The following is a 288,358-nucleotide window of genomic DNA, read 5'->3' as shown; positions in this document are numbered from 1 at the left end:
AGATTGGTCGTTAGACGAGTCCTGCACTGGACAGATATTGTCAGGTCCTAGTGCCTCCACTGGACATAGTCATTGGTTGTTGCTGCCTGGGAAAGTATGGCCATGGTTCAAACACAGACACAGATCCGGAGGGCGCTACAGCTGGAAGCTCCTATCGACTGGCTCCCTCCTGAAGGGAAGGTGAGCTGCACACTCCCATGGCTGCCACCCAAGGCCAGCTTGTGGTAGTGCTCTCACTCGTAGGGACATTCTCCACTGCTGCAGTCAACAGCCAAGGGAGAACTTCCACAAGCAGGGCCTTGGCCTCCAGGAAAGACAGTAGGGATAAGACTGGGGAGGTGGGCACACAGGGCATGCAGGCCCCTGGGGTTTGAGGGGATACCAGAAACCCTGTCAAGGCTCAAATGGTGCCTAGCTACAATGGCTGAATGGACAGCTGGGGGCAGGAAACACAGGGATTGGAAGGCCCATGCGTGCTGGCCAGGGAGACCAGAAGTGGCTGACTGCCAGGATAGCCACAATGGTCAAGCCAGTGATGGAGATGAAGGATGAGCTGTGCCACATGCTCCGCACACACCGGCAGCCCAGCCCACAAGTCTGGCACCTTTTCCTTGGTTCCCTGTATTTTCCTCATGGGGACCTAGACACCTGCCTCTATACACACTTATCTACATCCAGTGGTATTGATCCTTCTGATCCTCAATCACTTATTATCTGATATTAAAGAAAAAAACTGAAACCTGTTTCAACAAAAAAAAAATATCTAAGAGTTAAACTGAATCTGTCTTAAATTAATTTTAAGTCGAATTTCTCTAAATAGATGCAAACCATCATCTTAGCAGTGCATTTAGGCTAATTTAATAGTTCTCTGAAAAACTAACTCTGAATTTCACATTCAGTATTAAGAGGCCCTTGGACACACTGAAGTTTGCGTTGTACCATGAACCGAGGAGTATGTTGAACTAAAATTTCTGTATCTAAAGTCAAAACTGAAATAAAATGAAATAAAATAATGTTGACCCAACAAAGTGACTCCATGCTTTTGAGCACCCTACACATTACAAGCACAAAACCTAAGTAAACATCTACCTTCTTGATGAGCACCACTGAGAGCCCCCTGCCCCCGCAAACAATTCCAAACCCTTTGTTCTGTAGTCTCAAAACAAAGGTGATTGCTGATGGCTAAAGGCAGGCAGCTTGGGAGGTGGGCAGTGTGCTGAGATAAAGAAACACAATGGATTTACCCAATCCTTGCTCTCAGAGAGCATGAATACAATAGATTCTTGCACAACAGAATATAATTTCCCACTAGTGCTGAGCATCCACTTTTTGCTTCTCTTTGTGATCCCATGTGTGTTCCAGGTGCTGTCACTAATTAGTGCTGCATTCATACCAGTTGCATATGTATGGTGGCTAAGGAGCATTTTGCAATATTAAATAATTCACACTGCTGTTAGCTGAATTTATAATATTTAAGTATGTTGGCCTCCATTTGCACTGTTGGCCTGGGCCCAACAAATGTGAAAGACAGGCCTGGACAATGGTATCCTAGTTATGAAGCAGAAGTCAACAAAAGGATCCATGTAAATTGGGCCACAGGTCATGAAAACATTCCCATGATGGATCATTAGCAATGATGATAACCACAGCAGCAGTTCCATAAATATACCAGAAGTACTGATCCTGTACATTTTGCTCTTGTAATCGGCTCTCTGCCCTGTTCTGTGCAGTATCTCTGTGTGCTGCAGAGTAAATGCTACGAGGAGCAGCTCTCACGACTCCAGTCTTGCCAGCCTTCTAGTTGTAAAGGAAGGACCACTTCCTGTTCTACCCCAGCCCTTGCCCTCTCAATCCAGGGAATCCAGTCTCTCTCTGAAGGTCTGCTCCCTGATGTTTGTAGGGTGTTCCCAAGTGCCATCCTTTGTGGGCTCTGGAGCCAGGCTTCAGACAAGCTTCCAGACAGGCTCCTCACTCGTCTTCGGCCACAGCAGTGCTGCTGGTTCTGCCCAATGTCTTTGTGAGGGCATCTCTCTACTGGTGGCTGGGCTGAGCCCTGCCAGAGCACTGCTGTGGGGTCCTCTGCCTGGAGACCTGGCTCTCCCATCGGACCCTTTTTCCACGAGCAGGAATCTCTCCTCCACTGCTGCTCCACACATCTCCTCAAAGAGCTCCCAGGCTCAGCCTTTCTGCAGAATCCCTTGTGATGCTCATTTCTCCTGGTTCCCAGGTATCTTCCAAAGATAGGGTCCTCTTGGGGCATCCTTCATCTGGCTGTCCACCCTCACCTGACCCAATCCCCAGGAATCTCCATGACACACAACACCCTCAGCCCAGAGAGAGAAGGTCTTTCTCTTCCCATATGACCAGTGGAAGTACTGAGTGGTCTCTTTCAAAATATACATTTAGTCTGCCCATAACATGGCCTTTTCAAAGTAGTCATTTTTATCAGCTTTAAAGGAAAATAAAAAGCCCTGCTAATGTCTAATTCCACTGCATACTTTGTTAATGTATAGTAACCAGACATTACACATCTTTGAGAAGTCTAGAGCTTAGTTTTGGAGCCTTCTCAAAGGAACACAAGGCTGCCTTCACTTGTCCAGACTATCAGAGACAGAGGACTACGCATCTCGGTCCCTTAATTTTACAGGTGGGGAAATTGGGCGCATACAAAAGAAGCAACTGACCCGTCACTCTGAGAGTTGGTGGCACGGTGGGACCTCTGACCCATGGCACTTTCCATCACAGAAAGGCTATGGATTCTATTCCCAGGAGACAAGACCATGCTTCCTCGGTAAATAGGAAGGGACTTCCCAGGCCTCTTTCATCACCCCAAAAGAGGATTGTCATCAGGAAGTATAAGCAGAAGACCTTGAACAGTTGCCAGAGATTCTGAGTAGAACAAGGGCAAGGTGAGAAGATGCCTGGGAAAATAAAGGAAGGTGGTGATGAGTAGGTGAGATACACATCTGATACAGTGATACAGTGAGAGCACTTGATAAAACTTCCCAAGGAAAAAAGATCTGCAGCCCCCAGGCTGGCTGTGCAGAACCTTGGAGCAGTGATTTTCATCCTTGGCAACACACTGCCATTACCTAAGGAGTTTTAAAAAATACAGATGTCTGGGCCCACTCCAGAGACTGACTTATTTTTTCAGTACAGCCTAAGTGTCAGCATTTGTAAAACCTCTCTTGATATTCTAACAGGTAGCCAAGGTTAAGTTCCAGTTCTTAGAAGAAAAGGCCCTGGTCCATCTCATATTGGGTTCCCTGCTTCAAAAAGAAGCAAATAATGTTTAAATCGAAAATACTTAGGGGCGCCTGGTGGCTCAGTCAGTTGAGCGTCTGACTTCGGCTCAGGTCATGATCTCATGGTTTGGGAGTTCGAGCCCCGTGTCAGGCTCTATGCTGACAGCTCGGGGCCTGGAGCCTGCTTCAGATTCTGTGTCTCCCTCTCTCTCTCACACTCTGCTCCTCTGCTCACACTCTGTCTCTGTCTCTCAAAAATAAATAAAGATAAAAAAAGAAAATGCTTAAGTTATTTTCCCATCCTATTCTTAGCCCACACACCAGAAATTATAATTGTTCTAGCCTGAACTGTCAGATTTTCTGCTGAGATCCTTTTCCTGGGTCTTGTTTCCACTTCTGCTACCACTGTTAGATCTCTATACCTCAGATTCTATTAAATTCTTTCCAGTTCCCAAAGTCCCTTGGTATGTGACTCTATGAAAAATATTTAGAGTCATCACTGCTGAGAATGTAATCTTTAAAAAAAAAAAATCTTTCCCTTCTAGTCATGATAAAGTAACCAGTACCAGACTTGTCTTCCCACCATAAAACATGAGAAAATTGGACAAAATATATGAAACAGCTGTTTCCAAATACTGGACAACAAGCAAAACAGGACTATGATCAGGGCTTACAATTGCCCTGGCTTTCTGCCAGGAGCCACTTTTCCAGACAGTGGTGCAAAAGAAAAAACACAAGCATAGCATTACAAGTTTGCCAAGTTAAGCCAAGATCAGAGTTCAGAGAGGCAGAAGCAGCTGGAATCCATTGGGCAGAGTACTGGAGAGGAAAGAACTATGCAGAGAAAGAATTCCAGAAATCCACACAGAGGTCTCATTGAGTCTATTGTTGAAAACTTCTGTGGATGCTCAGGGTAAAACTCCAAGAGGCTAATGCAAAGAAGCACTAGGAATCTGTGCAGAACAACCTCTAAAGCTTACACACAGCTGTGAGATAGCAGAGCTCCAACCAGAGAGGAAGTATCTCATTGGACACCTGGAGCACTCAGTAACCTAGAAGTGTTACATCTTAGTAGAAGCACTAAAATATACCCAAAGTGAAAGCTACTCTAGATCTGCTTTAACAAAGCTTAAAAGCAAACCTTCAAAAAATTGAGCTTAAATTCCTTAAGTGTATGCCAAAACAAAGTACAATATTCTTTAAAGAGAAAAACAAAAATCATCCCCTCAAAAAAGTAACTGTCACAATGCCTAGAACCCAACAAAAAATTTCTAGACATACAAAGATGCAGGCGAACATGATCCATAACTAGGAAAAAAAATCATTCAATAGAAACATACCCAGAAATGACAAAGATTTTGAAATAAGCAAACAGGTGTCTTAAAAAAGTATTATAAATATGTTAATATAAATAGAAATACAGAGAAAAAAACAGAATATATAAAAGAAAACAGAAACTCTAGGGATCAAAAAATAAACAATATCTGAAATGAAAAGTTTAGTGGATGGAATTACCAGGAGAATAAACACCACAGAAGAAAAAGCAAATGAATTTGAAGATATAACAAAAGAAGTTCTCTAAGTTGACACATAGAGAAAAAAAAATGAATACAACCTGGAACCATGGACACCATGAGTGAACCACGGAAACATGTCAAGTAATTGAACATATGCATAAGGGGAGCAGAAAATTATTTGCAGAAGTAATATCTGAAAAGTTTCTGAATTTGATAACATTTTCAAACCACATATCTAATTAGAAACTCAACTCCAAGAAGGGTGTACACAAATAAAACTACATGAGGGCATATAGCTGAAACCAAAGATAAGGAGAAAACTAACTATAGATAAGGAGAAACCAAACTATATGAGGGCATATAGCTGAAACCAAAGATAAGGAGAAAAACTTAAAGGCAGATAGAGAAAAAAAAAAGAGAGACATACAACATAAAGGAAACAAAATGAGAATTATCATAGATTTATCATCAGAAAAAAAATGCAACCAAGAAGACAATGGAGTGACATCTTTAAAATGTTGAAAGGAAAAACAAATTAATCTAGAATTCTGTAAGAAGTGAAAATATGCTTCAAAACCGAAAGTGTAGTAAAGATGTTTTCAGACAACAAAAGCTGAAATAATTTATTATAAACAGACCTGTTGTACAAAATAATATTTCTTAAAAATACAAATGGGAAATTTTTAGAAATATAAATAGAACTTTTTCAGGCTAAAGGAAAAAGTCTCTGCGGAATCTTGTGCCTACATAAGGGAATGAAATGTACCTGAAATAGAAAATAAATGAATACATATGTAAGATTTTTTTCCTTTAAGAAATTTATTCAAAAGTTAACTGTTGAAAGAAAAAAATAGTAACAATATATTAGGGGATTTATAACAGAAGCTCTATGATAACAATAGAACAAAGGATTAGAGGCTTCAGGTATGTCGTCATAAAGTTCTATATTGTACCTGAAATGATATATATTATTGAAATGTATATATATACATTCTAAATCCTATTGTAACCATTAAAAAATAAGACAGACATATAGCTAAGAACTAAAGTGGAGATAAAACAAAGTATCAATTCAATTAAAAAAACAGACTCAACTATATGCTATTTTTAAGAAACCCACTTTAATGATAAAGACACAGAAAAGGTGAAAGTGAAAAGATCTTTTATAGAAAAGCACACACCATGCAAACACTAATTAAAAGGCTAACACAGTTCTACACTAGATGAAGTAGACTGTAGTTATAAAAATTACCAAAGATAAATATGAACATTTCATAATGACAAAAGAGTCAATTCACAAAGAGGACATAACAATCCTAGACATTTGTATACCTAACAACAAAATTTCAAAATGCATGAAACATGAAACAACAGAACTGGAATGAGAAATAGACTTCATCCACAATTATAGCTGGATATCCCAACACTCCTCTCATTAATTTATACAGCAAGTAGACAGAAAGCCAGCTAATATATAGGAGATTTGAACAATAATCAACCAACATGATCTTATTAACATTTATGGAACACTCCACCTAAAACAACAGAACACATACTCTTTTCCAATGCACAGGGCACATTCACCAAGATAGACCATATTCTGGGCCATAAACAAGTATCAACATATACAAATATTGAATTATATGTGCTCTGCCCACTCAAAATTAAATTAGACATCGACACCAAAAAAAAAAATCCCCAAATATTTGGAAATTAAAGAAAAAATTTCTTAGTAATCTATGGGTCAAAGAAGGAATCATGAGGATATTTTGAAGTGGATGAAAACATATCAAAATTTGTGCAATGCAGCTAGAGCAGTACTTAGAGAACAATTAGGAGTTTTATATACTTACATTAGAAAATAAGAAAAGTTTAAAATCAATTATCGAAGCTTCCCTTTAAAAAGCTAAAAAATGAAGATAAAATTAAACCTAAAGCACAAAGAATAAAATTAAGTAAAAATGGACTAACAATAAGAACATAATTTTTTAAAACCTCTAGTTTTTTTAAAAGATCAATAAAATTAATGAATTGTTAGCTAGATTGATCAAGAAGAAAAGACAGAAGACACAAATGGCCACTATCAGGAGTGAAACAGGGCACATCACTACAGATGTTACAGGTATTAAAAGATAAAAGGGAATATCATGAACAACCCAGTGGTAGTAAATTTGAGAACATCAATGAAATAGACAAATTATTTGAAAAATACAATTTGCCAAAACTGAAAAAGAAGAAATAAAACATCTGACTAGCCATATGCTTACTAAAGAGATTGAATTTGCAAAAAAAAACTTCTTCCCATAAAGAAAACACCAGGCCTCAATGGCATCACTAATTCTTTTGAACATCTCAGAAAGAATAATACTAGTACTACATAAATTCTTTCATAAAAGAGAAAAAGGAACATTTCCCAGCTTGCTTTATGAGGGCAGTGTTACCTTGTTACCCAAACCAGGCAAAGCTATTATAAGAAAAGAAAACTACAGACGCAAAAATCTAACAAAATGTTAGCAAAGAGAGTTCAGCAATATTTAAAATGGATAATGAATTATGAACAAGTAGGGTTTCTCTCAAGAATGGAAAGCTGACATTTGAAAATCAACCAATACAATTCACCACATTAATGGCATAAAAGAGAAAAACTACATGATCATCTCAGGAAATGAAAAACAAATGGACAAAAAGAACAAACAAAAACATCTGATGGAATTCCACACCTATTTGTGGTGAAAGCACTCAACCAACTAGGAACAGAGAGGAAAGCCTCAACTGGCATCGATGAAAAACCTGCAGTAAAAGAAGGACTGCTTTCTACCTAAGATCAGAGACAAGCTCACATTTTTGTGAGCTCTCACCACTTCTGTCCAGCATTGTACAGGACATCCTAGCCAGTGACAAAAGAAATAAAAGGCATACAGATTGGAAAGTAAGAAGTAAAACTATATTGCTTAATGTGTATAGAGTTTCAGTTGAGCAAGATTAAAAAGTTCTGGAGATGATGGGTGGTGATGGTCGTACAACAATGTGAATGCACTTAATGCCACAAAACTGTATGCGCAATAATGGTTAAAATGGTAAATTTTATGTTATGTATAGTTTGCCACAATACAAAATTAACAAAAAATTTTAGAAAACTATATTTATACTCCGATAACAGGATTGTGTGTGTAGAAAATCCCAGTGAATCTACAAAGATGCTAATAGAAATAAGTTCTAGATCACACAATACAAAGTCAGTATGCAAAAATCAAATATTTCTATTATTTCTATATAGCAGCAATGAACAATTAGAAAAGAAATGTTATAATACCATTTACAATACCATCAAAAAAGTGTTATATATTTAGAAATAAATTTAACCACAAAAATATGCAAGACTCATGCACTGAGAACTACAAAACATTACTGACAAAAATGGAGGAAGATCCAAATAAATGGAGAGGGAGCATATGAATTGGAAGACTCAGTACTGTTAAGAAATCCATTCTCCCCAGATTGATCTATAGTCAGTGTGAGACTCTATAATTTATATGGGACTGCTAAGGGCCTAAAATTGTTACAATTTTTATAAACAACAAATATGGGGTATTTATCCTACCTGATTTCAAGACTTACTAAATATTATAATTATCAAGACAAGGTGGTATTAGCATCAGGATTGAACACATAAATCAGTGTGTTCCAAACAGAGAATCCAGAAATAGATCCACACATATGTGGCCATTGTTTTTTGACAGAAGTGAAAAGGCGATTCAATGGTGCAAGGGAATTTTGGAAGAGTGGTGCTGGAACAACCAGGTATGGTAAGGAAAGAGAGAGAGAAATAGAGAGAAGGTGGAAGAGCAAAGAACCTTTACTCTTATCTCGTACAATACACAAAAAATTGACTCAAAAAGTATCATAGACCTAAAGGTAAAGAATAAAACTTCTAAAAGAAAACTTAATAGCAAATTTTTATAATCTTGGGGTAAGCAAAATTTCTCAGGATACCAAAAGCACAAACCATGAAAGATAAAGATATTAAATTAGACTTCATCAAAGTTAAAAATACTTCTATTTTTAAAAGACACTATTAAGGGGGCAATGGGGGACTCAGTCGATTAATCATCTGACTCATGGTTTCAGCTCAGGTCATAACCTCACGGTTCGTGGGTTTGAGTCCCACATCAGGCTCTGCGCAGAGCCTGCCTGGGATTCTCCCACTGTCTCTAAATAAATAAACACATACATACATATGTACATACATACTTTAAAATAATAAAAAAATAAAAGACACTATTAAAATAACAAGGCAATCCACAGAATAGGAGAAAATATATCTGATTAATACACACACACACATACACGTGCATCTGACAAAATGCCTATATCCAGAATATATTTTAAAACTCTGCAGTAAAAAAACAAACAAATATGGGCAAAAGCTTGGACAGAAACCACAAAAGAAGATATATAAATGGTTAAAAACACATGAAATAATGTTCAACATCATTATACCAGGGAAATGTAGAGTAAAACCATAATAAGACCTACAACCTACCAATTAGAGTGGCTCAAATTAAGAAATGGACAATACAAGGTGCTAAAAGAAACAGAGTGTCTGGAACTCATACATTGCTGGTAGGAATGTTCAGTGGTACAAACACTCTGGAAAACAATTTGAGAGTTTCTGAAAGTTAGTCATACACTTATCCTCTGATTCGGAAGTCCCATCCCCAGGTATTCACCCAAGAGAAATGAAAATCTATGTCCACACAAATACTTGTGCACACAAGTTTATAACACCTCTGTTCATAAGAGACAAATACTGTAAACAACCTAAATGTCCATCAACAAATGAGTGGATAAACTTATGTGGTATATACACACTAGAATACTACTCAACAAAAAAAAAAGGTACAAACTACTGCAAACCACACACACACACACACACACACACACACACACACACACTGAATCTCAAGAGCATTGTTCTAACTAAAAGAACAGACTCAAAGAAGCACATACTTATGAGTCCATTTTATATGAAACTCTAAAAAGGACATATTTAACCTACAGCAACTAAGCAGATCCATGGCTGCCTGGGGTCAGGATGGTTGAAAGAAGTACTAGCTGGACTAGTACTTCAGAATTTTCAGGGCTACAGAATTTTCAGGGCCCACTGCAAAATGAAAACAGGGTGCCCCTCAGTCAAAAATTAAGAATTTCAAGGCAGTAGCAGCAGAGCAATAAAGCGAGCGTGGGGCCCCACCAAGCACAAACCCCCATATGAGAGCAAGGCTGTACACCCACAAAACCAGCGCCAGGTACAAGGGGGCTTTTTGTGGTGATGAAAATGTTCTACAGCTCGATTTTGGTGGTGGTTACACATTTGTATGCATTCATCAAAATGGTTTGAACTGGGGTAAAAATGGCAGAAATTCCCAAGGCCATTGAGAAGAACAAAACTGCGGACGAACCAGACAATTCTCTGTGCTTTTCTGTCTCCATTAATCTACTAAAAATAGCCCTTTTGACTTTGGATTTCAACCACTCCCTCTCTAGAAACTCCAGAACTTCTTCATCTTCATTCACTGTTTATTTATTGAATATCTACTTATGGGCATTCTAAAAGGGGCTGAAGATACAAATATTTTTAAAAATTCAATTTCAGCTCTCAAAGAATAGTCTACTGTTGTTCTATACAATACAGTGGACTTTAGCTACATGTGGCTATTTAGATTACATCACTAAAAATTAAATAAAAGCAAGAATTCAGTTCCTCATTCACACTAGCCATGTTGCAAGTGTTTAATAGCCACCTGTGGCTCATGGCTATCTTATTGGACAACAAAGAACATTTCCATCATTGCAGAAAGTTCTGTTGGGTAGTGCTGAGCATGGAGACAGGCAAGGAGAGATAGACATAAATTAGATAGTTCCACATTTCTCCTGATTTTATTTTTTTCAAATGTTTATTTATTTTTGATAGAGAGAGCACACATGAGCGAGGGAAGGGCAGAGAGAAAGGGAGAGAGAGGAACCCAAGCAGGCTCTGCGCTGTCAGTGAGATCATGACTTGAGCCGAAATCAAGAGCCGGCTGCTTACCAACTGAGTCACCTAGGCACCCAATCTCCTGGTTTTAAATACTTGCTCACCCCACAGTCTTTTGTGTTCTATCACCTACAAACCAGAAGCTTCCCCATAACCACGTGAGGTGGTTTCACGGGCTTGGGGGTTCTGCTTGCACAGAGAAGAACAGCCACCTTAGAAGATCTGCTTTTTTGCAAACTTGAGCTCAGCTTGCCTTTCTGGGCTGAAATCCTCCCAGGAAGCTCTGGCTTAGGATTTCTCTAGTCCATTACAACCATCCAAATATTTGTTGTTGCTCCCAGTACCCTAGGTGAGAGCATCAGGTCCTCAACCTGTCCTCCCCAACAGCTGGAGGGACATGCTTGCCCACTGGCTTCAGCTGCATTCATCTGAGATTTGGGGGAGGAGGGTAGATCAGTGGCTCCAAAAGACAACAATCATTTGCTACCCCCTCCACCCCGGGATTTGGAAACCCTCTCTCTCCTGTCTTTTCTGATGGGAATAACTTGTCTATTTTGATCCCCCATCTGACGCGTGAACCCCCTCTGCAGCATGCCTGTCAAGGAGTAGCCAGCCTCTGCATAAGCACCTTCAGTGATGAGGAGCTCACTACTCCCCAGCACAGCCCATTCCATCATCAGGTGCCATTCTTTCTTTAATGGAGTCAGACAGAAGGTGGGGACTCCGCCCATTCCTCCCGTCTCCTTGATTCCTTCTCCTTTAGGAAGTCCTTCATATCTGTGAAGAGGACTCCAGGCCCCCACCCAGAGACTCAGCCTCCCCTACCTAACAAGCACTGCCCTATGTGGGAGACCCTAGCATGGCCTGCTTTTGGCATTCTTTGTTATTGGAAGTATTGCAAATGAATGTTCACAGTGCCCCACCCCCACAGAATCACTATCTGGAGCCTCATTTAAGGTCTTCTATTGCTGGTGACATCAACAAAAAACTTATTAAAAATCCTCTGTGCCCATGACAAAACCATTATTAAAGATGCAAGTCGGGGCATTTGGGTGGCTCAGTCAGTTAAGCGTCAGACCCTCGGTTTTGGCTCAGGTCACAATCTAATGGTTCAGTTCATGCATGGGATTAAGCCCTGGGGAGGACTTCGCACTGTCATGGGATTCTCTCTCTCCCTCTCTTTCTGCCCCTTCCCCATGTGCATGCTCTCGAGTACAGATGCTCTCTCCCTCTCTCTCAAAATAAATAAACTTAAAAACCATTTTTTAAAGATGCAAGTCACTTAGGATTCTTTACCTAAGCCCCACACAAGATATTTCTTTTCGACTTAAACTCTGTCTTTAAAAATTTCCCCAGAAGTGTTTCTTCCTTTATTATGAGAACTCTGTGGGTGTGTGTTTCTTCACTTACTTATGCAGCCTTGCTCATCAGGCTGCTCCGAGGGTCTGAGCCAACGGAGGCCTCTGACTGCAAAGGCCCCTCCTTTGCAGCCACTCCTTTCCTTACCTGGTGCTGCGTCCTGGGTGACACCAATACTTCCGAGGCTGTGTGGCTGCTGCAGCTGTCTGGGAAACTCAGGAGCGCCTCCGTGAGAATGGGGACTATGAATCTATGTATGTCAATCCTCCAGCTCCGGCCCCTGCAAGGACACTGCAGGGGCTATGGGACTGGGACTCACCTGATGGAGACAAGAAAAGTGAGTCAAGTGACAGCAAAGTCACACCCCAGGTTTCTGAAATGTGTTTTGAAAAGAGGGGGAGTGGCTTTCCAGGTGGGCCTACTTGAATGGGTCCTTTAAAAAAATTGCCATCAAAAATAGCTTTCCTTATTAGCTCTATTTCAACATATCATTTAATTCAAAAGAATGGCTTTCCTAAGGGCTTCTCTCCCTCTTTGTTAATTTTACATCCTAAGTCCAGTGGAACCAGCCTGGACTTATACTCTCTGATCCCTCCTCCCCAGATGTACCCTGTTCCCTCCCTCCCAGGTGCATCCCCACTCTCTCTCTCTCCCCAGGTATACCCCCACTCTCCCTCAACAGGTGTACCCCTGCCCCCCCCCCGACCTAGGTATACCATCATGCTCCCTCCCTGCCAGGTGTACCCACACAAAAAGCTTCAGCTTTCCCTTGGAGCATCTCTGGTCTCTTACTTAAGCCTAGACTGCCCAGAGACCTGCCACCAGGCAGCCTTTCAAGAGCATTCATTCTCAGTTGTCCCTGGAGGTGGGTGGGACCCACCCACAAACCCTGGGGGCCTGATGTATTTCAGAATCCAAAACTCTTTGGACTTTAGATAGATTATCTAGTGCATATTATCTGTGTTATGTAAAACCCCAGTGGAGTCTGGGGGCAGCACTCAATAGTCAAATGCATCAATATTTCTGTACCAAATGTTCCACTACATGGGATAAAGATGACAAAAAGCTTCAGATCAACTCAGGTCAGGTTGTGCTGCCAAATGAGTTTTTAAATTTTTTGAAATGTTTTATTTTTGAGAGACAGAGGGAGTATGAGTGGGGGAGGAGCAGAGAGAAGGGGAGACACAGAATCTGAAGCAGGCTCCAGGCTCCGAGGTGTCAGCACAGAGCCCGATGTGGGGCCTGAACCTGTGAACCACCAGATCATGACCTGAGCTGAAGTTGGACGCTTATCCTACTGAGCCACCCAAGTGCTGCCAAATGAGTTTTCAGGTGCTCCTGGCTGGTTCAGTCGGTACAGCCTGTGACTCTTGATCTCAGGGTTGTGAGTTCGAGCCCCATGTTGGGTGTAGAGATTACTGAAAAATAAAATCTTAAAAAAAAATGAAAACTTAAAAGTTTTCAGAGCTGTTTTACATTTTGGAATTGCAGGTAAGGGATGATAGATCTGCCTGGACTCTCCCTTCTCTTCTTTTTATTGCTGGAGATATTTTTCAAACTAATCTGCCACAAAGAGATTCCCACTGTGTTTGTGGGCAAAGTTTGAAAGGCAGTTAATAAATAGTGATGAAATCCTTATGCTCAGCCCAAATAAAAAAAATCTGTTTTACCTGGGCAAACTCCTTTCACAATGACCCAACATCTGCCCATCTGTCATCTTCTGGGTTCCCTAATTTGTCTTTAGAGGACCAAACCATCTGCCACCTTGCAGCCCCGGCTACCTTGCACCTGCACTACCCAGATGGCCACTTTTTCTTCAAAAGCAATTGATCTCCTCCTTAAACTCCCCAGACGTCCAGAGTCCATGTGCGTCAATCACAGAGTTTAAAGGGTAGCTTCTTCCTCAAAAGAAAGATGATAGGGACTAATCATCTGAGGGCCACTCACAGACTCCTCTTAAATATAACCAGTGTGGGATTACAGGAAATCTCTTGATAAATTGCAGAGAAAGTTCCTAGAGGACATGCCTCGAGATATAACCCACACTGCTTTCAAGTTGACCACAACACAGCTTTTCCTCTGCCCCACCCCCACCTCTCACTGAGCTTTCTCTTACTAAACCCACACAATTCCCGCACCCCTCCCTCCAGCCTCCCTTAGCAGGTGGGGATATTGTTTTAAAGAGAGTTAGACGTAAGTGCTCATATTTCTGGCAGCTTATAATCCAGAAGCTGGCCACCTGGAGGGTCCTGCACTCTCAGCCATTGTAATGGCTCTGACACCCATCTGATGATGATATCTTCCATTGGCCTTGGGTCTCTCCCCTCTCTCCCGGTCTGCTGACTCTAATTTCCTGCTCCCATGCAATTGCGCCTCTTTTGTCTCTTGCCTCTGATTGTGGCCAGTGGTGCATTACCTCAGATATGGGACACGGCCCCCTTTCTTTGATCATCCCCAAACGCCTGTCATTTCAGATGCTGTTAACAAAGCATCTTCCACTGACAAGTCAGAGGTGGGTGGGGTCTACACTGCAGGACAAGCCATCAGACAGCTTAAAATACACCACTGCCCTCTTTAAAACAGGCTTTGACCTCTCAGGCCCAGCTTCCTGCCTCTCCTCACACAGTCCCTCTCTCCCTGGCCTCCATCCACTCTCCATCTCAAAATTCTGCTCATTTGAATGTGCAGAACAATTCCATTTCCTTTGCTGCTTTGTGGCTGAAATAGACCAGGCCTTACTTGGCCAAGACCAAGCCATGTGAGCCCTACCAGACTGGCTACCAGTGGGCTTTCCTTGGATAGGTAGGCATTTGCATGTTCTGTGTAGGGGCAAACATGGGTTATGTGTGTGCTTGTGATCTGATCCTGCTGGCCCTGGGTATCTTTGTATTCCCATATCTGTCTGTGTCCTGTGAGGGTTTGTAGCTGTAATAAATCATAGCAAGCAAAAACTGAGTGCTCAGTCTGGGCCAGGCAGTGTTCCACATACCTTATGTATAATCCTGACAACATTACCCTTTTACTATCATCCTTGTTCACAGATAAGAGACCCAATGGAAAATTAAACAATGTTATCACGTGCTTAAGTATCTGGGTGTCTCTGGTCTTGGGGTCACCCTATGCATCTGTGTGTGTTACATAATTATGTGTTATATCCATGTTCGTGTGTGTGTGTGTGTAGCCCCAGAAACCCTGTATCCTCGTCCTGTCCCCTTGCTCACCTCAGGGTTGGTCTCTTCTGCCCTGGTCCTGGGAAGGGTTAGAGCCGGAAATGATAGGTCTTGGTGTGTGGTCTAGGGACAGTGACAGGGAGAGGGACACCTGTGTTTGTGTGTGTGTGTGATTTATCCCAAGCAGCTTACCTGCTGCTTCAGCAGGACCAGAGTATTCTGTGTGATCTGTGAGCTCTTCAGTAGGAACTAGATGAGGAGAGGTCCTGTAGGTAGCCAGGGGCCTGGGTGCTTCTCTCCAGGGGTGGTGCCCTGATACTGCCGGGTTTGATGTTGGGCAGACCGAGGGAGGTGGGCTCCAGCTGCCATGCAAAGAGACAAAAGGCAGGATGTCCTAGCAGTGACAGTTTGACTCACAAAGGACTATTAGAGGGCATTCATGGCAGATGAGGCTTCTCTTTTTCCAGAGCACAAGGGAAAGACCACCTCTCTAAGATGGTTTAAACTTTTCCTACATCTACCAAATACTGAAGGGCTACTTTTGCCCTCCATTGTGCTGAACATCTTACAAACACTATCAGTAGTAATCCTTGATAGGACAGGATAAGGGTAGCTTATTGCAATTGTCCCCTAGCTACAGATGAGCACATGAGGCTCAGAGGGCTAAGTGGTCTGTCCAAGGCCACACAGCTAGTGGCAGATCCAGAATGCAAGTCCAAATCTTTCTGGCTCCAAAGCCTGTATTCCTTCTACTATATCAAAGTATCTGTGAACTACTTGATTCTTCCTTGAGACTTTCCCAGTTCCTAGAGTAAGGCACTGTGGCACAATGAACAGGCTGCTATGTAACTATGACCCCAGGGTTTTCTGGCTTGAAGGGAGACAGTCAGCAGCCTCCCTCTGGGCCTGGACTGTCCATTTAAAAAAGCAAAAGCCTTCCCTGTAGCCACTGCTACTGTTCATCCTTAGAGACAGTGAGGGGAACAGAAGCCCCTGCCCACAGTCACCCACAGCGGATCTGGGCAGGATGATGCCTAAAAGCCAGCCTGCTAGAACAGGACATGTGGTCCAGAGCCTCTCCCTGACTGTATGTGGTGTGACTGATGGTGGGGGGTCAGAACACTCCATGAGCAGAATCTCACATGTCCCTACAGGGCTCACGTGGATCATCCTCCACCCACCCCTGCCGAAGAAGGGCTCTGAGGATAGAGCCCTGGCTCCTCAGCACAGCCTCCCTGGCCCTGCTGGCCCTGAATCCTGCTTTGGCCCTTCATTTCTTCTCCCCTCCCCCACTCAGGCCACAATAACTACCCTGTTCTCAAAGTCATCAAGCTCTCCACTTTCTCCAACACCTCTGCTTGGAATGCTCTTCCCTGGTGAACTTCCCATCCTCCCTGTCTCATCCTAACAGTACTGTCCTCAAGGAAGCCCTCCCTGGCCCTCCACGTCCTGCCAAGACCTCTGTTAGGTGCATTCAGAGCCCCTGGACTAGGTTCAAATTGCAGGTAATTATTTGTGATGATTTCTATCACCCTAGACTACAGGATGTGTGAGAGCAGGGACCATCTGTATTTCATTCACCTCTGTATCCCCAGGCTATACTGCTTGGCACACAGTTGTTGTTTAATAAATATTGGTAAGATGAATATGGACACGCTGGAAGGAGGGTAGGAAGGCAGGGAGGGAAGGAGTGACGGAGGGAGGAAGGGAGAAAGGAAAGAGGGAGGAGAGGAAGGAAGAAAGGAATGAAAGAAGAAAGGCAGGCAGGAAGTTAGGGAGGAAGGAAGGGAAGGAGGGAGGGAGAGAGGGAGGAAGGAAAGAAGAAAGGCAGGAAGGCAGGGAGGGAGGAAGGAAGCAAGAAAGGAAGGAAAAAAGGAGGAACCCAAAGGGAAAGAAGGAAGACAAGAATGGCTATCAACCTCTGAAACCCCACAGATTTCACCCTGTGATGCTCTGAGACACCCCAGCTCATTTTGCTATAGAAACATCAACTGCAAAGCTCAAAATTCCTTTGAGGTCACTCAGGGAAGAAAACCTATCAGAACAAGGCAGTAAGAGGAAGCCATCCCCAGGAATGCAGAGCCCTCTATTCTGTGGCTCCCTGATTCACCTTCCAGACACTTCAGTGACGTTGTCTTTCCTCAAGGTGCTCATCACTCACAGGCGTGACTACCCTGGACTCTGCCGCGCTGAGATGACTCAGCCTACACTCCAGCCAGACTTCCCGCCGTCTCTTGCTGGCCACACCAGCTGGGCTCCCAGGCTCTGACACCGCACATGCTCAGGCTGAGGTCACTGCCCCTCCCTGACTGGCTGTCACCACCACTGTCTCAGTCACAGGGAGCTTGGTGTGCTGTCCTTTCTCTCCTTCACCAAGGATGGCTCATTTGTCACCTCTTTCGGGAATGAGGCAACTGTAGACTAGAGGGGAGGCAGAAGAAGAAGGAAGGGAACCAGACTAACTCGACCTGCTCTGACAGCTCTGCCCCTCTTCCAGTGCTAGAAGCCAGGAGATATCCTTGCCAGTGACCCTGCCAGGGGACCCCGCCAGATGAGACACACCAGCCCCTCCATAGTATAGTCTGAGTTTCACAGTGAGTCTCATTTGCCCCAGGGAATTTTGGAAAAACTGGGAGAGGGTGTGAGAAAGGCCAGGATGTGGCACTCTGTCTGAGGAGGCAGGCAGCGCAACACGCACTTGCTCACGGCTGCGGCTGGACCAGCAGGGGCTGTGCACCCAGACGTGTCTGCCCACTTAACCACCAGCCTACGAAGAAGTCCGCTGGAGCAGCTCAGTGGGGCTGGGAGGCAACCACAGACCACAGGCCAGAGAGGGTGTTCAGACCCTCACATCCCCAAGATGCTATTCTCATACCCCAGGCCTTTCTGACTGGGAAAGTCTTTCAGAAACCCACAGCTGGCTCTTCCCAAAAAGCTGCCTGAGGGAAGCCAGCAGCACAGGGCCCTGTGTCCCAGCCAGGGCAGGTGGCCCGGACTGGGTGCAATGCAGCACCGCTTACCTTTGACCTATAGGCCTTCCCACATTGCTTTCCCTCCATAAATCTCTCCTCTCTCTCTCTCATTTTTTATAGCCCTTTTCACTTCTGACTATTAGCTTATATATGCACCTATTGATTTGCTTATTAACTGTCTCCCCCAGTAGAATATAAATTCCATGATGACAGATTGTTTGTCTTATTCATTGCTGTATTCCTAGGATCTAGAACAGAGCTTGGCATATAGTAGTTCCTAATTTAACAAATGTTTGTTCAATGAATCAATGAATAAAATGATCACGGTAACAACTGTTTTTGACGGGGCTTTTATCCCCATGTTGATAGATCAGTATGCTGAGGTCACAGAGGCAAGAGCCTTGCCCAAGATCAGACCACTCCCAGTGGTATGAGTGTCCCAGGCAGGACTCAATGCTAGTGGCCAGGCCAGCCCACGTGGGGCTGGAGAAGCTCTGCCATGCTAGGTGGGCATGTTCTGATAGAGCGTGAAGATCTGGGGGAGGCTCTGAGCCCCAACCGTGTCTGTAAAAGGAAGGCTTCGTGTAGGTAATGGCTCAAACCCCTTCTAGTTCTGAGGTACTAACACAGTGTCTCCTTTGTGACACTTGGACCTTATCTGGAGGACTTGGGCACCAAATTCTATCTTCCCCCATTGTCCGCATGCAGTGGCAGGAATCTTCTGGTCCAAAGATCAGTTCATCAGGACCTTTGTCAAGTGGGGCATGGTGTGCTTGGGTACGCTAAGTCAGGGGCTGAGACTCACCATAGTAGAGGTATGGAAACAACCCTCATATCCACTGACAGATGAATGTATAAAGAAAATGTGGCATATACACAAAGAAATTGTAGCATATACAATGGAATATTATTTAGCCTTAAAATAAAGAAAAACAAGGAAATCCTGTCATTTGCAACAATATGTATGGATGTGACGATTACTTTTATGTGTCGACTTGACCGGGCTAAGGGATGCCCAGATGGCTTAACACGTTATCTCTGGATGTGCCTGTGAGGGTGTTTGCAGAAGAGATTAGCATTTGATTCATTCAGTCAACTGGGTAAAGAGGTCCACCCTCACCGATGTGGGCAGGCATCATTCTATCCATTGAGGACCCAGTTGGAACAAAAAGGTGAAGGAAGGGCCAATATGCTCTCTCTTCTTGAGCTGAGACATCCATCTTTTCCTGCCCTCACATATTGGAGCTCCTGGGTCTCCAGGCTTACACCAGTGCTCTCCTGGTTCTCAGCCACTGGCTTCCCTGGTTCTCTGCCTTGCAGATGGCAGACTGTGGGACATCTCAGCCTCCATAGCAGCATGAGTCAGTTCCTATAATAAATGTCCTCTTTTTTTAATGGCAAGGTTTGTTTTTGTTTTTTCTTTTTAATGTTTATTTATTTTTGAGAGAGAGAGAGAGCACGAGAGAGGGAGGAGCAGAGGAAAAGGGGACAGAGGATCCGGAGTGAGCTCTATGCTGACTGCAGAGGGCCCAATGCAAGGCTCACGAACCATGAGATCATGACCTGAGTTGAAGTCAGACCCTTAACAGACTGAGCCACCCAGGAACCCCATAATAAATGTATATATGTATCATGTTGGTTCTGTTTCTCTGAAGAACTCTGATTAATACAATGGAACCTGAGGTCATTATTCCAACTGAAATAAGCCAAACACAGAAAGACAAATACTGCATAAACTCACTTCTAGGTAGAATCTAAAATAGTCAAACTCATAGAAGCAGAGAATAAAATGGTGCTTGCCAGGGGTTGGGGGGCAGAGGTAATGGGGAGGTGATGGTCAAAGAGTACAAAGTTTCAGGTATGCAAGATAAGTAAGTTGGGGAGCTCTATTGTATAGTGTCTATAGCTAACAATAGTGTGTTGTTTAAAATTTTGTAGGTGGACAGATTTTATGTTAAGTGTTCTTACCACACACATAATAGTAACAACAACAACAACAACAATAATAATAAAAAATAAAGGGGCAAGAGGAAACTTTGGAAGGTGATGGACATGGCTATGGCCTCGGTGGTGAATGTTTCACAGGCATAAACTTGATCCCCAGACTCACTGAGTTGTACGTATTAAATATCTACAGCCTTTTACGTGTCAATCACACCTCACTCATGTGTTTCAAAGAAAATCAGGGACTGAGAGGCGGGACCACAGAGGGGGCAAGGGTGAGTGCTGAGGCAAGAGCACATAGGAATTATAACAAGAAGGAAGGGGCTGCAGACAGGAGAGCGGAGTGCTGGCCAGAAAGGCTCTGGGTGGCCAAAAGTGGCCTTCTGCCCTCTCTTAGGCTCTCTCCACATCCCTGCAGGCAGCTCTCCCCCCGTGGTGCAATGCCTTCTCATGTACCTTCAGGGAGGCCAGTTAGGGAGAAGTGGTGACATAGGAGGATGGTGTCCTGTGAGGAGTGTCAGAAACAGTCCAGCAAGTGTCAGGAGTGTTTTTTTCATATTGTGGGTCACCATTCATTAGGTGTTCATCAAATCAACCGAATGCAGAATTTTCAAGCATTTTAAAAAATGAAATAGAGAACAAAATAGCCTAGAATAGAAAACAACAAAGTGAATGGGAGTTTTATTTCATAAAACTTTTGTATCAGGTGTGTGTGTGTGTGTGTGTGTGTGTGTGCGTGCGCGATTATACTACAGTGGGTTGCAATATAAAGTTTTTTTGTTCTTACAGATTGTGGTCAAAGAGTTTGAAGAAACCAAACCACTGGTCTAGAGATCTTTCTTCATTTATCATCTTTGCTTTTCAGAGATGTGGGAAAGTCCCAGCTGAATATAAGCACATTTTATTCTATTAGTCAAGTAAGCATGCACTGAACAGCTGTTACTGTCAGAGGCTCAGAAGAAGGGGTGCCTGTCTCTACAGAGTGTGTGTTGGGGCTGTGACAAGAATCAACACGGAAGACAATATGAGAAAAAGGGTGCCATACTGGGGGGCAAGAGTGGGGCTAGATGAGCAGCTGGATGTTTGAACGTTACCACTCTGATGCCACCTTCTTGATGTTCTGACCGGTTTTGTCAAAGTGTAAAACACGTTTTAAAATCATCAATTTGCAAAAAGAATCTTATCACCCCTATTCCATTTCTGATACTTACCCCACCCAAGGAGGTGAGGCTTAGGAATACGATAGGAATGCGTGTACTTGGCCTTTTTTTTTTTTTTAAGCCTAAAGTTTAACGGTTGGGTTTTAGGCTGAGTCAAAATGTCCCCGCATCAAAACAACTGCATGAAACAGCTGCTCCTGTTGCAGTCAAAATGGTGCAGGAAAATTCCATGGACCTTCCCTGTGGGCCCCACACACAAACTCTCATTTCTCCACGCTGCCAATTTGAGGTCAGTATGCCTTAAAAAGGGTGGCATTTGTGTCAGCCAGTCCTGGCCTCCTAGGCGAGAGCTAAGTAAACAGGAGTCCTGGGGAAGACCACTTCTTCACGAGGGCCCACAGTGGATTTTTCCAAGGGAATGAAAGGTTGCCTTTGTACAGAGGAGAAGGGAAACAGAATCTGCTATTTCACGGCTGCCCATTCTCCATGACCTCATCGGTGTTGACTTTCTCGCCATTTCATCTCTCTTGGAGCCACAGAGAAGCCAGGGAGGAGCCTGGTGAACAGTGCCACCTTCACTATAGAGAGCGGTCAGGGGAGGTGGAGAAGTCACTGACAGCTACCCCTCACGCCAGGTGACCCGAGCTGGAAGAAGGACGGGGACAGTCGTGAGCCCCTGAAACAAAGCTGCCTTGCCTTGGACAAGGTGTGTACAGGTTTCAAATGCCTACAGGCCAGATGTTAATTTTTTTTGCCTTGCATTATTTTTCTCAGAAGGAAGCAACATGGAAATGACACCAGCCCTGTAATTCAGGCACTTCCTGGAAAACCATAATTACCCATCACATTATAATTACCCACCACTGCTCTCTTCCATTTGGAACTCTTGCTTCCGTGAGTTCTATTCTTAAATTCCTTCCCCGCCCTGAGAAACAAGACAAAGCATTTTAAATGGTTTCTTGATGAATATTTTTCTCCTCCTAGATATATTCCGTGCTTTGTATATTCCATGCCACCCCTTGAACATCTACTTTAATTTTCATATAAATGAGATTATTTGTCTAAGTGACTGAAAGGAAAAGAGCAAGGAGTTATTTTCCACGACCAGCAAAGAATAGAACTGAATGTCATCTCCTGATTTTGCTGCTTCTTTAAAACATCTAGAGAGAATTGTTTCTTCAGGAGGAGCCAGCCTGGTGTGGTAGGACACACTACCACCCAGCTGTTTGACCTTGTGTGAGGTGCCCATCTTTCCAGGGGCTGGCTATAGGTTTAGACTAATCAGCATTTACCAAGGACTGGAGCTCAGACACCAGGAATTTTAGGTGACACAGGAGCAGAGCCTCAAATGATATCAAAGCAGGCACTAAAGGAGCACTGTCCTTTGCAGTCCCTTTTCAGTTCCTTAATCCTGTAGAAGAGAAGGTCTCCATTTGGTGCTGGCGGGCCTTTAACACTTCTCTAATGACTGTGATCTTCCTTTATAACATATTGAGCAGGCCTTAGCTCTGAGCCATCTGCTGGCAATAGCAGCTAGAATTTAATAACTTCATTTTGATTTTATTATATTCACTTTTTCGGCTACCTTCTACTTATTTTAAGTATATCTTATTTTTCTATTATGGTGAAAATATGGCTTCGTTTTTTGTTTTTATTTTCTTGCTTTTTGAAAAACGGCTTCCCATTTTAACACAGTTGGGGGAAGCAGGGCTTGAGGTAGGGAGGTACTTTAAGTACACCTGTCAGGATTAAGTTTTCCAGATATTAGAAAAGACCAAAGGAAAATATACAAAAAGTTTTTACATACCCTTTGTGTCCCTACACACGTGGCCACTCCCTCCCCCACTATCAACATCCCACACCAGAGTGCTATATTTGCTACAAGTCATAAACCTACATTGACACATCATTGTCACCCAAAATCCATGCTTGACATTAGGGTTCACTCTTGGTGTTATACATTGTATGGGTTTGGACAAATGTATAATGAGAGGTATCCACCATTATGGTATCATACAGAGTAGTTTCACTGACCTAAAAATCCTCTGAGCTCCACCTATTCATTCCTCCCTCTCTCCTCTCAACCCCTAGAAACTACTGATCTTTTTTCTTTTAATTTTTTTTAACATTGAAACTACTGATCTTTTACTGCTTCCATAGTTTGCCTTTCCCAGAATGCCATATAGTTGGAATCATACAGTACATAGCCTTTTCAGATCACTTCTTTCACTTAGTAATATGCTTTAAGGCCCCTCCATATCTTTTCATGGCTCGATGATTCATTTCTTCTTAGCACTGAATAATATTCACTGTCTTCATGTACCTCAGTTAATTTTATCCATTCATTTACTGAAGGACATTGTGGTTGCTTCCAAGTTTTGGTAATTATAAATAAGACTGCCATAAACATCCATGTGCAGCTTTTATGTGAACATAAATTTTCAACTCATTTGGCTAAATACTTAGGAGTTCAATTAGGATCATATGGTAAGAGTTTAGTTCGTAAGAAACTGCCAAACTGTTTTCCAAAGTAGCCATATATCTTGTATTCCCTGTACATATTGCATTTCGCAATACTGATTTTGGGGTTACAAAGCAAGTTTAGCAAGTAGGTAAATTTGCAGATATGGAATCCTAGAATAAAGAGAACAGACTGTAAGTATTTTCCTCTCTCTTTTACTTTTTCTTATTTTTGCTGGTTTCCATTTTCCCCCTTGTTAATTTGAATGTTCTATTCTACTTTTGCATTCCATTCTCTCCTGGTTCACTTATGATTAGCCTCGATATATTTCTTTTTCCTTAACAGGTAGATAACTTGAATAGGCACAGTCCTATAAAGTCTATTTCATTAGCTTCTAGCTTTAGTACTAGATGAAAAGTGTAATGCCAATCTGGTTCTTTTCTCTTTATAGGTCAGTTGAGGTAATTGCCTGGACCTTATAACATTTTCCTCTTTTATCCTTAGGGTTCCGAAATAGACCTAGGTACTTTCTTGTCAGTTCAGTCTGAAATTCAGGAAATCTTTTTTGTTGCTGTTGTTGTTTATTTTATTATTTTTTGAGAGAGAGACAGAGACAGAGTGTGAGCAGGGGAGGGCAGAGAGAGACACACACACACACACACACAGAATCTGAAGCAGGCTCCAGGCTCTGAGCTGTCAGCACAGAGCCCAATTGGGGCTTGAACTCATGAGCCTTCGAGCTATGAGATCACGACCTGAGCTAAATTAGGCCGCTCAACCGACTGAGCCTGCAAAGAGCCCCCAGGAAATCTTTTCAATCTTACAGTTTGAAGTTTTCCTTCAGCTCAGGGCAATATTTTTCAATCACATTTATTATTTCTTTCATCTATTCCATTTTATTCTTCTGGAAGTCCTGTTATTTATATGTTAGGTCATTAGATCTGCCCTGCCAAAGCATTTTTCCCTCTAATTTCCATCTCTATATTTTTTGTTCTGAACTTTAAGCTATTTGCTGACCTTGATTTACCAGGCTGCATATATCTCAGTAGTGATCATTTTCTCCTTCAACTCATCAACTGAACCATTTAATTGGGAAATCATATTTTTAGCTCCACAGTCTCTTTTTACTATATTTAAATATCTGTAGTGCGTATTTTTTTAACTCATGTTGCCATCTGCCTCTTTCAGCAGTTCTAGGTCACTGGATGTATGCTCTGTTTGTCCCTCCTCTCTCTGCCAGTTCACTGAGGCTCAGGTCCAAGTGCTGGAGCACCCTAAGGGATTGGCAGAAAAAAGGGGGAAAGGACCCTATCCTAATAAAGGCAGCTTAGATGTGGTCATGCTGCCCATCTCCTGCAGAAGCATCTGGAAAATACCTCCTCGGTCTGGGTTTCATGCAGTCACCAACCCCAGGAACAAGGGAACTTACCCCGCTGGTTCAACAACTTCTTAGCTGCTGGGATGAGGCACAGGTGTCTTCATCTGGCCCAGTGTCAGCCTTCCCTTGAGGGGCCACAGATCAGGCCCAAATTCCACAGGCTCCACCTCTTCTCCAACCTTGTTTCAAGTATTTCATGAACTGATGGGGGAGAACAACCATTCCTCATTCTTTTCACCGGTCCCTACAACTGTTTAGTGAAGGAAAGAGAGAGAGATTCATTTTGAAGTGGATGAAAAGGGAGCCACAGTCATGTTACCATGTCCTCAGAGTCACCTCTAAAACATCCTTTAAAAATAAATTTAAGTGAAAAAGCAAGAGGACTTACAGAAACATATTAAGTAAATACTGTTATAGGTGGTACATGATATGACAAAAGTCACAAGGGTGGTATGTGAATGACAAAACCTGAGAAATACTGCACCAGAAAAATGTTGAATTTCCCTTCTGGTGTGTTATTACTCTGTAAAGCAGAATTACTGACTGTTCTTCTAAGAGGGTGTATGCATTGCTTTAAAGGAAAAAAAAAAAAAGGAGAGATCACAAGACTGAACTAATAAAATGACTTCTCCATGGTCCCGCAAGCCCTATATCCGTATACACACACACATATACATATATATTTTTATGTGTATACCATGTATGCATGATACATATGTATCATATTATAGACGGATTATACACGGACTATACACGGATCCCAAAATGGAAGCAAATAATTAAAGAAAGCAAGGAGGCAGGGATTATAATGTTTTACATATAATCCAGTTGAGTGATAGCAGCAAGGACACAGAACCCTGTCGCTACTAGAGAAAGGCAGGACAGGAATTGTGACCATTATAAGGGACTTCCTCTCACAGGGCACCCCCTCCATTTACTACAGGGAATAATTTTTTTTCAAAACAAGAGCCTCACGTTTCCTTTGTTGTGTAGTGTTCATTGTCACTTGTCCACACAGTGTAGGGAAGTGGGGGAGGGAAGGTCACTGAAGCACTTCTTAGAAGCCCTGAGGGCACACATACCCCCCTCAAAGCCACACACACACACACACACACACACACACACGCACGCACGCATACCTTAAACACGCAAACATCCACAGCCTCAGGTCACCCGGCTGCCATTAGCTCCTCAATAACAAAGGGGTACTGACTCCATTTGCAATGGATGAGCCCAATTGTTCCACTGCCCTCAGGACTGAACACTCCACTAAACTCACAGAAGTACCTCCGGACTTCAAGAAAGCTTCAGGCCTAAGGGGATGGGCAGAAAGGGCTGCTGTCCTGTCTCCTGCCTTGCCGGGTTCAGATTCATTTTAAGGAGTATAAAGCACGGGGAAGGGACCTAGCCTACAACAACGAGTTGCGAAGACCTACCGGCTAGCGAGGCAAAATGAGCGCTCTTGAAAAAGTACTCAGCGGGCGCACCCACTTGGCACCTACACGTGGCAGTGCCACGGCCAGGTTGCAGCCCTTCCAACTCCGATCCAGGGCTCTCAATGTGGCTGCCCTGGCTGACACTGTGGCCCCTTGGCTTCTGATACTGTCAGTCCGAAGCAAACGCCCCTGCTTTCTCTAGTCGGCTTGTGTGCCAGCAAAGAAAGCCACTGCGTCCTCGGCACGGGGCTCGCCACACCTGTGACCTTTTCAGGGACTCACTGGCCCCGAGCCCCGCGGGAGCGTGTGAGCGTGCGTGTGCGTGTGCGCGGGCGCACACTGGCCCAGCCCCGAGGCTCCGGCGCACCGGGATAGACGAGCCCGGCCTGCGCAGCACAATGGTCCGCTCGCCCGGCTGGCGCGTGGCCCAGCCCGGCGCGGGGGTGGGGGTGGGGTCGGAGAATTCGGTTATTGTTCGCGGGGCCCGGCGGCCGCCGCTGCAGCCGACGGGCGGCAATCCATTCAGCCGACAGACGGCGTCTCGCGCTGCGGCGGCGCGTCTCCCCCGCGCACCTGCCCGCGCCCCTCCCCTCCCCGCCCGCCATCTGTCGTCTGAGCGCCATTGTAAGCAGCCGTGCCGGGCGTCCTGGACGACACCCAAGAGGACCCGAGGCTTAGGCCGGGCGAGAGGCAAACAAGGAGAGTTTATTCCCAGTCCCGTTTGGAGGTGACCTTCAGCAAAAGAGCCAAGCCCCGGGGGCATCCGCCCGTTCTGCCGCCCTCCAGCTTTTGGCGCAGGGTTTCTTTCGGGGCCATTCCTGGACCCGGACACCCAGGGTCGGCAATCAGAGCGGCAGGCTTTCTGGGATGTTATCTGGACAGGACCAACCCGTCAGCGGGCAGATCCCGCCGCCGCTAGCTTCCCTGAAGAGCCCCTGGGAGCCCGTTTCAAATGCAGATGCTGGTTTTGTCTGCACGTCTGATCCTCCGAGTTTACCCCAATTGTCCAGGCCTCTTGGGATACTGGATTGAAAGAAGAGTTTCTCTTTTCTGCAACTGCAAATGCAGCCTTTTCAAGTCCCACCTGCCAGCCTGCTGTCCTGGCAGTCTTTTCTTCACCCGCATTTGTTTAATATCTCACATCTATCTTCCTTTAATGTCACTGGAAGTTTCAAATGCTTTGATATGTACGGACCAAAAGGAAAACAAACAAAACAAAACAAAGCTATGCTCATTGTGGTCATTGTGAGTTTGCCTTTTCAGAGGGCGGCTTTTGTCCCCCCAAGATTCTAATCCTCCCTCCCTCCTAGGTACCTCCCCAGCCCCAGCCTGAGATGCTCACCCTCTCCTCACCCAACCCCACCACCCCCACCCCGCCACACAACACCTCTTTTTATAGATGGGAAATCAAAGGCGGAGAGACTGGAGGGGCTGTGGACAGATGTGGACTTTATCTCTCTGTTTTTAAAACAAAAAGCACCCACACTTGAATGGGACTACTATTACTAGAAGGCGTGTGCATTCAAAGAGGGGTGTCAGAGCTCAAGGGGGTTTGATGTGGGGTTTCTCCAGGCTGACATGTTAGTAGCTATCTGTCTCTCGACCCTGCTGCCAGGAAAAGGAGGCACTGGTACCCCAGAGGTTTCTGACCCCCAAGAAGCATGCTCACCACACAATGCAGGGCAGGATCCCATGCAGAGCAGGCTCTCCTCCTCTAGAACTTTCCGTGCTTTCAGCTCATGAGTCTCCATCCATCCAAAGTCCTGGTGGGGAGAAATTGGAACTAGGAATGGAGAAGCCTTGCTGGGATATTGCTCCGCAGGCTTCCTCCCTTGGACAGAACTAGAAACAGAAAAAATGTACCTCTGTAAATCCCTTTCCCAGTCCTTCAACTCATAGATGGATTCTTTAAGTATGTTAATATTACTCATGATTCCTGGGCTGTGTATGTATGTGTGCAAGTGTGTGTGTGTGTGTGTGTGTGTGTGTGTGTAGGTAATACACGGTATAGAATTCAAAAGGAACAAATAGTTATTTGGTGAGAGACAAATTTCCCTTCCACCCTGTACCCAGAATGCCCATGTTTGCTTTTCTGTTTCTGCTTGGCCCCAAGAACACTAGGCTTTCCACTCACCCTCTGGGCTTCTGACTTTCCTCCAGCTGTGGGATCTGGTACAAGACTCTCCTCTCTGACCTTCCACTGCCTCCTTGGTAAGACAAGGGTAAGAACACTCACCACGTGAGGTTCTGCTAGGACCAACAAGAGTGTGTGAAATGTGTTCTAGGCCTGCTGAAGCATTGTGTGCTTGCTGAGTTATCACTATTAGGAACAAAGCTGTGTTCTAACACCCCTCAGCTGGTCCAGCAAGATCTGAGGGGATAGGATTTGAAGGTCTTGAATAAGAAGAGGAAAGCTTTGGCTGCTGGGAGACTCTAGACTGTTAAAATGTGCAGGAGAGCTGGAGTTAAGAAAAAATGGGAACAAGAGGCTGAAGGGAGGTGTGTCAGTCAGTTCAGGCCACATAACAAGTAACCACAAACTGTATATGACAATAAGCATTTTATTCTTGTTTAGCATTTGTGGGCCAGCTGCAGCTCTGCTTGAGGTTGTGAATTTGTTGGGTAGCTGGAGCAATTCTGTGCCATGTGTCTTATTCAGGGGCTAGATTGAGGGGTCCAGCTCCCTATGGTATATTCTTCCAGCAATGACAGAAGCATGAGGCACCAAACCAAACTACACAAGCATAATACCTGCTAACATCTTATTGGCCAAGCTAAGTCACATGGTCAATCCAAAGTCAAGGGAGTAAGGTTCACTCTACCCAGCATGAAACAGTGGCAAAGGTATGTATTACCATGGAGCATAAAATTGGGAGCAATCTTTCAATTCCTTCTCTCTATATTTCCTTCCTAGATAACACGCATCCTCATAGCCTTAATACCATGCATTTGCTACGGATTCCCTAACTTACATTCCAGTCCACAGCTGTCCCCTAAGGGCTAAACAACATTTTCCCCACCCCCAATATCTCCACTTGCAGATACCATGCACTTCTCCACGTGAAACTCTTGGTTCCACCCCACCCACACTGTTCAAATAAGACGCAAAAGATCACCTTTCACCCACTTTCTCCCTTACCCCCACCACCAGATTCAACCCATCAACATGATGCTTCCTCCACAATATACCTCTCCCTGCTCCAAAGCCCTAGCAGCAGTCACTTGGATGACTGTCATAGTTTCATCACAGGAACAGAGCCCCCTGCTCTGCTTTGCCCCTTCAGTCTCTTATTATCACAGCAACCAGAGTGATACTCATAAGCTCTCAATCTTCTCCTCCTTACCCCTGATGGTTCCCATCGCAGAGAACAGCAAAGTCCTGATAATGCTCTACAAAGCCCTACATAACCCTACCATAAGCCCTCCCTCCTCTACCTCTCTAACAATCTGGTCCTCATACTTTCTGTTCCAGCCACACTGCTCTTCTTACTGCTCTGCAAACATCATCAGGCAGACAGTGGCCTCAGAGCCTTTGCATCTACTGTTCCCTCTACCTGGAAAACTCTTCCCCCAAAACTTTAATATTGCTAGTGCCCTTCCTTCACCTTCCCAGGGAAACTTCCCCTAGTCACCTGATCTAAAACATCATCCTTTACTCAAATGTTCAGATCCTCTTCCTTATCACTACTGAACCAATCATACCATTTACTTGTTTGTCTTGCTTATTTTCTATTTCTAGTGGGAAATAATGTCTGCTCCACGTAGGATGACTATCTCAACTTGCCCAGGTCTCTCCCTATTCTAGCACTAAAATTACTGTGTCCCAGGAAATCCTTGGAAAAGGATGTAGGTCACCTACAGGGCAGGGGCTTTCTCTATTTTGTTCACTACTTCTATTTCTGGTGCCTAGCACATTGTCTGACACTCAACAAATAGTGGCTGAATGACTGAATGAACAGCCAGAGTGATCATCTGAAACTTTAATCAGATCACATCTCTCCCAGGCTAAAAATTTTTCAATGGCTCCTCATTGCACTTAAAACAAAAATCTAAACTCCTTACCATTGGGGCACCTGGGTGGCTCAGTCAGTTAAGTGTCCAACTTCAGCTCAGGTCATGATGTCACGGTTCATGAGTTCGAGCCCTACATTGGGCTTTGTGCTGACAGCTGGGAGCCTGGAGCTTGCTTAGGATTCTGTGTCTACCTCTCTCTCTGCCCCTCCCCCACTCTCACTGTGTGTCTCTCAAAAACAAATAAACATTAAAAAAATTTTTTTAACTCCTTACCATGGCTACAGAGCCTGCCAAGGCTGGCTTTTGCCTGCAGCCTCTTGTACCTTCTTCTCCAACACTCCCCTTGAGCTCTGGGTGGTCTAACCCCCTAGCCTCCTCAAGTACACCAACCCTTCCATACCTCTAGATCTTTGCTCATTTTCTTGGCCTGGAATACATTTCCCTTGGAGGCTCCTGCTCGACTCTTCAAGTTTCAGTTCAAATGGGTCCTCAGAAAAGCCTTCCCAGGCTGCCTTATCTAAGAGCATCCTCTCAACCTTCCAACTTTCCACCCTGTTTATTTCCTGCACACTGCTCATCACTAACTGCAATCGGTCCTGCTTGTTTATTTGTTTGTTTACTACCTGTCGCCCACAAGGGCAGGAGCTATGTGTGCCTTGCTCTCTACCACAGCACCACTGCCGAGAACACACAAAATGCTCTTAAATATCTGCCCCAGCACTGCTCTGTGGTCAGGAAAGGAGGGCAGAGAGGTGGCAAGATTTCATGCCCAGAGTAAGGACTTAATTTCACAGGAGCCCGAATGGGCTTTTTGAGCAATGAAGGAATTCTTTGAACCTTGTCAAGGAAGATACTAACTGTAATAAAAATAATATATATCATTTATTCAGCACTAAACATGGGCCAGGCACAGTGCTAAGCCCCTTATGTGTACCACCTCATTTAACCCCACAACAACCTCATTATTATCTCCAGTCTTAGGTAAGAGAACTAAGTGTAAAAAACACTGTCCATTGCCTGCTTAATGCCCATTCTCTGCATGTTCTTTGCTCCTAGAATCCCGGCTTTGTGTGGGGTGATAAAGTGTCCAAGCCTGGTGACAGGTCGCAAAAATTCTATTCCTTGCATTCCTAGACTCCCTTGCAGCTAGGGGTGGCCATGCGAGCCTATTCTGGATAATGTGAAATAAGCAGGAGTCTACTGGGGGAGGAAGTATTCTGAGAAAGCTTTATTTCTCCAACATCCTTCTTCCTGCCTTAAAGTGATATACTGTGTGGAGCCCTGGCAGCTATCTTGTGACCATGAGAAAATAAGCCTAAGAGTGAAAGCCATAAGGTTAAGCATGGCAGATCAGAAAAAGGGAAGTCCTTTGGTATTCTAGTCCCACTGTTAATCACCTGAACCAACACAAGCAACTGCCTACCTCTAGTCTTTGTGTTATGTGAGTGAAATAAACCCCTCTTTGTTTAAGCCATCATTAGCCAAATTCACTGTAACCTGCAACTGAACACATTTTTAACCAAGAGACTGGAGCTCAGATAACTTTGGAGAAAATTAAACCTTTAGAGGAAGAATCCAGTTGGGAGGTTGACTGTGGAAGTCCAGCAGTATAATGACCAGAACTTGAGCCCAGACTTTGTTGTGGTGATTGAAACTAAACAGATCCTGAAGACACTGCCTTTGAGCCCACTTAAAAGACAGAAGGCCAAAAAGAGGTGGGGGAGGGGCATCACATTCACTGCAGACCAGGTTCTGATGATGAAATTTCAAAAAATGACAGAGGGAAATCTACAGGGAAGGTTTGGGATAAAACATGCAAAGTTCTGTCATAGGACAAGGTATAAAAGACCTAACGTCTTTTAGTTTCTATCCTGGTTCAGGCCCTATTTCAGAAGTTTTACAGTACTGGCCCATATAGACCTCCCAATTGACTGGCAATGCAGGAATCATTTCCACATTAGAGAAGAGGAAATTAAGGCTCAGGGAAGAAGTAAAGTATGTAAAAACTATAGATTCAAAGCAATCCCAATCAAAAGCTTGGCAGGCATTTTTAAAATGTAAATTGGCAAACTGATCCTAAAATTCATATGGAAAAACAAATGACCTAGAACATCCTAAACAACTCTGAAGAAGAGGTTAAAAGTGGAGGACTAAGATCTGATTTCAGAAGTTGTTATATTGTTATAAAGCTATAGTAATAAAAACAACTTAGTATTAAATAAAAAAGTTCTGCACAGTGAAGGAAACACTCAACAAAACTAAAAAGCAACCTATTGTATGGGAGAAGATATTTGCAGATGACATATCCGATAAAGGGTTAGTATCCAAAATAAATAAAGAACTGATACAACTCAACACCAGAAAAACAAATAATCCAACTTAAAAATGGGCAGAAGACATGAACAGACATTTCTCCAAAGAAGACATACAGATGCCCAATAGACACATGTAAAAATGATCCACATCACTCATCATCAGGGAAATACACAAATCAAAACCATGATGGGATACTACCCCATACCTGTCAGAATGGCTAAAATCAACAACACAAGAAACAACAGGTGTTGGCAAGGATGCGGAGAATAGGGAACCCTCTCACACTGTTGGTGGGAATGCAAACTGGTGCAGTTACTGTGGAAAACAGTATGGAGATTCCTCAAAAATTTAAAAACAGAACTACCCTACAATCCAGCAATCACACTACTAGATATTTACCCAAAGAATGCAAAAATACTCATTCAAAGGGATATATGCACCCTGGTGTTTATAGAAGTATTATCTACAATAGCCAAATTATGGAAACAGCCCAAGTGTCCATCAACTGATGAATAGAAAAGGAAGAGGTGATATGTAAATACAATGAAATATTACTCAGCCATAAAATAAGAATGAAATCTTGCCATTTGCAATGACATGCAGGGAGCTAGAGAAGATTATGCTAAGTGAATTAACTTAGTCAGAGAAAGACAAATACATATGATGTCTCTTAAATGTGGAATTTAAGAAGCAAAACAAGCCAGCAAAGGGGGAAAGGGAGGGGTGGGCAAATACAAAACAGACTCTTGACTGCAGAGAACTGGTGGTTGCTAGAGGGGAGGTGGTGGGGGACGGGTGAAACGGGTGAGGAGTGTTAAGGAGTACACTTTAAGAACACTTGTGATGAGCAGCCAGTGATATATGGAATTGTTGAATCACTGTATTGTACACTTGAAACTAATATAGCACTCTTAACCATCCTGGAATTTAAATGAAAACTTAAAAAAAAAATAAAGTCCATCTTGTCATAAGATAAGATAAGATAAGATAAGATAAGAAAGAAAGAATTAGTAGTATAGCGTAGTAAATAGTAAAGCATAGTAAAGTATATAGTAAATAGTAAAGTATAGTATTGGTGCAAAGATAAACAAATAAACCAATAGAATAGAATAGAATAGAATAGAATAGAGAATCCAGAAATAAACCCATGCACATAAGAACAACAGGTTTTTGGAGCACTTGGATGGCTCCGTCAGTTAAGTATCCAACTTCATCTCAAGTCCTGATCTGATGGTTCATGAGTTTGAACCCTGAATCAGGCTCTCTTCTGTCAGCGCAGAGCCCACTTTGGAGCCTCTGTCTCCCCCTCTCTCTGCCCCTCCCTCCTTCACTCTCTCTCTCTCTCTCTCTGAAAAATAAACATTTTGTTAAAAAGAACAACTGGTCTTTGACAAAGACACAAAAGTAATGCAGTGGAGAAAGTATATCATTTATAACAAATTGTGCTGGAGTAACTGGATATGTACATGCAAAATAAAGACTACAAAGGAAGAAGAAAGGGGGTGTGGAGAGAGAACCTGGAGTCACTCCTTGCACCATTAATAAAAATTAACTCAAAATGGATCATAATCCTTAACATAAGAGCCAAAACTACACAACTCTCAGAAAACACAGGAGTAAATCTTCATGACTTTGTGTTAATCATTGTACCTAGCAGCTTTGTTTATAATAGTCAAAAGTGAGGAGCCTGGGTGACTTAGTTGGTTGAACTTCTGAGTCTTGGTTTCAATTCAGGTCATAATCCCAGAGTTGTGGGATTGAGCCCCACATTGGGCTCTGCACTGAACATGGGATCTGCTTGGGATTCTCTCTCTCTCTCTCTCTCTCTCTCTCTATCTCTCTCTCTCCCTCTCTCTCTCAAAATAAATAAATAAACTTTAAAAAACAAAAAATATAATAGCCAAAAGCTGGGGGAAAAAATCAACTGCCCATCAAAAGATGAACAGATGAACAAATTATGGTACATCCATACAATGGAATACTACCTAGAATAAAAGCAAATGAACTATTGACACACACAACAGCATGGATGAATCTCAGAGGAACTATGTTGAGTGAAAGAAGCCAGATAAAAGGAATACCTACTGGATGATTCTATTTCTATAAAAGTTTAGAAAAGGCAAACTCATCTATAGGAACAGAAAGCCAATCAGTGGTTATCTGGGGAGGGAGGGGGTGAAGAGAGGGGCTATAAAGGGGCACAGGAAACTCTGGAGGTGATGGACATCTTCATTACCTTGATCCTGGTGACAGTTTTATGGGTGCATATATTAAGTCAAAACTTAACACATTGTTCAGTGTAGTTTATTATATGCCAATGATAACTCAATAAAATTATTATTTTTTTTGATATCCACAAGCATGATAGGGGGTCAGCAGAGAAGCCCTTGCCAGGTGGCTAGAGCTCAAGAGCAGAGCTCACTCCACCACCACAGGCTGCCCCCAGATGGCCAAAGTCTGTTGGCAGGAGCTCTGTGTGTGAAAACTACAGCTGGAATAGCTGGAATTCTTCATATAAATTCCAGGAAATCCAGGAACTTCTGGGCACCATATGAAAACATAAGAGGGAAAAAATGGCTCATTTTCTGAGAAAAATGAAGCATATTTTATGGGGTCATGGAGCCTCTGAAACACCACCAACAACCCTTTTTCCTGGTGCCTGTTGGGGCTGGGAGTGGATATGGAGGAGAGAAAAGCCCAGTCCTGCCTGCCCTTCCCAGCCAGGGTCTCACACAGAGGCAGTCTGGCACCCATCGAGGCTGGCAGAAGGGGACGGAGAAGATGGAACTCCTATAGGCATCCAGAGGGGATAGAGGCAGGCTGGTGCAGGAGCCCTGAATTCGGAGGCGGGGGGAGTTGAGGTGTTCCGGTGAGTCAAAGCAGGGGCATCAGTGTGACCCTGAGGGAGGCTGTGTCACCTGCGGCTTTCCCTGGTGTCCAGACTGAGGCGGAGGCTGTTCCCAGCAAGGACGAGCTCTTCTCTGCAGGTAAAGGTGCACACATATACGGACGCAGGGGCCCTGACTGTGGGCAAAGAAGCAAATCTATTATCCCGGCTTCCTAACCAGATGGAGCTCTTTATAAGCACGGTTTATCACTTTGTAACAAGGCCTCTTCCATTCAATAGACACTGAGTGTTTTCCCATGCGCCCAGCACTCACCTGGAAATCCCGGCCCTCATGGAGCTTATATTGAGGTGGGAAAAACAGGCCATATGCAAGACAAATAAGTAAATACACAAAGTGCCAGACAGCTATAAAGGCAGTGCACAGAAATTAAGCAGAGAATGGGGACAAGGAGAATGGAAGGGGATGTGGGTGGAACTAGATGAGGAAGGGGGGGAGTCACAAGAAGTTCTAGTGGGACCCTACCTTATCTCTCTGTGGTGGATTTTTTCCCTGAGAGCAGACCACAAAGAATCCAGGTGAACTTTGTTGATCCCCTGGCAGCTGTCACCAAGACCCACTTGTGTTCCTCAGCAGCTCTGACATGAGGAAGGCGTGATGACGGCCCCACCACAGATTGTTCCTGGGGGCTGTTCAGCCCTGGGTCCAGTGATGAGCCAACTACCCCCCGAACTTTAGTACTTTCCTCATTTCCCTTCGAAGACTACTCTCACTAACCCCACCTCCTAAACTCAGGAAGCTCCTGCCCCTCAGACTCTCATCATTTTCTTAGTTGTCACCATGTACATACACCTTCCATTTATTCAGCCCTATTTATCTGCCCATGGTCATACCGCACCAATTCCCACTTCTGAGCCTTTTTCCTATGCTGCTCCTTGCCTAGAATGCCCTCCTATTCAAACACTTTTCATACTCAAAGGTGAAGCTCTAACCAACCTATTTCCAGAACCTCTCCCTTCCTGTGTCAGCCCTATGAATCCCCTCTTCTTGATCTCCAGCAGCACACCACATTGAGGCAATGCTGTCCCTTTGTCTCACTGTCATCTCCCTAAGGCTAGCTTGGTCCCTGCAGCCACCTTGGGTGTTCCTCTTGTGTCTTTACTTCTTCTCTAGGCCTGAGATGCAAGATCATGCTGAGCACACAAAAGGTATGCCACAGATATAACTCATTTCTCCCTCAAAAACAAGCCTTTGCTTTGTCCAAATTTCCTCCTCTCCATCTGAGAAATGGAAATGGTTTGGAAAATTCCAGCATGGGAGTGTTCAGCCTTATTTGAGTTGTGCAAGTGGGAAAAAATGTGCTTTTCCCCGAATTAACAAATTCCCCAGCCTTTCCTCTGAAAGCAACTTACAAACCTCTGAGCCCAATGTGTAAGCTTGCCAACGTCTTCACCTCTCTGAAGACTGAATTGTCCTCCTGTCTGTATGTCTCATGCACATGTGCATTTGTGGGTGAATGAGGAGGCTGGAATCAGAGTAGAAGTTAACCAATCTTGAAAATAAAGCATGTGACAAGTGGAAAGAGGCAAGCCTTTTGATGCCCATGTCCCTTGGCTTTCCAGCATACTGAGGAAACAACTTCTTAACAGCAGTATGCCCCTACCTGTCTCTATTCTCCCTCTCTGCATGTATCCAAATTCACCCATCCATCCATTCAACAAACACTAATTGAAAGTCAAATGTGGTTGGCAGTTTCTAAAATGGCTCCCGTGTTCCCATTTCCTGGTGCTCATATTCTTGTGTAATCCCCTTCCGTTCAGTAGGCACTGGACCTAATAACTTGCTTCTAATGACTAGAATACAGTCAAAGTGATGGGACATCAAATTCAACATTAGTTTACAAAAGACGGTAACTTCCATCTTGGTCACAGTCTCTTTGTCGTTCTTGTTTATTCACTATGATGAGGTCAGCTGCCGCGTGGTGAGATGCTCTACGAGGAGCTGGAGTGCCAGGAAATGGAGGGCAGACCTTGGCCAACAGCCTGGTGAGGAACTGAGGTCAGTCAGCAGATTGCAAGACACTGAAGGCTGTCAACAATGCTGTGGGCTTGAAGCCGGTCCTTGCCACTGAGTCTTCAGAGGATAGCATAACCATAGCGGTCTTGTGATGGAGGCTGAGTGGGGGATCCAGCCACCTGCATCCATGTTCCTGACCCACGGTCACTGCAAGATAATAAATGCTGTTGTTGCAAGCTTCTGCATTTTGGACTAATTTGTTATGAGGCAATAAATAATTCATACACCAACTATGTGCCAAGCACTCTTGTTGGCCCTGGAGCATAGGAAAGGACAAAACATCTTTGCCCTCATGTAGGTGACAGTCTAGTGAGGGGAGGCAGATGATAAATAAAGTATGGTGATAGAAAAAGCTAAAGCAGTGAAGAGGAATGGTTTTCAGGTGGCTGGTGAGGTGGGGTGTCAGTGGTTGTAGCCTTTTACATGGGTGTTTCGAGAGGTCTGAGAAGGTGGCATTTGAGCAGAGACCTGTGGTGAGAGCATGAGCCCCGGGCATCCAGGGGAAAAGTGTTCCAGACAGAGGAACAGTCTAGAATGAGTTTTTGTTTTGCTCGACAAAATAAAATGTAGAGAAGGAGAACTTTCAGCTTCTCTTTTTAGCCTGTAGAAAAATATCTAAACATAGGCAGCCCACCCGAAATGCATTCCAACTTTCTTCCTGCTCCAGAGAGAGAGAACTCAGAGTCCAGACAGAAGTAAGCTGTATTTCTGTTTTGTTTGTTTCCTATGTCCTTGATAGAGGCAGTTACTCAGCTTGGCAGGTGGGACTTTGTGATTTTGAGGGGAGGAAGGAGACCGTGTCATGCCTCTCTGCCCTGTCCTCCCCTCTGTGTGGCTTTCCTGCTTGGTGTGGAGTATAGGATGTGGGGGCTGGGCAGCTGAGACCCCAACCCAGAGGGATACCCTCTGAAGAAGACTTGAATTGCCCAATTCACTCTGGGCTCCCTGGGGCCATCAATTCACCTTGGGCCTGACCCTCTCAAGGTCTAAGAAATCCAGCCAGAGCCACTCTTGCTGCCGAGAGTTGGTGGGAGCCAGGGCCACTGAAGACCACTCTCTTGCATCTGCACAGGACTCAGGCTTATCTGAGGAATGTATGGAGAGAGCAGTTTACAAAACGTTTTTTGAGCTGCCCTATGAAGAAAGTAGTCCTGATAAAGTTCTTCTGTTTGCAGGAAAGTGGAGGTTTGGGTAGACTTAGCGGCTCTCCTTCCCCCACTGCCTGTTCAGAGGGAGGCTGGACACTGAAGCCTTGGCACCAAGCTGCCTGATGGACAACGCTGATTTGTCAGAGGGGATGCCAAGAGCAGTTCTCCTTCCAAAATCTGATCAGGTCCAGATCTGATCCTCTGGCCCAAGTCAGGATTGAATGAATGACTGCCTCTGACTTCTGTCAAATTCTGGCTTTACTTGATCGCTTTCACACCCACGAAATGGGGTGTGAACTTTCCACCCGGCCCACGTTATCCAAAAGGACAGCCTGGCTTTACATGGGCCTTCCCTGGGCAGCCAACAGTGCTCTGCTTCTCCAGACACAGAGGAAAGATGGCATAAAGACATTTCTAACCAATAAAAATGGGAAGCTCTTGTTACCAGCAAACCCTCATTCAGGGAACACTTCTAGAGCAAGAGGAAAATGATCCCACGTGGATGCATAGAGATGAGGAAAGTAATGGAGAGCAATGAAAAGGGTAAAGCTATGGGCAAAACTAAATGAATATCGATGACATATAAGAAAATAATAATAATGTCTTGTGAGGTTTAAAATATACGTGGAATTAAAATTCAGGACAACAAGAGCACAAAGATGGGAGGGGAGTCATGGAGCTAACGTGTTCTAAAATCTTTGCATTGTCCTGGAAGTGGTAAAAGTAGTAATTTATATTAAACTTTAATAAGTCAGAAGGACATTTTGTAATCTCTAGGGTGACCACTGAAAACAATAATAAAAGATTATATAACTAATAAGCTAAATGGAATGGAAGAATAACAAGTACTTATAAAGTAAGAAAGGAAAAAGGGAATATAAAACAAGTGAAACAAATAAAAGACAAACAGTGACAAGATGGATTTAAACCCAAATATGTTAGTAATTTCATTAAATATACATAGGTTAAATGTTCCAATTAAAATCAAAGGATGTCAGCCTGGATTCGTTTCAAGGAAGGCTGACTGACTCAGGCGGCATGCACCCTCTTGCCTGCTCCTCTTAATCTTAACCCTCTTAATAGTTGGGAGATTGACTTGATAGCTGGAGCCGCAGTGGTCATCCTGCAACCATGAGGCTGAGCCCAGAAGCTGTGGCCAAAGGATGAAGGAGCAGAAAGATTAAAAGGAGCCTTGGACACAGAAGATGCTGGGAGCTACCATACCAGCCCTAGGTGACCCACCTCCAGATTTCATGCTTTGTGAAAGAAAAGTAAATCCCTAACTTCTCCCATTCAGTACATCGTCTTTGCATTTTGTCAATGGTTTCCTTTGCTGTGCAAACCCCCTTACTTGGGTGTAGTTCCAAAAGCTTATTTTTGCTCTTGTTTCCCTTGCCTAAGGACACATACCTAGAAAAAATACTGCTAAGGCCAATATCCAAGAAATTGCTACCTATGTTTTTTTTCCAAAAGTTTTATGGTTTCGGGTCTCATATTTAGGTATTTAATCCATTTTGAGTTTATTTTTGTGTATGGCATAATATAGTGGTTCCGTTTCATTCTTTTGCATGTGGTTGTCCAGTTTTCCCAACACCATTTGTTGAAGAAACTGTATTTTTTCCATTGTATATTCTTGCCTCCCTTGCATTAGATTAATTGACCATATATGCATGAGTCTTTTTCTGGGGTCTCTATTCTGTTCAATTGATCGATGTATCTGTTTCTGTGCAGGAAAGGGAACCCTCATGCACTCTTTGTTGGTGGGAATGTAAATTGGCACAGTCACTGTGGAAAACAGTAGAGAGGTTCCTCAAAAAAATGAAAAGTACCATGGGATCCAGTAATTTCGCCATTGAGTATTTCCCTAAAGAAAACGAAAACACTAATTCAAAAAGATATTATGCACCCCTATGTTTATTGCAGCATTATTAACAATAGCCAAGTTGTAGAAACATCCCAAGTATCCATCCATAGATGAGTGGATAAAGATATCTCTCACACACTCACACACACACACACACACACACACACTGGAATATTACGCAGCCATAAGAAAGAATAAGATCTTGTCATTTGTGACAACATGGACAGACCTAGAGGGTATTATGCTAAGTGAAATAAGCCAGACAGAGAAAGACAAATACCATATGATTCCACTTACATGCGGGATCTAAACAAACAAACAAGCAAAAAACAGAAACAAAATCATAAAACAGACTGGTGGTTGCCAAAGGGGAACAGGTTGGAGGGACAGGTGAAATAGGTGAAGGGGATTAAGAGGTACAAACCTCCAGTTCTAAAATAAATAAGCCACATGGATGAAAAGCACAGCATAGGGAATATAATCAATAATATTGTAACAATGTTGTGTGGCGACAGATGGTGACTACACTTGCCATGGTGAGCATAGAACTGTCATATCACTGAGTGCCGTATACCTGAAATCAGTGTAACACTGTATTTTAACTATACTTCAATAAAAATAAAATAAAATAAACTTAACTTTAAGTCACTCTGTGTTGTGTCTAATACTCATGCTTAAGCACAATCTCTGATACACAAGTTTTAGGACATTACATCTGCCAAACTCACTCAGTGTCAGATACTAACCTTAAACCAATTAAACCCACTGGATCGTGCACCATGTAAAACCTCTAAAGAGCACAGTGTGACTCACTCTAAGAGCAGAGCCCACTTAGACCAATTAGACCTCAGGGGGGGTTTAATGGATTGGGACCAGTCACACAAATACCCCTAAGTGCCCATCTCACAACCAAAAGGATATTGCTATAATACTTTATAAACAACTTAAATGGGTTGGGAGGGGGGTTTCTTGTAGGCAGCCAACAATTATAAAACAATATGGGTCTTGCCATGGCAAGAACAAGTGTCCATTAGTTTATTCTATTCAGTCAACAATAGTTATACAGCACCCACTATGCACCGAACATTGCTCTAGCTGTCAGGGAGACAGCAAGAAACAAAATACAGAACTCCCCTGCCTAGCACAGTTTACATGCTAGTGAGGGAGACAAAAAATAAGCAAATACATAAGTGAGACAAATTGCATGTAGAATGGTAAAAAGTTGATGGAGGAAAAAAGTAGAAAGAAGAGAACAGAGAATGGGGTAGATTGCAATTTAAATAATGATTATTCAGTATGATCAGGGGAGGTCATACTGGAAGATGATATTTGATAAAGACCTCAAAAGAGTGAGTAGGCGATAAATGACAAGGCGAAATGTTTCAATCAGCTCTTGCCAAGGTAAGAGGAAGGAGTTGGGAAGGATATAACTTGTCCTCATGAATGGCTTTGGCCAAGGGTGTTGCTTGCTGAAGAACTGCCTTTGAGTCTTAGCAAGGGGGAACCTGGCTTGTGGGAGGTCCCACTGCTGAGTGGTGTAAGGTGAGAATTTAGAGACTTCTCAGCAGAGAGGATAATTATCGTGCACGTCCTGGATGCCATTAGAAGGAAGTTTCCATTCATGCTCCCAACAGCCCTCTGTATGAAGTGGGTTTTGTTATGATGCTCATTTTACACACAAGGAGAGGGAAGCTTATCTTTCTGCCCAAGGTGGTAAAGCCAGTGGGTATGGAGGGAGGCTTCTTGAGCTGCTGCCATCAGCACCTCACAGGCCCACCCTTCCATCTCCAGGAAATGCCCATTAGGGTGACATGCAGGAAGATCAGGGCTTGAAGATAGTGTGGAAGGAAAGGAAGGAGATAGTGTGGAAGACTTGCCTCCCCCCTTCCACCTTGGAGGGCCTGGCTGAGCCTGTCCTTCGTCCTCTTGACTGTGGCATTGACAGGGGTTTCATGGGTCCTGGGGGCAGGGGCAGCATAGGTGCGTGCAAGGGACCGTTGGCCAAGTCTCAGCATTAGGGCTTCACAGCTGCAGAGACAAAGGGCTCTGCCTTTACCCCCACCATATTGGGAAGCACCACCCCTCCACCCCATTCCCCCATCCCTACCACTACCCTGGACCTTCCCCCTTTGGCCAGTTGTTCCTCATGGAGAGGAAGTGGATTTCTTGGCAGCACTTTTACAGGACCCTTGACCCAAAGGGAAGGGTCTGAAATGTACAGGGTATATAGCTCTCTTAGGGAGAATTTATGGGAGGTCTCTGCCTCTCTCTCTTCCTACCCTTTCCTCCCTGCAGCCAACGTACCAATGTTTTCTCTGACCTCAGAGGAAACTCCTCTTGTGCCTCTCTAGGGTCACTCCTTTGTCCCAGTGCTGGATTTCATGTCTTTTCCAGCACCAGTCACATTGGATCTGGGATGGGGTTGGGAAGAGTTTGTCAAACAGAATCTTGGCCAGGTGGTCAAGACCTACTGGGCTTCCGACAGACTTTCGGCAAGGGCTCCCCTAAATGTGGGATGCGTTGTCTCAGTCTCCAACTCTGGAGCTCTCAGATTCTCCACTAGGACGTTAGACTCTACACTGTGATTTGCCCATACCTGATACCTCCTGAGATCAGTCTACTTTCCTTCAGCCTGTCTTCACTTATGTGGGTGCCTTAAACAAAATATACAGTTTCTTTCCTGCAGGGAATTTTAGACTCTTCATATAGGTTGACACCATTGTGAACTTCTAAGAAAGGAACACTGTTTATGGAGTCTCTCTAGCATATCTGACCTCAGGTTTTGAGGAACACTTCACAAGGCCAGCACACAGCATACCTTGAGAGCCTCTGCACAAAATAAGTCAGACATTATGATGTCTCCCAAGTGACTCCAGTATCCTCCCCAGTCAAACAACACAACAGTTCAATGGTGCTGAAAGGCCAAGCGCTCTGCCCTTAGGAGGCAGTCAAGGTGGGCCTGGCAGCAGCAGTGTTCTCCCAGCCATCCTCTCCTATGAATGCACCTAGAGGAAATGGGCGAGAGCAGAAGCAAGTGGGGTGCCTGGGTGGCTCAGTCGGGTAAGCAACTTACTTTGGCTCAGGTCATGATCTCACCCTCGGTGAGTTAGAGCCCTGCATCAGGCTCTGTGTTGACAGCTCAGACCCTGGAGCCTGCTTTGGATTCTGTGTCTCCCTCTGGGAGGGAGCCCCTCCCCTGCTCACTCTCTCTATCTCTCTATCTCTCAGAAATAAATAAACATTAAAAAATTTTTTTCTTAAAGTGGAAGCAAGGACAACTCTGGGCCAGCCTTCTCCTGGATACTGGGTTTGGTGAAGGCAAGGTGGCAACTATTTTTTTTTAAGTTTATTTATTTATTTTGAGAGAGAGTGAGAGAGAGAGCGCCAGCTGGGGAGGGGCAGAGAGAGAGGGAGACACAAAATCCCAAGCAGGCTCCGTACTGTAAGAACAGAGCCCAACATACCGCAAGAACAGAGGTCAAACTCACGAACTGTGAGATCATGACATGAGCCAAGATCAAGAGTCGGACACTTAACCAGCTGAGCCACCCAGGCACCCCCAAGCAAGGTGACATCTACAGGGAATACCACATGCCTCCTGGAACCCCAGCTCAGCCTCTGGACCTCTAAGTCCCCTCAAGTTTAAAAAGCCTCAAGTCAACCTTTGCCAAGTCTTGGTGGCAGCCCTGTGGTACCAAGGTAGCAGAGTCCCACGTGTCATCCAAGCTGTCACAGAAGCACCCCTATCCCTGGCTTATCCTTGGCGGATGTTTGGGAACCCAGTGCACAGCAGGCCCTGGAGTCGTAGAACCAGCCCAACAACCCTGAGCTTGCCAGCTTCCTGCCCCAAGTGCCCGCACCAGTCCTGACAAGGTCTGGAATGAGCCACCTCAGTGAGAAAAATCAAGAGGAGGCTGAGTCCAACCAAATGCGGAGGAGAGAGCAGTACCATTATCCTGCTTCTGCCCCAAATCTGCCTACTGGGTGGGAAAGAGATGAAAGGAAAAAACCTAACCGTAGCAAAAGAAATCAGGAGAGGAGAGAGCAAGCAGGAGAGGGATCTCAACAAAATTCTGGAAAATGGAATGCAGACAGATGAGGTTATATCTTTCTCCCCACAGCCGAGTGTCTGGGAGGGGGAAGAAGCAACCTCAGCAGAGCCTCAAACAATCTTAGCAAATGAAGCCACTGGACGCACAAGACAGGGGCAAGGGTGAGGCTGAAACCAGGTGAGCTGTCTGACAGCTTTATGAAGAGGAGATCCCCTCCTTTGCCACATGAGAAGATCAGCACCTCATTCTGTACCACTCTCCTCCCTCCATCCCTGCTGCCAGAGTGGAGAGACTGAGAGGGGAGGGGTCTGGCATAGCCCACTTTTCCCAACCCCCTCTGCTTCCTGTTCCGCTGTCCAAACACTGGCTGCCAGGCTTTCAGCCTCCAGGCAGGAGATTTGGAGGGTCCTTCACTGGGAAGCTGACTGGCCCAAGGGAAATGATCTACATATTCTACTATTTGGGGGTCCCCATCATCATAGCCAGAACCTTATCCCATCGTTTCTCTGTGAGACCCTCCAAAAGCCCAGCTCTGCATCCACATGGGGCCTTCATCAGCTGTTAAATGCCTCCTTTTTAAATAGGACCAGACAGCCAAGAATCAAAGTCATTTGGGGAAGCCTTAGCTACGAAAAACAGAGACCAAAACAAACAAACAGAAAAAATGAACTCCAAGGAAACAGAGATAATGTGGAGATTGGAATAAGAAAACAATTTTCATTGTAATTACTACTCCCGGGGGGATACAAGAAGATAATTCATGAAACAAGAAGATGATGTTATAAAAGGGAACACTGGATTAAAACCAGCTCTTGAAAACTAAAACTGATAACAAAAATATAGAAGGGTTGAAATTTCCCAGAAAAATAAAAGGTAACGGCAGTGGTGGGGGGGAGTTGTTTAAAATTTAGAGAATCATTTTGGGAGCTCTAACATCCAAATAACTGGAGTTCCGGAAAAGAGAACAGTTAAATTGGAGAAGAGTAACAACAGAAGCGTATGGGAAACTTCTCAGCACTTAGGGACATGAAGTGCCAGACCAATGGGTCCACAAAGCACGCAAAACAAAGGACAAAATCATATCAAGGCACAACACTGAGAGATTTCAGAACATCAGACGTGTCGAAAAAATCCTCAAAGCTTTAATCCTCAAAGAAAGAAACAGAAAACATTTTAAATCCAGGGATCAGCAATCAGAATCACATCATTGTTTTCCACGGCAACAATGGAAGTAAGAAGGCAATGAGGCAACCTTTTCAAATACAGAAGAAAATTATTAAATTATTTGTAACCTAGGGTTTTATACCCAGCCAAGTATCAGTCCTTCAGAAGAGTACAATGAAGAGATATTAAGACATGAAAGATTTTCTGCCTCCCACAGATCCATTCCTAGGAAGCTACCAGAAGACAAAGACAAGGAATCTGGGAAACAGGGAAGCAAAGTGGGGGAAGGACCATCAATGGAGACAGAGGGAGGTCTCAAGATGAAAGCTGTTTGGTGCGACCAGACAACAACCCATCCCAACTCCCCCGAAGGGATGCCACAGATCAAACTGGACCTGATAGCACACCAGTGGGCCTATGACATGCACGGAATGGAATTTTAGGATTCTGTCTGTCCGTTTGGGCACAAGTCAATGCTAAATAAACAGCACACCTAGAAGATGAAAAATGAGGTAGACATTTAACTGCAATAAAAACAAAAGTTAAATAAGGAACATGGCATAGTATATGATTCAGCTATTAATACCATATACATAGTCATAATAATATAAACACTGAATAGTAATTTAACCAAAACGTGGCATGTAGACACATCAAGAGAATGAGGGAAGAGAAGTGTGTGTGTGTGTGTGTGTGTGTGTGTGTGTGTGTGGTACATAAGAGAGCTATAGCCTAACCTTGAGTGGTACATAAGAGAGCTATATCCTAACCTTTTGTAGTAGGAAATAGGTAGATAATACCTAAAACAGAAACACCAGGAAATAAAGAAGTCCATTTGTTTTAATTTACGTTTAAATGATAGAACATGTAAGACTTAAAACTGGTTGTCTCTTGGGAATGGAACTTGATGAGGAAAAAGTGGAACAGGGCGCTATTTTTACATTATAGTGCTATCTGACTTTTTAATTTTTTTTCTTTCTTATTGAGGTATAGCTACAATAACAAACTACTCTTATTTAAAGTACACAATCTAGGGACACCTGGGTGGCTCAGTCGGTTAAGTGTCTGACTCTTGGTTTCCACTCCGGTCATGATCTCACAGTTTGTGAGTTTGAGTCCACATCGGGCTCTGCACCGACAGTGTACCATCTGCTTGTGATTCTCTCTCACTGCCCCTCCCCACCTCTCCCTCTCAAAATAAATAAATAAACTTAAAAAAATAAAGTACATAATATGATGTTTTGGCATGTACATATATCATATATATATAATACATTATATATATATATATATATATATATATATATATACCACAAAGTGTCCCTTTATAATCCCTCCCTCTCAGGATTACTCCTGGAGAAGGACATATGGGTGGCTGGAGGTCAGTGGCTCAACGTTTTCTGCTTCTGTTTTAGTGAACCAAGGAGTCTGTGCTTCTAGTGCAGGTTCCTCATATGCCAGCATGGGGAAGACACCTCACAGTCCATCTTGGCCTTCAGCTTGAGAAGCACCTCCCCCAGGATGCCTACCATGACACCCTCCCTGTGTGCATACTCCCTTCTTTAAAGATGGAACTCTCCACTCTCTAGTGTACTACCCTCTTTCTCCCCTGCACTCAGTGACCTGTGAGTCTGCAAGGTTGGACACCTTCCATTCGAGGGCCTGGCTCAGAGCAGGTGCTCAGAAAATATTTGTTCAGTGAATACATGAGATACAAAAAGAAATGCATGGATCGTGAATAGGTGAGTAAATGCCAAGTCTTTTCCCATTGTCAATTATTTTAAGGTTGTTTGTGTTAAAGATGATATCTCTTTAAAGACTGTGTGAAAGCCCAGGAGAGGCTGAAATAGGAGGAAAACTCAGAAACACAACTGAGCCATTAATCCATTCGAGGAGCCTGAGAGACATCTGTCCCTTGTATGAAACCCTGTCCCAAACACGCCCCCCTCGACCCTCCTCAGGGATCCAAGACTCCTCTTCGGAGCCCTGGGAGTAGCTAACTCAAGCAGTTGGGGATGAGGATCACTAGGGGGCACTCTTTCATCATATTGGCCCTGCCCCAAAGGCCACAGAAGCCTACCTTGGGGTCTTCTACAAGGACCCTGCAAACCGAGGGGCCGGCCTCTTCACATGCTCTGCAGCCTCTTGCCAATAACAGAGAGGGTCTTTCCAAGGAGCAGTGGCACATTCACTAAAACAGTATCCACTCGGTACAAGGTAGCTTTGCAGAAAAGGCAGGTATTTGGGGGCACATTAATATTTCAGAATGACCTTCCTTTCTTTACTGCCTTGAGTGTATCAGTTCTTAGATCCCCAGTCCCAGCCTGACAGCTGCCCAGGTAAGAATAAACTGAAGGGTACACTCCTGCAATTTACCTATTTACTCACCTATATCCACTAGACACATTTTCCTTGAAGGACTGGGGACTGGGAGGCTCTGGGCAATTATAGCCCCCAACGTAGGGGGAAGAAATGGGAGCTTACGGCCTGCACAAATCATCCCATCCTTGGGCCTGCATGAACCTCAGAAGTGGCACAGAGGAAGGCTAGGGGCCCAAGTGGTATGTGTAGTCTGGAAAGTCAGGGCTCCTTCATTTTTTAGGACAGCACTCTCTTAACCTCAACCATTGTGGGACTTAATTTCAAAGATACTCCCTCTCTGGAGGAATTAACCACCCAAACACAAAGACTCTGTAAGGCACCCCTGCCTGATGGAGATTCTGGACCTGGAGTGGAAGGGAAGTGAGTGGTAGGAGAGGATTGGGGGGAAAACCTGGATGGAGGAGGACATGGAGAAGGGGGAATGCAGAACAAAGAGAAGAAGGCCCTTAGCTTGGCTCTTGGAACTGGAGCATTGGAACTTCCATTCCAACATCTAGGTTCTTCCTGTGAATTTACTATCTGCTCCAGATTCTGGTGGGCTTCCTGTTTCCCCTAACCTGTCAAAGGAAGTGTCCAGGGGAGGCTGGAAGGGAGAATTTCACAACTAACAGAGCCTTCCTTTGATGTTGCCACCAGGGCCCTGGAGCCCCGCCTCTACCAATCAACCATTTGGGCAATGAAGAGACCATTCTCTTCCCCTCATGTTCCCATTTGGTACAGTGGGACACAATGCTAGATTGAGGCCATATCACAGGCACAGACCCAGCCCCAAGTCCAGGTCTAGGCTAAGGAGGATCCCTTGGTAAGCCCTGTCCACACCTGTGATGCAGCCACACCCCTAGGAGCTGAACTTTCCAGAGCAAAGGCATCAAAACTGACTTACTCTGAGAATTGGGTCACCTCTGCATCTTTCCTGGGCAGGATTCCAGACCCAGACAGCCATGCTGTCACCTGAGAAGAATCATTACCTGCAGGGGGAGAGGGTAAGAGAGAAGGGGAAAAGATGGGTGGAGACAGACAAAGCTGGGAGGAAGAAAGCACTGGCTCGCTCACTAGAAGAGCCTCTCCTCCCCTCCCATATGGGAAGATTTATGTACCAGCAGCCTAGCCAACCCAGTGCCCACCTATGCACACCTGCCCCTGGTACATCTTTCACCCAACTACCCCGCACAACTCAGGCAGGCTTCACTGAGGCCTCTGGCTCTGCCTTGCCTGGGAGGCCCTGCCCTCCAACCTTCTTACAGAGAGGAGGAGAGAGGAGGAGAAGAGGAAGAGGAAAAGAAAGAAGAAATGTGTGTATATTTCAGCCCCCGCCAGGTTTTGGGATCCCTACCCCTTCCTGTTGCTCTGGGACATAGAGGTGAGGAGTCACAGGGGCCCATTTAGGTCTACAGCAGGTTTATCCACTCCAAGATGTATTTGCTTGACTCTAGCGGCCTTGAGCGGGCCCCTTTCTGTAACCATCTCAAGAATGTTTGTCAAGCATTTTGTCAGGTACCCCCCCCCCCAAAACGTCCCTGAAAGATAGGGCTCTACCATATGACCTTTCACCTGATTTTGCAATCCCAGAGGGCACATGCCTACTCTCATACCTCCACCAAGTGTCTCCAAGAAGAATTCCATCCACGGGGTAAGGCCACCTGGGACCTCTTCTTCTCCCTTCCTTTTTAGTTCTAAAATTTTTACCAAGTGTATCTAGTTGGGACAGTGACATATTGGCCTTAGCTTCTCTTTGTGAGATGGTCTTTGGATGGCCAAATACCCCTTAGCTTGGCAAAAAGGCTTATGTTCTCATTTGTCTCAGAGCCGATCATTATTTGTAATGCAATATTTGGCTTCTGAGTAAATCACACACACAGACACACATCTTTGGGGAGGACTTCATTAAATATTAACAATGTCCCTGGCTAGTAAATAGCTCTTTGAACTTAAAACGTTTTCTCGTCCCTGGTCTCTCCAGCAGATCTGGGGCTTGTAAACTCCATGGTGAGGGGAGGAAAGGACCTTACTGGGGGTAGGACTTGGCCTTCACTCTCCCAGGGGATAGGGTCTTGAGTCCCCCACATGCAGATGTTGGGAGGCCCAGTGTGGCCAGGGCTCAGGAGTGGCACACAGAACTGTGGGAGTAGAGGAGAAAGGCGGCTGGGGAGAGGGTAAGGACAGGTGGGTAGGGTGTGTCTGAAGAAGAAGTGTAGGCCAGCACAGATGGACCAGCCTACAGGAAAAGTGGGGGAGGGAGCATCCTAGGGGCAGAGGAAAGAACTTCATCCAGGTCAAGAATAGCAGGACCAAGATGGGTGGACACCAGGGAGGGCCCTGACTGGCAGGGGTATAGGAGGGAATGAAGCTGAGACTGAAACAGAGCAGATGGAGAGAGGAGGGCTCCCAGAATCTGTCTTGGACCTCTAGGGAGCCCGGGTTCCGGTGGCAACGGAAGGGTTTTGAGAAAAAAACTGAGCAGCCCAGAGGTTGCCTGGCTTCATCACTCACGCTCTCTGTGACCCTGGGGCAAGCTAATTAACCTCCCTGAGCCTTGGTTTCCTCACTTATGACACAGGGATGATAACAGAACTCCCCAGGAGGATGATCGGGAGGATGATTGGGAGGGCTGACCGGGATGACGAGGCGAAAAGCGGGTGGTGGCACACCGCGCGCACTGCGTAAATTTAGGGGTGCTGATTACTACCTTTTTCCGGAAGAGTTGGACAGAGCGCCTGGCGGCGGGTGATTCAGTTGGTTAGGTGGATCAAATTAACCAGAAGATTTTCAACTCAGATTCACACTTCCTGTGGAGACAGGCCCTAAAAGAGCTGGCGAAGGTGTTTGTAAACAATAACAGGGCAATTCAAAGGTCGCCGCTGGCGGTGAAAGCAGTGGGGGGTTAGGGAAGAGGCTCCAGGGGAAGCAGTCTTCTCTTCGCCGGGGGATGAGGGGCTGGTAGGATCCAAGACAGGCAGGTGTGGACACCTTTGCGGTCTCCCTTCCCTTGAATACACACATACTGACACACGCACGCGCGCGCGCGCATCACCCCCCAGCCCTCTCCCGCAGCAACACCCAGAACCCCTCAGCGACACGCGATTGTCCCATCTCCCGGCATCGTCCAGCCGACAGGGAAGAAGGAGTGAGTGGAAGGCTGGACGCATTTGGGGGGCGGTAATGGCCGAGGGGATTAATTCTTCTCCCGCAGCCCTGAAGGCAAAGCGTGGCTGTGGCGTGGGGAGAGGCGCAGTGCGTCCTGGAGGGCCCTGGGCCGCGCGGGAACCGAGCTCTGAGGCCGGGCGCCTGGCCCGCAGCGCCGCCTCCCGGGAGGAAGGCGGGGGCCGGGAGGAGGGAGCCGGAGGAGGCGGAGGGCGGAGGAGGGCGGCGCGCTGAGAGGTTATTTGTGGTTCGCTTTGATCCCGAGGGGGAACCTGAAACTCTCACATTCCTGGCATAGCAGCCGCCTCCGGCGCGGGCCGACCCTGGGGCTGCGCGCTGGGGCCCGAGCGGCCAGAGCGTCGGCGCCACCGCCTAGTGCACACCTCCGCCGCCGAGCTGAGCTGAGCGGAGCTGGGCCGGGTCGTCGGGTCTGACTGCGCCAAGCATCCGGGGGCCGCAGCGGTAAGGAAGGCCGCTCGGCGCTTCGGGGAGCGCTCGGGTCGGGAGAGACGCGTCCAGCCGAAGCCAGAGCCCCGGCGCAGCCCGCTCTTTTCTGGGAGCGGGAGCCCGGCGCTCTAAGCGTCCTCGGGATGCAGTGCGCCCTTTCCAGGAAGCCGCGGGGGCGACCCGGGACCATTCCTCGCTGAGGGCGCTCCGCAATGCGCCTGGGTCGGGGGCTCTAGCTGGCGCGGGGTCCCCTGGGGCTGGGGGAGGGGGCAGCTTCTGGGGAGAGCGGTGTCATGTGTTTTGGGCCGTGGGTTGGAGAGAGCGGCGCAGAAAAGGGAAGGAGACGCCGCTTAGAGTTCAAGTTGCAGGGCCCTGGGGCTGATCTGGTTGGTTAGGTGGGGATTACAGGTGTCTTTGCCCCCAGCTAGTCCAAGAATTCCTCTTTGTCTTCCTTGGAAAATCCTCTCTGGAGCCACTGACTGGCTCTCACTTAGAAAGAATGCAGCCGGCCGTCCAGCCCGGTGACGTCAGCGTTGGAGCATTTGGAAAACAAAGAGGGCTCGGGAGGCTGGGAGGGAGGCGGACCCGCGACGCTTAAAGAACTCCGTGGGCCTCCGGCTACCCTCCCCTGCTCGCTCTAGGTGCACCGGCGGCCTCCAGGTGTTCGTGGTCGGCTTGGAGTCTGGGTAGGGCGGGATCCCTGGCTGGGGTGCAATCTGACTTAGGGACCGTCGCTTGGGTTCCTTAGGCGAGCGTGAGCCCGGGCGAGAGCCGGAGTTACGTGCTTACTTAGGAAGGGGGTGGGGGTTCAGAGAACCAGGAGCGCTGGTGCAGCAAAGGTGCACGGCCCGGGTCGTGGTCGCAGATTTTAGTAAGGCCTCAGCTGAAGGGATGTGCATCTGAGGCGTCTGACGGGGACAGATTCGGATGCGAGGCCCCGGAGGTGTTCCCTGCTCCCAGGCACACCGTTGGCGGAGAGGAGACCAGGAATCTGTCCAGAAAGCTCTGCATTCCCTGGTCTTTCTCAGCAGGTTTCAGCCCAAACTGATTACTTTAGGAAATGCCCCGCAGATGAAACCTTGGGGCGAATTGATTCCAGTTTGTTTTGCCTCTGGTAACTCTGGAGTCTTGCATCTCCAGCCTCCTGTGTGTAGGGAGAAGGGGCCGCATGGTGGGGTGCCAAGAAGGATGGGTACAGAGATGCCTTCCAGACTCCACTCCCTCTTCTCATTTCTGGGCAGCCAGGAGGAAGGAGCGGATTGGGAATGGCTGCTCTGCCAACCTACCAAGCCCAAATAGCAGCAGGGCACTGGGGCTAGTTCTGTGGCGGAGGCGGGGCCACGTTCTGCCTGCTCCCCTCCCCCCATACACAAGGACCTATGGAGATGTGGTTTTGTTTGGTTTTCCCTGAATCTAGTTTGGAGGTTTGTGTTGGAGGAGGCTGTGGGAAGGAAGCCAGGTGAGGTGGGCGGTCTTCCAGGACATGAGCCACTGAGAGCCCAAGCTCAGAAGAGAATACCTTCCTCAGGAGATAGGATCTCCCTGCACTTGAGGCTTCCAGGCCCCAGCCCCAGGTCCCTGCAACCAAGAGCCTCTCCCTTGCTCGCTTACGTCTCCAATTGGCTCAAATGGGTGTTACTGGTATCAAAATGCTGAGTGCCCATCCCCTATGTGGCATAGGACTGTTGAGGTCTTTTCCGATGTAGCAAGTGCGTGTGTCTGTGTGTAAGGGGGACGGTCATAAAATCAAAGACAGGGTGCTACCCTTTCTTTTTCCTGGAGCATCCATGCGGTTGCTGTCAGCACACAGACTGTGTGACTTACCCGCACACCTGGATGAGTGGCACCTTTTTGCCTCAGTTCACAAAACCATGGTCCTACTGTAGCTTCTCTTCTTTCATCCCATATTCAGCAAACCAGCTTTCTCCTGTTCACCTTGCAGAGTAACTGCCGAGGTCATCCCATGACAGGGAGGGCTCAGCATGGTAAAGGGTGGTGAGTTAACTGCTAAGAATAGGGCTTAGGCATGCAGCATTCTAGAGGGAGCTAGGGGCAGTTTGCCCAAGGCTTTTACTAGGCTGGACTCGTTCTTTACCACCTGCCAATAAACTGGGCCCCTGTCCATCCCTAGACTGGCCTGCTCAGTGGTTATGGCTGAACTACCCCTGCTCTGGAGTCTCTCATCAGCCTTTTCAATGGGAAGCAGACTGCAGGAGGCTGGGGTTCCTGGGTGATTGATTACCCACTAGGTTACTGTGTCTTTTTCTTTAGACATAGTAAAGATGCAGCTATGCCTCCATACTAAGTGTGAATATGATGGTATGGCAACCCTTTGCTAAGGATTCACTGCGCACCAGGAGCTCAGCAGCCATTGCCTCATTTAATTTTCAACTCCATGAGCAGGCATTATTCCTTACATTTTTCTGATGGAGAAACAGAGGCTCAGAGGTTAGGCAACTTGCCTTAATCAGTAGGCGGCAGCATTGGCAGTTGAACCCAGCCTTGTGTGACCCTCCATAGCCTTGCTCTTTGCCATTCTGCTTTGGGCCAGAGTGTAATGGAAAGTCCTCCTGTTCCTCTCCCAGGTACTCCCACTGATTGCTCTTCTTTCTCTTCTCTCGGGTGCCCTAGGGCCAGGTGCCACCGGCCACTGTTCAGGCAGGGGTGTGCAAGCCAAGGAAGCATGAGGACTCTGGAAGACTCCTCGGGGACAGTCCTGCACCGCCTCATCCAGGAGCAGCTGCGCTATGGCAACCTGACTGAGACACGCACACTGCTGGCCATCCAACAGCAGGCCCTGCGGGGTGGGGCTGGGGCTGGGAGCACAGGGAGCCCCCAGGCCTCCGTGGAGCTCTTGGCACCCGAGGACACTCAGGTGCTACAGCAGGCCACAAGGCAGGAGCCCCAGGGCCAGGAGCACCAGGGCGGTGAGACCCACCTGGCAGAGAACACCCTCTACCGGCTGTGCGCACAGCCCAGCAAGGGTGAGGAGCTACCCACCTATGAAGAAGCTAAAGCCCATTCGCAGTACTATGCGGCCCAACAGGCAGGGCCCCGGCCACACGTAGGGGACCGGGATCCCCGAGGGGCCTCCGGAGGCAATCGGAGCCAGGATGAGGCGCTGCGGGAGCTGAGGCATGGGCACGTGCGCTCCCTGAGTGAACGGCTCCTGCAGCTGTCCCTGGAGAGGAACGGTGCCCGGGCCCCCAGCCACATGAGCTCCTCCCACAGCTTCCCGCAGCTGGCCCGCAATCAGCAGGGGCCCCCACCCAGAGGCCCTCCTGCCGAGGGCCCAGAGCCCCGTGGACCTCCGCCTCAGTACCCACACGTTGTGCTGGCTCATGAGACCGCCACTGCTGTCACCGACCCACGGTACCGCACCCGCGGGAGCCCACACTTCCAGCATGCTGAAGTCAGGTAACTGCCCACCCTGCTCTTTCAAGCTCTTGACCTTCTTCCAGTGTAGTTCTCCCCAGGGTGGAGAGCCTCCAGACAGCAGCACCTTGTGTCAGGGCTGGCCAGCCCCAGAGGAAGGCTGTTGATACCTGCCTCCTTTCCAAGAAGGAGGGGCTGATGCCTGGAGGAAAGTAGGACTTAGCCAAGGTCACATGAGAACTTAGTGGCATCTTTTGCTTTAATTCGGAGATGGATACCATTGTGTAATTAGCTGTAGCGGTCAAATAACTAAGGTTCCCAGAGGGTACAAGTTACAGCAGGGGGTTAAAGGTTAGGTTTTCAAAAGAACTTGCTAAAGACAAGGGTTGGGAATCATCGCCAAACTGTTTCCAAGCTAAGTGGCAAGAAAGTGGGACCTCCTTCTCTGGAGACTCTTAAGACCAAGTGGACAGTTTGCTTTCTGTGATTAATGGAGGACATTCCTAACTGGAGGCAGGAAGGACCAGATGGCCTCCTTAAAGACCTCTCTGTGTCCTACACCAGGGCAGGAGCTGCCCTGTCACTACCATTCATTTCCTTTCATGTTTTCCCACATGCTCCAGGTGGCTGGAGCCTGTAGCAGGAGAGGACATGGGGTCCAGGCAAGCCCCTTTCTGTGGAGCCTTGGAAAGGGCTGCTGGGGGATGTAGAACTTGATTCTGAAGCCTTTAGAGGATGTGATTTGGCTTACTTCTTTAAAAAGGCCCCTCAGGCTGCATGTAGGGAATGGATTCTAAGGGGCAAGAATGGAAGCAGGAGACCAGGAGGAGGCAGAAAGCCCAGCTTGCAGAAATACTGGTTCCTAGAAATGAGGCTCTGCCCCAGGCTTCTGACTTGGCCCAGCACCTTCTGAGAAGCTGACACACACCCTTCATGTCACACACTCTGCATCTCCCCCGCCGATGGTGGTCCAGGAAACCCCTGAATCTGCAGACTCCTTTCCTCTGGAGCCTCAAGGTCGAAGTCTTGTTCTCTTCATTCTTGCTGAGTCTTCATTTAGTCACCCACTTTCCCACCGCTTGGTCTTTTCCTGGGATAGATGCCTTTCCTTGCTCTCGAGAAATGAGTGACGCCATGGTATTGGTATGGGGGAAGTAGAGGACGGAACCCTATGGGTTTTCTCCAGCCTCCACCTCTCGCGTCCCCATCTTATCTCCTTTCTCAGGGCTTGGTCAGGGAGAGTTTCGGAAGCTGAGTCGTGGGTTTCTAGTTTTGGAGCAGCCTTATTGAGCCCTGTCAGGAAAAGATAATATCGTGGAAAGGAAGTAGACCGCAGGAGAACAAAAAAGGGAGGGAGGGGGAGGGGCAACACGGGGAGGGGGGGCCTGGAGAGCAAGTGTGAAGGGAAAGGAGACTATTCTTCCTCAGAGCTAAGTCATCCTCAAAGAATGCCAGTTGTGTCTGCCTAGCCCAGTGCAGGGGGAAGAAAGTTTGTGAAGCAACCCTGAGAATGCCACATTTAGCAGTGCAGGGAGAGTTTGGACATTCCAGTGGAGACCCTCTGCTCAGCTCTCACTAGGAGCTCTAGCTTAGGCAGTAAGAGAAGCAGATCTGCCCGTCCTTTCGTTTCAGCTGATCAGAGAAGGCTTAATCGTTGGGAACTAGGGGCAGGGACTTTTCTTTCAGCCTAGGGTCCTAAGAGGAGCCGGGGAAGAAGGGCATGAGTGCTGAGGGGATGGACCCAGAAGTGGAATTCAGCTCTCATGTAGCTTCTGGGGCCTGGAAAATTCCTGGTGTAACTGAGGAAGTCTGTTCTTTTATACCTGGAGTCACAAGGCCCCAGCAAGTCTCTGTGACCAGCTTCCACCCCCACCTCCACAGGGTTCTGAGGAGAATGCTGCACCATTGCTAGAGGCCAGTAGAACATTGTCCCTAAACTCAGGGTATTGCGGTAGTCCAGAGGTGGCCCCATCTAGTGCGTGGGTTACATTTACTCTACGAAGACAATAGGCTGCAGTTGTCAGTAGGAGAGGTAGAGGTTGCGCCCCATTGTGGATCATGTGCTGTAGGCCCAGCACTTGCCAGGCTTTGTGTTGCCTGGTGTGCCCCGTGAGGCTGGAGATCCTCACCCTCATGATTTAGTAGAGGCATGCTGGCACCGTGGGGATTTGAATGCCTGTTTTGTCAGACTTTGGAGCTCAGACTCTTACCCTGACATCTATCTCACCACTCTGCCCTTAGCCACAGTATTCTAAAAATGTTTCTGTGAAGGGTGATGGACCCAAAATAGGAGGGAGAAAACATGGATGTGCTACACTGGCAGGTGCTAGTGTAAGAGGCTTATAACAGACAGAGGGGTAGCTGCTGAGGCTCAGCCACCAAGTGGCCCAGGGGCCTGGAAGACTGTGTGCTCAAGTCATGATTGACGTGGCCTCCAGACCCAAAAAGAACCTTGTATGGATTAGAAAGGTCAAGTGTGCCTTGTTTAAGATGCCTTATTTAAGTACTGGTTGCTTACAAGGACCAGGACTACTCAGGCTGATCCCCAGGGCCTTGGCCACAGTAAGGCTGGGCATGAAATAAGCATCCTGATGTTAACCCCCTCTAGCCCCATTCCCTTGGCCCTTGAGGGTCTTAGGTAGACACTGTGGAAAAGGCCTCCTCCATTATGCCAGGAGGGCTGGGCCCACTCAGGGTTGCTCAGCGGTGGGAACCATGGGGGTCTATACAGTCTCTGAACACTGTCTCTTCTGTTCCCCAGGATCCTGCAGGCCCAGGTGCCCCCTGTGTTCCTCCAGCAACAACAGCAGTACCAGTACCTACAGCCGGCCCAGGAGCACCCCCTGCCACCACATCCAGCTGCTCTCAGCCATGGCACCCTAGGCTCGCTCAGTCCACCTGAAGTGGAGGGGCCAGCAAGCAGCCAGGCGTCCTCAGCCACCTCAGGCAGCGCCCACCTGGCCCAGATGGAGACTGTGCTGAGGGAGAATGCCAGGCTGCAGAGGGACAATGAGAGGCTGCAGAGGGAGCTGGAGAGCTCAGCAGAGAAGGCTGGCCGCATTGAGAAGGTAGGCCTTCCTGGGGCCTCAGAGGGGCGAGGGGGAGCTGGCCCCCACCCCCTCATGCTTCATATGCCCTCTCTCGCCAACTCTAGACAGCTGGGGAGCAGCCGCAAGGCTGGCAGAGCAGGCCTGGAGTGTGAGCAGTTGCTGGCCAGTAGTGATTAGAAAGAGCCCATTCACCAGCTCCCTGCACACCCTTCCCCTGCACACACCCCCTCCTGCGGACACCTCCCACAGAGAGCCCTTTGTGTCCCCCACACAACAGTAAGTCTGTTCTAGGCTGGCCCTGGCCAAAAAGAAAGCCCCTCCTTTTGGAAAAAACGAGCTACTTATTAGAATCACAGGCCAGCTCGGAGCACGTGCAGAACCTGCCAGCAGCCAAGTGGGAGGGGCAGTGGGGGTAGGCTGGCCCTCTGCAGTGGATGGTGATGGCTAGAGGAGGAAATACTCCCAGGCAGAGGCAGTTCAGGCTGGGGTCTGGTGCCCTGTTCCTCAGTGAAGGTTTATCAGCTGTGCATTCAGCTTTGACAGGTGGCCTCAGGCCTCCTGTGACTGTCCGGTGGTGTCCGAGATAGCTCAAACCCCGGGACATGGATGGAGTCTTTTTGTGCCCCCTCCTGGTCCACTGTGCTCAGATTCTCAGTAGGAACTGGACAAAAGTAAAATGCATTTTTCTGGATGTTGGGTGCAGGAAAGCTGTGTTAAGTCACTTGAGGCAGCCACTTCCAGAATACCTGGCCCTGGGTTCACTCAGCATCTGGACCTTGGCACAATTGATGGGACCCTCGCTTGCTGGTTCTAGTAGTCTGATTCATATCTGGAGGCCACAAGCTTCTGACCATCCCACTATAACCACCTGGATTTTTTTGCTGTTGCTTTTTATTCTCTCCTCTCTCACCCTTCCTGATGGAGAGTAGCAGAGCAGCCTGGGCCTGTGGAGGGGACCTTGATTGCTACCCACTCGCAGGGATCTCTCCCCTTCCTTCAGCTCTTCTGTCTGCCTCTTTCTTGCAGCTGGAAAGTGAAATCCAGCGGCTCTCTGAGGCCCACGAGAGCCTGACCAGAGCCTCTTCCAAGCGGGAGGCCCTGGAGAAGACCATGCGGAACAAAATGGACAGTGAAATGAGGAGGCTGCAGGACTTCAACAGGGATCTCAGAGGTGAGGGAGGTCACTCAGGTAGAGGGGGTGGGGAGCGTCTCTGGAGGGCTTGATCCCTCTGTTCCAGGGAGACATTCAGAATCTCTGCTGTTTGCAAAAATAAGTGTAAATTGGCTTGGAGGGAACCAGGCTGTAACTCGTAGGGGGCCATCTGGACAGAAGGATGCTTGTCTCTCTTCTATGCCTTGGAGCCTCTTGTGGGGCCCCCATCTATGTGGCTCAGTGCTCTCTCCTCATTAGGCCCTCAGCACGCCTGGGGGCTTCCCTATCAGCCCATCCCCGGTTTGGACAGTGCAGCCCCACAGACAGGACCCCAAGGGACACCTGGGCAGGTAGTTTCACCTGATACTCAAACATCTTTCCTGAAAATGTTTTTTCCTTCATTTGAAACAGAGAGATTGGAATCTGCAAACCGCCGCCTGGCGACCAAGACACAGGAGGCCCAGGCAGGCAGTCAGGACATGGTGGCCAAGTTGCTTGCTCAAAGTGAGTAGGGGTCACATGCAGATGCCTGGACAGATGTGTGGGTGGCGAGACCACAGCAGTGACTGTGGACAGGGAGGATTGGCCCTCCTGCTTATGAAAGCAATGCTTTGAGCATAGGATTACTGGATGCCTACTATGCACCCAGCACTGGACTGGACTGGCTGGGAGGGGTGGCCTCCAAAGAATAAGATCTGGTTCCATATTTATTGGAGAGATCAGTGGATACAAGAGGGACAGCTGGGGTGCAGTGATTTGCTGAGCTGTGGTGCTGTGTCAGTACAGTACAGTATCCTGCAGGATTGAAGGTATAGGGAGCAGTGGGGGAGGCAGATCGCCCTGGAGGCAAGTAAGAAGAGAGAAAAGGAATGTGAGTTTCCCCAGGAAGTTCCAGACAGCAGAAAGGTTGGGGGCGCCTGGTTGGAATGTGAGAAGCTGGGGTGCATGATGCAACTGGGCCACAACAAGGTGTCCAAGTGGAGGTACCTGCAGATGACCAAAAATGGGTTCCTCGAGCTTATACAACAGGTGCAGTCTAAGGAAGGGGTTTGGGAAGCTACTCTAATGGGTGGTGGAAGGCTTCTTGAAGAGAGTGGATGAGTTCACCATTGACTAGCCTATTCAATCAGTGATTTATTTGTTCCTTAGGAGAACCATGCTTAAGCACCTATCATGTATCTGGCAGAGGGTGGGAGCAGGCCCTGGAAGGTACAGGGGCAGGAAAGTCAAGAGAGAGGGGTTGAGCTTAAGAAAGGAGCAGGGCCTTCTAACCACAGATTCAAGGGAACAAGGGTGTCCGTGGCCCTGGAGATTAGTGACTGAGAAGTCTCCACTGGCCTGAGAGGCTCTGGGAATGGCACGGGAACGGCTCAGGTGGAGGTGCCTGGAGTGGGAGAGACAAAGGAAGCCCTGAACACCTGGAAGAAGCTCTAGCAATCAGAAGTTCCTATTGTGCTATCGTGCATTTGCAGAGAAATGGAATGGGGGTGGCTGGTGTCCCGGGTGAGGGTGGCTTTGAGGAAGCCTACTGTGTGTGTGAATGGCCTGGATAGTAGGGGGTGTCCAGAAATGGAGAAATGGCTTGAGGACTGAGCTCTGGCTGGCAGCACCTCCCTCCTCAAGGAGGGCTCAGAGCCCTGGCCGGGGCTGCCCTGGACAGCAAATGGGAGAACACGACACTGACCGGATTGGGGGGTGGGGGTGGGCAGGAAGTAGGATAAGCTGTACTGAGCAGATTGAGGTGGCAATGGAGGTGATGATGCTGGGGGAGGGCGGGAAAGGAGCAGCCCTTCGTGTAGCACTTGGGAGCTTGGGCGGAGGGGTTGCTGGCTGTTGGCAGAATGGGGGCCTCCTGCAGGAGGGCAGGCTTTGGGGGCGCGGCGCCACAGAAAGGAAGTAGCAAGGCAGGCTTCTGGGAGCCGGCCGAAGAGGGGCGGGGGGGGGGGGGGGGGAGAGGGGGGGGGAGGCCGGCCCGGAGGCGTTTCCGCTCCCCAGAGAGCAAGCGCCAGGCTGTTCTTGGCTCCTCGCTGGAGCCATTAATCTCGCAGCCACGGGTGACCTGGATGCCTGGCATTCCAGAGCCGGGCTGTTCCGCTCTGGGCCCGCCCCCCGCCGCCGCTCCCTCTGGGACAAAGGGAGAAGGCCCGAGCCGGTGGGGGCCAAGCCCGTAGCTTTCTCCCGGGCTGAAGGCGCAACCCCCCCCCCACCCCCACCCCACCGCACAGCTCGCTCTGCCTTCCTGCGCGCCCTTGGCACCCTCCCATTCTCCCAGCTCCTCTTCCACCCAGGCCCAGGGGCTCTCCTCCCCAAACAGTTTCATCCTGGTGGCTGAGGATGGCCAAGGCTGAGGCTTCTTCAGCCCCTGCCAGGGCCTTAGAGATTGTGCAAGGCAGCAGGAAGCTGCCAGAAACAGAAGACTAGGTCCCCCCACTCCACCCCAAGGGCTGAGGAAAGCCAAGCAGCTTTTCCTTGTTCCTTGATACCTATGGAGAAAACACAAAACTCCAGGGAAAATGTCTCTAGTTGACCTTTTTTTTCTGGGGTCAGTCAACAACTAGGAGGAAAGCGTGATTATTGTCACCAATGCCACCCGCTTTTCATACAGACAGATCTGGCTGCTCTGGTCTGTGTCTCCCTGGGGATCTGGCTTTGAGTCCTGAGGCCTCACTTTCCGAGCTCTGTCCCTGTTAGACATTTGCTTCTTGCTGGAGACTCAGGTTCTGGGTTCTAAGATGGGGCAGCCATGGTCAGACTGGGATGAGAGGCTGCTGCCCATAAGCTCTGTGAGCTGTAGGCTCTGTGAACACATGCAGAGGGGGTCATTGTTCCTAGGCCCAAATCCCCAGTCTCCTCTCTCTGCCAGCCCCTCCACCACACTCATGAGATGCCAAGTCAACAGTCAACCCACTGTGGATGCCTCCACTTCAGTATTCTTGAGTTTCCTCATCTTTTTTCTCCACACCAAAGAGTGAGGCCAGCCTGGGCCCAGCCTTCAAAAATCCGGAGTGAGTCAGAGCTGACCTGGGTTGACTGTGCCCTTCTCCTGCTTCAGGGCCCTGAGTAAATGAATCCTCCCTCTGCCTACCCAGGTCCCCAGCCTTAACTCTTCTACTCCAGAACCTGTATTGTCCGTTGTGATAGGTATTTAGCCACATGTGGCCCAAAGATTAGAATTAATTCAGATTGAATAAAAAGAAGAATTTCAGTTCCTTCCCCACACTTCAAGTGCTCAATAGCCATGAGTATCTAGTGACGACTCTACAGGTCAGCACAGTATAGAACAGGTTTATTACAGCAGAAAATTCCACTGTACTGTGACAGTGCTGCTCTAGGGACAGTGCCTTTGAGTTCATCAGGCAGGCCCTGGAGCCCACCCCCTTCTACTCTCCAGTAAGGCAGGCAGTCCACACACTCTTTGGGGGGCTAGCCTGGACTCCCAACGGGCAGGTGCATGGAAGGTAGACTTAAGCCTAGAGTATCAGCTGGAAGACTGCGTGGTCTGGCTTGGGCCTTGCTTGGCCCTGCAATGCAGTGTGGGTCTCTGAGCAGAGTTCTCTTGGGGAAGGAAGAAAGATGATTTAAAAGTCAGCTTAGCTAGGACTTCAGCCACAAATCTTTGGACCATAGTCATTTTTATTGTGCCACAAAGGTTGCATTTCTTTATAAGCCTGGTCACCTACCCTCTCAGTGGTCCCCCAGACCAATGCAGCACTATTCTGGGGAGCCCTGGGTCCACAGAATGTGTCCTGGAGCTCACTCTGGGAGGCCTGTGGATATGAGGGGCACCCCACCACAGCCAGAGCAGCCTGGTCCTTTGGAGGCCAGGTTGACTTGGGTCCCCGCTTTAGCAGCACCATTCACCTGTGTTTCTTCCCCAATATGTTGGGGGTCACACATCCTACCTCGAGGGACCATTATCAAAGGCTATTATACAAAGAGGTGTAAGTAAGTGCCTGGCTCATGGTGCAACCAGTGATGCTTCTTCTCTTCCCTGTTCCTTCATTCTTTCACTTGAATGATGGCCATGTCACAGTCCACCTGAGCCTTCTCATCTGGAAATAGGCATCACACTTCCTATCTGGCCAGTCTCTAGCGTCATTGTGCGAAATTGTGAATGTGGTTTGGAAATGGTGACACCTGGCACAAGTGGACAGTGTTTGGGGCTGCCCATGTCCCAGTAGAGAGGCAGCACAGCCCAGTTATTACTGCAAGGGCCCTGGTCCAGTGCTGTCATTTATTTGTGACTTAACCTGTTCCTCTTGCATAAAATGGTAATGGAAATACTGGCACCTAACTCCTAGGGTCGTTGAGGCCCAGCATGTGGTAGGCACCCAGTGGGACGAGCTAGGGCGGTTGCCATCACAGACTGAGCCCCACACCTCCCTGCAGGCTATGAGCAGCAGCAGGAGCAGGAGAAGCTGGAGCGGGAGATGGCCCTGCTGCGCGGCGCCATCGAGGACCAGCGGCGGCGCGCAGAGCTGCTGGAGCAGGCTCTGAGCAACGCGCAGGGCCGGGCCGCACGAGCCGAGGAGGAGCTGCGCAAGAAGCAGGCCTACGTGGAGAAGGTGGAGCGGCTGCAGCAGGCCCTGGGGCAGCTGCAGGCGGCCTGTGAGAAGCGGGAGCTGCTGGAGCTACGTCTGCGGACGCGCCTAGAGCAGGAACTCAAGGCCCTGCGTGCGCAGCAGGTGAGCTTAGAGACCTGTGGTGGCGGCAGAGGGAGGGCAGTATCTGAGGAGGCTGGTTCTGAAGGCCCAGGAGCCCCTGCCGAGATCCAGGTGGAGACCTCCTTGGAAAGCAGGGGTGATCTGTGTTCCTTGCCCTAGCTCCTGCCAGCCACCTTAGCAGAGGCTTTACCTCTTGGCCAGGTGCTGGTCTTGGGGACTCAAGACCTGGGTTTCTGTGCTCCACAGCAGCAGGGGTTGGCACCCTTGGTCTCTAGAGAAAGTAGCTCAGGAGCCTTGATGTGGAAGACTAGCCGGCTCTTACAGGTCTCCCCAAGATGAAGAGGGCAGATGGTGACCCAGATCCTGAGTCTTTATGCTCGCTTTGGGCTGTGTTACTAACCCTGGTGTTTACAAACCAGATAGAGTTCTGTCTCCACTCCCAACCTTACCCTTCACACAGAGGTAGGGTGACCAAATGTCCAGGATTGCCCAGGTGGGTCCTAATTTACGCCAGTTGTCGCAGTGTAATTATTAAGAGTATCCGTTTCCAGTTTGGAGGATACTTTCCGTGGTCCCCTATGCAAGGCAGGCCTGATCTTCCTATACCCTTGGCCACAGGGGTGTGGGGAACCGTAGCACCTGCTTCATCTTTGGTGGCCGCAGGGTGCCGGGTTGGGTGTGCCGGGAAGGGCAGAACAAACCCGTGCATAGGTGAGAGTCCTCCTGTGGGCGAGGACCAGTGGCTGCCACGCCCCAGCCTCCGCCCTTGACCACAGTGCTCCCTTCTCCGCAGAGACAGGCAGGCACCCCCACAGGTGGCAATGGCAGTGGTGGGTCCCCGGAGCTCAGCGCCCGGCGGCTGTCGGAGCAACTGCGGGAGAAAGAGGAGCAGATCCTGGCACTGGAGGCTGATATGACCAAGTGGGAGCAGAAGTATTTGGAGGAGCGCGCCATGAGGCAGTTTGCCATGGACGCAGCTGCCACAGCTGCCGCCCAGCGTGACACCACTCTCATCCGACACTCCCCCCAGCCTTCGCCCAGCAGCAGCTTCAACGAGGTGCTCACCGGTGGCCACAGGCATCAGGAGATGGAAAGCAGGTTGGGTCTTGGAGGCCACCGGGGGTGGGGGTGGGGGTGGCCCTGTCCAACCCCTGCCATGCCCTTAATCCCTGATAAACACTCCTCTCCCCATGAATGAGGCTCAGCAGTCTCATACTTCTGGGCTGATTCCTGTGTGTTTGGCTCACCAGGCACCACACACATGTTCTCTCCCAGAGACTCCTTGGTCTGCCCGGGAGACCTTGGCTATGGAGGTACTCGATGCCATCCAAGGCCCTGGCCTCTATCTGCTCCCCCCTCCCCCAGGAAATCAGAGAATAAGACTTTCTAAGTGAATCCACACCATGTACCACCCTAGAAGGAATGTGGACTGGGTCCCTGCCTTGGGGAAAGCTAGTATTTTCTCTCCAAAAATGATCTCAGAGGCCCTACAAGATTTCTGTTCAACCTATGTCTGGCTCAAAAGCACAAGCACATCAACTGAGCCCATTTGGTGGTCAGCAGCTCTGGGGTATTGCCCCGCGGGAGAGGGATTGTGCCATTGCTATCATCAGATGTATCCAACCCACCCCTTGACCTGCCTTTGCTGGCATAGGAAGGGCCCAGTGTCTCATGTGCTGGAGGTTTTCAGGGCTTCAGATTTCAGAACTGTGATGGCATTTCTAAACCCCACCCCCCACCCCTGGTCCCTATTACAAGGACAAGAGAATACATCCTGGCTCCTCAGTGGGGAGGGCTTTTTGTCCAACTTTTATGAGGTGGAGGCCGCTGGATCTGTAGGTCTGACCATGTGAACGTGGCCTCTCACCCCTCAGGTTGAAGGTGCTCCATGCCCAGATCCTGGAGAAGGATGCAGTGATCAAGGTCCTTCAGCAGCGCTCCAGGAAAGACCCTGGAAAGGCCACCCAGGGCTCCCTGAGGCCCGCCAAGTCCGTGCCATCTGTCTTCGTGGCTGCAGCGGCAGGGAACCAGGGCTGGCAAGGTCTCTCTTCTAGTGAGCGGCAAGTGGATGCCCCTGCCCGGCTGGCTACAGGTGAGACGAAGCAGGTGGGGAGCACAGGTAGAAGAGTAGGTTGCTTTCAGGCCTTTGCTCCCAGAACTGAGGCTCAGAGGAGCCAGGGTTTCCTGACCCCTTGCCCAGGGGAGCCAGCTTACCGTCTGGCTCCAGTAACCACAGCTACGGCCACAGCTATCCTGCTGGTGTGAAGAGGCATGCTGTAGTCCCCATCCCCATAAATTCCATCACCGTGGATCCTGGCCACTTGCCATCTAAGCAAAAATAGGGCTTCCTGTGCAGATGTACCTTCCAGGCCAGCTCTTCCACTTCTTCATCTGAGCAGATGCCACAGAAATTCAAGAGTCCCTGATGCTTCTAAGATTTCATCTGCAAAGAAGGGTTCTGCTACTTAAAATGTTTGGAAACCAATGCAACCGATAGTCATCCCCATTTGGAAACGGGAACATTTAATCTTAATCGAAGTTCTTACAAATCAAGAGCAACCCAGTTGGTACAGTTAACTTCAGGTGTTCTTCATGGGGCTACAACTCGTGGGCAAGGCAGTAACTCTCAACCTCCTTCCTCTCCAGCAGACAGGGCCCCTGAGGAGGAGCCAGTAGCCACAGCTCCCCTCCCTGCCCATGCCAAACACGGGAGCAGAGATGGGAGTACCCAGACCGATGGTCCCCCGGACAGCGCTGCCGCTTGCTTGGAGCCCGACAGCCTCCTGGGGTACAGCGGTGGCCAGAGGACAGCCTCACTGGGTAAGTCCCTCTTCCCTGGGCTTCTGTGCCAGGCAGGGCTGAGGGCACACTGGGGTGTGAACTGGAGCACCAGGCCCTTTTTTCCCAGACCCCTCAGGCTCGTGGCCCGCTCTGCAGGGGGAGCAGTGCACAATGATAGACCGGCAGGGTGAATGTGAGGGCTGGTTGGATGTGTGAATAGAGAAACTGAAAAACCCCGATCACAGACAGATCCTGAGTTCAGAAAGAAAGCGCCTGTGTGGGGGGCACTTTGCCTCCTCTTTCGTAGTCTTCCTTACATATTTCATTACCAATCTAAATATCTAAGGTCATGGAGCTTGGCGAGTTACCTGACAACAATCTCAGGGTAGAAGAGTTTATTTAAAAAGAGTCCAAGACAGAGATATTTGAGAAGATGCCTTTTCAATTTTTTGCTTCCCTTTCACATTAGCCCTTGCATGCTTGCCTGTGCCTTGCCATCTCAGAAAACCACAGGCACAAAAAGAATGCTGCAACCTCCTTCTCTGGGCCCCCCTCCCTCCGAGCCTCCAGGCAGTTTAAAGTTAGAAACAAATGTCATTGGACACTGATAGTCTGGATGGAGAGCTGGCGTGGGGGATGGGGGCTGAGCCTTGTGCTTGGTTGGCCAAGTTAGAAGCACCTGGGCAGTTGAGGGGGGGGAAGTTGGTGAAGAAAGATCCTATCTTAAAAATGGGCGAGGATTTAGTGGTGCCTGGATGGCTCAGTCGGTTAAGCATCTGACTTGGTTTCAGCTCAGGTCATGATATTACATTTTGTGAGTTTGAGCCCCACATCGGGCTCTGTGCTAACAGCGGAGCCTGCTTGGGATACTGTGTCTCCTTCTCTCTTTGCCCCTCCCTGGCTCTGTCTGAAAATAAATAAAATTAAATTAAAATGAATGAACGAATGAATAAATAAATAATTTTAAAAATGGGTCAGGATTTAAAAGAACAATCTTGTAACGCTCGCTGGCGTTTGCCTATGCTCTTGTCTCTCTCCAGACTCTGTCGCTACATCCAGAGTCCAGGACTTGTCGGACATGGTGGAGATACTGATCTGAAGGAGGTCGTGCTTGGGGACTCCGAACCATTCCCTGTCTCCTGCCCTCTGCCGCTGTCAGCCATTCCAGCAGCCCCTCCAACTGCTGCTGCCCCACTTTCCCCAACCAGGCACTCATTCCCATTGACCGTCTGGTGCCCGGGGCTTAGGAACGATACTTGTAGGGGTGAGGGGAGCTGTGAGAGCACCTGCACCCAGAAGACCCTGCTTCTCAGCCCCACATCCCTCCTGGGCCCACGCAGAATGAGGATTCCCAGGCTTACTGTTGGGGTAGCAACTGGAAGCCCAGAAGGGAGCTGAGCCCTCTCTGGACACCAGTAATAGGTCAGCTCTGCTGTTCCCCTGTGGCTGAGTGTGGTCCCTGCCAACCTCATCTGCTCCTCAGCTCCTCATTGCCTCCTTGAAATCACGGAGACTTGGCATCTTTTGGGGACTATTGAGGGTGTTAATCCTGCAGAAGCTACAGCCTTGCCCCCTCACTCAGAGTGGGGAGGGGCCGTTTAAGTGGACTGGGGTAAGCTGTGCAGATTGTATATATTCCCCTTTCTTGTGGAACAGAAGACTGAAGTGTGCCACTTCAGATCTGTCCCCTCTCTGTTCCCCTGTCCCTGCTGCCACGGTTCCTGTAATCGCCAACCAGCCTCCCAGCTCTCTCCCCTTCTCAAGTTCTTGGCCCATGGATTTTGATACTGGTTGATCCACATGATATTGCTGTCTTTTCTTCCACCTTAAGCCCTGTTTTAAATGCCCATGGACCCCTGTCACCAGCCTCTTGAAATGGCTCCACAGCTCCTGTCCCTGGGACGTCCTGTCAGTTTGGTTATGAACCCTGAGCCAGATGAAATGAGCCATGGGGGCCTTCCCAGCTCTAATTCTCTTGACGGAAACTGGAGAAGTTGCCTTGTTCTCATGAGTCTTTGTTCCCACCTGGAGGGATTGGGAGTGGGAGTATGCTGGTGAAAACTAGTCAGTGAGCTACAAGATGCGACTCACATCGTCTTCTGAATGGAGCCCCTGTCACAAAATGGCAGTCGTGAGGCTGGCTCCTCAAGCTACCGGTGAGCAGTGCCCTGAAAAGCAGGGCCAATGCTTTGGAATTAGAGCAAAGCATCCACATAACAGCCTGCCAGCAGCAGTGACTTTGACTTCTGGTCTTACAGAGTCCCCTAGCTCAGCCCCAGGACCCATTGGTGGGTTTTAGTAGTTTGTCTTGACTGTTTTTAGTTCTCCTTGAATCTCTGTTTTTTTCCTTTACTGTTTTTAGGTTCGGTATGTGTCCTTTCATTCCCATGATTCCTCAAGTTTCCTTTTTAAACATTTGCATTTGCTGGACAATTGCATATTTTTTTACATCCCCCTACCCTTCTTTAAAGCTGAAAAATACATTTGGTTCATGTGCATTGTTTACAAAGCAAAAAGAAAAAAAGAGAAAAAAAGGCAAAAAAATATTGTGAAAGAAAAAAAAACAACTTAATATATTTTGGATTAATATTTGGTATTTCTTTTAAAGTATTTTTTGTGCTGTGAACATTTTCTGCCAAAGACCATGATGTGTGTCTGTATGTTTAAGTTATCGTAAATATTTAAAATGTAAACATGGCTGTTTTGTTATGCCACCCTGTACCAGGATTGCTGCTGCATTCCACTGGGTATAACAGTATTTTAATAAAAAAAAAATAATAATAATTAAAAGTGGTGTCTTAGCCCAAGTGAGAGGCTACATTGGGACAGAAAGAGGGAAAGGAAAGTGTTGAGATTTGGTGGGCCACCCATGCACTCTTGGCACTGAACGGAACCCCCACTGCTACTCCCCCTCCCCATATTCCTGAGGGTCTTGGTTCTTAAATATTTGACCATATCCACAAATGGCAGCTCAGGCTTGTTGCTGTTTCTCGAACACAAGGAGTGATGGGTAGTTTGCATTTTCAGACTGGGATACCAGTGGACAAGGCAGGTCCATCCTTTTTTGCAAGGCTAGGATGATCCCTAGTATCTCATCAAGGATCCATGACAAGTCCTGGGAATTTTGTGAGGCTGCTTTAAGGAGAGAGTTGGAATGAGGACATGGTTGGTTTCCTTTCCACTTGTACAGAGAATGCTTCAGGCTGGGAGGGTCTGGTAGATGGGCAGCCTCCCCATGGGTAGCTTTGTCCTAGCTAGTTTTGTTGAGCCACATGCTGTGGTTACTCCACAGTAGGATTGGGTATCCAAAGGTGGCTTAATCCTTCTGCCAGCTCCACCCAGCACAAGGAGTCCCAGAACCATCCAAGAGACCAGGAGCAATGCTTGCCTTCTGCCTGGACACAAGCAGAGGGTGTTTGTGTGTGTGGCACATTCTGGGGCCCTGCCTCCCTCCCTTAGTGTGGTATCACCACCCTTTCCCTGTGCCCAAGAAAGCTTATTACTGAATCCATAAAATAGAAAACCATCTTCAGTCTCAGATGTTATATCAGAAACAAAGTGCCTGTCTCTATGGGCCAGTCAGCATAACAGGTCCCCAATCAGGATGTGAGGAGCAGTCGGGCTGACCACGAGGCAGCAGGCAGCCATACAGGTTGTGGACACTTGAAGAGAACAGTTAGCCACCATGGCTGTGGGTGAAGTATTTTCAGGGCAGGTGTAGGGACTCAGCAGCCATATTGAGTAACCCAGTAGTATCCTAGAGAACATGTCTTCCTGAGTCAGCCTGCCTGCCTACAAGAAAGGGAGCCAAACAAGTGGAAGGATTGGGAATATCCAAGGACTTTTCCCAGCAACTTTGCATCCCAAACTCTGACGGGCCCCAGCAGAGGGGGAGCGCTCCATGAAGGATCCCCCACCCAACATAATGCCGATGTAACTGTCCCTACCCTGTGGCCACATACCCACCACAGCGCTCTCCAGCCTGCCTCCCACCACCTGGGCAGCATCAATGCCTGTCTTCCTCCTACCAGGCCCTGGCTTAGGGTTTGCTGTGTGGATAGGTTCCTCTCCAAGGATGCAGGCCACAGAGCTCCTATTCCCACAATTCTTCCCTCAACAGCATCAGCCCACAGCTACACTTGCTAAGATGTGGTGTCCAAACAAAATGGCGGTGCCATTGGTAAGGGCATTCCAAAGAATACCCTTGATGAAAAAATTCCTGTTCACCTCCACCTGGCCCCAAAATAGCTCTGCAAGGGCACCCCAGACCTGAGGTCAATACCCAGCAACTTTGGCCAGGGACTCTCAAAGCACCTGTGCCTTTTGTGGGAGCTAGTCTGGGAACAGTCATTTTAGTATTTTCTTGACACAGACCAGACCAGGGGGGATGAAGAAACCATCCCTCATGCCCAGCATATGTGCATGCATGTGTATTTGTGTATGTGTCTGTGCACATGTGTGCCTGAGTATGTGTTACAGAAAAAGATGTGAAGGGCACCAATATATTTTGGCTTGTGCCCTTGCAGGGCAATGGGGTCCTCTAGCCACAGGCTCACCAGTGGGTCTAGGGAGCCATTTCCTCTCAGAAAAAGGGTTGAGTAAGCTTCTCAGTGCACTTTGAATTCAGCCTAACAAAGTTCTGGAACTGGTGGAGCTGCAGGCTGTGCTGGGGTTGGGCAGACCCTTGGGGACAGGAGTGTTTGCCCATGTGCCCAGACACCTGCACTGAGGGGGCCTGGGTCCCACAGGGGGCTTTGCCGGGACTTTTGGAAGCCAGGTTCCTCTTCGAAGGACAGAGAAAGTTCCTCTGCTCTGCCTGCCCTGCCCCTACTCAGTGCCTCCACTAACAGGGCTGAGGGTGTGGCTCAGAGGGGCCCCATTCTGCCTGCCCTTGAGGGCTGGAAGGCCACCTGTCTCAGCCATCTCTTAGCTCCTGGTTAATCGTTAACTCTTCCCCTGGCCCCAGGCATGTGTCAGGCTCAGAGGGCTTGGCAAAACGTGCCAAGATAGGGGCAGTAAATTGGGGCCCAGTCACCCAGAAATGGAGGAAGCCAGTCCACTGCCCCCAGGGACCCCAGCTGGTCAGGAAACTTGTTTGCAGTGCCACCATTTTGTTTTGTATTCAGCAAGGATGCAGCCAGGACACAGCCGAAGTCCCTGAACAGCCCTTGCTGTGTGTGACTGACACCTCGGGAGGCAGCCCAGAAACCTTGGCACCAAGTAGTGCCTTGACACATCCACCACGCCTGGATCCAACATCAAAGAAAAGCACCATGGCAACGAGGGGCACCAGGCTCCCCAGATCCTTCTTTGTCTTTCTTTCTTTCTTTCTTTCTTTCTTTCTTTCTTTCTTTCTTTTGAGATACAATTCACATATCATAAAATCCACCTCTTTATTTTTTTATTATTTTTTTAAGTTTATTTATTATGAGAGAGAGAGAGAGAGAGAGAGAGAGAGAGAGAGAGAGAGAGCACATGCACTCGAGCAGGGGAGGAGCTGAGAGAGCGGGAGAGAGAAAATCCTAAGCAGGCTCCAAGCTGTCAGCACAGAACCCAACACAGGGCTCAATCCCATGAACCATAAGATCATGACCTAAGTTGAAATCAAGAGTCAGACTCTGGGGGCACTTGGGTGGCTCAGTAGGTTAAGTGTCTGACTCTTGATTTTGAATCAGGTCATGATCTCACAGTTTGTGGGTTTGAGCACCAAGTCAGGCTCTGTGATGACAGCATGGAGCCTGCTTGGGATTCTCTCTCTCCTCTCTCCCTCAAAAATAAATAAACTTTTTTTTGAGAGAGAGAGAGGGTGCAAGTGAGCAAGGAGCAGAGAGAGAGGGAGAGAAAGAGAGAACCCCATGAGGCACAGAGAGAGGGAGAGGGAGAGAATCCCAAACAAGGAGTCCGAAGCAGGGCTCAACAAGCTTGCCTGATGCAGGGCCTGAACTTATGAACCCCAAGATCATGACCTGAGCCAAAGTCAGATACTTAACTGACTGAGCCACCCAGGCGCTCCAAATAAATAAACATTAAAAAAATTTTTTTAAAGAGTCAGACGTTCAACCGACTGAGCCACCCAGGCGCCCCTAAAATCCACCCTTTTAAAGTGTACAATTCTGTGGTATTTTATATCACAGCATTCATTTTAAGCCAGCAGTCAAACATGGATCGTCAGCAAATGCCCCACCAGTGGGCCATATGGACGGAATTAGAAGTGCTATTCGATCTGGCACACTCACACTTGTCGTCTCCTATTTCTCAGGATGACACTTTGACCTTTCTATAGCTGACAATCTGCTTCCACCTGGCCCAGCTCAGCAGCTCCAGCTCAGCCCTCTGGGCCACAGAGAGGACACTGTCTGCTCTGCACTAGAGCCCTCCACCATCTTACCCCCCGGCTGCCAGGCTGGAGGTCCTGGCCAGAAACATGGGAAGGAGGCCTGTGAGCCCTGACCCCTCAGACACTCACTGGCTACTAAATATTTTCCAGAGTCAAGGAGCACTAGCAAGGATGGGTTCAGTTTTGTGAGACCTGAACCTTATGTGATTTGGGAACCCTTTTTAAGAAGATGCATGCAAACTGGCAAATGCAAAATTAGGTCCAGTGTCGTGGAAGGGGCTTTTTCAAGTAAGCATCTCAAGACTTAAGCTCCATTGATTTCAAAGTACATCTGCATCCAGGCACGGGCATTATGTCTCCCCCAAGGAAAAATTCTCTGCAAGGCACCCATGACTGACTCAACCTTGTCTCTCACTGATGAGGTTCGGGGCCAGAGATCAATGAAGCTGCAGTTTTTCCCCACCTGGGACAGATGGAGTGGTGCTTCTAAGCACCCACCTTAACCTAACCCTGTTCCCAGGGGCAGCGGTGCCCACACAAGGTGGCCTGGAGTCCAGCAGGGAGGTATCACCACAGAGGCTGGATAATAGGGCTAATCATCTTGCCAAGGGCCAGAGCTGTGGCTGGCCCATTTCTGTACCCTGCTCTCACCTGCCACACAATCTCCAGACCCCAGCCAGAGTTTGGCAGGGTGGAGACACCTGTCAGTCAGCTCTCTGGGTGCCTGGGGAGCCATGCCACTCAATGGTGGCCCTGACATTTTCTACACATTCCCTATTCTGAGGGCCTGCCAGCTTTCGATGCTGACCTGCCAAATGTCACAAACTGTCCTCAGATAAATGCCTCTTGCAAATCCAAAGGTTCCTACCTGGGGCCACATTCCAGGTGGTTGGGCAACTACGTGGACACCACCCTACACAGGTTTGCCTCTTCTTGCATTAATTTGGTTTCTTCTCTAGCTCCAGGAGGCCCTGCCCAGTCTCTCCTCTGCAGCCCTTACTTGCTCAACAAAATGCGCTGTGGAAATCATCTCAGCATGTTGCGTCAGTGGCAAAAATGCCAAAATCTCAACCAGAGAATGACTAACTGCACAAGCCACAGCTGAGGTTTGCCCTGAAAACTACAGCAAGTTTATTTCATTGAACATGAAGGAAAAACAGCCCTCCTTCCCAGAGTCTTGTCTCTAAGGTTTGGGTTCTCTGCCTCAGCAAGACTGACTCCTCCTTTTTTTTTTTTTTTTAGTTTTTTTAATGTTTATTTATTTTTTTAGAGAGAGTGAGACAGAGAGTGAGCGAGGGAGGGGCAGAGAGAAGAGGGAGACACAGAATTGGAAGCAGGCTCCAGGCTCTGGGCTGTTAGCACAGAGCCTGACACTGGGCTTGAACTCAAAAACAGCAAGATTGTGACCTGACCCGAAGTCAGACACTTAACTGACTGAGCCACCCACCTGCTCCAAGACTGACTCCTCTTTACTCCATCCTCTTTCTCTATAAGTAGGTGCCATGGCTTCATTCATTCATTCACTCATTCATCCATTCTTTGCTGTCACAGATGTTTATTGAGTGCCCACCATGTTCGCAGCACTGCAGCAGACACAGCAGTATGGTGGTGGTTAAAGCAAATTGTGTGTCCAAACAACTTTATGTTCCTACCATCTGTTTTATCTTTATATCCCATGTGAACCAAGCACAGGGGTGCTCATAAGTGTTGGCTAGAAGAATATTCTGGACAAGAACTGTGTCCTGTCTACTTTTCTGGCACTGATTCCATCACCATCTTGTGTGCACCCAGCCATGCAAATGGTGGAAAAATGGCTCTGCATGCACTGTTGTCTGCCTTACCTCCAGGCTTTTGCCCATGACACCCCTTTTCTCTGGAAAGGCTTTCTCATCTCTCATCTCCTCTCTTGGTCTGTTTAACTTAAAACTCATCCATCAAAATCCAGCTTGAGCATCACTTCCTCCTGGCAGCCACCCCTCCCAAATTCCTTTATGTTCCCCAGGCCCATGAGGGGGAGGAGAGGGGAGAATTGCTGACTGAGCAGACGTTAGTCTGTGGCTCTGCTTGCTTGCTTGTCAGGGAGCAGATGAGAAGATGTAACTGACCTTTTTGATTATACAGATGTTACCCCTTGTCCCTGTGCCAGGGTCACAAGTGACCCCGAACACTGCCTGGACAGCAGCCCCTTAGTATGTTTTGGCTGGAGGGCCCACTCCCCTCCTTCTCGGCCAAACCCACACCATTCATTGGAGGTAGGGGAGGATGAAAGGGCCTCTGTGGGTGGAGTATTGGGGTCAGAGAAGGAGAAGCTGAGCCCGAGGGCTTGGACCAAGGTGGAAAGGAGGGGCTGAGCAGGCAGCCGTAGGTGTGTGAGCCCAAAACCGGCCCTGCAGGATGGCTGGCCCATGAGGCAGGTCCCAGTGCTGCCAACCACGTGGGCCCCAGGCAGCCCCAGCCGTGGGAACGGCTGGTGGAACCAAACTCCCTCCACCTTCAAGAGATCTGCTCCTGCTCAGCTCTGCCAGCTCTGGTCTCCCTCTGGAACAGGCCAGGGGCAGAAGTAGAGGCAGAGTGGAACACTTTTTATCAGGACACTATTCCCAGGCATGCCTTATAGCACTTGAGTCCCAGGGTTCAGAGCAAGAGCACTGTGCTCACAGCCCGGTTAGGATGGGGACAGGGAACATTCACTACCTTCCTACCCCATGTCCAGCTGATGGACCACCTCTTCTTCATTTGCTAATTCAACAAATGTCCAGTAAGCACCCACTGTGTGCCAGACACTGTTCAAGGTGCTGAGGAGATCATAAAGCAAACAGAATCTCTGTCCTTTGGAACCTGCATTCAAACAGTAGTTGGGGGGGGGGGGGGGGCAGCAGGGGGAGGGGCTGGGGGAAGACAACCAGGAAACAGAATACATTTTACAGACTGTGTTAGAACAGTGGTTCTTAAACCCATTGTGGCACAAAAACAGTTTATTTTTTTCTAATCTACATTTGGATTTCTGGGCAATGCAAATTGCTATAGGTTCTATAGTATTTCTAGATACCTCAGTACAGAAGTTCCTGAATGCTTGCTCTTAATGTCTGTGTTCACATCCTCCTACCGTGTTGGTGCCCACTGTGTGAGAAGGTGACAAGAGCTTTGGGGGACAGCAGTGGAGGGCAGAAGAAATGAGGAGTTTAAAGCAAGGTGGCAGAGCTAGGAGGAGAGTTGCAATTTTAAGGGGTGGTTATTGAGAAGGTGACGTTTAAGCAAAAGATCTGAAGATAAGGGAGAATGCTACATGTGAGTCTGAAGAAGGCACATTCCAAGGGTTAATAAAAAGTAGAGCTTTATAAGTGTGGATTTTGACTAGTTGAAGCCTTACTGATAGGCAAGGGCAGGAAGTGAAGGAGCATTGTAAGGGGAGGGCTGAAATGGGGATCCATCGGCAGGGGTGTCCCCAAGGACAACCTCCCTGAATTCTGCAGAAGCTGAAGCTCCCTGAGGTGGCTTCCGTGCCCAGGGTGGGCCTCGAGTGACCCACAAACCCACAGAGATCCACAAGGCCTCTCAGGCCCAGGCAGGGCCTCCGTGGAGCCACTGTGATCCTGAATGGGCACACAGTTTCCCTGAACCTGGTTTCTTCCCTCCTTTCAGAACCTTCTTCTTTCATGACCCAGCTCTCAATGCCTAATACAAGGGTCACCCAGAATACCAGACACAGGCCATTTAAAAAAGACATTTTTTGCCAATCTCAATGCATCTACCTCCAGCTTTGAACAGAAGAGGCGCGTCTAGCCCAGGAGGGGTTTGAGCCCTGTTCCTGTGTCCTCATAGTAGGAACAGGATCAAGACTGTAGGGAAAGTTCCATCCATCTGATTTGTTTCTATATCTCATCCCAGGGCATGTGGCACATGTAGAGATTCCTTTCTCTTGTTGAACACACTTTCACACCCGTAAATGTATACCTAGTCATATATACACATTTCCATACCAAACACACACCCAGATTCAAAATACACTTACAGGCTTGGCCATATGACACCTTCCCACAAACATCCATCATAAACCTTCAGGTACACTAAAGTGGCCATGCACACTTACACACACACAGACACAAACACACTCCTGTGGGCCCACACCCACACCCACCAAACACAAAACCCCAGAAATGTGCACATGCTCCCCACATATTAAGACACCCCCTCCAAGTGAGTTTCTACTTAGAACAAACACACAGCATCCACAGTGAGTGACAGATGGATGGGACAAAGTTCACTTATGCATCCAGGTGGCCCCGCCAACACAGCCATGAAGGAGCAAGCAGCAGGCTTGGCCCCTCACCGCTAGGCCTTTGGGAGGGCAAGGCTGGGGTGGGGTCAGATTTGGGCAGGAGACGGGCAGAGCTCCTGGCTGCTGACTCAAGGCAGAGAGCAGACAGCCTTGTGCATTCCCGACAAGTAGGTCACCATGACGAGAAGTGCTGGCCTACGTGTCAGACCTAAGGTCAATTGGAAAAGGCTTGGTGAAAACCCAGTACTTGCAAGGCAGCAGGTGTTAAATGGGTGCTGCCTTTCATTGCAGGTCTTCAGTTAGGTCTATGCAGCAATGGGGAACAGGTGTCCAGGGAAAGCGCTCTTGCTGGGTGCAACGTATATGGAGGGAAAGTGGACAACGGTTTCAGAGGGGCTGCAATATGGGACGGAAGGTGGAGGCAGGTGGACATATCCCTAATGTTGTTACATTGACTGCTACTGTGTGCGAGGCACTGTGTGGGTGTTCTCGTGGATTATTTTGCAAGATACAGACCTGTACATTAGATATTATTGCCTCCATTTCACAGATGAGGACACTAAGGCTCAGAGAGCTTAAATAAATGACTCCAGATCCCCAGCCAAAAAGGGAAGAACTAGGATTTGAGTCAAGGTCTGACTCCAAAGCTCAGATTCTTTCTACATCTCCATGGTGAAGTCAAGATTTGCACTTTAAATGGTCACAAGCAAGAGGAGCCTCAGGAGACATGATAACTAAATGTATTATGGTATCTTATATGGGAGCCTGGAACAGAAAAAGAACTCCAGGGAAAAATTGATGACTTTAGTTCATGATAATGTAACAATATTGGTTCATCAATTGTAACAAACATACCCTGCTAACTGAGATGTTAAAAACAGAGAAAACTGGGTGCAAGTACACAGGAATTCTTTGTATTTTCTTCATAATAACTCTATAAATTTAAAACTGCCCTAAAATAAAAAGTTGATTACAAAAGAAAAACATTTTTTTTTTTACTTGCCAGAAGCAGGAGGCCACAGATAACTTACCTTCCAAGGTGCAGCCTGTGCCCGAGGCCTAAAAGAAGCAGGGCCTCCGGAAAGTGTTTTGACCCCCTTGTCTCTCTTTCCAGTAAAAGGCCATGTTGGACTTTGTAACACTTCCCATCACCTGCACCACCTGAAAAACAGACATTAATTGCAGGGCTGTTATGGCCAAGGCCACCTGGATCCCCTTCCTAAATGGGACAATAGGGCACTGTAGGCAGGCAGAGCTAGGCAGAAGGGCACAGAACTCTGGGGCTCTGCAAACTGGCAGGAATCACCGAGGCTGATGCAGGGAGGTCTTGCTGAGTCTGCCCGCTCCCCCCTTGTAGTGTGGCCTGGCCAAGCCCATGTCCTCATTTTCTCAACTGTTCCCATTGGCATATAGCTTTCAAGGTATACATCTTGCACTTCAATGGTTAAGTGTATTTGTAGGCATTTTATTCTTTTTGATACTATTGTAAATGTAATTGTTTTCTTGATTTTATTTTAGGGCTGTTTATTGTTAGCATACAGAAATAAAACTGATTGCTATATGTTGATTTTGGGTCTTGCCACCTTGCTGAACTTGTTCATTAGTCCTAATAGTTTTTTTAGTGGGTTCCTTAGGATTTTCTGTATACGAGACTTTGCCATCTACAAATATAGTTTTACTCTTCCTTTCCAATCTGGATGCCTTGTATTTAATTTTCTTGCCTAATTGCTCTGGCTACAACTCAAGTACATATGTTGAATGGAAGTGGTAAGAGCAGATATCCTTGTCTTCGCCCCGATCTTAGGGAGAAAGCATCCAGGTTTTCACTGTTAAGTATGAGGTTGGCTGTGGGGTTTTTGTAGGTACCCTTTATCAAGTTGAGGAAGTTCCCTTCTACCCCTGGTTTGTTGGCTATTTTCACATCATGAAAGAGTCCTGGATTTTATCAAATGCTTTTTCTGCGAATATCAAAATGATCATGTGGTTTTTGTCATTAAATTTATTAAAATGGAGAGTTACATTGATTTGTAGGTGCTGAACTATTTTTGCATTCCTAGGATAAATCACACTTGCTCATGGTATAAAATCTTTTTTATATGGATTCATTCTCCTAGTACTTCATTGAAGATTTTCCCACAAGAATATGAGCCCAGGAAGGCTGGGGCCATGTCTATCCTGCTCACTGCATGCTTCTTAGTCCCTGTGGAAGCACCGGGTGCAGTGAGTACTCAGTAAGCCCTAACAAATGAATGGAAAAGCGAATCTGTAAAACGCAGGCTCTCAATAGCTTCCAAAGAGCTCACATTTACAAATAGTGACCATTACATTATCACAAATGTCTCAGTGTGCTGATCCTTGTACACCACAGAGGCAGAGGAGATTATGAAAAATCCAAACTTAGAATGAAGCCCTTCCCAGGTGAGGGGACATTGGGCAGCTTGGTCCACAGTCCAGGGTATCTTGCCTGGGGCCCCGATTCCAGAGGGAGAAGCTTATGGGGACTTGGAGTCTTCATTCCACATGCAGTTCCCCCCAGGCTGGGAAACACTGCAAGGTCTCAGGGTGGTGACATGTGCTCTAGGGATCCTGAGAGCAAACACGAGACAGATAAGTGCATGTGTCATAGACAGCAAGGTCTTGACTCCTGTGGTCCAGGGGGTGGGGGTGGGGGCACATTTCTGGACACTGTGGCAGCCAAGCCTGTCCTCACTGATAGGCCTGCCATTCATACATCTTCTGAGTAGGTTTTTAAGCTCATCCTGAAACCAGGGCTATTAATCTGAACCCATGGGAATTGGCATGAGGGTTAAATGAGATAATGTATGAAGAGCCTCACCCACGTTGGGTGTAGAGATTATTTAGATAGCTAGTTTCTATTTTGAGAGCAAGACAGAGCACTAGCCACAAGCAGGGGAGAGGGACAGAGGGAGAGAGAATTTTAAGCAGGCTCCATGCTCAGTGTCAAGCCCGACTCTGGGATCACAACCTGAGCAGTAATCAAGAGTCAGACGTTTAACCGACTGAGCCACCCAGGCTTCCTCATTTAAAGGGAGCAAGCAGCTGCTTCTTACTCTGGCCAGAGTTTTACTGAGTGGACATGAGGGCCTAGAATTGCCAGGGTTTCTGGTGCTCAAGAGAAGCTGGACATTTGGATTTTTTTTCCCCATAAAATCTCTTCATCTTTTTAATGTTGGCAAATAATCTCATTCTCCTTTAAAGCCAAACAAAACCTGTGAGCCCCAATATGGGGCGCCTGGGTGGCTCAGTCAGTTGAGCATCCAACTCTTCATTTCGGCTCAGGTCCTGATCCCAGAGTTGTGGGATCAAGCCACATGGCGGGCTCTGTATTGAGTGTGGAGCCTGCTTAAAATTCTGTCTCTCACTCTGTCCCTCTACCCTGCTTGCGTACTCTCTCTCTCTCTCTCAAAAAAAAAAAAGTATTTAAACTTATTCTAGTAGGAAGTCCGCTGCCAGCCAGATTCTCTTACAGCATCATTTTATTCATAACTTTAAAAATCCCAATAGGTGCCACTTGAACAAATCCAAGACCCAGAGAACATGAGGTAACCAGCACCCCCACGCCAGGAGCAGCCATCAAGGCTCCACCTTCACCTCCTACCTAGACACAGGTGAGGGCTTCTTCGGGGGAAGCAGAAACATTTCCCCTTGTCTCCCCGGGTAGGAGCTTCAGGAGTAAGGAAAGCTGCCCTTCCTTTTGTCCCCTTTACCCCCCACCACCATATGTCATGCTGGCTTTTGACTCCCACCATAAGAACAGTCCAGTCACAACACAAAAGCAGTGGCACAAGAGGGCACCATTGGAAGAAAGCTGGGCATGACCAGAAAGCTGGGGCATAGCCCCTGCCTGCCCGCTCTAAGAGTGGATTTCAGATTCTTCCTTCTCCATGTGGTGGGAATTCTTCTCTGGATTCTGGCATCAGGCCTGAGCTGCTTATCTGCTCCATACTGGCCTTATCAGAGCAATTCAGTGAATCTACCAAGAATGTATTTGCTGCCCTTTTGGCAAGCAGAGTGCTTGCAGAGCCCGCCTCGGGCCCTTCTTTTCCAGGAAGCAGATCAGCCGAGTAAGCTTGGCTAGGGATTTGGCTGAAATGCCCCCAAGAAGGACCACTTGTGTCCCCTCAACCTAGGTGAGAGCAGCTGAATACCTTCTGTGGCACTGCATTCCAGCCCACCTCACAAACTCTACTAATGGTGTGGGTTGCAGTGTGGTTTTGGCCAGAGTTCACTGAGACTTTGAAGGAAATGGAAAATGAACAGTAGGAAAAATAGAGGTAGAACTGAGGCATCAGGGGACATGAGGCATGGAGGGTGATGGAGAGAGGGGCCTGGCGATGAGGGGGCCACTAGTGACTATTGGGAGCAGACTTTCGTGGCTAGAGAAGGTGTCAAGGTTGTGTGTACAAGAATGTTCTTTACGGGGCGCCTGGGTGGCGCAGTCGGTTATGCGTCCGACTTCAGCCAGGTCACGATCTCGCGGTCCGTGAGTTCGAGCCCCGCGTCAGGCTCTGGGCTGATGGCTCTGAGCCTGGAGCCTGTTTCCGATTCTGTGTCTCCCTCTCTCTCTGCCCCTCCCCCGTTCATGCTCTGTCTCTCTCTGTCCCAAAAATAAATAAACGTTGAAAAAAAAAAAGTGTTCTTTACAGCATTGTTTAGAACACTGAATACTTGAAAATAAGTTCAAGGTTCAGCCACAGGAGATAGATAAATAAATATGATTCAGCCATGCACAGGTGAAAAACTGACAGCTGGGGGTTAGAGGCAAAGGAGGAAGGGAGGCATCCATTGGCAGAATACATAGGATGTTCAGGGCGGTGAAACTACTCTGTATGATACTGTAATGGTAGATATGTGTCATTATGCATTTATCAAAACCCACAGAATATACATCACCAAGACTGAACACTAGTGTAAACTTAGGGTGTTTGTGATGTGTTAATATATGTTCGCCAATTATAACCTATGTACCCCTGTAGAGGGGGATTATGCAGGGGGTGGGGCCAGGAGGTTTACGGGAAATCTCTACACTTCTTCTCAATTTTGCTATGAACCCAAGACATCTCTAAAATAATAAAGTCTTAAAAAAAAATCCCTGACAGCTCACAGGTTTTGTTTGGCTTTAAAGGAGAATGGGATTATTTGCCAACATTAAAAAGATGGAGGGATTTGGGGTGCCTGGGTGGCTCAGTCGGTTGGGTGTCCAACTTCAGCTTGGGTCACAATCTCACAGTTTGTGTGTTTGAGCCCCGTGTCGGGCTCTGTGCTGACAGCTCAGAGCCTGGAGCCTGCTTCAGATTCTGTATCTCCCTCTCTCTCTCTCTGCCCTTCCTTTGCTAGTGCTCTGTCTCTCTCTCTGTCACTCAAAACTAAATAAACATTAAAAAAATTTTTTTGTAAATGATGGAGAGATTTTATGGGGAAAAAACCAAACCCAGATGTTCAGCTTCTCTTGAGCACCAGAAACCCTGGCAATTCTAGGCCCTCACGTCCACTCGGTAAAACTCTGGCCAGAGTAAGAAGCAGCTGCTCGCTCCCTTTAAATGAGGAAGCCTTGCAGGTGGTTAAGTTTCTACCTGTAGAAAGCCAACTGTGCAGTTTCATACAGTCTCTCTCGGATTTGGGTGTAGATCACTTGTTCATGCTATTCTCTATACCTGAAACATTCTCCCCATAACCCTAACCCTTTGCCAGGCTAATTGGTTTTAATCCTGCAGGAATGATGTTAAATGTCACTTCTTCAGGGAAGACTTCCCAGACTACCCCAGACTGGGTTAGGGGACTCTGTTTTATGTTGTCAGTTCATCCTTGTAAAACTCTTCACTGATGTCACAGAAGTAGTTGTGCCTACTCTCCCCTACAGAAGAATTCCACTTAATAAATTTAGACGTAATGAGGAAATACAAAATGACCATTAGAACAGCAAATCTCTGCAGACAAGATCCACCCATAGATATTAAACTTAGTGGGCAAAAGTTTAAAAGGAAACATGAGATTTGCACAGTCTCAAAGTATTCTCCCCAAAACAAATTTTTATTAATGACAAAAGGGAAAATAGTAACTTTAGAATAGCAAAATCTGACAGATTTCATCTTAGGCTATGTGACCAAGATTAACACCTGCAGTAACAGAACATATTGGCATCACGTGTTTCCTGATATCATGCACTGAGAAGGGCATGCCATCTCTGTGGCATCCTTTCTGATAATGCATAACCTCAAACTAATTGTGAGAAAACATCAGACAAGCCCAAATTAGGGGATCTTCTGTAAGGTAACTGACCAGGAGTCTTAAAAAAATCTCAAGGTCTGGGGCACCTGGGAGGCTTAGTCAGTTAAGTGTCCAACTTGATTTCAGCTCAGGTCATGATCTCGTGGTTTGTGAGATCAAGCCCCCTGTCAGGCTCTGCACTGATAGCAGGAAGCCTGCTTGGGATTCTCTCTCTCCCTCTCTCTCTGCCCCTCCCCCTTGCTCCCCTTGCACATGCACTGGTGCATGCTCTCTCTCTCTCTCTCAAAATAAATAAATAAATAAACTTAAATTAAAAAAAAAACTCTCAAGGTCATGAAAGACTGATAAACTGTCACAGATTGTAGGAGACTAGGGAAACATGACAACTACATGTAATATGAGACACTAGATTATATCTTGGAACAGAAAAAAATATGTATACAAGTGGAAAAGAAAGTCCGTCCTGAGTAGTATTGCACCAATGTTAATTTCTTGATTTTTAGGATGGTAATACAGTTGTGGGAGATGTTAATGTCTGGGGGAGCTGGGTGAAGGGTATATGAGAACTCTGTGTCATTTTTGCAACTCCTCAGTAAGTCTAAGATAGTTGCAAAATAGAAAATCAAAAAAGTGCTTGTGAAATTATTTGCTTGATGCCTGTGTCCCTTGCTAGGCTATAAACTTCACAGGGACAGGGAATGTGGCTGCACTATCTTTTCATCACTGCATCCGGGGCTCTGTAAAATGTCTGGCACACAATGAGTATTCAGTAAACACGTACTGAGTAAAGAGACCCATAGTTATTGACATAGAAAAGTCCAATGTATAATTTCTGAGTGGAAAACACAGGGCACAAAACAGTACATATAGTTATGTCAACATTCATATACATGAAGAGGCTAGTGAGTTACAAACCAATGTTGACTATAGTTGTATCCAGAAGATAAAGTTATGGGTGATGTTTCTTTTCTTCTTTTCACTTAGTTATATTTTCTAAGTATATTTAAAGGTTCACAAACTACTTTCATGTGCAGAAAAAAAAATGTGTGTGTGCACATACATAACAACCACATCTGCATTTCAAAGAAAGCCCTGAGCGTCATGCCTGGCAGCCCTGGAGCCAGACCTCAAGATCTGGGCAGAAGATGCACAAATATGAGCACGGGATGGGGCAGGCAGTGCCGAGGATGTGCAAGAAGGTGGGCTAACTCCCCTCTGCTTCTCAGTGTCTCCATCCTTCCAGCCCACCCTCTCTGAGCAAAACTTCCGAACTGGTGTATTAATTTCCTAGGGCTGCTGTAATAAATCGCCACAAACCGGGTGGCTTACAACCATGGACATTTACTCTCTCGTTCTGGAGGCTGGAAATGTGAAACTAAGGTGTTGACATACCCTGCTCCCTCCAAAGGCAGAAGGGGAAAATCCTTCTTTTGCTTCTTCTTAGCATCTGGTGGCTCCTGGCAATACTTGCCATTCCTTGGTTTATAGCTGTATCACTCCCCACCCCCAATCTCTGCCCCTGTCATCACATGGCCTTCTTCCCTGTGTCTCTATATCCAGATGTCCCTCTTCTTTCTCTTATTAAGACATCAGCCACTGGATTTAGGGCCCACCCTAACCCAGTATGACCTCACCTTAACTTGATTGTACCAGCAAAGACCCTATTTCCAAACAAGGTCACATTCACAGGACGGGGGAATTAAGACTTGAACATATCTTTTTGTGACACATAATTCTACTAGGAACTTCCCTGTGCCCATTATCTATTAGTGTGCAACACACTACCTCAAAACTCAGCCACTTAAAACAGCAACAATTTCATCAGGTCACAGTTCTGAGGGTCACCAATTTAGGCGAGGCTCAGTGGGGAGATTCTTCCGCTAGTTGCACCTGAGTCACTGGTGTGACTACAGTCTTCTAGTGGCTCTGCTGGGGCTCGAAGGTCCAAGATGACCTTATTCATGGCTGGCTTTTGGTGCTGGCAGTAGTCTAATGAACCCCAAGGGGGATGGCACTTATCTATCCACATGGTCTCTCATGCTCTGGCAGGCTAGACTGAGCATGTTCACACACAGCTTGGCAGATTCTAAGAGGACAAGATGAAAAGCTGCAGGACCTCTTGAGGTCTAGGCTGCTGCATCCTGGTGGTCAAAGCACATCATAGGCAAGCCCAGGTTCAGGGGTGGGGAAATAAACTTCACCTCTTTGTGGAAGAAGCAGCAGAGTTGCACTGCAAAGGGGCATGCATAGGGAGACAGGAGGAGCTACTGAACCCATTTTTCAAAAAGCCTACCGCAGGTGCCAAGTTCTGGGAAGAAAAGGTGAACAGATTCAGGCTTTGCCCTTAAGAAACAAGTGCAACCTTGATGAGAATGCACTGGAGAAAGTCCCTGTGTTAGAACAAAGGCAGAGCATCCCCTGATGCATGTGCAGGGAGGGAGTAGGAGGTGAAAACCTAGCAGCCCCCTTGCCCTCCAAATCCCAGGCCAAGGGCCTCTCACCTTCTCCTGCTTCTGAACAGTGACCCCCACACCCTGGGTCATATGTCTCATCACAACCTCAGATGATCAGTCCTGGGAATCATAGTCTAACCCTACCTCAAGGCATGATCTCAGATCCCCAAAGCAGCAGCTATATGTCCTTATGTGCGATGCTGACAAGAGGCCAGAGAAGAGTATCCAGCAAGAGAGGTGGTGCAGAAATGGGCCTGGAGTCGAGCCTTGGCAGAGTTGTCTCTTCCCTCCCTCACAGGCAAACACTTGCCCTTTTCTCCAGAGACAGCCCAGGAGAGGACTAGCTGCCCACATTTATGGGGGAGGAAAGCCTCCAGGGGCACACATATCATATGCCATATGGAGGTGGAATCCTGGCTGCTTTTATTTACCGAGTGGCTTTGAGCCTCTTTCCTCATCTGTGAAATGTGGTGTATGGGTGATAAGGGTTTTGTAAGAGTGGATAAGAATGATTTACAAATATCTCAGAAGCTGTACATCATCTACAAGGACATGTGTTGCTCTTGCCTCACTCGTTTCTTCATTCATTCACTCATGCAATGTTTAACTTTGTTTCGTTTGCCCAGAGAGGCCCCCTCCTCCTAGGATCTGCTCTTCACTTTTCTTCAACCATGTGTTCTGAATGTGCATCTTCCTAGATGCTCTTCTCCTAGAGGATGGTTCATGGATGGGTGACTGTCTCAAGCTGACCTACTCAGCATTCTTCCCTGGGTGTGTGTGTGGGGGGGGGGGGGTTAATGTGAGAAGGTAGAGGTGGCCTAGTTCCCCCAAAAGTTTGGAGTCAGAAAGTTCTGGAGTCATTGCTGGGCATGTCCCTCATCACAGGGAAGAAGTAGAAGAGGGACAGGAAATGAAGCAAATCCTGGAGCTGTGTCCATTGTTGGTTTCTAGTTCTCTCTTCCTACAGTTATGAGAATTTTCCCGAAAAGATTTCTTTTTGTCTAAGCTTGTAACCAAAAGAATCTTGATTAAGACAGGTAGTTTGTCCAATGTTTATTGAGCAATTCCATTTGTCAAGCCCTGGAGATATAACAGAGAAAACCTGGACCCTCTCCTCTGGGAGATCACAGTCTGGGAGTTGGGGGATACAGGAGACAATACGCTGTGTGATGGGGGCTGCCACAGAGCAGGCCTGATCCATTTTGCTTGGAGGAGATGCCTACCCTGGGCCTTAGGCCTGTGGGTGAGTCTCCCTGGTGATGGAGGAGGATGAGGAGAATATAGGGGACAGTTTAGACAAAGCCTTAACAGCATGTATAAAGACACAGGAAGTGGATCAACACAGCCCCCCCCGCCCCCCCCCCCCCCCCCCCCCGCCATACACACACTGGGAGACAGAGGTGTTTCCTGGGACTGGGGCTCAGGTAGAGAAGGAAGCAGGGTCAGATGAGAAGGGCCTGGTGGACCAGGCTTGAGAGCATGACAGGAGTGGGCAGTTGCTGAGGAACTGGGTGCCTCCAGGGTCATCCTTAGCTGATGTGAGACGTACCAGGTGAGGTCAGGGGCTGGCAGGACTATGCACAGGGTCTAAGAGTGGTTGCCCAGTTTCCACTTACAGCCTCCACCTTGCAGCCTGGAGGTGGCCAGGAGGTGAGAATGGAGTTCAGCTGTGCAGACAAGCTCAGCCTCCTCCAGCACTCTCATGCCTGGCCCTGTTGCCAGGATGACCCAGGCCAGTCCCTCTGTACATGCTTACCCCACACAGCAGCAGGCATTGACCAGCAGTCACATTATGGTGGGCTAGCTTTGCTGTAGGTACCATGCCCTCTGCTCCCACAGAAGCCTAGAGCACACTGCCTGGCAACAAACATATCTGCTCAACCTCAACCACAATAAGTGAGCCCTTTGGTTCACATGGAAGGGAGGCAGAGAATCTAGAGGGGAGGACCTTTCTGGAGGAGCCCCTGCTGCACAGGACCAGAGGGGTGGTCTTCTTCTGGGGACCAGAGCCTTTCCTTCCCCAAGAAGTCATTAAGTGCAACTCAGCATATCAAGCAAAAAAGCCTTCACTCCAGGGGCAACCAGGAGGTCAGCCCATGTGGAGCCCATGATGGCGTCACAAGAATAGGTGGTCAGCTCAATGCAATGGGACTGTCCGGACACGTGCACCCAAAGTTGTCATCAAAGATCAGTGAACATCATCAGGAGGACATAGTATGGTCAGGTGGAGCTAATAGATCAAATGGCCAGAGCCTGCGAGGACTCACACATCCTCTGACCCTCTGCCACACCAAACCCCGTTTGGCCACCCAGCTCCCGCAACACCCCATTCAGCATCCTGCAGTAACACATATGTCTGATTCTGTAAGTTGTTGCCCAGCAGGAGGCCCTGAGGACAGGCCTGTTGTTCATACTGCAGCCCCGGCTCTCACCTAGCTAGGTTTGGCATGGGGCAGAGGTGGAGAGCGGGAGTTCTGAATGAATAAGGGATGCCTCGAAAGCTCTCGCAAGAAACTTAGAACTAGCAGCAGGTGCTGGGCCAGCACAGCCCCAGAGACTGGAGGGCAGGTTCTCAGACAAGAGAGACAGAACATGCAGTGGATTCAGACCCGAAGAGGTTGATGGGGACAAGCTCCAGGAGGGGAAAGTATTGAGCGAGCCAGGATGATGCCCAGCAGTGTCCCATCAGAAGACACCCAGAGAAGGGAGGACAGGGATGCAGGGAGGTGATCCTGTGGGATGAAGCCCTTCCAGGGCAGAGGGGATCCACAGGTGAGGGGGCTCAGGGCAGAAAATAGGGACCCAGGGGCCTGGGCCCCCATAGAAGAGCCCTAATGTGACAACATAAAAGATGTCAGTCCTGGCTGGAACATCTCCCTAACATCCATGATGATCAAGGCCCCACATCTGTGCTCAGCAAACCCCAGGAACAGGGGTGGCTGGAACCCATACTTACAGAGGCCAGGGAAATCATTGACTCCTTGACTCCTTATCAAGCCAGGTGGCCCTGATGCTCAGACAGGTGAGCATGCTGCGGGAGCCTGCAGGCTGACAAGGGAGTTGGTGGGGAGGGGCTGTTACCATGGGATCCTCAGTGACCTGGTTAAGAGTGTGACGTCTTTGGGGTGCCTGGGTGGCTCAGTCAGTTGAGCGTCCAACTTTGGCCCAGGTCATGATCTCACTTTGTGAGTTCAAGCCTCACATTGGGCTCTCTGCTGTCAGTGCAGAGCCCACTTCAGATCCTCTGTCCACCTTTCTCTGCCCCCCCACTTGTTCTGTCCCTCTCTCTCTCTCTCTCTCTCTCTCTTTCTCTCAAATGAACATTAAAAAAAAAAACCAGTGTGACGTCTGAGCCCACTCAGCAGTGCCCTGAGCTGGTGGGGGGAGGGGGAGGCAGGAGGGTGGGGCTGCGGGAAGGAACTAGATGAGAAACCCTGCTCCTGGAGCAGCAAGTGGAGGATGAGCAGGACTTACTGGGTGCTGGGTGGCCTCCAAGTACCAAGCACTGGAGCAGATAGAAACAGAAAGTGATTCACCGGAATGGAAGAGTGAGAGGGAGGCTGGAGAAAGGGGATTGAGACCAAATCCCAGAGGGCCTCCCAGGCCAAGGCCAGAGACCAATGCTGTCCTGCTCTCCTGGAGAGCACCAAGGAAGGACTGGAAGCAGGCATGGCAAGGGCAGTTGTGCATTTTAGGAGGAGCTGGAGACCCAGCCTATTAGCCTCCCACAGCACTATACACCATGGTACTTCTCAGGCAGTCTGGCCTCAACCTCCCAACAGTGACCTAGGGGAGGGCAGAGGGTGGTAGCCATGGCCTGGGAAGGCGAGTCACCCATGGGAAGCTCCACCCCTGGGGGCACCCACCCCAGCAGATTCCATGGTGGGATCAGGCCCAGGCTCACCCAGAGTCTGGGGCATGGGAGGAAGCATGACCATCAGGCCATGGGCCTCACCCAGAATGGAGTCCCCTTTAGCAGCCCATTGGCTTCTCGAGGCACTGGACCTGGTCTGCAAGCCATCCCCATGGTGCCCGGCCCTCCCAGCCCTGGTTTCCCATTGGGCTGGGCTGGCTAAGCTAGAAGGCCCCAGGGCCCCATTTTGGGCCCTGCCCTCACCTGTACCTGCGTCAGTACTGCTGCCTGCCTTCTACCTCAGGCTTAAGAAGGGGACACCTGGACCTTGAATTACCCACCAGCTACCCAGGGTTCCCTGACCCCCTCACCTGTCAAGCAATGTGGGCTGTGCTGTGCTACTGAGCTCTATTCTCCCCCATCTCTGCCACTGCTCAGCATCTGCCGGGAATGCCAGGTTCCCAGGACCCAACTCAGCTGAGGGCCATACCACTGCCCCTTTGCACAGTCCCAGGTGACAGAAACCAAGAAGACACTCGGGGCAGTGTTGGAGGGATCCCCAGCCTCTCCCCCTTGCACAGGCACCCACCCCCCCCCTCCCCACCCCACTTGCTCCCTATGACAGGGCAGAGCCATAGTCTGAGGCATTTCCTCCATGCTCCTGGGAAGGGGATTTTCACCATGTGGGGCTGACGTGGGAACAGGTGATTCATCACTTTCAACAGCAGAAGGATGACATAGTCTACAGCTCCCTGCAGGAGGATGGGAGGAAGGGAGGAATGGAGGGGAAAGAGCCTGGAGGGAGTGAGAGGGAATCACACAGCCAAGCATCATTTTTGGTACATCCTCCAATACTGAGCTGGGCACGGATGGTGTGGCTGGAAACAGATGATAAAAAAACTCACAGTATGTGGAAAAGGTGTTTCTGAAGTAGGAAGAGGAGGTTCTGAAGTAGGAAGAGCAGGGACCCCTGACCTGGGAGGAGCCAGAAAACCTCACAGAGCAAAAGCATCTCAGCTTAGGCCTGCAGATTGGACTGGCCAGTTAAAGAAGGGGAGTGAAAATGGAAGGTGGATTGCCAGGGTGAAGGCAGGGAAAGGAAGGCACAGGGAAGGATCTAGACATTCCATGTGCTAGAGAGTGAAGGGCCAAGGGGTACAAGATGGGCCTGGAGAGAGAAAAGCTAGAACAGCATGAACCCCAGGAAATGCCTATTGCCTAGAAGGGGGCTCTTTGGTCAGATGGTCATTAGATGGTTTGGGGAGGGTCTGGTTTCTGCTAGGGCTCTTAGCCGTGCTCCCCAGGATCATGCCCTTCAGAGTATTCACTCCTGCTTCTGTCCATGAGCCTGAGACCATAACTCCAAGGCTAATACCACAGGAGCCTCCTGTTACGTCTTCCTGGGACCCCCAGACAAATCTGCATTTGCTTTCCTGGACCACATAAGGGACTAATTTTGCAAACAGGCCCCCTGAGGTTCAGAAAATCCAAGGAACTTGCCTGACATTACAGGGCACATCAGGCATTGAGGCATTCCAAGCCTGTCCAATGCCAGAGCTGCGGGCAACATTAATAGGTGTCACATTCATGTCACATACATACACAACAGGTTCCCTGGCCACGTAAACTTGGGAAGCTGGGTTAAACTCAAACAAGGACTATCCTACAGGACTTTTCAGGGTCTTTAATGTACTAACCAGTAATAGGAGATGTACAGCATGGAGAGATTTCCAAATGCATTTGGCCATGGAATCCTTCTGTCCCTGATGGAGCTTGTCTCCAAGGATCCCACCAAGAAGCCTGCTGGTCTGGATGGTAGAGTCAGAGACAACTCTGGAAGCCTCCCTGCTTATACTGCTTACACTTTGTGTACACTCACATACTGCGGTCCTTGCATTTGGGAGGGTTCATTCACTTAGGGTTTTACATGAGCTTGGGTAGAGCAGAATGGGGAGGCCAGGCTCCCAGACCCCAGCCTTCACAGGAGCCCTCTCCACTCTTTGCACGTTGGCTGTGGCCTTGGATAACCCGCCCATGGCTCAGGAAGGGACAATCTCAGGCAAAAGAGCCATTCCAGGTCACCAAGGGCACCAGCATGTTTGGGGAGTGCTTCCAGGAAGTGGTGACATTTTATCCATGAGGGGTGAGTGGGAAAAGAGCAAAGGCACAAGGGAAGAAGTCACAAGGGCAGCACCAGGGCCACTGGGAACAAGGCTGGGAGAGGCCAGGAAAGGGTGCTAGTGCTGGTGGTAGAGTCATTGAAAGCTATCCAAAAGGGATTTGGACTTGAACCTAGAAGTATCAGAACCACAGAAGGTACTTGAAAGAGGAGTGAGTTGATCAATCCACAAATAATTGCAGCCTGGAATTATTCCCAATCATTTCTTCCTCCCTGTGAGCTCCCAGGACCTGCCTCCCACCCTCACCATCACATGACCTCAGTCACTGCCTGTGAGCTCCCAACTCCCACCTGCTGGAGTGTGCCAGCTCTGATCCAGCCCATGCCACTTCTTACCTCGTCCTCCTTCCCTGCTGCTGTCTCCTTGGTCTGGTATCTCCCCTTGGTTCCCTGCAGATGGCCTCGCATTGCCCTAACAGAGACCCTTGCACCAGACTGCTCCCAAGATTCTTCCCTTCAGTGCAGCCTCCTCAGGGGAGCCATCTGCAACCACCATCTCTTGGCTCAGTAGACACTGCCCCCCAACACATTTCAAGAAGGACAGCGATTCTGGGGTACCAAGCAATGTCTAGGCATCAAGAAAATGCTGGTGATGGCCCCCCTGCTCCAGACAATACAGGATGACACTCTCTCCTCGGCCCAGCCTGATCTCCATCTCAGCTTTCCTGGAGCCTGTCTCTGGTTGTCTGGAAAAGGGGCACATCAACCAGGCCAAAGACTTGCCCCTGTGGTCAGCTTGTTCAGGATTCTGGACACTTGCAATCGGCAGATGTCAAAAGCCATCTGGGCGATGAGGGTGGAGATAGAAGAGAGGGGTCTGATTGGGGGCATCAGACTGCAGTGACCGGCTGCCCCTCCCCATCCTTAGGACGGTTAAGGGTCTGGACAGCTAGGCTAAGGCTGATGTCCCCTCTGCCCTCGGGGCAGGATTGGGACAGGGCTGGCTGACTCCAGGGCTCTGATTGACACATCTTTTCTTCCATGGGTTACTCCTTTGATGTAGTGTCCTTCTATTTCAGAGAGGTGGCTTTTCCAGTCTCTACTAGGATCTTGGGGACAGAATCACTGGCATCAACTCCTTTTACACAAGTCATGCTCACACACACACACACCCAATACCTGATGCCTTGGAGCACTCTTTCCTTGGGATTCTCTTTCTCTTGGCTCCCATGAAGGTTCAGAAGCCTTAGAATCTCTTGAATCTGCTGGCATGTTAGGTATTTTTACAATTGTTCTAAAATCCCATTATCTCAGCCTTTTGAACAGGCTCAGTGACTCATCCTGGTTGAATACATGACTGGTCACCAACAGGTCCCCTGCTGCCCTCACTCACAGGTGTGACAGAGAGCCCGAGGGCAATGGAAGAGATTTCTGGGTCTTCCACATACTCTCCCCTCCTGAGGCCCCGGCCATGGGAAAAACACAATGATAACAAAACTAGAAAGGAACGGTCTTGACCACGTAGGATAATTGTAAACACTGAATGGTGTTTCAAAGAAAAACAAAAGTAAAATTATAGGGTTGACGAGCTGGGAGGAGCCCAGAGATAATCTTGCTCATTCTCTCAAGCCAGCACTTACCACATTAGTAATTTTACACTTATCTGTGTTACTATTTGCTTAATTCACTCAACAAATATTTACTGAGCACTCACTACATTCCAGGCACTATTCTAGATACACTTGGGCTACATCAGTGACAAAGCAAAGACGCTGCCCTCTGGGTGCCTATACTCCAGGGGAAGAGAAGGAGAGACAGACAACAGTCAGTGATATTCATATTAAATAAAATGACAGAAAATTTCAGAAGGTGTAAGTGCTGGGGAAAACAGATGCAGAAGAGCAGGGTAAGCAGTGCTGGGCTGGGAGCAAATCGTAGCTTTCAAAAGAATTAGCAGAAAGGGCCTCTGGGGGAGCACAGCTGTAGAAGGGGAAGCTAGGGTGAGGACCTATGGAAGGAAGAGGCAGGAGGCTAGTTGGCTAGAGCAGAGGGGCAGGGGGGAGGGGTGTGGACATCAGGTTGGGGAGGTACTGGGGAAGGGATCATGTACAGCCTGGTTCACTATATGGACTTTGGTTTGTTGTTTTGTGTGTGTGTGTGTGTGTGTGTGTGTGTGTGTGTGTGTGTGTGTGTTTATTTATTTATTTTTGAGAGAGAGAGAGAGAGAGCAGGGGAGGGGCACAGAGAGAGGGAGAGAGAGAATCTCAAGCAGGCTTCACCCTGCCAGTTCAGAGCCCACTGTGGGGCTTGAACCCACAAATGGTGAGGTCATGACCTGAGCCAAAATCAAGAGTCAGACCCTTAACCGACTGAGCCATCCAGGCGCCCTAGCACTTTGGTTTTTATGAGGATAAAACGCAGAGCACTGTAGAGGAGGGTAGTGCATGATGGGACTTTACACCTCTAAGAGCCCCAGAAGGCAGGGTCAGTCTGCACTCCATGCCTGGGGCAGGGCACGGTACCTGATAAGGGCCCAATAAGTACTAAATATCAATGGAATGAATGAATGAATGAATGAATCCAAGACAGAGATTATGTCCACACCTTCCCAGAGAGATAGTACTGAGAATACTTCTAGAAAAATATGTTTCCAATCTGGTCATTGTACTTGGACTAGAGATTCATGTCCATATGCTTCAGGGAGTTTTTCAAAGTTTTTCCCCAAAATCCTGATTCCCAGATTGGGTGGGGCCCAGCATGAGTATGTGATTCTCACAAAAACCCACCCCCAAGTGAGAAACATCAATGCAGACATTCCCAGATACTTCCAAATACTCAGCACCTGGCATCATATCCAGCCCCAGGGCACACATTAAATGAATGAATAAATTTCTGTTGACTGAATTCATGGATGTCTAAGTGCATGAAGAGAGCTAATTAATTGCCCTTTTCCATTTTCAACTCAGATGTTTGGAATCATGTAAATAAATATCTTTCCAGAGAAGGAGAAGCCAAAGGCCATTGCTGTCTGCTGTTCCCCCACCAGCCCCCAAAACGTGCTGTACTGCTACTTCTTATCTGGGTCTCTTCCCCTTCATTGGCCTCCACTTGATCTGCCCTAACATCCCGAGAGCGTGGCTGGCCCCATCCTTAGAGGATCGCCGGGATTCTGAAAGCAGATTGACTTTCATAACCCAAAGTGTTTTTGCAGAGCTTGGAGCGGGTGGGGTCTCTCCTTTACCGAGAGGGCTGCTGAGCAATGAAACTTTACTAGACAGCCCCGTGCTCTCAAAGGAAAAGTGTGCTGAGCCTGGGGAGCAGAGTGTAGGGCCTGGCAAAGGCTTGGGGAGAGGCAGACGTTCACTTCCCTTTCCACATACGAAGGGTCCACCCACATTCCAGGGACAGGCACAGATTCTTCCTGCAGGAAATGCTGGGGCTATGAGGACAGTCCTGTCCGCCCCTTCCCTTCTTGCTTCTCCCTATCGTGGTCAGCTGCCTCCCCCTGGAGCCTGGGGCCTCATCTCAGGGCGTCTGGGCCTCACAGATTCCTGGCCTCTTGCTTGCAGGTGTCAGCTGCCAGAGATTTTTGCATGTAAACAGTAAAGAGCCCCTTATTATCTTGACATACTTGAAATAAGTATGGCCATTTTTTTTTCTCTTCCCAGAATTCAAAAAAGGCCAGAAATTCCACAAGGCTCTGACTCAACTCTATTTTCTCCTTCCTCTTGCTTTCTCGCCCCTACTCTCTGACCTTGAAAGAGCAGCTCCAGGAGGTCTGAGGCTGCTGCCACACCTGGTGGCCAGAAGCCATCCCCTAACCCAAGCACCCAGTTTGCCCCACTGAGGCAGCAATTCTGACCTACAGAAGAGTGGGTAGTGGTTAGCTAAGGGCCTAGCACAAAAGTCAGGCAGCCTGGCTTTGAATCCTGACCCTGCTACTTATCAGCTGTGCAGCAAATGAGTTATATCTCAGCACCCTAGTTTCCTTGTGTCTAAGATGGGTATGTCAATAGTTTCTTTCTCTTAGGCAGACTGCAAGGATTGAGTGAGATAATACACAGAGAACAATTCACAAACAATAGCTATAACTACTGTATTTTCACTAGCATTGAGCACAGATGTCTGTCTATTCAACAGACGAAGGGGAAAGGACATCAAATATAGAGGAGACAGCACATCCCAAGACTCAGAGGCCCAGCCAGCAAGCTGGGTTTGAAGGCCAGGGTATAGGAGTCTAAAGGGGAAAGAGGACAAGGGTGACAGGGAAGTTCTCAAGACAGCAGAGTCCTATTCTAGAAGGCCTTGGAAGCCTTGCAAGGAGAGGTCTAGACTGTTCTCCAAGGGCACTGCCCTAGAGTGAAAGGTTTCCTCTTAGGAAACTCTCTGGCTGTAGCAACAGGAGTCAGGGGCAGACACAGGAAGAGACAGAGGCTGGGTCAGAGCTGGCAGATGGATGCAAGAGGGTAGGGCAGTGGCCCCCAAGCTTCAGTCATTTCCAGCCCCAACTATTATTTATGGAATACTTCCTTTCATGTTAGCTCATTCTTTAACTCTTCATGTCTCTTCTGTTGTGCCATTATAGCTACTGCTTCATTTTTTTCCCCAACATATATGTAAGTGATACACTCTTAAGATGAAAAATGTGCATCTACTTGCCACTGGAAATTACCTCTTTGCCCACCAGGGGCACCTGCCTCGGGCTTTGATAGCCATCATTGCTGCTCAAGATCCTGCTAGAGGTAAGAGGACCTGAGGCTAGGCCGTGGCTTCCCACGTGGCTTCCCCCTGAGCCAGGCTGGCTTCCCAAACTTCTGCTTTAACCTTTATGACCTTCACAACTTTGCTTGGCGGCTGGAGGGCACACACCATGGTTGCTGCTCTGAAAACAAAGACCAGACAAGCCTCCCCTCTCTGTGGTAGCCCGTGGACTATGGTCATTAGCGCCCCTCCTCGTTCACTCATGTGGGCTCCAGCTCAATTCGGAGCACAAACTGGCAAAGGAGCTTCCCTGAGAGTGAGAGAGATTTAAGCAGACCTAAGGATTATTCAGTTGTGGAATCCTTTGTGGGCAACTGCTTTGTGCCGTATTCGTGAAAAATATGCAGGAGGAGGGAGAGAGAGGAGGAAGACAGGAAGGCGAGAAGGAATGCATCATCTGATTTATCCTTACAAGAATCTTGTAAGACAGGAATCGTTGTACCCATTTTATAGATGAGGAACCAATCTCAGAGACATTAAGCTACCTGCCAAGATCATTTCTAGTAAGAAATACAACTAAGCTACTAGTCCAGATCTGTCTGATTTTAAAGCCACCGCTTTCTTTTAAAAGGATAAGATCCAGAATCAAATCACTGTAGCATAGCAACTATTATTTTTCAAAATCCCTATTCAGTCTTCTCTTGTTCATGTGCAAAACTATGCATACTTTCTTTTGTTCACCTGGCATTATATCATAAACAGTTGTAATGTTGCTAAATAGTCTTTACAATAATCACTTTTACATACTATTCCACCCAATGCACATATCATGATTCATTAAGCCATCACTGAATATTTAGGTAGTTTCTACATCTCAGGATTATAAATCCTCCCCACCCCCACCCTTCCCAAGTCAGGCTCCCCTGGGATGAGTCAGGGCTCCCTCCTGCCCTATGTCTGGAAGGTTATGTAGGTCACTGGGGCCTGATCATACCTGCAGTGGCACAGCAAAGCATTCTATTGTCTCTCAGAAGGTGAGATCTTAGAAAGTTGTGTCCTTTGCCCACCCCTGACACTTTGCCAAGCCTGGTGTGGCTTTGCCACCCACTCAAGTGACTGAGTGAGAGGTGGTGTGGACTAAGGGGGAGGGCAGAGGCTGATTAGAGTGAATTATTGCTACTGGTGAAGGCAGTCCCATGCCCAGACATCTCAGGAGCCAAAAGGCACCCCAAAGACCCCAGAATGGTCAGCAATGATCTTCGCACTGGAATAGGAGCCAGACCCCTGCTAAGGGCCTGGGGTATTGCTTGGTCCCCGTTCCCTTGAGATGTTCCTTCCAGAGAATTCTCTGCTCTCTGCCTCTCAGGGAACACAGCCACATCCCATGCTAGCTTCCCAGCAGTTCTAAGATAGATTCCAGAAGCAGAAACACTCTTGCAAGCAGACATGCACAACTGCCTAAGGTGAATGGCCGAAGATCACATTTTCAGGATGCTTCTCTGCTTTATCTGTTTGTAAAGCAGATATTTGGGGAGGTTGGGCTCAGTATTGCTTCGAGGTTGCCAGTCCCAGGGGAAATGGCTGGAATTCTTAGCATAGTTGGAGGGCTGTGAGGCAACAGAGAGGACTGCTCAGAGGCCTCTCCCGACCCAGGAAGATGAGCCATCGCCTCGGTATCTTCTCTCCTTGGACGGGTTCTGGTGTGGGACACACTGGACGTTCCTTCCAAGAAGGCAGGGTGGTGGGAAGTCTCTAGGGGGGCTCTTTGGAGAATCATCACATTACTTATGCAAACCCAGGACTGAGAGTGCTTCCAGAGGTCATGTTCTCTATGCCCCTGCCCAGCTCAGCACGCCCAGTGCCTGCAGAATTGGCCTTAGAAGATGTTCACAAAGTGTTAGTGAGAGTGGCTTCCTTAAGCCATTGGAATTTAAGTTTCTTCTGAGTATGTTGCTGTTTGCATTTTTTTAATGTTTATTTTGAGAAAGCGAGTGAGCGAGCAAGCAAGAATGAGCAGGGGAGGGATGGAGAGAGAGGGGGATAGAGGATCTGAAGCAGGCTGTGCACTGACAGCACAGAGCCCAATGTGGGGTTCAAACCCATGAACCCATGAACCACGAGATCATGACCTGAGCCGAAGTCAGATGCTTGACCAACTGAGCCACCCAGGCGCCCCACTGTTTGCATTTTTTTCCTTTTAATAAAGAACATGTATAATTTTACAGTTTATTTATTTATTCTGCAACAGAGAATGGGAGCTGGAGTGGAGGGCAGAAAGAGAGAGAGAGAGAGAGAGAGAGAGAGAGAGAGAGAAAGAATCCAAAGCAGGCTCCTCACTGCCAGCATGAAGCCCGATGCCGGGTTCAAACCCATCAACCAGGTGATTGTGACCTGAGCCAAAATCAAGAGTCAGAAGCTCAACTGACCAAGCCACCCACGTGCTGCAGAACATGTATCATTTTAAAACAGAATCGATAAAGCTATTTTTAAATAAATAAATAAGTTAATTAATTAATTAATTTAAAAAAAGGCCTCAGAGTCAGGGCATTTCATCTCTTGTCTTGATTGTAAGCCCCATGGTGTAGTAATCTTTCTCGTCAGAAAACCACCCCTATCTACCCTCTCCTGCAGCTGTTTGGGCACCCTGCCATGCTGCAGAAGGGAGGCAGAGGTAGTAGGCTCCTTGGGTCAAACCTGTGGCTGGTGCACACTCCTCACTGGGTACTCTGGCCATGAGCCAACAGCCACACCTACAGAATTCTCTGAGAGGAGGAACAGCATTTCTGAGACCACTCCATGGGGACGGCCTCAAAGGCAAACTGGACTTTATTCAGGCGCTGCTCCCTGCCAGGAAACGCAGGCTTCCGGCACCACCTCTTCAGTGGCCTGCTCGCAGGTCCCCGCCCAGCTAGTATGTAGATGTGTCCTCAGGAAGCTCGGCCCAAGGCCCACTACAAATGGCGCTGTCCTGGTTTATGGGCCCTTTGAATGGCTACGACTTTCACTGCTTCCTTCAGAGCTTTGGGAAAACACCAGAAGAGAGGCATTGATGGTAGAGGGAAGGTCAAGCAGTGTGTGGGCTGGTTTGACCACCCTGTGACTGCTTGACATGAGCCTGGCAGAGAAATCGTCCTGGGAGCCTGATGCCAAGTGTGTGGGTGGGATTTAAGAGAGGCCAGGGGCCCCTCCCTGGAGTGGCCACTGTCCAAGAGGAGAGAATGAAAGGCATGCCTCAGAAGTGTCAGAGCCCAACAGGTGTGTGTGCCTGAGGGCTGACAGGCTGAACGCTCTCACGCTGCCTGCACTTCCTGTAAAGCAGAGCCTCTCAGCCCTGGCCACATGTCACATATCACCTGGAGACCTTTTTAAATCCCCAGTGCCCAGGCTGTATTCCAGACTATGTCAATCAAACTTTTTGGAGGTAGGACTCAGGTATCAGTATTTTTTTTTTTTTAAGCTTCTGGGTTAACTAAAATATTCAGCCAGGGTCAAGAACCAGTGCTTGAAAGAGATGTCTCATGCATCCCAGGCTCATCAAACTAAACAGGGCCCCTCCTGAGTGATTCATCTAGCCGCCTTCTCCCTAGAGGCCCTCCTCGGTCTCTAGTCTCTCGAATTGCTGCCATTCTTCAATACCCACCCCAGTCCCCATCTCCTGAGGCAAGTCCTTCTGGCCATGGCAGCTGCAGTGAGCACATCCTCTGAGGTCCCCTGTCCCTAGGAACTTCTGTCACTTACCACGCATAGCCATTGGTTGACCAGGATTTGCCTTGTTTACAAATTAGGTAACCTGTGCCCATGGGGGCAGGTACTCTGTTGCATGTTATGCTTCCTTGTAACCCACTGACCTATCACCTACCACCACTCATTGCCCGTATTAGATGTTTAATACATATTTTCAGCCTGATTTACATTCTATTGCATTTCAACATTTCAGGAAATTTTGGTGAGAGAATTGCAAGAATGTCTGATACAAATTAGTGGTTTTAATGTTGATCAGCAATGGTGGCCATGGAGGTAAGTATGGTGGGCAGCAGGGGGTGGGAATGGCTGCAGGAAGAAGGGCCAAAAAATGCCTGTTCGCCTGTCTTCCAGGAATGTACGTGTAACCCATATTATCCAACCCTTACGTGGCCCAGTCTCTGCACTGAGCATCTTCAAAGACACTGCAGTTCCATAGGGTAGTGGGCTGGGACAGAATGTTTTCTAATTAAGAGCACTTTGAATATTTACTGTGGTTTCTTAAGGAAATTTGAAGTGGCAAACTTAACCTACACTTTCACATCTCCTCTCTGCCTCTCTTCCCCTGTATATCACATCTGAGGAACTGACATACCATCTAGGCCTTGAGGAGTAGAGAGAAATAGGAAGTGTGTTCCAGCCAGACAGATGAGCAGAGGATACAGTGCCTACTGGGTTCTCAGAATGGCCAGTGGTCCTGTGAGTGTGGAAGGAAGAGAGTAAAGGGTGAGAGTGGATAAAAAGAGGCTGAAAAGGAGGACCAGGGCCAAGGAATAAAGGGCCTTAATCACAGGCTAGGGGAGTGGACTCCAGGATGTACCACTCAAAGCATAAGACCGAGAGGTGGTATGATGGGGTCAGTCTGGTAACACGTAAGGGTGGAGATCAGTCAGGGCATGACAGCAGATGACTGGGCCGAAGGGAGGCTGTGGGCAAGGGCTCAGTCAGGTCCCCGTGTGGCTGCCAGCAGAGATCTTTCTGAGCCCCATGCACTGAGATGGGGTTGGGGCCAGTGCCAGAGGTGGTCCCACATACCATACCCTTCCAGAGGTCCTGGCCTGCCAGGCCAATCACCCTCAGACTCACACTGGCCACTCCACATGGCTCCTCCCACCTCTGAGCAGAGACCAGAATTCCCCCAGATGTTGGTAGGGCCATGCTCAGCTGTCCTCACTCCCAGGCCAACATTTCTACATATGTCCAAGACCAAGAGCATTTATAGTCACCACTAAATAGAAAACAAACAAGCAAATCCTTAGTTGGACTCAAACAATAAGAAATATATTTCAGTGAATTTTTAAAACAGAGGAATTGTAGGGGTGCCTGGGTGGCTAAGTCAGTTAAACATCTGACTTCGGCTCAGGTCATGATCTCATGGTTTGTGAGTTCGGTCCCCATGTCAGGCTCTGTGTGGACAGCTCAGAGCCTAAAGCCTGCTTCGGGTTCTGTGTCTCTCTATGCCCCTCCCCCACTCATGCTCTGTCTCTGTCAAAAATAAATAAACATTAAAAAAAAATTAAAACAGAGGAATGGTTCCTTAATGTCAATTTTTACCAAAAGACTTTAGGAGTCTGGGCTGTTTGAGTTTTCCAGGATGCTGGTGTTGAGATGGAGTTAGGAATTCAAGTTAACTTATGGCGGCAGGAAGTAACCCCTGCTAAAGAAGAGGGGAAAAACAGAACTGGGTTGGAGTCTAGAGACTGCAATGAAGCCTGATTTCTCTGCCAGTCCACCAGGGACTGCTAGAGGAGTCAGTGTGGGGTGGAAATGTGGAAACAGCTGGGCCTTTGCTCAGCCATTGGCTAATACCACCCCAAGAAGAGCATAGACTGTCTGAAAATTAAGTGGAGCCTGCAGGACCCAACAGCTGTAGGCTATAAGCTAACCATGGTCTTGCAGTTGGGCAGTCCTTGCTTAGAGAGAAATCTTCCTGTCTGCCATGGAGCCCCACCTCTCCCAGCCACCAGTCTGAGTGGCCCGTACGTGGTGTGTTTGAACCCTGTGCCTCAAGTCCATAAGGGGTCCCCTTCACTCTCTCCATCCATCGCCTTCCTTTCCTCCTTACTCATTGGACAAATGGCACCTCTCTCCAGGGATCCAGTCCGTCTTCTCCCTCCCTATACTTCCCAACACTGAAGCCTTTCCCTTCATTTATCTCCTCACAGTACTCTGTCCCAAACTCACTGCTACCTGGGAAAAGATCTGTATAACTTGAATCTCCAAGACTCATCTTCCTAAGATAGGAAAAGCTTGACATAAGTCACAGATGTAACCAAACAGAAAAATGAGCAAATGGTATGAATGGATGGTTTATGGAACAGGAAATATGAATGGCCCTTAGGTGAATGGATGCTCAACCTGACTCATTGTAAAAGAAATTCAAGTTAAGACTACACAGAGATACCATTTTTCACCTATCAGATTGGCAAATATCAAAAAGTTTGATTCAGCACAGTTGGCAGGGAAACAAGCACACTCACAGATGGAAATGTGGATTGGAAAAGCTGGATGGAAGGCAACTTAGCGATATCCCTCTCAGTTACAAATTCCCATGACCTTCAAAAGGCAGTAGAAGGTAATGGTTAAGGGAACAGACTGGAGCCAAAGCACCATGGTCCAAATCCCAGCTTTCCAGGTCATGTAACGTCTCCATGTCTCAGTTTTTCTCATCTGTAATGTGGGATAATAGTACCTACCTCTGGCAATTCTTTCGAGGATTAAAATACATTAATTATTGTGAAGCACTTATGGCAGTTCCCACCTGTTAGTAAATGCCATGCAAATGTTAATTATAATTATTATTAATTGACCCAGTAATGCTACTGCCAGGAATTTATCCTACAGATACACTTCCACAGGTGCTAAACGAGTGTACCATATTATTCATCACAGCATTGATGCAAGTGGGGAGAAAACCGGAAATAATCCAAATATCCATACACAGGCTAAATTCATTATGGTTCATATGGATAATGCAATACTATGTGGATGCAAAAAAATAACCAAAACACTCTTTAGTACTGATCCAGTGTGTACAGAATACAACTATAAGTTTTTAAATAAGGAATAGTATAAACATAAGTCCACATTACCTTATCCACAATTATGAAATTCAAAAATCACTAAAAAAAACCAGAAGTGATTCTTTTTTAAATGAATTTGGCACAAACACACCTGGTAGCAAAACCTGAATTGAACCGAACTCACTTGAGACTGATTATGGCTTTATTTAACCTACCTGGTGCAGAAATATTAGCATGTTTTATTATAGACTCTGCTGGGGTTTGACCTAATATACACACGCACTACCTTTGTACATTCCTTGACTTCTCAATTCCCCAGAACAACTGCCCCCAAGGGCATACTAAGGAAGTATGGACCTTTATTCATCTTTTTTTTTTCCCATTAAAGTATCTTTAGTGTCAGTTGCCTCTAATAAAAGGAGCTGCCTGGTTGTGTCACAGGAATGTGAGCGTCAATTTCACTGTATTTGAATCTAAGAGTCTGGATATCTTACTTATTCAACAAATAACTAAATACCAGGAAGACCTCTTCAGCCCAGGCTGCCAGGTCATCTTAAAGCCTGAACACCCTCTTATTGGCATCTCTGTGGCAGGCTGCCTGGGAATTTGGACCTGGGAACCAGGGCTTGAGGGTGGGAGCAGGTGGGATCAGAGCCTCCTCTCTGACTCACAGTGCTGCCCTGGGCACAGTGGCGAGGTCTCCTCCCTACAAAAGTGGAGATAATGAGAGTGACTCAGTGATGGGCACTCTGATGGGCCGATTGGCAGGGAAGCCAGGTCCTCTCACCGGTATCTTCCTGCATACCTTTCCTTTAGGAAGGGAGGGAGGCACCCTCCAGACTCTTCCTCGGGCACACCTCCCAGCAGAGATCCCATGTGAGGGTGTCGGATCCCGCTAGGAGTGGCAGGGTCCGCATGAATTGAGGGTCAGGGTGGTGAGCAGGGTGCATGAAATGTCAGTCCCTTGGAGGACACACAAGAAGTTCCCAGCAACCCTGTTTGCAAGGGTGAAAACTCAGAACAAGCCCCAGGTCAGAGTGATAGGAGAATAGTGAAATAAGTTCAGGGGGTGGATAGACCTGAATGTGCTGGTACAAAATATGCCCATGACCTAGTGTTGAGTGAAGAAAGCAAAGTGCAGAATTATATATAATATATATATATATATATATATATATATATATACACATATATATATATATATACATATATATATATATATAGTGCAAAAATATAAATACAATCTGACAAGGACCTTAGCTGGCAGGGGGAGGGAGGAGAAACTAAAAGATGAAAGGTATTTGTGTGTAATAAAAGACAAGAAGTAAGTGGCAGATGGGCAGGCTGAATGCCAAATGCCCATCCAGCGGGGCTGTCCACGAGAAGCCCACATGTCACACCCAGGAGACTTAGGAATCAGGACCCAGGCACCTTAGAAGGGGTAGGAGGGGAAAGCAGGAGCAGTTTCACCCTGATTCCCTCCCTAGCTGGGCAGTGGGATAGCTTATTTTGGTCACTCAGAGGAGCCTGTAGAGAAGTTAACCCCAAGGGATGTTGGGTATAGGAGCACCAGGCACCCAGAGGAGACTGTAGAGAGGTTAACCCCAAGGGATTTTGGGTATAGGAGCACCAGGCACAGCAGGGTGAGGAGGTGAACGACTCAGCACTGAAAACAGGATTGAGTGAGAGTCGACATGTGAAGGGCAAACCTACCATCCCCTTTTCCACACATCTCCAACCTACCCAGTCACTGCTGCTCTACACCATGGACCAGGGGACGACATTCTCAGAAGAAACTGTATGGACTCAGAGAAAAGACCCAGGGAAACACCCCCACCCCCCAAACCAACCCCTGGAGTTGAAGTGAAGCACAGCTCTACCTGAGCACATAGAGTCTCCAGCTAGACTTTCTTAGCACTCCTCTAGAATTATGAACAGATATGTAACAATCACCCAACACCAGAGAAAACTCCCAACACAAAAGACAGAAGCCACAACAAAGAAAGAGAATAAAAGCAGACAAAGGGTAATACAGAGTAAAAGAAAATGTCAAGAAAACAATAATATCTTCAAAGAGGCGAGAAAATGGCTCCCATTAAATCAGATAAGAATTGTATTTTTAAGGCAGAGGGAAAAAAACTTCCTAGAAATTAAAAATATGATTCAAAAATAAAAACAGACAAGATTTAAGAGAAAGACTCGGCAGTGAGAAAAATCATCCAGAGAGAAGAATAAAAAGAGAAAGGACAGGAAAGGAAAGATGAGAAAAAATGTGGAAGCTAGGTCACGAGGCCCAACATGGAAAGAAAGTACAGAGGAAAGGGGCTGGGGGAAATTATATGTAAAAATATCACAGGAAAATGTCCCCAGACCAAAGGACATCAGCTAAGTGCCTGTCGAGTGCCTAGAACAATAAAGGAGGAAAGACCCATGGCAAAACAAGTAAGTGGTGGTCAGATTCCAGAAGACCTGGCATGAAGAAATGGGCCTAAAGAGCTCCCGAGGGAAGACAATAGGGCATCTATAGATAAGTGGGAATCAGAGTGGGGAGGGCTGTGGAAGAGTGGGGTTGGGTCAGTGCAAGGGTGGGGGAGACTTGGGGATTCGTTCTTTATTTAAAAAAAATTAACCTTTATTTATTAAAAAAAATTTTTTTTTTAACATTTATTTATTTTTGAGACAGAGCATGAACAGGGGAGAGTCAGAGAGAGAGGGAGACACAGAATGTGAAGCAGGCTCCAGGCTCTGAGCTGTCAGCACAGAGCCCGAGGGGGGGCCCTAACTCACAGACCATGAGATCTGACCTGAGCCAAAGTCGGAATCTCAACCGACCGAGCCACCTAGGCGCCCCAACCTTTATTTATTTTTGAGAGAGTGACACAGAGTGAGAGCAGGGGAGGAACAGAGAGAGAGGGAGACGCAGAATCCGAAGCAGGCACCAGGCCCCAAACTGTCAGCACAGAGCCCGACACAGGGCTCGAACCCAGGAACTGTGAGATCATGACCTGAGCTGAAGTCGGACGTTCAACCAACTAAGCCACCCAGGCGCCCTGGGCAGTCATTCTTTAAAAGTGTTAAGATTGAGATGCTTCTTCAGATGTTGTGTGGGCAGTTGAACATAGGAGTCTGGAATTTTAGGGGATTTAGTGCAATTTTTTCTTGCACGTGCGCGCGCGTGTGTGTAGGACCCTCCCCAACACCCATAACTCATGTAACAACCTAGTGCATATCCTTCCATACTTGACTCTATGCCTATATACACACACATACAAACACATACACATACATAATTCTTCCATATGTAGACACACACATTCAAGCACACTCACATGTGTGAATACAGAGCAGCACAGTATATGCATCTCTCCGATCTCTGTCTGTAGTGTTTGCACTGAGGCCAGGCTTCCGCAGCCAGTGACCCAGCAGGGCAGGGACACGAAGGCAGGCCTTTTCCCAGGACACAGGACTCTAAGAACCTGAGACTTGTGCTCAAGGACTCCTTTCTTAGAATTGCCCTGTGGTTCACAGCCTGACGCCCTCCCAGCCTCCTCCAGCAAACTCCCCATTGTTTACTATAAAGTTTTTCCCAGTGAAAGGTCTTGCAAATCGAATCCAATTTTGGAGACTGATTCTTGGAGGACCCAAACAAACAAAACATATAGAGGCACACATAGGTTTTTAAATAATTGTTTTAACTAAATACTGCATATGCTTTTCTTATTAATAGCTAAAGAAAATATATCACTGGTATATCTCTGGTTCATTCTTCTTTTTAAATTTTTAAAATTTTTAAAATTTTATTATTATTATTTTTATTTTCTAGAAAGAGAGAGAGCACATGCGAATAAGCAGGGAAAAGGGGCAGAGGGGGAGAGAGAGAGAGAGAGAGAGAGACAGAGAGAGAGAGAGAGAGAGAGAGAGAGAGAGAGAGAGAGAGAGAATCTTAGGTAGGCTCCACACTCAGTGCAGAGCCTGATGTGGGGCTCAATCCCATGGCCATGAGATCATGACCTGGGCTAAAATCAAGAGTCTGACATTCAACCAACTGAGCCACCCATGTACCCCTCTGGTTCATTCTTTTTAATGGCTGTTTAATATTCCTAGGTATGGAATATGCACCAAAACTTATTCAGCCATTTGCCTATAAATGGACATCGACTTTGATTCCAAGTTTAGACACTATGGACAATGCTGTAATAATTAGCATTATCTTGTATACATATTTGAGGACAGATGACAAAGATGACCAAGAAGATTGATGGTCAAAATATACTATTATAGATGTAATTTATACAAGTTATAATATATAAAATTATTAATACTATATAATAATTTTCATTGATGTTGCCAGATTGATTTTTTAAGGCCTATAAAAATGTAGATTTCTATCACCAATGTATGTGAATATCTCTTTCTCTGCAGGCCCACTAGCAACAGATATTACCAATTCTTTTTATTTTTTTTCAGGCTGACCTAAGCGTTTCACTAACTACTAGCAATTCCTCTTTTTTTTTTTTTTGTCTCTTTAGAACTGCTCTCCCATAAATTGCCAGTGTTTCTTTTGGATGATTGATCTTTTTCTTGCCAATTTGTGGAAGTTCTTTGCATCCTTTGTCCTGATTTGTAAATAGAGCTCTCACTTCTCTTTATCTGTTGTCTTTGTGCTATCTTTTGCCACAAAAAGTTTAAAATTTTAATCTAGTTAAGAATATTCATCTTTTCTTTCATAGCATCTGGATTTCTAGTATTTGTCAGAGCTTTCCCCCATCCCAACTCTTCATGGTCCAAGAAGGCTGCTAGAGCTCTAGGCATCATCTGCATTACAGGCAGCAGGATGGAGAAAGGGACAATAAGGGCACTCCACCTCCTTTTGAAAGAAACTTTCCAGAAATTTCCACATGATTATTCCACTTACACGTCATTGGCCATGACTTGGTTACATAGCCAGAGCTGGCTGCAAGGAAAATACTGTCAGGGTTGTCTTTGGGAAATGCAATCTGCCATATCCATGCTTAGAAAGAAGGGCACCCCTGCTTTGCAGCATTCAACAGACAAGCAGAAACCACACACTGTTAAGGGTGGGTTGGAGCCTGGGAGCCCAACTCTTAGGAGAGAAAATGTCTCTATTTTGGTCCCCACAGGCATGATGCTTAAGATGGTGGGCCTGCTAAGTCACAGACATTCAGGAGGGTCTCAGTTCTGAGGCTCGTGTGAGCATCATCCAGGATGGCTATGGCTTCCAGAGGTGACACCTCTGCCTGGAATGTTCTCTTCTCAGTACCTTCCCCAGGGGATGGGCAATAGGCTTGTGGTTGGGTGGGGAATAGCAAAGCCTACTGGCATGCAGGGCTGATGGCCTGTGAACTCTGAGAAACACCACAAGGCACTTCCAGGCAGATGGAGACATTAGAGAATTACTTATGATTCATGCCAGTTTGGTGGGGGGGTGAGGGGGAGGAGTATGCCAGAGAGAAAAACGTAACATTGGAAACACTTTCTCATTCTTTCACTCAGTCACTCACAAGACCACTTGTCATTCACTGACGGCCCAGAGAGGGGCCGGTTACATCTACCCAGATATTTCTTGCAGGTTTTCTTTCTATAGTTCTGCTCTGTAGAAAGAAAAGCACCAATGGAAGAGGTAGGTCAGTGGAGAGTAGTTGGCCACAAAGAATAGACACCAAGATGTTTAGCTTGAAAGAAGCTGGGAAGCAAGAACCCAGCATGGCATGCTAAGGGTGATGTGGATTCTAGCAGACAGACCTAGAGGCAAAAGCTGGTTCCACCTTACCCCAGATGCATACTCTTCTCTGAACCCCCTCACCTCGCTGGACCTTGCCTTTCTCATCTATAAAGTTGGAGTGGTAGTCCTGAACCTTCTCCCTCACCAGCCTTGAGAAGGGGTTGATGTGTGGAGTTCTCCAGCCTCTCACAAGTCATAAAGCCCATGACCAGCTATGCTGTACAGACTAGCATCCTTTGCTTCAACTCCCTTGGGTTTTTAAAAAATATCTTTAAGAAAATCATACAAGTATTGGGGCGCCTGGGTGACTCAGTTCGTTAAGCATCCAACTTCGGCTCAGGTCATGATCTCGCGGTTCGTGAGTTTGAGCCCCGCGTTGGGCTCTGTGCTGACAGCTTGGAGCCCGGAGCCTGCTTCAGATTCTGTGTCTCCCCTTCTCTCTGCCCCTCCCATGCTCATGCTCTGTCTCTCTGTCTCTCAATAAGTAAACATTTAAAAAAATTAAAAAAAAAAAAGAAAATCATACAAGTATTATAGATTTGCTGTTAAAATAACCAGGGAACACAGACAGACCAAAAGAAGGCAATAAGAGAGAGAAGAGAGCTATTAACATCTCAGGTTATGCTCTTACAATTTCTAGTATCTGAATATATTTTTAATAGGAATATATTTTTTAATATTAAAAAATAGAATATATTTTTATATATGGTTCTGTAGTCTTCCACTTTTTACCCAACAATATTGCCATGAATTTCTTTCTGTGCCAGTAAGCAAACCTCCATGACATGTTTTAATGCTTGTCTGTTATTCTGCCAATGCTGTAGTCAATTCTCAACACAGGATCAGTACCACTGATGTTTCTTTTCACTCCAGTCCCAACAGGCCTACTGCAGAACTGTGATTGATCCTATCTTAAAATATTTTTTTAAGCTTATCCATTTATTTTGAGAGAGAGTGTGTGTATGTAGGAGGGGCAGAGGGAGAGGAAGAGAGAGAGAATCCCAAGCAAGCTCCATGCCATCAGCACAGAGCCCAATGTGGGGCTCGACCCTATGAACGGTGAGATCATGACCTGAGCCCAAATCAAGAGTCATTTGCTCAACCGACTGAGCCACCCACACCCCCTGATCCTATCTTTATTTAAAATGTTGCTCTTTTGCTCACCATGGATTGATTTTTATTTGCTAAAATATTATGTCTCTTAACTATGGAGTTTTTTGGCATCCCTTACATTCTGCACCCAAGGCAAGAACCTCACTCTCTTCACTGTAGCCCTAGTCCTGTGTCACATGATGAGCAGTCCATACTTTATATCACTAATTGTTGGGATCCTAAGATTGTTCCACTTTTTCCCATTTATTTGTCTGTATCTCCAGCACCCAAGCATAGTGCAAGACACCTGGTTGGCACTCAATATATATTTGTGGAGTAAGTGAATGAATGAATTGGTGAAGGAAGGAAACACCACAATGATTGTTCTTGTGGGGAATGTCAAGAGAGGAAGACAAGAGGTACAAGCCCTGATGAGCAGGAAGTCCCTGTGTCCACCACACAGAGCCCAGGAGAGAAGGCAGCCCAAGTCATGTGGGCATAGGACAGCTCTCTGGTGGGACAGAAGTTCTTTCAGCGTATGCACCTCACAGGTCCACCTGGAGCCCCCTTTGGAAGTCCCCACCATTTCCCAATGGAGCCATTGCTACTCTGGCCTGGCCCTGGCCCAGACAGCTGTAACCAAAACACTGCCACGTCCCCACTGTGGGGCTAGCACATGCTCACGCAGAAGCGCCCACACCCAGCCCCAAGAGCCTCCTGCACACAGGCTGACTCAGGAGCGCACTTGGACACTGGGCTGCAGGCCTACTGGCTGGGCCACTTCTCTTGGGGCACCAGGACTGTGCTCCAGTGTGGAGCTGCTTCTCCACAGCAACGGCAGTCAGGGATTTTCCCAGCCCTAACCAATGCGTGGAATTTTAAAATAACAAAGCCAGAATCCAAGAGAGGAAATTCTAAGAACATGAAATAAGTCAGAGGAGCAGAGGTGGCTATTTATTTTCCACGGCTTGCCTTGTCCTCCACTTCCCTGCCCCCACCCCAAAGGCTGGGGGATGGGTCCGGATTCAGATGTCAGCGCCACAAAGCTAAAGGAAACCCATCTTCCTGTGTTTGCCAAGGAACAATGCTGGAGAGGCCATTCCAAGGCCTGCACTTTTCCTCTGTACAGAATTCAGGTCCCAGTGCAATCCTGGGAGGGGGGCCCCGACAAGGAATTTCTGCAAGTAAACATTCCTGTTCTATCACTCAGGGACATTTGAGACATAGAAGCTATGATCTCCTGCGGCCTCCCACCAGCATGCACATCCATACTGACCCACCCCAGGGGAAGATCTAGCAGATCTAGCGGTGGATTTGGAGCCCTGACCCCACCCCGCAGCCAAGCAACTGGTCTCATCGGCCTCCTCAGTCTCTGTCTCCCAGCGCTGCCTTCTATCCTCCCCGATTCAGCTCTTATCAGGCTTTATCTCTGCTTTCCTGGACTACTGCCCAAGTCCATCCTTTATGGCCCTGACCCCCCTTGCTTTGTTCATCCTATCCTCAGCCAAGGGTCACCCTCCCACACCGCACCTCCAACGGAGGCCCTTCTCTGCTCCTAACCACCTGCACCTGCAGCACCAGGTTCCCCAGATATATTCCAGGGCCTTTGTCACAGCCAGCCACACGTGTCTCATCTCCTGCATGCTCCCCCTCCTCAACCAGGGAAAGACAAGAAGACAGGAAGTTCCCTGACCATCCCTACAGCATCCACCCCTCCACCGGGCACCTCCTCAGAGATGAAGGGGTGGAGGACAGCTGCCCTTTTCAGAGACAGAGATGGCTGTCTTGAAGGGAAGAGAAGGAGTCAGTGAATCAGGCCATGTGTTGATAGAAACAGCCAAGTTTTACTGAGCACCTACTAGGTACTAGGCTCCATGCCAGATGTCTTAGGGGGCCTTATCATCTCAGTCTCCATAATACTCCAAGGCAGCATGCTGAGTCCCAATCCTCTCTATACTCCTCACAGGCAAGCTCCTGGGCCTCTGGCAGAATGGGGCTCAATAAACAAACCAAAATCATGTAGACTGAGGTGGACACCCTGATCCTTGACTCAGCTGGCCATCTGGCAGGCACTTTCAGGGAGGGCAAGCCCAGACTCTGCTTGGGGGCCACTCTATTCCCTGGGCCTTCACACGCAAGGTTCCCTCTGTCTAGAACACCCTTCACCCTCTTTTGAGCTAACTCCTATTGGCCTTTCAGGTCCCTTTGCAGCTTCCCCTGAGAAGCCTTCCTGGATCTCCCCCACCAGTCTGGGTTATTCCTCTGTGTTCTCCTGGGCTTCCTTGCTCCTTCTGGGTGTTTCAGCAACTGTCTCCAGGATCAGGTCAATTCCTGAAGGTCAGGGGACGCCTTGCTCACTTCTGTGTCCCCAGAATTTAGCTCAGGGACTGGCACAGAACAGAGATTCACTATTTGTTGAATGAATGAAATGCTTACTCTTGGGTATTCCTTCGCTCCCTGGCTGGTCAGAGAGCACCTAATCCCAGATTGAATCGTCCGCTTTTCCCTTCCTCTCTCCAGACCTTGCCATCCACAATATGCCCTAAAGACATCTTAGAGCCCGAAATCTGTGCCCCTTAAGGCTGGTGGTAGAGAGGGTCAGTCCTGTCTCCTCGGTGCCTCAGTAGACTGACTACTTTTGGTTTCCCTCCTTAAACCACACTTGGTCTCAAAGCACCCCTGCCCCGGGACTGGTGCCGAGTCCTCCGCTGGCCTGACAGCCCGCAGGGTCTGGTCCTCCACCCGGTCGGGTCGTGTTGCTGGTTCTGTGGGGTGGCCTCTCCCCACAAGCCGCTGCCTGTCGTTCCCCGACGGGAGGGGACCGCACTTGCGCGTTCAGGGCACGCAGTGAACACGCTGTTCACATTCCAGCGCCGGCCGGAATGCGGACAGAGGATGAGCCAAAGGCCGCATTCCTCCCGCTGCTACGGGAGTGCAGCCAGGGCCCCCGCCCCACCCCGCGCGCCCCCGGTGCCGCCCCCAGGCCCCGCCCCCAGGCCTCGCCCTTCGGCGCGCGGGGCCCCAGCCCGAGCGGGCGCCCCCTGGCGGCGGGGCTACCGGAGGCGACCCGGCCCAGCATTTGAAGCCCATGGCCCACAGCTCCCGCCTTCCGCGCCTCCTCCTACGCTCTCCTGCTGCAGGCTGCCTGCCCTTTGGCTCCGAGAATCGCCTCCTTCCTGCTCCCCGGGAAGCTTCCAACTTCCGGGCACTATATTAGGACTCCAGCGCGACTTTTGTTGCTTCCATCTCAGCAACACAGCTTCTCTCCACTATTGTTTTTGTTTTTTGTTACTTGTTGCCAGTCAAATCAGGTGAAAACCAGTGGCTCTCCAGGGCCTTAACATCAAAATCCCAACTCCAAGGCTACTTCCTCTTCTGGCTTTCCATCCTATACCCAAGTTGCTGGCCTTGACCTTCTCCAATGGTCCGGCACCTCTGCAGGAACCCCCCCACCCTTGCGTGCCACGTCCTACCCACAGGCATCTTTGGGGCTAGAGACCTAGATGAAGGAGCTGCAGGCCTCATCCTGGTCCAGTTACCCAGGTCCCACAGAGTATCTTTTCCAGCTGCTCCGAGGTGGGCTTAAGGCAAGGAAGTGTGGCACGTCCCTAGTCTCTGCGGCTCTAGGTGGACACTATGAAAAAATGGACCAAGTAGATCTGTAGGTCTGCAGGTCTGCACATTGGCCCCCATTGAAAAAAAGCAGCATTGTCTCTTAGCAAGCATCACTGCTGCTGATGGCAGTTGAAGCCCAAGAAAGTTGAAAGCCCACCCCCAGTCCCCCACCCCCCATGATGGCCTCCAGCACGGTGCAGAGACGACTCATATCACATGCATTCATACAGTTGCACCAATATTAAATACCACTGACATAAAAAAAAAAAATACCACTGACATGAACATGAGTACCTAAAGAAATGCTTTTACCCCAAACCAGGACTAGGCTGTACTATTTAAGTCACTTCCACCCTCCAGGAACATGAAGGAGAGGAGGGTGTACTGTTTACTTCCTTCTGCTTGAGGGGACAAGTAACTTTTCTTCCCAGATACCTGCTCACTGTGAATGCTGGGTAGTGCTGGGAAGGTGTGGGCTTTCACCCATTGTCTCAGTTTGTTGACATGTATCTTTCTTAGTGGCAAAGAAGCTGCAGCCTAACACTGTCTGCCTGTAGAAATCTGCATGTTTATCATCCCACCACCAGTTAGGGACTCACCCTGTGGTTAAAGTGACGCCTGGGAAGCCAACAATGAAGCATGCCTGGAACTCGCATTGCTTACCATCAGGGAGGGTTGTGAATGTTGCCAGGAAAGGTGGGAAAGCAGAAGTCAAACTCTCATTTGTCTCAGCTGCAGGAAAGGGTGGGGAGTCAGGAGAGCTGGACTGGTGGCCAGGCGTGACAGCTGGCTAACATGGCTTGGTTGGTTTCTCAGACTGTGTGAGGAAGAAAATGCGGTGGCCCTTTCAACCTGCCAGGGCTAACACTCTTCCTACCTACAGCATCTAGACATAGGCCCAGAGTGACAAGGTGGCAAGTGGCCATGGTTTGAGGTTGCAGCCCTGGCCGCAGGTCTGCCTCTTCCCCATGACACAGAAAATGGACATTCTAAACATTTCACACCACTCTGGCAGTTCATCCAACGGCAGTGCCAGAGCTCTGTCTCAGTGGGGTCAGAGTGTGCTTGAGGTGATAATGACTCAAGTTAGCTGCAAGAGGAGCCCCAATGATGATCATATTCATTTTACAGACAGTTACTGAACCCAGGCTGGCCTTCTCTTCCCTTCCCTGAGTCACTTTCCACTGGGGAAAGGCAGACCCAGGGTGCTGTGGGACGACTGACGTGCCAGGCTAGGGCACAGTGTCAACAGATTGGGTCTTGTGGAAGGGGCTATTCTCCAGTCAAGTCTTGAAGGAGCCGGGACTGACCAGCAGCAGCGGGAACTGTAACTGCTGCCTTGACTAGAGAGTGCTCTTTAGTATTCTGAGACCTACATGCCATTGTGCTGATTTTTTGCTAAAAAAAAAAAGTCCCCCCTGGATTGTGCTGGTCATGTGGTTAGATTGGCTAGCCTTTAAGCCTTGAGTTCCGAGGTCACCTGGTAAAGATGAGTGGGACTGTAATTTCCACTGGGCCCAAGCAATGAGCTGGTCTCAGGGATGAATTTGCTTCAGAAATGTATTCCCTTGCCATGGAGTTGCTGCAAGCCAGGCTCCTCTTCACCGATGTGTGGACTGTTGTCTCGCTCCCCCAAACCCATGTGTCCAGCATGTGCGGCAGAACTGGGCATAGAGGGCAAGCTCCTGTCTGCTGTCGATGCTCGGGTACACTTAGGTGAACAGCTGATCCCCCTCTGAGTCTCACTCCATTTTTGTGCTTAAAATTCTTGAAAGCTACCAGGCCCTACCTATCCCATCTTAAGAAAAATGAGTTGAAATGATAAACTCTTCGAAAAACTATAGTTTCCCAAAGTATCATTTTATAGAGTAGTATTTCTTAAATGTGAGTGTTTCAGAATCACCGGTTGGTGGGATCAGGGAAGGCAAGGGTTTGTTTAAAATGTATTTTCCTCGGCTTACTCATAGATTCTGAGTTAGGAGAGCTCAAATAGGGCCCAGGAATCTGCATGTTTAAGACTGTCTTAAGCAGGGGCACTTGGGTGACTCAGTCGGTTGAGCGTCCAACTTGGCTCAGGTCATGATTTTGTGATTCATGAGTTTAAGCCCCACATCAGGCTCTGTGCTGACAGCTCACAGCCTGGACCCTGCTTCCAATTCTGTGTTTCCTTCTCTCTTTGCCCCTTCCCACCTTGCTCGCTCTCTCTCTCTCTCTCTCTCTCTCTCTCAAAAATAAATACACATTAAAAATTCAAGAATCCTGATGCCATTGGTTTGGAGATAAGAACAGATACAGATGACCTAACATCTGTTCTCAGTAAGTCCACTTAGAACAAACTCTCTGTCAAGGTTTGAGCAAATCCCATGAGATTTTTTTTTAAATTTTCTGCTCCTGAAAGGAAGAAAGTAGGGAGTGGGGCTGAGAGGGACACCCCTCCCTTGTGCAGGATGCAGGCATGTACAGCAAACCAGGGTGGACCCGTGGGAGTCCTGCAAAGTAGACATGACATATGCTAGTGAACATGGAAGAAAGCCATGCAACAGAGGGCTAGCACCTCCCTCTCTTCTCCCTCCTATTACAGGAATTGGACACACATGAAGCACACCAAAGGCAAACAAAAACCACCTGATTTAAAATGCCTCCATTGGAACCTGAACCAAATTTCAAAGGGTCATAGTTCCAGTGCCTGGCACCTGTGCAGTGTTGGCAACAATCTTCACCAAACCCGATGCCAAGGCCCTGAGCCCACAGCAAACTGTAAGAACTGTCAGGACCGGGACGCTGAACTGTTGGTGGCCACACATACTGGCTACCACCAAGCTCTTTTGATCTGCACCTCAGCCTCCAAACCTGTTTTTGCTTTCACTCCGACATATCATATATTTGCACTCCTATCACTAGCTACCATTGACATAAGGCAGTTATTTTTGATATCATAGCAAGCCTCACCATAAATGATAATAGACATAATTTCAAATAGTTTTGACAGGTTTGAAATTGGGAGACTTACATCTTGTCAGATCTGTTCAGACTGTCATTGTTTTTATGTCATCATGCAGCTAGGAGCTCAGACAAGGAGAGGAAGTGACAGCTCAGTCATCGATCTGTCTCTCATTCACTTGTGCAGGTGCTGTTAGTTTTACCTTCGAACCTTGGTTTCTAGGTAGGAATCTGTAAAAGCTACTTGTCTGTGCCAAAAGGATTACTTTAGTTTAATTATATAGTATACTCTGTAAGCGCACTCCTCCAGGAACTTATAAACCATACTGGGTCCTGGACGGTGCCCCCACTCTTTCCTCAGGACACCATACATACTTTACTAATACAGGGTTACTGGACATACAATTCAATGACGGAGCCAGCACCAATCTGGACATCAAATATTAGTGAAACTATATTCTTATTTTCAGATTAAAAATATAAATATGTAAATAAAAGTTGTAGTATTTTCCTCCTGCACCTCCAACATCATCTTCCATACCTCAAATTGATAGCACTGACCTAACTGGATCCTCCCACCCCAGGGATGCACATCCCTGGAAGCCAGGCTTCCTCTCTCAGGAAGGGGACCTAGCAGTTAGCCATGCCCCTGAAAATCAGGCAGACAGACCCCTACAACTGGAAGAAATTTGGACGGGGCAGAACAATCACATGTTCCAGTTTAGACTTCTATTTTGGCATCTGTAATTGACAACCTCCTCATGCCCCCTTTTGTTGCGCTGTGGTTTGGGCAGGATAAAGATTGTGCTGAGGACTATGGTAAGTGGGGGTGGGCACATCGAGTTGGGGGGACTCCCTTAGGCTCTTTGGTCCAAGCTTGGACTGCATTTTTGAGGTGTATGGGGAAACAGCAGCCCCTGGTGGCTAGGACATGCCATGCCTCAGAACCTCAACATCCCTCCTGCTTTAAGACTTGCCAAACCCTCACCTTGATGGTTAAGTACCATGGCATGGTTATTTGCACAGACAAGGGTTTCTAGCTGGGCTCATGGTTGATGCTTGATGAAGCAAATTAACTTGCAAATTAACTTGCAAATTAACTTGCCTGAGTCTTAGTGTTCTCAATGTTAAAATAGGATAACCAGACTTACTTCTTAGAGCTACTGCTAGCGGTAAATGAGATGATGAATGAAAACTAGTACACGGTGCCCAGCACTTAGTAAGAACTTGTGCTATGACAGCAGTCACGATGATTGATGCTGATGCCTCTAGACATCTAAAAGCACTGGAAAATATCTGTAGACACAGCCCTGAATGGAGAATGTGAGATCTTAAGCAGGAACTCATGTGTTTCTGCACTAATAGATATGGATGAGCAGTGAACATGTCCAAAATAGGCATGGGAAGCGTAAGCCTTGTGTGTGTGTGTGTCAGCAGATGTATATGTAAATGCACAAGCACAATCACAGTAGAAAGGCAGAGAGCTGTGGGAGATACTCAAGGCACATCCCAGAAGGGAGCAGTGGTGACAAAGGGGAAGCCAGTGTCACTTATTCTTGTATTATACTGCAAAACCAAACTCTGAGAGAGGGTAAGAGTTTATTAACTCAAACAACAATTACCTATTGATCACCTACTATGTGCTGGGCAGAGTTAACAAAATTGAACAAACACCCATCACGAGACGCTTTCAAATAGAGACCAGTGCTGGTTCTTACCCAGTAGGGATGGTGGGGGTGAGTCTACTCTGATAGCCTGGAGACTAATCATGGCATTCCTCCCTGTCACCAGGAAAGAATACTTGCAAGTGTGCAAAGCCAGGCCCTGGCAGAGTAAAGTATCCCTCTACTCAGGTGGCCCTGCCAGAGGTGTGTCACCATTCAGCTCTTTGGAATGTGCTTGGGTCTGCAGAGTCCAGAATAAGTCAGAAAAAATATATGAGCTGCACTCTCTCAAACCCTGCTCCATCACTGGGATTCCATCCCTCTGTTCTATGTTGCATTTAGTTGTATGTCCCATCCAGTTCTATGAAAAACTAGCAACCTCTGAGTGTTCTCCAGCTTTCTCCTCACTACCTTCAAAAGGGGACGTGGGCCTCACCTAGGTTTGCAAATGGAGGAGAAAGAAACTGGTGGCCCAGAGAGGTACACAGGATCTGCCAACCCCTGGTAGCACCCCTATGGGACTCTCAGTCCTTCCAGAGTCTGGAAGAATTTACACATTTGTCCAGATGAACTGAAAGATCAAAAGGCGTGGACCATTTGTTCCTATGCTCCACCCCCAGCCCCTAACTTACCTCTGATTTATGGATAGACATCTTAACAGCCTTGAGAGGCCCACTGAGCTTACAGTACTCACTGCTTAAAGTAATTCTTAAACACATACTATGTGCTGGACAGGGTTAACAATATTAGGGGTAGAGGAGGATGGGTCCTGAGGTTAAGGAAGTCTCCTGCCCAGGCTGAAGCTTCCCCTTCTCTTGACTTGGGCTCTTTTTTCTCTCCTACCCATCTCACCCCGTTGGCTCTGCTAGAGGCATTGAGGGCCTGCTGTTGGCCCACTTCAGCCTTCACCAAGCATCAACCATTACATGCTCTCTTTGCCCCCAGCATCACCATTCAAGATAAATGCAAAATTGTTGGTGCTTCCATGTTTCTATTTTCTTGCTAGTTTGAAAAGTAACACTGCTACAGAATTATACCTCTCTCACAAAGGTCCAGGACAGCCTGGGATGGGCTGGTGTGGGAGACAGGCTGGGAACCATGCACCATTGAAAATGTTCCTGTAGAGACATTCTGAGGCCAGACAACAGAATCCTAAGGCTCTAAGTCCGGGATTGCCATGGATCTGTTTTTCCCTTCCCAGGCCCCCGGCCTTTCCTGCCTCTCTTCTCTCCCTGACACACTGGTCCTGTCTTTCTTGGCTTTGTCTTCAAACCTCAAGGAGGAGAGAAACAAAGGAAGGAGCCAATCTGTGGAAAAGGGCTCTTCCAAATTCAAGTCTTTCACAATTCCTTTTGGAGGGTTTAGAAGGCTTTAGTTAAAGGTACATCGAAAACTAAGCCAAATATTTTTTAAGGTAATTATTAACTACAGGAAAAAAAGAGACAAAGGAAACATAAACATCATGAACTCTTTGGCTAAATTATACTCCTATATTTATCTCCCCAAAAGTAACTAATAATGTAACAAAAAGTTTGGTCACAGCAATCACAGCAGGATGGAGAGAATGGCGGTGGGGGTATGGGGGTGGTATTAGGGCTAATCATTTACCTTCTGTAATAGGAAGTCAAAAGATAATGTCTAGAGTTGAGAAATACAGAAGTACATAGCAAAAAAATAGTTAAAAAGTTTAGAAAAGGGTATCAGGAGTAAGAAATTGCAGGACGGTGCTATCTATAAACCATAAAGCCATATTTTATTTATAAAATAACCATCATACACTACTCCGATTTTTGAAAAATAATAATGGAAAATTTGTAAACACAAGCTGAATGTGGAGAGATAACGTTGAAAACATTTCTTTGAACACAGAGTAAAAAGATCAACAGATGGAACATGTGAGATAAAAACGAAATGACACAAGGACAAATCTAGATGTCTGGATGCAGGAGAAAGAGAAGATAGGGGGAGGAGACAATTGAGGAAGTCACCAAAGGACATTTTCCTGACACAAAGAAACCCTCAGATCATCTGAGCAAGGATCCACAGAAGCCATGAACATGAATGGCAGTTAGGAAAAAGAAATTCAGACTTCAGCTCAGGTCATGATGTCATGGTTCCTGAGTTCAAGACCCATATCAGGCTCTATGCTGACAGCTCAGAGCCTGGAGCCTGCTTTGGATTCTGTGTCTCCCTTTTTCTCTGTCCTCTCCACCACACGCTCTATCTCTCTCTCAAAAATAAATCAACGTTAACAAAAATTAAAAAAAAAAAAAGAAAGAAAAAGAAATTCAGATGGCCAATAAACACAGGAAACAATACTAAGCCAGACATTCAGCTAAAGAAATACATAGGAAAACATCAATGTTTTCATCTATCCTAATTGTCAATACTTAGAAAGCTTGATAGTACCTAGTACTAGCAAGTAAATGGGGAATGAGACACTCTGATTATGTTAGTGAGAATGTGCATGGTGCAAACATTTTGTGGGGCAAATTGGCAAAATAGGATCAGAACTTAAAATGTCCTTACCCACTATTCCAGCAATGTCACTACTAGGAATTTATTCCTTGCAAATACTCGTTAAAGCATGTCAAGATATCAGTAATCATTCAAAGGTATTTACTGCAGTATTGTTTATGGCAATGTAAAACCTGAGATGATCTAAATGTCCATCAACAAGTAGCTGGTTGGATCCATGATGGTAAAGCCATGAGTGCAATGAGGGAAAGCTGTGTTAAGTGTGCATGGAATGTACTTTTTAAAAAACGAGTATTATCTGCCAGTAAAAACATTTTTCCTGGATGGATAGATAGCCAGTGACTCAAGAATGGGGGAGAGGGATTGTCATTGAGGACCAATGAGAGTTGTACCTTTTATTTTTACACCGTACAGAACTGTTTCACTCTTTGTATGATATTGTATTGTTTCATGCTTTAAAAAATGTTAACTGGAATTATCCATGTGCTGGTATTATTGCCACCTTTATTTTCCTCATAATACATTTTGGCATTAAACCAAATACATGTTTTATTTTTGTTTTGTGTTGTTTTAAGGGACCCACAGAGGGCCAATGGGGATACTAAAGAAATGTCCCATTTAAGGACACTGGGACAAAATTTCAGAACTTCAAGCATAAAAAGAAAATGATATACTCTTCCAGAAAGAAAAAGAAGCTTTGGGGTGCCTGGGTGGCTGACTTCAGCTCAGGTCATGATCTCGCGGTTTGTGAGTTTGAGCCCCACGTCGGGCTCTGTGCTGACAGCCCAGAGCCTGGAGCCTACTTCAGATTCTGTGTCTCCCTTTTCTCTCTGCCCCTCCCGTGCTCATGTTCTGTCTCTTTCTGTCTCTCAATAATAAACAAACATGTTTTTTTTTAAAAAAAGCAGCTGACACATGAAGAAATGAGATTCAGCCTGACATCATATTTTGCAGGAAAATTACTTTGAATCCGGAATTCTATAGCCAGCCAAATTACTCCCCAAAATGAAGACACAATAAAGACATATTCTGAAATCCAGGGAGTCAGAAAATTTATCATTCGTGCACAGCGTGTGAGGAAATTAACCAAGAAGTCCCACTAAAACAAAGTAATTCAAAAAAGAATAAGTGACATTTGTTTTCTTTTTTTTTTTTTCCTTATCTGTTTATTTTTTTTTTTTTATGAAATTTATTGACAGATTGGTTTCCATACAACACCCCGTGCTCATCCCAAAAGGTGCCCTCCTCAATACCCATCACCCACCCTCTCCTCCCTCCCACCCCCCATCAACCCTCAGTTTGTTCTCAGTTTTTAACAGTCTCTTATGCTTTGGCTCTCTCCCATTCTAACCTTTTTTTTTTTTTCCTTCCCCTCCCCCATGGGTTCCTATAAGTTTCTCAGGATCCACATAAGAGTGAAACCATATGGTATCTGTCTTTCTCTGTATGGCTTATTTCACTTAGCATCACACTCTCCAGTTCCATCCACGTTGCTACAAAAGGCCATATTTCATTTTTTCTCATTGCCACATAATATTCCATTGTGTATATAAACCACAATTTCTTTATCCATTCATCAGTTGATGGACATTTAGGCTCTTTCCATAATTTGGCTATTGTTGAGAGTGCTGCTATGAACATTGGGGTACAAGTGGCCCTATGCATCAGTACTCCTGTATCCCTTGGATAAATTCCTAGCAGTGCTATTGCTGGGTCATAGGGTAGGTCTATTTTTAATTTTCTGAGGAACCTCCACACTGCTTTCCAGAGCGGCTGCACCAATTTGCATTCCCACCAACAGTGTAAGAGGGTTCCCGTTTCTCCACATCCTCTCCAGCATCTATAGTCTCCTGATTTGTTCATTTTGGCCACTCTGACTGGCATGAGGTGATACCTGAGTGTGGTTTTGATTCGTATTTCCCTGATAAGGAGCGACGCTGAACATCTTTTCATGTGCCTGTTGGCCATCCGGATGTCTTCTTGAGAGAAGTGTCTATTCATGTTTTCTGCCCATTTCTTCACTGGGTTATTTGTTTTTCGGGTGTGGAGTTTGGTGAGCTCTTTATAGATTTTGGATAGTAGCCCTTTGTCCGATATGTCATTTGCGAATATCTTTTCCCATTCCGTTGCTTGCCTTTTAGTTTTGTTGGTTGTTTCCTTTGCTGTGCAGAAGCTTTTTATCTTCATAAGGTCCCAGTAATTCACTTTTGCTTTTAATTCCCTTGCCTTTGGGGATGTGTCGAGTAAGAGATTGCTACGGCTGAGGTCAGAGAGGTCTTTTCCTGCTTTCTCCTCTAAGGTTTTGATGGTTTCCTGTCTCACATTTAGGTCCTTTATCCATTTTGAGTTTATTTTTGTGACTGGTGTGAGAAAGTGGTCTAGTTTCAACCTTCTGCATGTTGCTGTCCAGTTCTCCCAGCACCATTTGTTAAAGAGGCTGTCTTTTTTCCATTGGATGTTCTTTCCTGCTTTGTCAAAGATGAGTTGGCCATACGTTTGTGGGTCTAGTTCTGGGGTTTCTATTCTATTCCATTGGTCTATGTGTCTGTTTTTGTGCCAGTGACATTTGTTTTAAAAAGTGGAAGCTGAGTATAAGAATATAAACATAGAGATAAAATGAACCCATACCAGTTTGAACTTTGATGCCTAGAACATTCTCTTTTGACCTACAGATGTTTAGTAATCTAAAGCTGTTTTGTTCCTAAAAGCTCCAGTCATACTGCTTGATTCTGTAGCAAATAATATTTACACAATTATAACATTGTAATTATATGTTATAATAATGTGATTTATGTGGGGTTTAATATCTTAGACTCAATCTGTAGACAAAACATGCAATGACATGAATAGAACAGAATGTATATATTATAAACCTTGACAAAGTAAAGGGGAAAACCCTGCTTAAAGCCAGGGAACTGAATTCCCTAAATTCCTTTAGCTGCAATTAGGATAGCAAAAGCCAGACCTGGCTGATTAGAGTTTAGGGTTCCATTAAATGCAAAACTGGGGTAAGAGCCCAGGCCCGAAGTAAAGGAAGTGGCTCCAGTGATGTATTGGAGCTAACTGCTCCCTAGAGCTGATTGTCTTCCTCTTTTTCCAAACCCTCATTGCCATTGTGTTGTTAGCTTGAAATTAGCCATAGTGGGAATACTTATACCACAGATATGGTCAAACTCTAGACATGAGGGCTCTTTTTTGGTCTTCCCAGAGAGACCATGGTTGAATATTGACCAGCATGCCCTGTGGGAAAGCCTGAGTCTCTGGCCTGAAGGATTGTTAAGAGGAAAAACAGAAGGAAGGTGGTGAAACCCTCAGGATTAGATGGGCTGTGAGAGAACCAGTGGTATTCTTAGAGAATGAAACATTCCAAGGCCAAATAGTAACGACTATCTTGAAACTATTCAACTCTGCTGTTATAGCCAAGAGCAGCCATAGACAATATCTACCTGAATAAGTGTGGCTGTGTTCCAGTAAAACTTCTATTTATAAGATAGGCAAATAGCCTTATCTTATATAAGCCTTATATAAGATATTTATAAGATAGGCAAATAGCTCAATCATATAGTTTGCCAACCCATTGTCTAAGACAAACCCCCCAGGAGTGCACTTCAGATATGGCACAGAAAATGGCTCAGCAGCCACAGTTGGAGTTAGCTGGATAGCTGGATAGCAGGATATTTGAGCCAGAGGTCCCATCTCTGACTCCCCATGGCTTCCAAATGGCTTGCAAGGGATCCAGAAGTTCCTGTGTCCCAGGGGAAGGGTTATATGGTTTCATATATATATATATGGCACCTTTGTGCTATATAACCCTTATATATAACATATATATAATGTATATATAACATATATATAACCCATATATATATATGTGTGTGTGTGTGTGTGTGTGTATATATATATATATATATATATATATATATATATATATATATGGGTTATATAGCACAAAGGTGCTATATCAGATAGGATTGGGTTTGGCTTTATAGTAGCTTAAAAACGCACAATTTAATCATGACTTGGAACACACACACACACACACACACATACACACACACACACACATTCATGCAGATTTACTCTCTCATGTAAAAGCCTACAGGTTGGCTATCCAGGGCTGATAAAGCATGAGAGACCCAGGTCTGTCCTATCTTTCCTCTCTGCTATTCCTAGATGTGGCCCTCATCCACGTGGTCCAAGGTGGCTGCTGAAGCAGAACCATTCTATCCACCACATCCAGCAGGCAGGAAATGTAAGTGGGCAGCCCTTCCCACCCTCAGCTTCATGGACATGTAATCTGTGCAATTTCATAAAGCCCTTCACTCAGAAAAGCCCATGCTTATTTTAATGGTGGACTGTCACTATCTTGAAATTCTTTTTTTTAATTAAAAAAAAAATTTTTTTTTAACGTTTTATTTATTTTTGAGACAGGGAGAGACAGAGCGTGAACGGGGGAGGGTCAGAGAGAGAGGGAGACACAGAATCTGAAACAGGCTCCAGGTTCTGAGCAGTAAGCACAGAGCCCGACGCGGGGCTCAAACTCATGAACAGTGAGATCGTGACCTGAGCCGAAGTCGGACGCTTAACCGACTGAGCCACCCAGGCGCCCCATCTTGAAATTCTTAATAACGTTATCTTTGAACTCGTATTTTGTAAATGAAATCCAATGGAACAATGGAGTGTGTACATTAACGGAAGAGGTATGTGTAACATGTACGTGTGTCATCGGTCCTTGCAGACCCTGTTCTAATAAACATAGGTCATGCCTGCTATGCAGCTTCCACAGAATGCTTATCATGTGCTCAGATTCACACAATCAGAAAGGCCTCCAAGCATTAATTTAATTTTTTCCTATTCCTGTTTTGAATTTTGAATTTTATCTTTGTGTTTTATAAGTGAAGTCCAGTAGGACAATGGAGGATGTGTAATATGTATGTCTCTTGTTCCTTTCCACCCATTTCCTATGCATACAGTGTTTGCAATATACCAGGAGCACAGATTTCCAGTGGACCCACAATGTGTGGGATTTTAGCATGATTCCAAACAACTACAAGGTAAGCATGTTATGTCCATGTCTGAGTAAGCAGGAGCTGACAGCTCTAGAGGACATGCTTTCCATTGGAGCCAGAACCTGTTTCAAATGCAGAAAGAAGGGAGTGGCATTCTAAGAAACACAAATGACCAAGGACCTATTGTATCCTATCTTACTTGTGTTACTTCCCTAGATTAGTCAATCTTTTACGACAACAGATAAAAGGTAGGGCAACCCATAGTTCCTTCTGACATTCAGCCCCTCGCTACTAATCAGTAAGGTGAAGATAGCTACTAATAAGTAAGGTGAAGATGGCGAATGTTGGTACGGTGTGAGCACATCAAGAGGTAAAATTAAAGTGCTGGTTTCATGTGATGTTTCCACTGTTTGGTATGAGTAAAATACAAATGCATGTGCAATTTATAAGATATAAGTTGTATAATTCCTGTGATTTTGCATATGAGTTACATGCTTTAAAAATTTTAATTAACACTGGCATTGCACAATATAAAGATGAATGGTAAAGTTCATAGTAATGGTATAAAACTTTAATTTTGCTTTAGATAACATTACATAGCAAATAAAAAAACACCATGGCAAATAAAGACCCAGGCCTCAGAAGAAAAAGAAAAACTTCACTATTTTAGTACTTTTGGTAGTACTTTTTTCCTGCTTTTTGAACAAGGAGATCTTGCATTTTTATTTTACCCTGAATCTTGACAATTATGTAGCTGGCCCTGGCAGCACACTACCCTAGGATGCCATATGGGACCAGTCTCATCTCTCAAGTCAACTGCCAGAAGCTGAAGCCCCTCTCCTGACAGAAAGCAGCAGAGGTCCACAGGATCTGAGTGTACTGAGGGCCCCCCCACTTCAGTGGATATGGTAAGGGTCCTTATTTACCCAGATACCCAGGTGACATCTCGAAGAGAGGAAGGAAAAGGGACAGAGTTCAGAAAGAGTGAGTTTTCTGGGGCACCTGCATGGGTCAGTTAAGCATCCGACTCTTGATTTCAGCTTAGGTCATGATCTGGTGTTTGGGGAATCGAGCCCTGTGTTGGGTTCTGTGCTGACAGCATGGAGCCTACTCCGGATTCCGTCTCTCTTTCTGCCTTTCTCTCTGCTCCTCCCCCATACTCTCTCTCTCTCAAAATAAATAAACATTAAAAAAAAAAAAAGAGTGAATGAGTGAGTTTTCCAAGTCTATGGAAACCACCACAGGAGGGAGTTCAACTCCAAGTAGACTGAACGCTCAGAGTGAAAAGAGACTGTTCAGTCTATTGTTAAAAGGGAAGCCCAGGCTTCCCCACTACACAATAGGGCGGACCTACTAGGGAAGATCCCAATTTTCTTTGCAGATCTGATGGGGTGTGCACACTTGCAAGCCTGCTACCCTGGATCCAAGGTACTTTCCCTCTGAAATACACTTCCTTCCTGCTTCCCCTTCCCTGTTTCCATCCCCTAGTCCTGGGACCCTTGGTTACCAGGCTAACTTCTCACCGCTCTGCACTCAGCTCAGGTGTCTCCTCTTGCAGGAAGCCTTCCCTGACACCTGCTCTCACTCTGTTCTCCTCCGGGCACTTACTGCAAGCTGCACGTGCCTAGTTTCAGAGGAGCAGTTTGAGAGCAGGCATGGCACCTGATGTAGGGTCCACAGGCCAGGAGTGGAGGCTTCCTGCTTCTCACTTACCCTTTTTGGGCCTGTTTCTTCATATGGAAAATGGGGGTTATAATACTAGACCCACTGACCTAGGATTTTTATAATCTGGTTTTTGAAAAGATATTACATAGACACCCAGTACACAATTCAAAAGGTATGTAAGTGTATACAATGAAAAGTCACTCCCCTTCCCCATTCACTCCTCGATTCCCAGCTGTCTTCTCCAAAGACAAACCTTGTCACCAGTTTCTTTAGCTTCCCCCCAACAGATAGTCATATGTGCTTTAGAGCAAATACATTATACGTCACCATCTATGCAGCATTCTGGGGAAGAATACATAAACAGACTATAAGGAAGCATCAGATAAACCCAAAATACTGTTTTTTTTGAAAAGGGGTGGTTATGAAGCATCAATATCACAAAGAAAGGCTGTCAATGTGTTCCAGAATAAAGAAGGATGGTAGATTAGATAAAAGCACTGTATTTGTGTTAAATGGATCAAAGTTGGTGTAAGTGTAAAGTGGCTATGTAAGAGAATCCCTAATTAGAAAATACCTACTGCCATACTTAGAAAGAAAGAGCCATTATGTATATAATTTACTCTCATATGATTCAGGAAAAAAAAAGTGTGTGTGTGTGTGTGTGTGTGTGTGTGTGTTTGTACATGAGAGGGCAACAGAGGGCACACGTGATAAAGCAAATGGGGTACAATGTTAACAATAAGTGAATCTGGGTCAAGTGTTGATGAATATTCTTGTTTTATTTTTGTTTTTGCAATGTATGCCTAAGTTTGAGATTACTGTCCCTAAAAAGCTGATGTTCATATCTGCAGTCTCTGTATTTGCAAATTCATCTAGTTGCTAAACTTTAACCTCAACAACAACACTCAAGCACATCCACAGTCATCCAGACATGTGTGCAGAGATGTGAAAAATTTGAGTTGCCCAATATGCATGTTCCCAGCTGAGGTCAAACAGGGTGGTGTTCTGCCTCTGGTTTTGGCTCCCATACTATAAATAACTGTCCTTTGTGCAGTCTCTTCAAGGCCACGTTTTTCACATTTTTGTGCTTTTTGTTGATGATTTCACTGTTTAAAATGGCCTCCAGTCATATTGCTAACATGCTGTCTAGTCCTCCTAAGAGCAAGAAGGCTCTGATGTGTCTCATGGAGAAAATACGTGTGCCGGATGAGCTCCATTCAGCCGTGAGTCATAGTGCTGTTGGCCATGAGTTCAGTGTTTATAAATCAGCAATATATATTAGATAAAATGTCTTTGAAAGGAAACACATATAAAATAAGGTCATACTTACATTGATCACTTGATGAAAATATTGTGACTGAGGCTGGCAGGCACCTAACCCTGAATTTCCCCTGGGAGCAATAGTTTAGTATCTGCTAATTCAATGTTTGTAGTAACTTTATAGAACAGAACTACCATGAATAACAAGAATCAACTGTTTACAACTGAATCAATTATAACAGTATACAATGCACAGAGTTCTGTACCATATATATTTATTTATTTAATTTTTTAATATTTATTTTTGAGAGAGAGAGAGAGAGAGAGAGAGAGAGAGAGCGCACATGAGCAGGGGAGGGGCAGGGAGGGAAGGAGACACAGAATCTGAAGCAGGCTCCAGGCTCCAAGCCATCAGCATAGGGCTGATACAGGGCTCGAACTCAGGAACCACAAGATCATGACCTGAGCTGAAGTTGGACACTTACCCAACTGAGCCACCCAGGTGCCCTTGTACCTTATATTTTTAAACAAGAGTTTTAGGGATCATACTATTATATTTGTTCTTTTGAACAGATCCCTGGTATTCCCCCTATGGATGTATTCTGACTGATCTAACCAGTTCTCTAGCGACAGACATTTGGGCTTTATCTTTTCAAAATGCAAACCTGATCATGTCATAGTCCTGCTTAAAGCACTTCCATGGCATCTCCTGGCTCTGGGATAAAAACTGAAGTCCTTAATCATGACCTGCCAGACACTCTCACACAGTATTTATCCTTCGTCTGCATGTCTCCCCTCCAGCCTTCTTTCTCCCCCTGGTATTATCCACACTCCTCCTGCCACAGAGCATTTGCACTAGATTTCCTCATGAAGCATCTTCCCCATCCCTCATCCCTGGCCTGATTCACTACCCTCTTCCTTCAAACCTCAACATCACAGATGGGTTTGTGTTCAGCAACGTATCCTTGGACCTTGCCTAGAACTTGGCATGTACAAAATGCTCAATGTACTTTTGTTGAACAACTGAAGGAATGAAGCAGGAGGCAGGCAGGGAGGGAAGCCAGCTGGTAGGGATTATGTTTATGTGGGTCTCTGTTGACCAAACACTTGGTCTTCAACTTTTCACGGAACAGACACTGTACAGCTGCTCTATCTTCTCCTCTCAGGCTCTCAGTTCATTAGCACTGAAGTGATTTTTGTTGAACTTGACCAGTGATGATGATGGAAAATCAGGGAGTCCTGCAAAGCACCCGTGGGGAGGTGGCTAAAGTTTTTTGTGCCAGTTCCACACCATGAAAAGAAAGTGATAATGTCTGGATTGGCTTGTTGTGAGTAACACATCTAGCACTTAGCACACATTGCAAAGGCTCTCCCCGCCCCCAACTGCAACAATCCAGAAGTTGGCCCTGTTCTCTAAGACTGTCCTCAGCATATTGGCTCATAACAAGAGATCTGAGTATGGAACAAAAATACTGAATATAAAGATCCACTTACTGTCACCATTGTCCCATAAGCAATCTCCTACTTTTCTTTCAGCCAAGAGGTGTCTGTTGGAGCCAAGCTAAGGTGAAGAAACCAAAAAAGAAGTGTCATGTCAATGTGTTTTCCCACCTCCCCAGGGGCTGATCACCATGTCCCTGAGCTGGGAGGGAAGGAGCTCTTTCAGGACTGTCACTGACCTTTGGCTCCTTTCTACCTTTGAGTGACTAATTCTATTCTCATGGATTCTCTAAAACTGTATGAAACTTGTGGTAAAAGCCACATCCTTCCCCTATGCCAAAAGACTTCCGCCCACATCCTCCCAGTGATCACCACCCCTTTTCCTCCCAAGTTTTGGTTGCAAAATGAATCAAACTAGTCCACAGAAAAGGCCTGAGAGAGAGAGAGAGAGAGAGAGAGAGAGAGAGAGAGAATACACAAGGGACCCTATATACTAGAATCCAACCAACAACTTCTTACCACCCCCCGTGGTCTGAACCACTGTCACCTGTCGCTTATTTATTGCAATACCCTAGCTGATCCAGCTTTCACCTCTTGCCCTAATCTTGCTCCATGTATAGGATTGCCAAATAAAATACAGGACATTCTGTTAAATTTGCATTTCAGACAAACAACAAATCATTTTTTAGTATAAAGATGTCACAGATACTATATAGGATATATTTCTACTAAAAATTATTCATTTATCTGAAATGCAAACTTAACTGGATATGATTAAGTTTTGTTTGCAAAATCTGGCAATTCTATCCACATACCAACCACAGTCATCCTTTAAAAATGTAAATTAGCTCAATCCTAGAAGAGAGCACAGACAGTAATTTCTCTGACATTGGCCACAACAACATTTTTCTAGGTAGGTCTTCTCAGGCAAGGGAAATAAAAGTAAAAATAAACAGGGACACCCGGGTGCTTCAGTCTGTTAAGTGTCCAACTCTCGATTTTGGCTTAGGTCATGATCTCAAGGTTCGTGAGATAGAGCCCCACATCAGGCTCTATGCTGAGAGTGTGGAGCCTGCTTAGATTTTCTCTCTCCCTTTCTCTGTGCCTCTACCCTGCTCATGTGCTCTCTCTCTCTCAAAATAAGTAAACAGTTTTTTAAAAAGTAAAAATAAACTATTGGGACTATATAAAAATAAAAAGCTTCTATACAACAAGGTAAGCCATTAACAAAACAAAACTAGAAGGACTGAATGGGAGAAGATATTTGCAAATGACATATGCAATAAAGGGTTAGTACCCAAAATATTTAAGAACTGAATCAACTCAACACCCAAAAAACAAATAATCCAATTTTAAAATGGGCAGAAGACATGAACAAACGTTTCTCCAAAGAAAACACTCAGATGGCCAACAGACACATGAAAAGATGCTCAACATCACTCATCATCAGGGAAATGCAAATCAAAACTACAATGAGATATCAAGGAGCTATCACTTCACACCTGTGAGAACGGCTAAACTAAAAAACACAAGAAACAACAGGTGTTGGTGAGAATGTGGAGGAAAATGAACCCTTGTGTACTGTTGGTGGGAATGCAAAGTGGTACAGCCACACTGGAAAACAGTATGGAGGTTCCCCAAAAAGTTAAAAATAGAACTACCCTGTGACCCAGTAGTTGCAATACTGAGTATTTACTTAAAAAATACAAAAACACTAATTCAAAGGGACACATGCACTCTATATTTATAGAAGCATATTTACAATAGCCAAGATATGAAAGCAGCTCAAGTGTCCATCAATAAATGAATGGATAAAGAAGAGGTGCTTTTGTGTGTGTGTGTGTGTGTGTGTGTGTAATAGAATATATATATTCCACATATAATATAATGGAATGTTATTCAGCCATAAAAAAAGAATGACATCTTGCCATTTGCAACAAGGATGGATCTAGAGAGAGTATAATGCTAAGCGAAATAAGCCAGAGAAAGAGAAATACTATATGATTTCACTCATATGTGGAATTCAAGAAACAAAACAAATGAGCAAAGGGAAAAGAGAGAGAGAGAGAGAGAGAGAGAGACAGAGACAAACCAAAAAAACAGACTCTTAACTATAGAGAACAAACTGATGGGTACCAGAGGAGAGAGGGGCAGGAGGATGAGTTAAATAGGTGATGGGTATTAAGGAGGGCACTTGTGATAAGCACAGGGTGTTGTATGTAAGTGTTGAATCATTATATTGTATAACTGAAACAAATATCACACTGTATATTAACTATACTGCAATTAAAATGAATAAAATAAATAAAATGTAAATTATCTCATAACATCCATCTGCTCAAAATCCACCAATAGCTTCTTATCTCTGAGAAAAGTCCTTACCTTGATCTGCCTTCCCCAGTACTTCTTGAATCTCCTTGCCTACCACTCTCTTCCTCTGCCACTCAATCCAGCCACACTGGTTTCTCGCTATATCTTGCACTTCTCTCCTATAGCCTCATTGCTAGCTCCTTCACTTTAGGTTTTTGTTCAGATGGGATTAATTTCTCAGTGAAGCCTTCTCTGACTTCCCTTTAAAAACAGGATGGGGTGCTGGATGGCTCAGTCTGTTAAGCGTCTGACTTCAGCTCAGGTCATGGTCTCAGGGCTTGTAAGTTTGAGCCCCGCATTGGGCTTTCTGTTGTCAGCACAGAGCCCACTTCAGATCATATGAAACCCTCTCTATGCCCCTCCCCCCTCTCAAAACTAAAATAAACATTTAAAAAATAAAAACTGGAGGGGCACCTGGGTGGCTCAGTCAGTTAAGCGGCCAACTTTGGCTTAGGTCATGATCTCACAGCTCATGAGTTCGTGCCCCACACTGGCTGGCTGTTGTCAGCCCAGAGCCTGCTTTGGATCCTCTATACCAACCATCCCCCCACTCTCTCTCTCAAAAATAAATAAAAAACATAATAAATACATACATACATACATACATAACAGAGCCATCCTATCCTCTGTTACCTTTCCCAACCTTTTCTCCATCACACGTGTCATCTTTAACATTCCACATATATACATATTTGTTGCTTTGTTCTCCAGCTCCCCACTAAAACATATGGCCCATGAGGGCAGGCATTGTGTTTTGTTCAAGCTGAATATCCAACCCCAGAATCCTGCTTGGCACATCAATAAATATTTGTTGAACCAATGATGAAACCAAGGGCAGGAAGCACAGCCAAGAAAGCCCAGAAACAAAGGGGTTTTGTTTTTCTTTCTCTGCAGGCTTGCTCTAATCTTTCCCCACTCACTTATCTTGCTCAAGGCCCCCTTTGGCTGCCTTCCCACATCTCATCAGGACTTTTCAGGGGCACCATCAAAAGACTGGGATAATCTGATTGGCTCAGCTCACCCTTGCTTCCTCTCTTTCTCTCTGTCCCTGCTCCTTCCCTCTCTCCCTATGTCTCTGTGCCACTTATGTTTTTAATATTTTTAATGAATGAGTAATATTTCTAAAAACTCACTTTATTTTCTTAGTGTGCCAAGTGTGAAGAGGAGTGATTCAGAGGTTCTCACAGCCAAGAGCAAATGCCATGAAACCTCTTTCTTGTGTCCTTTCCCATACTCAGATTCTCTGCAGAGAAGCACCCATTCTCTAGTCTATATGCTCTTGCTCATAACACATGTCCAAAATGACGTGGCAGTGACTATACACTGAGTCTCAGAGAACCAGACCAATGGAATCTCTTCTGAATTATAGCTGGGCCATCTGGTCACCCTCTTCAGAGCAGGAGAAGAAAGAGATGAAGGAACACATGCTGGTTAAGTGTATCCGCTTAGAAGTGGGGGGCTTCCACCCACAATCCTTTGTCTGAAATTGGTCACATGGCTCCACATAATTGCAAGGGGGCTAAGAAATATGTGAGAGCATACAGCTATTTGGTAAGAAGTAGCTGTTTCTTCCTAGGCACAGTCTTGGGGAAGGGGAAGAGAAGCATAAGTGGGTTAAGGGTCTGTTCAGACACAGATATTCCTCTCCCCATCCACTTCACCTCTCGGAGTCAGGGAGAGCCCTGGCTATACAAGAGGAAGAGATCAAATCTGAGCCAGCTCTAAGCACCTGAACCAGACCAGAGAGCAGTGAGGAAATATGACGGTTTTCTAGTTAATGCAGTCACCAACTGTGCTTCCCTCTCCATGTCCTGATCCCATAATTGTTATGGAAAATAATGACATTATCTTTCATTTCTCTGGCACTGACACTTTTTAAAGAGCTTTTCCTTCTATGTGGACTTCACAAGAGGTAGGCAGAGATTATGACATTTTTATAAAGGAGAAACCAGAGGCCCAGAAATGTCAAGAGAATTGCCTAAGGTCACAGAGCTCATAAGAGGCATTACTGAGACTTCAGCAGCTCTGTTTGCCTCTACCTGGTGTGTCATCACATCACACTTCCTTTGGTTGGGCCTTGGGAAGAGGAAGAACACAACCGGTCCCACACGGGTCTCTGCAACCATACCACATACATGGGAAACCATTACTGCTGCCTCTTTGTTGTTAATAAACAGGCTAAGATACAAACATTAGGTAAAAGTTAGCTCTGCTCAGGAAATAGCATGTTATCACGTGGGAGGTAGGGAAAAAAGTGTAGTGGACTTTCAAATCAGAAAGATACAGGAAACTTCCAAAAAGTTGTAGAGCTGAACAGGCTGGTTACAAGGAAGGCTGCCCTGGGTTTGAATTCTGGATCTGCCACTAACTTGCTAAGTAACCTTGAGCAAGCGAAAACCTTGCTGAATTTACTTGCTGAATGACTTACATAATTTCCACACCTGTAAAATGATCACTGTAGTGGCCACTTTACAGACTTTTGTGTGAGCATAATGTATGTGAGCTTTCACGGTGCTCCCACACAGCTGTCATTGTATAAAAGCTGTCTGTTTAGGGCTGCTGGATGGTTCAGAGGAAGCCAGCAGGACCCTGGGGCTCAGAAACAAGAGCATAAGAAATGAGAGCAGGGGCTTCCCAATTCCTTTTCCTTTCTCCCTCTTTTCCTCCTTCCCTCACACTATTGTATTTTGAGTTATAAAGGCAGTACAGCAAACAATTAAAAAAAAAGTTTGGGAGTAAAGAAAAAATGCAAAGAAATACTCACAACCTCAGAATGGTAACTGAAACATCTTGCTTTGTCTATACTTGTAAGTCAGTTTGCATTCTCTAAATATTGTGTTTTGAAACATTTTCTATGTTGCCTCTTAGGTATAGGACAGGTTATGCTTCAGTATCAGACAGCCCCCAAATCTCATAAACTTAATACAATAAGGGTTTATTCCTTATTTGCCCAATGTCCCCTATGGACCTTAGTGACTCATGCAGCTATCCGCCATGTGGTAACTTACATATGAAGGCACCTCCATCTGAACACACAGTCTTCTCTTTGATTGTGATGGAGAATCATGCATGGGCTCTTAAAGGCTTGAGCCCAGAAGAACATTTATCACTTCCTAATCATGACGCCATATCTTAAGGCAAGGCAGAGTGTAGGGAGGCCTGGGAAATGTCATTTTCCATGTGTCCAGGAAGAAGAAAATTGAGAGTACTGGTGAGCCATCTTTTCAACTTTTATGTTCGCATAACTTTTCATTAATTGTACGTTCCATAATTTAGGATTAGACATTTAGATTGTTCCCAATGTTTTAATATTATAAATATAAGTGGAACTTCTCAGTTTCACTATGCTCATAGTTGTGGCCACGTTGGCACTGATACCACCATATTGTCAGATATGGGCCTCTACCTACTCATGCACCACCTCAGCTCTCATCCTCACCCAATCAGATCAGCCCCAGCTCCTTTCCAGAGTCTTCAGATGGGTGACTCAAATTCTTCTACTCATTCACAAATATACACTGAGTGCTTGCTGTATGTGAGGCACTATGCCTGACATGCATCTGGGGACATACCACCTTTGCTGCCGGGAGCCATGTGGAACACTGCTAAGAACTCTGTTCTTTGACAGTCTGCTGGTCTGTGGCAGAGCAGAGAGCATAGGATATTCCTCTCCTTGCTCTGTATAGCCTTCAACCATTTAGGCCCCGAAGCTGCATTGCTTGGATGTGGAGTCTCAGTACTTTGTTAATTCTTCTCCTTCTACTTCTCCCATAAAGCTTCAAAAGCAATGAGACAGCCAGTCTTATGGTGGTGGAGACTCAAATCCTCTGATCCCCTACGGTCCTCATCTTTAGTCTCCCTAGGGAATGCTTACTCATTCTTCAACCAAAATGCCAAAGCTGACATCAACTGACACATACACATACTTGTGGAGAGGGGTATCCCCTAATGCCACCCACCTGTAGCATTATAGATTCAGGGCCAGGTCATGCAGAACCCCCTCAGATGTCAGTAACACTCAGTTGACATCACCAAGAAGAGTTTCTTTCTTCTTTTAGATTCTTTCCCTAGGATAAATTCCCAGATGTGGGATAACTGGGTCTAAGTATTGAAATCATTTTTATGGTTCTTAATTCAAGTTGACAAATTACTTCCAAGATTTATATGGTAGACAAACACTATCCACAATAATATCAGTTCCTTGCACTGTCACCAGGATTAGGAATAATCATTGTTGTAAATTTTACCACTGTGATGGACAAAAATCATACTTTTTCCTGGTTTTAATTTGCATTTCTGAGAATACCACAGGCTTTAATCTTTTGCTGCATTTGTTTCTAGCAATTTTTTCACTTGTATGATTTGTTAGCACAGATGTTGGTTTATTTATTTATTCAAAACATTCTTTATAAGTTCTTCATATAACAAAGATGTTAGTCTTCTGGCCTTGGTAGTTACATCTTGGAGCCTCCACCGCACCACGCCTGTTCTGGTCTATTTCCCTTTTTATTTTGGTTATTTTATTTTCATTGTTTTTGTTGTGGTACAGAAGTTAAACATTTTTTTATTCAAAGTCATTAGTCTTTTCCTTTGTGGTTTCCTCTTTTTCTTTTTTTTCTTTCTTTTTTGTTTTCATTTCAAAGCTTACAAATATGTTACCTGTCCATCAATAGGGGACTGGGTACATCCACACAAAGGAATACTATGCAACTGTAAAAAAGTAATCAGAAATATAAGTATATTCTGTTATGAAGTGATCTCTGGGATATATTGTTAAGTGAAAAAAAGCAACGTGTAGAACAGTATGTATAGTATGCTACCTTTACTTTAAGAAAGAGGCAGGAGAAATATGGGTATATATATATATATATGTGTATGTGTATGTGTGTGTGTGTGTGTGTGTTTATGTATATACATATACATATATACACACATATATACATGGTATTTTTTAAAAAGGAAAAAATGGAAGAATAAACCAAAAACTAAAAGGAACCAGGGCTCTTTGGAGAAACAGCTAGGGTACTAAATTACAAGATAAGCCTGGAAGATCTTGTGTAGCAGAAAACAAGAGACTACTATCAGAGACTACTGTGCCAAAAGGACACAACAACCAACAGGAAGGACTTTCCACTAATCAAAGATGGAACCATTTGAATATTAAAAATATACAAACAAAAAATAAAATAATAATGACATATATGTATATTTGATTAAAACAGAGTAAACATATTAAAATCATGAGTTCATAATGATATTAAAAATAATTTGTTGGTCGGGCAAGTGGATGCTAGGGTATCAACACATTATTTTGAAAAGTGGTAAGGAAAAGAAAAGAATAAAGAATTTATTTTGCTTCTTTTATACAAACTGTATTTCAGAGTAACTAAGTAGTTGATGAAGGAGAGTTTTGCATTATAGATTTCCAGCTAACAAATGCAAAGGAATATGGTAGCCAGCCTTCAAGATGGCCCCCAATGATCCCTCCTCCTGGTATTCAGACCCTGTGTAGTCCCCTCCCACATTGTACCAGGGCTGACCTGTTTATAGAACAGCATATAGAAATGATGGCTCGTCATTTCTGTGATTAGATTGTAAAAGACTTTGATTTCAATCTTGTTCTCACATTCACTTATCTCTCTCCTTTTCTCCCTCTCTCTGTCTGTCTCCCTCTTTCTCCCTCTCTTTCATTACTCATTCTGGGGCAGCTGTCATATTGTGAGACATTTAAGTAGTCTATGGAGAGCCTCATTAGGTGAGGAAACGAGTTATCCAGTTAAAAGCCAGTAGGAACTAAGGCCTGCCAGCAACCACGTGAGTGAATGGGAGGTAGCTCCTCCAGCCCCAGATGACTGGAGGCTCAATTAGCAGACTGACTGCAGTGTCATGAGAGACTCTGAACCAGAATTATCCAGATTCCTGACCCACAGAAGCTATCAGATAATAAATGCTCGTTTTTTTTGTTTGTTTGCTTGTTTGTTTGTTTTAATTTTTTTTTTCAACGTTTATTTATTTTTGGGACAGAGAGAGACAGAGCATGAACGGGGGAGGGGCAGAGAGAGAGGGAGACACAGAATTGGAAACAGGCTCCAGGCTCTGAGCCATCAGCCCAGAGCCTGACGCGGGGCTCGAACTCACGGGCCGCGAGATCGTGACCTGGCTGAAGTCGGACGCTTAACCGACTGCGCCACCCAGGCGCCCCTAAATGCTCATTGTTTTAAGCTCCTCAAGTTTGGAGTGATTTGTTATGCAGAAACTGTTAACTAATACAAGGGATGATAGAATTAGAATATCACAGATTTGTACTAATGAAATAATTGGATTGTGACCAATGCTCATCAATGACTGCTAAAACCATAAAGTGCAAAGCTAAGGGAGAAATTTATAACCAATGAAAATATCTGAACTTAGTAATCAAGTTTTTAAAAACAACTTTATTAACTTTTTCTTGCTTTTTTTATTATGTACAATTTTAAACATATAAAAAGTATAGAGAATAATAGACTGAATTCCATATGCCCATCACTCAGTCATTAACAATTACCAGCTCATGGCCAATCCTGTTTCATTCATAACAGCACCCAAGTCCCTTCACTCCATTAGCATACTGGGTACTTTGAAGTAAATCCCATACACCACATCATTTCATCCACTGATCGATCTTTTTTTTTTAAAGATTTTTATTTTTGAGTAATCTCTACACCCAACACCAGGCTTGAACTCACAACTGAGATCGAGAGTCACACGCTCCACTGACTGAGCTAGGCAGGTGCTTCCATCCACTGATTAATCTTAACATCACAAAAAGAGAGCCAAACAGACATTACATGTCTTTTGATGTGATGCAATTAGAAATCTCCAACATTGTCTATACACTATTATTGCTAAAACAACAATAACAAAAAAAAAAAAAAAAAAAAAAGGAAAAGAAAAAGACCTGAACTTGAAATTAAGTCCCAACTACAAGTTTACAGGAAATACAGAGGATAACTCTACATATAGGTGACTTGATTTCTTCAAAACACAAATGGTTTAAAGGAGTGGAAAAATAAAATTAGGAGATACATCAACCCCACAGATGTGTGGACTCTATTAGCGTTCTCCAGAGAAACAGAACCAATAGGAGTATACATAAGAGAAGTTTTATTATAGGCACTGGTTCACAGGGTTATGGAGACTGACAAGTTCCATGATCTGTGCCTGACATTTGGAGACCCAGGAAAACTGGTGATGTAATTCAGTCTGAGTCCAAAGGCCTGAGAATTGGGAGGGGCCAATGGTGTAAGTTGCAAGTAAAAGTCTGAATGCCCTAGAGCCATAAGCAACACTGTCTGAGGGCAGGATAAGACAGAAGTCTCAGACTAAGCAGAGAGAGCAAATTTGCCCCTCCTCTATCTTTTTGTTCTATGCAAGTCCTCAATGGATTGGATGATGCCCACCCTGAATTGGTGAGGGTGGTGACCTTCTTATTCAGTCTACTGATTTAAATGCTAATGTCTTCTGGAGACAACCTCACAGATGCAGCCAAAAATAATGTTTACCAGCCATCTGGGCATCCCCTAACCCAGACAAGTTGATACACACCATTAACCATCACTTGAACCCTATTTGGAAATCAATTCAAACAAGCTTTCTGTAAAAGACATTGTAAGGCAATCAAGGGAAAGGGAACATGAACTAGGTATGAAAGGATATTAAGGAATTATAAACTATGCGATGCTGGGATTCGCTTTGCTCTTCATGAATCTTTTGCATTCTGATTTTCTAAAATATTGCATTAAAATATTACTTATCTTGATTATGGAGTTTTCCTTAAATTTTGGATCCAAGGCAAGTGCCTCCCTCACTCAATTCATACTAGTCCTGGCCCTGAGGCAGACTGAATGTAAACAAAGCAGTCAAGAGGTAAGCAATGCAATAGCAGAATGGGATGAACGCTATAAAGGCAAGGGTGGTAGAGAATCACTAGGGAGTGAGGAGAGAGAGATCGGGAGAAAGTGTGTGTGTATGAGCTTGTGGATAGTGGTAAATGGTTGAAGCAGGGTGGGGAGTCAGGGAGCTTTCCAAGGAGTTGCTGAAACTGGAGAGTAGAGGGAATTCAGGATATGTTTCAAGAAGGAAAAGATGGGACTTGCTAACGGCTTTGAAAGAGGTGTGGAGTGAAATGCAGGAGATCAGATTCAGCTTCGGTAACGGTAAACAAGGGTACCTTTAACTGAGGTGAACAATAGTGGGGAGGAACAGCATTCAAGGGAAACCAAGTCTGGCTTTGAACAATATTAAGTGTGAGCTGCATATTAAAGACACAAATAGAGCTGGAAAAGGTACTCACAAAGATAAATCCGGACCTCAGGTGGAAAGAGATGAGCAAGAGATACAAATTTGGATGAGATCACTTACGAAAACTGTGTAAAAAGAAAACTGGAGTGGGCACAGATATGAGCTCTTGGGGCCACCAACACTTAAAGGTCAGGTAAGAAGGGAGAGCCAGCAAATGAGCCTGAGAAGTAACCATTAGTGAGGTAGGAAGAAAGCAGAGAAAGCATTTCCTAAGGAAGCACTGTGTGAAATGCTGCCGGCAAGTGAACTAAACTGAGAAAAGAGAACTAACCCATTGGGTGTGGTAATGGGCAACCAAGATGAGGGCAGTTTCCATTGAGTAGGGAGACCAAAGCCAGATTGGAATGAATTGGCAAATGAGCTTGAGAGGGAGGCAAGGAAATGAAGACAGTGAATCTGATAATGCATTTGAGCAATTCTTGAAGGATGGAGAATAGAGAGGCTTGGAAGAATCAAGTTGGGGCATAATCCACAACCCTCAGCTCTGCTATCTACCTATGGTATTTTGTGTTGAGTACAGCTCTGGTTCAGGAAGCTGTGGAGATTGATTTCATTATTTTGTGAGAAGACTGTAAAAGGGAACTAATTTGTTCTACATTTTGCACGTATTTTTTATATATTATCTTTTAACCAGCTGTGACAATGGCAGAGAAGGACATTAGCAAAAAATGTTAAGTCTAAATCAGGGGCTGAGTTTTTAAGCCAAGAATCTTTGTTTTTGAAGAGAGAGAGTGAGAGTGGGAGAGACGGGTAAGAGGGAGAGAGAGAAAATCTTTTTTTTTTTTTTTTTTTTTTTTTTTTTTGAGGGAGAAAGAGAATCTTAAGTGGGCTCCATGGCCTGATTCCACAACCCTGGAATCATGACTTGAGCCAAATGCTCAGAGTCAAATGAGTCAAATGAGTCAGATGCTCAATGAACTGAGCCACCCAGGTGCCCCAAGAATCATTTCTTAAGGCAGGGATCTCAGGGACTGTGAGGGGTAAGGGGAATTGAGCCCCACCCGGCACAACATCTGCCAGCTGACACTGGGGATCTTGCTACCACCACCCACACAGTGAGTGCCCTGAGTGGACAAACCCTTAGAGCAGCCTTGAGATGGAGCAGCCTGAGCAGCACTTTCCACCTCAGAATTTATGAGCAGTGCAACCGTTGTCCCCTCACCTTCTCACAAGGGTAAAGCCAGATAGCTCTGTCCCTGATAGCTCCAATCACCCATGGGGGGCTGCTTCCCTCACCAACAGAAGCAGCAGAGGTGGCATCTCCCCCACCCATCCCCGTTTTCCAGTGAAGGCAGGTGCAGAGAGGAGGGGACAATAAACGCCTATTAAAAAGCCACAGACCTCATCTTCCTTATCCATTTATTTTTTTAAATGTTTATTTTTATTTATTTTGAGAGAGAGAGAGAGAGACAGACAGAGACTCCCATCTTATCTATTTATTTTTAACTAACCTTAGAGGGAGAAACTGCCTGACCTGAAAGGGAAAGAAACTTATTTTGAGTTTTGAATTCCAAACCCAAGACACTATATAGTATGTTCTTCTTGATGGTGAAGGATTAGAGAGAAGTTTGCTCCCCATTTCACGAGAACTGAACTATAAAATATGACCACCTCTCTGGCTCCTGCTTGTTGTACCCTGATAGCTCTTTAAAAGTTTCCTTCTCAGACTATGGGCAAGGACTGCTCGGATTGGCATAAATTTCTGTACTTTAGACAAGGAAATACAACAATCATTTAATGAGCAACTTCGGCTGCTCTGTGACCACATTTCACTCAGAGGTACATCCAGAACACACACAAATCAAATCCATCTCCAAAAGCTTGTAGGGTGAGACAGCTTTTACTGAATGTCCTTCCAAAAGGGGCAGTGAAGGGGAAATTATGCCACCCAACACAGCAATCTCTCCCAGTCCCTCCTCTTGGGAAGAGAAGTGGTCTCTTTCATAAAATGGCCTCCTCTGGCCACTGGATCCTCACTGCCCCCTCTTCTTCCTCACTTTCTCAGGAAGGCCTGCTATCAGCTTTGGCCACCTTCCTCTCCACCCCTCATCCTAGCAGTCCTGACTGGTCCTGACCAGAGATTTGCTGCTCTTGAATATTATCAGTCAAAGTGGTGTATGGGTCCACTGTCCCCTGTGATAGGACTCCCATTTTAATCACTGAGGCCCTTTGAGTTTGTATTAGTTTCCTATTGTTGCTATAACAACTTACCACAAACTTTGTGGCTTATGACAACACAAATTTACTATCTTCACTTCTGTAGTTCGTAAGTCCCAAATGGGTCTCAGAGTGTCAGCAAGGCTGTGTCCCTTTCTAGAGGGTCTAGAAGAGAATCTGGCTTTTGCCTTTTCTAGCTTCTAGAGGCTGCCACATTCCTTGGTTCTTGGCCCTCTGCCACCTTCAGAGCCAGTGAGCACATCACTCCAACTTCTGCTTTCATCGCTGTATCTCCTTATATGGCTCTGGCTGTTCTGCTGCCTCTCTCTTCCACATTTAAGGAGACTTTTAAATACACTGGCCCTGCCCTGATCATCCAGGACATTCTTCCTCTCTTCAAGTCAGCTGATGAGCATCTGCCCTCTGCAAATTTATTTACCCTTTGCCATATAACATAACATATTCACAGTTTCTGGCGATTAAGGACATGGATACTTTTGGGAGGCCATTGTTTGTCTACCACAAAGTTCAAAGGCTAGTGTGGCTGGTGGTAGCTTGTGAGAGAATGGTCTCCTCCTCCTGTAGCCAGAGGCTATACAAGAAAGCAGTTGTGCTGAGCCCTAAATTCAACTCAAGTGGGTGGCTAAGGGCTTAGCTGAAAGTCTTTCTCCAAGGTAAGCATCGTGCAACCCTTTCTCAAGTTTAGCCTGCTGTAATCCTTGTCCTTTACCCCCACATTAGGGGTGGTTGGGCAAAGATGGGTGGCAAATGATTTTCAGAAGAAACACAAAGAAACAAATGTTTTATCTCTAATCCAGAGACATTTTCTCTCCATGACCTCTTCCATCCTCTCCTGGAAACCTCTTGGCTCACAAACACTGAGCCATCCAGATTTTGGTGGACATCTTGGCATTTGAATGTCTCACCCATCCCAGGTTAATGCCAGACTAACAATGAATTCTAGTGGCTGACTCAGAAAAGGGGAAGCACTGTCTCCCTGGGGCTCTGGTTTGTAGATGAGGAAATGCAGGATGGCAACTTGTTTTGATGTGGGAGTGACCATCACTCCAGATTCCATGTTTACATGGTTTGGTAAGATAGTCTCCGAAGATGACTGTCTTTAATTCCTTATCTCCTTGAATGTACCTACTGCTTCTCACATCAAGATGTAGAGTCTAATTCCCCTGCCTGGGCTGGCCTTAGCGACTTGCTTTACCAATACAATGTGATGAGAGTGATATTCTAGGTCTCTTGTGGCTAAGTCACAAGCTTTTTAATTGATGACCCTCTGGGAATCCAGCTATAATTATGTAAGCCCGTGTCACGTGGAGAAGCCAAATGTAGGCACTCTGGTTAATAGGACCTGCTGAGTTCCCAGGTAGCATCAGCTGCAAGCCACAGGAGTGAGCCATCCTGAACATCTAGTCCAGTCAGGCCTTCAGCTAACTCCAACCCCAGCTGTTATCTGAATGCAACAGGATTCAAGGCCATAAGTGAGAACCATTCAACTGAGACCAGCCAACTCTTAAAGCAGTGCAAGCAATAAAAATAGTTGTTTTAATCCACTAAATTTAGAGGTAGGTTTGTTACAAAACGATAGAAATTTAGGGTATATCTATACCCTTGGGGAACCCAGAACAAGTCTAGGCAGTGTGACAAATGCTGGGAGGGCTATCGAAAAGTGTCAGATATTGGTAGAGAAGATATAAAATGTGTGATCAATAAATAATAAAGACTAAGTGCTACAGGATTTTGGAAGAGGAAGATATCACTTGTGGGGAGCTGATCAAGGAAGCCTTCCCTGGAGAAAATGAGATTTAACCTGAGTCTTGAATCTTGTGTAGGCTTTTAACAGGTGGAGAGTAGGGATAAAAGAGAATATATATCTGAAAGAAGTAATGTGGACCAAAATGGCAAATCAAAAGAATGAAGGGTAAATGGGAAATGTGAGTAGATTTGCTGAAAACACTCACCTTTCAAGATTCAGGGCAAGGGTGCTCTCTCCCAGGAAACTGCCTATGCTTTCTCCCATTTTCTTACCTTCTGCCTTACTTGAACTGATTCTTCTACTTTTGTCATAGCACCAGGAATTCTTTGGACTCTTTTTTTTAATACTCCTGTTATGATTAGGCTAAAGGTAAGTGTCTATAACAAGGAGTTCCCAAAATACAGTGGCTTAAATCATGTGGATATTTCTTTTTCTTGCTCGTGTTAGCAGTTTTCAGAGGAGGTCTGCCCCTCATGGTCATTCAAGGACACGGGTCCTTCAAAGTCATTGCTCTGTTCTCCCCTATGTCACTAACTTGCATGATAGAAACTTGGTCACCAGCAAATTCAGGCTCCAGCAAGTCTGGGAGAAGGAAGAGAGGTTCTGACATTCCCAACCTAGAAGTGGCATGTATCACTTTCTTCACATATCTTTGTCAAGAACTTGGTCACATGACCTCACCTAAGCCCAAGGGGGGCTGGGGAAGTATGGTGCAGCTGGGCAGCCATATGGAATAGTAGTGCTATCATTAAGGAAGAAGGGGATTCAGGGTGGGCAGTGGCAGCCCGTGCCACAGATGCTCATCCTCCTCTGAGTCTAGGAGCTTCTTGAGGGCAGGAACCACATTTTCCTCATCTCTGGTCCCCAGCACTGTGCCTGCTGCCTGACCCAGAGTAGTGTTCAAGCCACACCTGCTGAACGGATGAAGCTATTGCAGTGGCATAGGTTGGATGTGATAAAGGCACAAGGCAGTGCCGGGACCTGAGAAAGAGAGGACAGATGTGGAAGCATTTACTAGGGAAATGCACGGGCTTGATGAAGCTTGCCAGAACAGAGAGCTTTCAATGTTATGATCTTTTGTGATCTAAGTTGATGGCTCTTTGGCACAGGTTTAAAGAACTTGAACTGAATACCTCACTTAACAGACATTTATTGAACACATTCCAAATTTAAGAAATTCCTCAACTGTTTCAAAATCACTTTTGGAAAAAGCATGCCTGAGGCTTGAAGACTTTCAGGGTTCTTGTTCAATACTTGCCTCTGCTACAGTTACCAGGTTAGAGCACCTAGCTGCACATCAGGGCTTTCCCCTGGCAGCCATTCCACATCATCAACCATACCTTCCTGGAGTGCTAACAGACCCCCAGAAAGTGAATGTGTGCACTTACTCACTGATGTCCAGACACTATCTCCTTTCTAGAAAACCAGGCTCTGTGGCTGAGTGCCATCTAAACATGTTATTCTTCAGTGTCAGCACAGGTTTTGGAATTAGTCCAGACTGAGTCTGAATTCTGGCTCTGCCATTTACTACCTACTTTGATAGTAGTTTCAAATTACTTTATCTATTTAAATCCCAGCTCCTTTACCTGTAAAATGGAGATTATAATGGGGCTACATCCCTGGGTGTATGACGATTTAATGAGGTTCTGGGTATAAAGCACTTGGCCCTTAGCACTGCACTCAATAAACAATAGCTCTTCAACTATTAGGACAACTAGGTTTTCAGGCCTCTGTGTCTTCTCACATGAAGAGATACTAACAGGTATAGCAGAAATAATAGCCAGTTATGGCTGTGAATAAAACTCAAGTGTGCAGGGTGCCTGGGTGGCTCAGTTGGTTGGGCAACTGACTGCACTCAGGTCATGATCTCACAGATCATGATTTCGAGTCCTGTGTCAGGCTCTGTGCTGACAGCTCAGAGCCTGGAGCTTGCTTCGGATTCTGTGTCTCCCTTTCTCTGCCCCTCCCCGCTCGTGTTCTGTCTCTGCCTCTCTCTCAAAAATAAACATTAAAAATAATAATAAAAAAAAACAAACTCAAGTGTGCAAATTGGAACCTCACTAGTTTCTTGACGTGGCCTGAATTTCTGATGCTGTGGCTCTGTCCTAGCCTCCAGAGGACAATCTGATCCTGGTGCAGGCAGTCCCATCCTAAGATTTCTTGACCACATTTGGGATAATTACCACACTGGAGCTCAGAGCTCCATTTAACTTCCTCAGCATTCCTCCCTGGTCCAGCATAATCTGAGAACTCATCAGCCTAGTCACCAAGCAGAGGGACAACTGGGTCCCTTTTGGGTCTCTATGATTCTGGGATCCATGCTTTTGTCAACACTGACATCGTGTGGTTGTGATGCTCTCTCAGAGATGACAACGCTGACAGAGGTGGCAGCTCTAGTCAGTAGCACATTCAATTCCATCCCATGGATCAGGCCCGTCCCTCTTACCTCCTGGGATGAGCTGAGTTCACTCCCCACACCCTGCCGGCCTAGCTTGTCATGCACTCTAAGCTAACTTGTGGCTCAGTACAAGCTCATAAAAGCTCTCCAAGCCATACTTGGTCTTGTGAAGAACTGGGGCCCACTCGTGTCCACATGGACTATGCCATTACCCCTCTTGCTTCCTATTATCAGAAGGGGCAAGACCCATTTGAGCAATTGCAGCTGGAAAACTGAACCCATAAGTCCTCCTTCCTGTTATAATCCCTTGCCCTCAAGGGCACTGTTCCTTCTTCCCTCTCCCTTTCTCCTCTCCAGAGAACTCATGCTGAGAGGAATGTCCGACCAGTTACTACTCTGGTTCTTCCTCTCTAGTTCTGCCCCTCCATCTCTGTTCTCCACAGCACAAATCTCCTTTCATATAGGTGGAAGTGGGGACACCTGGGTGGTTCAGTCGGTTAAGCGTCCAACTTCGGCTCAGCTCATGATCTTAGGGTTGCTGAGTTCGAGCCCTGCGTCAGGCTCACTGCTGTCAGCACAGACCCTACTTCGGATCCTCACTGCTGTCAGCACGGAATCTGCTTCGGATCCTCTGTTCCCCTCTCTCTCTGCCCCTCCCCCTCTCACACTCCCCCCACTCAAAAATAAATAAACATTTGAAAAAAATATATAAGTGGAAAGGACTTATGCTTGTGTGCAAACACAGACACACACAGACACACACACACAGTAAAAGCAGTTCTTCGAGCTTGTGCATACTTTCCAGACTGTTTCGTCTCCCATCCACCAGAGACCAGAAGTTCTTTGAAATGACATGCTAGGGAGTCTGCTAACAGTCTAACCCTGTTTGCAGGGTTTTTTTTTTTTTTTGTTTTTTTGTTTTTTTTTTTGTGGTGGCTGAGAGGAGTGAACATGCTATTTGATGTCTCAGTTATCAGTCTGCCACAAATTAATACTTCATGTTGTATCCTGTCTCTTGAGTGACATGGCTTTTTACCAGGTTAATGTAGTCACAAAGAGGTCTACCAGGCTGCATAATTCACGGAGTGGGCAGAACCCCCTTCATCATGCTTCCATTGGCCCTTCTAATTCCCATTCCACTCTTTTAATTTAATTTTTACAAGTTACACACATAATTTTAAAAGTCAAATATAATTCTCTAGAACTTTAGAAAAGCGGCAGTCTCCTGGGTTCCTCTGCCGTCCTCCATTCCATTCTCATGTTAGTCCCTGAGCTGTCTCTTCTGATATTTGCCTCTATATTGCTCACATTGGGATCACATTGCCACTTCTTGACTTACAGGCATTATTTGTGGATTTCCAAGGAGGGAGGTGAAGGTATCATGCCCGTTAAAGACTCCCACACATATTTAACTTACCGTCCCTCCACCAGTACTTTGGGTTTACTTTGTTTTGATGCTGTAAATGCTAGTCACCAGTGAGCCCTATGAAGCAGTTTAATTAATTGCCTTTCCTTTCTCAAACAACTTTTAGTTTTCCCCGGAGCTAATAAGTGGCCTCTTCCTCTGTGTCCTTCTGTCTAAATTCCTGTCCTCTCCTTGGGGACTTTGCTCCCAGACCCTTCTACCTAACCTTCTGGCAGCTCACTAGGCAGCCCTTCAATCTGAAAGGCAAAGACCAAAATGAACAGGGGAAAAAAAAAAAAAGGAATCTGTATCAATAGAGACAATAACATAGAATCTGTGAGATAAGAATAGGTTGCTTTAAAAAAGAAAAGTCAAAAAGCAAAGAGCACTCTGAAAATAAACTATGACAATAAAAAAATTATAAGCCAATATAAAAGTTAAAATAAAAAGCCAAAGAAATACCCTAGAAAGTAGAACAAATGTCTAGTGATCCTTGCTTTGCCTTTATTATTTAGGAGTGCAGGGCTAAAAATCTGATTGTTGGTTGGTGACCTTGTCCTAGAGTCATAAAGGTGGAGTGAGCACCAAATGTCTTTTGTGTTTTCTATCAGTATCTTTTGATAGTTTCTTCTGGGCTGCTCAGATTCCCTGCAGAAAAATCTCCAATCTCCCACTGGGTTCCCAGCATCCTGGGAGCTGAATGTAGGAAGGGAACTAGAAAAAAAAACTCTGATCAGTACACAGAATTTGACTTTATGTTCCTACTTTTAGTATGGCATCGCAGCTCTCATCAGTACCTGATGTCTTCCAGTCCAAAGACCTCTGTATAAATGTTTCGTTTTGTGCTCATATTGGGGAGAAGACCCCAGGATCTAAATGCTTCTCAATCAATCCTCCTATTCTTAGCCCATCCTGCATTCCCCCATTCAGAGCTACCTGGTGCCTCAACTCCTGACTTAGGTTTTAGCTAAGTCAATTGCCACTGATCAGCTTCAGCTTCCAAAATGTAGTTACTGTGGTCTCTACTGCCATTTCCCTTTGTTATTTGGGTTTATACCCTTAAGAAAGAAATCCCTTTCCTGCCATGTTAGTAGGGTTTGGGAGGCTAAAGAGATAAAAATGGTGTTCAATCTGCCATCTTCAAGCAGAAGTGTCTCATTCTACTTTAGCTCTTTCTGGTTTCACTTGGAACCATACAAGCTAGATGCCATGATGTAGCACTTTAAATATCCTCTACAACTTTGTTCCTTTTTCCTTCCACTGCTCTGGATCTGCATCCAAATATGAATTATTCCACAGGCCATCCTCTTTCCTCTTGCAAACAGAGTGCTCACTACACAGATCAGTATGACCTCAGACACTTTACTTCTCAGTTTCAGCCTCACTCTCAACAATGCCCAGAAGAACTTAAAGACCCCTGGTCAATACCATCTTCCACCCACCTCGCCAGCAACTGCATACATTCAACCCTTTTATCAAACCTCCAGTTCTACACTAGTTCTTGGTGCTCTAATCCAGAAATGACTCTCCTCCAGATTAAAAAAAAAAAAAAATAGAAGCAACCAAATGTGGATTTTCTCAACTTCCTTCCCCTATTTGTCTACCCCATGAAGGTATCTGTGTCTGAACCCACCCAGGCCCCCTTTTCCACACTCGGTAGCAGGCTCTGCTTCTGAAGCTGCCAGAGGTGCCCCTCTCACCGTGTTGACCACACTGTGGCTTTCAGAACCAGCTCTTCCTGCCTCTTTTAGACTTAACTCCTCCTAGTCTTTGCATCTTTGACCTCTCCCACTTGTTTTGGCACATTCCTTTCAGGTTAGAAGCAACTTACATTTTTCCACTTTAAAAAAATTCTATGCACTCCCCATTTAGATATTATGTTCTCTCTCTCTCTCTCTCCTTACTCTTTCACCAGGCTTCTCAAAGGCATTGGTACTCATTATCTCCACTTCCTTGCCTCTCCTTACTGCTTTGACCTATGCACTCAGTCTTCTGCCTGCTGCTCTCCCTCACTGATGCAACTTTGGTTGACAGATGTGTTGGGTATGCCTCAGTGCTTGGTTTACTCAGCAGTATTTAACATGCCGGGTCACCACCTTCCTGACATACCACTTTCCTTGGACTACACTACTTTCCTGGTTCTCCCCACTCTCTGGCCATTCCTCTTCTGGAGCTTCTCTTCCTTTCCTGTCCTTTAATGTTGATGTGCCCAGCGTTCCATCTCAGCCCTCCTTTCCTCTCCTTCTCCATAAGCTTCCCCCATTCCTCCCACACTAACCACCTGGTGTCTCTTGCCACCTCATTGTGGATGGATGTACGTCTACTCCAGTTTTTCTGCAGAGCTTGCACCTGCATTTTCACCTGCTGGCAGGACATGTCTGCCAGGATATTACACAGGAACCTCAAACTCAGTGTGCCCCAAGCTAAAATCACTGTTTCAGAACCAAAACTTGCACACAGTACCTTTTGCTATCTGTGAAATCTTGGGGAAGTTACTACATCCTCATCTGGAAAACTGGATAATAATACATTCCCTATAGGATTAAATGGTCTCATTATGTCTGATGACGTATGTCCAGCATTCATCAGTGTCTGACATACTGTCCATGCTCAACAAATGGCCCCATCGTTAGTAGTAGCAGAAGGAGAAAGAGGATGGTGAGGAACATTAGACACCACTTCTACCTGCTCCCAGTCCAAACACTTGGGATCCATCCCAGTCTCCTGCCTCCCCACCCATACCACCACCTCCCTGCCCGTCAGCCAACCATATTCAATCTATCATCAAGCCTACTGATCCTATCCCATAAATATCTCTCATATTAGTTTCCCTGTTCCCATCCTCACTGCCCTGCCCTTCCTGTTCAGTCTCAATCTTCTCTCACTTAGGTACTGAAAAGTCATGCTGCCTGGTTTCCCAGCCTCTGGTCTTGCCCTTTTTCCTCCAGTCCATCCTCTAAATCTTCACCAAAATGATACATCTAACATGCATGTCTGAGGAGGAAAGCTAATATTTAAAACCATAACAGATTGCAGCTGCGTCTCCCCCTAAAGCATGCATTCCTCCTGAGCACAGTGCTCTCTGTTTGCTAAAATACCTGCATACTTGGCTGCAGAAGATGAACAGTTGAGAATATATAATAAAGAGATAGCTTAACTCCTCTGCAGAGGAAACACTGGAATTAAAGGTTTGGAAGGGATCTAGAAGGGAAAGAAAGTTGAGGAAAGCCTTGGGGGTGGGGAGATTCTAGCTCACTATCTCAGCAGGTGGCTGGAGACAATTAGGCTGTGGTGGGGTAGGGCTGTCATGTAAAGATCAGAGGTGACTAATACATTCTCTCAAGCTCTGGACTGTTCTGTGCTGCTCTAGACCCCCTCCTATTCTGCCCTCAACTTCACTGCACTTCACCATGTGTGGAGGCAGAGTTTTGGCTGGCATGGCTGAAAATGGGGATTTAGGGTAGAGATTGGTGTGTCTAGAGCTGAGCTTTCAGCAAGCAGGGCCAAGAGCTGGCTTAACAATGGAAAGACTGAGCAAATAAGCAGATGCATTCAGGATAATGGGAGTTAGGTTTCTTACTGTCAGGGAATGGATTTACAAATAGGTAATGAGGAAGGAATGGTGTGGGATTGGAATCAGAGGTATTGATATGAACTCATAGATTTTACAAATGTATGTGTATTTGCACACACTTAAGTACACAGACATATACATACATAAGTATGTTTATTTCCTTACTCTGTCTCCTGAGAGGGCCTAGAATCGATTACATTACAGTAGCAATAAACACAACTAGCTCCCAAATCTTGGTTTCTAAATACCATTCTCCACTAAAAGAAACAGGGGTTCCTAAGAAAAAGGGCTGATTGTAGGCTGCAACAGAAATGTACAAGAGAAGACAGGAATATTGTTGTTTCATAAAGTAAGAAAATGCTCAATGAATGCTAGAGACATATCAAAAGAACACAGGAACCAGCAGAAGGAGCTCCCACTGGCCAAATCTCAAATACCTCCAAATACATTTTGAGGATGAACATATGAATGATAGTAATAGATTGTAATCCATTGAATACAATAAGAATTCATGAATCTACACAGATAAAAATAAATGAAAAAAGTAAATAGGAGAAAAGGAAAAAGTCTCCCTATGGTTGAATCCAACTAAATATGAAAGGAATAGTAGTAAGAAAATCATCAGTGGGTGATCAAATTTGTGGATAAAAGTTTGAGGAGGAACCAGAAATTTACATCATTTCAAAGTATCTCCCCCTCAAATTTCTTATTAATCACAAAGAAAAAAATAGTAACTTTATAGCAGGGAAATGTATAAGACAACACATTAACCAACTGGTCAAAGATAACAGCACCAGTAATAGGACAGACTGACATCATGTGCCTTTTGACATAATCTACTGAGAAGACATCACTTCAGTGCTTTCCTGTCAAAATTGCATAACCTGATTCTAATCACGAGGAAATGTCAAGCAACAACAACTGAGGGACATTTTACAAAATAACTAGTTAAGGTCAAGAACTTTAGGCAAAAGAAAGGTTGAGGAACTTTTAAAAGAGATGGAAAAAAGACATAAAAAGACATGAGAAATAAATGCAATGTGTGATTCTGGATTGGATGCTGGACTAGGAAAAAATAGTTATAAAAGACTTTATTGAGACAACTGATGAAATTTAAATATGGACTGTGGATTAGAAAATAGTTTTTTTTATCAATGTTAAATGTCTGTATTTTGAAAATTGAACTGCGGTTATGAAAGAGAAAATCCTTGCTCTTAGGAAATGCACTGGGAAGTATTTGGGGGAAACAGAGTACAATGTCTCTGACCTATTCTCAAATGGTTCAGAAAAAAATACACATCTATCTACCTACCTACCTGAGAATGTCTTGGAATTTTTATTATTATTATTATTATTATTAAGTTTAATGTTTTTATTTATTTTTGAGAGAGAGAAAGAGAGAGAGAGAGAAAGATAGGGCATGAGCAGGGGAGGGGCAGAGAGAGAGAGAGACACACACACACAGAATCCGAAGCAGGCTCCAGGTTCTGAGCTGACAGCACAGAGCCCCAGGTGGGGCTCAACCTCATGAGCTGTGAGATCATGACCTGAGCCGAAGTCAGATGCTTAACTGACTGAGCCACCCAGGTGCCTCATGTCTTGGAATTTTTAAAAGACATCAGATCCAGGACTCTCAATAAATTTCAAGCAAAGTAAATGGAAAGATATCCACACTCATATATATCCCAATGAAACTGCACAATACCATAAAAAAATCTTAAAACAGCTATAGAGAATAGACAGATAATGTGTCAAAGTGGCACTTAGAATTACAACTAAATTTCCAATGGAAATAATGATAACCAGAAGACAGAAGAATATGTCTGGAATACATGAGATCTGTTAGGGGGTCTTTTAGTTTATCATGCCCTGTGATTAAGGTTAATGGCAAACTATGACAATTCAATCCAGGTAAGATTAGTGATGGCCAGACCCTTTAAGAAAGAAGATTTGGGTCACCCCCACCAGGTAAAGAACTAGGACCAGCTGAGGAAGTGTATGCTGGTAAAGTTTTTAGGAGGTCAATTCCATCAACATTTGTAACTCCTTTTGATTCAGCAATTCCACTTCTAACAATCTACCCTACCAAATATATACATTATGCATGAAGATACATGTGCAAGGATGTGTGGTCTATCAGAACCACGAAATTTATCATGGTCCATTCCAACCAAAAGAACACCATGGATATGCCTCTGCATGCTCTGTCATGCAAGCATCCTCAAGACCTCAACTTATTTTGATCAGTGAAAATATCAAATCATGTGACCATTACCTTTTGTACAATTTCATTTCTATAAAACTGAAAACATGCATAAACACACAATTGTGTGTCTAAATACATACACATATACATGTATGCGTGTGTAAATATTGAGAGAAAGGGCTTATATATAAGAACATACACCAAACCGGGAACAGGGGGAGAGGGATGATGGTTTGTATCAGGAAAGATGTTCATATTTTACTCTGTGAACTTTTGTGCTGCTCAAGTCTTTCACAACACAATGGGTTAATATATTACTTGTGGAAGGAGAACGTTTAAAAAGCAAATCAGCTCAGGGTGCCTGGGTGGTTCAGGGACAGTTGCATCTGACTTTGGCTCAGGTCATGATCTTGTGGCTTGTGAGTTCGAGCCCTACATCAGGCTCTGTGCTGACAGCACAGAACCTACTTCGGATCCTCTGTCTCCCTCTCTCTGTCCCTCCTTCTCTCTCTCTCAGAAACAAACAAACATTTAAACAAACAAACAAACAAACTGCTCTACAGTACACAGAGCAGCATTCCCAACTGCTCCTTGCAAATAAAGTGGATGTTTCCAAAACTTAGAGCCACCCCTTTCTAGAGCCCTTCCCTAGCTGGGTGAACTCAAGGCCAGGGTGAGGAGTTGTTTCCAAGGCTCTGTGTGTAGGCATGTATCCTCGAGTGGAGCATCAGGTCATACATGAACACCCAGCCGTTTCCATTATCTGGGAGGCCCCACCCAGTAGTGCCCATTCCTGCTGGCCCAGGGCTCCCATCCACCCACCCTGCTGCATCTCAAGCCCATGGCTGGCCTTTTTTAGGAACAGCAAAACAAGCCCTGATGATAGTATTTTCCAGGCTTTCTGAAATTTGTCTCCTGGAGCAGCAGGGTAAGGTCAACCACGGTGACAAGCAAAACCAAGAAAGAGGGCAGTGTGTAGAGTATGGTGATGATTTCGGCTTTCATTTCCTCCAGACAGAGAAACCTCAGGAAGCTGAGGTCAGGGATTCCCAGCATTTTCACTCTGAGACTTATTGGGAAAATTCAAAAGACTACCCACACCTTGGTGGAGGATTGTGAGGGTGAGGGGTGGATGATTCCTTCTCTAGGGATAGGATGGGGCTTTTGGGAGGATCATTTTGTGGGAATTTGTTTGTTCTCTGAGGAGTTAAAGTGTTGGGAAGGTCACAATTTTAATTTTATTTAGAGGTCAACATTTGAGTATAGGGGTGCTTGGGTGGTTCAGTTGGTTAAGTGTTTGACTTCACCTCAGGTCATGATCTTGTGGTTTGTGGGTTTGAGCCCCACGTCGGGCTCTGTGCCGACGGTTCAGAGCCTGGAGCCTGTTTCAGATTCTGTGTCTCCCTCTCTCTCTGCCCCTCCCCTCCTCGCACTCTGTCTCTAAAATAAATATTAAAGGGGCGCCTGGGTGGCGCAGTTGGTTGAGCGTCCGACTTCAGCCAGGTCACGATCTCGCGGTCCGTGAGTTCGAGCCCCGCGTCAGGCTCTGGGCTGATGGCTCAGAGCCTGGAGCCTGTTTCCGATTCTGTGTCTCCCTCTCTCTTTGCCCCTCCCGCGTTCATGCTCTGTCTCTCTCTGTCCCAAAAATAAATAAACGTTGAAAAAAAAATTAAAAAAAAAAATAAAATAAATATTAAAAAAATTAAAAAAAAATTTGAGTGTAAATTTGAGGAGGTAAGAGATGAAGCCACGTGAATATCAGAAAGAAGAGCATTCTAGGTACAGGGAATAGCAGTGCAAAGGCCCTAAGGTAGGATTGTGTCTGGTGTATTGGAAGCACAACAAAGAAGCCATTGGGGCTGGAGCTAAGTGAGTGGGGGTGGGAAGGAAGAGTAGAAGGACACAATATCAGAAGGGGAAGGAGGAAGGTGGAGGGAGAACTGGCTTGATAGCTTCTAAGGACTTTGTCTTTTATTCCAGATGAATTCGAGAGCCAGTAGCAGTCTAAGAATCAAGTAGCAACAAGATCTGGTTGCATATAATAGGATAGTTTTGGCTGCTGATTTAAGAACAGACTTAAAGGGGTAAAGGAGGAAGGGGAAAGAAAGCATGGAGGCCAGTGAGGCAGCAAGTACAACAGTCCAAAGGAGAGGTAGTAGAGCTGAGGTTTTCTTGACAGAATGGTCAGCATCACCTGGAGGGCCTGTGATGCTCTTTGGGGGACAGGGGCTCTAGAGCAAACAATGACATGTTTATACCACTTCTCTATGTGTTCCTTCCCTCCAAAGTTGATACTTATTAGTCTGGGGTAAGGCCAAAGAATTTACATTTCTACAAGTTGCTAGGTGAGATAGTACTGCTGGTCTGGGGAACCATACTTTGAGAACTACCAACTTTTTCTTCACAGCACTGATGAAAATGTGCAACGAACATGTGCTTATCATACGTCCTCAAGGAAGCACCTGCTTACCCCTGTGTCTCAAGGCCAAGCATGATGTCTGGCACAAATGCACTGAACTCAGCTCTGGGCTAGGCATGGTGCTGCATTGAATGAAGTTTTTGAGGATCTCTGGTTTGAAGGGTTTGGAGGTAACTGGTGATTAAACTCTTCAGGAAATGGTCATTATAGGGAAGGGATTCATTATAACAACAGTAATAATGGGTGTGACACTTACCCAGTCCAGTGTTGGTCTCAGTGTTTTACTCAACATCTCCAATTAAATCCTGTGAAAGCCCTGTGAATCTGGCATTATCACCCCTGTTTTATGAATGAGGAAACCGAAGCTTGGGGAGTTTAATGTTCCCGAGGTTACACCATTAACCAGAGCAGGGCCAGGCCTGACTGACAAGCCCTGCTCTGTTTACAGCACAGACTACTTCAAGAAGTCACTGATTAAGAGGAGATTGCCTTGAAGACAGGAGCTTCCTCACTTAGGGACTGTGAACTATTTTTAAAAATGCAGGGCATATGCCATCTTTAAAAAAAAAAAATGACTCCTTTCTGAATTGAGAGCCCTGTTCACACAGCACATCTCCAGCCTCAAGCTCTTCTTGACAGAGCCCTGATTCTCTAATAGGTAGCAGTGGCTGCTCCAACCTAAGGATTTTTGCTCACCTTTGTGTTTTTTATGCTTGTCTGGTGGAGCACGTTTCTTCAACTCTCACCCTCTTCTCTGCCTCGTCCTGTAGGATGACAGGCACAACTCAGGGGGCTGAAGCTTGACAAATCGAGGCTGGCTTATCTCTAAATGTAATCCACGGCTCTCCCTACAGAAGGAGAGAAATGAAGTTCCAGGACTTCCCGCCTCATCAGACACACCCCCTCGCCCTCCCCCGCCCCCGCTTCCCTCAAGAGGATAAAAATAGCCGCCTCCCAGGGCCTCTCTGTAGGAGCAGCAACTGTGCTCAGAAACGCCGCCTGCCCCTCGAGCAGCTGGCGGGGGTCGGGGCTTGGACCTGCCCGCAGGGGCGAGGTGACCCGGCCGGGCTAGGACGCTTGGAACTCTCAGCCGAGAGAGGGGGCACTTGGAGCAAGTTTGAGCACGATGGTAGGTGCTCACATAAATGCACCCCGAGACCTGGAGGTCCGAGCACGGGTTGCTTAGGCTGCCTTTCGAAAAGCAGAGGCGTATTCCCGATTCTTAACCTCTTTGGGCGACAGGGTCTCGCTAGAACAAACGATGAAACGTACAGAGCACTTCTCTGTGTGTGCTCAAGCACACGCAGAGAAAAACAGACACACACTACTGCGCACCACAGGTTAACAACCCCAGATAGGGTTGATAACGGGGGCGCACAACGATCATGAAAAATAAAACTTCGTAAGGTCTAAGAATAAGGTTACTAAAGTTTGCTGAGCAGGATCTTTTTGGAGAATAAAAGCATATAATATTTATACATGGAAACTGACACAGAAATGTTGATGTTACCTCCGATGGTAGGATAAAAGGTGCTTTCCATTTTTCTCCATTTTCTCATTAAGAAAAAGCAGGTTTCTCTTAATGCAAACCTGAGCGACCGCAGCATCAAGCGTTTCCCTGGAGCTGGGACCCCACTCAGCCGCAGACGAGGCCGGGGCCTGCCTGCCTGCCTGTCTGGACTCTGTGTCGGGGCGGAATGGGGAAGCGGGGGTGTTACAGACAACAGGCAAGGAAACCTCAGGCTGGTGACAACGTAAGGTGGGGATAGGCTCCTTTCAGAGGGTGCCCAGAATGCCCCGAGCCCGCGGCAGCACTTGAAAATCAAAGCGCTCCCAGCCCGGCCGCGGCCAGCACTGAGCGGAGTGTGCGTGCGTACGCGCTCTCGGGGGGCGGCGGCGGCGCGCACGGGCGCGCCTCCGCGGCCAGCCCTCCACAGTGGACGATGCTGCCGAGGAGGCGGCGGCGGCGGCGCGCTCCGGCGGTCTGAAGCGGCGTCCGGCTGCCACGGGCCGGCGGCGCGATGAGCTGGGCGACCGCCCCCGGCTCGGGGCTGTGAGGGGCTCGGAGCCGGGGGTGGGTGGTGGCGGCGCGGCGGGAAGCCAAAGCTCCTCCGCGGCGGCGGCGGCGGCGGCGGCGGCGGCCATGCGCGGGACGGCGCGATCGGGGCCGCGGGGCCGGGGCCGCCTCCCTGGGACCCGCGGCCTGAGGGCCCCGCCGCCGCCGCTGCTGCTCCTGTTCGCGCTGCTGCCGCTGCTACCCGCGCCCGGCGCCGCCGCCGCCCCGGCCCCGCGGCCTCCTGCGCTGTCGCCGGCGGCCGCGGGGCCCAGTGTGAGCCTCTACCTGAGCGAGGACGAGGTGCGCCGGCTCATTGGTGAGTAGGGGCCGCCTGCTCCGGGGTGGGCAGGTCGGGCCCGACCCCGGCTGCTTCCGGCTGCCTGCGGCCCAGTCCGCGGGCCGGGGACCGCGAGCGGGTCACGTCCCAGTACTCGGGGTCGTCCCCGGGCCTTGGCCTTTGCCTGCCTCGCTGGCCGGGAGGTGTGGTCCCTGCCCGGCCCCCGCCCCAGGTCAGCCTTCCGGCCTACCCCCTTCGCCCTCGCTGCCCCGCCGCGAAAGACCTGGGATCCACCCCGTTCCGTCCTCCTCACAGCCCCTTCAGCCTTTGGCCCTATTCCGCAGTCAAGCGCCCTAACTTTTCTTCCCTGCCGCACCAAGTTTCTTTGACCATTCCTGATGCGTGTCATTCTAGGGCCCTGGATTTTGGATACCTCGAGTCCACGTTTATTTAGACCAAACCTGCACATTCTTGCCTGTGGTTTTGACGACCACAATACTGTGCTCTTACTTTCTTGTTACCATACTTTTTTTTTTTTTTTTTAAATGAGGCCGGTGGGGGGGAAGGGAGAAAGGGCACTACACGTTAGTGGCAGTCTCCAAATCTTGTGACCGAAAAGCATAATTTTAAATGGTGAACGAATCTTCCAGTAGCAGACCTGCTAACTTCTCCAGTATCTTTTTGGTTCTTGTCTTGGATGTGTTGGACTGTGGACTGTTTGTTCAGGGCCTCCTTTGAATACCTTGTAGGGAAAGGAGAACTTAGCTTTGGGTCAGTTGGTTGTTCTGTTGTACGTAATTAGCTTTGTCGTTTGGGGAATTGATTTGAAAAATAATGGTGTTCTTGTGCTGAGACTTTGTGGATTCTGGAAATGAGCCTTAGAGGAAGGTCTGAGAGAAATGGCCCCAAATGGGAAGTCTTTGGTAGTTGCAGATACCTAGACATTTCTTTGTGTGTTAGACTTTCTTTTGTGTGTTGCGGCACAGAATAACATTTCCCCCCTCTTCATTTAATCTCGAGTTTGTGGTGTGTCTGTGTGATGGGGGGGAGGAGAATTTTTTTTTTTTATCATCCATTATCTGTCAGTTTTATTCTTTTCTTTTTAAGTTTATAAGACTTTCTTGAGGTCGACTCAAAGTTGAAATGGTATTGCTTGCAGCGGTCTGTTTACACGTTGTTACATATATGGGTTTGTAGTCTTTAATCAAAGAAGAATGCTGAGTTTCTGTAATGCCCTGCCCTTCTTAATCCTCTTTTTAGTCTAGTTGAACAAGCTAAATTTAGTTGAGATGAATTAAAACTGCAAATTAGGTTAGTACTTGGAACATAAAACTAAGATTTAGGAAAAATACTTATAAATCGACTCGTATCACATAATTATTTTTAAAAATTAATGCATTATGCATGGGTTTTAAAGGTTTCTGTTTTTGTTTTTGGTAGAAGCATGTACTGCATATGATTTGTGGCTTTGTTTATATATAAGAATACGTGTTAGAAACCAGCCAGGTGGGGATGAGGGACAGGGAACAACCAGAGGCTAACATTGATTGAGTGCCTGCCATTTACCTGCCCCTTTATGTTTTATACACATCATTTCCTCTAATTTTCTTATGACCCAGTTAAGTAGACACCATTATTTCCATTTTAGAGTTGAGAAAAGTGAGGCTTTAAGTAACTTTCTCAAGGTCACACAATTTATAATCATTAAAAAAAATTAAACATAATGTTGACATAAGCCACAAAGTTTTATTAAGGGTAATGAAGATATTGTTTGTATAGAGGTTTTATTATGGCATGGTGGAAAAGAAATCATTGCTAATTAATACTTGAAATGATGTGTATGTATTTGTCACCCGACTGATGAGCATCCAGGTTCTGCCCAGGAATGGGCTGTGGGGAGGAGGGGAGGGAAGATTGCCTCACTGACCAACCTCTGGGGCACGAGGGACCTCCAGTAGTATTTTCTTTAATGCAAATAGAGTGGACTTGTTACCGGGAGTCTGACTCTCCTTCTTGCCAGATCCATGTCCATCTCCCTCATCCATTCTACCTTTAAAGTATTCCTTGGCTGCTCCTGGGGGCAGAAGAACAAGTGGGTAGGGTTCAGATCTGTACGAGGCATATTGAGTTCTCAGACTGCAGTTTCTCACAGAAACTCTTACAGTGTTTAAGACTACTTGAAATAATAGTTTGTACCATATTTTTGTATCATGATGGGTTAAATGCCTCTGAACGCTGACTTGGGAAACTAACCATCATTTTGTAATATATCTAAGACAATGAGTTTGGAATTCCAAATAAAAAACTTGTAAGTGAAGTTGATAATGACAGCTTTATAAATTGAACTAATTGCCCTTGATATGAGAATAGGTTGTTGTTTTAATCCAATTAATATATGCACACAGTTAAAAAATCAAATAGTGCTAAAAGGCTTAACATAAAACAACAGCGTTCTACCCTTAGCCTCTTTATCCTCCACGTCCTATTTTATAGTGGAAGCCACCATCTCGTACCAGTTATAGTTCTGTTCATTTATTTTCCTGGTTTTTACTTTCATATTTTGAAATTAATGTAGAATAGGGACTTGACTTTCTAGTATCATAATTGATCATTTGCCCTGTTCTCTCTCAGTCCCTCAATATAGCTACATAACAATTTTTAGTAAAACCAACCATCAGAAATTACATTATTGTATAAAAATTTATTGCTCACTTCTGAGTTAAATAGTGATGCCAGATTATGTGGGGGTTTTTCTGTTTTTTTTTTTCCCCTGGAGCAAATAATTGCCATCAAGTTTTTGATTAGTTTTTCGTGTATCTATGGCTACATTCCTCAAACACCAAGAAATATGTTCAGTGCCTTTTGATATTTTTTCCAGGTAGCACAAATCATCCCTCAGTTCCACTTGGTTTCCTCTTAGAGACTCCCTTGCTCAGGAGCCTTCCATTCTCTTGCTCCAGTCTGGACAGTAGTATTATTTTTTTCTGTGATTTCTGTTCCCTTCTCTTCTGCCTTGGAGCCTGTTTCCTGGATCACTTGTTTTCTTTTTCTTGGTTTGCCTCATTTGCTAAAGGGTACCCTCAGTGGCTTCCATGGTAGGTAAATTATTTGAGGCCTTGCATGTCTGAAGGTGTCCACACTAGATACTTTCTAGATGATTTATAGATGCTTTATAGATGATTAGGCTAAATTTAGAATAGTAGGCTGAAAATATTTTTTCCCATAATTTTGATGACATTTTCACAGTTTCTGGCTTTATAAAGGTTTTTTTTTTTTTTTTTTTTAAGTTTATTATTTATTTTGAGGGAGCAAGAGCAAGAGTGAGCAGCAAAGGGGCAGAGAGAGAGGGAAAGAGAATCCCAAGCAGGCTGTCACTGTCAGTGTGGAGCCCGATGTGAGGCTTGAACTCACGACCTGAGCCGAAGTGGACCAGCTGAGCCACCCAGGTGCCCCTGGCTTTAACGGTTTCTGATGAAAAATCCAGAGCCATCTGATTCCTTTTATTTTTCTTTGTTTTCTTTTCTTTCTTTCCTTTTTTTTTTTTTTTTTTTTAATTGAAGGTAAGCATCTTTTTCTCCAGCATTCTGAAATTTTGTAAGTTTTTGTGTGGGTCCTTCTTCTCACCTGTTGTCTATTTTATTTTATAGGCCCTTTGGCCTATAGACTCATATTTTTTCAGTTTTCGAGAATGTCTATTACTTTGATAATTTCCTACCCTTTATTTTTTGTTTTTTCTTTTTGAGACACGTGTTGGTCTGATTATTGAATATCCTGGAATTGATCTTCAGATACTTCTATGTTGTCTGTTACTTACATCTTTGTATTTGGATGTGGACAGTAGCAAGGGGATCTTCTCAATTTTATAGGCTTTTATTTAAAAAATTTTAATGGTAGTGTTTTTAAATTTCAGAAGGTTTTTGTTCTCTGGTTTCATTTCCATTTAATTTCATTTTCTGTTTCCATTTTATTCTTATTTTATGGATATTTTATCTTTGAGGTATGTGTCTATTTGATTTTCATTTTTTCTATATGTTTAATATGTTTTTAATATTTCTTCTGCTTCCTCCAGTGTGCTTATTCATTTCTTTTTATGTTTGTTTACATCACAAACATCTGGTGGTCCTTGGCTGTCTACAATTAAGAGTGAGATGCTGGAAAGTTGATCAGGAGAGAGAGTGTGTGTGCTGGTGGTCTCATGACTTCCCTTGGAGTACAGGTAGACTTTTTATGGGGCATCTACCTCACATAACAGTACCTTCACATCCCCCTTGGGACTAGTGTCTGCAGAGAAGGTATCTCCAATAGCCTGCCTCTGGTGTGTTTGGCAATACACTGATTGTCCGGGTTTGGGTTATCTGTTTAAGGAGGGATGGAGGGTGCCACCATTCCCGGTATAGATTTGGACTTCTCTTTATTGTTCTTCTGCCTCTGTGGTTCAGTTTCTTCAGAAAAAACTTAAGGTCTCCTGCTGGATCTGGGAGCCCACCCCTTATAGAAGCTCCTCTTTGTCAAGCCTGAGCCTCAGGCTGGCCTTTGGTGCCTGAGGGGTCCTGAGGAGCAGTGACCACTTCTTCACCTGGCTCCCCTCCTGAAGAAGTTTGTTGAAATTTATGATGTGTTGTTGTCTTTTTCCCCTTTGTGTTTGTCTTTGTGGTTTAATGTCTTTGTGATTTCATTAGTTTCCTTTCAGGGAGTTGGGGAAGAAATGGGGATAAAGGTGAGTGGTCATTTCACAATATGTAAATGACAGGATTGGGCTTTTTTTTAATGTTTTTTTCTAACGTTTATTCATTTTTGACACCGAGGGAGACAGAGCATGAATGGGGGAGGGTCAGAGAGAGAGGGAGACACAGAATCTGAAACAGGCTCCATGCTCTGAGCTGTCAGCACAGAGCCTGATGCGGGGCTTGAACTCACGGGCCACGAGATCATGACCTGAGCCAAAGTCGGACGCTTAACCAACTGAGCTACCTAGGTGCCCCAGGATTGGGCTTTGACTATTGAAGAGCTGTTGATGTATAACAGGGTTTGTTTTTTTTTTCCTTTCTTTCTTTTTTTTTTTTTTTTTTTGGAATAATATTTAGAAGACTAGTAGTTGACACTTTTTAGATTGCTGCTGACATGTAGCAATCTTTTCCCTCTGTCAGGCACAAAGGTAATTCCTGTTTTAAATATATATTGTTATTTCCATTTTATAGATGAGGAAACAGGCTTGGCGGAAGTATGTAACTAACCCACTTCCTTGATTGTAAGGCAGACAGTCCTGATGGAAGTCTACGTGTACAGAGACTCCAAAAGCCTCAGGAGGTTTTACTCTCCATGTGGTGGCATCCCTGTTTCCTCAGGCCTAGTTTCATTGCTCTCATTCACTCTTCTTAACAGGCTGCCATGTCCATTTCCCCATTTTTACTGTTGAGGACTTTGATTTGGGACCCTTTGGTAGAGGGTCAGGTCTTGACTTAGTCATGCCTGAATCCAGAATCCATCTTGCCTCCTTGTGAGCTCTGGAGGAGCAGTGATTAACCAAAAATACCCAAGAAGTAGAATCTGAAAGCCTGCTGCCACATGTTTGTGGTCTTGACTATTATCTGCATCCTCCCATGTTCTCTCTCTAATTGATAATTCTAATAGTACTCAGTTCCCTGGAAATCCAGGACTTGTGAAACTGGCATGTGACTGGGGCAGTGCTAAGGGTTTGGGAATAAAATGCTGAGGGGTAAGCAGTATGGTATAAACTGGTTATGGCAGCAGTCATGGTAGTGATAGGGATTTGTAAGGGTCAGGGGTCTTCTAAGAATAGATTCTGCCTTTCACCAATTAGAAATTCAGTTTGGGTAACTTGCTTTTCTTTTCAATAAATACCCTTTGAAAGAATTAAGCATTGTTCATATCTTATTTAAAATCAGTTTAATACAAGATGAGATCAGTGCTCTCCAAATCAGTCCAGTCAAAATTTTTGAAGCTCAACCAAGTACCATATATTGAGGGAGAAAATAGCAATTCAGAATTACTAAATTCCTTTTCTTGAAGAATTGGGAATTTTGTAGGGGAGACTTTTATATTGATAACTATAACACTGAGATAAGAGTTATACTACTGATTGACATAAGTAAGAAGTGATTACTTTTATTGGAGGAGTGGGTACTTTTATATTGTAGGAGTGATTACTTTTGACTTTAGAAGGGGAAGAGGAGAGAGGCTTAGAGAGTTTAGGGAAAGTGTTCCAGGAACTGAGGCATTTGAAATTCATCTTCAGGATGGGTTTGATAGGCAGAAAAGAGGAGCAGTTCAAGCCGGGTAGAGAAGATAGCTTGAAAAAGCTATAGATGTATAGAAGTAGATGGGTGTGAAATCAGGAAGTAGGAAAAATCTAATATGGCTAAAATGAGAAAAATTGGCAAAGCCAGGGAGAATATAAAGCTGGGAATTAGGTTAAGATTGGATTAGGAATTTGAATTTTATATTGTAGGTAATGAGGAGCTGCTGAATTTAGGAAAGGAGAGTGCACAAACAGGACTGGGTTGCAGAAAAGATGACTGGCTCCAGTGAAAAGGGGCTTGGAGACAGATAAGCTGGATCTGGGAAATGGGACAGAGTCAGCCTTGTGGTGATAAGAGGGATCAACTAGGGCAGTTGAAGGAGTGGGATAGATTGGTGAGGAATTTGCAGGGAGTTTGGAAAACCACGTAGTGGGGAGAGACCTGAGGGCTAAAGAAAAGAGAGGAGTCACAGAGGACGCTAAGGTTTCAGAATTGGGGTGCTGAACTGAGGGACTCTTCTCTTTTGGGAGGTGGTTGATGGAAAGAAAAATGAGATGAGCCATGAGTTCCAACACTCCTCCCAGCACCTCTCTTTCCTCTTAAACCTTAGGCCAAGTGCTTGGTCAGGGAGGGCAGTGAGGGTGTCCTCCCTACCGATGGGTCTGGCATGACCTGAGGAGGTGTGGGTGATTGTTATTGGAGTTGAGTTAGCACCCTGAAGCAAACTCTTAGACCTGGGTGTTTTGGGTGTGGTTGGTGGCATCGATGCAGCATTAATTTGAGTCCATGTGTTCTTCATTGGGAGAGTTAGGCTGAGACATTGTGCAATTGTGGGTTTTGAGTTTCCCCCCCCCTTCTTCATGCTACACATGTGGGAGAACTCTATCCAATTATGGCTAAACCTGCCCCCTGTGAGTCACATCCTGAGTTGACTACTCAATTTTGGAGGTGCTGCCTAAAATACTGTTTGGATTTTAAGGGTCACTTTAGAAACAAATGAAACATGGGTATTTCTTTGAGCACCCTGAATTGAGAAATTCCATAGCATTACTTTTGTGGTTTTAATGCACTTATGCCAGTGTTGTGACAAAACTTGCCAGTTATACATACTAAAACAAAACAAAACAAAACAAAAACTTGGACATGAAATAGAGCCTTTGGCTACTCTGAAATTGAATTACACTTAAAAACGTATGCTTTTATTGTGTTACCCTTGTTGATGCAAATCAAGTACAATATTTTCTGATCAGAATGTTATTAAACAACTTTGATTTATTGTGGGACCCCTTAAAATCTGATGTGCCAAAACAAATGTGTGTGTATATTGCTGAGTTACATAATATATACTTAGTGAATGATTCTTTGTATTGTGCCCAGCAAGTGATACTGCTGAGTGGTAGAATATTTCCTCTTTTTTAAATTTTATTTTATTTTTTATTTTTTAAAATTTATATCCAAATTAGTTAGCATATAGTGAAACCATGATTTCAGGAGTAGGTTCCTTAATGCCCCTTACCCATTTAGCCCATCCCCCCCTCCCACAACCCCTCCAGTAACCCTCAGTTTGTTCTCCATATTTATGAGTCTCTTCTGTTTTGCCCCCTTCCCTGTTTTTATATTATTTTTGTTTCCCTTCCCTTATGTTCATCCCTTTTGTCGCTTAAAGTCCTCACATGAGTGAAGTCATATGATTTTTGTCTTTCTCTGACTAATTTCACTTAGCATAATACCCTCCAGTTCCATCCATGTAGTTGCAAATGGCAAGATTTCATTCTTTTTGATTGCCGAGTGATACTCCATTGTATTTATATACCACATTTTCTTTATCCATTCATCCATCGATGGACATTTAGGCTCTTTCCATACTTTGGCTATTGTTGATAGTGCTGCTATAAACATGGGGGTGCATGTGTCCCTTCGAAACAGCACATCTGTATCTCATGGATAAATGCCTAGTAGTGCAATTGCTGGGTCATAGGGAGTTCTATTTTTAGTTTTTTGAGGAACCTCCATAATGTTTTCCAGAGTGGCTGCACCAGCTTGCATTCCCAAGAATATTTCTTAAAAGTAGTTTCTAGGTCCCATGTTTGTTCATAAAATAAATGTTATGTCTTGTTTATAAATAAATATATTCTTCTATAAATATGTGTGTTTTAGTATACCTCTTGCTATACCTTTTGTTCACATGTGAACCAAGTACTTCACATGTGTTCTCCTTTAGTCAGTCATACAAAGTAGGTGGTGGCATTGACATTTTTTTTGAATAGATAAAGCTGAGGCTCTGGGAAATTACAGAATTTGCTGGAGGTCACAGAGATGTCTGGGGCTATGTGACTCCAGAGTGCATGCTTTCTTTCTGTGCTGCCTCTGAAGGCTAGCAGTTTACTTAGTGTTTATCTAACCAGAATCATCTGAGAAACTCAAACAAAATATGAATTCCTAGACCTATCCTGAGCAATTTGTTTAGGAGATCTGAGATGGGGCCCAACTCATGAACTTTTTGAATGCCATGTTTCATTCATTATATGATGTACAGTTTTCCCATTTTGGGCATCTCTGAAATTGTAACCATTTCATACTCAATGGTAAGTATTCAGTTAATTGACAGTTCTATTTCTTTCTTAGTGCCACAAAAAAATAATGGTACACTTTGCATGAAATGAAATATGGTATTGTAAAACGGTGACCACCTTTCCTTTTTTGGGGGGAGGAGGGATACCTGTCCCAACTTTCTTTCAGAGTTGTAAAATTTACTGGTGGTATTTATTATTTGCTTATGGTAATGGCTGTGTAGTAATCTCCTTGCAAGGAAAGCAAACGACAGTGAGATATTACCATTAAGTTTACAAGCAATAGTAATTCAGTTTTCACGTAGAAGTTGCTGGCGAAAGAAATATCAGGGATTCTCAGCCTTATTTTGTGAAAGTCTTCAGCCCTTTCCCTAGACAAAGGGATGGATACCCAACTATATTAAATTTTGCATACTGTGCTGACTTAGACCTTGGGGCTTTGTACTTTATAGATGAAAGCTTATGGATGCATTTGGGTCCCACAAAAGCTGGTTCTGGAAAGGGTCATATTATATTCTGTATTTCACCCTGGTATTCCTTGACCTCCTACATGATTTTTTTTTTAATTTGCATGCGTTAAAGTTCACTTTATTGTAGTTATATGGTTTTGACAAATGCATAGTATCATGTATCCACCAAAGTATTGTATATAATAGTTTTATCACCCTCAAAATTCCAATTTATTTTAAATCAATTTGCTTTTAAAAATGTATTTATTATGGAAAAGTTCAGACATTCAGAAGTACACTAGTATAACAAACCTCTGTGTACCCATCATCCAGCTTCAACAGTTATCAACTCATGGCCAGTTTTTTTGGGTATATACCACTCCACTCCCCAGTCTACACCTTTGCTCTTACTTCCCTGATTCCCCACTTGGATTATTTGAAGGAAACTCAAACATTAATTTTTTTTAAGTTTATTTTTTTTATTTTGAGAGAGAGAGAGCAAGCAAGGGAGGAGTAGAGAGAGTGGGAGTGAGAGAGAATCCCAAGATATAAGGCTTGAACCCATGAACTGTGAGATCATGACCTGAGCTGAAACCAAGAGTCAGACACTTAACTGACCCAGGCACCCCTCAAACATAAGTTTATAAAAAAAATTTTAATATGTATCTCTAAAAGATAGGGAATCTAAAAATTTATAATAACCATTATCACACCCAAGAAATTAACAATTCATAAATATCAAGCATCTAGGCTGTTCAGATCTTTCTGATTTATAGGTCAATGTTTATATTAAGACTCTTGCTTGCCACCTCTTTCCTCTCTTATCCCCCTCTCCCCCCATGTGTTTAGTTCTTAGTTCCTCTGGTGCTAAGCTCTTTCTCACATTAGGGTCTGCCTTTTATGGTTGCTTTGCCTCACATACTTTCCCCAGATCTTCACAAGGCTGGAGACTTCCAGATCTCAACTTAAAATGTCACTGCCTATGGGGCACCTGGGTGGCTTATTCAGTTAAGCATCTGACTCTTGATTTAGGCTCAGGTCATGATCCCAGGGTCGTGGGATCATTGGGGCTCCACGCTAAGCTTCAGATTCTCTCTCTCCCTCTGTGCCTGTACCTGCTTGTGAGCTGTGTCTCAAAAGAAAAAAAGTCACTGCCTCAGCCTTGCTTTCCTACGTTTGACCCCAAGTACCACTCTGTTCTTATCATCCTGTTCTATTTTAAGCATCTAATACTCGTTTTTGTCTCCCTCTATAGAAAAGTTAATTCTGTTTGATTAAAGACCTTTTATATCATTCCACTCTATATCCCCAGCACCTAAAACAATAGCTGGCATGTAGTAGATGTTCAGTAAAAGTTCAATGAATGAATAAACCAGACTTCTTTTTAGAGGAGATTCACCATCTTGTGCCTTATGGGGGTCATCATTCTGTTTATCATTTCCCATTGTCTGCTGAGTTATTATCCAAAAAGGGAGTTGGACTGGACTTATGTTTATGGATGGGAGTTTAAATAAATTGGTTGTTAATACTTTTTCTTTGAGGTTGCCTAATTTTCTCAAGTTTTTGTTCCTTGTACCCTACTCTCTGGATTAAGTATATCCCATCTTGGCTTCCATAGCTCTACATTCTGTACAAACAAATCAGTATCATTGTACCCATCACATTCTGTCTTTCCCATATACTGCACTAAGGCCACCCCATGGCTTGACATGTGGCAGTCTCTCCGCAGACTGTTGGTCTCTACTACAGTTGAAGGATGTGAAGTATTCGAGAGAGATTCTGGCAGAAGCCTTTTCCAGTTGTTAAAAGCTGGGAAATATGATTTCTCATCTTTTCTTCTGAAATGCTTAAGCTTCTGTTCTGTCCAGTGTATTTTTTAATCACATGCATTGTAGTTTTTATTTCTAGAAATTTGATTTGGGTCTTTTTATGTCTTCCATATTTCTTAACTTTTGACCAATGAAGTACAGCTATAATAATTGTTTAAATGTTTTTTCTACTAATTCTAACATCTCTGCTGGTTCTGGGTTGGTTTCAGTTAGTTTATCTAACATCTATCTATTTAATTATTTATTTTGCTTTTGTTTTGTTTTGTTTTTGCATGCCAAGTAGTTTTTGATTGGATGGGAGGCATTGGGAATTTTACTCTGGTGGGTGCTGAGTATTTTTGTATTCCTATAAATATTCTTGGGTTTTGTTCTGGACTCAGTTAAGTACTTGGAAACAGTTTGATCCTCCAGATCTTGCTTTTAGGATTTGTTAGATAGGACAGGAACAATGCTCAGTATAGGCTAATTATTCCCCACTACTGAGTTAAAGACTCTGTTGTGTACTTTCTCCAGTGACCTGTGTGAATCATGAGGTTTTCCAGTCTGGCTGGTGGGTGTAGGTGATATTCCAGTTACTATGTAAGTAAGATTGTACATTTTATCCTTTCTCTGTTCTCATGCAACTTCCTTATGCATCCTCTGATGAGTACTTAACTGAAGACTGGAGGGCAGCTCTCTGCAGATTTTGGAAGTTTCCTGTGTAACTTTCTCCTCTCTGTTATTTCATCCTGCATGCTCTAGCTGTCCTTGTCTTTGTGAACTCTCATATTTTGTATGGTTCTTGGCTATCTCAGACAAGAGAGTTAGTCTGATCCTATTATTCTATCTTGTCTAGAAGTGGAAATAGCCAACGATGATGATGATTATTTTTTAGTTTATTGGAGACAGAGCAGGGGAGAGGGAGAGAGAGAATCTCAAGCAGGCTCCACAGTCAGTGCAGAGTCTGACGCGGGGCTAGATCTCACAAACTGTGGAGATCGTGACCTGAGCCGAAATCAAGAATTGGTCGTTTAATCAACTGAGCCAACCAGGTGCCTTGCCAAGGATTATTATTTTTTGCATCTTTTCTAACTTAAACTATTTGTCAAAGGAGAGAATTTAGTCCAACTTAAAGGAAAATATTTTAAGGTTTGTATATGTGTGCATGCACATGTACACAAATTTGGGAATAAACAATATGGAGGTTCCTCAAAAAGTTAAAAACAGAACTACCCTACAGACCTAGCAATTGCACTACTAGGTATTTACCCAAAGGATGCAAAAATACAGATTTGAAGGGGTACATGGACCCTGATGTTTATAGCAGCATTATCAACAATAGCTAAACATTGGGAAGAGCCAAAGTGTCCATTGACTGATGAATGAATAAAGAAGATGTGGTATATATATACAATGGAATGTTACTCATCCATCGAAAAGAATGAAACCTTGCTATTTGCAACAACGTGAATGGAACTAGAGTGTATTCTAAACGAAATAAGTCAGTCAGAGAAAGACAAATACCATATGCTTTCACTCATATGGAATTTAATAAACAAAACAGGTGAACATATGGGAAGGAAAAAAAAGAGAGGGAAGTAAACCATGAGATTCTTAACAATAGAGAACAAACAGGGTTGATGGAGGGCTGGGGTGGGGGATGGGCTAAATGGGTGATGGGCATTAAGGAGGCCACTTGTTATGATGAGCACTGAGTGTTATATGTAAGTGATGAATCACTAAATTCTACTCTAGAAACCAATATTACACTATATGTTAACTAACTAGAATTTAAATAAAAATTTGAGGGGTGCCTGGGTGGCGCAGTCGGTTGAGCGTCCGACTTCAGCCAGGTCACGATCTCGCGGTCCGTGAGTTCGAGCCCCGCGTCAGGCTCTGGGCTGATGGCCCAGAGCCTGGAGCCTGTTTCCGATTCTGTGTCTCTCTCTCTCTGCCCCTCCCCCGTTCATGCTCTGTCTCTCTCTGTCCCAAAAATAAATAAACGTTAAATAAAAATTTGAAAACAAAAATCCAAGCACATGTGGGAATATAGTAGATAATGTGGTGTGGGACAATACTAAATTTGAAATCTTCATATTTAAGTTTAAATTCCATCTTAAGATACAGGTGTTTAATTCCTGTTTCTGAGTGTTGGTTTTCATATATAAGATGAGATACTTTTCAACTACAACAGGATGTCTGTTACCACAGTTACTATAATGTATATGAAAATGCTATGTAATCCTCAAAACTGTTTAGTTTAGTTGTTGGTGAGGGATTTGCATGTTTTGGAAGGAAAACCAAAATGATAGAATGTTTGGAAAAGAGGTCACTTAGATATCATCTGGTTGATTGATTGCCTTTAGTAGCAACACTTTCAACTCTCCAAACAGTTATTTATTCATTGTTTACTAGGCCTTATTTTAGGGGCCTAGATGTTTTGGTGAGTAAAACATAAATATCCCTGCCTTCATGGGACTTTTAGCAGAGAGCTGAATGACTTGGCTAAGAAGAGAATTCACATAGTTTTGGAACTGGATTTCAAGTTAGTACTTTGCAATGCAAGTTGCTGGCAGGGAAAGGGATATTTGTGAGTTCTCCATTGTGCTTTGAGCCACTGGACATAACAGCCAGCTCTAAGTTACTAACGGCCTCCATGGCTGACTGAGATCAGAGATCATACTCCTATTGGGAGTTGGCTATGAAAGAAGTTAAATGGTGACCAAATCAAACAGTAACTTACTCCATCTCTATTATAGAGATGTACCTGCAATCCATGTTTGAACTGGTCAGGTTGTTTTCTTATTTAAATAGGGCATGTACCAATGACAAGTTATTTTCCAGAGTATCTTTTGCCAGATACTGGAACATTCTAGCACAATGGCAGGGCATGCTTCATATGTTATGTTATAATGCTGGAGATTATGGGTTGTTTTTGTTACTTACTAATACTTGGATAGGATTTGTGAAGTACCTTTATTGTCTCTGCAGATGTGGCATAAGTCACATCTTTGGGAGAATTCTTTTATGGATTTTTTTTATTTTTTACTTTTTAGTTTTTAAAAGTTTACTTATTTTGAGAGAGAGAGAGAGAGAGAGCATGTGTGAGTGTGAGCAGAGAAGGAGCAGAGAAGGCGAGAGAGAATCCCAAGCAGACTCCTTTCTGCTTGACTTGGGGCTTGAATTCTCAAACCATGAGATCTTGACCTGAGCCAAGAGCAAGAGTCAGACACTTAACTGACTGAGCTACCAGGTGCCCCAAGTGGATTGTTTTTAAGTGAACTATTGATTTTGACCATATTATCCTGTTTTCTTCCTAAAGTGGCAAAGTGGGGAAAGGTGCTTTGTGATTGCAGATGCCTGGCTTTTCCTCAGGGGGATCAGGAGATTCCCTTCCTTGAAGTTGACTCCCTAGCCACCTCTGAGGTGGGCCTGCTTGCCTTTCCTTGGAAGAGGCCAGTCTTGGGCAGGAGATGAGACGGCCTGGCCAGGAAGGGGGTGGAGGGAGAGGGGCATATTTATATTGTCTTCTGTTGTCCATTAGGCATATTGTTTTTCTCTTAAAAGCTCACTTTTATTCTTTTTATACTCTCTGTGCACACGTGTATATGCTCTCAGCTAAGTTCTGTGGAGACGCTTAAGGTTATAGGAGAAAGATTGGAGGAAAATGGTGAATTGGTAGAGGATTATATGAAAAATCTTACTCTGTAAGATTATTGTTTGAACAGTTATAGGAATTGAAGATTTATGTGCTTTTTCTTTTTTAATCATGAGGAAAGAATGCCTCTTTCCTACAGTCTAATATTTGTAAATTCTTTGTCTTACAATGCAGTTAAACAGGTCTCAGCTAATTTTCTAGTTGTAATTTGACTACAGCTAGATTTATTAGATTCTGATGGACTTATTATTATTATTTTAATATTTTACTTTTAAACAATCTCTGTACCCATTGTGGGGCTCAAACTCACAACCCTGAAATTAAGAGTTGCACACACTACCAACTAAGCCAGCCAGGACCCCTGCTGGACAAATTATTTTATTGTATCTATTTCAGCTTATTAGTTTCCATAAACTTGGATATTTGAAATAAGATCTTATTTATTTAATTTATTTATTTTCAGTGTGGATTAAAATATGGAGTATTTAGTGGTTTTATACATAATAAGTGATGTTGGCTTTTTTTTTCTCCTGGCTCATGTACTACACTGTACTAAGAAACTGGAAGATTATCTTGACTAAATAAATTTTTTACTTAAGTTTTGACTAGCATTTAGAAAGTCTGGATGATATCATAGAATATAATAGAGGTTTGGCTGACATTTGGAAATCATAGATGATATCATAGAATAGTAGAAATTTGTGGCTGGGGAAGGACATTAACATCATCTGGTTTAACTCTCTTGTTTTATTAGTTGAGAAAATTGATGCCTTGAGAAAATAGTTAAAAAATTGATTGCCAAAGTTCACTCAGTTACTTATTAGCAAAAACTCTGCTTTAGTTCTGTTTCCACAACATAACTTTTGTTTTTCTGCCTTAACTGATTCCTGACAGTTTCTTTAAAATACCATTTCCCTTTAGATTCATCTTTGATGTAGTTGATTTTTCCAACAGGCTGCCATTCATGCATCTAACATTTGAATAGCTACAAATATTCTAAGACCCTAGCCCTGCTGTGAGGTGTACATTGTAGTGGGAAAGACAGACATGTGAACAGCTTCCTGGAATGTGTTTTAAGTGCTATAAAGGTGGCTCTTTTTATAAAGGGAGATGGTTTGCTCATTGGCACTGTTCAACCATTGTTGTGGCCTTGGGAAACCAATAGTTAACTTTTAAAGTCATCTGGAAAAATTTTTGAACTATTGAATTATTTGAACTTGAGCTAAACAGGCCAAAACATGTAGGACGCGGACCTTGAATTAAAGTTTGAACTTAAGATTGTATAGCGAAAAATGAAATTTTCTTGATGGGAGTTGAGAGTTTTGGGGGACAACTTTGGTTTTTCAACTTTGAATTTGGGTTGTTTAAAAATAAAATTATGAGCAAATGTCATATTTTCTAATAAGAACAACATTCCTACTTTGCTGGAATTGGCAGTGAAGAATTTAAGTCTGGTTTTTATAGTCGAACAACTGAAATGTTTTTCATCCTTTGTTAGAATAGGAAAATTATACTCATTTGAATAACAAAATACTACCTTTTTTCACTCTGTGGTTGTCCACTCTTGGTCCTGTCCACCTTCCAGCAGAACCCCTCCACCCACTCTGCTTTGCCTGCTCTGTGCTCTTTTCTGCTGACCTTTTCACATTATCTTGCAGGATTCCAGTTCCAGTTCGGTCTTGAGGTCTCTTGATTGTTTTCATAATCTCTTTATCTCTTTAGCTTAATTGAGACTTGATTTCTCTTGTAAGTGATAATTTCCTCATAATTCTTTCTAGTCACTGAAAGCCAATTTTATTACAGGCCCTTCCCATTTACAGGGCAGAGGCCAGCTTTTTCTTTTAAATGTTTAATGTTTATGTTATTTTTGAGATCGGGGGAGGGGGAGCACAGAGAGAGGGAGACACAGAATCTGAAGCAGGCTCCAGGCTCTGAGCTGTCCACACAGAGCCTGATGCACCATGAGATCATGACCTGAGCCAAAGTCTGCGCTTAACCAGCTGAGCCACCCAGGCACTCCTCTTTCTTAAAAATAATTTGTTGAGGTGAAATTCATGTAATATAAAACTATTTAAAGTGAGCAATTCAGCAACATTTAGTTGTGTATGATGTGCAGCCACCACTTCTTATTCCAAAAACATTTCTGTTACTCCAAAGTAAAACTCCTTACCCATTAAACACTCTTCTCCCCCTCCCTCAGTCTCTGGCAGCCACTAATTTGCATTCCATCTCTATGGATTTATTTATTCTGGATATTTCATATAAATGGAATCATATAATATGAGACTTTTGTGTCTGGCTTCTTTTATTTAGCATAATGTTTTGGAGGTTCATCCACATTATAGCATGTATCAGTACTTCATTCCTTTCTATGGCTGAATAATATTCTATTCTATGTATATATCAGGTTTTTTAAATCCATTTATCTGTTGATGGACATCTGGGCTGTTTTCACGTTTTTACTACTGTGAATAATGATGCTGTGAACACGGGTAAATGTGCTTGACTGAGTGTCTTCAATTTTGGATGTATACCTAGAAATGGTATTGTGGGTAATTTTGTAGTTAACTTTTTTTTTTAAGTAAGCTCTGTGCCTAATGTGGGGCTTGAACCCACAACTCTGAGATCAAGAGTTGAATACTTTACTGACTGAGCCAACCATGAGCTCCAATGATTAACTTTTTGAGGAACCACCAAACCGGTTTTCACAGTGGCCGAACCATTTTGCATTTTGCACCAGTAATGTATAAAAATTCCATTTCTCCACATCTTTGCTAACATTTCCTATTTCTGTTTTTTTTTTTTTTTTTCCTTAGAGCTATCCTAGTGAGTGTGAAGTGATACCTCATAGTGGTTTTGATTTGTATCTCATGACTAATGATGTTGAGTATCTTTTTATGTTTCTTGGCCATTTGTGTATCTTCTTTGAAGAAATGTCTACTCAACGCCCATTTTTTTTTTTTAATTTTTTTCAACGTTTATTTATTTTTGGGACAGAGAGAGACAGAGCATGAATGGGGGAGGCGCAGAGAGAGAGGGAGACACAGAATCGGAAGCAGGCTCCAGGCTCTGAGCCATCAGCCCAGAGCCTGACACGGGGCTCGAACTCACGGACCGCGAGATCGTGACCTGGCTGAAGTCGGACGCTTAACCGACTGCGCCACCCAGGCGCCCCTCAACGCCCATTTTTTAACTGATTTGTCTTTTCGTTGTTGAGTTGTAAGAGTCCTTAATATATTATGGATACAAGACCTTTATCAGACACGTAATTTGCAATATTTTCCTCCATTCTGTAGGTTATCTTCAGCTTCTTGATAAAGTCTTTTGATGCACAGAAGTTTTAAATTTTTATCAAGTCTAGTTTATCTACTTCCATTGCTCATGCTTTTAGTTACATATCTAAGAATCCATTGATAAATCCAGGGTCATAATGATTTATTCTTGTTTTTTTTTTTTTAAGAGTTTTATAGTTTTGGGTCTTATATTTAGGTTGCTGATCTATTTTGAATTGTTTTTATATGGTATGAGCTAGGGGTCTAATTTCAATCTTTTGTTTGTGGTTATCTAGTTGTCCCAGCATAATTTGTTGAAGAGGCTGTTCTTACCTCATTAAATGGTCTTGGCATCCTTGTCAGAAATCAGTTGGCTAGAAATATATCGGTTTGTTTCTGGATTCTCAGTTCTAGTCCATGGGTTTACATGTCTGTTGTTATATTGGTACCACACTGTTTTGGTTCCTGTGGTGAGTTTTGTGGTGAGTTTTGAAATTAGGAATTGTGAATTCTTCAACTGTGTTCTTTTTCAAGATTGTTTTGGCTATTGGGGACTCTTTGCAATTCCATACTAATTTGAGAATCTGCTTTTCCATTTATCTAAAAAAAAAAAAAGTAGTTAGAATTTTGATAGAGTTTTTATTGGTAGATCCCTCTGGGTAGTAATGCCACCTTAACAATAGTAAGTCTTCCAATCCATGAAGATAGGATAACTTAATGCTTATTTAAGTCTAATTTACTTTCTTTCAGCAATGTTTTATAGTTTTCACTGTTAAGTCTTTAATCTCCTTGTTTAAATTTATTGTAAGCTACTTTATTCTTTTGGATGCTATCATAAATGGAATTGTTTTCTTAATTTCCTTTTTAAATTTTTTTTTTTAACGTTTATTTATTTTTGAGACAGAGAGAGACAGAGCATGAACGGGGGAGGGTCAGAGAGAGGGAGACACAGAATCTGAAACAGGCTCCAGGCTCTGAGCTGTCACCATAGAGCCCGACGCAGGGCTTGAACTCACGGACCGCGAGATCATGCCCTGAGCCGAAGTCGGCGGCTTAACCGACTGAGCCACCCAGGCGCCCCTTAATTTCCTTTTTGGATTGTTATTAAGGGACCAGTTTTTATCATGCATGACATCCTTCCTTTCCTATTTTGATTGTTTTTCCCCAAGACAGTGACTTAGCATCTTCTTCTCTTTTGACATCTGTGATATTTACTTACATTATCTTTGACTTATTGGGGTTGTTGTAATCACCTGACCTTTATAAGATGATCCTCCACAACTTCATACCCTGAGTTGCTTTTATTATTTCCCTCTCTTTATCCCTCCTTTGACCATGCTGGTATTCTAGTTCCCAGGTCTCTTTTCCAAATAAGGCACTTCTTGAAATGGCCACTGAGACTTGGTCTTCTTCTTAGCCCTTGGAACTTCCTTTTTCTCCCCAGGGCACCCCAATCTTCTTTCTCAGTCACTGTCCTCTACCAAAACCAGTCTCTGTTTCCTGGTCTCCTAAAGAGTTACCTATTTCCTGGCTTGCTGCAGAGTGGCTCAGTAAAGCATTACTGAATAGATTGTCTCCCTTATTGCCTGTCTAACCATTCCTCATTGCCCACTTCACCTCTTTGGAGCCTACTTGATTTGGAGTGGTAACACTCCTTCCATCTACTACCCTTGCTTTGAGGTTGCATTTAATTGCTATGGTCATATTTGAAACACTAATAATTAGTAGCAATTAGAAAAGAATAAATTATTTAGATCCCATCTTCATTTGTCTTTTACTTTTTCTTTCAATCTTTGTTTTGTGAGCATATGTTGGGGAAGGGAAGAGAAAGATTATATTCAAAACTAAAGTATGATATTTCCACAGATTTCATCTTTTTCAAAATATCAGCTTGTTGAAAATTCTTTTTATTTTATTTTCTGATTATCAAGGTAAAAACATACTTATTTTAGGCTATTTGGAAAGTGTATAAGATCATAAAGAAGAAAAAATACATTATTTAATCATGCATTTATAATTTTTGGCAAATGTCTTTCCAATATTTTTTCCATGTTCTCACTTTTTTTTTTTAATGTAGTTGCACTCTTATGAATAGGTAACTTTTTGAGGTAGATCATACTTCAAAATCTGTAGTGTTAAGTTTTCCCTCCCTCCCCACCTCCTTCCCACTGCCCTGTGGTGAAATTGTGGCCTGTACATTTTCTACTTTAAGAAACTGATTATGCTTTTCTAATGGCTGATCACTTTTTGATAAATCTCTTGTAGATGCTTTCAAAGAGTTAACTTTCTTATAGAGTGCTATCTTGATGTGTGATTATCTACCATATTAATTATGGCTATGTATATATATAAATTATATTCTCTACATGCTAGCATTAATCATAGACTGATAGTTTTGTATCATGATTATATAACTTACATTGGGTCCTCTCCATATTTCTAATATTTGGGGAAAATTGTATTTCCATGGGGTTCTCTTTGTATTTCTAATATTTGGGGGTTTTTGGACTTTTTACATTTTGATTTAGAGCTGTCAGGATTGAAGATTATTATACTTCCATCATGAAGTATACTTCTTTTCAGTATAAAATGCTTTCTTCTGTTAAAAATAAAAGTGTTATTGATGTCGCAGAATGTTTTGAAGTAACTTTTTGGGGGAAGAATGCATAATTGGTATATTTTCTGAGACCTGAGAATCTATTGTTTTTACATATGATGAGTTTAGGAATACAATTTCTGGCCTGCTTGCTATTCCCCTGAAAAATACCACTTTATTGCATTTCCTGTCATCTTCAGGGTTTCCTGTGTTATTGTCATTCAGATGGTGAGCATGGATAGTCCAAGAATTTTCTTCTCATTTAGCCCCAGTGTCAGTGTGGCATGTGGCATGTGGAAATTCTTTGATGTTGTCTTTTCAGTTCTTAGTGTTTTGCCAGATTTTACCTTTTTTGGTATACCTGGGTATTTTAAGGGAAGGTTAGAGGAAGGTGTTTTAGTCACTAATAAGTTATCATTACTGGTGTTAATATCGGTATATCAAAGATACTATCTTTACCAATGTGATTTTTATTGAATTTCATTACTTGAGGGCATTCTTTCTAGCTCTTACAGGCCTTCGTGGATTACTTTAGTCAGTAACTGGATTTTTATTTAGTGAATTGCTGAAGCTTTTATGCATATTTCTTTAAACATGTTTTTGAAAATGAATTTTTTCCAGTTAATTTTTGTAGGAAATTTAAGAGAAGAAAAAGAATAAAAGCATGCAATAAAAAATAATCCAGGGGCGCCTGGGTGGCGCAGTCGGTTAAGCGTCCGACTTCAGCCAGGTCACGATCTCGCGGTCCGTGAGTTCGAGCCCCGCGTCAGGCTCTGTGCTGATGGCTCAGAGCCTGGAGCCTGTTTCCGATTCTGTGTCTTCCTCTCTCTCTGCCCCTCCCCTGTTCATGCTCTGTCTCTCTCTGTCCCAAAAATAAAATAAACGTTGAAAAAAAAATGCATAATCTACCATTTATAAACAGCCACTATTAATATTTAATATTTCCCTTCTTTTCTGAGAAATGGAGCACACATCATGCATATACATACACATTTAACTTTAGTCCACTGGACATTTATTGAACACCTGTTATATTCATGATGTATTCAGGTGTCAGACATTGTTAAAATTTACTGTATATGGTTTCTATCTTGTCTGCTTTTATGTTATAGTCTAAGCAAAACCCAATTTATTAAATTTATTTGTAATAGTCCTTCCTGTTCATGATTTCATAGTCTTTTTAAGTTCATTTTGATCATTAAAACCTGTCCTCAAAGGTGAACCTCAATCTATCACATAGATGAACAGGGAGAGATTTGATTGAAGGGGTATAATGGCTTGGGGTACCACCTCTGTCCTCTAAAGAAAGAGAAACTCTTGAAACCTATTGTTCTCTGTTATGGATGTACAGTATTATAGTTTATTGATTACTGCTTTGTTGCTGGCCATTTATCTTTTTTCTTGTCTTCAATTTTAAATAATTTTGATTAAAATCCTTATACACATAAATTTGTATCTATATTTGGTTTCCTTAGGGTGGATTTTTAGAAGTGGAATGAAGGGGGTCAAAGAGTATAAATATTTGTAAAACTTTGATATATATTCACAAGTTGTTTGCTTGCTATACTCTAACATTCAGTATTATATTTAAAGAATATAAACGTTTCTGTTACAACATCAAATGCATTCCTAAAAAAAAACATTCCAAGATTGCCTGTTCCCTAAAAATAATAGGACTTATGGGAAAAATAAGGTTAAGGGCAAACCACTCAAGACCTCTGCAATTTTCAAACCAAGTACTAACAAAAGCATAATTGGTACCTTATGAGATAACTTGGACAGCCCAGTCAAACCACTTAGCACAGCTGAGGCTGCCTCAGAGGATAGTTAAAGATATTAAAATGTAATAAGATGGAAATCGCTGGCCTGCATGATCTTGAGATAGCACAGACGTAAGTAGATTTCTAAGTCAGTGGAGCTGCCATAGAGGAGGGCATATGAGGAAGTACAGCTTGCTGTGTTCCAGGAACCGTGTGTAGGCTGGCGGTGCTCCTCTGAGCAGGAAGCCCTGGTTGCAGGTGCTCATTTTTAGTTTTCTTAAAATAGGGCAGAGGGGGGGTGACTGGGTGGCTCAGTCAGTTAAGCATTGGACTCTTTATTTCAGCTCAGGTTACGATCTCACGGTTTGTGGGTTCCAGCCCCATGTTGGGCTCCATGCTGACTGACAGTGTGGAGCCTGCTTGGGATTTTCTCTCCCTCCCTGCCCCTCCCTCACTCATTCTTTCTGTCCTTCTCTCTTTCTCTCTCTCCCTCTCCCTCCCTCCTTCTCTCTCTCTCTCTTTCTGTATCTATCTCAAGAATAAATAAATTAATTAAAAAAAAATAGGGCAGAGAGGGTTCCTGCCTGACAGTAGCTGAGCCTGAGTGAGGGTCTTTCCTTTCCCACAGAAAGTTACAATTCTTTACCTCCTATTTCCGTTCCCCTTGGCTGGGAAAATTCAAATGTAAGTCATAATTTCTGTGTTATACTGGCATTGTTATTTTATTTACTAACCACTTATAAATTAATTGGTGTTATGGGAAACTGTCTTGTGACAAAACAGACTGTTTTTGCTTATCTGATAGGTGAAAATTTGAATCTCATTTTTTAAAAAGTGTATTTATTTTGAGAGAGAGAAAGCATGAGTGGAGGAGGGGCAGAGAGGGAGAAACAGAAAATCCCAGACAGGTTCTTCACTGTTAGTGTAGAACCCCATGCAGGACTCGAACTCACGAACCATGAGATCATGACCTGAGCCGAAGTCAGATGCTTAACCAGCTGAGCCACCTAGGTGCCCCAATTTGAATCTCATTTTAATGGTTTCTTCAGAAAATTTGAAACCCTTTCAAACTAGGTATAATTACCTTAGTTCATAAAGAATGTCTATTTCAAAACAAATAGTTTCAAAATCTGTAGTCAGAAAACATCAACTCTGTTTAATAATTGTATTAGAATTTAAACACCTTAATCTAGAGTAGTAAATTTCAAATTTCCAATTTATTTTGGTGGCCATTAAGTGTTTATAGATATGGATCACAGGGGTCCAAACTATCAGCAGCTTATAAATATTAATTTATTTGTTGAGAATAGAAGTCATGGTTTTGTAGTGACTCTCATTTTGGGGAATGGCTTCATCCAAGAATATGCAGCATTAAGTTACAGTACCAGAGAAGGCAGAGAGTAGGGGAATCAAGTCAGTTCAAGATTGGCTGTTTTGGGGTTGGGTAAGCCTGTCCAAATTAGGCTGGTGGGAGAAAGTTGAGCATACTAGTAAAGCAACTGAAGTAATTGGGGTCAAAGCCAGCAAGAAGAAAATGAGGAAATGATTGGTATAATAAAATGGAAGAAACAAGGATTTTGGACACTAGAGATTGAATGAGCCCTGAAAACAGCTATTGTAACAATAATGGGGACAGAGCTGGAGAGCTACTAGCTATTGAGATATTACACTTCAAGATTTTGGAAGTAGAGCAATTTATATATTGCTGCTGCCTATAGAAATGGGTTGCTTTGGTATATGTGAAGGTTATTGTTGGAGTTGAGGAACAAAAGGAACATTGAAGGACAGATTGAGAGAACAGTGGTCTCAAGGACATTGGGAACCTGCCATAACAATTACAGAATAAGGATGTATAGAAATTATATAAATTGGTTTCAGAGTCCTCAATGAATGAGGTAATTATGATACTGGGAAAATTATGATGTGATGGTATATATCTAAAAGGAAACAGGACTTTTGATAAGGATACTTCAAGTAATCATCTGAAGTGGTTATAGAGATTCAGGGCAGTGCCCACTGAGGGTGGGAGAATGGTTCCTTCAAGGTCTACAGGGCCAGCTATGTATGCTTCAAGGGGAGTGGGTTGGTGGAAGTCACAGTGGTATTAGGGTATAGAGAAGAGTCCTTGAAGAGAGGGGGTCATGGATGGATGAACAGGGTAATAAGCATGCTAGCATAAATTGAGGTCCAAATGGGTTTTAGAACCTTGATAAAGTTAGCAGAGGCCAATCTTGTCTCAACCTTTGTTGGAATGTTGTGGAGAAATTGCTCTCGTGTTTTCAAAGAGGGCGTTTTCTAGTTAGGAACCTTGGTTTCTGTCTAGAGTTTGAATTGGTAGAACTGGAGAGACCTTGAGCAATTTGGAGAGAGGACAGATGCCCCTAGGATATTAGAAAGGGAATTGGCTATATCCCTCAGTCTCATCTTATGAGAGGTAAGAACTCAGAGAATTTTTAGTAGAACTAAAACCACAAATTATTAAAGACTGCATGCATGGCTCGGATGTGTTTGCTTTTTTGTTCTTTCTTTTCTTCTTTTATAGCCCTTTTTCATCTGGTTTTATAGGGAGTTGAATTTACGGAACCCCTAGATGTTTTTGATACTTTGAACTATACCTAGAATACCTAAGCATTTATACATTATTGTTATTATTACCAGTAATAGCATTATAGCTGTTATTTATTAGGAACAGAGTTCTTTATTTCCCTATGAAGGATTTCTTTTTAAATTTTTAATGTTATTTATCTTATTAAATTTATTTTTTTAATTTACATCCAAGTCAGTTAGCATATAGTGTAACAATGATTTCAGGAATAGATTCCTTAATGCTCATTTAGCCCATACCCCCACCCACAACCCACAACCCCTCCAATAACCCTGTTTGTTCTTTATATTTAAGAGTCTCTTATGTTTTGTCCCCCTCCCTGTTTTTATATTATTTTTGCTTCCCTTCCTTTATGTTTCTGTTTTGTATCTTAAAGTCCTCGAATGAGTGAAGTCATATGATATTTGTCTTTCTCTAATTTCACTTAGCATAATACCCTCTAGTTCCAACCACGTAGTTGCAAGTTGCAAGATTTCATTCTTTTTGATTGCTAATATTCCATCACATACACACACACACACACACACACACACACACACACACACCCCACATCTTTTTAAAATAATTTTTTTTAATGTTTTATTTATTTTTGAGACCGAGAGACAGAGCATGAGCAGGGGAGGGGCAGAGTGAGAGGGAGACACAGAATCTGAAGCAGGCTCCAGGCTCCGTGCTGTCAGCACAGAGCCAGACTCAGGGCTTGAACTCACAAACTGTGAGATCATGACCTGAGCTGAAGTCGGACGCTTAACTGACTGAGCCACCCAGGCGCTTCTACCACATCTTTATCCATTCATCCATCAATGGACATTTGGACTCTTTACTTTGGCTATTGTTGATAGTGCTGCTATAAACATTGGGGTGCATGTGTCCCTTCGAAACAGCACACGTGTATCCCTTGGATAAATACCTAGTAGTGTAGTTGCTGGGTTGTAGGGTAGTTCTATTTTTAATTTTTTGAGGAACCTCCATACTTGTTTTCCAGAGTGGCTGCACCAGTTTGCATTCCCACCAGGAGTGCAAAAGAGATCCTCTTTCTCTGCATCCTCGCCAACATCTCTTGTTGCCTGAGTTAATGTTAGCCATTCTGACAGATGTGAGGGTTTTCTCATTGTGGTTTTGATTTGTATTTCCCTGATGATGAGTGATGTTGGCCATCTGGATGGTCTTTGGAGAAGTGTCTGTTTTGGAGAAGTGTCTATTCATGTCTTTTGCTCATTTCCTCACTGGATTTTTTGTTTTTTGGGTGTTGAGTTTGATAAGTAAGTTCTTTATAGATTTTGGATACTAACCCTTTATCTGATATGTTGTTTGCAGATATCTTCTCCCATTCCCTTGGTTGCCTTTTAGTTTTGCTGTTTCCTTCACTGTGCAGAAGCTTTTTATTTTGATGAGGTCCCAATAGTTCATTTTTGCTTTTGTTTTCCTTGCCTCCAGGGATGTGTTGAGTAAGATGCTGCTGTGGCCAAGGTTAAAGAGGTTTTTGCCTGCTTTCTCCACGAGGATTTTGATGGCTTCCTGTCTTACATTTAGGTCTTTCATCCATTTTGAGTTTATTTTTGTGTATGGTATAAGAAAGTGGTTCAGGTTTTTCTGCATGTCGCTGTCCAGTTTTCCCAGCACCACTTGCTAAAGAGACTATCTTTATGCCATCGGATATTCTTTCCTGCTCTGTCAAAGATTAGTTGGCCATATGTTTGTGGGTCCATTTCTGGATTCTCTGTTCTGTTCCACTGATCTGAGTGTCTGTTTTTGTGCCAAATGTTTATTTATTTTTGAGAGAGAGAGTGTGAGAACCTGCTCACGCACATGAGCAGGGGAGGCTCAGAGGATCCAAAGCCAGCTGTACGCAGCAGAGAGCCTGACACGGGGCTTGAACCCACAAACCACCAGACCATGACTTGAGCTGAAGTCGGTTGCTGGACCAACTGAGCCACCCAGATGCCCCTCCCTATGAAAGATGTTTTAAGTTTAAATTCGGAAGTTGTTGATCACTTAAGATTAATTATTTTTTTCTACAACTCGTATGTTAGTGCTAGTGACATTCTATGGTATGCAAGCTTTCTGAGATTAGAAAAGAGAGGTAAATAAAACCTATTGACTTTTTTCTTCCTCTTTTGAAAATTTTAGGGAAATGTTTCATATAATGAATGTGCAAATTTTAAATGTACAGTTGATTGAGTTTTGAAAAATGCATATAGCTGTATAAACACTATTCCAATTAGATATAGAATATTTTTATTACCCTAGGAAGTTCCCTGGTGCCCCATTGCAATTAGTTCACTAATTTCTCTCCCACCCCCTTTCCCAGGCAACCACACTGATCTGATTTCTATCACCATAAATGAGTTCTGCCTGTTCTAGAATTTTCTATAAATGAAATTATATAGTATGTAGTCTGTGTAGCTTCTTCTGTGTAGTTTGTGAGATTCATCCCTTTTGTTACAAAGTCTCAACAGTTTATTTTCATTGCTGAGTAGTATTCTATCCTATGAATATACCACAGTTGGTTATTCATCATGTTGGTGTACATTTGTGTTATTTCCAGTTTGGGTTTTTCTGAATAAAAGTGCTATCCACATTCACGTACAAATTTTTTTGTGGACATATGTTTTCATTTCTTTCGGGTAATTACCTAGGAGTAGAATTACTGGGTCATAGAGTATGTATATTAACTTTATACAAAACTGCCAGTTTTCTGAAGTAATTTAACATTTTTATACTCCCAGCGATGTAGGAGAGATGCAGTTGCTCCAACATGCTTGCCAACATTTCATAATTCTTATAGCTAGAAATGGCATCTCATTGTTTTAATTTGTAGTTCTCTGATGACTGATGATGTGTAGCACCTTTTCATGTACTTATTGTCCATTTTCATATATTTTCTTAAAAGATATATGTTCACATCTTTTATCCAATTTATTTAATGGGACTATATTTTTGGTTTGTAGGAGATCTTTGTATATCCTAGAAGCAAGTCTTTTACTTATTTACTTATTTAAAATGTTTTTATTTATTTTCTGAGAGAGAGAACATGAGCAGGGGAGGGGCAGAGAAAGAGAGGGACAGAGGATCTGATGTGGGCTCCACGCTAACAGGCTGACAACAGCAAGCCCAACATGGGGGCTCGAACTAATGAACCACGAGATCATGACCTGAGCTGAATTCTGACATTCAACCATCTGAGTCACTGAGGTGCCCCAAGTTTTTGTTTTTTTTTTTTAGAAAGATGTGTTGTGAGTATTTTCTCCCAGTTTGTGACTTGAATTTCATTTTCTTAACAATGTTTTTTGAGAAGTTTTTAATTTTGATGATGACCAGTTCATATGTTTTTTTCTCTTTTGATTCGTGTTTTGGGTGACCATTCCAAGAAATCTTTATTTACCCTAGGTTGTGAAGATACTCACCTATATTTTCTTTGAGAAGCTTTATAGTTTTAGCTTTTACATTTAGGTCTATAATTGATCCCAAATCAGTTTTTGTCTGATATGTAAGATAGGGGTCAAGACTTTTCTCCCTATACTTTTATCCAGTTGCATTAGCATCACCTTAACTCAGTTGCCTTGGTGCCTTTGTTGAAATTCCATTGGCCCTGTATTTGAAAGTTTATTTTTGGATTCTGTTCTGTTCTATTAGTATGCCTGTCTTTATGTCAATACCACACTGTCTTGATAACTATAATTCTTAATCATGTTGTAAAATCAGATGAAGTCTTGCAGCATTATTTCTTTTTCAAGATTGTTTTGGCATTTAAATTTCATTTTAGAATTAATTTGTTTCTTAAAAAAATCTGTTGGGATTTAGGGGCGCCTGGGTGGCGCAGTTGGTTGAGCGTCCGACTTCAGCCAGGTCATGATCTCGTGGTCCGTGAGTTCGAGCCCCGCGTCAGGCTCTGGGCTGATGGCTCAGAGCCTGGAGCCTGTTTCCGATTCTGTGTCTCCCTCTCTCTCTGCCCCTCCCCCGTTCATGCTCTGTCTCTCTCTGTCCCAAAAATAAATAAATGTTGAAAAAAAATTAAAAAAAAATCTGTTGGGATTTTGACTAGGATTACTTTATATCTGTATCAGTTTGAGAAACTTGACATCTGGGGCACCTGGGTGGCTCATTTGGTTAAGCATCTTACTTTGGATCAGGTCATGATCTCACAGTTGGTGAGTTGAGCCCCATGTCGGGTTCCGTGCTGACATTGAGGAGCCTGCTTCGGATTCTGTGTCTCCCTCTTTCTCTACCACTACCCTGCTTGTGCACATGCTTGCTCTCTCTCTCTCTCTCTCTCTCTCTCTCTCTCTCTCTCCCCCTCTCAAAAATAAATAAATATTTAAAAAAAGAAACTTGGCATCTTAAGAATATTGAGGCTTATCTAAGAGAATGGTGTCTCTCCACTTATTTAGGTCATCTTTAATTTTTCTTAAAAACAACTTTTTTTTAATGTTTATTTTTGAGACAGAGGGAGACACAGCGTGAGTGGGGGAGGGGCAGAGAGAGAGAGAGAGAGACACAGAATCTGAAGCAGGCTCCAGGCTCTGAGCTGTCAGCACAGAGCCTGATGCAGGGCTTGAACCCATGAACCATGAGATCATGACCTGAGCCGAAGTTGGACGCTCAACCAACTGAGCCACCCAGGCACCCCAAGTCATCTTTAATTTTTCTTAGTTGTATTTTTCTTAGTTAATATTTTCAATAATTCACTATTGAGAATGATGTTAGTGTAGAGGTCTTGCATATCTTTACTTAGACTTATTTCTACTTATTGGTATTTTTTAATGTTACAGTATTGATTTTTAAATTTTGTTTTACTGTTGCAAATATATAGAAATACAAATGATTAAAAATTTTTTTCCTTTTTTTAATATTTATTTATTTAAAAAAATTTTTTTCTTTTCTCTTAACCTTTATTTATTTTTGAGACAGAGAGAGACAGAACATGAACTGGGGAGGGTCAGAGAGAGAGGGAGACACAGAATCTGAAACAGGCTCCAGGCTCTGAGCCATCAGCACAGAGCCTGACGCGGGGCTCGAACTCACGGACCGCGAGATCGTGACCTGAGCTGAAGTCGGACGCTCAACCGACTGAGCCACCCAGGCGCCCCTTTAATGTTTATTTTTGAGAGAGTGTGTGCGCACGAGTGGGGAAGGGGCAGAGAGAAAGGGAGACACAGAATCCTGAGAGAGAGAGAGAGAGAGAGAGAGAGAGAGAGAGAGAGAGAGAGAGAAGGACCAGAGGGAAGGGGAGACACAAGATCCCAAGCAGGTTCCAGGCTCTGAGCTGTCAGCACAGAGTCTGACATGAGGCTTGAATTCACAAACCGTGAGATCCTGACATGAGCCAAAGTTGGATGTTAAACTGATTGAACCTCCCAGGCGTCCCTACAATTGATTATTTTATATTGGAGTTTTATGTTCTGAGACTTTGCTAAATTCATGAATTGGTTTGAGTAGTATTTTAGTAGATCTCATAGTCCTTTTTACACACATAATCCTATCATCTGGGAATTTTAGTTCATCCTCTCCAACCTTTTTTTCTTGTCTTCACATATTGGTTCGGACCTCCAGTTCAAGGTTGAAAAGAAGTGGTGGAAGTAGACCATGTGTTGTGGTCTTGTCCTTGCCTTTTTTCTGATCTTAGAAATAAGAATTTAATAATTCACTATTGAGAATGATGTTAGCCCTAGGGTTTTTAATAGATGCTCTTTACCAGACTGAGAAAGTTTATGTCTATTGCTACTTTGTAGACAGTTTTTATCATTAAAAATAGGCTTTGAATTTTGCTAAGTGCTTTTTCTGCATCTATTGAGATGATCTGTGTTATTATCTTCTATTTCATTAATGTAGTGAGTTAGTAATTTTTAAAACATGTTTGGTAATTTTGAGAGAGAGAGAGAGCACATGAGCAGGGGAGGGGCAGAGAGAGAAAGGAGAGAGAGAATCCCAAGCAGGCTCCATGCTGGTGACACAGGGCTCAGTCTCACAAACCATGAGATCATGACCTGAGCTGAAATCAAGAGTTAGACATTTAACTGACTGAGCCACCCAGGCACCTCATGAATTAGTAATTTTTAAAGGTTAGCCTCTCATATACACTTAATCATGATGTAATTATTCTTTTTGTATATTGCTGAATTCCATTTGCTAATGTTTTAGGGAGAACTTTATGTCTCTATTAAAGAGGTACGTCAGTCTGTATTTTTCCTCTCATATTTTTGTCAGGTTTTAATATCAGTGTGATGCTGGCTTTATACAGTGAGTTAGGAACCTTTTTTTTTTTTTTTAACTATTTCCTGAAAGTCTATGCAAGATTGATATTATATCATTCTTAAGTATTTGATAGAATTCATCTGGACCCAGAGCTTTGGGGGAAATTTTTATTATTTGGATTTTTAACTTATTCTTGTCAGTTTTGCTAAATTGTGTTTTTCAAGGGTTTTTCTATTTTATCTGTTATTGAATTTATTGTCATAAAGTTGTTCATACTAACATTCTTTTTAATATCTGTAGGATTTGTAGCAATGTTCCCTCTTCATTCTTTTTTTTTTTTAACATTTATTTATTTTGCAAGAGAGCTTGAACAAGTGGGGGAGCGGCAGAGAGGGGGGGCGGGGAGAGAGAATCCCAAGCAGGCTCCCTGCTGTCAGCACAGAGCCTGTCACGGAGCTCGATCTCTAGAACCTTGAGATCATGTCCCGAGCTGAAACCGAGAGTCAGATACTCAACCAGCTGAGCCACTCAGTCACCCCCCCTTCATTCTTAATATTCATAATTAGTGTTTTCTCTTTTTTTTCTTAATCTTGCAAAGAGTTTAACTTTCATTAATCTGGTCAAATAATCATCTTTTGACTTTATCTTATAGTTAATTTCTTTTTTTTTTTTTTAATGTTTATTTATTTTTGAGACAGAGAGAGACACAGCATGAGCAGGGAAGGGGCAGAGAGAGAGGGAGACACAGAATGTGAAGCAGGCTCCAGGCTCCGAGCTGTCAGCACAGAGCCCGACATGGGGCTCGAACTCACGAACTGTGAGATCATGACCTGAGCCGAAGTCGGACGCTTAACCCACTGAGCCACCCAGGCGCCCCTCTTTTTTTTTTTTTTTTTTTTTTTTTAATATTTGTTTATTTTTGAGAGAGGGAGAGGGAGAGAGAGAGACAGCATGAGTGGGGGAAGGGGCAAAGAGAGAGGGAGACACCAAATCCGAAGCAGTCTTTGGGCTCTGAGCTGTCGGCACAAAGCCTGACGCAGGACTCACACAGTGTGAGATCGTGACTGGAGCCGAAGTTGGATGCTCAACTGACTGAGCCACTCAGGCACCCCCGTTAATTTCTTTATTACAACATTTGATCGAGAAGGTAGCCTGTATTATTTCTAGTTAGAATCCATTTTTAAAAATGTGTATGGTCTAACTCATGATTAATACCCCTTTGGGGTACTCCAGTTGGATGGGGGAGCTACCAACTGTGGGGGGTCCCACTTGGATGGAGGCTGGCAGCACAGGCAGTGAAAGAATTCATTCAAGGCAGAACAGAAGAGATATGATTTATTGGATCTACTGTAATGGAATGGTGGGCAGGACAGCAAAAGAGACACTGTCTGCAACAAGGCAGTCGGTGGTGAGGGGCCACAGTTATAGGGCAGAGTGAGGGAGTATGGGACATATGGAATTTTATCTTTTGGCAATCGTAGGAACTGTGCCTATTTGTAATTGGTCAGTTAGAACCTATGGCTGTTTTGAAGTGGGTTGCTTAATGAGTCTGGTTGCATTCAGCCCTGTGGTCCCTATGGGCCCTTTTGCCTTAGTCAAGTTTCCATTGCTCAAGCCTGTTGCCTAAAAGCAGCATCTACAACTCCCTTGTTTCTTGTCCCATAAATACATTGTTTAAATAATGAACATGGAGTTCGCACCTTGGTGAATTACAGGTAGAGACTACTCCAGATGGAGTTGTCACACAAAGGAAACTATTTGCAGCAAATAAGGTCATGCAAGGGTGAATGGGTTGCTATTATTTAGGGTTAGGATGAATATTCAGAAAGGGGGCTTTGTCATTGTATGTAGAGGTAGGCATAACGTTATGCATGCACCTTGAGGAAATATGTCTGTACATACATTGTATGTTAATGAGGCTTATGCTCTTTAGTGTTATAATAAAGTAAAAGTAACTGTCACTCCATGGGGCATCTATGCAGTTGTGAGTTGGGATTTGAGCTCAAATTGGGTGGTCTGGAGCCACCAGAGGTTTGTGTGGGCAGTCATTTTTGTTTGAGGGGTAGTTTTGGTTTCCATTATGGGATGCTGTCTGTGCCCATGGGGTTCTTTGCCTGAGTTGAAAGGTAAGCTGGGGGGCGCCTGGGTGGCGCAGTCGGTTAGGCGTCCGACTTCAACCAGGTCACGATCTCGCGGTCCGTGGGTTCGAGCCCCGCGTCAGGCTCTGGGCTGATGGCTCAGAGCCTGGAGCCTGTTTCCGATTCTGTGTCTCCCTCTCTCTCTGCCCCTCCCCCGTTCATGCTCTGTCTCTCTCTGTCCCAAAAATAAATAAACGTTGAAAGGTAAGCTGGGAAGAAGAGCTTAAAAAGGGTGGAACAAAGGTTGGTGGGTACATGCAGGTGGGCAGTAAAAGGTTAGTTGTTGAAGTCTAGCTGGTTAACAGAATATCCACATTAAATTTTTATGTTTTGATCTTTTGTTTTCTGAAATAATATTAGTCTCCAACTGTGATTGTAGATTTGTCTTTTTATTATTAATGTTTTTCTATCTGTTTTTGCTTTACAGAAAGCTCTTTGAAGCTTTTATTAGTTACACTATCATAGCTCCTATGTCTTTTATTAGTATGAAATTTTTCTTACTAATATAAAATCTTTTTACCTTGTTCTCGTTTATCTCATGTCAATATTGCTCATCTACTTTGTTTTTCTTTCAATTTTTTAAAATATTTTTTTTTCTTTTTTTTTTTTTTTTCAACGTTTATTTATTTTTGGGACAGAGAGAGACAGAGCATGAACGGGGGAGGGGCAGAGAGAGAGGGAGACACAGAATTGGAAACAGGCTCCAGGCTCCGAGCCATCAGCCCAGAGCCTGACGCGGGGCTCGAACTCACGGACCGTGAGATCGTGACCTGGCTGAAGTCGGACGCTTAACCGACTGCGCCACCCAGGCGCCCCACAATTTTTAAAAATATTTTTGAGAGAGAGAGAGAGCGTGCATGTGGGCAGAGCAGGGGAGGGGCAGAGAGAGAGAGGGAGATACAGAATCCAAAGCAGGCTCCAGGCTTTGGGCTGGCAGCACAGAGCCCAACGCAGGACTCGAACCCATGAACTGCGAGATCATGACTTGAGCCAAAGACAGTTAACTGACTGAGCCACCCAGGCACCCCTAAATTTTTTTTAATGTTTATTTATTTTTAAGAGAGAGGGAGAGACAGAGTGTGAGTGGGGAAGGGGCAGAGAGAGAGGGAGACACAGATTCCAAAGCAGGCTCCATCCAGGCTCTGAGCTGTCAGCACAGAGTCAGACGTGGGTCTCAAACTCACAGACCCTGAGATCATGACCTGAGCTGAAGTTGGATGGTTAACCGACTGAGCCACCCAGGTGCCCTGTTTTTCTAATTTTTAAAAGTTTCGTTCCAGGTGTGCCTCTTGTAAACAGCATCAGTCTAGACTAGAATAAGACATAGACTTTAAAAAAAAATTTTTTTTTAAATCTTTATTTTTGAGAGAGAGACAGAGTGTGAACAGGGGAGGAGCAGAGAGGGAGTGAGACACAGAATCCGAAGCAGGCTCCAGGCCCTGAGCTGTTAGCACAGAAACCGACACGGGGATCGAACTCACGAACTGTGAGATCATGACCTGAGCCGAAGTCGGACGCTCAACTGACTGAGCCACCCAGGCACCCCCCCCCTTTTTAAAACAACAACAACAACAACAACAACAACAACAACAAGCACATTTAAGCTGTTTACAATTATTGTGATTGCTGATGTTTTCTTTGTACCCAGCTTTCTTGTTGCATTTTCCCCTTACCTTTCTCTCACCTTCTTACCTTCCTTTTTCCCCTTCTCTAATACCACCAGTTCCTCCTCCCAGTGTTTGCTGGCAGTTCCTGTCCTGCTAGCAGTGAGGGTCTTTTCCAGAAAACCTCTAATTTTGTCCCATTGCATTTGGTATCTCTACAGAATAACTGAATAAAGCAGTGTTACCCAGACAGTGCTCCTTTCCCCTATGTAAGCTTCAAATCTCATTTCTGGATTAATGATTGTTTTAGATTCAGTTCAGAAATGAGAAAACTAATTTTACAGGAGACATACCTGTAGCAGAGTTATGGGTTTCTGTATCTATATCATAGAAGGTGTGGAGATCTCCATATTGACCTCTGCATCAAGGTTTTAGGCCCACAGTATAGACTTAGTAAAAATGAGATTTACATTTTGATTGGTCTCTCCTGTACCCTTTCCCTCTAGCATATGGAATATATATGTCATGCAGTACTAGAGGGACACCTAGATGCAATTTAAATAACAATAAATCAATTGAGTTATCCTGCTTTTATTCATTCAGTTCTTTTGGGTTATCATGAGAGAAAGCATCTGTTTGATTCTTTACTTTTGTCAAACACTTGCTGATAACCTCCCTCCTTACTTTTTTGTAAATAGTGAACTGGACTTAAGCTCACTCACTGCCTCGTTAGGCACCAGTATTTAGCTAGAATTTAGTAATACCGTTTTGTTTTCCTTTTAAGTGATTTCTTTTTGTTACCTTGTATTTTTTCACAATAATTACTAATTTCCCATTCAAGATAGTGATTAAATTTTCCTTTAAAATTTTTGTTTTAAAAAATTGAATCAATTTCAAAGAAAAATGCTAATTTGAGAATGTGGTATATGTTGGGAGGTTAGATGTGGCCCTGATGGAAAAGGTAATATGGGAGTGAGTGAGATTTGGGAGTTGCTTCTCCAGCATTTCTCAGGCATCTTGGTTATTTCTGCTTTATCTGCAGAACTAACTTGTTTAACAATTATTTACTGAGCATTTGCTTTGTTCAGAGAACTGTTCTGAGAATAGGAGGAGAAATACGGTGTTCACCTTGTAGTCTAGGTATGGGAGAGGACATGTGTTGATGTGGCAGCTAATGTGAGTGTATAATGGTAAATGCTGTCAGAGCGGCCAGGACGTTGTGCGGATGAGGAAGTGGAGGCCATCTCTGGCTGGGGTCTTGAGGCTTTGGCTTAAAGTAATGTTTTCACCTATGTACCTTTCTCTTTTCCATTTTGAATCTCTCTTCCTAAATCCACATCAGTTTTGCGGAGAGAAGAGGCTCTTGTGTGTAGGCATTACTCTGAGAAGGATCGGGTCCAAAAGGAGGAGTATCACATTGGTCCTCGGGAGACAGAATGGCTTCCGGAGTTCTGGATCTAACACACCTGTGTTTAGCTGGATAGCTACCTAATTGTTTTTAGTCCCATCTTCTTCATCTTTATTGATGATGATGAAACTCATTGTCCTACCTGCTTCATTAGACAGCATATGTGAGAGACATTCATGATATACACTTGTATATCCATATTATTTTCATTCTTATTAGTATTTGAAATCCTAATGGTTAATGATTTTGACTGTAATTTTAGGTGTTTAATTATTTTCTCTCTATTTTTTTTTCTAGGTCTTGATGCAGAACTTTATTATGTGAGAAATGACCTTATTAGTCACTACGCCTTATCCTTTAACCTGTTAGTACCCAGTGAGACAAATTTCCTGCACTTCACTTGGCATGCAAAGTCCAAGGTAAGAGAGTAGTCAACCAAAGATGTCAAGACAGGACCACTCAGGCCCAGATGCCAATGCAAGGCCTATATCTGAGGGATGGACTGCCATCTATACAAAAGGGCTAGTAGGTGGTGGGCTGTAGCAGTACTGAGTATTTTCAGATTTATATTTTAAGTCTTTAGCCTATTCCTTTAGACTTTCTCAAGTCCTATAAAATGAAGGTAGCCACCATTTATGTCAGGCTTATTACAGAACATTTATATCCTTTCAGGCTTTTCAAGCAGGGATGCAGATCTAATGTGAAGAGGGAACAGTTGAACTTGCTGATGTTCTGTTATTTTTTAATTTTTTTAAATGTTTATTTGTTTTTGAGAGACAGAGACAGAGAACAAGCAGGGGAGGAACAGAGAGAGAGGGAGACACAGAATCTGAAGCAGGCTCAGGCTCTGAGCTGTCAGCACAGAGACTGATGTGGGGCTCGAACCCACGAACTGTGAGATCATGACCTGAGCCAAAGTCAGTTGCTTAACCGACTGAGCCACCCAGGTTCCCCTTGACTGCTGTTATTGTGAAGCAATAGGAATGGAGGATGGGGAAGTTGTTTTAGGCGTGTTTGATGTAATGGATATAGTTCTGCCATTTATGGAGAAATGGTAAAAGTAGGGTACAGCAGATGCAGGCACCCACGTGTGCTGTGGCCAAGCTCCTTTAACTGTAATGAACCTCCTGCCTGGCTTACTTGTAGCTGAATTCCTCACATTTTCTCTGACTGAGCTCCACGAACATGAAAAGTTTTTTCATACGTCAAAAGTGGGAAGCTGAGGGAAGAGCCCACCTCCTCCAATCAACTTTAATTTCTTTTATTAGCATTATATATGAACTGAGTAGGATTTTATTTGGGAAATAAAAATAGTTTTGCTACTAAAATCTCTAGCAGAGTTTTTTTTTTTTTTAAGTATTACAAAGTGATATTTGTCCTGATATTTGTTGCAAGTCATTTAAATTTGGTGACTTTAATATAGATCTTTTTATCTACTTAGAAACAATAATGAGTACTAGGAAAACCAAGTATTAATAGAATTATTTAAAAAACTACCAAGACTTTGTAGATCTATACCCAGAAATTATTGTTGTTTATAGTTTAGTATACTTCAAACTCATTTTTTAAAAATGTTTATTTATTTTTGAGAGAGAGAATGAGAAAGAGAGAGAGAAAGAGAACGTGAGCAGGGGAAGGGCAGAGAGAGAGGGAGACAAAGAATCCTAAGCAGGCTCATGCTGTCAGTGCAGAACCCAATGTAGTGTTTGAATCCATGAACCGTGAGATCATGACCTGAGCCCAATCAAGAGTCAGATGCTTAACCCACTGAGCCACCCCCACACTGCCAAACTCACTTTTTTTTTTACCTTTTTAAACAAAAAGGGGATTTATGACACCTATGTTGTACAGTATTTTCCCCCTTACCTAATACTGTCTTTTGGCATCTTTCCATTTCACTACTTACAGATTTAACTCATTCTGTATAATGGCTTATTATAATATGATATTGTATAGATGCATGATTATTTCTTTTTAGTTTATTTTTAGTTTTGAGTGAGAATATTTTTAAATTTAAAAAAGTTTTCATCTCCTTTTCCTTATTTATTTCTGGTGACAATGCTGTTAACACTAAAATGGAAAACAACGTACAAAAAAGGAAAAGGTAAAAGACAACTTTGACAATTATCTATACACTGGATATAGTGGCAGAGAATATAATATGGTCAGATTCTAGTTACTTTTAACAGCTTTACTGAGGTGTGATTTATGTACAATAAAATTCACTCATTTTGAGTACATAGTCCAATGATTTTTTTGAGTTTGTGCAGAGTTTTCCAGAGTCGTGCAGCCATCACCACAATCCAATTTTTGAACATTTCCGTCACTCCAATAGGGTCCCTTGTGCCTGTTAGCAGTCACTCTTCAGTCCTACCCCCAACCACAGGCAACTACTCATCTACCTCTGTCCTTATGCATTTGCCTGTTCTGGACATTTCATATAACTGGAGTCATAGAAAGTATGGTCTTTTGTGACTGTTTTCTTTCACTTAGCAAATGTTTCTAAAATTTGTCCACGTTGTAGCATGATATCAATACTTCATTCCTTTTTATTACTGAGTAGTATTTCTTAAAAAAAAATTTTTTTTAATGCTTATTTTTGACAGAGACAGAGCATGAGCGGGGGAGGGGCAGAGAGAGAGAGGGAGACACAGAATCCAAAGCAGGCTCCAGGCCCTGAGCTGTCAGCACAGAGCCTGATGTGGGGCTCGAACCCACAGATCACGAGATCATTCCCTGAGCCAAAGTCGGACACTCAACCGACTGAGCCACCCAGGTGCCCCGAGTAGTATTTCTTTTTAGTGGATAGACCATAATTTGTTTATCCATTCACCAGTTGAGGAACATCTGGGTTGTTCTACTGTTTTTTTTTGGGGGGGGGGGGCTCTACTTTTTGACTAGTTATGAATGATGCTGCTGTGATCATTTGTATACAAGTCTTTGTGTAGGCTTATGTTTTCATTTCTCTTGGGTATTTACCAAGGTTGGAAATTGCTGGGTTGTGTAGTAAAATTGTGTTTAATTTCTTAAGAAACTGCCATTTCTTCCAAAATGGCTGCACTATTTTACATTCCCATCATCAAAGTACAAGGGTTCCAATTTCTCTACATCCTCACCAACACTTGTTATTTTCTGGGTTTTTGATTATATCCATCATAGTGGGCATGAAGTAGTATCTCATGGTGGTCCTGAGAGAGAATCTTAAGCAGGCTCCACACTCAGCACAGAGCCTGATGTGGGACAAAATGACTGTGAGATCATGACCTGAGCTGAAATCAAAAGTCAGACGTTTAACCAACTGAGCCACCCAGGCACCCGAATGTATGATTATTTCTTAAGTGCCTCGTTGACACATGTATTTTTAATAGCATTTCACTATTTCAAACAATGCTTCCTTTCTGTGTTAGAGATAGTTTCCTTCCCTTCATCTGTCAGGCAAAATCCATAGTACAGAGATAGTGAAAACAATTGGTAGTTCATCTTTTGTTACTGTTTCTACCTTTGTTATTGTTGAATATAGAAACACAGAAAAAATATGTGTATGAATGTGTACTTGGGTGTATATATGTGTGTGTGTGTGTGTGTGTGTGTGTGTGTGTGTGTGTGCATGCATACATTGAGAACATCTTTGTTCAAAAAATTTTGTGCACTTGTGGCATAATTTTTGAATAGTAAATTATCACCAAGTAGTGAAATGGCAGGGTCAGAGTGTTTAAAGTTTTGATTAACATTGCCAAATTATTTCTCCTTCCCTCTCCCAAGATGGTACCAATGAACCAATGTTCCTTGCCAAATGAATAGGGGTGTTTATTTATTTCTTCAATTCACTCCTTAACACTAAATATTTTAAGTATAGTTGTTTGCTAATCAGTGAGTAAAAATGATTATATAACTATCCATATATTCCTATTATTATTACAGTTGACCCTTGAATAATGTGGGGGTTACAGGGTACTGATATGCTCCCCCTGCAGTTGAAAATCCACATAGAACTTTTGATTGCTTCAAAACTTAACTACTAATGGTCACATATTTTGTATGTTATAGATATTTAAAAAAATTTTTTTAAATGTTAATTTTTGAGAGAGACAGAGTATGAGTGGGGGAGGGGCAGAGAGTGAGAGTGAGAGTGAGAGTGAGAGAGAGAGAGAGAGAGAGAGAGAGAATATGAAACAGGCTCCAGGCTCTGAGCTGCCAGCATAGAGCCTGATGTGGGGCTTGAACCCACAGACCACAAGATCATGACCTGAGCCGAAATTGGTTGCTTAACTGACTGAGCCATCCAGGTGCCCCATATGTTATAGATATTATATACTGTAATTCTTACAAAAAGTAAGCTAGAGAAAGAAAATGTTAAAAATAATCCTAAGGAAGAGAAAATCCATTTATAGTACTGTACTATAAAAAAAAAAAAAAATCTGTGTGGGACGTCTGGGTGGCTCATTCAGTTGAATATCCCACTCTTGATTTTGTCTCAGGTCATGATCCCCGAGTCATGGGATTAAGCCCTACATTGGGCTCCATGCTGAGTGTGGAGCCTGCTTGGGGATTCTGTCTCTCTCTGCCCCTCTCCCCTACTTGTGCTCTCCTAAAAAAAAAAAAAAATCCACATAAGTGGGCTTGTGCAGTTCAAACACATATTGTTCAAGGATCAGCTGTATATATACTCAAGCATATGTTACAGAAACATTATATACACATATACATACAGGCATTAAAATATAAACTGCAGTAATGTGATTAAAGTTGACTTAGCTTGGATTCTGGGTAAAACATATGTGCCTTGTTGGAGCACCTCAACTGTCCAACACTGTTGCCTTGGGGTATCCAAACATGGGCTGCTTTTTTAGCAGTAGATAGGTCTGTTTAGGGTGAAAACTGCAAAAACAGAGGTCAAGAGAGAGAAGTCATGCGAAACAATTAAGAACATGTAGTAAATGGTAACCTGGATATGCTGAACTGCCAAAATAAATGGTACAGATAATTCAGAAAAGGTTCACCTGAGACATTAAAATTTTTTTAATGTTTATTTATTTTTGAAAGAGAGAGAGAGAGAGACAGAGCACAAGTGGGGAAGGGGCAGAGAAAGAGGGAGACCCGGAATCCAAAGCAGGGAGACACAGAATCCAAAGCAGGCTTCTGTCAGCACAGAACCCGACACAGGGCTCAAACTCATGGACTGTGGGATCATGACCTGAGCTGAAGTTGGACACCTAACCAGCTGAGCCACCCAGGTGCCCCAACCTGAGATATTTTAATATGAGCTGTGTCATTTTCAATGAATAAGCATCTGGACTCTTCAAGGAAACTGGACTAACACATTTTCCAGTATTCTTACATAACATTATGTGACCTTATTATTTAGAGGTGGGGGTAACTTCTAATTATGATATGATTTCAAACATAAAGGAAAATTATAAGAACAGTACAAATAATTCTCATATATCCTTTACCCACATTCACCGATTATTACTGGTTTGCTTCATTTGCTTACTTTATCATTCATTGTTTCTTTCCCTCCACTCTCATGCACACACCCTTTCTTCTTGAACTATATGAAAGTGAATTGCAAGCATCCTGCCCATTTAGCCTTGAATACATCAATGTATATTTTCTAAGAATAAGGGCATTCTTTTTTTTTTTTTTTAAAGAGTGGGTAAGGTGCAGAGAGAGAGAGGGGGACAGAGGAACTGAAGCAGGTTCTGCACTGACGGCAGAGAGACTGATGCGGGGCTTGAACTCATAATCCGTGAGAGCACGACCTGAGCTGAAGTTGGACACTCAACCAACTTAGCCACCCAAGAGCCTGAGAATAAAGGCATTCTTTATAAAGCCTAAGTACAATGATCAAAATCAGGAAACTAAACGTGGATATAATACTGTTATCTAGTATCTAATCTGTAGTACTCACATTTCACCAATTAACATGATGATGTTCTTTATAGCTCTTTTTTTCACCTGATTCAGGATCATGCATGCAGTTGATTAAGGTACCTTTAATCCTCTATTAACCTGGAACATTTCTTTGGCCTTTCTTTGTGTGCTTTGACCTTGATGATTTTGAAATAAATAGGCCAAGTATTTTGTAGAATGTCCTTCAATTTGAGTTGTCTGAGGTTTCCTCATGATTAGATTCAGGAACGTGTCTTTGCTAGTAACACCACAAAAATGCTGTCCTTCACAGGACACATCTTGTCCTATTACTGGTGATCTCTGATCACTCAGTTCACTAGGTTTCTCTACCAAAGTGTTCTCCTTTAGGATGAGTAAGTAATTGTGGGGAGATTTTGTGAAATTATATTTAAAAAATTCCATTCCTCATCACCCTTTAAACTACTAGTATTTGCATCTGTGTTTAGAACTAGGTTTCACTTTTTAGCCAGTGCTATTGATGAGTAGTAAGTTTCCTCTCACCGGAAGAGGTCAGATCTATACTGGGTAACTATTTCGTGGGAGTGTTGTAGAGGGAATTCAAGGATTTGTGGAGCAGTGGGTGTTGAATTTTAAGTTCCCTTGCAACTCTGAGATCCAGTGTTTCTGTGAACATCTTTTAGGCAGAGAATCTTTTTTATATTCTCCAAAAAATTGATAATAAATCCTTTGTTACTTTTCCTACCTTTAATGTTGGTAAATATAAAAGCAAATAATACATATATTTTAAAGCAGCGAAAAATCGAATGAAATAGTAGAGAATCTGTTCTAGTACTCCACTGCCGTTGAATAGGGTGTGATTATTCCTGGGCCTACTTAGGAAAAAATAATGATCTAACCTGGGCAAGTGTATGGTTAGTGACTTGTGAATAAAAATTGGCAGTGTGCCATGTGGTAGTTAGAAGTGAAGAGAATTAAACTCTCTTAATCATTCTTTTTTAAAAATACACATACATTAGATGTTTTTTATCTGGAGCGAGTTTCAGGGATCTGACATTGCTAATAGTGGATGTCTGAGGACTTTTAAAGCCTGTCGCAGAAGGAAGTTGGAGTGGAAGAGAGTAGATAGAGGTAAGGGTTCAGATGAATATATATATTTGAAACAGTACTTGGCCTGGGCACATGTTGGGTCAGGAGGAGCCTTGGCATAGCTCGTATGGTACTTCCATATTCTTCACTCATAAATTCTAAACTACTTCTGTGGCAGGTTTTAAATACCATCATTAGTGCACATTTGGGCTACTGTTGCTGATATGATATTCCTGGGAGGGCAGAAGTTCCCTGACTTGTTGGAGGGCATTGCCACCTATTTACACATCTAGGACAGAAGCCTAGAAGGGGTCCAGTACTTCTTCTCCTGCACCTGCCAGGTCCAGTTGATTGTCTTTCATAATTATACCTTAAATTCATCTCCTACCTCTCTCTGGACTTAATGCCTCATCTGTAGTTTGGGCCTTTTTTGTTTCTTAACTAGATGGGAAATAGTTTTCTAACTAGTTTCCTTGCCTCTGGACTGACTTGTTGCTGTACTCCTGCCCCACCCTCACCCCTTACTCCCACCCTCAGAAGCAACTCTAGGGCTCCCAGTTGCCACCAGAATAAAGTTCTGATTTTTTAGGAAGCCTTTATGATCTTGTCCCTGCCTTTCTTTTCTCCTTCCTCTCCAGCTAGTTATTTAGTGCCGTTTTGTTTGGCAATTTTTTGAATGGCCTGGACTCTGTTACATTGCTGCTGTTTATATTGCAAGAAATTCCCTTTCTCCATTCTTTATTTACCTCACTAACTCCTGTTCGTCTCATAAATCTCAGAACTGGTGTCACCTTTCCTTCAACTGTGTCAGGTGCTTTCTGTACCCACGGCACCTTTCTCTTTCCTCCCTCATAACCCTTAGCATAATCTAACAGTATTGTGGTGGTTGATTTTCTTTTCTGTCTCCCTCCTAGATGCAAAACACTTCAAAGTGAGGAACTCCTTTTCGTCTTTCTCTGTGTTCCCTGTATAGCACTTGGTACTTACGCTTGGTTACAGGTGCTCTTTTACTGACTACAGAAGAGATGCATAGATAGAAGCCACAGGGCACAGCTCAACAAATGGGGATCTTCTGAGCACTTAGAGCTTTTTAAAGTTGGAATGTACTGCTTTCAGAGTGGTGAATTTCTTGTTTCTAGAAGTGTGAAACATAGCTGGGTATACTTGACACTAGTTGTCCATCTGGGACTTTTCATGTATTTCACTGTGAATAAAGTTGTAAATTTGGAGGAATAGATGAAATTCATAGATTGAATATATAGCAAAACTAATTTCACAAGTTCATGTGTAACAGGGTTTAGAATTTAGGGGAAAGTAATCATCTTCTATCTTACAACATTTTATAATAAAAAACTAAGGAATATGTTTGTATTCAGTTTCAGGCTTTGGCCACCAATGCAACTCCTAATTCCAGTTTCAGGTTATAATCTCTTTGGTAATTAATTTAACTTTGCTTATTTTAAAATTTAGTCTTTTGAGTATTCAATTTATGTATATGGTACAGAATTCAAAAGGCGTAAGGGAAGGGGTAAACAGTGAAAATTAAGTCCTCTACACCTTCCTAGTACCATCCCCAAACAATCCAGCCACCGAGTTTCCCTTCCATTGGCAACCACTGTTACCTGATTCCTGTCTTCTATTCTAAGGATAGTCTGTGCATGGATAAGCACATGTGTGTATATGTATGTGTGTGTGTGTGTGTGAATATATATATATATATATTTTTTTTTTAACAAGTTATATACTGCGTACTTTCTGCAGTTTGCAGAGCACTGAACAACATATTCTGATAAAGGTTCTCTGTCCCTGCATATAGACTTGAACTTTTTTTCCTTCAAATCACTAAAAAATACATTAAATGGTTGCACTTTGGTTTATTGATCACTTACTATGAAAAAAAAAAAATAAGACCTAGATTTGGAAGGAGACTTGCTTAAGGTAGTGTTGGAAGCAGAAGACACAGGAAGTAGAGATGACTTCAAGTGGGAAAGTCATACAAGGGAGCAAGAGAGACATGACTTCTTCACCTGGGGAGATACAGAGGGTTCTTCACCTAATCTTGTTGGCTCTGAGATGCGATCGTGAACTTTCTGGAGGAAGGCTGTGGCTCCTACACTCCAACCCTTTATCAGAATTTCTCAGTTCTTGCTTTTTAAGATGAGCCAAGAGGTAAAATATTCACTTCCAAAAATCTCAAGGTTCTCCTTGATATGTCTGTTCACACCATAGATACTTTAACGTTAGTTTTCACACATCAGAGCTTTTGCTAATAGTGTTGTTCTTCAGTGTTTACTTGGCTTTTGTCTTGCAAAACAGACTATGGTCTTCTCAGAGTCTGAAGCTGTATCTTATTCTTGACATCTGTGTCAGATTGCTTTAGTGAGTGGTTCTTAAATACCATTGGTTAATTGCATTTCCAGGTGGGATAAAAACACTGGTAATATCTTCTCTTTCACAAGGCCACATGGTCATCAAAAAAAAAGCAAAGATTACTAGGTGGTTTTAACCAATAATTAGGTTCTTCTGTATTCTGGAACATTCTCTGATATCTAGGGGAAAAAAGCATTCCATTGCATCTATTAAGTGTCTGTAGGTATTTTAGAGAGTTGGAAGGCAAAAATATACCAAAATGTAGCAGAATATTCCTCCAACTCACATCCACTCTGTATCTCTTCTCAGGTTTCAGGAATTCTTTATCATTGTCAGGAGGTTTTGTAGGGAACTTGTCCAGAGTTCCTGCAGCAGCCCAAGGGAGAGCCAGCAGTATCCCCTGCAGAGTGGGATTTCTATGAAAAAGGAGCACTTCTGGTCAATTCAGAGAAATTAAAAGGCTATCCAGCTGTAGGCGAATGTATTCGCTTTAAATCTGTACTGTGTTCCAGAAGGAAATGGCTTTACTCATCAGCTGCCTATTGGCAATTGCCGTTTGATTCCAAGTAAGGGAAGATTACCAAAAATGTTTATTTTTTAGCTTATTCAAATATTTATATTTTCTCTAGCTTCTTTTCTGAAATATTTTGGCTCCCTCTTTTTTCTGATAAACAACTGCTGTTCACATTTTCTTTGTTCCACTAGTTTATGAATGTTAGCTTTAGAATGGATCTGTTTCTTCAAGGATCACTGGAAAGTGAGATTCCACGTAGATCGATACATGGCAAAGTAGAGAAAATTTACAGTTCCCTGACCCCAGAAACTGCAGTTTAAAAATTAATATCCTAAGGATTTCAGAGGGAGAAGAGAACCGCCCTGTGAATGCCTCACATGTGTAGATAGTCCCTCAGAAAGGGAGCCAGCAAACGGCAGGCTTCTGTGCTCTCATACTCCTTGTTCCTCCAGGCTGCTGTTCTGGCCAGAGGTCAGCCTTCTCAAACTTGCTACCCAGTCCCTTTGCCACCTCTCCCTAGCTCCACTCACAAGCTCATTTCCCTTCCCCCTTACATCCTTGAGATATTTAGGTGTTAGTCTTGCCCCCTGCCCTCCACATTGCCATTAGGGCCTGTGACCCCATTTGCTGCTCTCTGCTTTCTTAGAAGTTCTGGTCTCTGGTTAGCTGTGCCTCTGCTTACGATAACTGAGACCTAGAATAAAAGAGATAGCAAATGTGGGGAAACATACATTTGGCTTTGAATCTGTTAGATTTGAGAGCTATAAGATTATTAGACATATATGTCTAGTAGGTAATTGCACCTATGGGAGAGATTGAAGTTATAGGAGAGTGAGAGACCAGTGGATGATACAAGATCCCATCGGTGATGAACCGGGTTAGAACCTAATATACTAGGAAAGGAGTGTTTATTATTTGGAGAGGAGAATATGTCTTTCCTTGGGGCTGGAGGGCAGAGGTTGAGTACTCTAACAGATCTCTCTGGTGCTGAAAAGAAATGAAGAAGGGGGGGGGTCCTTGTGTGCTAGCTAAAGGAGACAAGAACATTGAGAGTGAGGAAGTGGGGAGGGCAGCAGGTAGTGAAGTGGTGAGGTCCTGTGACATTTGGAGTGAGTAGACTAGGGAGAGAGAAGAGGCTGTGAGGAAGGGCTTGCTGATAGGATTATGGGTCTGTCTTGAACTTAGGGGTCATTCTTGTGTAGCAGCACCCTTTTCTCCAGGAATGGATTTCCTCCATCCATGCTGGGCAACATGAGAGTGAGAGGTGGTTAGGGTGCTGGTGCGGCCCTCTAAGAGTATGGAGGGGAATGAACCAGTTATCATGTCAGTAACCTTGTAGTCTTCGGGGCATAGTCTGTAGGAAAGTGAAACCAGGCCACTGGCTGGATCAGAGAGAAGGGAAATAGCTGAATTGTCCACTGTAGCCCAGTTCTGTACACCGCCATTGGCTTACACATGTGTTTCATAAATGTTGGCTGAGTCAGTGATGGAGACAAAGAACTGGTTTTATAGGAATCAGAGGTAGTGATGGGGTCTTTGATAGGGTGGGATTTTTGTGTTTGTTTTGGTTCTGGAGTAATTCTTTGTCATGTAGGTTTACTGAATACTGTAATATTGAAGCCCACCCTGGAAGGTGACAGGAGACAAAGTGAGCCAAGGGCCAAGGCCTCTGCAAAGTTTTTGTCTGTTGTTGATGTTTATGGCATGAGAAATAGCCATCTTGAGTAGAATTTGTGAGCTTCAGGGTATAGGGGATTTCTCATGAGGGAAGGATGTCTAGAAAGGACCTAATGACCCTAAAAGAATGCAGACCCTATTGTCTAGACCCTAAGGGTTAGGTGTTGTAAGAACTAATGATAGGCAGGGAGAAGAGATCTGAGGAAAGCCAGGTTGTAGGAGATGGTGGAGAAGACATTTGTGAAAAGGCTGAGAGTGTAGGGGCTGTTTAGAATAGTGAGGGGTCCCAAGATGGAGGACAAAACAGAAGGACTGCAGCAAGTTCTTGGCAGAGCACTGGAAGGCTTACTTGTGTCAATCTCTGGGGTTAGTAGTAGGCTGGTGCTTATAGGGGAAGCACAATGGGGCAGTAGGGTAGCTACTCTGGAATGACAGCTGATGCCACTGCGGTCTGCATTTGTCAGGGGACCTGTGCCAAGCTGACAGGTGTGTTGTCTTAATTATCCTCTTTGATCCTCATAATGTGTTACCTCATTTTACAAAAACTGAAACTCAGGAAAGTTAATATACCTAAAGGTCACACAGTCTCATGGTTCCTATCCAATTCTTACTGATTATGCTTAATTTCTTTTGTGCACTTGCACTTCATGTATTGTCCTATTCAAAGACAGCATAGATACAGGAATATAGTCAATGCATTCTGTAGTGTTATAGTTAGTGAGTGTTGCTGGAAAGTCTGCTCCTTCTTGGCCCAAACACAACAACGGTGTAGCTAGCTCTCTAGCACCCCCTGGTGGCAGTGACAGAAGTGTGGTGTGCTAGGGTAAGAGTGAACACTGACTGGCCTGAGGTACCACAAAGTCAGTGATAGGCAGCAGCAAGACCATTTTCTTTGTTGTGAACATGGCACTTCCCAAATACAGCCTTTAACAGTTGTTTGTCTATGTATCTTAACTGTAAGGTAATAATATGATTTATACCCCTACAGTGTTTAGGGACATTCAAGTATGAAAGTGTGAAAAGACACCCACAGTGAGAGTTAAATCCTTTGGCTTGAACCCTTCTTATCCATTGATAAACACCCTTTGCCCCAGCCAATGTCCAGGTCCATCCCTTTCCTTATAAGCTAGGATGGTACTCTCTTCCTATTTCCTTTCATCTTTATTATGTCCCATTTCGTTGGCTTTTTTCATTAGCATATGAACACATTTTAATACTGCCCATTGAAAAAAGAAAGAAAAGCTTTAGAATCTGTCACCTCTTTCTCACACCACTCCCAACCTGGTTCCATTTTTCCTAGTTAAATTTCTTAAAGAATGGTTTCATAAACCTCTTTCCTATCACTCTTTTCCCAATCCACTGCCCCTTGCCTTCTGCCAATTCTGTCTCTCCACCAAAACCACCCATGTGACCAGTTAATGGGAGAGGAGTACCTGTTCTTATCAAGACCCCAGTGGGCTGTTCAAAGAGTAATGTGAAATATAAGGCCTCATTGAAGGTCTTGAAGGTGGCAGCTCTTCTGAATTTCAGCTATTGTTTTGCAGTTTGAGTTGTTTCTTTCATGACTATCAATCTAGCAGTAGGGCTGTATTATTGGGGCTGGCTGGTTATGTTAAGCCCCCAAGTAGGACAGGTATCGATAGTTAATATTGGTGTTCCAGTGATGCCTTCATAGTCACATCTTTTCCTTTCTGGATACCGACTCACTTGAAAAATAGATTCAGAGATTAGATGGGTATCCAAACATAAACTTTCTTCATGGTGAAAGCTGGACTAGAGATATTCTGTGAGAAATCTGTGCTTTGTAATCTTGTGTAGTGAGTGGGTCTATAGAGTAGACCTTCATCCACCAGCTACATGGAAAGCCTTAGAGCCTGGCACTTATTAATTAGAGAAGACATTGGTGACTAGTCAGTGGTCTGTAAATTACACATCTCAACAACTTGGCTTTTCGTATCTGTCTCTCCAGGGCTCTTCGGTCAGTGGTAGTGTAGTCTTCAGCAAGATTTCTGAATCCTAGTTGGCAGATTTTATAGGAGAGTGGTGGTACTGTTCTGGACATGAAATAGAGGGGTGGCTTCACTGGGTTGAGTTTTTATCCAGTTGAAAACTCCTAGGACTGTTTCTGACAATTTGGATTTTGTTAGAGCTAGATTTGTACATAATAATAAATGCTCGGGCGCCTGGGTGGCGCAGTCGGTTAAGCGTCCGACTTCAGCCAGGTCATGATCTCGCGGTCCGTGAGTTCGAGCCCCGCGTTGGGCTCTGGGCTGATGGCTCAGAGCCTGGAGCCTGTTTCCGATTCTGTGTCTCCCTCTCTCTCTGCCCCTCCCCCGTTCATGCTTTGTCTCTCTCTGTCCCAAAAATAAATAAACGTTGAATATGGTATCTAATTTAAAAAAAAAAAAATAATAATAAATGCTCATGCATTTATTAGTTAATGAGTTATTCAGTAAAGCCAAATTGTTAGTGTCCTTTCTGTTACCACAGATTCAGTTTGTTTATTTCTACATTTTACAGGTTGAATATAAGCTGGGATTCCAAGTAGACAATTTTGTGGCTATGGACATGCCCCAGGTCAACATTTCTGCTCAGGGGGAAGTTCCACGCACTTTATCAGGTGAGTCTGAAAGAGTGAACATACTGTTTTCAATTGTGTCCCCCATATCCCAAAAAGAACAGCTTAACAATTGACATATAGTGTATTCTACTTGATAGGCATAGGTGTATAAGTACTTTGAAAAGTAATTTTTGAAAATACTGATTATTTGCACTGTGTTTTAAACCATTCCCTCTTTTCCATCCTTTTCAGAACTGTCTATACTCAGCACTTCCTTATCTCCTTTTTCTGCATTGCTGGCACTGGCCTCCACATGGATCTCTGTGTCTGGTCTTGTTCGTTTTTGACAAATTCCCACACCATGGCCTGGATGATCACTGAACACTCCTATCTGACCAAATGACATCAAGCCCATCAGGGCCCCTTACTCCCATCAACTGAGTCCACTGCAGACTCTCCAGCCAGTGTGCTGTATGTTTACCCTGTCCCCTTACCTGCCTGTCTAGCTGTGTTGCTGCATTTGCCCCAGCATCCAGTGGTGCCATACTACATGCGGTTTTGACATCCTTGCCTTTGCACGTGCTCGTCAGTATATTTGGAACTGCCTTTTCCTCTTTTCTGCTTATAAACTCCTACTCATACTACCCTGCAGGATCTTGTTCTTCCTACCCTGCAGGTTCTTGTAATTTAAATGTTTTTGAACTGATCACATTATCTTGTAATTCTTTGTGCTTGTCTCTCCCTGCTGGCCTGTGGTTAACCTGAGGACAGGAGCTCTCTTTTTCAGCCATCTAGCATTGGTGCCTGGCACAGCATCTGCACAGGATAGTCACATAATACATCTGACTAAATGATTTAAGTGTCATATATATACCGGTTTAACTACTATTGAGCCAGCCTTTTGAGAAAAGCTCCTAAAGATGTGAGATTTTAAGAACAGTGAACTTCTTAAAATTTGAAAGGGTAAGCCATGTACTTTCCACAATACTGTGGAACTTTTTCTGGCAGTCACTCATCATTATTGGTGACATACATTAAGCTTTAGGAAAGCATAGGGAGGCTTACTCATTTTTATGGGTCAGTAAAGAAGTTCAGAAATGCCCATATTTTTCATATGCTCATACAGATAGAATGATATTGTAGGGGCACCTAGGTGGCTCAGTCCGTTGAGCATTCAACTCTTGATTTCAGCTCATGTCATGATCCCAGGTCATGGGATCGAGCCCCGCATTGGGCTCCATGCTGAATGTGGAGCCTGCTTGAGATTCTCCCTTTCTCTCTCTTCCTCTTCTTCTACCCTGCTTAGTGTGTGCTTTCTCCCTCTCTCTCTCTGAAAAGAAGAAAAGAATGATACTCTAAATTTATAGGAAAAGAATCTTAAACTGAAAGATTGGAAAAAAATGGTGTGTACCAAAGTCTCTTACCTCATTGCTACAATAATTGATTAAAGTCAGTTTCTGTTTAGAAAGGGTTTTTTGGGGGTGCTTGGGTGGTTCAGACGGTTAAGCATCAGACTTCGGCTTGGGTCATGATCTCGTGGTCTGTGAGTTCGAGACCCGTGTGGGACTCTGTGCTGACAGCTCAGAGCCTGGAGCCTGTTTCAGATTCTGTGTCTCCCTCTCTCTCTCTGCCCCCTCCCCGCTCGTGCTCTGTCTCTCTTACTCAGAAATAAATTAAAAAAAACAACACAACACATTAAAAAAAGAAAGGTTTTGTTTTGAAAGCTTTGTATTTTTTAAATTCACAGTTGACTGATTTATCAGGTTATCAGTTTATGGGTTTATATTTAATCTTCGTTAAGAGCAATACATAATTGCATTTTGGTGATAAATTGTCTTTCCTTTTTATCAAGTAATTTTTGTTATCGTTGCTGATGTGACTGGTAAGGTAGCATGGTTTGCCTTATTCAGTAGCTTTACTATATTATAATGAGAGGACTTATGAGACAAAGTAATCTATTAAAAATCATGAGAAAAAGTTGAAGATAATAATCTCTTCTTTTGTCTTGGCTTGTTCTTTAATGTTTAACTTTTATATCTATAATAAATGAATGATGTCTAAAGGTATGTAGTCTGAAGATAAGTTCTCTGAAAATTTTAGTATTATGTAAATATTCTTTTAGTTTTATGCAACAAATATAAAGAACTGTAAAATACTAGGTATTAATGTTGATTTTTTAGAAAATTAAAATATTTTTTCTTTTTTGTTTTTTAAACAGTGTTTCGGGTCGAGCTTTCCTGTACTGGCAAAGTAGATTCTGAGGTTATGATACTAATGCAGCTCAACTTGACAGTAAATTCTTCAAAAAACTTTACAGTCTTAAATTTTAAACGAAGGAAAATGTGCTACAAAAGTAAGGAATTTATTCACCAAAGTATGTGTTTTATATAGATGTCAAAAATACATTTTGTCATCTTTTTCTAGATTTGTGATCAAATCTTGATTATAGTAGCAAATGAGAAAAGAAAAAGCACTAACAAATGAAATTCTGAGAAAATTGCCTGATAGCTACCTTGTTGCCAGGAATCTCACTCAGGACCTGCTTTCTCAAAAGCAGAAATCTTTTATCTGAAATGCTAATTCCATTAAGAATGTGAAATAGTATTAAAGAGGTAAAGAAGTCAAGTAATTCTGATAGGGGCCCCTGAGTAACTCAGTGTTAACTGTGTTTGTCTTATAACAATACTATGGCTCAGTTGTCCTGGGGCTGGATATACTTGGCAGGATATTTGGACAAGTTGTTTAACCTAGGTCTCAGTTTTTTCAGTTGTAAAATGGGCATGATAACCTGTTTCAGAAGTTGTTCTTATTTATTTTCTTTTTGGTTAATTGAATCAAACCTAAATCTTAGAATACTGTGTATGGGTACTTAATAAATGTTAATAGCTTTGGGTTTGAATAATCTGGTACTCAAGAAATGACAGTGGCTATGGGCAATAGATGAAAGAATTTGAGAGTTTTCCTGAAAGATTGTCCAATCCATTCACTTTAAGTTGCACAGAGGTAAAGTGACCTGAATTTGCGCTTTCTTTCACTTAATGTACAGATGGTTACTAAGATGTGGGGTGGGGGGAGGGAACTTAAATAAAGCCCTCTAAAATTGAGTGCCTCGTACTGTGCATTTGTACTGTGTTACAAGTGCTTTTACATGCATTGAACCTATTTAGTCCTTGTGACAATTCTAAGCAGCAGTTTCTGTCATTATCTCCATTTTCTGAAGAGGAAACTGAGGCTCAGAGAATCTGACCAACTTGCCAAGGTCAGACAGCTAAGAGGTGCAGCTGCATGCAAACTCGTGCTCTTAGCTCTGTTGTTAAATTCTGTCTTAACACATTTCCTAATTGAAGTTAGTGCTAAGGGTTAGGAAAATACTTGGGGCCAGCAAGTGAGTTATCATGGCTAATGTCCAGATAGATGCCAATAAAAGAGCTGTACTGCCTTAGAGTGGACATTTTTTAAATGGAAAGTTAGCAGGCACCTTTTATTTTCACTGTTTTGATATATTTTATAGTTCTAGTATATTCGGTTATGTATGTACTTTCACACAATTTTAAAGCCAAAGAGGACTTTAGAGACTAGTTCAACCTAGTCATTATATAATTGATGTGAGGAGATTTGTCCCTGGAGAGGCCACCTAAGTTTGCACAGCCAGTCAGGAGTGTAGAAGCCTGGTTCCTGATGCTTAGGGAGGGTGTTCTGACTGTACCATGGTGCTTCGTCTCTTAATATCTAAAGGCAAAATGATGGCCAAATATGATGTGATCAATGGAGCCCACCACTGTTAGTATCCACTGAGGTTAATGGTTAGATGACATTCAGAATGATCTCATACTTTCTCCATTTTCTTTAATGTGTACATGAAAATTAACATTAACAGCATAATTTTCTATTCTGTTTTAACTTAAGTTTAATATAGTGCCACCCTTTTCATTTTGTTGTCATACTTCTGGCTACCCCAGTTATCCAATTTATGACTCTTACTTTAATATGTGATCCTAATGTGTTTGTGTGGTTTTCCACCTACTACATTTAAAAAACTGCAACAGAAAACATATCTGTACTATATCAAATGCTAATGGGTGTTACTGGCAAGAAAATGTTCCTTTTTTATGTGAGAGTGGGGACCACTGGCTCAGATAAGTTTCATTACTTAAGCATTCCTTAGAGCCTTTATACTCTGCTAATGTGAATTGTGAATCTCCACAGATGATATAATACTTGGCTTTCCCCAAACTTCTTGACCACAGAAATCCTTTTTCATTGAGCATCTATAAACAACACCCATAGACTAATGATTGGTGATTAGAGTGATGATGATCAGAATAGTGATGTAGGATTTATTATCTTGCAACAAATACCTTGTTAATTAGTTTAGGCAGTGTTCTAATAGAACTAAAACTATGTTAGAGAAAAATTCAGAAAGTGTATTTTAAGTATTTAAGGATTTTCATGGAAAAGAAGGAATTTCTAAAAGCATCTTTTATCTTTTTTAAATTCAGAACTTGAAGAAGTAAAAACTTCAGCCCTGGACAAAAACACTAGCAGAACTATTTGTAAGTGTTAATGTATTACCTTTCTCCATCATGAGGAATAAAAACTGCCTGATTGTAAATGTACATGATTGTATGAGGCTTGGAGGCCTAGTAGTGTCCAGTTTGCCAAAAGATACATGAGGCCTTACTATTTATTTCACTGATTGGTATATAGTCAGATGAAACTGTTAGAATATTGAAATATTTGTAAAGCAAAATTCATACATATTTTATAACAAATGATCTAAAAATTTTTTATAGGCAAGAATTTATATCACATCATTTCAAATGGTAATAATTAAAGTATGAACATGAAAACGTATGTAAGATCCTCATCTCAATAGCAGAAGGTTAGAAAATCTGATTTGTGGCCTGGACCGGTTAACCCTCAGCTAATTTCATCCAGGTGAAAATGCAGCTTAAGGATACTTAAAGATACTTACTTAAACCTGCAGAGCAGAAACTCAAAGTAGATTTTTATTTTGGTAATGGTTGTGTTTAAATGGTATAACTTAGACTTCTTTTTTAGTTTTCTGATGTGGACACATTGAGTCCTATTCTTCCTGAGAGAGTTTTAATAGCACTATCTTAAAAGGATACTAGATTCTCTTCATAAAAGTAAACTTCAAAAAAAAATTGTGGAAGGGAAGAGTTTCAAATATGCAAAAGCTGAGAGAATGCACTGATGAACCTTTGTTCATTTGTGTGACCATTACCCTCCTTCAGTAATGATCAATGTTTTGCCAGTATTGTTCCATTGATTTTCTCCTCCTTTTCTGGATGAGTAAGTGGGTGGGGAGGGTTGGGGTATTTTAAAGCACAATCCAGGCATCATTTCATGTATAAATATTCCAGTATGGATTTCTTTTTAAAAAGGCAATTAAAAAAACAACCCACAAACACCCAGCACCTATTCACTTATATTTGATTTATCACAAAATTAACAGTAGTTCCTTAATAAATTATTTGGCTAGTTCATGTTCACATTAACCTGATTGTCTCAAAAATATCTTATACTTTCTCCTCCACAGTGGGATCAAATGAAGCCCACACACTGTTTTGTTGACAAATATTTTATATTAATCAGAGATCACCCCTCTCCCCCGTATCACTTTTTTGTTGACAAAATGGAATCACTTATCACATAGAATTTCTCACTTCTTCATCCTTGTGGCATTATTTAACATATTTTTCTTTCTCCTATAAACTGGTATTAGATTTTGTACTTGATTAGATTTAGGGCCAACTCTTGGCAAGAATAGTTCATAGATAGTAGTATGTGCTTCCTGTTTTATCTTTTTCTCACCGCAGGAGGCAAAGAATATCTGGATATCCCAACATGCGCCTTTTTTGAAGATAAAATAATATGAAATGTTGTCTACTTTTTTAGAATATTTCATTGGATTTATCTCTGAGAAGAAAGAAAACCATTTTTTAAAATATCACTGCTTCTCAAATTTACTTTGAAAATTCTGGTGACTTTACCCATTTCTTTTATGTTAATAGGATGTTATTTCTAACAAAGAGAATAGAATATTGCATATTCTTAGTCTCTGGCTCTTTTTCTTGATACCTCTCTCCTTCCCTCCCTTTCTATCCATCTATCCAGCATTTTTTGAGGATGTGTGGTATGCCAGGTGGTATGATTGGAGGCAGAGGATCAAACTGTGAGCAAAACAGTCCGTGCCCTCAAGGCCTTATGATGTAGAGGATGAGATGGACAAGGCAATAAGGCAGTGATAATAACAAGAGTGTGGCAAGCTATGGTGCTTTGGGAACCCTGAGGAGGGGCATGTAATCTCTGACGGAGTGAGGGACAGCTTCCTGAGAAAGTGGCATCTCATCTGAGACTTGAAGGGTGACCAGGTGGTGGCAAGTGAAATGTCAAAGTGAAGGAATAGGAGCAGTGCATACACAAGCCTGGAATTTGGGGGGTGAACAAGTAGGATACATTCAGGGGACCTGTCCGGCAGAGCAGTGTCTTTCCTCTTCTCTGCCCTGGTGTGTGCTTGGATAGGTACTGCCAACACCAGCCTTGACGACCTTCCTTTTCTGCCCCTCCCAGGATTGACTAGCCTGTGGCATTCTTCAGGAAAGTCAGGCCTTCGTTCAGGCTGTAGTAAAGTGTAGCTGCTCTGGAAGCCATTTGGTTTCTTTGCTTTAATCTGTTCTGATTTATTGTTTGTTGATTCAAAGCAAAGTTTAAATTTTAGAAAGCAACCTGATTCCCAAGTTTTTCAAAGCTATAGCTTTTATCTTTTGTCCTTACCTATCCCCAGAACTCCACTTGTATTTCTTGTCAGCTTGACATGTCCATGTAGATGTATACTAGGTACTCTTAGTCACAACAAAACTATTGATTTTTTCTCTCTTCCCTCAACTTGCCTTTTTTTTTTAATCTTTGTAAAGTTACCATTATCCACCTAATTCTTTAAGCCAAAGTTTTGATTCTTCTCTTTCTTTTTACCCCAGTATCATTCATAAGCAAGGTCTGTTAACTATACGCCGGTCCATTAATTTTTCTTCCATAACACTCTTGCCCACACCACTGCTGTCTCTTTTTTAGACTACTGCAGTAACCTTCTAACTTCTTCCCTTTCCCTGTTGTTGCTCAACACTCATAGCATTCTTTGCACAGCATGCAGTTGGCTTTGTTTTTTTTTTCAGCTGTCATAGTGTATATCATTCCTTTGCTTAGTAATGATTTCGTGTCCTATTTAGTATAAAACCCAAATTTCTCAGGTTTTATTCAGTAGAATTATAATGTGAGTGCTCATCATCAAAACTTACTTGATGCTTCAGTTACACCAGTTCTGCTTCTATTTCTCTGTCTTCACCTGTCCTCGCTTAGAACGTATGTATCTCTGTCTCCGTGCATCTCTTCCTCAGTTTGCCTGTGTGTAGGTGTGTGTGTGTGTGTGTCGGTCTGTCTGCCTGTCTTTGAGTTACTTCCTCCAGCGCCAAGGCTTGCTTTCTCTTTCCCTCTGTTTTGAATAATAGAAAATTGAATACTGTTTACTGAGTGGGGTCTTGTGATCCTGCTCTTATTTTTAAAAATAAGCATGGCACAAGAACAGACACTCAGATCAATGGAACAGAATACAGAACCCAGAAATGGACCTACAAACGTATGGCCAACTAACCTTTGACAAAGCAGGAAAGAATATCCAATGGAATAAAGATAGTCTTTTCAGTAAGTGGTGCTGGGAAAACTGGACAGCGACATGCAGAAGAATGAACCTGGACCACTTTGTTACACCATACACAAAAATAAACTCAAAATAGATGAAAGACCTAAATGTTAAGACAGGAAGCCATCAAAATCCTTGAGGAGAAAGCAGGCAGAAACCTCTTTGATCTTGGCCACAGCAACTTCTTACTCAACACGTCTCAAGAGGCAAGGGAAACAAAATAAAAAATGAACTATTGGGACCTCATCAAAATAAAAAGCTTCTGCACAGCGAAGGAAACAATCAGCAAAACTAAAAAGCAACTGACAGAATGGGAGAAGATATTTGTGAACGACATATCAGATAAAGGGTTAGTATCCAAAATCTATAAAGGACTTATCAAACTCAACAGCCAAAAACCAAATAATCCAGTGAAGAAATGGACAAAAGACATGAATAGACACTTCTCCAGAGAAGACATCCAGATGGCCAACCGACACATGAAAAAATGCTCCACATCACTCATCATCAGGGAACTACATCAAAACCACAATGAGATACCATCTCACACCTGTCAGAATGGTTAACATTAACAACTCAGGCAACAACAGATGTTGGCGAGGATGTGGAGAAAGAGGATCTCTTTTGCATTGTTGGTGGGAATGCAAGCTGGTGCAGCCAGTCTGGAAAACAGTATGGAGGTTCCTCAAAAAACTAAAAATAGAACTATCCTATGACCCAGCAGTTGCACTACTAGGCATCTATCCATGGGATACAAGTGTGCTGTTTTGAAGGGACACATGCACCCCAATGTTTATAGCAGCACTGTCAACAATAGCCAAAGTATGGAAAGAGCCCAAATGTCCACCCATGGATGAATGGATAAAGAAGATGTGGTATATATATACAATGGAGTAGTACTCGGCAATCAAAAAGAATGAAATCTTGCCACTTGCAACTACGTGGATGGAACTGGAGGGTATTATGCTAAGTGAAATTAGTCAGAGAAAGACAAAAGTCTTATGACTTCACTCATATGAGGACTTTAAGAGACAAAACAGATGAACATAAGGAAAGGGAAACAAAAATAATATAAAAACAGGTGGGGGGGGCAAAACAGAAGAGACTCATAAATATGGAGAACAAACTGAGGGTTACAGGAAGGGTTGTGGGAGGGGGATGGGCTAAATGGGTAAGGTGCATTGAGGAATCCACTTCTGAAATCATTGTTTCACTATATGCTTACTAATTTGGATGTAAATTTAAAAAAATAATAAAATAAAAAATAAGCAAAGTAATCTGTTACTCTCATAAGAGAAGACTAAAAGTTTGTTTTTTAAAAATGTGTGGGGTCACTGTGTTGTATATTCCTTCTGTGAATCAGTGGTTGGTAACAAAGATGTCTGATCTTTTCCACTCTAGATATCATTGTTGAACAAATATGAATGATCTGTACATCTGTGTTGTCCACTATGGTAACCACTAGCCACATGTGGCTATTTAACTTGAAATTAATTGGAAAAAAATGTTTTAGTGTTTATTTATTTTTGAGAGATAGGGTGTCAGTGGGAGATGGGCAGAGAGAGAGGGAGACACAGAATCCGAAGCAGGCTTGAACTCATGATGTACGAGATCATGACCTGAGCCAAAGTAGGACGCTTAACCGACTGAGCCACCCAGGCACCCCAAACTTGAAATTAATTTAAATGAAATAAAATTAAAACTTCAGTTCCTCAGTAGTACTAGCTACATTTCAACGGCTTAATAGCCATAGGCAGCCAGTGGCTACCGTATTGGATAACACACTAGAGAACATTTCCATCACTGCAGAAAGTTCTTTTGGACAGCACTGCTACAGATGGTTTATCATATGTCTAGCACTTGTGACTTTTATATTCATTCATGGAAAGTTCTGTTTAAAACCATTTTTAAAAATTCCTTCAATAACATTAAAAAAATTTGAGAACTTCTATCAACACACCATTGGTGACTGATCTTATCAAAGAATGGACACATGAAATGAAAATCTTCCTCACAAAGAACAGGATACTCATTGTGTCACAAAGCAATTGATAATATTTGTTTAGGAAGCTTAATGTGCTTTTTCATTTTTATTTCAGATGATCCTGTACATGCAGCTCCAACCACTTCTACACGTGTGTTTTATATCAGCGTGGGGGTTTGCTGTGCAGTAATATTTCTTGTAGCAATAATATTAGCTGTTTTGCACCTTCATAGTATGAAAAGAATTGAACTGGATGACAGGTATTATACCTATTTTGGGAAAGGAAAAAAATTAAAGCGGTTATCTGCATTTTCATGGGAGCCCACACAGCATGCACAGTGGTGCACAGGGAAAGGAGGGAGGGTGATCAGGTCTTGCCAAAAGAACAACTGTTGTCTTTGTGATTATTTATGTTTCTCTGATTTTATTTAAAAGATATTTTGAAGACAAATTATAGTTTATTAGTTTATGGGTAAGAAGTGGTGAGCACACTTTTATTCCCTTCCCCTTTGACATGACTCTATTCCACTCCTAGTACCTTTTTAAAATAGCCCTGTTTCTTCCTCCTAGTTCATCCCTCCATCATTGTCATTATATCCATCCATCTATCCATCCTTCCATCCATCCATCCAGTAAATTTATTGAGAACCTGCTGTGCTTTAAACCGTTGGTTCTCAACCTGGTTGCACATTATAGTCATGGGTAAGCTTATAAAACATGGGTCCTACTTTCCAGAAATTCTGATGTAATTGGTCTGGGGTGGTGTTAGGGCATCAGTATTTTTCTTAAAGCTTCCTGGATGATTCTGAAGTGTAGCCTTGGAGATACACAGGGTTAGATATGCTGGGAATATTAAAGAAAATAATGATATACCTTGTAGCTTCAAGTATTTATTTATCTTTGACAACCTATAATTATAGAAGTTTATAAATCTGGTGATTATGATATGTGTAGTATAGTGTGAGAATAGAAAAGGTACTTGTCCCAGCCTAGGTGGATCAGAGATGACAGGGATGACTTTATAGGTAGGATAGGGTAAGAGGTAAAGATGGAATGATAGGTTTATTTTCCCAGTACACAATTCTTGTTTTTCTCCTCAGTGATTCCCACTTGCTGACTGAAAGACTTCCAACTTCATGACTTGCCTTTCAAAGCCTTTCTTTCGGTGGAGAGGTATTTTCCAAACTTGTTGAACCTTTCTCTTTTTCCCTTACTGTACCCTTACTTATGCTGTAGTCAGATGATTACTTGTTCCACAGTTTTGCCCTATATTTGCCCTTTAGGACTTTAATTCATGCTTTCCTTTTGCCCACAGGGTTCCTAAACCTTGTTCTTTCTTCAGATTTCAATTCCATTGCCATCTCTTACATGAAGTCTTTTCTAAGCTTCCCAACTGCCCATTTCTCCCTCCTCTGTCTCTCTCTCCTGCTTTCTGCTTCTCCCTCTCTGTCTCTCTGTCTTTGGTGGCAGTTATTCTACTTTTTTCTCCAGTAATCATGTTTGTGTACTTGTCTCTGCTGCTAGACTATAAGCTTTTTCCAACTAGGGAGCAATATGTCTTCTTGATTACTGAATCCTCAGGCCTACACAGTGTTATACACACAGTGGGTAAGCATATGTGTGGCATAAACAACCAACACAACTTGGTTGGATTCAGTATCTGCCCCTAAGTACTCTTTGTCCCCTCTGTTTTACTTTATCTGAGTAGAGAAGGAAGAGGAAGAAGGTAAGAATAGGAAGGGAAATACTTGGGAGATGTGTTTCAGAATAGGTTTTGTGTATATGGTGGTGTTAAAGTTAGCATTGGGGTTTATAGAGGAAGAAATGACATTTGGAAGCCTCTGAGTGGGCAGTAAGGTAACAGGGACATTTAGATAGGACTTTGAGAGGACATACGCACAGTTAAAGGAGTCACTGAGGAACCTGGCATTTAGAAGTCTTGATACACACATTTTCCTTGAATGCTTACGTGCGTGCTAGGGCTGTGAACACACATAAGCCAGAATTGTGCAAAAACTTACAGATTCAATGGAGCATATACCTCAGCTTGCTAAAATATATATTAAATCAGTTACACTCATGTGTTAGGTGTTCTGGTTCTTTCCATTTTTGGGCAAAGGTTTCCAGACATTGCCTGAATAAAAGCAACTTACATTATCACTTATTTTCAGAGCATAACCTAGTGGTTAAGAGCCAAACAAAGCATCTCTGAATTCTCACTGTTCTACTTACTAACTTGATGGCTAGTAATGTACTCTTCGTAGGCTTTTCAAGAATTCTGAAGTGGTACAAGAGTGCCACCTACTGTTCAGTTACTGGAGAGAAACAAATGACCAGTAAATGATTTAGAGTTTGGCCACTTATTTAACTATGTTGGTTGCAGGTAATAGTTTCACATATATTATACAACTGGGGCCTCAAAAAACTCCTGGGAGATAGGTTTTCTTAATCCTATTTTATGGGTAAGTAAATTGAAGTCCTTTATTTTCCACTCTTTGGGGATGGTAACATTTCTCTTCCCTCCCCTGGACGTTCAGCAACACTGATTTTTAGTCTGATCTTTGAGTAGTACCCAGAACTCCAAAAACAGGTGTTCTGTGGTTCCTTATCATTCTAATATTACTAATAATATTAGTAATAATAATAATTTCTAATAATTTGTAAGTGTATGTTTGAGGACAAGGCACTCTCCTAAAAGCTTTCTTTCTTTCTTTTTCATATAATCCTTTTAGCAACCTTGTCAGGAGGTAGAATCAAACTCATTCTAAACATGAGGAATTCGAGGCTACAGAACCATTTGTTTGCCTGAGATCATACAGCTCGTAAATGGTGCTGGCAGTTTTGATTTTAAGGTTTATGTTTACTGTACTGCCCCCATACCCAAGGTTTATGGTCTTCATCTCTTCACTGTACTGCCCCATACCCACTACATGTGTAGACTCACAGAGATCAGTTCTTGAGTAGCAACTTTTTAAAAACATTTTTTTAATGTTTTTATTTATTTTTGAGACAGAGAGCATAAGCAGGGGAGGGGCAGAGAGAGAGGGAGACACAGAATCCGAAGCAGGCTCCAGGCTCTGAGCTGTCAGCACAGAGCCCGACGCAGGGTTTGAACTCACAGACCGTGAGATCATGACCTGAGCTGAAGTCGAACGCTTAACCGACTGAGCTGCCCAGACACCCTGATTGAGTAGCAACTTTTTGTCATTATTTTTTTCAATCACCAGGTTTTGAAAATACAGAGCTATTGTGTGGGGCCTGGTCAGTTCAAAGATATTGCATATTTAGGAAAGTTGGGAGCCTTTGGACCCTGCTGATCCTACAGCTAAGGAAGGCATGAAAAGCCTATCCTGACAGTTTGGTATGACTTCCTGCCATCTGAGTTCACTTTTTATGTTAAATTTCTATCCCTCACCCGTCTACTACAGAATTCAAGGGCTGAGGTAGTGAAACTGAAATGTGCCCAAGGGTAACCTGGGGTAAGGTTTTTACCCACAGAAAAGACAAAAGCACATACTTAACGAGGTATTAATTTGTAAAATCTTGAGTATAGGGTTAACAGTTACTTGAGCCTGTCCTTTTCTGGATCTCTTATATTATTTAGAGGATATGGTATAATGGAATGCTTCAAATACTAGAAAATTGTAATAAGTTCCAGAAATTCTAAAAAGGTGGGATTGATTTGAACCAGAGATGATACCCCTTAAAAAGCCTTGGGCATATTGGCATATTTGATTTGCTTTTATATCCTTTATTAGGCCATTTGATTTTGGACCACTAGTAAAAGAGGCCTGTCATTCTACTCCTCTTTTTCTTTTTTTTTTTTTTTTAAAGCAATTTAATTGGATGACATGGGCTCTTTTCCTAAGAGATGACCCATAGATCCCTAACATATCATATCTCTGTGTGAGGTTAAGGACTGCTGTCTATGGTGTCTAAGGACTAATACCTGCATTTCTGAGTGATTGATAAGATGAACCTGCTTAATGATTGTGAGGATAGAAAGGAAAGAAGAAGTGGCTCTATATTATGAGATTAAAATTTCAATATGGCATGTTTGTGATTGAGATCCATGCATTATTGTGATTGCCATCAGGATTTTAAGCTGGTTATACGGGTTGGATGCGTTTTTGCATACATAGAAAAAGGAGGGTTTTCACTGAAGCTGACTTACCAAATATTTCTCTTTTAAAACTTGTTTGCAGCATCAGTGCCAGCAGTAGTTCCCAAGGGCTGTCTCAGCCATCTACCCAGACGACTCAATATCTGAGAGCTGACACACCCAACAATGCAACTCCTATCACCAGTAAGAGTTAATTTAATTCTAAAGATGATTTACTATTGCTGTCTGTGGTCTGTCTGCCAGTGGTTCCTGTGTGCTTGGTTATTTGTGGGGCATGCGTACCATCCCATGTACATAGTATCTAACATGCGCAGAATTAGGCTTGATCTTCAACTTCTGCTTTCTAGAGCATTGAGTGAAACATTCTAAAATTGGAATACTAAAAATATAATTTAAGTTCAGTTGCTAGAATTAATTTTGGGGAGATTTCCATAGGTTAATTACATTAAAAGGGATACTGAATCACTTCTGTAGAAATTCAGAAGAAATATTTTCAGGTAGTTAGATAGAATAAGCCATTGAGCTGTATGAAGATGAGTCTTAGATTTTAATGAATTGTGTGATAATCTGAAGGGCAGTGGTAGGGATTTTACATTGTTTTTTAATCATGATAGAATAACTTCCTATCCTGTAGGATAGCTGCCATTAGAATTGAGAACATGAAATCTGATTTCCCCCCTTTTTTGAAACAGGATTTTGATAAAAGTTTTTACACTGTAACATGTTGATGTTGGGGGGAAATAATCATTCTTAGAATATAATTTAGACACAATGAGGAATGAGTCTCCACACAAATAGAAAACAACATAATCCTCAGGATAAACAGTGGACCATAAATCAGGGCTCAACTCAATAGTGCTATTGATTAATTAGGTCTTACAGGCAGTTAGCTGGTATCTTCCTTGGACTGGCATTTACTATCTGTTCTTCATCCAGTGCCCTGTTGTGGTCTTCCAGTACTGTTTCCCATTAAAAAGAACCAGGATTCTTTGGGGAAATGGAGAATTTCAGGACTAGGTCAGGAATGGGCAAGATAAACCTGGGGCAGGTTGAAATGGGACATTTGAGCATCAAAAAGAATGACTGCAGTGGATGGAAACAATGTGTAAAAATCCTTGAGTTTGTGATGATAGTTATTGAAGAAGTTAATCATTATGAGAAGTAACTAAGGCACCAAAAATCCCTCTTTCTGATGACTGGCTATATGAACTGTATTTCAGAGTAAGCAGATAGTGCTGGTTGATGAGGGAAAATGCTTCTTTACAGAAGAATCCTAGCTAATAAATGTGGAAGGAATGATAGAATTAGAAAATCATAATTACAACCTCTGTTAAAATAATTGATTCAGAAAAAGACCATCAGTGTTAAAACCCTGTGAACAAAGGGAAATGGGATCATTTGAGGGAGCAGACTGTCATGGTGTGACTCCTCTAATGAAACTTTGCATCACGGAAAGTAGGACAACTAGATATTTTGTACTCCCACATGTGATATACCACCCATGGAGTATTTTTTGTCTTCCTTCCCCACTCCTAAGAGGTAACCTGCACCTAATTATGGCTGTGGAACTGATTGGCAGTTTACAAGAAATACAGGGATCGAAGAACAAGTTAAATGATACTTGAAGAAGCAGATGCTGAACATTCTTCAGGATAACAGAACTGGTTTCTTTACTAAGAGTGGCAAGAAAAAGAAAAGGGGGAAAGAGGGAATGCTCAAGATTAAATGAAATTTTAAAGAAATCATCAGTAGGTACCCTCACCACCAATGAAAGAAAGAATTATATGCTCTTCAGAAAACACAATGATAGATATGAAAGTAGTCCAGACTATTCAGAAGAAACACATCATTGATTTTAATGTTTAAATGTCAAGATTTGCTCAGTAGAGTCAATTCTTGATTGTGGCTATAACCTTAAAGAGATAGAGATTCAATTATTATATGCTAAAAGCAAAATGCTTTTTAAAAGTCACTTGAGGGGCGCCTGGGTAGCTCAGTTGGTTAAGTGTCCGAGTTCAGCTCAGGTCATGATCTCACAGTCTGTGAGTTCGAGCCCCACATCAGGCTCTGTGCTGACAGCTCAGAGCCTGGAGCCTGCTTCAGATTCTGTGTCTCCCTCTCTCTCTGACCCTTCCCCGCTCATACTCTGTCTCTCTCTGTCTCAAAAATAAATAAAAACATTAAAAAAAAAGTCACTTGAAATTACTTATTAAAAATATTTTTAGTTACTATTGATAAGAAATGTACTTATTTTTGTGGACATTATCTTGAGATAGATGATTCATTTATTATGTAGGGCAAAAAAAACACATTTTTTTAAAAATCCAGTGGAAATCCACTTGTATATAAATAAAAGAAAGACAAAGAGAGGAGTAAAAAAAATATTTGGAGACACAATGGCCAAGAATTTTCCAAAATAACAAAACAACAGACCATAGATCTAAGAAACTCTGAGAACTCCAGGTATGATTAAACATATACAAATACAGATACTCACACATCTGTGTGTATCCTGTTCAAACTGCTGATCAGTAGAATCAGGTGTATCAGTAGAATCAGTAGAATCAGCCTAATCCTTTGGTTACAGAACTCTCCAAGCCTTTCGTCTAGATCTTGTAGCAACAATTGATGACCATTGTCTAGGTCTTTTATCTCTCCAGGGAGTTTTCTTACCATGTGTTTACCAAAGCGCATAAATCTTAGAGAAGCCATTCCGGTTTCTACTTGCTAACACTGAATCTTCCTTCTATTCTAACATTTTTTTCTTGGAATGAAAATTTTAAGTTATAGCTAGAAATTTTATTTTTGCTGTCAGTAAGAATGAGTGGGAAAATAGCGGAGCTGAAAAACAGATGTATCTCACAATGATACAACTAGGCTGTATAAGCATGAGATTGATTAAATCAACCAGATGTTTTGTTTGAAAAGATAGTCTTTTCATTTGAAAAGTTGTTTTGTTAGGAGATTATATTAGAAAATCTTTTGGGGAAAAAAACTGTCCATAAACGGGAATAAGTTAAATTCTGTGAGTCAAGGGTGCCTGGGTGGATCGGTCAGTTGAGCATCCAATTCTTATTTTGGCTCAGGTCATGATCCTAGGGTTGTGAGATCGAGCCCCATGTCAAGCCCCACATTCGTGCCGAGCATAGATTCTGCTTAAGATTTTCTCTCTCTCCTTCTGCCCCTCTCTACCACTTGTGCTCGCTCTCCCTCTCTCTCTCTCTCTCTCTCAAATGAAATAAATAAAAATAAACAAATAAAAAAAGGGGTGCCTAGGGTGCCTCTGTTAAATGTCCAACTCTTAATCTTGGTTCAGGTCATGATCTCAGGGTTTGTGAGATCGAGCCCCACAATGGGCTGTGCACTGACAGCACAAGCCCGCTTGGGATTCTCTCTCCTTTCTGTGCCTCTCCTCCTCCCCTGCACACTGTAAACAAACAAATAAATATTCTGTGAGTCAAAGCTTATTTCATTTGGGTGAAAGGCAGTTGAAGTGGTGGTAATGGTAATACTCATTTTAGTGTTTCTTGTCTTAATTATGCATTTTAAGGATTTGGGATAGGTAGAAAGTGTTTCTTTAAAATTCTGTGTGGCCTTGCAGCACCTGGGTGGCTCAGTTGGTTGAGTGTCTCACTGTGATTTCACAGTTCATGGGTTCAAGCCCCACGTCGGGCCCTGTGCTGACAACTCAGAGCCTGGAGCCTGCTTCAGATTCTGTGTCTCCTTGTCTCTCTGCCACTCCCCCTTTTGTGTGCGTGCACGCACACTTTCTTTCTCAAAAATATATAAACATTGAAGAATAATTTTGTGTGACCTTCATAAGTAATTCTCCCTATTCATGTGTGTGCCTTTCTCTTCTTTTTTTTTTAACGTTTATTTATTTTTTGAGACAGAGCATGAATGGGGGAGGGTCAGAGAGCGAGAGGAAGACACAGGATCTCAAACAGGCTCCAGGCTCTGAGCTGTCAGCACAGAGCCTGATGCGGGGCTCGAACTCACGGACCGTGAGATCGTGACCTGAGCCGAAGTTGGACGCTTAACTGACTGAGCCACCCAGGCGACCCCCATTTTGTGATTCGTACATTTATTCATTCCTGTGACTTGAGTCCTGAGGTTTGAACTGTATTAGTTGACCCTGATGGCACAATAAGGGTATTTATATTTCTTGGTCTGGCTTTGTTGGCTCCTCAGGTTATCCTACCTTGCGGATAGAGAAGAACGACCTGAGAAGTGTCACTCTTTTGGAGGCCAAAGCTAAGGTGAAGGATATAGCAATATCCAGGGAGAGGATAACTTTAAAAGATGTACTCCAAGAAGGTATTTATTTTCTTAAAATCGTTTCTCAAGCAAGATTTAATGTTAACACTATAAAATTTTTTTTATTTCCGATTGTAAGAATTTCATGTCTTTGTGTTTAAGGATAGAAGTATACAATTTATTTCCTTTCTAAAACTGATTTTTATTTTCTCTTTCTTTAGATCTTTAATTTGCTGTAATACAGCTTTGGTGTAATTCTTGATTTTTCAGTACATTAAAGCATTAATGTACTTACCAGTGTACTTATGTATTAAATGTATTATGAATTAAGACATAATGTACTTATGTATTAAATATGTATAGAAATATACGTATTTGTATATATTAGCATTTAAATACTACCTTTAAATATATTTTCTGTTCTTGTTTAAAGATGATCACTACCTAGCAAGCCTGTTTCAAATATTCTAAGTAATTTTCTCTGTGACAGATAGTATGGGGATGGAGCAAATGGAACAAGCATGGGCTTTGGAGTCACACCCAACTTCCATCCCCGTCCCATGATTTGTCACCTGTGTGACCTTGGAGAACTCATTTAATGTCTTCCACGTCCAGTTTCCTTTTCTGTAAATTTGCACTGCATTGTCTGCACTTGGACTAGTAGCGAAGATTAGATGAAATGATGTACATTAAATGAACTTACGCATAATAGATGTTTGGTAGATTTTAGTACCCTTCCCTTTCCCACCTGTTGGTCTTTATTTTCTTTCTTGAATTTTAGGGTATTGATTGAGGAGATGCTGAATGAGGACCAAAATTAATAATAAAGTACATCATTGAGTTGAGTCCCTCAAGTTATTAAAGAGAGAATTACCTTTTCCCCCTTCCACAATCCAGTTTGTAGTGTTTTGAATGCATATGAGTCATTCTGAATTCATCTCTTGGTTGAGATGCTTATAGGTCAATCACAGCTGAGAGGTTTGAACTGTCCCCAGTGACAAGTAGTAATTAAAAGAAGCAAAAATTTTTGGTCTGTTTTTGAATGTATGAGGGGAGTCCATTGTTCTCTTTTGTTACTGTTCTGAAGCTAAGCTTAGAAACTCATAAATGCCTCTAATGGATACCCCATTACTGAGTTCCAGTGTTCCTGGCTATATCATTAGTTTATTTAGGATGATTCAGAAAGGATTCTCATATACTTAGTTTAAATATGGTATTTCTAAAAGCAAGTTAAAGGGTGCCTGGGTGACTCGGTTAAGTGTCTGACTTTTGGTTTCTGCTCAGGTCATAATCTCATGGTTTGTGAGATAGAGCCCTGTGCTCTCAGCGCGGAGCCTGCTTGGGATTTTCTCTCTCCCTGTCTCTCTGTCCCTCCCTGCTTGTGTGTGTGTGTGTGTGTGTGTGTGTGTGTGTGTGTGTGTGTGCGCGCGCGCGCGTGCGCACACACTCTTTCTCAAAAAATAAATAAACTTAAAAAAAACAAAAGCAAGTTAAAATATTTCATAGTTACAAAGAATTTCTAATAGTCATTAAAAAACCAAAGATTTAGGTGAGAATAATGCTGCTGATCACATATGTCCTTGTTATGTTTAAGTTATATTGTGCCAGGAAGTTTTGTACTTATAGTTTTATGAAGGTTATCATATGATGATCTCATTAATTATTATTTTTCCTTCTAGGTACTTTTGGGCGTATTTTCCATGGGATTTTAGTAGATGAAAAAGATCCAAATAAAGAAAAACAAGCATTTGTAAAAACAGTTAAAGGTAGGGTTTTTTTCCATACTGTTACCAAAATGTTTCCCTAAGGTAGATCATGCCAGTGAGATTCTGTCTCAGATTCTGAGTCTGCACCAGACCTTTAAGTCAGTTCATGTGAGTTTAGCTCATACGAGGCTAACTTTTGAGGATATTTGGCTTGTTTTCATAAGGTATAGAAAAAAAGGTCTAATAATTTAAGATGTTAAACACTTACTAGGTATTACTTGAGCTTGTAGTTAAATTACATCTATTTGACTTCATTGTTGCTATATGTACTATTGTGTTTTTCTTAGGTAAAAGTTGTTTCTTTCCTCTTAAAAACAGTTACTTATTTTTCCTCCTCCCCACTCCCAATACTGCTGTCTACAAAGAATAAAAAACACCCTGTCCCCCCTCCTCCACCCCAGACTCATAGTACCTTACATGAATAGGCTTGTTTATCTTCCTCCCACTTCCCTGCCTTTTTTTTTTTTTTTTGCTATTATATGTAATGCTGCAGAAAATATCCATGTGTGTATGTATCCTTCTTGGCTTAGTTTTATAGGTATAGCCATAGTTGACATTGTTGCCCCAAGAGGTATTTGCATTTAAAATTTAGATAGATGTTGTCAGATTGTTTTCTAAAGGGTATATCACACTAGTTAATGTTATCATGAACAGAATATCTATTTTCACATATTCTTTTGGAGCAATATGATGCCTAATTTTTCACTTTATAATTGATATTTGTAAAAGCTTAAATTTTAGTTAAATTTGGTCATTTTAAGAAAAAGAAAAATGTAATTTATAGGGTGTTTAATGTCTGACAGTGTCTGATATGGACTGAGATGACAAGATGTTAATTTTGAAAAAACAAATAGCATTTTGATGCAGAAATTGAGGAAAAAATTAAATTCCGTTTTATATGTAAGAGGTGACATTTTATGAAGTTTTCAAAGTTAATTTATAAAAACTTATGTTTCTAAATCTACTTAAATGAATTGATGGAAAAGTATGAAGGATTTATGTTGTTTCTAAAAAGTTGTACTAACCTTAAAAATAAGGGTAATTTGATTTCTTTTAATTTAGCAAAATTGCTTGCTTAACACGCATTTGCCATTCACGCATTGTTTTCTAAACGGTTTAACTTATTATACTGTTCAGTATATATTTTATCTACCTACCTCTCCTAGCCCCAAAGCATTTTTAAAGGTTAATATTTAAGTTTGGTCCGTTAGGTTTTCTGACTAGGTTTGAAAGATATTTTACATATTACCGTTTATAAATATAGAATTTGAACCCTTAGTTTAATACTGTTGACTTTTGTTACATTTTCCCCCATTTTTAAGGAAACATTCCTCTGTGATTTTAATATTTCTTCTGGAGTTTATAAATCTGTGGTTAGTTTACAACTAGGCTGTCACTAATTTGTTCTGAATGAATCTTGAATTAGCAAAAGAACTTTCTATGTATAATTGGGTTGACTTAGGGTTGGAAAGGAGAAAAAAAGGAAATAATAGTGATAAGAAAACACAATGCAGATTCTGGGACTGTTTCACAAGATAAGATTTCTCCTTCCGGATACACTTGAAATTGTAGTCAATTGGTTGTTTCTACGCCTTAACCACTGTGATTGTAATGTTCCTTCTGAGCTAGATGGAAACAAGAGAAAGCACAGTGAGTCCTTAGCCAAGATATAGTTACGGTTTGCATGAGAAACAAAGAGGAAGTGCATTGACCACAGTCGTTGGCGCAGAATTGTTAGATAGCTCCATATGATTGGGTATCTTGAGATTTATTTTTTTGGAATTTTTTTTTAATTGAAGCTATGAAAATCTGGCAAATTTCTTTCACAAATCTGTATGCTTTATTACTTGCCACACAATTAGAAATGTAGCTTAAAATGTAAAAAATAATTTTTTAGAAGATTATTGACCTTTACCTTTAGACATAAGCAAGAAATTAGAATTTGGCTTCATAAAAAATTTGTAAATTTGCACAGAGACTTAATAGACATTCCAGTCTATTATTTATGTTGTTTCTAAAAAGTTGTACTAACCTTAAAAATAACAATAATGTTATTATATATGTATATTATATATAAAACACAAGTTGTGTGTGTGTGTGTGTGTATAATGTATAAGAAAGAAATTTCCAGAGATTGAAATTAAGAATCTGAATCTCATACAGTGAATATTGTGAAATTGAATTCCATGAAGTAAATTAATTAATTTGAGGTTATTGGTGTTGGGTTCTTATTTTGTTTTATAGTTGCTACTACTTTGCAATTTGGAAATAAGTTTTTTTTAATCATTTGTTCTTCTTGTAACTTGGAATGTAAATATTTTATAGTATTCTTTTCAAATGTGCACATCTTAAAATAGATCTTTCAGTATTTAAAATTAAAAGACTTGGACTAGACTGGGAAGGGAATCCAGGAAAATGGTTTTTTCTTACTAATAAATGGATAAAATTATTTTTTCTCCAACTCCAACTGTTCTTAGATCATCATCTAGTTCAAGTGTCCCTTGCTTAATAGAGTATGCTTATTAAGGTTAATAATTTGAAGAAAATTAGGCATAAAATAACATGTCCTGAAATTGACTTTTATTTGGATCTTCATGCCAGTTGACAGGAAGGTCACCACTTATTAACTGGGTGCAGATTTCCAAATATTACTAGATTTCAATCTGAAAAAGACCCTAACAGTCCCCAAATCGTCCTGGTCGTAATTTGATTAAAATTTATTTAGATTACAGAAAAAGAAATAAAGGCACATTCTGCCATTCCTAGATGATCCTAAATTTTGAGCAGTTTTTAGACAACTAGAGTTTATTCTGGCAGACATCAGTGTGATGCACGTTTTCCAAAGAAGTACCAAGTGTTTCAAGCCCTTGGCTTTTCGTCCGCCCATTTTACATTCCTACAAAGGTTTAAACTAAGTGAAGCTGTCTGGAAAAGTGGACACTACTAGCAAGTTGTGGAAGAGGGAGTGATTCCACTAGTTAGTCTTGGAAGAAAGTGAAGTTTGTGATTGCTTAGCTTTGACAGTTGCACTTTTAAGGAGTAAATGTGACACATACTCATAGTACTTGACTTCAGTGATCTGGATTTTACTCTTGGTTTGGCATTTTACTATGTAGGGCTGGGATGTGAATCTTGGCTTTGCCAGTCTTTGTATCTTTTTCTCCCTCTTGTTGCGTTGATCAGAAGCTTTGCAAGTTACTACTATTTTTACTGTTGACATACAAATTAGTTATTGGTTTCTTTGAAAGTGTTGTTGTTGTTATTATTTTTAGGGAGTGCTAGCAGGGGAGGGGGCAGATGCAGAAAGAGAGAGGGAATCCTAAGCAGGCTCCATGGTCAGCACGGAGCCTGACACAGGGCTCGATCCTACGACACTGGGATCACGACCTGAGCTGAAATCAAGAGTTGGACACTCAACCGATTAAGCCACCCAGGTGCCCTTGAAAGTGTTTTTAAAGATACACTATACTTAGAGTGCCTGGGTGGCTCAGTGGGTTGAGTGTCCGACTTTGGCTCAGGTCATGATCTCATGGCTCTTGAGTTCAAGTCCCGTGTTGGGCTCTGACAGCTCAGAGCCTGGAGCCTGCTTCGGATTCTGTGTCTCCTTCTCTGTCTCTGCCCCTCTTCCACTCGCTCTGTCTCTCTCTCAAAAATAAAAACATTAAAAATAAATAAGTAAATAAAAGGTACACTATACTCATAATTTTGTTTTTGATATCTACAGGCCAGTTTTTTTTTTAATTTTATTTTTAATTTTTTAAAATTTACATCCAAATTAGTTAGCATATAGTGCAACAATGATTTCAGGAGTAGATTCCTTAGTGCCCCTTACCCATTTAACCCATCCCCTCTCCCACAATCCCTCCTGTAACCCTCAGTTTGTTCTCCATATTTATGAGTCTCTTCTGTTTTGTCCCCCTCCCTGTTTTTATATTATTTTTATTTCTCTTCCCTTATGTTCATCTGTTTTGTCTCTTAAAGTCCTCATATGGGTGAAGTCATATGATTTTTGTCCTTCTCTGACTAATTTCACTTAACATAATACCCTCCAGTTCCATCCATGTAGTTGCAAATGGCAAGATTTCATTCTTTTTGATTGCTGAGTAATATTCCATTGTATATATACAACACATCTTTATCCATTCATCCATGGGTGGACATTTGGGCTCTTTCCATACTTTGGCTATTGTCGCTAGTGCTGCTATAAACATGGGGGTGCATGTGTCCCTTTGAAGCGGCATACCTGTATCCCTTGGATAAATACCTAGTAGTGCAATTGCTGGGTTGTAGGGTAGTTCTGTTTTTAGTTTTTTGAGGAACCTCCATACTGTTTTCCAGAGCGGCTGCACCAGCTTGCATTCCCATTTTCAGGCTGGTTTTTAAAAAACTGAAACTCATTTCCAATTTTATAATGAAAATATGCCATTCACTTAATGGAAATGTTCTTTTTAAATAGTGGAGAATATCCTCATTATTGAAGTAGTGGCCCCCGTAAGATGAAGAATGCTTATAGATTTGTGCAGATATTTGCTGACTTAAAATTCCTTTGGAGGCGCAAACTAAAGATACTAGTAAATTGCATTATTGTGTTTTGTGTTTCAAAAACATTGAACTAAAATCCAATTATAGTTCTGTTACTTTGGACCAAAAACCATAAGTTCAGATGCTAAAAATAAAATGGAATAATCATACTAGTTTTGGGTATTATATGATAATTACATTTTTTTCTATTAATTTAATATCAGTTCTTTTTGTTTGCTAGCTTTTAACTCAGATAGGTAAGAAGAAAATAAAAGGGCCACAATCTCCCTTCAGAACCCCTGTGGTCATTTTTTTTTATAGTTTTATGTTTCTAAGGTTTGAACATGTAAATTGAAGAGAAAGGTGCAAAATTTAAATTCTCCCATCTCTAAACCTAACCATCATTAACAATTTATTATAATAGAATTTTGTAATATTTTGTAATTTGATAATAGAAATAGGCTAGACCTATGTAGATTTACCTGTATCTTATAATGAAAATTCATCCTATAGTTTGAGATAAATTTTTGCTAATAGCAGAATAGGTCTTGTCACATATATAGTGTTAACATCCATGACAATGTCCTTTTCTTTATATAGATCAAGCTTCTGAAATTCAGGTGACAATGATGCTCACTGAAAGTTGTAAGCTACGAGGTCTTCATCACAGGTGAGAGGAAAACTACCCAGCATTTAAGTGTTAAGCATGGTAACATTGTATACTACATTTTTATTTAAGAAAGTTGTGATATGTTCTGAATTGAAAGCTTTTTGGAATGCCCTTATTTTTTAAATAGAATATCAGTGAAAAAAATTAAAAAATGCAATAGATTCTAAGGAAGAAAAGAAAACATAGCTGGATAAAACATAGCTAAACTTTTGTTTTTTTTAATTTTTTTTTTCAACGTTTTTTTATTTATTTTTGGGACAGAGAGAGACAGAGCATGAACGGGGGAGGGGCAGAGAGAGAGGCAGACACAGAATCGGAAACAGGCTCCAGGCTCAGAGCCATCAGCCCAGAGCCTGATGCAGGGCTCGAACTCACGGACTGCGAGATCGTGACCTGGCTGAAGTCGGATGCTTAACCGACTGCGCCACCCAGGCGCCCCACATAGCTAAACTTTTGAGAAAGGGAGTTTTTACATATTTGTGTGCATATTATTCTTTAAAAATTAGGATAGTGATATATATCTGCTATACTCTCTGTCAAAAATAAATAAACATTAAAAAAAATTAAAAAACAAAAAAGGCGCCGGGGTGGCTCAGTCGGTTAAGCTTATGACCTTTGGCTCAGGTCATGATCTCGTGGTCTGTGAGTTCAAGCCCTGTTTCTAGCTCTGTGATGACAGCTTGAAGCCTGGAGCCTCCTTCAGATTCTGTGTCTCCCTCTCTCTCTTCCCCTCCTCCATTCATGCTCTGTCTCTTTCTCTGTCAAAAATAAATAAACATTAAAATTTTTTTTTTTAAATATCTGCTATGGGGGTGCGTAGGTGGCTCAGTCGGTCAAGCATCCAACTATTGGTTTTGTCTCATGGGTTCTCACAGTTTGTGAGTGCAAGCCCCTACATTGGGCTTCAAGCTGACAGTACGGAGCCTGCTTGGGATTCTCTCCCTCTCTTGGTCATTCTCTGTCTCTCAAAATAAATAAATAAAAACTTGAAAAAAAATATTAAAAAAATATTTAAAAAATACCTGCTATGAAATTCTTTAACATAGAATACCAGAGATAAGAATAATAAACACCAGTAATCCCATCTCCTAAATTTAGTGAAAGTTAACATTTACCACTTTTGTTTGGTGTATATAAATGTCTATTATCTGCCTAGATGATACATAGATATTTAGGAGTGTAGAAATATTTTAAAGTAAACTAGACATCTCAGCACTTAAATTCATTTCCAGCCTGCAATTCCCCTCCCCCCATGAAGATTTTTTTAAAAAATATTTACTTATTGAGAGAGAGGGAACAAGTGGGGGAGGGGCAGAGAGAGAGGGAGGGAGAATCCAAGCAGGCTCTGCGCTGTCAGCGCAGAACCCAATGTGGGGCTGAATCTCACGAACCGTGAGATGACCCAAGCTGAAAATCAAGAGTCAAATGCTTAATGACTGAACCACCCAGGTGCTCCGAAGATGTTTTAATATAATCATAATACCATTATTATCTTCAACAAGGTTAACAGGCTTCTTAATATAACAGAGCAATGTATCTAACTTTTTATGTAAGTTACTATGAATTCATATCTACATTTAAAAAAGATTTGGAGCAGTTCATTGAATGGTTGACCACGATCTTGTCATTAGGTCATAGTATGGTTTTTAAGAAATACATGTAGTTCTGTATGAAGAACTTTAAAAAAAAAAAACTCATATCAGTCCTCTTACAGAGCTATAACAAAAGCTCTATCTTCTGAAACAAAAAGGACTTAAATATTGTATCTCAACATGCTGCAGTATCAGTATTGGGGCAAGGTTTTTAAAAAGAAAAAAAACTACATAGAGTCAGCTTAATTTGTATGCCTATTGCAGATTTGGTTGCTGTGTTTAAAAAAATGGGTCAGTGACCATCCCTGTTGGAAGATATTTATGGACTTCTGGGGAAACACACACACACACACACACACACACACACACACACACACACACACACGCACACACACAAGTGATGCATGCAAAAGGCATCATGCATTTTAATTTCTTTGTACTTTGAGCAGTTACTTGAGTTCTGCCAAAAAATAAGATGACTATGGAGAGTTTTATTTTTGAGTTTCATTTATACTTTGGTTCCTATTTGAAAGAATTTGAGAACCTAAAAAGAAGGCAGCAGTAGTGAGAGCAATAAAATGGTAATGAGAGTTGAGTTTTATGGCTTTGTGATGGTGGGGGAGAAAACAAATAAGCCAACAATAAGGATACAAATATTTTTGCTGTGATTGAACATAAAACATCTTTTAGTTTCTGGGGAAACATTAAAAGTTGATAAATCTCAGTATTAGAAGGGAAAGAAACAAATGTTCTTTGGGGGAGGAAAAAAGTTTTCCTAGTTTCAAATTCTCAAGTAGATGTCACATTAGGCTTATCATACTTGGGGCATTGATTAATATAATGAACAGATACACTTTTCAGTTTCATTGAGCATAAAAAAGCCCAGGGTGTTTGAAAAAATTGGACATACAGTAATGGTCGGACTGAAGATGTCCCATTGAAGGGTTAAAAGTCAAGTGATTGAAGAATGTTACCTTCCATTGGTCTGATTCAGTCCAAGTATAGAACTTTACAGAGGAATGCATGGATAACATTCCTGAGATTATATTTTATAAAAAATACATTTTGTTTCCTTTGAGTAACAAAACAAGAACTGGATAATGGTCATTTAGAAATGTCCTTCTTGACCAGATTGGAAGTGCTTGATGTTCTATTCTGCTGACTCTGAGAGGAAGAGCCAAAAGTGTTTAATACTAGTATGTAATGTCAACCTAGTATTTAGGTACCTACCTAGTATTCTTACCCTGATAAAAGGTCTGTACACTTCACAGAAGTGGGAAACAGAGATAAATGTAGACAAAGCCAAGATTTTCTCAAGAAGCAGTTTTATATCCACTGTAGCCTAGGTGCTTTGGCTGAATAACGTTCAGAGCAAGTATTTGCAGCATTTCTCATGTGGCTTTAGCCTGTACGGTTTTCCAGCATCCTATCAGGATGAATTAGCAGCCCAGGACACCTTAGGTGATGGAATGCCACATGCTGAATAGGGCTCATACTGGACATTCAGCGATTGGGGAAAGTCTTCTAAAGGCAGATTGTCTAGTTTGGTCATGGCTAATTGTTCTTCCTGGCTGTAGAGTAATACCAGGACTCCTAGTTTTTAATGAGTATCATGGGTACGTCTGTGCATTTATTTGTTCATTCTCTTATTCTAATTCATTTAGCACCAGTTTTGTACTTGGAACTCTGCTAGGCCTGAGGGACAAAAATGAACTAATGATCTTCAGTGTTCATATTGTACAACTTATCAAGCCAACAAAATACACTTAGTAAGAAATGACACCTCATTTCAGAATTTAACTCTTTAAAACTGGTTGTGGTACGCAATTCCACATGCAAAGCATGTTTACTTCATGTTTTAACATTCCAAGAATAAGAATTGTAAAGTGTTGATATATTTTAAGTATTTTGAAATTCTTTTTATTCCTTTTTCTGCTGGAATTTATGAGAATAATATTTACTGTAAATTGAAATAGCTGTATAAATAAAAAGATACCAATTTATTTTAATTACATCCGAAGTGCTTCATATTAAAGTACTCTTGAGTTATTTCTGTGTGCAGTTTGGCTCTCCATTGGCCTGAAGTTGCCTGGTGGTGACCTCACACTGAGTGCCTCCCGGCCCTCACTCTGCAGGCACGCTTGGCAAGACTGAGAACTGCGTGCAGTTCTTGTCTCATGTCCCCACAGAACCTTCCCTGTTTCTACCTTGTTCTTGCCTACAGCACCAGTTTCTACTCTCATCCGCTCTTCATCTAGGTCCCAGATCTTCCTTTTTATCCTCCTTTTCTTTATAAAATGGATAGAATGAAGGCCAGCCATTTGTACTTTAAAACATGTTCATGCAGGGGTGCCCAGGTGGTTCAGTTGGTCAAGTGTCTGACTTTGGCTCAGATTATGGCCTCACGGTTTGTGGGTTCGCACTCCACGTGGGGCTCTGTGCTGACAGCTCAGAGCCTGGAGCCTGCTTCAGATTCTGTGTCTCCCTCTGTCTCTGCCCCTCCCCTGCTTGCGCTCTGTCTCTGTCTTTCAAAAATAAATAAAATATTTAAAAAATTAAAAAAAAAAACATGTTCGTGCAACTTGTTACCTCTCCTAGAGGGCTTTTAATCCCCTGGTGATCGAGCAAATGATTTGATCTCAAACAGCAAACTTACTGTGCCTGGATAAAATGCCTTTAACTCTGCTCAGTGAATTTCAGACCTGAGGAGAGGAGCAGAGAAATAATTTTGGGGATGTTAGATCAGGTAACTCTTCACATTATACCTCAAATCATTGTGTGCTCAGTTAAACCTGAATGCAAACCTGTTGTACTCATTTTAGTGTGCATGGGACTTGGTAAGAAAAGAGGCACTGTCACTTCCCGTGCATTCCTTCTTGCTCTCCCGGGAGGGAATATCCAGTGAGCCAGGGAAAAGCAAAGGGTTTTGGAACTGGATGAAGTTTTGAATTTTCTTCTCCATGCACTTGTTGTTTGTGCTTGGCAGATAACCTAACCTCTCTTTGCATGGGTTTCTTCACTCAACTGAGTGGGACTAATCATCACTGCCACTCTTAGGCTGTAATGGCAAGCAGAAGCTGTACTAGGAGCTTTTTATGTGCAGGTCTACTAATCTCTTGAGTCCTCATTTTCTGCTGCTTAGGGGTCAGTGCTTTCCCTATTAGTAAGTCCTACATAGCAGTAGAGGAGTCCGCAGCTTGCACTTGTGCACCGTTGGGTCAGAGTTGTGTGACTGTGGTTTTAAGAGAGACACATGCTCAATTGAAACAATTTAGAAAACAAACAGAGAAAGCAAGATAGAAATGATCTAAAGCCCCACAACTCAAAGACAACAACTTTTAATTCTTGTCATATTTCTATGCAGAGTTTTATTAGTTTTTCTCCCATCTTTGAAATTACCCTGCAAACATATGTAAATTTTGTATCTTGCTTTCATATAAGATAAACTTTTACTCTTCTTTTCTTAACATCTCTTTGTGACCATTTAATTGTTATGTACTATCCTGCTATTTGGGTGTGCTATTAGTTGTTTGTAACTTTTTGCTATTAATATTTCATTAACTATCCTTGTTCATGTAGCTTTTTAATGTTTGATATTATTTCTTTATTAAATATCCTTAGAGGCAGAATTTACTAAGTTAAGGAGTAGGATTGTTTTTAAGGCTGTGATACTTGTGTTATTTATCAAATATTTATTAAATGCTTATTTTCTATGGCACAGAATACAAAGCATTGGGCATAAAAATAAGAATTCATGTTTTTGCCTTTTTTGGCATAGTTGGGAAAATGAGATAATTAGGTAAAAAGTTACAAACCTTGAAGAAAATTATTTCCAGGTATCAATGGAAAGAGGTGTCGTCAGGAAATAGGATGAAAGTATTTATGTGTGCCATGGAAATTTAAAGAGAAACAATACTGCTTACTACATGGTTGGCTTTATCTTGTACATCATAACAACATTTTATGGTTGGTATGATGCCATGTTAGAGGTATGGAAACTAAGGCCAGGAGAGATGGTTGCACAAACAGTACATGGTAAATTTAGGATTTGGAAAGCAGATTCTAAGTCCCATGGGACCAGCTAAGGGCATCTTGGCTTTTGTGGCAGTTGCAGCCTTTCTGAGGCCTTCTTGATAGCATATTCTGGTCCATAGTCTGCATGGGGTCTGCTTTTCTTTAATGTGTTGATGGACTAAAGAGGATGTTATATAAACGCATCAAGTCATTTTTTAGATGTCTCTGATTACCCCATAAGAGTAAAGTTTTAGTGTGACTAGAGAGTGTTTTCAGAGAATCCAGTCCACGGGAAACAACTTTGAGTTTACAGCTTTTCCCTATCTATCCACCAAGTGTATATGTGGGCAACACTGATGTCTAGTTTTAAGGGGCATTTATAACATTATTACATTTTTAATGGTTATCATGTTTTTAAGTATGTTTGATATTTTCTGGTTTTGTTTTAGGTTACCTTTATTGCTTTTTATTAAAAATAAGCCCTTGAGGTTTTAGATTTCACTTGTCTTTCTCCTGATTTCATTATTTTGTAGAAATCTTCTTCCTATTACGCATGTGTGTATAGAAGAAGGAGAAAAGCCCATGGTGATACTGCCTTACATGAATTGGGGGAATCTTAAGTTGTTTTTACGGCAGTGCAAATTAGTAGAGGCCAATAATCCGCAGGTGAGAAAAATTTGCCCCAATACTAATTATTTGCTGGGAACTTCTGATATTATCTTTAAAAATAGATGTTAACCTTCCTATATATAAACTGTTTAAAAACCTGTAAAAAGAAACTCAAAATGAACTAGAAGATATTTATACCCTGTTGATTTAGAGTAAGATGGTTTATGATTCCTGTCTTAAAGGTTGCACTTCACTGATGGCTGAACTTTCTCCTTTTATCCATTGTGTGTTTATTTATAATCACCTCAGACCCTCTCTAACACCATCTCAGCCATTTTCCTGATAACTCTTTGAAGGCACTGGTACTAGATCTCCCTTGTAGGAATGGAAACACACTTGACAGAGTCATTTGGTCCATATTATACCAAAAGCTGGTCGTGACTGGAGGTCTAGATTATGGGGATAATGGATCTGTTTTTAATATGCTTGGCTATAAGATATCGATCACTTAGGAGTTTCCTTCTCTTTGCTGCTTGTGCACATGGCTGTGAAGCATTTGGTTATATTCCAGACACATTATGATGGTAGTGGTAGTAAAGCCTAGCTGGTGTTTTGTTGCCTACTGTAACTTGTAGCTGTATTGTTTGTTTTAGAGTTTATAATGATGTACTTACTACAGTTGCCCAGAGAAAGTGGATTCAAATGCTGCATCGAGTGACCTATAAGTCAATATGCTTTGTAAATTGACAGGATTAAAGCCAGGGTTCCCCAAAAATTGTTGGAGGCTGCAGCCCATCAACATTACCTGAGGAAGAATTTCACTCCTTAGCCCACAGTACTAGCATACTGGCTCTAGAAGAGCATATCAGTAGTGAGAGCTATAGACTTATATTAGTTTGAAAATGGTCTCCAGAGATAATCTCCTAATAAAAACTTTTGATTTTAAAGAACAGGTTATCAAATAATAAACATTTGAAATATTATCTTGAGAATTTGGCATTCATGGAACAGATATTTATTGGGCACCTATTGTAAGTCCTAGTTGTTGGGGAGATCTACCTAACAGATGAGAGAGACAGTGTGAAGTAAATGGTAAGTTACATTACAGAATGATAAGTACTAGTAGATACAAATATTAGGGAGCCATGGGAACATATTCTTGGTCAAGAAGTAGCTTTTTAAAAGTCAAGTGTAGGTGTAAAGAAGTATTTTGGGATGGAGTAGGATTGTGGAATAAAATAAGTAGCTGCCATCATAATTTTTGTGCTAACTACAAGCAATGTCATTTTTTTTTTTTTTTTTTTAACCACAGGCAATTTCTCAACAAGACCTGGTACACATGGCCATTCAGATTGCCTGTGGAATGAGCTATCTGGCCAGAAGGGAAGTCATCCACAAAGACCTGGCTGCTAGGAACTGTGTGTAGGTGCCATGAGCTTGTCACTGTCCTCTGATGTTTAGTTTTCTCTGGATTTGGGCTCTCTCCAGGAGTCACTGTGGGAATTGTAAGAGTAACCCTGATTCATATGTTTTAAACAGTCTGATTGCATTTGATGCTCATGTCTTTACTTTTCAGGATTGATGACACACTTCAAGTTAAGATCACAGACAATGCCCTCTCCAGAGACTTGTTCCCCATGGACTATCACTGTCTGGGGGACAATGAAAACAGGCCAGTTCGGTGGATGGCTCTGGAAAGTCTGGTTAATAATGAGTTCTCCAGTGCTAGTGATGTGGTAAGTGCTGGGAATCTTGCATATCAATAGAATGGTGAAGAGGCTTTATGTTTTAATTTTTTTTCTACATATTTTTTTTAATTTAGTAACTGTTCCCTGAAATGTTTCATTGAGAAAGCAAGTGTAGTTAGCTCCAGTCAGCCAGTTCATGGAAAGATGCTGTGACTCAGACCATGGGCCATCAATGTGTGTAATCACATTTCATCCTCAGAGTAACCCTGTGAGGGGGCTGTTAACACTATGAAGTAGCTAGACACGAATATCCCAGTTTTAAAGGTAGATACTAAGGCTTAGAGAGATTTCAGTATTTGGGTTTTTTTTTTCTTATGTAAGTCTCAGAAGAACCAAGTGATTGCCAGATCATAAAGATTTATTGTTCCTTTCAAACATCCTCTTCCAACATTATGAACTGTGTTATTTGTAATTCCCCAGATGCCACTCTCTTCCCTTTTGTCTGTTTCTGAGTAGTTCTGCCCACCAGAGAAGATCATATAGTGGGATCCTTTATACTTAGTGATGAATAGTTTCAGTAGCCACGTTTACTTGTGGGTATTTTGTAGACATTTTAAATTGCTTTTAATTTCTCACTTTTTAGTCTCATTTGAAAGATGGATTTATTTTTCTATCTCAGTACAGTTTGTTACTGTAGCTGAATAGAGATTAGGTAAAACTTTTGCTTATAGGGTTGCCCTCTGTGACCACTCAATGATATGTTAGTATTAAATATAAAACCATAAGAGACTTGAATGCAGAGAGCAAACTGAGGGTTGATGGGGGGTTGGGGAAGGGGAAAAATGGGTGATGGGCATTGAGGAGGGCACTTGTTGGGATGAGCACTGGGTATTGTATGTAAACGATGAATCACAGGAATCTACCCCCAAAGCCAAGAGCACACTGTATACACTATATATTAACTAACTTGACATAAATTTTAAAAAATAAATAAATATAAAATCTTATAGAATTGTTTGCTTTGAAGTTTCAACTGTAAAAATTGGGCTTATTATATCCTTGTATCTTGTGGTTTACATCAGTAGATTTTATTTATAATATAGGGTTACCCTTTTACTTCTAAGTTTGTGTGCTTTAAGGATTGCTTTTTTAATGCCCTCATTTCCTTAGTTGTATTAGTGTCCTCTGGATGCTGTAACAAATTATGCAACCTTGGTGGTAAAACAAGAGAGGTTTATTCTCACAATTGAATTCTGGAGGTCAGATGTCTGATATGAAGGTGTAGGCAGGGCCATGCTCCCTCCAGAGCCCCTAAGGGGGAAACTTTCCTTTTTTTTTCCAGCTGCTGATGGCTGTTGGCATTTCTTGGCTCATGGCTGCATCTCTCTGCTGCATGTTCCTATCACCTTCTCTTCTGTGTGTGTCTGTCTCTTAAAACTCCTTCTCCCTCTATCTTATAAAGATATTTATGATTGCATTTAGGACCCACCTATATAATCCAGGATAAGCTTTTTTGGGGGTGGGAGGGAAACGTTGTATTTTCAGTTTTGATACCGATTTTTCTCAAATAATATAAAATGGGAAAGCGGAGTTTGATTTTAGTCTAGCACACAGCTCCTGTATGAATATCAGTAAGGACAAATTATGCTCTTATTGATATGTTTTGGAGGTTGCCAGATCTTTATTTAGAAGTTCCGAATTGTAGCTGGAATTCTTTGCCAGCTTCTACATTAAGCAAAGCTGTTTTCATGGGAGTACAAATGAGTTTAACGTTTTTAGCATATAGCTTAAAACATAATATCAGTTAAACTAGAACTATATGGTTTTCAGATCTACCCCTTTAATAGAAAGGGGTAGAAATCTGAACATTTTTGAGTGAAGAAAAGTAACTTTGTTCAATATAGTTTTTTAAAATTCTTACTCCATTGTTGATTTAAAAGATTAAGTCACTCATCTCTTTGGGATATTACTATTTTTTTCCATGGTTGATTTTTAAAATTTGTGATTTTGTTACTCATTGAAATATAGCATAATTGCCTTAGCAGAAATGAAGGGGCAGTTGGGGTGAACCCAAAACTAGTCTAGTGGGCAGGAAATGGAAGATGTTTCTTAAATAACAAGTATGCCGTGTAACTTCAAGAGATTGGGAATTGTTTGATTAATCTCTCAGTAAAAGGAGTAGTCATAGTTTCTATTTCAAGGGAATATACAAGATGGCCAATAGTGCTGTTTGCTCTTACAGTGGAAGCCCCTAGAAAATGCACTGCTTAATTTAATGTATTTAGCTGTGTAGGTTATTCCACTCTAAGTTTGAGAAGTAATGGAATTATTTTTTATAACATTTATGATTAAATATTTCACAGGAACTCCTGAGTGAAAGTTAAATTAGATAATACACTTTCAACCAATGAAACTATAGTTAATAATACATCCCTAGGTGGGGTGCCTGGGTGGCTCAGTCAGTGAAGCATCCGACTTCGGCTCAGGTCATGATCTCATGGTTCATGGGTTCAAGCCTCGTGTCGGGCTCTGTGTGGACCACTCAGAGTCTGCAGCCCGCTTGGATTCTGTGTCTCCCTCTTTCTTTGCCCCTCCTCTGCTCCCGCTCTGTGTCTCTTACCTTCAAAAATAAACATTAAAAAAAAATAATACATCCCTGAGCAATGTGATCTACATCTCTTCAGCCGAGTACACTCTCCTGTATTAGCTGGTCAAGTCCCAAGTTGAGGATACATGGTTTACTTGAGCAAACATTTCAAAATTATATTTAGAATTAGTTACTTTTATGGTTATGGTATTTTATAAATTTTGCAAGAGTTCATATATTTTATGTAAGAATCTGTCTTCTCTCAGAATGTAGTTGTACTAGATACCTTATTGCTTGCTGGTTGATCACTTGACAGCTTTATTTTTTAAAAATCTCCATGAACTTAATGGTGAGCAACTTAACAGCAGACTTACTTTAAAATCATAATTACTTTTAGTGTATCTTGGCATAAACTTATTTGAAATCTCTGTGTGACCCAAATTCTTCTGGCTGTACTTAGAATGTGATAGTGAGAAAACCCATGGATTTACATTTAATATGGTTAGCTCCTAAAATGTTCAGATTTTTCTTCTTTAGATTCTTAGAAATTAATTTCTTTTAAAATATATGTGTGTGTATATATTTTCCCTTTAAATATCTTTTGTCTTGGATAGTTAAGATTAAAAGGAATAGGAACACTTTTCTGTGTCCTATGACTGTGATGTCACACTCACTATTAGTGTATTCAGTTTTGTGGGATTAAATACTTTTTGAATTCTTACATTAAAACACAAATGTTAAAGATTGCTTGTTAACACTTGTATTGAAAATCTTTATGCATAATCATTGTTCTCTGTTCCCACTTTTCCATTATGGATGGAGTTGGGGGTTCAAAAGCTCCATTTGAAATACTGGTTTGGGGCTGAAAAGCTTTGTGTGTAGTCATATGCAAGATAAGTAATGTAACTCCACTCCCAACAGAGTCCTACACATGTAAAATACACATTTCAGGTGTAAATGTAGCACCTAGCAAATGATATAACTGCCTTGGAGGGGGCATTTTCTTTGTCCTTTAAAAGAGCCTTAACATTTTTGCTTTTTTTTTTATAGTTGAAAATTCTATGTGATTTATTTGGAAATACATTAATGTTTTCTATCTTAAAAATAATACATTGCATCTCTTGATTGTGTTTCCATAATTTTTACTGAAAAGATTCAATATTTCAGTATGTCAGTATTCTTATAATGTTAATATCAGCTTTTAACTGTTGAACTTAGGAAATATGCACAACTAGATTTGACTGGTTATAAATCTATTTTATTATTCCAAGATATGACATCATCTTAGGCATTCTTAAGAATTTCTGGATATTGTTTTTATTCTGTTTTCATCAGATATAGATACCACCATGGATTTTTTTGTGTGACTTTCTTTTCCTTTATTTGAAAATAGATTTCTTGATTTATATCTTCTTTCAATTATTTAGGTAATTATAGTAGCTAACATAATTCTGCTATTAAGAGACTACCTCCTATTAAGAGACTAAATGCAATCAGGAATGCACAATTAAGAGTTTCTTTCTTAGTACTTTTTTGTCTTTATAGTATTACATTGTTTTTAAAAAACATTTTCTTGGCAAAAACAAGTCAAGGAAATGATTTCCATGCTAATCTTATCAGTATGACTTACTGTAATGAGACTCTTTAAGGTATTTGAACAGTTTTAGGGTACAGAGTAAATTAAAATGTGTTTCTTGTGCCTTTACAATATTTATTTTGTGAACATTAAAGATGACCTAGAAGAAGGAGGGAAATTTAGTTATCTAGATCTAGGTATCTAGATAACTATATCTATAGCAGAGTGCTTCTTACTGCTCATTTGCCCAGTGTCATGGAAAGTCATTGCCCATGCCTTGAGCAGAAGAAATTCACATTGGTAATACACTCATGAAGAGTGGTCTTCTGAACTACTGTGGTATCAAAGAGAAAGGTACGGTTTTCAGAGAATATGTAGCATTTGGGGGAGGAGGGGTTTGAGAACTATAGCTTCTACGTTTTTTGTTTTTGTTTTATTTATTTGAAAGTTTTATAATTTATTTTTTAAATTTATATCCAGGTTAGCATATAGTGCAACAATGATTTCAGGAGTAGTTTCCTTAATGCCCCTTTCCCGTTTAGCCCATCCCCCCTCCCACAACCCCTCCAGCAACCCTCTGATGGTTCTCTATATTTGAGTCTCTTATGTTTTGTCCCCCTCCCTGTTTTTTTTTTTTTTGCTTCTCTTCCCTTATGTTCATCTGTTTTGTCTCTTAAATTCCTCATATGAATGGAGTCATATGATATTTGTCTTTTTCTGATTAATTTCGCTTAGCATTATATCCTCTAGTTCCATGCACGTAGTTGCAAATGGCAAGATTTCATTCTTTTTGATTGCTGAGTAATACTCCACTGTATATATATATACCACATCTTCTTTATCCATTCATTCATCAATGGACATTTGGGCTCTTTCCATACTTTGGCTAATGTTGATAGTGCTGCTATAAACATGGGGGTGCATGTGTCCCTTCGAAACAGCACACCTGTATCCCTTGGATAAATACCTAGTAATGCAATTGCTGGGTCATAGGGCAGTTCTATTTTTAATTTTTTGAGGAACCTCCATACTGTTTTCCAGAGTGGCTGTACCAGTTTGCATTCCCACCAGGAGTGCAAAAGAGATCCTCTTTCTCCGCATCCTCGCCAACATCTGTTGTTTCCTGAGTGGTTAAGGTTAGCCATTCTGACAGGTGTGAGGTGGTATCTCATTGTGGTTTTGATTTGTATTTCCCTGATGATGAGTGATGTTGAGCATTTTTTCATGTGTTGGTTGGCCATGTGGATGTCTTCTTTGGAGAAGTGTCTATTCATGTCTTTTGCCTATTTCTTCACTGGGAGAATACCTAATGTTTTTAAAAGTATGGAAAACTTCCTATTTTATATTGTTTCTTACTAATTTTAGAATAATGTGTAGATTCCCAGTATTTATTCATTTCCATTATAGTTGCAGATTTTACACATCAACAATCTTAGACTCATGATTTAAACATAAAATTCACATGTTAAGAGGACTAGAGTTGCATTGTATGGTGACAGAGTGTAGCTAACACTTGAGCGTAGCATAACATATAGACTTGTCAAATCACTATGTTGTACACCTGAAACTAATTTGATGTTTTGTGTCAACTATACTTCAATAAATATAACTAAATAAAAATTAGCATTAAGAGGAATTGATATAAAGATATTAAGAAAAAACTGGAGAGGTGAAAGGATCGTTCAGACATTAGGAAATAAAGATTTAAAACTTAATATTATTAATATTAAAATATTGCCTAGTTGTATTTAATAGTATTATTTTAATAGTCCTAGTAGTATTTCCTGGGAAAGAGGAATAAATGGATTTACTTTAGGAACAGTTATTATTTTCAGAGGTGACTGGTTGCTGTCTTGTGATCAAGTATTGCCCTTGATACATTTTCTGTATTAGGCTTTCCCTAAGAATAGCTATTTTTTTTCAGGAGGTTTCATGAACATCCCTTTCCCTTTCCTTTCCCTTCCTTGTCCTTATTGTATTTAACATTCCCTTCAAATAGCCTGTGTTTTGATGGGGCAATGTCTAAGCAGCTGGTACTGTAAAGTGTCATAAATAGCAGATATGTGTAATGGCCTGATAGGCATCCAATATTGGCTCTGCTGTCTTTCTTAATCACAGATCCTAGGGCAGTTTCATAGTAGAAGTCATGTCTTTTCAATCATGTATGACACTCTGTGCCTAAAGATTGCCAGTTTTTGAAGTTGAGTTAGCAGCATGTACTAAATTTGATATCTGATGCAGTCAGTGCATTTTGTATACAGTCATTGTGTATCTGGGTTTGTTTAGCTGGGATAAAAAAAATACTTGCCACAATGATAAATCTGGAAGAGTGTCAAGATTTTTAGGTAGACCGTTAACCTTGAAGAATTGTTGAAAGTTCCATTTTAAGGGTGACTTGTATAAATTTGTTAGTTATATCTTAAATTTTAAATATTTAAGTTTTTTTAAAGTAATTTACTCCTGTACATATATATCAATTATTGAAAAAGACCTAGAAACTATGTGTCTGAAAACTAAAATTCATAGAATAATAAAAGCTTTAAAAATTGGATATTTAGGAAGGAGTATATAATAATAACACCTGTACCTTGTGCACAGTGGATATCAGTTTTGAAAACTTGTGAAAATCAATTAATGTTAGTAAGTTAAGTGAACACTAGCTTTCTTTCACTGCTAGGAATATTCCTCCATGATATTTTGATCTTCAAAGTGAACTCTTGATCACAGGGAGTTGGTAAAGAAAAATCCATGATCCTTCCCCTAGTTTTCAGAGCCTTCTGTTTCTTACCTCATCTTCCGTTTTTAGCTTTATATTTTCCGTTGTACATTTCCTTATAGTCCGCATTTCATCCAATCTTGAATTCCTGCTGAGTCCAAATACACAAGGTACTTTTATGCTCTTTAATTTGGTCTTCTTTGGATATCCAGAAAGTCTTGTACCTGTCTAACGGCACCTACCACATGCTGCATTATATTTTTATGCATAAGTCATTCTTTCCAGAATGGGTAGTAGAAACTCTGCTTTACTTACTTTCCTTTAGCAGATGTTCCATAGTTACAGAATTGAAGTTGATGTATATAGATATGCCTTTTTGGGTCATTTATTTTAAGAACATTCACAGCCAACTGTGTTAATCTTATCCTTAAGAGAGCTGTGTACTTGAATGTGTAAAAGAATCCTGAATGGCTCACACTGACCTCTTATCCTCTCTATTTCCATGCTGAATCTCACATTTCTTCTTGTCTCACTCCCACAGACCTTACTTCAGAGATTCCATCTGTTTTGACTACAGTTGTTATTTATGAGTAAATTTATTAATTGACTTTTGTCACTGAGGCTTCCTTCTTAACCATTAGATCTATTGCATAGATGTTTATTCTGCCTTTCTACTTGGGGCCCATATTTCCAAAAACTTCAGTGAAATCTTTGCTCTGTACTATTCTTTAGTTCTGCTGTTGAGGTAAATCTTAAGTCCGTGTGAAGATATAACACAATTGAAGACAACAGGTAGAATATCTGGTTTGGGGGAAAACATGATTGATTTGATATGTGGGGCATGTTGAGTTCAAGATACTAATGGATCAAATATGGGTCTGGAGTTCTGGAACAACAAAGAAGCAAGATATTAGAAATTGGACATAAGCTTCATTAAAGTTAGGATTGAATGAACAGCAGCATTTGATCCCAGAGGTAGTGAATAGAGAGAAAAGAAAACCAAAGGGAGAATATAGGGAATATGTAGTATCAGTTAGTGAAAAAAGAAAGATGAATAAAGAATTAAATTGAATGTTGCATCACAGAAGCCAAGGAAGGAAATAGTTTCAAGGAGACTTTAGTCTATAAACATACCTGCAGTGGTCAGAGAGAATTAGGAAATCATTGAGGACATTTGAATGAGTGGGTTTAGTAAATCATTAAAGATATATGTGATTGTTGTGGGGTCTGTGGGAGATGAGAAGGGGGGGCAATAAGTAGATTACACTTGGAAGAAGTACAGCTGTTAAGAGGAATGAAGTGATCTTAGCTTGATGGGGTGGCAGAATTAACAGAGGCTTTGTTACTTCTTTGTTTTGTTTTTTATTGGGTTTGTTTGGTTTGGTTTTTAGGCCAGGGAAACATGGAAATAAAGAGATTGATGTGTGGTTTTTGGAGGGGCAGTCCAAGAGATGATAGGTGAAATGGGCTCAGGAGGCCAGGTGAAGGTGTAGTCTTGGCATGGGAGGAGGAATACCTTTCTTCTGAGATGGGAGTAAAGTGAGAAGTAGAAGGAGAGAGGAGATACAGGAAGTTCTTGAAGAAAGATCTCTCATTGAGCTGTGGGACAGCTTCAGGTTGCTGAATATATGTGTAATTGGTGTCCACAGAGTGAAGGAGAGGTACAGAAAGAATGAGAAATAAAGACAAATGTTTCCAAATTTGGTGAAAACTGTAAACCCACAGATCTAAGAACTGAGCAAACCCCAAACCCAAGAAGCAAGAAGAAATGAAACCACAGTACATTATAATCAAATTTCTCAGAACTAGTAGCAAAGAGAAAGTCTTAAAAGCAGCCAGAAGAAAAACATTAATATACAAAGGAAATAGGTAAAGGATGGCAACAAATTTCTTACTGAAAGCAATGCAAGGGAGAAGACAGTTAAACAATGTCTTTAAAGTACTGTAAGAAAAAAATCCTATGAATATAGAATTCTATACCCAGTGAACATATCTTTCAAAAATGAAGGGGAAATAAAGACTTTTTAGAAATACCAAAGCTGAAATAATTGTCATGAGCAAACCCACACTACAAAAAATATTCAAAGAAGTCCTTTAGGAACCAGTGATACCAGATGGAAATATGGATTTATACAAAGGAATCAGAGACAGAGGGGTGCCTGGGTGGCACTCAGTCAGTTAAGCATCTGACTTTGGCTCAGGTCATGATCTTGTGGTTTGTGAGTTCGAGCCCTGTGTCTGGCTCTGTGCCGACAGCTCAGATCCTGGAGCCTGCTTCAGATTCTGTGTCTCCCTCTCTCTCTGCCCCTCCCCTGCTCACTCTCTCTCTCTCTCTGTCTCTCAAGAATAAATAAACGTTAAAAAAAAATTTACAAAGGAACCAGAGAGCACCAGAAATGGTAACTATATGGATAAATATTTAAATTTTTTCTTATTATTTGACTCTCTTTAAAACATAATTGAACACATTTCAGTGTTCCTCTCTCATTGATAAAATAGAAAATTGGTAAGGATATAGATTTGAATGACAGTGTCCACCAACCTGGATCTCATTGACAACTACAAAACACTCCACCCAACAACAGCAGAATCCATATTCTTTTCAAGTGTACATCGGATATTTGCTGAGATAGACCATATTCCAGTCCATAAAAGAAATCAATAAATATAAAAAGATTCAATTCATGCAAAGTAGAGTTTTGTGAACACAGTGGAATTGAATTAGAAATCAAAAATAGGAATCTAGAAAATTCCCAAACATATAGAAACTAAATAATACATTCCAGATAACCCATGTGTCAGAGAAGAAATCAAAAGAGAAATTTTGGGGCACTTAGGTGACTCAGTCAGTTAAGTGTCCGACTCTTGATTTTGGCTAAGTTTCTGAGATTAAGCCCCATGTCGGGCTCTGCACTGACAGCCCAGAGCCTGATTGGGATTTTCTCTCTCCCTCTCTACCCCTTCCTGACTCGCATATGTGTGTGTGTTCTCTCTCAAATAAACTATTAAAAGAAGGGAATTATGAAATATTTAGAATTGAATGAAAAAATATATTTCAGAGTTTGAGGGATGCTACTCGAGGAATATATACACTACTAAATATCAATATTAGATAAGAAAAGTCTCAAATTAGTGATCTTAGTTTTCACCTTAACAAACTAGAAATAGAGCAACTTAAACCCCAAGTAGGTAGATGAAAAAAGATAATATTATAGACAGAAGTCAGTGAAATATGAAATAGAAAAATAATAGAGAAAATTAGTGAAATTGATTTTCACTGTGAAATTGTGAGAATACCGTTTATGATAAATCTCTCACCAGACTAATCAAGAAAAAAGAAATAAGTTGCCCATTAACAATATAATGAATGAGGAAGGTGACAGCATTACAGGTTCTTTGCAAGTATTAAGTAGTAAGAATATTATGAACAACTTTTTCCCAGTAAATTCACACACTTAGGTGAAGTGGACAAATACTTTGGAAAATAACTTTCAGAGCTCACTCAAAAAGTAGATGATCTGAGTAGCCCTATAAAGAAATTGTTTAGTTAAAAACCTGCCTAAAAGAGAAGACTCTGGGTCCAGAGTGAACTCTAGGGCACTGGTATTCCAGACATTTAAGAAAGAAATAATACAAATTCTATACATTCTCTTCAAGAAAATTGAGGAGAGAATACTTTCTAATTCATTCTACAGGGTCAGCACTACTTTGAAACGTCACCAAAGATCAGAAGAAAAGATACTAGATTATTATTTCTCATGATCATAGATGTTAAAATTCTAAACAAAAGTTTATTTAGCAAGTAGAATCCAAAATATATTTAAAAAATCACTTTATGACCACATTGGCTTTAGCCTGAGTATACAAGTTTGTTTACCGTTTGAAAATCAAGCAGTGAGGGGCTCCTGGGTGGCGCAGTTGGTTAAGCGTCCGACTTCAGCCAGGTCACGATCTCGCGGTCCGTGAGTTCGAGCCCCGCGTCGGGCTCTGGGCTGATGGCTCAGAGCCTGGAGCCTGTTTCCGATTCTGTGTCTCCTTCTCTCTCTGACCCTCCCCCGTTCATGCTCTGTCTCTCTCTGTCCCCCAAAAAATAAATAAACGTTGAAAAAAAATTTAAAAAAAAAAAAAAAAAAGAAAATCAAGCAGTGCAATTTACTGCATTAATATACTAAAAAAGAAAAACTATATGATCATCTCAATAGATGCAGAAGAAGTATTAGGGGAAAAAATCCTCAATTCATTCCTAATAAAAATTCTCAACAGTCTAGGAATAGAAGAGAACTTCCTCAATCTGATAAAGGACATCTACCAAAACAAAAACACCTATAACTAACATAATACTTAATCCTGAAAGACTGAATTGTTTTTAGCTAATAACAGGAACAAGACAAGGATGCCTACTCTCCACTTCTCTTCAGTGTTGTACTTGAGGTTCTAGCCAGTGCACTAAGGCAAGAAAAGGAAATAAAACACAAGGAAAGATTGGATAGGAAAAAGTCATTATTTGTGGACAACATGATCATCTATGAAGAAAATCCAGTGTGATATACGAAATAGTTACTAGAACTAATAATCAAATTTTAAAAATGTTAGGATACAAGATCAATGTGTAAAAATCAGTTGTATTTCTATATACAAATAATGAAAAATCAGAATTAAAAGTTGTTTTGGTCATTCTTATTTTATTGCATATATTTGACATAACATTGTAAATGTAAGGTTATAACATGTTACTTTGATACATTTATATATTGTAATATTGCTGTTACAGTGATATTTATCATATAATTACAGTATTATAGTCTATACTTGTTATACTATGCATTAGATCACTATGGCTTATTTACCACTCATTGCAAGTTTGTATCATCAACATAAACATCAACATAAACATCAGTTTTATCCTCTCACCCATCATCCCCTGGTAACCACCATTTTACTCTCTATTTTTTATGAGTTTGCCTTTTTTGGATTCCACATATAAGTGATAGTGTATATTACTTACTTACCTTTCCCTGACTTATCTCACTTAGCATAATACATTCAAAGTCCATCCATAATGTTATAAATGGCGGGGTATCCTTTCTTATGGCTAATATTCCATTGTATATATACCACCTCTTTGTTATGCATTCATCTGTTGATGGGCATTTAGGTTGTTTCCATATCTTGGCTATTGTGAATAATGCTACAGTAAACATGGGGATGCATTTATCTGTTGAAAATACTGTTTTCATTTCCTTTGGCTGTACCTAGAAGTGGAGTTACTGGATTGTATCCAGATCTATTTTTAATTTTTTGAGGAACCTCCATATTGTTTTCTCTACCTAGGTTTTTAATAAACATATAAACATTAAAAAACATGAAATTCTTAGGAATACATGTAACTAAAATATGAAATATCTACACAATGAAAACTATAAAACGTTGTTAATAGAAATTAAAGACCTATATAAACAGAGAGTTATACCTTGTTTATTGATCAGAAGACTCAATATTAAGATGTTTTCTCCAAGTTATCTATAGATTCAACATAGTCCCAAACAAAAATTTTGCAGGCTTTTAATTTTTTTGGTAGAAATTGACAGATTGATTCTAAAATTGATATGGAAATGTGGAGGACCTAGAGTAGCCAAAAGAGCTTTGGAAAAAAAAAAGTTAGAAGTCTGATTTCAAATTACAGTAATCAAGACCAGGTAATGCTGGCACTAAGTATTAGGAGAATGAAAAGGCAAGTCACACTCAGAAAATATTTGCAAATCATATGTCTGATACAGGAAATACATGCAGAATATATAAAGAACTCTTAAAACTCAGTAACGGGCACCTGGGTGGCTCAGTCAGGCATCTGACTTCAGCTCAAGTCATGATTTCGTGGTTCGTGAGTTCGAGCCCCATGTCACGCCATGTGCTGACAGCTCAGAGCCTGGAACCTGCTTAGGATTCTGTGTCTCCCTCTCTCTCTGCCCCTCCCCTGCTCACGTTCTGTCTGTCTCTCTCTCAAAAATAAACATAAAAAAAAAACCCTCAGTAACAAAAACAGGCAAAATAATTGAAGAGACACTTTACCAATGAAGACATATGGCAAATAAGCACATGAAAATATCAAGTTAATTAGTTATTAGGAGAATGCAAGTTAAAACCATAGTGAGATAGCATTACACACCCATTTGTATGACTAAAATTGAAAAGACAAGTGTTTACAAGAACATGGAAGAACTGTAGTGTTCTTACGCTACTGGTGGGGATCTAATACATAATGGTACGTTTGCTTTGGAGAACAGTTTGCAGTTTCTTAAAAAGTTAAACGTATCTACCATATGCAGTCATTTTGCCCCTAGATAGATGAAAGCATGTATCCTTGCCAGTACTTGTACACAGATGTTTATAACAGCTTTCAGTAACTAAACCATAAAATAATCCAAATGTCCATCAACAGGTAAATGGATGAACAAGCTGCTGTATTCATATAATGGACTACTATTCAACAATGAAAGGGATGAACTGTCAGTACATGCTGTGTCCTAGATGAGTGCCAGAATCATTACTCTAAGTGAAAGAAGCTAGGCAAAAAAGTGTACTCTTTGAATGATTCCATTTATAGAAAATTCTAGAAAATGCAAACCAGTGACAGAAAGCAGATTGATTACTTGGGGATGGTAGGGGTAGTGGTGGGGAGGGGCAGGGGGAAAGGATTAGAATAGAAACAATCTTTTGGAGGTGATGGATATGTTCATTATCTTGATTGTGGCAATGGTTGCAGGAATATATACATGTATCAGCTTACCAAATCGAGCACTTCGTGTGCAGTTTATTCAGTGTCAGCCAAACTACAATAAAAATAAAAATAAAAACTATCTTTGTTACCTGACTACCATTTGCTAACACATTTAAAATTAATTCCTAAATTTGCTGGATCTTAAGACTGAACAAGGACTCTTGTTTATAATACTGAGTTCCAGGGTGCCTGGGTGGCTCGGTCATTGAGTGTCTGACTCTTGGTTTTGGCTTAAGTCATGACTGTGGGATTGAGCCCCATGTGGGGCTCTGCACTGAGCATTGATCTTGCTTAAGATTCTCTCTTTCTGCCCCCTCTGCCCTTCTCCCCTGTTCTTGTTCTCTCTCTCTTTCTCTCTCTAAAATGAATAAATGAATGGATGGAGAGAAAGAGTGAGTTCCGGGCTTCAAAATGATTAGGATAGGACTGGGGAATGTGTACTTGTCACAGACACCCTAGATGATTCTTCTCATTAGTCAAGCTTGGAAAACACTTGACCCAGATTAAATTAATTGCACTTTGGTCATCTGAATCCATTTTCATACGTGAGAAGGGGTTGTTAGGTTTCTAGTACTAACAGAAAGGCCAGCCATAAAATACCTGATTGTCCTGCTTTTATTGAGACCCTTTAAAATTGGACAAAATTCTTTTCTCAGCAGTATATAGTATACTGAGGTCAGCCTTGCCTTATAAATTCCTGAAGTAACAGAATGGAAATCTCTGAATAGACCCAGCATTAGTTAATATTACATTTAAAAAGCAAAAAAAAAAAAAAAAAAAAGAATCTTATTTGTATACCTTAGCTCACATCGGTATATGTTGTTAGTGAAAAAAAAGTTTCATGTCCTATATATTAAGCTATAAAATAACACAAGTTGGGGGAAGAGAATGTGACGAATAAAAGAACACTTGTTATTCTCTAAATGTTCTTTAAACGGATATAGCAACAGCCTTTCATAAAACTCTGGAAAAAACAGCTTGACCTTCTTATTGCCCCCTTTCCAACGACGTCAAACAAAAGGAAATTATAGAATAAGTCTGTCTAAATTTTAAATGGCTTAGTTATCGGAAGACTTTAGAGAGCAATTTTTCCACAAATCATCCTTGTGCTGTTTGGTCTTGATTTTTTTTTTTTTTAAAGGTTGGTGAGCCAACATGTAATTAATCACTTTTGTTGGCTTTTAAGGAAATGAAACTGCAGTGTACCCTTTGGCTTTATTGTTCTTTTTTTTTTTTTTTTTTTTTTGGTGTTTATTAGTGTTGCAATATGTAATATGAGAACCTTAGGTGGAAGCTTAGTGAAAATAATGTGAACAGAACAATGCGAAAGAAGTAATTTTTTTAAAGTCAGCTTATGCACATTATACTATTTTCATACCCGTGTATGTCCAGATCTCAGATACCAGCAGCATTACTGTGAAAGTCCCTTACAGTCAGAAATTGATAGAATATACCTCCATTGTCAGTGGGTGGGGTTATTCCTTGTGTACAAAATGGCAGTATCCACTTGTTACTAATTCCCATTGTTTATTCCTCCAAAATCTAGTTTGGATTATTCCTTTTCCACAGCTGCTGCCACAATCCAGTGAGTAAGAACAGGCCCATCTCATCTCATGAAGAAAGGGTGAGAACACCCAACCAGTCTTACTTCTTTGGGCTCTTTTGCATCAGGATGGTAAACTGCCTTCCATATGGAAGTTGGACATGATTTTTAAAATTATGTACTACTAATTATTATCATTATTAAAAGTTCACCTAGAGTGAGCCTTTAAGATAGATAAATACCTAGATGCATGCAGGCACCTTCCTTTAAATTTTATTAATTTGAAATCATTTTTCCATTTTTAAACCAGCAGTTTTAAGGAAAATTCCAGTAGGCTGTCTCTATGGAGATTTTAAAATTATACATCCCTCTCCATCTGTCCTCCCTTTCTCTCCACTCTCCCCTGCACTCTATCCACCTGTTGTCCCTTTCTCTCCACTCTCCCCTGCACTCCATCCTCCTTCACAAACCTAGACCTCAGGGATGGGCATTGCTCCACCCTAGTGATCTGTTAATGAAAAGGATACTGAGTTCCAAAGGCTTATTAACTCTTTGGTTTTGGTATTTAAGGGTATGCTAGCCTCAAAATGAGTTGGGAAATATTCCCTTCCTCCATTTTCTGAGAAGAATTTGTATGGGATTGTGTTATAGGTTGAATTGTGCCCCCCTAAAAACTAGGTTGAGGTCCTAAACCACAGTACCTTAGAATGTGACATTAATTGGAAATAGGGTCATTGCAGACATAGTGTTAAGAGGAGGTCATACTCAATTAGGGTGTACTTCAATCCAGTATGACTAGTGTCCTTATAAGAAGAGACACAGACACGGGAAGGGAGAATGTCAGTGAAAACAGGCAGAGTGAGTTGCCACGGCTATAAGCCTAGGAACACCAAGGATTTCTGACTGCCACCAGAAGCTGAGAATAAGCTTCTAGACTCTAGAACTGTGAGATAATACATACTGTTGTGTAAGCCACCCAGTTTGTGGTACTTCATTATGGCAGGCCTAGAAAACTAATAAAGGTTTGTCTTTTTCTCTTTCAAATTTGGTAGAATTCACCCAGTGAAACTGGATGCAGTTTTCTTTGTGGGAACATTTTTAACTATGCATTCAATTTCTGTAATAGATATAAGCTACATACATTTTCTGTTTATTCTTAGGTCTACTTTGATAATTGACATCTTTTGAGGAATTTGCTCATTTCATCTAAGTTAATTGAATTTATTGTCATAAAGTTGAGTTCATATTTTTTGATGTAATGATGCTCTTTCATTCCTGGTAACAGTAGTGTCTGTCCTTTCTTTTCTTTGATTAGTCTAGCTTAGTGGTTTTCACCTCCAGCTGGGGGCATTTTTACCCTCCCCACCAGGGGATATTGAGTAAGATCTGGAGGTAATTTCAGTTACCACACTTGGGGCATCTAGTGGGTGAGGCCAAGGATATTGCTAAGGATCCCACAAGATACAGGATGGTCTCTCACAGCAACGGATTATGCAGCCCACAATATACATAGTACTGAGGTTGAGAACCCTCTCCTGAAGTTTACAGTGTACACCTTCGACTTTCAAATAATATTCTACCACTCATGTTTAATAGAAGCATTTATAATATTTCCACTTAGTATCTCCTTCCATCCTTTATGCTACTGTGGACATACATTTTACTACTATATACATTATAAGCCCCACAATACACTGTTACTGTTTTTGCTTTAAACAATCTATTGAAGAAACTTTAAAATAAAAAAAATCTAGTTGTTACTCATGTTTTTAGTATTATTCATTTTTTTTGTGTAGATCCTAATTTTCATCTCAGCTTCTGTTTGTCTAAAAAATTTTGTATTTTTGCCTTCATTTTTGAAGTATATTTTGGCTTGGTATAGAATTCTCCATTGATAGTTTTTTAAATATCCTAAAAGATATCTTTCCACTGTTTTTTTTTTGCATAGATTATAATAAGAAATAAAGCTGTTGTTCACTAATATAAGGTTTTTTTTTTAATCTGTATGCTTTAGGGAGTATTTCTCGATTTTGTTATTGAAAAATAATTACTTAAAATTTAATGCACTATGCTCAGATTTTGTACACAGACTCATTTTTGACTCGTGTGTTTTTCTTTTTCTTAATTTTTTTTCTCCTTCACTCAAAAAAATTTGGTTTTTGGGGCCAGTTATTTCTCTGGCCTCAGTTTTTCTTACCTGTAAAATTGGGCTACCAGTGCTTCTCATAGGTTTTTTGTGAGAATTAGATAAGGTAAAGGATTCAAAATGTCTAGAACAGAAGGGACTCATAAACACGATACCATGGTACACAGATACCTTCCTCTTCATCCAGCTTCAGCTGTTCTGACCTCAGGGTTCACAAGTGGCAGTGGATCAGCGGGAGTCCCTGCTCTGAGCCCTTTCTGATCACATGGCAGTAACTCTGTGTAGACGTGTTGCCTGCCTGCTGCACAATCCCTGTGAGCCAGGATAGCAATCCCTGTGAGCCAGGGCCAAAATGGGGAGTCCTGCTTGGACCATGAATAAACACTGTTGCCACTGCTTATGATTTCTGTTCTTACTGACAGTTCACATGTTGATTTTAAATAAATCTGATCTTTTACTCAAGCGAGGTCCAAAGATGTTTTTTCAAGATACTTTCATTATTAATTTAAATTATTTGAATATAGTAAAAATCCATGACATCTTATATTTAAATAGTTTACATATTTTGCGTATTCAGAATGCCCTTCCTGCAGTTAGGCTTAAGTTTTATTCATTTTCCACTTTTCAATTATGGACACTAGCTATAGTTATATAATGTAACAGATTTTTCATTTTAGGAAAATCTTAGATATAATTAATGGTGGTGGGTGGTGGGTCTTTTTTTTTTTTTTTATGTTTATTTATTTTGAGAGAGAAAGTGTGAACAGGGGAGGGGTAGAGAGAGAGGAAGATACAGAATCCAGAGCAGGCTCCAGGTTCTGAGTGGTCAGCACAGAGCCTGATGCGGGGCTTGAACTCACAAACTGCAAGATCATGACCTGAGCTGAAGTCAGATGCTTAACTGACTGAGCCACCCAGACGCCCCTAGGGTGGTGAGTCTTGTAATCAACAGTAAAAACAGTTCATTCCAAGGGATCTAATTACCTTAGAATATATAATAATGATATTCACATTAAAGGGTGCATTCATTAAAATGCTCTTTTCTTTCTTTCTTTTTTAATGTTTATTTTTGAGAGAGAAAAAGAGACAGAGTGTAAGCAGGCTAGGGGCAGAGAGAGAGGGAGACACAGAATCCGAAGCAGGCTCCAGGCTCCGAGCTGTCAGCACAGAACCCGACACGGAGCTCAAATTCACTAACTGTGAGATCATGACCTGAGCTGAAGTTGGACGCTCAACCAACTGAGCCACCCAGGCACCCCAAAATGCTCTTTTCTGTCTCAGAGAAACTAAGTAGCTATCATAGACTTCTTTTGGTAGATGTTTTGCTTCCGTTAAGATTGGGTGCTATTTTCGGTTCATCCCTGGTCATGGGCAGCAGCAGTCTGCCCATGTTGTAAATGTTGCCTCATCGTGTTTCTCCTCCTCTCCTTAGTGGGCCTTTGGAGTGACGCTGTGGGAGCTCATGACTCTGGGACAGACACCGTATGTGGACATTGATCCCTTTGAGATGGCTGCGTACTTGAAAGATGGCTACCGAATAGCCCAGCCAATCAACTGTCCTGATGAGCTGTAAGTGTTTCTGAATTTGAAGACATGGGTTTCACTCCATTTATGATACTGGGATAAAAGAAGAGCCAGTGTCCGTATTCATACAGAGACTTTCCTTTAGAGAAGAATGACTCTTTGGATTTGAATTAGACTCATAGAGTATCGCAAAGTAAACCAGACTCATTCACTCTTTAATACATTTGTCATTAGAACATTTTATTGTTCTTCTATTTGTAAGTCTAATCTGAGAGACTAATAATGTACATAGTAAGACAGTACTGAATACTGTGTCAGTTATTCTATGTAGAGTGAGTATCTGACTTTTATTTATACAGCCTTAGTTATAAAAAGCCTTTCTCACTGTCATCTTACCTTGTCAATTGGCGTCAACTGATATGTAAGGAAACTGCTCCAGGCTAGTGACTGAGATAGTTCCTGTTTCCTGCTTTCATCATGTAACTTCCCATATAAATTATGGGATTGAGGGGGGCAGGAGGCTATTCAGGGGTGATTGGGTGCACACGTGACTCTGGTCTCAGTTCCTGAATCCCCCGAAGCTTTATACACCAAGGTGAGGTGGCAGCTTTTGCACTGATTTCACTGTAGATGTAGGGTGCTTAGAGCTTAGATAAACTTTCTACTTCCTTCAAGTTCTTTCTCTCAGAAAACATGGGTTTTAGGTATTTATATGAAATCTCTGTATTTGCTGATGTATTTTGATATGACATCATGAAGAATGGAAATCCACACATAAAATCCAGGTAACTTGTTTTAGTTTCTTTTCATTTTAGAACTGCCAACATATAGTAATATTCATTGGTTTTTAATATCATTTTTTCCATGCCCACCTTTAGACAAAAAACATAACTGGCATCAAATTGACCAGAAGATTAGGAGTACTGTATTATCATTAACCCAATTTTCCATTTGTGTCACTCTGCAGGTTTGCTGTGATGGCCTGTTGCTGGGCCTTAGACCCAGAGGAGAGGCCCAAGTTCCAGCAGCTGGTACAGTGTCTCACGGAGTTCCATGCAGCCCTGGGGGCTTATGTCTGACTCGCTTCCCACAGTCCCACAGCATCAGGAGCACTGTGCCTGTCGGGGCTCACTTGGAACCAGTCATAGATGCTTCGTACATCATACAACACCAGCAGAAGCACATGTCTTCTGGAACACCGTGCCTTAGGAATGCTTTAGAATCTGAACTTTTAAAGACAGACGTAATAATGTGGAATATTTTCTAGATATCATTTTTATTAGGTTGAACTGAAAAGCCTTTTGTAAATTTTTTGGCCCCAAATTTTTTAAAACATAGTTACTTTGGACTAGGGGTACATTCTTACAAAATAAATAAACAGTTTTAAAAATTGTTTAAACACAGATATTTGAAATAGCTATCTTAGTGCCAACTGCTTTTTATTTTTTTACTTCGTCAAGGTAATATAGGTGATTCACCTTTAAAGTTTTTTTGGTTTTTTTGTTTTTTAATATTTATCACTAGTCTTGGGAATGGTTTGTCTTCAAGATACATTACTTTTTCCTTAGGAAAAGAAAAACAGCATAAAAAGATGTCTGATTTGCCTTGTACAGGAGAAGGCAATATTAGAGGAAGAAAACTGTGGGAAAGCTATGGGGAAAAAAATGAAAAAAAATTTAGAAATAGAAGTTGTCCTTTTATGGGAAACTGTTCTTTTTTTAATTTTTTAATGGAAATTATTTCTGCTTTCTTATTTTGGGGAAAGTAGAAGCTGAGTTCATTGAAACATCTTCAGTTTGGCAGGAATTAGTGTTTCTGTGAGCTGGAAGTAGATTTGGGGCAGGTCAATAGTAAATGATGGCGATTTTATTTATTTTACTCTCTGAGAAAGGAGATAATACAGTTCCAGAAAGTGAAATCATGTTTCTAAGATTAAGAATCCCTTTTATTGCACCTAGGGTAGTGCTATGCACAGAGTGGGTGCTTGAGTTGTTCTGGGTAGTGAAGAAAAAAGAAAGTAAACTGGTAAATTTTGTGCTAATCTTCAAGACTGGCTTAAATATAAAGTTATTTCTTAAAACACTTGAAAAATTAAAGGATTTGTTTTATATTACAACAGTATTGAACATATTGTTCATAATGAACAATTGGTTGTGTTTGATAAGTCTTTGAACATGTAGCAACCAGCTAGACATCCATGTAATCAGGCTCTGAAGCCCTAACACAGTTACAGCTGACTCTACTCAACCTCCAAAGTCTAATAAGATGTTGGGGTTATTATTACAAGGAAGTATTACAACATTGAAACTTTTATCCAGAGCCATTAAATGAGGGGTATGTATGTATTTATGCTTGGCTGTAGTTGGCCTAAGGCAGAGTTGAATGGGCTGCCTAAATAGCTAGGCCTGCAGGTGCCTGCCTCTATTCCCATCCTTACAGGTTATTAGGGAGAATGTGTAGCAGTTGGAGGAGGCTTGTGCCATTCTTAAAGAAGTTTTATTAGTCAGCACATCTGGAAAAGTAGCTCACCCAGCACATGCTCTTCCAAAAGCAGACCAAGAGTATGATTTTTCTGAGTACCATTTATTTAATAACAGTGGTTCTTTGGTTTTATGAAATACTTAGCCCCCTGAATGCCCAGTTTTTTAAAAGCTCTTTGAACTGTTTGTAAGTTACAAATGATTTTGTTCACAACCTGTAATCTTGGCATTCAATCAACAAATATTTATTTAGTTCTTTATATGCATTATATACATAGAATGGTTCAACTCTAGCATCCCTTCCAACATTCACTTCATTCTATTTTGTGTTCAGGTTATTGTTTAGAAATATATTGTTTAGAAATCACAGTTCTATTATGTACAAGATCAGTTTAAAAGAAAAAGTGCTGACATGTGACTTACTATCCCAAGTTAGCAGTTGCTCTTGGAGGTGCTCTCAGTTTGCTGGGATGTGTGATGCCTTTAACCTTATCTTTTTGTGTTTGTAAGCTGTTTTATGTTATATATGTGTTTTTGTTTTAGTAGGTGGTTTAAGAGTTTAAATAGATTTTTCTTGCTGAGCTACTTGGAGTCATTGACTTCAATGAAAAGAGCAGTTATAAGATTTCCATGGCTGGTCTTCTTCTAATTGTTTTGTTGTAGGGTGTGAATATTACTGAAGAGATTTTGCAGAAAAGGTATTTTTTATAGGGAAGAAGCAAATTAACAAAGCACTGATACTGTTTTATAAGTTGGCTCCAAAGACCTAGCACTCTATTACAGTCTGTCCTTTCTTATAACACCCCCATTGTAAGAAAATTTTATTTGTAGAAGCAAGGAGGATTAGATTATTCATTCAATACATGTATATTTATTGAGTGTCCATTGTATGCCTGGCTCTCAAGATAGGCAGGGAATAGGACAGATGGGGCTCCTCTCTTTCTAAGTCTTACATTCTGGTTGGGAAAAGCAGATAATGGACATAAGATAATGGACGTAAGATTTTGGTAAGTGCTGTGGAAAAAAAAAATAGGTGTATCATAGAGAAAAACTTTAGGTGTAATATTTAGCCAGGCTTCTGTGAGCAGGTGGCATTTGAGCTGACATCTGAATGACAGGCCAGCTATGAGAAGATCCAGGCTGAAGGGACATAATTGCAGAGGCCTCAAAACAGAACAAACTGTCCTCTGGACGTGGCCTTTTCTGCTTATCTTCCAGCTGCTGCTGCTGGAAGGTGAGGACACAGGCCAGCATGGCTGTAATATAGCTAGGGATAAGAGGGTACCAGATGAGGTCTGAAAGACACAGGAACAGATAACAGCAAGCCCTTGTAAGCCATGGGACACATATTTTCTAAATAAAATGGAATTTTTCATTCAAGCATTTTTTTTTTTTTTAAATAAGGCAGTGACATGATCTGATTTGCCATTTAAAAAATACTATGCCAGATCTTTTGTAAAGATTGAATTGTAGGGAGGCAAGGGGGAAAGTAATAAGACTCATTAAGAAATGTTGCATAGTTTAGGAAATAAAGGACAGTGGTTTGGGACCAATTTGGGTAGTATGAGAGATTGGAAGGGGCAGATTAGAGATAAGTTTTGAAGGTAACAGCATCTAGATCTTTTGGATGTTGGAAGGTTGGGTGGAGAATGAAAGAGTAATCAAGGATGACTAGTTGGTTTGGGGCTTGAGCATCTTGTTGTATGGCCAAACTATATATTGAGATGGAAAAAAAAAACTTGAAAAGGAATAGAATTTTGCTTTGGTGAAGGGAATCTGTAATTTGTTGTAGGCCGTGTTTGAGATGCCAGTTGGTTATCTTTGTAGATAGATGAGAGTCTGCAACTCAGGGAAGAGGTCTCATCGAACATGTTAATGTAGGAGTATAACATATAGACTATATTTAGAGTCATGGTATTGGATAAACTTACCTCTGGAGAGAGTTTAGATGGAAAGAGGTTTTAGGACTGAGTCCTATGCTCTCTCAACATTTAACACTTTAGTGAAGGAAGAAGAGATGGCAAAAGAGGACTGAAAAGAAGCCACTCTCATGGGAAAAAGCAACAACAGAAACAAGAAAATGAGTTGTCATGGGAGCCCAGTAAAGTAAGTATTTCAACATGGAGAAAGAAGCCTCTATGGAATTTGGCATTATGGAGGTTATTGACAAAAGCAGGAGGGATTGGAGCAAGCTGAAGTATGACTGAAGTGGGTAGGTGGAGACGCTGTTGTAGTCAGCACTGTTGAAGAGTTCTTCTTATGAAGGGGAATGGAGCATTTAACTAAAGGAGATCAAAGAAGTATTTGGGGGTGCAGGCAGGGGGACTGGGAGGAGAGCATGTTTGTTTTCCAGATGAAGATACAGTACCACAAAATGTTCCAGAGGCTAATGGGATGATCCAGTAAAGGGAAGAAGTCCCTTTAGGGAATGGGACACCTTTTTTCATGTCATTTGGTCTATAAGCATGAAAGACTCTCGACTCCTGCCCCCAGTGTCTTTGGTTGTGGTAAAGGTGATGTTTTAATTGGGGAAAAAATGTGAAGGGGAGGGGAGGTGGTCCACAGAACTTTAAATGTTTCTGTTATATGAAAATCAGGCTCTGTTGAGTTCACTTCCTTAGGACTTCAGACCCAACATGGTTGTCTTGCTCACCACCATCATCTTTTGCTCCATTGCCTCCATAACTTCCTACTGGCCTTGACCCTTAACCCACCCACCCAGACTCTGGCAGAGTAATGCTTCCTAAAACAGAGCTGCTGTCCCTGCTTAAGCCCTTCACCACTTTCCCAAAGCCTTCAGGATAGGGTTATGGACTCCCAAGTGCGCAGTCTCCACTGAACCCTGCAGTTTTACCTACTGCTTCTCCAGCTCACTACTCTTGCCCGCATGCATTGTGTCATTTCATGTGTCCTTTCCTTTGCATGTGCTGCTCCTCTTAGAGTGCCACACTCCACTCCAGATCACCCAGGTGTGCAGGAGACTGCTCTGACACCTTACCCTGCTCCTCCAGGCTTTGTAGTTGCTTTTCAGCCTTGTTCCTGGGTTTGCACTGTGACAAAGGTAAGATGTGGGCTTATTTTTACCACTTGGCTGTGCATCCCTTGAGGATAGGAATTTGTATGTCACTCACGTCTGAATCTCATTTGCTTAATTAGTGCTTGACACATGGTAGGATTGAATATTTAACGAATTGAGTAAAAATATCTATTTGCACGAGAGCAATTAGGCTTAAAAAAAAGTCTGCTGATTCTTTAAAATCATTATCTCATATTTAAAATACTGTGTTCTATTATCAGTGTGATATTTATATTCAGATTTGAAGAGTTTAAGATTTGTGTAATATAAACCAATATGGCATGAAATAAGAAGAGACAGATTGGTAGGGAAGACTATATCCCACCCCAGTAGTGGCTTAAACCACCCCCTCCCCCAAATCCCTTGGCCACTTTTTCACTTCATTATTCCCTGGTCACAGGAATAATTAGCCCAATGGCAGATTGTTTCACATTTCTACAAAGTCAACTTTGTCATTACACATGAAAATAATTACCCCAAATGAAGTAATTCATTGACATCAGTGATAGATTGTTTTCCTGGTCTACCCCTCATCCCCACCTCATATAATAAAAAGGAGGTGATATAATTTATGGGTCTAGAAAGGAAAAATACAGTTGTTTATTAAGTTAATTTTATTTCTACTTTTATTTTTGTGCTTAATATTTTAGAATAACATTGAACTTCATTCTTTGGGACACATGAACATCCTACATAAGTGTATTGAGTGCACTTATAAGTGTTTTATATATATAACTTTTATATATAAGTAGACTGAATCCGCAGGCCTCTGTTTGCTGAGTGCTGCTCTCTAAGATGTTAAAAACTTATTTAAAAAAAAAAAAAGAAATGGGAATTGATATTTGTTTGAGCAAATAATAATATGGCATTTGTTCATACTTGGTTTATCCCATATTTCAAAACTAAAGCATTTCTGGGGCGCCTGGGTGGCTCAGTCGGTTAAGCGGCCGACTTCGGCTCAGGTCATGATCTCGCGGTCCGTGAGTTCGAGCCCCGCGTCGGGCTCTGTGCCGACTGCTCAGAGCCTGGAGCCTGTTTCAGATTCTGTGTCTCCCTCTCTCTCTGACCCTCCCCCGTTCATGCTCTGTCTCTCTCTGTCTCAAAAATAAATAAACGTTAAAAAAAAAAAAATTTATAAAAAAAAAAAAAAAAAAAAACTAAAGCATTTCTTAGTGATTTATTTTTAGAGAGGGATAAGCATTCCCGTGGGGATATATCAAGATTGGAGAAAACATGTATAGTTTGAAAATAAAATAACTATTTACCCTTAAAAAAAAGAGAGAGAAATCAAAGCTGACTTCATGATGCCTGAATGTTACACTTTGAATCAACTTTTTTATATCTTTCTGAGTCTACTTTTTTGCCTTTTGTCTTCTTGGCTTCAAGAATAAGCACAGGCTGATGTTAGATAGGCATGCATCATGAGAGATAGCATTTGACTACAAGTGATAGAAATCTAACTGTAGGGACACATGGGCGGCTCAGTCGATTGAGCGTCTGACTTTGGCTTAGGCCATGATCTCACAGTTCGTGAGTTTGAGCTTCTCATCAGGCTCTCTGCTAAGAGCAAGGAGCCCGCTTCAGATCCTCTGTCCCCCTCTCTCTCTACGCCCCCTTGCTCTCTTTCTCAAAAATAAAAGAAAAAGAAACCTATCTATAATCACTTAACTAAATACAGGTTTATTTCTCTCCCATAACAAATCCAGAGAGAGGTAAACCAGGGCTGGTGTAGTGATTCCAGGATATCATCTATTACCTGGTATCCTCCATTTTTGCTGCTCTGCCATCTTTAGCATGCTTTTGCTCTTAGGGACCCCCAAGGGCCTAGACCTGGGAAGATGGGGAAAGGATGAAAGGCTAAAGGCATGCGTTAGCAGAGTCCTTTTTATGAGGAGACTGTTAACTTTCCCGTAGTATATTTCCACCAGCCTCTTAGAGTGGCCAGAACTATAGCATATGGGCACCCCTAGCTCTTAGGCATTATGGGAAATTAGAATTTATGGGGCTTTTTTTCAGTAGCTTTATTGAGATATAATTCACATATCACTCATTTAAAGTGTACAAGTTAATGATTTTCACTATATTCACATAGTTGTGTAACCATCACCACAATCAAATTCATTTTTACCATTCTGAAAAGAAGTCCCATACCCACCAGCATTTCCCACTCCCAGCCCTAGGCAACTACTAATCTACTTTGTCTCTATATTTGCCTATTCTGAACCTCTTATATAAATGGAATCATAAAATATATGGCCTTTTGCATGTAGCTCCTTTTTTTTTTTTTTTAAAGTAGGCTCCATGCCCAGCCTGGAGCCCAACGCAGGGCTTAAGTTCACCACCTTCAAATCAAGACCTGAGCTGAGATCAAGAGTCAGATGCTTAATCACCTGAGCCACTCAGGCACCCCATGTGCTTCTTTTACTTAGAATAATGTTTTTGAGGTTCATGTTGAAGCATGTATCAGTAATTCATTTCTTTTTTATTGCCAAATAATATTCCATTGTATGAATACATATGGGTATATGTGTGTGTGCACATACACTCATACACACACTTCATCATCATACGGATATATACTATTCACTCATCAGTTTATACCTGTTTGAGGAAATTTTGTTTTTAGTTGAGCACATTCTTACCCTGAACAAAACTGGGTTTGTATTAGTAAGGAAGTACCATGTAGCTGCTGGTGGGAAGCTAGCAATGCCTGTCTCTGTGCAGAAATGGAGTAATGGACTAGAATCTGGTCTCCTGTAGCAATATATTTAATGCTTCAGAAGTTCTGTCAGGTATGAGAGGAAGTACAGTGATTGTGAAGTTTCAATGAATGGAGGGAATGCCCAGTTGGCTTGTTTTTTTTTTTTTTTTTTTTAAATCTTTTTTTTTCAACATTTATTTATTTTTGGGACAGAGAGAGACAGAGCATGAACGGGGGAGGGGCAGAGAGAGAGGGAGACACAGAATCGGAAGCAGGCTCCAGGCTCCGAGCCATCAGCCCAGAGCCTGACGCGGGGCTCGAACTCATGGACCGCGAGATCGTGACCTGGCTGAAGTCGGACGCTTAACCGACTGCGCCACCCAGGCGCCCCAACAGTTGGCTTGTTTTAAGGTTCGTGAATACTGCCATATTTGAGGAGAAAGCCAGACAGGGATTACTATTACCTAAACTTTCAGCCTCTAAGTCTGTGTCCCAAAAATCTGCTGTTCCCTTGTGATTGCTGTTACTTTGGTCTCTAGCCCTATTTTCCACTGGGCTATGATTCTGCCACCACTTTATAGACTTGAGCTTGCAAGGATATTTATTTCTCCTCAGTATTTGCCCTGAAGTATCTCCTACTGAGTGCCTTTCCTCTAGCTTCATGGTCTAATTACCTAGTGCCTTTGGAAGTAAGTCAAAGATTGGCTATATGTCTCCATAAAAATTCTTATTAAAAGAGCTTAAACAGGGTCACCTGGGTGGCTCAGTTGGTTGAGTGTCCAACTCCGGCTCAGGTCATGATCTTGCAGTTTGTGAGTTCGAGCCCTGTGTCGGGCTCTGTGCTGACAGCTCAGAGACTGGAGCCTGCTTTGGATTCTGTGTCTCCCTCTGTCTCTGCCCCTTCCCTGCTCATGGTCTGTCTCTCTGTCTCTCAAAAATGAATAAACGAGGGGCGCCTGGGTGGCGCAGTCGGTTAAGCATCCGACTTCAGCCAGGTCTCGATCTCGCGGTCCGTGAGTTCGAGCCCCGCGTCGGGCTCTGAGCTGATGGCTCAGAGCCTGGAGCCTGTTTCCGATTCTGTGTCTCCCTCTCTCTCTGCCCCTCCCCCGTTCATGCTCTGTCTCTCTCTGTCCCCAAAATAAATAAAAACGTTGAAAAAAAAATTTTTTTTAAATGAATAAACGTTAAAGAAAAATTTTTTAAAGAGCTTAAACATTTATTTAATGCTATATGACATGAATTTATTGAACTATATTTTATATGCCTTTATTTAGACTACTTGCATCCATATAAGGTTTGTTAATTTTTAAAGTTAAACTGCCCACTCCGTTACTTAGTATACATCTAAAGAATGCCCTAGAAGTTGTCTGTATAACACAGGGAACAGGATATTCTGGATACTTTGGGGAACTTGAGGAGGAATTGGACATAGGTCCTGGCTCCAGAAAAGCACCAGAGTTAGCATTTTTTTTTAATTTTTATTTTTAACATTTTTTTTTTTTGAGGGACAGAGCACAAGTCGAGGAGGGACAGGGTCGGGGGTGGGGGTACACAGAATCCAAAGCAGGCTCCAGGCTCTGAGCTATCAGCACAGAGCCCAACGCGGAACTCGAACTTATGGGCCATGAGATCATGACCTGAGCCGAAGTCAGACACTTAACCGACTGAGCCCCCCAGAAGCCCCACCAGAGTTAGTATTTTGAATAAAGTTCCTTTAACTCTGACTTTGCTGAGAATGGGTTTGACTTGACCATAATCTCTTCACCAGGAAATGCAATGTCTTGACAAACCTGTGTTTTAAGTTTTGTGTTGGAATCTCTAGGCAGTGTCCCTCTGGCCTTTGCTCTTTTTGTTCCCCCAGAAATACCCACAGATGACTTAGCCGAAAGAAGGGCAGCTTTATTTGACCTGACAGGCATTCTTGTCAGCTAAGCAGACTCTTGTCTTGTGATAAGGGCTCCCTAGGGTTCTTCTTGCCTCTTCTGGGAAGGCAGGAAAAGGAAGAGACAGGAGGCTGCAGCCTGGTGCTGCCAGGACCTGGGACTGGCTCCTCCCTGAGGACCTTCCTCTGTCTCCACTCTTCTTTCTGGCTACATTGGACCTCTTCCCACTTTCAGCATCCCTTTGTTACCAGCCTCACCATCTGGCTCATGTTTCATCTGTCCCTCTTAAAAGAGCCTCATTCCCTTTCCACAGGATGCAACATTTCAAGTGCATTTAAACAATATAATAAGGTTTAAAAATAGATATAAAGATTGCTTTTTTCCCACAGCCATTTTAGGATAGCATCACATTTTAGAGCTAAAAAGAGGGTAACCTAACTATATTATTTTTACAAGGAAGGAAACAAATTGAATTCAATATCATTTCCCAGACTCAAGATGAAAATAGACTCTTTCTCATGTTGGTGATTTTTAGGGAGGTAGGTATTCTTTTCCAGAAAGGGGAATTCATTTATTAGGGTAATTGTTAATACTGCATAGGTGGGCATTTTAATGTGTGTACGTCAAATGAGTAAACATTGAATTGATTTGAGTTTTTTTTTTTTTTAATTTTTTTTTTTCAACGTTTATTTATTTTTGGGACAGAGAGAGACAGAGCATGAACGGGCGAGGGGCAGAGAGAGAGGGAGACACAGAAACGGAAACAGGCTCCAGGCTCTGAGCCATCAGCCTAGAGCCTGACGCGGGGCTCGAACTCACGGACCGCGAGATCGTGACCTGGCTGAAGTCGGATGCTTAACCGACTACGCCACCCAGGCGCCCCGAATTGATTTGAGTTTTTAGACCTGTAGTTAGTTTGGTATTATTGGAGCATACTGTTCAAGACAGAGAGGGGAAGAGAGAAGATTCAAGGAGTAGATGGCTGATGTTGCATGAAGGGCCTAACACTGAGAGGTTTGGATTTTGCCATATAGGTGATGGAGATTCCATGAAGGGCTTCCATGAGGTAGTGACGTGGTCACCTTTGTTTTAGCAATATTAGTAGCAGCTAGCCATTGCTTACTGTATACTAGGCATTGTGCTAGTTCCTTTACATGCATTATTTCTTTTACTTCTCACAATCCTGTCAAGTAGTATTGTCATCATCTCCATTTTACTGCTGAGGAAAGGGAGACTGAGCTAGCTTGCACATATAGTTAGTTGAGCTGTAATTGTAATTGCAGTCCTGTAATTGTAATCCAGGGAGCCTGACCAGAGCACAGAGGGAAGGACATCTATACCATTGGGATAAGAGGAGAGGATTGTAGGGGTGGCTGGGACATAGTGGGAGACCTTGTTTGATGCTTTCAGCATTTGTAGTGTCATAAGAGACAGCATTCTTGATTGAAAGTAAGAGGTTGGACAGAGACCTGATAAGTATCTTGAGACTTTGTAGCCTTTACTGGGTGGGTGAATTTGCAAGGGAGCTGACCAACATCAAGTGAAAGTGGAACTCAGCTGAGGTTGGAGACAAGGTATTTATGGTGGTACTGCCTTGATTGGTGGTGGCATTTTTCTCCACATATTTGACTATAGTAGAACCTGCTGTAACAAGGAGTGGATTAAATAAATATTTATTTCTATCTCACATTACAATCCAAAGAGAGGAAAGTGGCCCAGGCTGGTGGACTGGCTCATTTCCTAGAACCACTCAGGGTTCTAGATCCCCTCTGTGTTGTTCCTTTATTCTGTAGACTGTGCTAATATGGCTGCATGGCCAAAGCTGGGTCTCTGCCACTTCCAGCTCCTGAAAAGGGCTAAGAGCAGAAGCGGAAAGCAATAATTTCTTTTTAGGTAAGAGAGAGGGAAGTTGGGCACATTGCTTGTGCTCAGCGTTCTATGGGTGAGAACTTAGGCACTCACTGCAAGGAAGTCTGGGAAGTAGATCTGTCTAGCTAGGCAGCCAAGTGCCCAACTAAAACTGTTATTGTTGAAGAAGAGAACATATTTAGGGGGCCAGATAGCAGTCTGCAGCAGAAGAGAAGGCTGACTGTGAGGTTGATAGGGGAACTGGAGTTTTTCTGAACAGGAAGGGGAACAGCAGTGAGGGAAGCTTTAGGATGTTGATAAGATGTGGGTCAGGTGGTCATTTGAGTTCTAGCTGGGCAAGGTAGGTAAGCCAGGATATTGGGGGCCTGGAATCCTTGATTCTAGGAGGTAGTAGAATAGATGGCGAGACTAAAGGAGAGAGTGCTTGGAAAAGGAGTTCATGGTCTGATTAGAATGGGATCTGGGTTTGGATCTAGAGGTGGCTTCGTTCTGGAAGATGACAGGACCTGTGGTAGAGCCCGGGGTGAGATGGAGGTTTCTAGAACTGAGGTGATCACAGAGTATATTTGGTGTCCTCTGCACAGTGGTCAGACTCCCCATCTTAGCACACAGTACCCTTCATCATCTGGCCCCTGGCTGTCCTTCCCCTACACACCTTCTTTCTACCCAAGAATCTGTTTCTTAGAAAACAAATACTCCATTTCCCAGAGGTAAAAACTAAAAATGCCCATCTTGTGGAAAGCTACATCATTTTATTTTTTATGTTATGTTATTTTTATTTTATGTTATATTGTTATATAGATATATATGTATGTATGTGTGTGTGTGTGTGTGTGTGTGTGTGTGTGTGTGTGTGTATATATATATATATATATATATATTATTAGTTAAGATACATCGTTTTACATAAAGGATGATTCCTGTTCTCAGGATTGTGAGAGGAGTCTGACCAGACCTCTGGGCCTAGATTGCCATGACTGTATCCAGGCTAGGACCTACCTAGAGAGGTTGGGGGGGTCAGATCTGAGGTGGTCCTACCAGGCTGGACCTCCCACTGCCTCCCCAGAGCTCGCTCAGAGACTTTGGCCCTGCATCTTTGAGGGAAGTCCCTGCAGATGCTAGCCATGAGAAGTGCTCTTACCATGCTCCCATCCAGAGGCCCTGCCCACCCTCCACCCACTCTCAAGAAAATGGTATAATTGGAAGTCTGCTGTTCAGATGACAACATTCAGTGCTGCTCGGTATGAGGCCAGTTTTGGTTCCTCTGTTCCTCTCACCCCCACACTCAACCCACTACTTCTAAATGTGTCTCTGCACTCCCCATTGCTCTTTCCTCTATCACCACCCCTCTGGTCTAGGCTTCCATCACTCCTCCTGGACTGTCATGACCTCTTCCTAATGGGGCTGCCCTCTAGCTTCTTCAGTCCATTCTCACAGTTGTCTGAACCATCCTGTGACAGGGAATCCTCCCAGCCCTTTGATTGCCTCTGATTTTCCCATCTTTAGTGGCTTCCTTCTCTGTCTGTGTACTGAACCATGACTTCCCTCCTCTCTCCATTCAATCTCTCACCTGCCTGGTGCTATCACACTGCCTGGAAAAGCTGATGACTCAACCACCCCTGGTCCGTCTCTTGGCTTACCTGGGGTGTCAGTACCTCCCAGCCTCGGACTAGTGTTCTTTCTGTACTTTGTGTATTTACTTTCTGGGGCTGCTCCCTCTGCAGGTCCTAAGAGTTCCAGACCTGCCAGATTCAGTGGTCTTTCCTGAGTCCTCTTTCTCCTGACCCTCCCAACCCTATCACCCTCCTTGAAAGCCTCTTCTATCAACACTTCTCTCCTGGGCCTTTTCTTCCTCTTACCTTCTACACAGGCTTCCACCTCTCTCCCATTCTTGAGGTTCCTATCCCAGTCTTTCTCCATCTTGCCCTTCAGTGATTCCATCTATGCTGAGGTAACTGCTCTATGCCCAACATCCACACACATAGGTCTCTGGTCTAGACCTTTTTGAATATCTCTTTCTGGATATCCCCACCAGCATGTCACATAGCCATCTCATCTCCAACACAACCGACACAAAACTCATCCTCACCCTTCTCAGCTTCTACCAGGGCCTCCCCAGGGAGCCACCTTCACTCCTCCTGTTGTGATCCTTATGGGATTATCTAGGGGAAGGCTTCTGACAAGGCTTCTCTAGTTGCCCCCCACTACCCCATCCTCTTGTGAGTGTCTGCAGGGTAGGTGGGCCAGCCTCTCCTGTCCCCTTTACCCACTCCCTCAGACTTTGGCAGTAACATCCTGTTTGGGCTTCCTGCCCCCATTTTCTTCCCAGTGATACCCTGGCTGCCAGAGATGCCTTCTTTTTTCTTTTTTGAAAATCACTCAAGCATTTATTGCAAACATCAAAAAATTGTTAAGAGGAATGTTTTCTTTCATGTGAATATGAAAGATGTATATTTTTTGATCTGTTACATTGTAAGCCCCCCAAGCAAAGAAGGGCCAATCCACTCCCTCTTCTGCAACTTCTTCTAGCATTTAGGGTTTATTAAATATAATGATATCTTGGCACAAAGAGTAATTTTACCAACCACATAAAGGTAAGGCTTCCATCACACTGAGAAATATACACATAGGGAAATCATTATTCCAAGAGTTCCTATTGGCAGAAAAAACCTAAATGTATTCAAAAGGCTTGATAAAGGTACGCCTTTATCTGGTCTAAAGGTCAAAAAGGTCTAGACCAGAGACCAAAGACAAGGTTACTTTCTAAGACACACATTCCTGAAACACAGAGAGACTGACTTAATTGTTAATGTTGATCTTAGGGGAAGATAGATGGCTATGTGTAGGGAGTTTCTACATGAACCTCACTGATGGGGTACTTTTCCCACAGCTATGTCCCCTTGGTGTTGCTTCCTGTCTAGCTCATATGTTCGTATATTCACCCAACCTACATTTATGCATGTGCATGATCCAGCTAAAGTCCTTGGAGTTGCTTTTAGCAGTGGTAACAACTTTGGCCCAATGGACCTGACCTCTAGACCCAGACATGAGACCACAGGGCGCCTACTGGGGTTGGGCTGCAGCCTGTGCTATGAGCCACTAAGGAAATGACCCGTGACCTAGACATCACCAACTCCTTGCTCTAATTCACCAGCACAAACATCACCTAGAATCTCATTCTGAAGAGTTGACACTGTTGGCTGACCTACCATGAAAGGGAGGCACTGGCAACTGCCATGGTGACTTCATGACAAATGGCCTTCCCTTTCTCCTTCCTGCCCCAGGAATTCAGTTCCTTTGTATATTTTGTTTTTTAATTTTTATGCAGTAGAATTAGAAAGCGCACGGTAATTTGTTACAAGTATACTTTCTCATCTAGGCACAGGATACTAGTAGGTGGCCTTGAAATTGTTTTTGCATATCTAAGGAAAATATATTTTTATAACAAGTGTACTTGCTATATAGTAAGCATTTGATTAGCTTCCTGTTTTCAGAGAGAAAATGCCCAGTGATGGACATAGGACTAGAGTTTGTTGTATTGATTAAACCCTAAAATAAGAGGGAGAAAAAAAGTCTTTTTTGAGGGCTAATGTTGCCTCTGCTTGTTCCATCTTCCATGTCTCTTAATCTCACTTTGCTTTTTTTCCTTATTTTAACTTTCTATACTCTATATTCTGGGTACTTTTTGTAACCTCCCTTCTGATTCACTAATTCTGTTTTTTTAGTTGTGGTGCTACTGCTTAATGGATTTGGGTTTTAAATTTCAATGGATGTATTTTTTTTCTAAAATCTTTCCTTTTTCTTATAAAAATATATCTCTTTTTATGTAAGTAGTACCTTATATTTATTATTGTATCTTTTGTTTCTTTAACCATTGTGCACATGCCTTTTTAAAAGTCTGGACCATTAGTTCCAGTTTTTTTTTTTTTAAGGTAACTTTTTTTTTCTTCTAAGTTTTTATTTAAATTCAAGTTAGTTAACATACAGTGTAGTATTGGTTTCAAGAGTAGAACCCAGTGATTCATCACTTATATGTGACACCCAGTGCTCGCTCATCTCAACAAGTGCCCTCCTTAATACCCATCACCCATTTAGCCCGTCTCCCCCCACCCAACTCCCCTCCAGCAACCCTCAGTTCTCTGTATTTAAGAGTGTCTTATGGTTTGCCTCCCTCTGTTTTTATCTTATTTTTCCTTCCCTTTCCCTATGTTCATCTGTTTTGTTTCTTAAATTCCACCTACGAGTGAAATCATATATTTGTCTTTCTCTGACTGATTTCTCTTAGCATAATACACTCTAGTTCCATCCACATTTTGCAAATGGCAAGATTTCATTCTTTTTGATCACTGAGTATATTCCATTGTGTGTGTGTGTGTATATATATACATATATATATGTATATATGCATATGTATATATATATATGTATATACCATATCTTAATCCATTTATCAGTCAATGGTAGCTCCATTTGTTGAAGTTCTTGGTAGTCTAAAGCTGGTAGTGCTTTTTCTGGCCCTCATTTATTGTTTCTTCTCTTCTCGTGTGGTCCATAAGTTTGGGTTGTGACCTCATGTTCTGCCTGGCCTTCTTTGTCAAAATCCCATGGGATAGTAAGACATGAACAAGAAATAATATTGGAGGAGCAAGATTATAATTATTTACAGATGATTTCATAATATACCTAGAAAGTACAAAAGATTCAGTGACAATCAGAATTAATAAAACTTGTAGACAAACTTAGAATTAATAAAAAAGCAAAAATAAGCAAAAAACAAAGAGGCCTACTACAGAATACCTTACTAAAATCACCAGCCTTCCAATCAGCTAATAATAACCAAAATGCCCATGGATATGAAGAGAAAACTTATAGAAGAGAACATATAAATGGCCAATAAACACAGAGGCCGAAGTCAGAGAGATACAGTGAAATGCAGCTAAAATGATCTTTTATTTTTACTAACATTTATCAAGAATTTAAGTCATAATATCAAGTGTTGATGAGGGAAATTGGTACCTTCACACACTTGGTAGGACTGAAATTTAGTACAGCATTATTTATAATTGTAAAAAAAAAAAAACAAACCCATCAACAAAAGACAGGTAAAGTATGGATACTGTGTAGTAATTAAAGTAAATTTGGAAGAAATGATGGTGGGAGGGGGACCTTCCTCTTAAATACAAAAACTAAGTTGCAAAACACTATGTACAGTAAGATGAACTTGATAAAAAAAAAAACAAAAAACGACAAGACTGTATTTATACAGGTGTAGAGAAAGGTCCAGAAGGATACATGCCAAACACACAGACGAGGGTAATAACAGTTACTGAGTGCTTGCTTTGTGCTGTGAGAGGTTACAGATTATTTACATCCATTAGGTCTAATCTTCCCAGCAATTCTGAGGGCATAAAACTCAGACTCTTAAATCTAATGATTTGTATCTTAAGTTGAAGGACATTTTCTGAAATTATGTATTTGGTAGTTTACTCCCCATAAGTCTCTGTCTTCCCTTTCCGTAACTCTTCCTTGGCTGATTCTCTAGGTCTTTACAGTTTTCTCTCAGGTTTCTCACCTCTTTGTCTTTTTGTTTTATGTTTTAGGTCAGTGATTCTCATTCTTGAGGTGCATCCCAGTCTTCTTAAAGGGTTGTGAAAACACAGATTGCTGCCCCTTCACCCCAGTTTAAGGTTTAGTAAGTTCAGGCTGGAACCCACAAATTTTCATTTTAAAAAGTTCCCAGGTGGGGCACCTGGTTGGCTCAGTCAATTAAGTGTCTCTTGATTTCAGCTCAGGTCATGATCTCCTGGTTCGTGAGTTTGACCCCTACATCAGGCTCCATACTGCCTGCTTGGGATTCTCTCTCCCTCTCTCTCTCTCTCTCTCCGCCCCTTCCCCATTCATGCTCTTACTCTCTCAATAATAAGTAAGTAAACTTAAAAAAAAGTTCCCAGGTGATACTAATGCTGCTAGTGGGGATCATATTTTGAGAGTCACAGTTCTCAGGTATTTCTTTCATATATTTGCATTTTTTAGTTTGAGTTACATGTTTTAATTTCCAAGAAAATTTTCTGTTTTCTTTTTTCCAGTTACTTTTTTTCTTCTTTGTCTATGGAAGAAAAATCTCCTAGAATCTCATGGAGAATACTAAGTAGATTTTTTTAAAAGTTATTTCCTACTCTCCAAACTATCTCCATTTCTCCTGAATTTATTGTTCTGCTTACCTTGGTTCCTTTGTGAGCTGTTTTACTCAAAGATCTCAGAATCATGGCTATCCATTAATATCTGTGGATGAAAGATTTGTAGTATAACATAGGTGGTTGGTGCTGGTCTTCTGTACCATCTTGTGGATCTGTTTCTTCAACAACCCTCTCCTCTAAGTGGGAGCCTTAGGTATGTCAGCAAGCAGGATGCCATTTAAGGGCCATGGTTGGGACACCATTCACCCATCCCCTCCCCTCCCCCCCACCCCGCCCCAGTAAATGAGAAAGCCTTTTCTTGTGATTCCAGCATAGGACCTAGGAGCCCCAGCCTTCCCAGAGATCCTGTCTAATGTCTTTTAGAGGGTACCCTCTGGTTCAGCCTGGGGTAGATACCATCTTGGCCTATTGTTCTGTCTACACAAGACATATGGTGGATGTACTCTTGGACACAACTCTTTCTACACCTAGGGCTCACCTTGATTTCTTCTCCCTACCATCTCTTGCCCTCTCTACCTGTACTTTCTGACCACAGTCTTCCCAGGTCCCCCGAGAGCAGTGGTTCTCACCTCCTAGGCACCTGACTCCATGGCCACCTCCTCTGCTCTGCTTGGCCAGTCAGGATAGATCCATCTGATTTTCTTCAAGCTCCACTGGTGGCCCCCCTCTTCCATGCTTAATGCTGTAATTTTTATTTCCTTTTGCCATTTTTTTAACTAGTGTAATCAGACACTTGTCTCATTCTTGAGTGAATCTGAGAAATCACAGATTCCTAGCAAGTCTAAGACAGACTACCACATGCGGAGTTTATAAAGAAAATGTCCAAGGAGTGTTCCATTTCAAGAATATGAGGGAAGAGCAAGCAAGCAAGCATTTGAGAGAGTTTCTTTGGAGATAGTCTTATTCTCACTTGTCTATAGGCCAGCCCCAAAAGGGCTGGGGCCACAGTACCCAAGAGGGAGAGTGAGGAGCAGAGAAAAAGAGGAGCTGACCAGCCCTCCAACCCTATTCCCTCTTCTTTCCTCCTGTTGGTCAGTAGGAGGCCCAGGAAGCAGCTGACCCCCAGCCACTTTGCACCCTCTTATGGGAAGGTTGTGGATCTGGGGAACTTGCCCTTCACCTTCTGTCCTCCATAAAACCATTCTGTTTCTGGATCTCCACTGTCCCTTTCTCTCCCACCCTGCCTCTTCCATTTTACGCTTGCATTCCTTGCCTCTCCCCTTTCTCACTTACTGCAGATAATGCCAACCTCACATTGCTAATTCTCATGGCCATTTATAAAGACCATTACATTCCTCCCTTTCTCTTTCTTTTTTTCCAACTAACAGCACTGCAGAATGTGATGGTGGATCTAAGGAGATGATAAGAACACACAAGCACGGTGTGGTCAAGCTCCAAGAGAGGGCAGCAGGAAGGATGGGCCCCAAATTCAGCATGAAGGTGCCAGGAGGGCTTCCCAGAAGCTAAGTTTTGAGGAAGAATAGAGTTGGTCAGGGGAAGGGGATTTGAGAGGAGTTGTTAGGCCAGAGAGATCATTGTATGCAGAGTTTAGAGATACACTACAGGACCATACATTCAGGAAATGACAAACTGTGAGCCTCTGTCCTCATTTTACACCTCAACTGCTGTGAGACAAGCAGTACAGCATGAAATACCTCTGTTTTAGGGTCAGAGAATCCATTCCATGAGCACTGTTTGCCTGGCCATGCAGGAGAAGCTGACAGTAAAGAGAATTTGATTACTTCAGTAGATTGGTCATATTAATTACAAGATTCTTGAGACTAAAAGCTTTCTGTTTTTCAAGAGTGGTCAGAAAGTCATGGGTCCTGTTGGAGGCTTCGTGGAGGGGCAGGAATAAGGTGAATCCTGCTTAAACTCTCTGTAGTCTCACTTGTTAAAAGTAAAGGAGAAATTAATTACAGTGGGTAATATATTCCACTGAAAAGGGTGCAATGCTCTGAGGACAAAAAATGAAATGACCCCACCCATGTCAGTGCCAGAATGTCTAGGGGCAGCGTTCTGGGTAGAGGGAACTGGGACACTTGTCATGAAGCTAGGTTCATATAGCAGGTGCTCGTTTCTTCCTGTGATCTCAGAGGTCCACAAAATAGCCAAGTTTTCTAAAGGCCTTTAGATTCATACCTTACAAAATCCTGAGAAAACCTCCAATTTCATGTGATTATCTCTGTTGCAGTGGATTGGGGTGGTTTGTGGAGGTGAGGAACTTGAGGCCTTCTGCATACCCTTGGCACTGCCATGGCCCATCCGTGGCCTGGAGAGGAGGTGCCAGAAGAGCGGATGTGCCAGCTCATGAGCTAGATGTGGGACCTGACCATGGGTAGCCCTGGGATCTGCTCTGCTGGAAAGACACTGTGCTGGGAGCCACACACTCATGTTTTCTGATAGCTCTGGGACCTTGGGCAAATCCCATGACCACCCCAAGTGTCTGCCCCAGGAGAGTGGGTATAGTGGGGCTAATAGTCGAGGTTCAATGTGATGACGTCTAACAATACTCTCACACTCTTCCATGGGGAGCACGTAGGCACCCAGTGGAGTGAACCCTGGGTGTCTGGAAGCATGCTCCTAAGGGTCTCTAGCAAGCATGAGAATTCTCAGTCTCTGCTCTAAATTCGAGGAAGCTTGCTTTTGCTTTATGTTTCATCTGTGCTTAACATTTTTAAAAAGTTTTATTACTTAACTTAGCCCCATCTCAAATCTTTAAGCAGAAATTCATGTCAGAATTCCCTAAGCACAGATGGGGAAGGGGCACAGGATCCTGGGATGTGGGCAGCTCAGTCTAGGAGGCAGAGTGATGGGAGAGCCTTGGTAAGCCATGAAACCCCAGATGCCTGTTGCTGACTGGCTTATTGATACAACCCAGAAGAGAGAACATGTGACAGTGAGACACTTACCAGGTCTTCTCTGAGAAAGTGGAACAGGTACCCAGATGGATGAATCAGGCTTCCTGGAGAGGTATGGCCAGACCTTAGGGATGGGGCAGATCTTTTCTGCCCACCCAGGATTCCCAGCCCTCCCAGAGCTGACATGACCTCCGTGTGCTGGGCCTGCAGAACAACCTGGCAGTCCCACTTGCTGGTGATGGGAATGTTGTCACATCTGCCAGTCATCAAGCCCTGGGACCAAACCCAGGCTGCTCCTTTCAGCTACAGTGGTGTGCTCATGTGAGAGGTGCAGGCTGGCTCTGTAGCCTAGGAGGTCTGAGCTAGATTCCTGGGAACTGTGCATGGAGGCTGATTTGAGTTAGCACAAGGTATCCTTGCCCAGAGGGGTAATGGCCTTGTGGGGCAGGGCCCAGTCAGACCCTAGAATCTCTACCTGGCTCCTCCCAGACCCTTTGGGCTATGAGGTCTGTGACTCATGGTGGGACATCGAGGAGGTATGAGGTATTCGTGTTTCTTCTCTCCAGGCAAGTGCCTTATGACGTCAGTGCAAAAACTTCCTTTCCCTCTCTAGATCTTTCTCTAAGCCTCCTGGCTGAGAGAGTTGGGTTTCCAGCTGTGGAAAACTACAAATTGGAAGGCACTGGACCATGGGATGCCACAGGGAGCCAGATGCCAATGTGAGCAGAGATGGAGCATGAAGTGAGACAGGGAAGGCCTGAGGAGGGAGCATCTGCAGGATGTGGGGTGGATTGGATGAGGGAGGAAAGAGGGTGAGTGTTGGGAAACCTCTCTTGCCCATCCACTCTTGCCTAGAGGGTTTTCATAGTAATCATGAGGACCCTGCACATTATTCCCACTTTCATGTTCTTTTAAGACCTGATCAGAATAATTAACTTTGCAGCGTACAACTTGCGCCTTTACTTGGAACCAAACTTTCCATCCTGCGCTCAGCTCCCTGGCTCTGGCAGGGTGGTGTAGGTCTTTCTGGTCTTCTTTGTGCTAGCTGTCATAGCCTTGATGGACCCAGCTGCATTCCTTCCCCGGAGGATCAAGGACTTTTCATCACCATCAGTGCTGCTACCACCACCATCACCAACCATCTACCCTCACTGGCCTCCACTCTCCTAACCTGCTCCACTCTTCATCTTTGTCATCAACATTGTCTCTTCCACCAGCACTGGTAAGCACCACCATCATCAGTTCTCCTACCACTAGCCACCACACCACCCCGATCCTCAGGGCCATTGGCACCATCACAACCACCACCCTCACCACCCTCACCACCGTCATTATCACTACCATCCACTCAGTGCTCATTACATCCTATGCTGTGGGAAGCCCTTTCTAACCAATGCCTCAGTTGGCATTTCTCTGTCCTCTTACCTATTCTAGACTTCTGTGTCTTCTAATGGTCTAAATCCCTGACAGGAAGCCCATATTTGTCCCTTGCTTTCAAAAGTAGGAAACCTCTCTCAGAGTATTTGTTTCCCCCAACTTGTAGGAAGAGATAAGAATGTTCCAAATGTAAGACAAGTCGCTTATTTGATTGGATTAAAAGGCAAAACAAGTGGTTCCATTGGTTTCTTTACAAATTGCCTTGGTGTAACTAAAGGAACCATAACCAGACTTTCTCTTATATTTCATTTAGCAAGAATCATTAATTCATCACACATACCAAGCAGGAGTCTTTCCCAGAAAATAAACTGGTTTTCACAGCTAATAAAAGGCTACCTTGTCCTGTCTACCTTCCCCTGTGAGAGGCCCATCTCACTGCCTGGGGCAAAGGAAGAAAACTCTGGTGCCCATGTCAGGGGAACTTTCTACAGTCTTCATGGGGCTGAATCAATGGGAGGGAATTTCAGGCTCTCCACCTTAGCCTTCAGATGTTGTTTCCAAGAACTAGGCCAGTTCCTTGAAGTGCTGTTTACATCTGAATTTGCATTCACGTGGGATAACTGGCTCTCTACAGTTGTTAGGCAGACTGGCTGTAAGCCAATGAGTTATTCCGGCATGGCCTTCATATTTCCCATCATCGGTTACCACTGTTTATTTGTTTAGTATGTATTCCATTCTGCAGCTTTTCATAATCTGTTGTGCACTGGTGATCTTTCTATCTCACTGATCTTGTGAAACTTTTACATTTCAACCAGTCAGATGGGAGAGTATAGTGATGTCTCTATCACATATATAGCCCTTTGTCAGTTATATATTTTACAAATAGTTTCTCATACTCTCTGCTTGCCTCTTCATTGCTTGACGGCATCTTTTGATGAACAAATTCTTTTCCGTAATGTCAGATTTATCAATCTTTGCCTTTGTGATAGTGGTTTGTATGCCTTACTTAAAAAAAAAAAATCTTTATCCTGCAGTTAAAAGATACTCTTCTATATAATCTAAAATCTTCATTGTTTCAAGTTCAACATTTAGGTTCATAATCCACCTGAAAGTGATTTTTGCGCGTGGTTTGATAGAGGAGTTCAGTTTCTTTTGTATTTTATATGGGCATTTTATAGTTCCAGAATAATTAATCAAAAGGACATTCATTCTTCATTGTTCTGTAGGACTACCATTGTCTTATATGTGTTAATGGATTCTGTATATACACTGTCTGTGCTAAAATTGCTTTGCAGTGTCTTAAATTCTGATAGGACAAGGGGTGCCTGGGTGGTTCAGTCAGTTAAGCCTCCGATTTTGGCTCAGGTCATGATCTCACAGCTCTTGAGTTGGAGCCCCACAGGCGGCTCTGTGCTGCCAGCTCAGAGCCTGGATCCTGCTTCAGATTCTGTGTCTTCCTCTCTCTCTGCTCCTCCCCCACTCACGCTTTGTCTCTCTCTCCTTCAAAAATAAGTAAACATTAAAAAAATTTTTTTTTTTAATTATGATAGGGCAAGCTTTTCTACTTTAAGAGATCTTGGCTCTTAGAACTTTGTATTTCTCTGTATATTTTAGAATTCGTTTGTCAAGTTCTACCAAGAAATTTGTAATTGTCCCAAAATTTTTGGATATTGTAGACTGCTTTTTTTCATTCTTTTTACTTTCTGATTTTCAGTTTAGAAACTTTCTATTAATTATTTTCATGCTCACTGATTCTTTGCTTGGTCATATCCAGTCTACTGATGAACCCATCAAAGGCATTCTTCATTTCGGTTAGTGTGTATTTGATTTCTCATTTCCTTTTGATTCTATCTTAGAGTTTCCATCTCTCTGTTTACATTACCCGTCTGTTCCTACATGTCCTTTTTTTCCATTAGAGCCCTCAGCATATTAATCATTATTTTAAATGTCTAGTCTGATAATATCAAAATCTCTGCCATATCTGAGGCTGGTTCTCATGTTTTCTTTCTTTTCAGACTGTTTTTTGCCTTTTAGCATGACTTGGAATCTTTTGTTGAAAGCCAGACATGATGCATTGTGTAAAAGGAACTGATAGGGCATTAGTATGAGGTGTTTGATTTATCTGGCCAGGAGTTTGGCTGTATTTACCGCTTGCTGTAGCTGTGGTGTCAGAGGCTAAAATTTCCTCTAGTGTTCTTGTCTCCCCTGTTGATTTTAGATTTCCCCAGAGACTCCTTCAAGAGGATTTGAGGCTTGCAGTCTTTTAGCTGTAATCCCCTTATTGTATAGGAGTTCTGTTGATGTGGTGGTAAGGTGTGGGGAAGGGGGAAACACTTTGTAGTTTCGTGGTTAGGTCTCAGTCTTTTAGTGGGTCTGTGATCCTGGGCTTCACAAGTATATCATAGCTCCCTAACACCTTAAGTGAGACAGGAAAGGTAGCGGGACTGGTGTTGGGTACTTCCCTTTCCCCAAGTCTGTTAGGCTTTGGCAAAACTCAAGTCATTAGGCTCTTGTAAAATAGTTTCCCTTGATGGCAGGCCATGTTAAGGAGAACAGAGGACTCTGGGCATATTCCAGAATGGTTACTTTTCCCCCTCCCCACTGCCAGAAGCACAAAGGGGACCCTTCTCCAGTCTTCATAGTGAGAACCTGATGGGCTTCTGGAGGTAAAACTCCTAAAAGTTTGGTGATCCCAAGACTGCCCCCTCAAGAGTTCTTAGCTCTCCAGCTTGTCTGTTCAGGGCTTACAGAAATTTGTCAATTATATTTTAAGTGTTCCTACCAGTGCTGGCTCCTGCTGTAGACTTTTGCTCCTAGGATTCTTCTGGTAAGCTCTGATTCTGTATTCACTTCGTTTTTCAGGGCAGCAGTTTACTGTATGACCTCAGTTCTCTGTGGATCTAAGAACAGTTGTTGATTTTCAGCTTGTTCAACATTTTTCTTGTGTGAAATAGGGATGATGACTTCTAGACTCTCTGCACACCAAACCAGAAACTGGAAGTCCATCCTTCCAATAGAAGTTTTTAGCCAGTGATCATGACATTTCTTTTTAGGTCTTTTGATATTCTCTTAACAAAGTTTGATCATTTTCTATAGAGAGGTCTTGCAAATACTCTGTTAGATTTACTCCTAGGTTCTTGATATGTATTCATATTATTGTAAATGTATCTTCTCTTAAGATTTAACTTTGTAACTATTGCAGGTATATGGAGATCCTGATTTTTAACAACTTTACTGAGAAATTGTATGACTTAATGTTCATCTGTTTAATGAACATTCTAACAGTTCAGTGATTTTTGTGTATTTACAGGGTTCTGCAGCCATTATCATAATCTAATTTTAGATCATGTTCATAGTCCCAAAAAGAAACCTTGAACCCTTAAGAGTCATTTCCTATTTTCCCTTTCCCCCACAGAAGCAACCACTGATTAACTTTTGTCTCTACAGATTTATCTAAATGAGATTACACAACATGTGGTCTTTTGTGACTGGCTTCCATAACAACATGTTTTCAAGGTTCATACATGATGTATCATGTATTATGTATCAGTATTTCCTTCCTTTTTATAGCTGAATAACATTTCATTGTATGGATATACCACATTTTATTTATACAGTCATCATTTGGTGGACATTGGGTTATTTACACTTTTAGATATTATAAATTATGTTACTACAAGCATTTGTATACAAGTTTTTGTGTGGACATTTTATTTCTCTTGGGTATATACCCAATGAGTAGGCTTTCTGAGTCATGTAGTAACTCTTTGCTCAGCATTTTGGAAAACCTTCAAACGATTTTAGAAGTGGCTCCATGATGTTACATTCCCACTAGCAATATGTGAGGGTTCCAGTTTCTTCACATCCTTGTTATTGTCTTTTTTTTTTGCCATTACTTTTTTTTAAATTT

The 288,358-nt window shown here is 42.9% G+C and overlaps 2 protein-coding genes and 1 long non-coding RNA gene across 6 annotated transcripts; 2 read left to right on the top strand and 1 right to left on the bottom strand.

The window, feature by feature from the left end:
* Positions 1-51,927: 51,927 nt before the first annotated feature.
* AMOTL2 (angiomotin like 2) lies at positions 51,928-69,921 on the top strand. Of its 2 annotated transcripts, none has more exons than XM_047875731.1 (10): positions 51,928-52,144; positions 54,761-55,546; positions 58,266-58,572; positions 59,581-59,725; positions 60,119-60,211; positions 64,097-64,392; positions 65,165-65,469; positions 66,246-66,463; positions 67,021-67,191; positions 68,193-69,921. In XM_047875731.1, exons 2-10 carry the CDS (start codon positions 54,813-54,815, stop codon positions 68,249-68,251), a joined length of 2,328 nt encoding a protein of 775 aa, XP_047731687.1. In that variant the 5' UTR covers positions 51,928-52,144; positions 54,761-54,812; the 3' UTR covers positions 68,252-69,921. The 2 variants fall into 2 exon arrangements, with proteins under 2 accessions (XP_047731687.1, XP_047731686.1); XM_047875730.1 differs by having other exon boundaries at positions 67,018-67,191.
* LOC125175300 (uncharacterized) lies at positions 55,653-159,290 on the bottom strand. Of its 2 annotated transcripts, none has more exons than XR_007155746.1 (4): positions 158,961-159,290; positions 158,147-158,298; positions 78,800-78,929; positions 55,653-56,797 (listed from the first exon to the last, which is right to left on the bottom strand). It is a non-coding gene; the product is annotated as an uncharacterized LOC125175300 (long non-coding RNA). The 2 variants fall into 2 exon arrangements; XR_007155745.1 differs by lacking the exon at positions 55,653-56,797 and adding an exon at positions 66,440-66,814.
* A 303-nt stretch (positions 159,291-159,593) lies between these two features.
* RYK (receptor like tyrosine kinase) lies at positions 159,594-265,864 on the top strand. 2 transcript variants are annotated; one of them, XM_047875258.1, is made up of 15 exons: positions 159,594-159,822; positions 196,404-196,525; positions 210,148-210,247; positions 212,406-212,540; positions 214,687-214,740; positions 220,010-220,154; positions 224,100-224,200; positions 228,209-228,334; positions 229,954-230,040; positions 235,162-235,231; positions 241,371-241,503; positions 242,759-242,868; positions 243,023-243,182; positions 261,913-262,049; positions 262,972-265,864. In XM_047875258.1, exons 1-15 carry the CDS (start codon positions 159,594-159,596, stop codon positions 263,081-263,083), a joined length of 1,821 nt encoding a protein of 606 aa, XP_047731214.1. In that variant the 3' UTR covers positions 263,084-265,864. The 2 variants fall into 2 exon arrangements, with proteins under 2 accessions (XP_047731214.1, XP_047731213.1); XM_047875257.1 differs by having other exon boundaries at positions 228,200-228,334.
* Positions 265,865-288,358: the final 22,494 nt, after the last annotated feature.

Source organism: Prionailurus viverrinus, chromosome C2, assembly GCF_022837055.1.
Source record: "Prionailurus viverrinus isolate Anna chromosome C2, UM_Priviv_1.0, whole genome shotgun sequence".
NCBI classification, from domain to species: domain Eukaryota; kingdom Metazoa; phylum Chordata; class Mammalia; order Carnivora; family Felidae; genus Prionailurus; species Prionailurus viverrinus.
The sequence above is the reverse complement of the archived record's forward strand: the minus strand, read 5'-3'. Positions and strand labels throughout refer to the sequence as shown.

Coding starts and splice junctions, on each gene's coding strand:
- AMOTL2 (XM_047875730.1), top strand. CDS start 54,813: ATGAGGACTCTGGAAGACTCCTCGGGGACAGTCCTGCACCGCCTCATC. Junction 64,393..65,164: donor AGGCCCTGCGTGCGCAGCAG/GTGAGCTTAGAG, acceptor CCTTCTCCGCAG/AGACAGGCAGGCACCCCCAC. Junction 66,464..67,017: donor CCCTGCCCGGCTGGCTACAG/GTGAGACGAAGC, acceptor CTTCCTCTCCAG/CAGACAGGGCCCCTGAGGAG.
- RYK (XM_047875257.1), top strand. CDS start 159,594: ATGCGCGGGACGGCGCGATCGGGGCCGCGGGGCCGGGGCCGCCTCCCT. Junction 210,248..212,405: donor AGTTCCACGCACTTTATCAG/GTGAGTCTGAAA, acceptor TTTTTTAAACAG/TGTTTCGGGTCGAGCTTTCC. Junction 235,232..241,370: donor CTACGAGGTCTTCATCACAG/GTGAGAGGAAAA, acceptor ATTATTTTGTAG/AAATCTTCTTCCTATTACGC.